Source organism: Lichenostomus cassidix, chromosome Z (genome assembly GCF_008360975.1).
Source record: "Lichenostomus cassidix isolate B80296 chromosome Z, HeHo_3.0, whole genome shotgun sequence".
Lineage (NCBI taxonomy): Eukaryota > Metazoa > Chordata > Aves > Passeriformes > Meliphagidae > Lichenostomus > Lichenostomus cassidix.
In genome coordinates, this window is record NC_139511.1 from 36,111,550 (window position 1) to 36,393,388 (window position 281,839).

The following is a 281,839-nucleotide window of genomic DNA, read 5'->3' on the forward strand; positions in this document are numbered from 1 at the left end:
ACTTTCGTTTTCTTCCATCTCTGTGTCCCATTCTGTTCTATCCCCAATATTCAGACACCTTCCAGCATGTATAGCTTTCTAATCTTGATTCTAACCCTAGCAACTCATCTTTCTAAAGAAAGGAAAGCAGCATGAGCATCTCCTGCCTATGGTGGGAAGTGACACAAGATTTGGACTGGTTCAGGAAATCCATAAGAGATAGTTTCCCATTTTTAAAACATTCAGACTAAATTCACTGAGATGTTCACATAGTACTGTGCATTGAATCTGGATTGAAGAGTGAATTTCAACTATAATAAAATATATTGTTGGATCCTCCTAGCATTTTAGGTCTGGGTCTTTAAGAAGCCCTTTTTTGCTCTGGAGAGGTCTGGTGGAGATTTATTTACAATGAAAACCAAGCCAAAAATAAAAAAAGTAGACATCATGAACTGCAGATTTGTGGACATCAGACAAATAACAAAATTGTCACAAAACAAATGCAGCATGTTTTGTCTGGAGTTTTCGTCTGGAATTAATTCAGGTATCATCAGGAATAATTAACAGGTTAAGGGAACGTCTTTCACTGGGTTATTTGGATTAAGATCTTTAAGACTGCCTAGAGATAAAGGAGAGCAAAAAAAAAAAATTAGAGTAAGAACACACTAAGAAAAAACTACAGAAGAAGTCAGTAACTTCTCATAGTATATCTGTAGAAGATATAGAGGGATAATAATATATTGGTTCTTCCATGCCCCGACTTTTGTCACTAGAGCAGAATAAGATTGCTCTTAAAATACTCATGTCCATTCTCTAAAATACACATTGAAAGCAGTGAGGGCAGTCAGATATGCTGAAAGGGTTTGTGGTTTTGTTCTCTCTAAAACAGATTATCAGCATCTAATTATGGCAATTCAGAAAATAGTAGGCTGAATGAGATTAAAAAATAAAAGAAGAAATGGAGGAAAAAAGTTATTACTCACTCATGACACAACCACATTAGCCTTGTTTACAGGGCTATGGAGCTTCTATGGTATAAGCAGAATGTTAAAGATTTCTGATGTTTCCTGATTTGTCCTTCATTAGAAACATCACAATATCTTGTTTTATCCCTGTACTTGTTCATGCCCAAGAGCGGCTCAGAGAAAGTACATTAAGATGAAAAAGGAGATGTAACTCAGTAATTTCTGTCTCAATCTCCAATGTAAGTGTAGGATAAGGCAGGTTCACTGCAGCAATTTAATAAATGGATTCCTGGATCAGCTATAGAGCTGCTTTGAGCAAACCACTTTATTCCTCAAAGTCTCATTCTTTTAATCTATAAAATGGAAATATTAACACTTATACTCCCAATACAATGTTGCTAGGTCTGTAAGTAAAAAGCTCTGTATGTAAGCAGAGCATTTCTTATGCTTTCACTACTCATGTGTCACTCTTACTTTCTCCAAATTTCTGAAAAAGAAGTCAGATCTCTTCTGGTATTGCTTCAGCAGTGTTAGCTTATCTCTTTTTTTTAGTTTTATTGCTTGGGTTGTGAATGTAAAGGGCAAGTTTTGACTTGATGTACAGTACTGTGTTTTCCAGGTCATCTGGTTATGTGTGTTCAACATTCTTTCAACACTGACAATTTCATGGGACACTTTTGGTGAATTTGTTCACATTCAGATTGCAAATTATTAAGCAGTCTAATAATCAGACAATGGAATTAAATGACAATAAGAGTTATGCCAATGCCAGGTTTTCTCAGCTAAAACTCAAAATTACTGGTTTTCAATAAAATAAATACATGTGCCATAAATACCAGCACATGAACAAGCACAGGTCCAGTGCTTTTCCAATAGAGGGAGAAGGTGATTTCACTTTTTTTTTTCTCTGTGTTTAAGATTTCCTTATTAATAGGCTTCAGAAACTGACATCCAAGACCTTACAGGAAACATTCCAAGACATAACCTGATTGAAAGAAACATTACTATTGAGGAATTGCATGGTGCTCTATATTGTAGTACTAGAGAAGTGGAAAACTGAAAGGGGGAAAATGTCTCTTTTGTAAACAAATTATGTATTTTCTACTTAATGCTTAAAACAAACTTTCATTTGTGTCTGCTTAGATATGAGAGGAGATGTCTCTCTGTCATACATTGAGGTAATTTTTCACTGACTTATTGCAGTTATCTTTGATTTATGCTGTTTCATGAAGACAAAAATTTGACCCTTTTCTTGTATTTGTTTATATAAGACATGAAAAATGACATGTTTTTCAACCAATTAATATCTGAGAGACCAAACTAATAATAAAAACTTGTAAATTAAAATGTCAAGGAGACTAATGCAATCTTTGATAAATGACTCCGTTGTTTCTGAGGATTACATTTTAATGTCATTCTAATAGCTTGATTATAAAGAACAATTACTGCATTTAAAGTAGGTTGGGCAGAACATAACCAGACTCAGATCTAATTTTAAATTAACCTGGATGTAACATCTCAACAAATATATTTCTTATCCAACCAAAACTAACTTAATTGTTAGAGCATGGGATTTTATTTTCCTCTTTTCCACCAATATATCTACTAATGTAATTTCCTTTGATTTTTTTAATGTGTTTTTGTTTTTATTTTTACTGTGCTTTCCAATATACTTGCAGCCTTTCCCGTCCAGAACATTTTACAAATTACTTGACCACCTCTATGGAAATTATTTAGAAAAAATGACTGGCAGTCATTTCCATGTGATGATGTCTTACACTGAGAAACAGGAGTCCCTAAAGTCTACATCCCTGCCTGCAAACTTGCACTCATATTCCAAAGATGTAGGAAAGTACTAAAAGTAAGATAAATGAAGGAAAGACCACAAGGTAGAATGACCACTTCTGTGGGAAATATATTTTCTAAAAAATCTCTTTTAAACAACTCTTTTTCCTCTTTTGTAGCAATTTCTTTTCCTCACCACAAAAATTTAAAGATACAGATTCTTTAAAATTGCAGGGTATCCGAAACAAAACACTCTGTTTAGGACCCAGGAGCAACTTCTTAAGACTGGTAAAGTTTAATCAATTTTCACTCACCTGCTGGCAGACTAAAGACAGCTCATCAGACTGTCTGGTCAGGGTCCAGGACCTTGGAGTTCCCAAAGCTTAAGGTCAACACTGATCTTTATTTCTATAGTTATCAAAATATTTTTATTTCTCAAAAAAATCCTTAGTTTTCTAAATCATCTCTCCTAATTTCATACTAGCAAGTTGTGCCTTGAAAGAGGATCAGTGGGTGGTAACATTTTAATATGTTGCCAGACATCATCTGTACCTTTTTGAAAGCATGCCCAAGTGTGACATGACTGACTTCGTCTTTATTATCAGTCTTTAGGCTATCACTTAATTTAAACTAAAGATACTTTGCAACAGGATGCTCACCATCTTCTGTGGTCACTGTTCAAATCCCAGTGTAGTAAATGCTCTTTTCTCATAGCCTTTTCCCCATCTAGAAACACCCAACACCCTGAAGGACATTTGCTGTTTCTAAATGTTTGTGAAGAGTTTTATTTCTGCCCCCTTCAGATGTTGTGTCTCCCATTTAAAAAATACTTGTTACTTTTACCATTTTGTTCAGATTCCTTCAGTTAAGTATTTTCTAAAATAAATTATAACTTGGACAAAAGACAAATATTTGAATAGACAAACATGTCTTGTACTTCAGCAGGCAAGATGGTGGTGGCCACTGCCTCAGACTCAGCAGCTGCATCCAGGGTGGGGAAGTGGTGAATGTTCATAATGAGGTGTCAGAAAGATATCTGACATTGATGGATAATGTTAAATAAAATCAGAAAGGATCAATGAGGTAAAAATGATGACTGGGGGTTATTGAATATGTTAGGAGGAAACTCCAGAATTGAACATTCTGAGATTTTAAGGTGAGCCAAAACAAAAGCATGGCACACAAGATAACAAATCATCTCCTGGCAGCAAAGTGCTTCCTAACTCGTGACCTCTAATGCTTATTTAGAAAGGCACAGAAAGCTATTTTGTTATATTTTGATGCTAGCATGGCAGCCAAAAGGAAGAGTCCCCACTATGACATGTCTCACTGTGTGGTGTTGCCAGAGAGGAAGAAGGAATTCTTGTCCCTTATAAATGGTGAGAAAATAAGCTTTGTTTCCACCAGAAATTTCAACATTGCCGGTGTCTGTTTTTAAAATATTTAGGATCCATGTACCCAGACAATGTCTGCTAAGATGGGTCTTGTTTGCAATAAAAGCATTCATTGGGTCTCATAAAGAAACTATGCAAATTGTGGCAACTGACAGAGTAACTGTGCAGCTGTGCACTACCATTTTAGAAAGTACAGCAGCTTCACCTAGGAGAGTGCTTTTAGAAAGTAGCAAATTTTACCCAGAACCACAATTTCAGAGTCTTCACCTGTTTGTGTTCAGCCTTAATGTTGCCAGACTCATTATTTCAGGTCAGAGATTTCCTTCATCAAATCTTGCACCAAGAATCAAGATCAAACACAATTTAAAAATGTACATTACACCTCTCCAATTGTGAAATACTGTACATTGTAAAAAAGCCTAAACTGCTGATCCTTCCATTGCTGAGTTTTGGGCCTCAAGGAATGAATTCGGTTCCCTCACATGAGACTATCTGCCATTAAATAAAAGAAAAAGTACAAGCAAGCAAATATAGGGGTATAGAAGCATAAAAATGATAAATGGAAAAGACTGATTGGATAATTGAATACATTTTTCTGCCATTTTACTCTGATTCCTTAGTGCATTTGGTGATGTGTTGCCCCATCTAACTTAAAATGTCTGAGGCAATGGTGTTTTGGTCCTAGGTTTTCATAAGAAAATTAATATTTCCCAGGACAAAGAAACATTATTTGTAAGTCAGAAGATTATATTCTTGCATAATTTCTTATATATTTTCATTACCTCAGTTTACTACTGAAAAAAAGGGAAGAAAATGTCTCAACAACTTGGATACTGCTATGAGTTGCAATATACTATACATCTTCTTGTTCATGCTAATTCTGTGAATCCACTTTCTTAGCCCATAACGAGCAGTAATTCAAATATACTCAGGTTGCTTACACCTTAGCGCTGGTGCATGAAGCCAAAGGGCATTTTTGAAGGGAACCCTTCCAGGCAAGAGTAAATAAAAGATATGCTTTAAGAGCCCACCCAGTACACATCACTGAGAGAATTTCACTCCAGAATAGAACTAGTCTGTAATAGAGATATAAGCCTGTTAAAGAGCCTGAAATGCACAAACTGAACTTCGGGGTCTCACCACCAATTATTTTCTCTTAATGGTGGTTTTTTTTTTCCATTATGCACTACTTGTTACAGTAGAAATTTACTAAGTCTGCCTTTTGCACATTAAGCAACATTGTGGCTCTTCATTTTTGCATTGCACCAGACTAAAATAGCAAGTAGAAAAATTTAGCAGAGATCATGTGTCTGTGTATTTAAACTCTTAGATATTCCTAGACAACAGTCAAAGATTTAGAAGCAGGCTAATATTTAAGTACTAATTAAAAGAAATGAAGTTTTAAAACAGAAATATTGTTTATTTAGATTACACTATCAAGTACCAAGCAGCTTGTTAGGACTAAAGACTGATTTTGCTCCATTCTCTAATTTAAAAGATGGTTTGTGTCCTGAACAAGCTGGTGCCCTGATAATACAGGTAGGATATGGTAAATCATTAAAGGAACTATTCAAAGTAACAGCTCAGTACAATAAGTCATATGAAGTTGGGAATACCTCACTCATTTATTAGGAAGTATTAAAAATTTAAATGTTCAAGTCCATAAAGTGACTATCATGCTATCAGAACATTAAAAGGTTGCAAATACCATAAAGCTATGTTGGGTTAAAATTCCACAGAGTACTAACAGAATTTTTTTTTTATTAACTAATTAATTAAAAATACAATGAAAACACTGCACTGCTTCCCTAGTAAGTCACAATGTAATTAGATCTGAACATGTTAATGTGAATAAAACATCAACTTGCAGTTCCTATATAATTCCTTTCCCACTGTCCGCTGAAACACACTCGTTATTTTTCCAGATTTTATGGATATAATAAACTGCTTCTCTAGTTTGGAGAGTTATTAAGAGTGTATCTTGAATAAACAGGGTACCCTGATTCAGCCTCTTAAGAAAGCATTACCATACTCCTTTTCCTTATGATAGTGAAGTCAGCTTTTCAGTTCCAGTTATACAATTCCATAGTGCATAGCACTGACCAGCTGTAAAACCAGATTACAAAATCAGACCAATTCAAAGGATTTTGACAGGTTAATTTCCTACCCCAAGCAGATTTTGTGTTGGTCCCCTGATGTTTGTTCATGCCAAATTTCAATTAGTCTTGTCACAAATATTTATTTTATGGTATTACATCTTTTTCATTCCCCGGTGGACCCTCAAACGTCCGTCGCATGGGGCCCCTGTGTTGTCTCCCATTCTGGAGTTCTTCTGTTCCTAAACTTCTGCTGCACATTTCTCAGTCAAGTCTTTCTTTAAGCTGTAGTCAATGTAGTATTACACCATATAGTCCTTGTTTTCAAGATACCAGGATTCTCCAATTGCTTTTCTTGCTCAGTAATTTTAAATTTCTTCAGCTTTCTGAAGGACCTGTGGCATAATATAACTGACTTCATTAGAGATAAATACTTGTCAACTTGGAGTGATACAGATGAAATAACACCTCATCACAAAACTTCCATGCTATGTCTCCCTTTCTGGTGCACACAGGGAGCATTCACAGGGACCTTACCATTAGCAGCACTATCCCCAGACATACAAGGAAAGAAGTTAATAAGGACCCTTAAAACCTTGTGGGTTTTTTATCTGTCTAAGTAAAGACCATCCTGACTCTCAAGCTTAAGGAAGTTTGACCCTTCTGGTTAAAATCAGACAACTAAAGAAAAATCAGCACAACATAGGTGAAAGTGTGGAAGACAAGACTCAGCAAGTGAACACTACAGAGAAGAAATTTCCCGAATACATAGTTGGTACAGAGTACACAGTACAAAAGATAGAAGAAAAATGTTGAGGCAGTAGGAACATTTTCCCAGAGCATACAGAAACCACAGTACCATCTGCACTTCATCGTCACCTCCCACATTGTCCTGTTTCATGTACCTTGCACCCATAACCCAGCCCTGCCATCAGGGAGCCTACAGCGTGTGCTACAGGCCCTGCAAGCTGGCAGGAGCTTTGTGTCAGTGAAAATCAGGAGCCAGCTGCTGCAGAGCAATTTAGCCTTCATTTGCTTTGATGTCTGCTTCTCCTCGTTCTTTAAAATCATGTGTAATAGGCAAAATACAAACAGTCCTGATAAGTAAATGGAAGTCAAGCAAATGGAACTGAAGCAAATCTAGGCCATCTCCTTTTCTGGTAGTTAAGTGTATATGATCAAACAGATCAGGGGAAAGAAATACATGTTTTGTAGCCTGTTAGGCTACATGGAGGTCACTGTAGTTAAGTGCCCACTGAAATCTTCAATGGACTTTAAGAAATTAGTTCTCTTCCTTTTAATGAAGGATAAGTTTTGGTTACCTAATGCAAACAAGAATTTTATTGACACCATCAACATAGCAAGAGGAGCCTAGCTGTGTAAAATTTACTGTAAACAATTTCAGGTAATTAGAAATAACGTAGAAATAAGTTAAGGCAAAGAAACTTATCATTATTCAAATACTCCCTGAATCATCCTGTAAATTATTGTTTTCCAACCATGGCAACAATTTGCCAGGAGTCATTGCTGTCATTTACAGTAGGAAGGGTAACTAGCACCTTCATGCTCTGTGGCATCATGTGTTGCTCATCTGCATCAAATCAGCCATGGCCCCAATCTCCAGATGTTACCTTCCCTAGCTCCAAGGTCTTCCCTCTCTGATAATGTTCTCACATTGCAACTCAATCCATGTGTTCTTGTCATGAACTCAAAACAGTACAAGGAAATTTGCTTGGCTTTAGGAATCTACTTTTAGATACCGGTTCAGACAAAGACAACGGACCACATGCAGTATCTGAATACACATACTGCTAGGGCAGTATTTTGTGTCCAGCTGCCCTTCACCTTGATGTGCTTGACAGTAATAAGGTATTCCATCAGTTCTTTAGTGACTGTAGCTACTACTAGCACAAACCCTGCATCAACAATATAGAATGCAGTGCTGTTAAGCTCATATTTTTTAGCATTTTTTTCACAAAATTTTACAGACATTGGTGACACCCCAACTGTAGGCAAAACAGTCTTTTCTTCCATACTCTTGCCTGGTTTTAATTATAATATTCCATCATTTTTTTTATATGCCTATATTGCTATCACCTATGGAGTTCAATCCATGGTAATTGTTAGGTAGAAAAATCATCAAGGCTGCCCTGTGACTAAGGAACAGTCTAGGAGCCAAGTGTGACCACAACACAGAGAGAGAGGGCTGGATGTGTGAATTTGATGGAAAGACCTCAGATTCCTGGGTCTAAGCTAAAACGGGGAGCTTGGGTAGAGATGTGGGTCCCACGTGAGATGGGGAAGGTCTCCGGGGGTCTGTTGAGATCCTCCAGACCCTGACAGTAATGCAGTAAGGAAACATTCTAAAATACAGAGTGGTGGTTTGTAAACACCACAGCTCAAGGCCACATTCTGCAATTGCTTACATAAAGCAAAAAACAAAGCTCCATATAAAATGACAGTATCTGCACCAACTGGCAAAAAACAAGAGATGGTGAAAGTGTAGCAAAGTGAATTACTATAATACAACATCCAAAACAAAATCCTTTATAAGAAATCCAATGTCAGTGCAAGGCAACATTATCTGAGACCTATTGATCTAAATCATTACAAATGAGCAGAAGCAACTGCCAGAGCCTTACTGCAAGAGGTACACGGTAGAATTGTCAAATTCTTAGGTGAAACTGTCAAGTTAGGCTGTAAAACTTCAAACATATAGTGGTGTCTATGTGCTTTATAGAGCTGAAATAATGTACTCAAAATATTGATTTGTCTGACAAGTCTATAGAGAAAATCTGTGCTAGTTCTAAAGTCACATAACATTGCTGCAATTGATTCTGTACTACCAGAAGACTGGAGCAGACTATACTGCTGATTTTTGTGTAGTATCAGACTGATACTACAATGATCAGTCTTGCTTTCCAAGTCTCAGTCACTTAATTTACAAAGATCAAAAAGCTCTGATTATTTCTGTGCGCCTTACTGTAGCCTTGTGCTCTGCCTAGTGTTTCTTATGCTTTCTTACCACTAGGCACCACTGACACTATGCAGTGGAACTGTGGGTGAGTTCTCCAGCATGTTGAATTTGGGCAGTTTCAGAACAGGAACACAAGCAGGATTTCAAGATCTGTTTTATGTCTGGGCTGCAGTGAAATTCAGACTTTTCAAAACAAATTCCAAGAAACTTGCTTGCCATGAGAGAGTGTGCCTCAGGAAACCCGGTCGCCAAAATGTGAGCAATATGTTAAATAATCTGGGAAAGTGCAAAATGCATCTCTGAGACAGACAGGAGATCAAACAAGCATGCTGTTGGCACTGCCTCTCAAGCCCAGAGTTCTGCATTATTTATATGAAGAGGAGCAGCTCCAACAGAAACTGAAAGAGTCTGACACCATCATCAGCACCTTGGGCATTTGTCTAGCATCCATGATCAGTTATCAGTCAGAGCTGTCTGTCCTGGACCAGAGACTGACCAACTTCACGTCCCATTTCACGGCTACCCTCCACTAACAGTAACAATGCCAAGGTTTTACTGATTGATTAGTGGAAAACTTAATTTAGCTGTTCATCTTAACTAATTATGGACTCTATATGAAGGATATTTAAAGCTACATTACAGTCTCCCTCTCTCTTCCTTTCTCACCATCTACTAACCACATCCAGTAGACAATAACATGTTATTGTTTATGTTAGCTGATAAGGTGGACTTCATTGTCTCTTCTTTACTATCTTGTCTTCCCTACAGAAGAATCATCTTTTACCTCTGATGATCTCACCAAGGTTTATCTACTTAAACTTAGAAGTGGTTAAAATCAGCTAACATTATTAAAAAATAATTCATCCAGACTGTCTTAGAAATAATGTTGCTACTGTTTTGGGAAGCAGCATTTGGCACAAAATGAAGCAGTGACTGGAGAACACAAAGGTTGTTGTAAGCACAGGGGGCTGGATTTCAAAAACAAAAGAAACAAATTATCTGAAGGATTGAAACAGAAAGTGTCACAAAAGGCAGGTTGTGAACTTGGGATCTAATTAAAATTTCTGTCATAAGTCAAGGTGTATAAGTTGAGAAAAATATGAGGTGGGTGCATGAATCAATCAGAAAGTTGTGAAGAGCACTGTGCTTCTCTGGAGAAGATAAAAGTGATTTTAGATACCAATTATCATACCTAAGAAAATAAGGAAGCATACAGGAACAAATACTCAGCTGGAATGTGACATACAGTTCTCATTGCCTGTTCAGTGAGACCCCAGAGAAGAATCATGAGACCTTCTATCAGGACAATGAGTATGAGAAGAGTCCAAAGTACTTAAATGATCTAATATCAAAACAAGGAAGGAGAGGGGAGATGATTTTTGCCCTACATACGTTGGAGACAAGGGAAGGGTAACTTAACTTGTCTCTTAAATACATTCAGGTTGTAGATTAAAAGAAAACTTACAGTACTTAGCACAGAAAACTCTGGAGCAACTTTTCAGTGGAAATATATGGAGTAAGAAACATAACGAACTTCAAGGTGGAACTTGCCAAACTATCAAAAGGTTATGAAGTCAGGTTGCAAATAAAAGCTGAGAGCAGAAGGTCTGTCACTATCTGCTCTCCCTTTGTCAGAGTAAGTAGCACCTTACTTGCCCATGTTTTTCTGTTCACCAGGAGTACCAGTCAAAGGAGGAGGAATCTGTCCAAGAAGTGGAAGTGCTAAGTTCTGTAACAAATTATATATGCTATGATTCAGCTTGCAGCTGGTCAGATTCCTGCACTATTGAGTGTATTAACAGCTTAGCTGGAATCCTGTCATGTAGCCTACCAGGTGCTTTTACAGACCAACACTTCAAAAGGGGTGAAAAAGAAATCTGTTTGTCAGTCAGTCACTCAGTAGGACAAACGTGAGACAAGCTGCGTTATTCAACATGCTCTTTTCAGATCTATCCTTTTTCTTGGAGGGGATGGTGCTGAATTCTTGCAAGTCATATGGAAGTTATGTTACAGTGATCCACATTTGTCAAAGAGTAACTGTTCCTCCAGAGCCAAGTAATGACATCAGTAGCACCTGCCAAAATTTATAGCACAGATCAAACGTGGCATTCAGAGTTTGTGCCCTGTAACTGTCTGGTCATTCCTTGTGGTGTGTTGCAGACTTCACTAAATGAGACTGTGGGTTTGGGTTTTTCCCCCTGCCATTAAGCTAATTCATAATAGCAGATGTCGTCACTCCCAAATAAAAATGAGTGACGGATGAATAGATTTCATCAGTTATTCCTGGCAGCTGGAGTTCTCTTGAAAAAGGGAACCCAGGGGCAAAACTGACATGATTCTGTAATCACACGAGAAAATCACACGTTGACAGAAGAGGAAGCTACTATACAATCAAAGTAAGCATTTATATTCTTGTATTTTGGCCAAAATAAGATTTTCTCTCCCTGTCTTGATTATTAAACATGCCTAGACATACATGGGTATACATTTATTTTATATTTTGTTAATCATGCAAATTTGAACAATGTTTTCTTCTTGTTCCCTCCATGACCAGGAATTCTGTATATTTCAGTATACTATTGTGGAAATTATTCTGATCCTGTATGATATATAGCAGATAAGAGGTCTCCTGACACTGTTTTGTTTGACTGTAATAGTAACTTCAGTTATTAAGAAATTATTTGTTACTATCTTTTTTGGTATTACTAGAATTTCTGTATTACACACTCTTCAACTAAAAGGAAAACCACCATGAAAGGAACATGTAAGGGGATACTCACCAAAATGATGCTTTCTATATGGGTAACTTAAAGCTTTTTAGAACATTAAGCTTTTTTTTACTTATTTTTTTTAAGAGCACCATGAACAGGGTTTAAACTGTACTGTAATAGATCTATAATGCTGGAAAACATTCCATGCTTAGACAAACAAACCCTGGTGAAGGGCAAAAGGAATAGGATATTAATTAGTGTCCTGAAAAAGATAAACCAGCTCATGGTCATGATATGACCCAAGGGAGCGACTCTAGTTAAAGTCAAAGATAATCTTTCCATTGTTTACAATGGTCACCAAAAAACCTCTGAAGTGACCATGGAAATTCTTGCAGGAACATGCTTGTGTTCCACATTAAAATTGGCTGAATCTTCAGGTTCATTGAAACCATTAAAATTACAATTACCTCCAAATTTTTGAGAGGAAATATTTTTAAGATATATATTTAAAAATATGATTTTTGTTGAAGACTTTGTCTTTCAGCAAAAATTTTGGAAATGAGCTTTGGAAATGTCCAAATACTGTTTTACATTGCTGGTTAAAATCTTTTCCAATAAGGAAAAGAAAATAAGGTGGGTTTCTTTTTGTCAGCCAAACCAGTTATTCTTTAAATTATGTGTAATTTAGACTAAAAATCATATTGATATTTTTCTCCAAATAGGTTCAGCTAGCAGTTTTACTTAATGCATTAAAATATTTCTCACGAAAAAGTAAAAGCATAAATATTGTGCCTACAAGTCTGTCTCTATAAAACACTGAATTTCTAAGACTATGGCTAGCTTAAGACACATTAAGTAGAAAGACTGAAAAAAGGTAAAAAATCACTCCTGAGACTTTAGAAAATGTTTTCTTCTGCTGCTTGTTTATTTCATATGAAGGTAACTCAAAATAACAATTTTGTTCAAAACATCAAGAGACATTTCTAACTCTTAAAATTTCTCCAGAAAGGGTCCCAAGTAGAAATTATAAAGTGTGCAGCAGAGAAATTACTTGCATTGAATATTTTTTAAGACTCCATTTTGTACCTCAGCAGAGGTAATCTGAGATTACAATAATTCAAAATATGAAGGAGCTAAGCCCAGCAGGGGCTAAAACCAGAGCATTTGGAAACTTACTAATTTAACACCTTTCCAAAGTGCAGATCAGATTAAATGAGAGAAGGTTGTACCAGTGGCTGTTTCTATATTGTTTTGCAGCCAATGAGTAAATGTTGTGCATGTAACTTACGAATAGAAGCAAAATTTCCTCTCCCTTAAATGAGATATATCTGTAGAGGAAGAACTGCTCCTCATTCACACTTCAAAAGTCCTTTAAACTGGCTCTGGGAATGAGCTCACAAAGAGAAGCAGAGGCAAAAGTACCAATCCCTTCACTCTGGTGACCAGTGAGAGGACTGGAGGAAACCACATGAGGTTGTGTCAGGGGAGGTTTAGGCTGGATATCAGAGAAAAGTTCTTCCCCCAGAGGATGGTTGGGCACTGGAACAGGCTCCCCAGGGCAGTGATCACAGCACCAGCCTGACAGAGTTCAAGAAGTGTTTGGACAATGCTCTTGGGCTCATGATGTGACTCTTGGGGATGTCCTGTGCAGGGCCAGGGGTTGGACTCAATGATCCTTGTGGTCCCTTCCAACTCAGCTCTTTCTGTGACTCCATGACTTTACGAGTTTAAAACAATATATTATATGTAGGTGTTATCTGTGTTTCGTAAGTGATTGGCTGTCTTACACATTGCTGCATGGCCATCTGATTTATGGTTTGATTATAAATGCAGGAGATTTTTCTTTTACAGTGCCATTAATTTTGTTTTTACAATTACTTCTTCTTGTGGACATTCTCCATAAATTAATAACATGTTAGCATATAAATTAATTCCTATAAATGATGAATCCTGTAAAAACTCATTTGTACACAATTACACATGTTTTTGGCAGTTGAGTTTCAGAGCTACCAAATGCATAAACCACTTTAACCAAGATCCAATTTCACCCTTATTTAAATCTTGTTTTATCAGCTTGGGTCTCTAACAAAGCAGTCAACTATACTTCATATGGGCAGGTAAGACAGCAAAATCCATATAAAAGTAGTTCTTCTTTAACTATCTTAGTTGAAGCTTCAATAAGAGACTCCACCTTGCACCAGTGCACATTTTGGTAACACTTCATAGAAAATACATTGCAGAAGGTTTCATAACAGAAATTTTCAGTTTATAAGTGCTACGTACACTATTTGAGGTATTCTGAATGAATAATTTTGAGTTAATAGAAATGCTTGCTCTTGTTTATTTTACATTCATATCAGTGGATAAGCATGTCAAAACAATTTGTTATTAGGAGTGAGAAAGACACCTCCCTGACTTTCCCTTAATATCTCTGGAATGATTAACCTATTTCCTTTGCTCACTTTTCACCCAGTCAAAACTGGTCAAGTGACTATAAAAAAGTGTGGTTTTCACTTACGAGGAAAATCTAATTGTTCTGCTAGTTGCTGAGCCCTGAGTTATCTGAGGGAAGCAATCAAGAACAAGTTTAATGGCATTAAGTCAAATTTATTGATGGCATTAAGTCAGTCTAAGTCCAATTTATCTTACTGGGAAATTCTGGAAACAAAGAAAAAATCACACATCAACAAAACATGTTGATGTTTAGGAGCTACCAAACTCCTAAGCAAAATCTTTCAATTAGAAATAAAAAAGGTACTACACAGTGCTCATGAACCCTAGTCTCTACGCCTAGATGTCATAATGCCAGGCTCTAAGATAGGATCCTTTCACATATCATGCCATGAATAATGCTGGCCAGCAATGCAGACAGTACTGTCTTCAAAAGTTTTACACCAAGAATGTGTCTTAACAAGGACCAGTAATACCATGTTTAATACTCACTGTCACTGACGTTCCTAGGATCTATTACCAAATGTTCTTGATTTGCAAAAAGACCCACAGACATGGCAGACTAAAATTTGCAGAAGTGCCTCCATCTTTTGGGCAGCTGTTTGATCACAGCTTGTTCTTCTGACTGGAGTAGCCAAGACTTAGGGCCACCAAAACCCTCATGCACCCCCTCAAAATCTAATCAGTTTAAACCTCAGATAAAGTCTGGGGACCCTCTTTGTACCATTTGGAGGACATCCACTAGAAGCTTAATAATCATAAAAATTTAATCTCTAATGAAAGGTTAATGTGTTATGGCAGATTCTTATACAAGGCAAAGTATAATAGGGTTTGGAGGGCAAACTGACTCAGTTTGTCAGCAACTTGTACTTGGCTTCTGAGGCAATGGGATAATTATCTGTAGAGTGTCAAGTGGGCAGCTGCTAGTGATAGAAGAGCCTCTAAATGGTGAGAAGACCCGTGTGACCTGCTGATCCAGGAATGATGAAATAATCAGATTCCATCACTTGCTGTAACAAGCTATTACCAGAGCACTTATTTGAACACTGCTCAAGGCCTATAGAATTAAGATACGGATAGGGCATGTTCCAATGCATCCGTGACATGCATATTTTTTTGCAAGCGGAAGCCTTAAATAATACTATTATTTTGGGGCATCAGAGTGAGACAAAATATTATTAAGATTACCCATATTCATTCCCATTTTGACCATATTCATTGACAGCCACAACACATTTAGCAAAAGGTGTTAGTAGAATTGCTGTGTGCATACCAATGCAACAATTCCTTCTCTGTCACTCTGTGTTACATCTACAGCATCCCCAGTTCACAGCAAGGGAAATACTAGAAAAATGCTGTTTGCCTCAGAGAAAAATACCTGGTTGTTTTGGTGATAGTACAGCTCTTGCTGACCTTGTAGTGAAGAGGACCAGTGTTCTAACCACTCAACCACTCCATCACACAGGAGGTTATATTAGATGACCTAACCAGTTCATGCTTATCACTCCCGTTGGGCTGTGCTGGTCTTTAAGCAGCTGGACTTCTTAGCAGACAAATAATGCATCTCAAAGAGATTTTTCTTTTTGTTAAGCACTTTTTCAAGTCCAGCCAGAGTCCGCACCAAGTTTGGCAAAATAATTTGTTATTATTGATCTTTTTAAAAAAACGATTTGTGAAAATTATATGACAAATCTAAAATATTCAGTCTAGGAAGATGCCCAGAACTTACTCATGCACCCTTTTAAGGTGCCAGGAGTTTCAAATACTGTATTTGATAGTAAGACCTTACAGAAATGTGCCTTAATTGTGTTACGTCTGACTGTCCTTTTCTTTTACTCTGATCTTCCACTTTATGGCATTGCACAAAACAAGGGTTTCCTCATACTGCCCTACATTAGTATAGTCTTTGTTGTATTTATCAAGAACAGCTCCTTAAGTATGAAATCACCTAGGAAGAAGGTTCACAAGTATGTATCAGGGTCTATGAGGCACTAATTCATCAGCATTACAGAGTGGAGATTTGGCAAAAGAACGTAACGACAGCAGAATACAGATGAACACAAGGAAGCAAAGGGATTTCATAGCAACCCTCAAATTAAGTGCTGATCAATCTAGTCATAGAAAACTCTGGAGTTTAGGTTTTGGGGGTTCTTCTTTCTTGTATCCTCCTACTTCTTGGTAGAAGGCTTACTGAAGGAGACTGATTCAGCAAATAAACAACAGAACACAACTTTTCAAAGTACCATTATGATCGGATAACCAACACAATATGGTAATATCAGCAAGGACATCAGTCATGATGAGAATTTTAATGTTTGAATAAAATGCATTTAACAAGGACAAATTTGCCTATTTTCTGTCCTTTTTCTCATTTATTGGAACAGATCCTTGTATTTTAACATGGTCTACTTTCAACAGTATTTAAGACTGAATTTTGATAAAATAAAGAACAAAACCATAACAAGCTCCCCAGGGCTTTACGCTCTGTGGGCTTCGACTTCGGATTCATAATTCTCTTGCATATTTTGTGCATTACATCATTTAGAGTAGCAAAAGGAATCATTTAGCAGCAACGTATTTCCCTGATATAAAACCATTTATGATCTATTTTAAGAATACGGAAGATAGAAAATAGGAAAGCCCTTCACATCTAATCTGAACTTCAGTGACAATGGCACTATATTTGAAAGTATTTTTTCACAAGTCCTTCTAAAATTACTTAAAATCTCACACACACACTGAGGCATCCACAATATTTCAGTGAACTGCCATGCACAGTCATTACTCAGTAACAAAAATATAGTTATGCCATTCAACTGTCACCCAAGGCCTGTTTCAATGCCTTATATTCTGGTTCAAGCCAGACTAAGCACCAGCTACCTATTCTTTTCAGGAGACATGCTTTATTTTAATAGCACTTCATGAGAATGAAATTTCAAGGGGCTAAGTAGCACAGTATCTGCCTCAGGTTAGGCATTTGACTGCTCTGACCTCCAAATTGCTTTTCAGAAAATGAGCAAGCATACGGATATTAGACGCCACAGGATGGGTGGTCATGATGCGGAAGAGCTGAAGAACTTCTGGGAAAAGGTCATCCAAGAGCAAACCAAGCAACAAGAAGCTGAAGAGTCTAGATTAAGCAAAAGTGCCCTGAACAAGTAAGTGGTACTTTATCTTTTCCACAAGACATCAAGGCATGTCATCACGTGTTTTAAAATAAGGTAACCTGTTATTGTACTGCTTTATTCATAGCACAGATTGTATTCTGGGTCTTTGGCACTTTTCCTCTCACAGCTGCTTGTCTCATATTACCATGGCTCTTCTGCATGGAAACTCAGACACCCCTCACCCTTTAAACCTCATGAGCATTCTTCAAAGGCCTTGGAGCATAGCCATGAAAAAATAAAGCACTTTGGAATTATGGCTTGTGACAGCCAGAAAATAGCAGGAATTTTACCTGGAACTGGTACAGCTATACAAATAAATAAAATAGTATTACATTAAAGGGACAACCACCCACTTAATCTGCAGAATAAAAAACCCATGGCACCTTTGTCATGTTTAACAGCCCTTCACATCATATAAGCTGAAAGATAAAAATGGAACAATAAGATTTTCCCATTCAGCAGAAAAATTGGTGGGTTTTTGTTTTGTGGATCTGTTTGTTTGTTTCATTTATGGGGAGTTTTTTTACAAAGCAGTATAAAACAACAGGGAGAAAGCTGTATAACTGTTTTGAGGTATAGATACTCTGCACAAGAGGGATGGACTGCTTCAAATATTTTTTCGACTTGGTGCAACTCAGAAGTTTGAACCAAGTTCTCCTTCACACTAAGGAAAACCCCTGATTACTAATGGACAGAGACAGAGGACAAGAAATACCATGTCTCATGTGGCTTCCTGTTGGGCTTTCCTCCTGAAATTTCCAAAGGTTTTCCTGCATAAACTTTTCCCAAAAATTGAACATTCACAAAAATTAATTTGATTTCAACAAATCGGAAAGTGCTGCTAAGAGCTGTTTCTTGAAAAAGAATTCTACATACTTTGACCCCAGTGCCCAAGAAGGAAAGTACTGTCATCATTTAGAGACTTGGAAATCAAGATCTGGGCAGGCCTTGTGTCCCAAAAAAGTCAGACAGACGATCCTGCTTCCAGTATCCTACTCCAGCTAGTCAGTAGTATTCCCAAATCTCAATAACAAAATTGCTGGGAAAAAAAAAACATGTGTGATAAAATCCAGGAAAGCGTTCAGCTTCACTGGAAACATTTATCACTAATCACAAAAGACTACCATGAAAAGACGGTGCAAACAAAATGCAATTTGTGGTTTAAATAACATTTTTGACTTCTCAAAGTTGAAAATGTTAAAAGCTTTTATGAGATCTCTGAAGAGAAAAAAAGAAATGCGGTGAAAGAACCTTGAATATGTGTTAACTTACATATTCAACAACTCTTAACTGACCCATCACAACTGAAACTGACCCAAGCAAATTCCTTCAAAGTCACTTGCCCAGTCAAACCCAGATTGTTCAGAAAGTATTCTCTAATTTGGAAAAAAAAAAAACCAAAAAAAGATACTTTCAGGAGGTAATAGACACTTTCATTACAAAATATGCACGTCCACTACCTCAGCAAGGAGGCACTCAGGAGAATGACATGGTTTTACACAAAGCCAAGTGCTCCCTTTGTGACATGTAGGACACTGATGAGAAACATCAGTGTTCTCAATGGCAAATTTCTCCTAACTCGCTGCACCTACTTTTTGAGGCTTAACTATATGCACAAAAGATTATTGAAGACTAGGTAGTCTAAAACACAATGTAAAACCAAACTCAGAAGCCAAGGTAACACAAGCACTCTTATGAAACACTGAAATACTGCTGAGTTACTCTCAGATGAAATCATTGGCTCCTGTTCTATATAGGTAATATAAAAACCCATATATTCTATGATGCATTTGGCATTACCATATAATATCTAATCTTATAACATTGCTGGCTCAGGTGTTTCATAACAGTTCCTTCAGAAAACAACCCAGCCAGCAGTATCTTGCTGTGGTCCCTAGAGATTTTCTCTTCTGTTTTTACTGTACTAGCGTCTTGAAGCAGTGTGGTTCCTCTTGCATGTGACATCAACTTCTTTCATTAAACACATATAAGGTCTGCACAAATTTTTTTTTCTTCTTTTTTTTGTTTTCCCCCAAAAGGACATATTTTAAGTTCTGCCTGCTCTTCTCCACAGCATTTTACAGTAGAACTTGAGGGATTGAGGGAGAAATCATATTTTTTAATTTACACCTTGAATGACCTTACTGCATAGGCAGTACTTCTGTGTGGCTTTGAGAATACCCCAGAGGGAAAAACAGAGTTCTTCACAGTGACAGTATTTCAGCAGTTGTTTGACTCATTCGGAATCCAGCAATGTCAACCACTGATAGCATCAGCACTATCCCTTTCTCCGCTGCATTCCCAATCTAGCAAGCTAGAGGGATGTGTAATTGGTAAATAAATACAGGACAAGTGCTGTGGTGATGAAAGAGAGGAAGGCTTCGACCCTGCTGAAAAGCCCTGGATACATTTGAAGGATTTGGCTCAATAATTGCTAAGCACTTGTACTCTCTTTGCAGACTTCGCCACGAATGGACTCTGCGGCTGGAAGGTCGAGCAAGGCAGGTCCAGGCGCACATGAAAACCCAGGATGGACAAATGACACCACTATCTATTGAGGCTCTTCCCTCACCAGATAAAACTGCTGCTTAAAGTTACTGTGCAAACTCAGCAAGCATTGGGCCTGATTCTGACCTTCTGCATGCACATACAAACCAGCAGTTACACTGCTGAACAACCAAGAGGTCAGATTCTGCCCCTTTTCCAGCTATTTACTAGAGCTACTATTAAAGCCCTATTGCAATGCTGTGCAAGAATAATGCCACAGGGAAAAAAGCGCAAAGGAATAGATGAGAAGCAGACAACTCTAATTTTCCATGATATATTATTACTGTGATGTATCAAGACTCTCTTATGTAACTCTGCATTTCCAAGTGACAACAGCATACTGCTAGGAAAGAGGGTGACTTGTTTAATAGGAATAATACATTCAGACAGCTGCATGCAAAATTGCACATTTCCATTTACACAGCTCACAGAGTCTGGCTTAATGCAGACGTAAGATTTTCTGTCTGTCTTGATGAGCCACAGTGGAGGGAGTTAAGGATTAGCCTGATCAGCTGACCTGGAGGAGATATAGATTCTCTAATGAAATGGGAGGGAAAGAACTTTTCTGATCAATGTATAAGAACACTTACAGATCTCAACAATTAAATTAACAGAGGAAATTACTTTGACTTTCTTGGGGCAGGTAAGAAAAAGACTACTGAGTTTATTATGACCCAGTCTGACAAGTGTTAGGTAGTAAGAGCAAGTCAGTGTGAGAGTTTGAAATGGAAGGCAGCAAATCAGTTCATCAAAACAGCACAGAAATGCTTTGCAAAGTATCACTTGCCATGCCTGGGATGCACTAATCCAAACAATTGCTTCATCTTCTGGGTTAGGGGAAACAAAGACAGGAATAACTAAACACAGGGTGGTAACAGTGTTCCCTGTTTACCTATATGTCCATGTATCTAAATACTAGTCTTTTGGATTAAACCATTTATTTGTTGTCTCTTCAATTAATCTTTGGTATGCAAGAGAGGATTCATAAGTCTAAGCAGCTATTTTTCTCAACATTATTGTGCCAGATAGAAATTTAGTTTGAATCTTTGTTTATACTAAAGAAGTAGATAGGGATATATTTGATAAATTTCAGAAAAGAACAAAAACCATTTTAACATCACAGAAATGCTTTTTTTTATCTTCTAAAACCATATTTAATTAAAACGCAAAGTTTTACTGAATGTTGTCCCCTTTACAAAGTGACATTCTCCCACAGAAGAAAACAAGCTATCACAAAAATGTTATTCCATGAAGGATTAAAGCAATTAGAAACTTATAAAATGTTATTCTGATATTGAAAACTGAAGGGATAGCATTATAAGTTTCTTTTCATGAAAACTGACCTAAAAAGCATGCAATTGTTTCTTTTCAGTGGCTATTTTCCATCAGAAAAGCATTGCTGAAAAATAATAAAGTTGTAGCTGCTTTTGCCCTGCAAGACTGGCCTTCCTCTTCTGCATCCACTTATTTCCCACTGTTCTCTAAAAAGTTCTTTTCTGTAACCCAGCGTCCTGGTTTGGGCCGTGACAGAGTTAATTTTTCACAGTAGTAGAGGGATTGGAGCCTGGAGCCCCGTGGTTGTGTCTGGGTGTTATTCTATTACCACCTCAAATCATCTCTGGGGAATGGAATCATCTCTGGGGGGTGGAAGTACAGGGATTCTCACTTCCCCAAAGAAGCTGTAAGCAGCTTGGGGGATTCAGGTGGCTTGGGGAACTATATGGCCATTGTTCACTTCCTTGGGGTCCCAGCATTGGTCAGCAATTATTGCATGTAAATCACCTTCTCTTTCAGCACTTTTATTATTAGTACTGTTTTCTCATTACTGTTTGCAATAAATTCTTCTAATCTCAAGTCCTAATCTCTGCCTTTCATGTCTCACCAAAGGTTTGGGGTTTTCTTTTTAGTGAGATTACTAAATTGAGGAATACCATTCCTAAACTATGATACCCAAGTCAAACATTCTCTTCGGCGAGGTAGATCAAACACAACCTGAACCTGCTGCTACTTACAAAAAAAAAGTACTAGTTTGCCTTACTGTAGAGGTAGCTAAAGGACATACACAGGAGCTATTGCAATGGAGAAAATACCAGATTCTCAACTTCTAGAAAACCAGATCTGTTAGATTTGTTAACTTAATCACTGACTTTTGTCCACATCAGTGCAGCTTACCCCTACTCCATGTCCATACGACAAGAGAAGACACAAGAAAAGCTGGATCAATAAGCATTTATTGCTCTTTTACATTTAAAGTCCATGTTTTAAAATTACTAGGAACACTTTTATGTCAGGACAGTCTTTCTGACTCCATATGAATTTACATATGATACAGGGAAAAGACTGTACAGGTAGATGCAATACGCACAGAGCAGATTTCAGCACTCCCCCAAAAACTACCTTAGGTCTCTGAAGATCAGTTTTTTCTGTAAGGAACTCTGAGGACATCCAGGGATATGTGAAATCACTTCCACTACAAGCAGCTGGCTTCATATTAGCCACATGCCAAAGGAGTGTTACAGGCATTGTTTACCTTCACAAGTGCATGGAACCTATTTCAGTTGTGAATGGATTTCTGATGCGTCCACTGCCGCAAAGAGTGTGCATGTCACAAGTGTGAAAAACCAAAATGCTCCCACACTTAACAAAATCCATCTCTCTGTGAGTTGCTCAAGTGCATATGCATTAGTCATGGCTACCTATTCTAGCACATTTTCGTGGCAGGAGTAAACTGACACGTCCATGGTACTGAACCATGAAATCAGGTGTTTCTGTTCCCAGATGCAGATGTGCATCCAATTTTCACTGCTACTTGCACATACAACCAGACTGAGATAGGCATCAAGTACTAGAAATAATAAAGCCTAGTAGCCAAATGCAGCCATATATGCTGCTTGCAAATTGCAAAGCTGAAGGCAGACAGGAAGGTGGCAGATAATGTTTCATCATTTTGCTTTATTCTCTGAATTGGTGACATTCCAGCCTGAACTTAGGCATTCCATACATAAGTGTAAATGTTAAACCTGGCTCTCAGTAAACAAACAAACAAACAAAAGTCAGTTCAAGTTGAATTGTTATATTTTAAAGAGGTGTCTCATTAATATACATGGCTGCCATTGATAAAACAGGACAGTCAGTGAGCATAACCTGTTGGGACAGTAGGCCACTTCAAGTGAATACAGCATCATTTCCCTCCTGTGTCCCTAGTTTCTCCATCCTTCCAATGGGAAAAAAAAATCAAATGAAAATTTAGATCACAATAACTATATTAAGAAGGTTGAACAACTTATTTGAGAAGAGAAACTAATTACCTAGACCTTTCTGCCTTAAGGCTTATTAATCTGCCTAATAGAAAATAAACTGAATGAATATTGAATAAAATGAAATTAATTGAATCGTATTCTTCATAATCAGTACCACCCTGACCCTGCACTAGCAAGATGTTACCATGTCTTACATCAGCATATAATCAGGCCAGCTGGCACTTGCCTTGGTCAGTAAACAACTAAAATTGTACAGGATATGTCAGTGACTAACATTTTGGTCATGAGACTTTAACTTTATGATATATGATGCAATAGGTGTGGATCATGCACTTAAGCTGGCATACTGATGTCAGCTGTAGAGCACCCACTTAGCATGCCCAGATTTATGTGCACGACAGACACAGCGAGCACAATCTATACCCATTCACACTGTTGCTCTTTAAGCACTGTCTGATCCATGAACCAATGACTAATGCCTGAGAAACAGCAGTTTACTTTCTTAAACTAACTCTGAGCTGCAGCCAGTTGTTGAAGCCTGGCTTACTTAAATCAAGGCAGTCTAAAGTGTGACTATAAACCACGTTAATTTGCAGTCTGACTTCATTTGGACACCGTGGTAAAGCACTCACACAGTTATAGGCAGGATGCAGCAACTCAACACCAGTCAGCTGCTCCACTTGAATTTGCTCTTAAATTCAGAGCAGAAGAGATTTTTTAAGCTATACCCTTGACTGTCTGCATGCACCACACACTGGTTTGGAGCCAATTTAATGCATGTAAACCAGATTTCTCTCAGAGGAACCTAAACCAGACCAAAAGATGTTTTCCAACACATGGACATGAAAGGGCCCTGCCCTCCAAGGTTCAAGACAAGCAGTAGCTCTTCAGACAGTTTTGAGGCAGCTGCACAATGGGGATATTTGATCCAACTAACCAGATTAGTTTGAGCCTGAGGTAACCCCTGAACCACGCATAGTCTAATGTGGGGACGCCAGCAGCAGCCACTTTGGTCTACTGAGCTGCTTGGTAACATGCTGACTCACTTGCTGATGTAGATGAGTATAACCCGACCAAAACAACAAAGATGGGATCAGAGCACACATGTTTCACGTAGATCTAAAGGTGGACCTCAGCTGAGCTCAGGAATGATAATTTAATTAGACAGGCATGCAGATATGCTAGAATGCACAACTAAACACAGCTTTGTCAACTCACCCACTGGAGCTGCATGTGTTGGAACAGAGACTCCCCACACAAAAGTTAGAATAGATCTGGCTTCTGAAACCATAAAACAGCTATGTATGGTTTATTTCTACAGTTAAATTATAGGAATATTAGGATAATTACCTATTTTCTAGACCAAATGTTCGTACTAATTGCAAACTGCCTCCATCCTGAGGGATGCCATTCTCTACCTTGCCTAATAAACAGCACTTAACTGCACCACAGTGTGAATAAGGAATAGTAAATCACATAAAAATACTTCTGGATTGAAAAAGGCACCTGTAGATAAATGAAATGAACAAAAAAGTGTCTCTAGAAAATCTTATACTTCCTGAGAATGTTTCCGTTCATGAATTAAGCATTATTATACTTTTTATTTCTTACAAAGAAGACCGGGATCTATCCACAGTGTTACACATTTCAGACAAAACTGAATACAAAAACTCAGTAGTCAGGACAGACAATTCAAAAATCTACTTCCTATTCCCACCTCTCTCAGCTGTGTATATTTATCTGTGTGTTATTTAGTGGCCAGTGTCTTAAACATATTCCAAGCTACGCTGGACACAAAGCAGGGAAAATTCCAGCTCCAAAAGTGTCAGGCTGACAAACAGACCTAAAAAGAATTATACTACCAGGGAAGCCAAACTTAACAGTAGGTCATGTGTTATTTCCATAATTAGCTGTTCTTGTCTCAAACCCCATTCCTTAAATGAACTAATATCCTACTAGCGTGTAATGCAATGTGAGAGACTACTGGCCTTACCTAGTAGTCAGTGCCAGTGTTCAGACTCAATGATATGACTTCAGTGGTTCACAATCAGAGTCACTGTTTTTTCCACAGCAAAGAGCAGCAGCATCAAAGAGAGCTATGGTACTAATAAAACAGTCATCTGACAAGAATCAAACGGGCAGAAAAAATGCAGTAGCAAACCTGAAAGATAATATTTGGTTTAGCTACTTGGCCAACTCTTTAAAAAATAGTCTCTTTTTGGGTAGATTTCCACTATGATTGCCCTGCATACTCAACATAAATATTGGTGTCATTTGATCCAAACTGTAACTTCACAATCTATGTTGGTGATTCAGCCATAGGCAACAGTTCAAAAAGTTAAATTAATACTGAAAAGTACCGTATTCCATTAGATTTAGTACCTAAATCGAAGGAATCGTATCTGCAAAATACTGATACAAAAAGCTCAGTCCGTATTGTCTCTTCACAAATAAGCAGTAGAAAATAATGTTTTCAAATAGATTTTGCTATAGTTTATGCTATTTTTCTCCCTCTAATGTGCTATTCCATTTAACAACTGCCTCATTATTGTTAAGGGTTTGAGGTTGCAGTACAGGCTATGAATCTAATTAGGCAAGGAAAACACAACATTACTGAAGTGGTCAACAGTGTTATTTCAGAAAAACCTTTTGAAAAATTACCTATCTTTGCCCTGATGTCTTAATTTTTTTTTCCAGGGTGATAGTGATTCTACTGCAGCTTCTCTTAGAGAAAATTTTTCTGTAAGATTTTATTAGTGCTTTTATGTATCCTAATAAGTTAACAAATCCACGCAATTGTTCATTTTTACATGTAAAAAGTTTCAAATAACAATGTTGTCTCATTAATTACTGGATATCATTGCAGCAGAGTTCTTGTTAGAGTTCAGTTCATGATAAAGTGCTAAGTAATGAATCAATACTTCTCAGCTTTTGGATAGCACATGAGTTTACTGATTTTGTTGATACTGCCTCAGTCATTAAATATGTATTTGTAATAATAAGACTAACAGTCACTGAAAATAAGCCCTACAAGCAATAAGGGCCATCTAATCTAAAATATCAGAAACAGCAGTTATTATCCACCATCTCAAATGAACACTTAATAACCTGGAACTAAATCCCTTCAGGCTTCATTTATGATATGTACACACTTCTGCTACAGTGATGAAAAATACTCCATTTTCCCAGAACTAATGACCCCTCTATTATAAGTACTAGAGGACTGTGGAATGAGTCTATCAACAAACTAACAGAGTGCACACATTTGAAAAGTTTTATGCCTAAATCACAGGCAAATTTCAGTACTTCCAACCTACAAAAAGTCCCTTCGGAGCCATTTCAAAATTCTGTATTCATGTGTTTGGTCAAGACAATTTCTGTATGTGTTTTGTTTATTTTCAGTTTGGTTACATTTGGCCACTACAGATAATGAGAAGCACTACATTGAAGTAATTAATATGTAACACTTCACTATGTTTAGCCCCATGGGATGTTTTATTGCTTTAATTGTTGGATGCAGTTAAAAATACCCCCCTTATCTCAAAACCAAAACAGGGGTTTTTTTTAATTCTAGGGCACCTTTGAAGAACATCTCAAAGTAGGTTCCAACACCTTACAGCTTTACTGCAGAGATGCTGACAGCACTCTGTTAATGTATCACTACAAAGATTAAGGATGCAGAAAATAAGTATACCTTGAACTATGTTAGCTGCTATATTTATAGTTTAACTTGAGCACTGCTTTTACATACCCTGGAATCACCAGGGAACACAGCCAACCCTGACAATAAGACTAGCGTTTCTCCCAGCAAGCTAGTTTTAAAAAATATAATACTGATTAGCCCAAACACTGTTAAATTTGGGCTACATATTCAACAAAAGCCAGTAAATCTGAGCAGCTACACTGCCTAGTTCCATCTGTGCCATGTTTTCTTTGAGGTATTCTCTTATTTGGAATCTCTGGCACTTCACTTTTGAAGGCTCCCATCCAAGTGCAATTTTGGCTGACAGTCCTCAAGTAGCCTTAAGAAAATCTGGTCTTTCTGTTGGCAAGCAGGAAACAAGAGTCCACAGGTAAGCTGCAGGACTTTTGAACAGAGGAGTCTTTATTTTTTATGTTGTCAAGAAACAAAAGCAAAATTTGAATTGGGAAAAATATGGTCTTCCAGCATGAATTCTAATCAATTCTATTGAATTCTAGACAGCCTTCAGGAGTTTTGTTCTGATCTGGCATGTAATTGCTATCTGTCCCTCATAACAAAGCTGTATATCCTAAGGTGCAGAGCAATTTCTGACTTGCATATGTATATATTCCCTGACAAGAAAATTCTACTTGGAAGACTTGTTTCAGAAAATTAATTTTCAATCACTGGAAAGAAATGGAGATAAAAGCAATTAATTTTTTTTTCAATGCTCCAAATTTCTCCAGATTATCATGTCGATTAAAATGTAAACCAAGTTAAACACATACATGTGAATTTTGCCTGCAGGAAACACAGTCTTTCCAGCAGAAGCATTAAAACAGTTATAACTGAAACAATGAAAGCCTTCCATATAGGGGACTGGAATTACACTTAAAGATAAGGTTTCTGGTTCCAAAGAGAAGTAGATACAGACATACTATCTTAAATGCTTCAGCAATTCCAATCTCAATTTTAGGAAAATGCAAGTTTGTAATGCCCCATCTCCAATCTGGAGGCAACACAGTGAGAGTACTCTATCTCCTGGTTCCTTAATATTTGGTGTTCTGAGCAATTTCACCTGGCTGCTTCCCTGCTATAGGGGGAATACATCAGAGAGCAAAACCATGTTAGGGAATGTGAAGCACTGATTCAGCACATCCCCAGCAACCTCAGGCACACAGGTTCTACAAAGCTCTAAACACAAAATAAAGCTACTTCCAGAGCAAAACATTTTAATTCTTTTGGGTTTTTTTTCATTTTTTTTATAGGGGGTATTGAGGTCTGTCAGAGGAGTAAGGACAAAGAAGGGATATTCAAGTCCCTGGAACTGGCAAGCTGAGCTTCTGCTCTTTCAGTCTGGAAATGAGTTCTGCATTTTCTTACAGGGCCTGTTTGACACCTCTATTGTGTGTCACTGAGGGTGACTGGGGAGTGGGGCAGGGTGTGCTCCATCATTTTCTGCAGATGCTAAAGATCCATGGAAGAAGGCAACACAAGATGGAAGGACACCCAAGCAGCTGCCTGCACAGCTGACACTCTGCTAGCCAGGCTAAGAGACAAAGCTACCCCCTGGCCCAACTTTTCATAGCCTTCCCCAGCTACTTGAAGTTGCCTTTCTGTTATTGAAAGCAGCAGTAACAGCTCACTAGGTTTGTGACAGGCAACATGGGAAGAGGCCCTGAGGACAGGAATTTTGAGGCACTTTAATTTTCTCTTCTCTGTCACCCTGAAATGGCATTTTACTGAAGTAGCTTGAGAACTGCTGGCTGCTCTCATGTCAGCTCCAGATTCAACCATCTGCAGCAGCAGGACAGTCATAGGATGAATGCTGGTAAGTGCACATGAGGCAATGTTTCTCTTCAGCAGCTCCATGACAAGAGAAGGGATGTTTAAGCAACAAAGAAATGGAAGATGGAAACTGAAGTCAAGGTAAGATCTTTCAACGTTAATTTTAAGTAAAATTGTCAAATTATTAACTGCAAACCTGATGCTAACACAATCATCTGGCACCACAGATCCCTAGCCAGAGTTTTTGGGGGTGAGACTTCCGCTGGGTTAAGCAGACCTGCCCAGGACAAGCACCCTTGGGTGACCACAATGAAACATCATGTGAGTCAAATTGGGAGTGGAGCTCCAGGGGAGAAGAGATATGCGCTGACCTTCACACTCAGATTGGCTAATGCCACCTCTCACCAGGGGCAATCTGCTGCACCCACGCCAAGCAACTTCACTGCACTCATCATAAATTCACGCACAAAACATATAGCTCCCTACTTCCAGCTTTATGCTGCCAAGTGTGAACATGCAACCACAGTATGTTGCCTCCATGCTTCTTTTATTCAATGAGTCATATGACCTGAGGATGAGCAGCCACCTTTTCTGCCTGTAATTCTGGCAAGGCTTTGAAGGTTGACTGGGAAGACCTTGATTTCTAGGGATTCAAAACTCTGAGTTACCTCTAGCAGTAAGGGAAATCCATAAAATTCATAATGAATCTCCACTGATTAAGTTCTCCATCAAATCAGCAGAACTTGCTAGGAGCCCTGACTTTTAAAAATTCTCTGTTCATTGGCAGATTCTCAGAGTCCAGCACTAATGACCTCCAAGTCACACTATAAGACATAAATATCTGTCAGCTAGAAGTGCAAAGGTGCCACAAAAGTGAGTAAAATAATAATTCATTGTCTATGGAGTTACTGAGAATGCAAGAAAAGAGAAACAGGAATAGTCATTCTCAGTAGCTTTATGTTTCCTCTAGATAAAATTCAAAAGATAGCTTGAGATCCAATTTACAAGGAATTGAGATTTCAATAAAATTTGCATCAAGGGAATAAGTAAAAGCAGAAAGCTATTCAGACAGAGCTAAAAGAGAAATTGTGAAGGAGGGTACTGACAACATTTATTTGTCTCCAAAGAGAAGAGGCATCATTAAAAGATACAGTTCTGCAATTCTCACAGGGTAAAAGAGTTAAACACAATATAGTTCAGTTCCCAAAGCTCAAGAGCTTGTTGCCTTGTTAGCTAGGAATAGTCTAATAAGAACAGGTAAACAAATTCATGCTTTAATTGGCATCTTTTCCCAACTGCCAGGGAATATACTGACATTATTTTACCTACTCCCTGAAGAAAGGTTTTGTTATATCATAATACAGAACTCCCAGACCATACATGGTATTGCTTTTTTGAGGAAATCCAAAAGAGTTCCTAAAATTTCATGTCAAATTGTACTTGTGAAAACTGTTTATCTTTAAAAACACCCAACCCTTCTCTCTATAGCACAACCATTTTTATACCTTAGAAATTCAATGTAATTAAAAGCAAGATATGGTTTCTGTTAAAAATTAGCTTTGTTGAGACATCAACTGTCATAATATATATATACGTGAACAAAGTAAAATGCTGAGCAATAATTAAGCAAAATATTATCTTTATATTCACTGTATTAAAAATAATGTGCCAAATATCAATATTAAATACAGCACATGAGAAGCAAAAATATTTTAGCAATTATGCATACAGATTTTGCCCACTTAAGATTTCATACATTTATTCATAATCAAATTAAAAGCAAAATATAGGTGTGTTTTGATGAGTTCAAATCAAAAGGAAAGAGAAAAGAGTCAGAATTCCTGGATAGATCTGGCTGGGGGTTCTTTTGTTTGGTTTGGTTATTTGGTTTTGGTTTTTTTTGTTTGGTTTGGTTTGTTTTTTGGGGTTTGTTTTGTTTTGTTTTTTAAGAAGTTAAAAATAAATGCTCAGTGGCTTGAAAACTGCTCTATTGGTGCAACAGAAGGTAGAAGTTTCAATTTAGGTGTTTTCTAGGGTTCCCACAGAGATGTTTTAGCAGATTTTGTACTGCAGCATCTAATTGTTTATACCAGTTTTCTGTCTCCCAGGCTCCCAGCCCATCTAATTTGTACAGGTACAATTTGGTGGAACTAGCCTAAACCAAGAGTGAAGGTTTTGACCTGAAATGTGAGTCCTTGACCTGGGAGAACTGAAGTACAGAGGTAATTTCCATTCTGTCATCCTGGCTAGGAAATGCAGTAACCTGCAGCTGGTGAGGAGAAATGGGCAGGTGGGGGTGGTAATGTCCAAAACTCCTGTAGCTAAATCTGACACAGCTGATCTGTTGGGGTCCTTAATCCTCTGCTGAAGCTGTCACAGAGAGCCAGACTGTGCAAACAACTTTAGTCAGAACCAAGCAAAAGTCAGGGTTAATCCATGCAGTCCAATCAGCCACTTTTCAGGTTTATTAAAGCAAGTAGGTTATCAAAGGACCTAAATTTTAGTCCTTTTAGGATGGCAAAAGAATTAGAAAAGGAGGCAAAGGAGGAGCTAAAACTTTGAATCCTTCACCAGTCGGATACACCTCGAAATTCACACCTCTGCCTGACAAGTATGATCATAATGCTTTGATACCTGAAACCAGGCAATGAACAAATAAGTAACATGATAAATAGCTGGATTTTTAAAACCTTCCTGATGCCAAAAGATGCTTGTTTGCTCATGGAAGTTGTCTGTCTTATACTGCCTTTTAACATGCTTGTTTTGTCTCCAGATGAATCAAGGACAAGTAAACTAGAACAGAGGACAGAATGGCACAGCTCTTGAAATCAAATCTGTCTTACCTTATATTGCTAATTTGGGGTGGGGAAAATTATGTGGTTCAATTTACAATTAGGAATCCTCCATAACGATGCCTTTCCTCCTCAGCTCTTACATAGGACATCTACCTTTTACAGAAACCTAAAAATAAAGCTTATTCCATAGTCCGGCTGTAATGTTGCCGTCACTTGTTTTGACAGATTAATCAAAACAAATACAGACAACACAAAAGGCAGCAAAGTTTCCTGACCAAATATGATCTGAAGGGCATGCTAAAGGAGAAGCTGACAAAAAGGGAAGTCTTTCTACACTGCAGTTAATGTTCAGAAAAGTTCCTTAGTATGTGCTTATAAACATGCTTCATAATAAGACAATGCATATTTACATATTTGGTTTGCATACTGATGTTTCCACATGCCATCAAAACAAAAAATATTCATTGAATACAGGGCAAAGCTCTCTGTGTTCCACGTAAATTTTCAGTGAAGGCAAGTCCTGTGCCATGTACTGCAAACATGAAACTAACTCTACACAATGACAAAACTTTAAAATTAGTATTACCTCTTGTTTTGTCTTGACAGACTTCAGCAAGTTTAGCTAAAAAAAACCCACCACCTTTACCCTTCAAGAATTTTGGTTGCAACGTTCATTATCCATGCCAAACTCCCTAAAGAAATGGAGCTAGATGTTTGCTACCACACTATAGGTTAACTAAGAAACATACTTTACCTTAAAATTTACAACTTTTGGGGAGAATGAAGGATGAGCTGCTGTCTAGAATGACAGGCAGAATGTTTAAAATAGCACCCATCAACTAAGAAATCACCAAGACATTATTTTTATTTACCAAAGATTTGCTGTGCAAGATTGACTATCCTGAATAAAAATAAAGATCCATATGAAATACATATTTTACCAGCAGTACAACAAGCTTTCAGTCATAAAACTACTGGCACTTGGCAGATCAAGTTTTCTGGAATGAGATGCCCCAGTCTATTGAACTGTGAATTCCTCTGATCGGCACAAGGAATGACCACACTGAGTCATCAAACTTGCTCCATGCAAAGTGAAGAACGTGCACTTATTTTCTTACCTAACTAGATTTAGAGAACATTCAGAACAAGTTATGGTTTTTCACAAAGCTTTGCTATTCTTTGTATCACGAGAGATGACAATGGATGGATGGAAGGCAAGTGCTAAAAGGTAAAATCTCAGTTTCATCAATTTAATGGAACTTAGCTATTGAGTTCAGTGTTGCCAGGATTTCTCCACAGCTTTAGTCATCAGCAAAAGAAAGGCAGGGAATTGGAGTCAGCTCACCTTTGGGGACAACCACATCATCGTGCTCAGAATAACTTACCATTATTGTGAATTTAGGTAAATCCAGACTCATAATTACTTCCTGTATTCTCCTGTAAGCTGATCTCTTTCAACTGTCTTCTTTTCCTTTTTCTCTCACTGGCAGTAGCTCTTCTGGGGTCCAGAAGAACTGCTGCATTGTGGAATCAAACTCCAGAGTATCACAGGCAGTTGAGCTGTCTCCATGCCAGGTACTCCAGATATCCTGGGAAAGGACTGTAGTAGTTTTGGGAGATAACTGGAGAATACTGGAAAATAAAATTGCCATAACACATTTCACAGAATTTTTCACAACAAACAATTTCAGAATTTTTTTTCTCTTCCTCCTCTGCCCTTTCCCTAGTTTGCACCCTTGAACACATAATTTATAAACACAGAAGATTTTTGCATGTTGTCTAAAATAAAAATAATTTTGAATAAAGTTTTCATTGTTTGCAAAGACTCTTTGGCTTTTGCAAGAGTTCAGACTCCAGCAGCATAACATTTACAGAAATTGTTGGAGTGCCACCTATTGGAAATAGATATATAAGTGAAAAAGACCTTGGTTAACTGCATAAAATAATTATTTATTACCCAAATGTTGGTTTAACTATATCAAGTTAAGAGGCTTTAAAATGCTTATAATTCATGTTCCATTCATAATTATGGTTAAATTTAGATCAGCTTGGAACATCAGAAAAAAATTAGCTTCTCTAATGAGCAAAACACTAGAAAGTGGAGAAGATTTATAGCCCTGGACTATAAAATAGTAAATATCAGAGTGGATCTGCTAGAATAATCACCTGCCTAAAACCTGACTCACTCTACTAAGCTGCATATCCATGGTCGATGTAAATAGTTTCATATCAGATCCTGGATTTCACTCTGCAGAGATATATGTAATCTTTAGACTCACACAGTTGGGCTGTGTTTTAGACTCTGAATGTAAATTATTCATTTTCTCTATGGAAAACTGTCACCTTGAGATAAAACTGCCCTGACCTCCCACGGAAATCCTAGAAATCAGTCTGGGACAGTACAACCAGTACATTTTATACAACCAGTATAAAATGATCTTCAGCTGTCATTTCTGTTCAGAAGACACTCAGGCAGTGGCATAAATGACTTCTCTGTCTCCCATGAACAGATAAATTCATGGAGTTTTCCTCCCTGCTTTCCCAGCTATATCTTCAGCTTTTCCATTAAGTGAAAGTGTGTTGATCTACACTTGAAATTGGAAGAAACTACACAAATACAGAAAGCAACTGAAAAATTGAACCCAGTTTTGAACCTTGAACTTGATCCTTGAGCTGTCTGCCCTCACTCCTTCCTTATCACCCAGCAAGCAGCAGACTGGGAGAGCCATTGCCTGAAGAGCATCACTACTGAAATGCTAAAACATCTGTTTAATTTCCTCATCTTTACTTGAAGCTTCCTCCTCTGTGGCTTTATGAGCTCTCACACTAAAAGAAGCAAAGTGTTGCCCAGCTCTTTTCTGTCCAAACATCCCAGCCTTGATCTCAGAGTCACACTATTCATCTTACAAGTCCTTCTGTTAATTAGCACTGACCCCTGACCAGCTCATGACAGCTTCTTTAGCAGCTCTTTTCATGGTTATGATTAAGAGAGCTACATAAACAGAGAGTGGGAGCTTTTGTAAATTGCTCTAGGAAAAAAACAAAACAGAACAAACTGCAGTTAATTATACACGTTAGCATAGAGTAGAAAAAGAAATAAAAGAGTGGCACGAAACAGAAACAAAGTAAAGAAAATATATTGAGTGCAGGCTACTTCATATATTCTGTCCTCAGAATTATTCCAGCAGCCAGAATTTCAGTTTGCTTAACTGTCCATGATGGGGTAAAATTTTCAACTCAAATTCTGGACTAAGTGTGTTTACAAAAATGACATATGGAAATGAATTACTAAAATACATGCTCTTTACTCTTATTTGCAGTAGTAAAGGCTAAAAACACCTTTTCCATCCACACTGCTTATAAAACAATTTAGATAGTGACAGGAGCACTTCCAAAATCAGTTCCTAGTCTGTCTCACCTTCATTTCTAGCAGATATCTGATACATATTTTCCTTCCTTACAACCACTTCTTCTTTTCCTGGTAGCTTACATCATTCTATGAGTGAACACTTTTTTATTCCTTGGTTTTATCTCTTCCTCCAGATCCCACAGAGTATGCTCCAGGCTTCTCTGTGGTTTATAAAAGACTTTTTCTTCTATAGGTTTCTCTTGAAACTTCAATCATTCTCTGCTTCCTCTTGAGGCATGCCCTCACATGTAGCTTCCCTCCTTTAACAATCTTATTTTATTCTTCTGGGGACATATTTACAACAAAAGTTTAGGGGCATCAGAAGTAACATTTCTTTGGTGCAATAGCTGTAGACCCACATCTGATAATAATGACATGTCTCTTATGCCTACTGTAGTATCTGCACTTACATTACCTACTAGGAAGAAGGAAATGTGAGGAGAATAAAAATACAGCAAAACCCTCTGTGAAATCTCCAGGCCTACTTCAGATTTTGTGTCATATTTCCAACTTAAATGACTGCGCCATAAGCATTTTAGGTGAGAATTAGTATGGGTAAGCACAGTAGCAATTCTCTGGGGCTAACAAAAGTCTTGGAAGTCTTATCTGTGACCAGATTTTTGTGAGTACAGATCCTAGGCTCCTCCTAGTCTTCTATTTCCTTCCAACAGAATGTTTTCTTTGCAAATCTAGTCATAGGTGTAGATGAACCTAGGCTTGTTCCCCCAGTTGGTGTCCTTCAGACTGGCAGTAAAGACCTAGCCATGAGGTCACATTATTCTAAATATGCATATACTTAAAGCCCCATTTTAGTAGATTTCTAAAATATTTGGCGGGGGAAGGGAAAAGAGTCTGCTGATTTTCTTTCTGTTGGACTGCATGAAATGTAAGTTAGGTGAAGCTAAACTCTTCAGGATACCAGGATTCAGACAAATGGGAAAAGAAAATTGAATATTTAAAATTTTATCCATAGTCTGGAAGAAATTACAATTTCAACATGATCTTCAGTTGTAGATAGCACAGTCCAACCACCTCTGGTAATTGTGTCAGAAGATTTTCTGAATGTGTTTTGGAGTAGTATAGGAACAGGAGTTTAGCTATGCCTGTCAGCTAAAAGCAGCAAAGGGAGATTTAGGAATTCTGTTGACTAGGGTATACAAGAACTCTGTACAGGTGACATGGCAACTGTAGATAGAAACTAAATTAATTGACATATTTTTCATAAGCAGTCAATACAGCTGAAAGAAAACAACAAATAAATATGCAAATATCTTTGCTCTCATGAGCCTCCAAAAAACCAAATGAAAAAGACTCAAAAGCCCCAAAAAACAACTGGCAAGCAACAAACACACACACGCCCCCCCCAAAAAAAACACATCAAAAACCTAAGCTAAAAAAACTACTGTAAGGCCTAAGGGCTTCTTCAATCATTTGAGGATACCACTGTTCATTCAATTTAACATGAACAGGCATACCAAATGAATGAGGGGATTTATAATTTCCACACTATGGATCTCTCCCCTGTGATATAAATATCTGTAAAAAGCTCCCGTGAGGTATGGCAAAAGACGCCTTTAACCTTTGCATACATAATTTCAGATCAGCTTAGCATCATTTTTCTGAGAATGAAACCATATGTCACCTAATGGCTCAGGGGACATACTGGCATATGGAGCCTTTCATGCTTTAACTGCCAGCTTGAATCCAGCCCAGCTCCGTAACAACCAGCGCTGCTGTATCTGGAGGCTGTTGGGTAATCTGTGTGAAATGAGTTGGCCATCTCAGATCAGATCCTACAGCAAAGTTGTCCACCAGAACGTGACCACTGCAGATGGCTCAAACTCACCCTTCTGTCAGAGGTATCAGCAAGTCAGCCAAAGATTAAATGGGCATCCTATGTACATTAGCTTTCACTTCCCAGAAGTCAGTCTCCCTAGCCAGGGAATGGAGAGTGGACATGCAAGGCACTACTCAGAGGAGGACCTCTGGAATTCCTCAGCCAGCCACCTCTAGCTCCTTTGAGTTAGTGTTGCAACACCCTCTCCAAGCTATTCCTTCATGCAGCTTTAACCCATTAGATAGATCAGTTTTTACCATCTGCATTAATTGTCCAAACATGATGGCAGGTCTTCAACTAACAACTCTGCTTTCTAAAGTGAGGATTCAGATCTGTGAGGAATCTTTTGAAAAAGGAGAATGTACAATTAAACTGTGTCATTATGAGGAGAGTATAAAACTTGCAATCATTTTATGAAAGAAAACAATTTTTATGAGGAAAATACTGTATGATAACAAATAGCTTTCTTTGAAATGCATCCAAGACTATAAAATAATTAAATATTAACAGTAACACATGCATTGCGGTAGAGAACACTGAAGGACTGGGAAACAGAAATTTGAAATCTTCCTAGGAAAATATTACCAGGGACCCTGCTCATAATTTTCAATGGAAGGGATTTTTATCAGTATGAAATGTGAGATTTCTCTCTGCAGTAGTGAAAATATTGTATGTCTATATTATTGGTTCTCAGTTAGGCTTCAAAAAGTATCATTTTGGTTTTATTTCCTGCTGAAAAAGTTACGAAGACAGACATTTCAATGCATAGCTTGGCACTGATGTACAGCTGGGAATTGAAGCCAGGCAAATTAATTGATAATGCAGGTCTTTATGTACTCTGTGGGAGCTGTACCACAAAGGGGGCTGTAGGTGTTTACAAATAAAACAGAAACTGGGAGGTTATTTTAAGAACAGGGTTATTACTGATCAGATTCTATTCCACATCTTGCCAGGTAGCCAAAGAGTTTACATGAAAGCATTAGTGTTAACAAGTAGTTCATTGATATAACAGCCCATGTATACCAATTTACATGGGTTTTTTTCTGTTACCAGACCTGTTGGTGTTTTTTATTGTTGCAGCTTTGTGAAATAAATATGCATAAGACAGAAAGCAGTGTACACAATTTACCCATTTGCCTTTTCTTTTTGCTTTTGCTTTTGCAAATTATATTGTTATTTTAAAAAGGTACCTATTATGTCAAGTGCTGAAAAGGACACTCACATTCAAGATACACTTCTCTCCATCACTATAGTAACTAGGCAGCTAATCTGTATCTCAGCTCTTCATCTTGTGTCAATCCTGACTCAGTTCTCTTACAGGGCTCCACAATCTCAGTCACCCAGAGTATCTTTCTGCACCAATCCTCTGCTGTTAAGTCTCACAACCAGAGCTGTAGCAAAGACGCCAAGGTGGGGGGTACCATTGCTGGCGTAACCGTGTGTGAAAAGGTTTGAAATGAGCCTATAAACCTCCCTGTAAGACACTGACTACTGCAACCCAAGCAGGGAGCAGAGCAAGCACCACTGCAGAAGATAAAGAAATGACTGGTGAGAGCTGTGTGCAATGCAGGGGGCCTGCATTCCCTATTCCATGGCAGTGAGAAGTGGGAAACCATAGTGCTGTGCAGAGATGATATTCTAAAGCCATGCTACATTGCCCTTTCCAAAAAACTTTTTTCTGGTTCCCAACTCCTATTTCTTGAAGTACCCTATGATGCATCACTGAATCTTGCCTTCTCCCTTAAATAGTACCCAGATATCTGAGCATTCATACCCAGCTACAGAACAGAGGTTGATCTGATAAACATCAGCCTTTGTTACAAACTCAAGTTATGTTGTCTTCTAAACTATTTGATTTCAGATTACTTATAAAACTATAAAATGTTCATATAATACATATTGCATTTACTTTTTCCTTTTCAAATGTTAACTTATGTCTTGTATTTCTATTAAGTATGGAGTTCAGATCTTTCAAAGTTGTCACAAATGGAGTACAGACTGTACTTTCTTCCACTTCTATTTGCATTATCATGATAACAAGCTGTTCTCCTCTTGGTTACAGAAACTGTAGAGGACAGTCTAAAGCATATGTGCATTGATTAATCTAAGACTTACTGAAAGAAGATTAATACATCCAGTTATTATTATCCCACAATATGGAATTTAAACAGAATAGTGCTTTCTTAATACCAAGCTGGATTGAGCACAACAAAAGTACACATTTTTCCACAGGTACAATAATGGTGATGAAAAACAGACATTTGTCTCAGTAGGCTAAGGAGCCTACATGAACAGCAGAAAGAGAAGATGTACGATGTAATCAATTTTGGCATGAAGGACTGGGATTTTTCAGCCAGATAGAGTAAAATGGAATCAACATAGAGGCTGACATTTGGGTTAGAGGTTTTTATTCTTTTGTACCTTCTGTTGCATCTCTTTTGTATTTAACTATCTTCTTTTGTACCTTAAAATTAAAAAAAAAAAAAAAATCCCAGCAGTTATGTAAATGGTAGATAAAATGCACGTATCTATCTTTAATTGAATAACTCACTGAACAGAAAAAGAACAGCATGTCATCCCTTCCTCAAAGATGGGATGGTTGAGTATTCAGGCTGACTCGTCCTTAATGGCCTGGCTCAAGTGCAATTTGTGCTTGGGATATCTTTTCTCTGACAGGAATCTTACTACATCATGACATAAGATACCCATCCCTTTTTCCAAACCTTTAGCTGGAGCACTGTATTTTTATTTCCCTTGGACTAGAAAAAGTCAGCCATTGAACTCACATTTTAAATTTTTATCATATGAGATCCACACCCAGGCAGTAAAGAGTGGTGAAGAGCCTGGGAAGATATCCTGAGTAATGATCAGACAGATGGATGAGCCTGGTGACATAGTTAACTGCTCAGCTGGGGACACTTAATGCCTAGCTAGGAAGGTCCCTGGGGAAGAGCAAGCTCGAGTGAGCAGAATGCCCTGACAGTAACGAGGTCAACAGAGTCCTGGACTCTGTCAGTCAGAGGTAACTCAACAGCTGGAGGGCTGCCATTAGTCCTCTTGGTGCTTGTCAGGCCACACCTGGAATGCTTCATCTTGTTTTTCAGATCAAAACACTGAAGAGCTGGGGAGGGCCCTACTAAGATCTACCAAGTTAATTAGATGACTGATGAATGTGATATACAAAAAAAATGTTGAAGAAATGTGATTCGCTCAGCCTAGAGAAAGAAGAACTCAGAAGAGACCTTATGACAGTATTCCAAGAGCTAAAGGGCAGATGCAGAGAAGGTGAAGTCACTCTCTGCACAGAAATGCAGAGGTGCTAGAAGCTACAAGATACACAAGTTCTCCAGGGGAAATTCCATCTGGATGTAGGAAAAACAATACTTCACATGAGGACTCAGTCCTGGGCAACCTGTTTGAGCAAGGGGGTTGGGCCAGATGACCTCCAGAAATTCCATCTTACCTCAACTGTTCTTTGATTTGGTGTCAACTAAATCACGGAAGTGGTGGAATCTTTCTGGCTGGAGGCACTGAAGACTCAGCTTAACAAAGCCCTACATAATCTAATCCAGGGCCTTGTTTTCCATAGGAAGTTGGACAAGGTGATTTCCAAGGGTTCCTTTCAATGTAAAATTTTCTATAATTTCTATAATATGGAATACAATATATTTATTTACTTAAAATTTTTAATTTCCTTGCAAACAGATTGGAACTAAAGAAAAAATATTATCAAAAGTAGTTATTTGAGGTAGAACTATCAGGGAAAATAAATAAACCACAATAAACCAGTGGGTTTTGAGCTGTTCAGATGTATTATTCCTGCTTAGTTGAGCATAGGCCTGTGTCTACTCAGCTGCTACTGCTACCCTGCCTCACTATAGTCCTGAGGCTCCTTTTTCTGCTACAGGCCAGGCACCAAACCAGACAGCAGACTGCTGCCATCACAGAGATTGTGGTTACAGTCTCATCAGAACAAAAATAAGAATATTAGTTACATTCAAACTACAAATTTGCATTGAAAAATTTAGCAATATCAGTATGCTTCAAAATCACTTTAAGTGCTCCCAAAAGTGCAAAATATAATATCTATCCAGACTTTCAGAGCTGTAAGGACTACATCCTTTTCTAAATAGGCACCCACTTAATTTTTGAAAAGCACTTTTTATACTGATTGCTCAAGAGGGCAATATCTATTGTGGGAGTGCCAGCGAGTAAAGAGTGAGCATACTCATTGCTTTCAGAGAGTTTTAAAAGGATGCTAGGACAGGATACATGCCTATTAATTTGTTTAGAATGCAATATCTGTTTAGAATGCAACCTTTGAGCAAAAACAATCACAAAGAGAATCAGCTACATTTTTGAAAATTATTACAGACTCTATGTTTTTAAAAAGCTTTTATCAGTGCACATCTCTTTTCTTCACCTCAAGGCTTTTTCCATTAAGAAAACACCCTTTTCTAGTACAAAGTTGCCTATTTCCAGTACTTCCATTACCTCACCTATTAGTGAGGTACTTGCTTCTCCTCTTTGACTGACCCTGAACTCAGTGTTGCATCCTTTCCCACGCAGCTATATGCTTTCCTTCCGGTGATGACTAGTACCACACATGCTATTTGTCTTAGATTTCAAGTTTCCAGTCTGAAGAATAATCATAAGAAATCACAGTTCTGACACAATTTAGCATAAGGAGCTCAAAACTAGTTACAGTTCAACCCAGACAGTTTATTTTCTCTCTTCTCTCTGCTATTACATTCTGATATCCACTCTCATTTATTTTGTTGCTTCCATAATTTTGTTATTCATCACACTTTCTGGTAAGTTTTCCAGACTAAAGATAAACCCATATTAAACATTATTTGCTTAGAATACTAACAGCTTGAAATACACCACTGATGTACACAGCTTGTTCCATCATTCTAAGTATGCCATAGATCAAGCTATCTACCTGTGATGGTGAGCATATTAAATCACTTGAAGTTCCATTTGCATGATCACCTTTCCAAACACACTTGCTGTGGTGCTGACTCAAGCACTTTGAAAGACTCACTAGAAATTACTGTTTAAAAAAAATGCGAACATTGTCTCACTGAGTATGCAGGAAATTAAATGTGTTAGCACTTATCCATTTCAAATTAGATTCAGCACATAACTGTCTAACGTGAGCGCACCTAGCTATAGTTTACATTTGTCTCTCCAGTAAGCTTTTTAATCAAAAGTAATTTAGTGTTAAGCATATTGAAAAGCCTTTCATTAACCATCGATGGGGTCTTGATTTATTCATACACTGTGTGACATATGTTGTTGATGCAGTCATCTACCACAATTTGAAATAAATCTTTCAGGTTTGGGTTAATATTTATGCAGGGGAGTGGTGTTCAGGCCTTGGATCATCTTCATGGCCCTCCTCTGGACCCACAACAACAGGTCCATGTCCCTCCTGTGCTGGGACCCCAGAGCTGGATGCAGTGTTCCAGGTGGGTCTCACCAGAGCAGAGCAGAGGGGCAGAATCCCCTCCTGGCCCTGCTGCCCACACTGCTTTGGATGCAGCCACAGAAATTATTGGATTTCTGGGCTGCAAGCTCACAATGATTGTCCATGTACAGCTTCTCATCAACCAACACCCCTAGGTCCTTCTCCCAGAGCTCTCATAATACTTGTCCATGTTGAATTTCATGAGGTTTGCACAGACTCACCTCTCAGGCCTGTCAAGATCCCTCTGGACAGGATCCCTTCTTTCCAGCATCAGGAGACTGCACCACACAGCTCGGTGTCTTCAGCAAAATTTCTGGAGGTGCACTCAGTCCCACTGTCCATGTCACTGACAATGTTAAATAGGTGTTATACACGGGCATTTCTGATAGTCCCCAGGGGGTGCTCCACATCAGCTGTGCACTTTTCAAAAAGTCCTACTTAGCTTCCTTGTATCTCAGTTACCCAGGCTCAGACTGAAAAGTACCCAAACAAAATACCCCAAACACACAAAAAGCCACAAAGAAAGAAACAAACAAACAAAAAAAAACAACCCAAGCTCATTTTGCTTAGTTAGGTTTAAGTCCTTCAGAACAGGTTTCTCCTGAATAGTATGAAACCATACTATTGAGTTTCTATTGAGGTAGGTAAGGATATAATTTTTACTTCACTGAAGTCAATATTTCAACTTCTGTTTATACAGCAAGAATCAAAAGGGTCACTTTAGGCTTGCAAAGAGTGTCAGGAAATGAGAATTACATTGCCAGTCTCATAAGAGTATGCAAATCAGTTGTGCTACCAGTCAGATATAAGCATGGATAAATAGGCATTTTCCTTTGGTGGCACAGATAACTCCACAAGCCCATGTGTTACCTTACACATTTATATTGCCAAAAGATATATTTTGGAAATGTTGTTGAGAAAAAGCTGAGTGTTTTCAGCAAATTGAAAATTGAGGTGTTTCAATATCCTGCAAAATTCCTAGGTATTTTCTAAAGACAGACTACAATGAGGCAGGGCAGCAACATTGTGTGAAGAGTTTCTTACTTGACTAAAGTAATTTAAAAAAATTCAACATGCCAGAATGAAATTTTTAAAGATGCTTAGAGCTCACATGCTAAGTTACACTCAAGCAAATATTTTGGATTTCCTCAGCAATGAGCATTTCTACAGGGCTGCCTTTATTACAGGAAAACTGGTGACCATATACAGCAAGAACTGTTCAAATGCTCTAGTGGTAAAAATTAGCAGGCTCCTATCAACACAGGAGACCAGGAGGGTAAAAGGAGAGGCAATCAGCCCACCAGCATATAAAGTTCATTTCCATAAATCCTGAGGAATCCAATTCAGGTAAACATCCGTCTCCCAAAATAGTTGCTTCATTGCTAAAATACATGTCATTTCACGTGTGGCAGAAGATACAGTTTAGCCTCATTTCCTCAGTGCTGATCTTGTGTGTCCTCAAAAGCTTAAGCTGAGGAACAGAAATTGAATTTTTTACTCTGTTTTTACCACCACCACCATGAAGGATCAAAACTTGCTTTTACATACTCTTGCTATGTGCCCATATCTCAGGCTGTTTCTGCCAGTCTCTTTCCCTTTGGCAATATTTGAACTTTATGTTCAATTTCAGCCAAATAAGACAAAGGGGTCTCAAAGGAAGTTTCTTTGAAATAGGCAGGCAAGGAAAGGAGAGAGGCGGCATTAGCAACCCAAAGATGGAGAGGCTAAGGCATGCATTCTGACATTATTAATCACCTGAGATACCCCCAGAAAGAGAAACTTGGTGTTTCCCAGCAGTCTCTGAATATTCCAACTGCCAGCCAAGATTAGATTGGAGTTCATACCTATTAGACCCCATAAGGCACAACCATCCACTGGGACCCAGATCTTAATAGCACTGTAGTTTCTGGAGGAACTGTTTTTCTCTCCCACTCTCTCCTACAGTCCTGCTCTCTTCTTTCATTGTCTCACAAATGAGCTTCATTTTTTGTGTGTCTGTGATAAAGTGTTAAAAACCTGCTATATCAGCCTCCCTCGGTAGCACCCTGATTCCACTTTGCTTCTGTGCTGAAATGCCTCTGAGCCCTTCTGCTCCCCATGTGCTGCTGCACCAGCCCCTGGGACCAACAGACTCTGCTTATCCATTACTTCATGCAAAGAAGAAAGGCACTAGGGCCCAGCAGTAATAAAGGAGCAAGGATTACTTTCTAGGGCAGCTGAAAGGGAGTTTTTCCTGCCTTTGATCACCAGGAAACCATTCTCTGCCTACCTGTTTTGAAAAGAGAACTTCTTCCCTGCTCACCTCTCTGCCCCACAAAGAGATTCCTAACTGTAGTGGACTGTCTGATGGTTTACAATTTACATGTATGAGTCAGGATGCTCTCAAAAGCAGTCTTCAACTAAGTTGAGCAGAGAAAGTGATACAAAGACAGGAACAATTAATTTGCGATGACTCCCTCTCTAAAAAAGGGTAATCTTTGAATTATGAGTGGACATAATTACTTGTATTTGCTATACAGAGTCATCTGTCCCAATAAAATAATACTGTCTGATCAAAGATAAAGTTTTTGCTATGGAATGTGTCAGGGGAAAAAAAAACATATATTTTACAAAACAGTTCTATTTTTGCACATTAATCTAGCAACATTAAAACAATGCAGGATGGTTTTAATTTATGCAAAATAATCAAGATTATTTAATTAAAGTGAGGTTTTGTCATATGGAACTTTTAAATATTTTATTCCACCAGCAAAATCTGTTGATGTACGTGGAATATCTGTGTCCCTAAAGCAGACAGAAACAGAATCTGGATCCACATTGCCATCTTGTGGAACCCTCCCAAACAGAGCATGCTGCAGAGACCTGAATGCTTTACTCGAAAACCATTCTTTTCGGAGCTGGTATTGATGCTTAACATAAAAAGACTTTTCTAAGATGCATAAGCAGCAGAGATTCTTATACACAGGGTGCACTGCCAGACAGAACGTTACAGTTCTGACCTACTGAATCTCTTTTGGGATATCTTAGTTGGGAAGTAAGAGAAAAACCTTTCACTCTTAAAGCACTGCTTCGAAGCAGAAGTAAAACAAATAAATTCACTTGTCTCTTCCATTTTACGAGACGTATCTAACTGCTAAAGTGCTCTGTTTCACATTTAGGACCACACTCAACAAGCAAGGTGACTGAACATTTATTGTGTTCAGAGCAGTGTATCCTTTAGGGCAGGTTTGAAGAAGAACAGTGTGACAGTGGGGAAAAATCTGAAGCTCTCCTACTTAAGAACTAGCAATTTGGAGACACAGACACGCAATTTTGTCAGCTCGGCAAGTTTCCAAACATGAGATTTCTTTCAAAAAATGAGATATTTAGCAACAAGCTCAGATGAGTCAGGGAGCTCTTTGTGGAGTGATCAATCAATACTAAATAAAGCAAACCACAGAAATATGACTCATATCACCAAAATACTGAGGAAATAAAAAATCTAGCCCTTCTGGCTCTTACTATTTTTGTGGCCTTTTGTTTGCTTGGTCACTGTTTATTCTCATCATTCAAAGTAATTTCCAGCTATTGAACTTCAATTTTAGTTTCTTTGGGTTTTTGTTCTATACAGTCTACTCACAGATGAAGGAATTTTTTGTCCTCCTGACACAGTATTAAACAGCTTCCAAACTGCAAACTCACAATTTCTTTTTCTCCTGAGTCAACTAGTGCTAGCCCTAAAGCCTTTTAACTGTGAAGTAACAAAGCTCAGCACACTCTCTAGCAATATTACCATTGAAGTTATCAATTGGGACAGCTGGTAAGCACAGCTGTGCCAAAGACAGGAGCAGTGCAAGAGATTGCATGTTTCTCTGCACTCTTTTTTTTTTTTTTTTTTTTTTTTTTTTTTACAAAGGCTATACTCACAGAGGTTTCATAACACTTAAATCAACACTTTACTGAAAAGCTGATGAAAGCTGAACCCCCAAACCAATGAAGTTGATGATCAGCTACTCTGTGGTCAACATGACTAAGATGAGATGTAGGATGAAGATCATCACTACATGGAAATCAGACAAATGGATTTCTAGGCAAATAGCACATTTTGGCTGAGCAAGCAGATGTGGCTGCAGTGTGAAAAGAAAGGAACAAAGATAAATTCACTGCACCTCGAAAGATAGCTTTGGGGTCACTCAGTGATACCTTCAATCTTAGGCAAAGATGAAGACTCCCACTTTTAATCAGTGCAACACAGACAATGCACTACTCAACATAGAGAATTAAAATATTACTTGGTGGCTGTGGACTACCATCAGTGAAAAGGATAAAAAAGCAGTCATTCTTTGCTGCAAGGTGATGTCATCAGAGGTGTCAGGAAGGGCTCTGACAGGTGTGTGCATCAGTATACTGGTAAAAATAACAATACCAGTATCACTGCTCAGTAAACAGAATGAACACAGATTTGGACTGACATGAAGTTGTACTTGAGCAATGCCTGTGAAGGGTTTGCAGGCCACATTTAATACCCCCTACATTTAATACCCCCTAAATTCTTACTGAGAGTTTATTCAGTTGCTTTCATAAAAGTAGAAAGAATAGGAACCATAAACAGACATGCCAGAATCACATGCTAGTAGTAACTTGATATATGAAGTGTATGTAAGTTTCAGCAAACTTCTAGGCAAAACTATACCCACTGATTACAATTCTGTACTGATCAGCTATATCTTGTGTTATACACTTTTAGGAATTTAGTGCTTTCCACTCTAATTTTTATTATAGTGTTTTTCTTCAACTATTGCCACAAGGAGGGAATCATATAACTTTTTTCCTTTTATATTTTCATTAAAATAATCATTGCTACCAAGCAGGATGGACTCAATGAAATTAGGAAAAAATGTTCAGAATTCGTCACAGACTGAGTGGGCAGGTAGGATCAATAAACAACCTAAATTATGAACTGAGCAATTTTGTTACCAGAATCGTTGAAAGAATAAATATATTGTCACATAATACCAGTGATTCAGAATGAAGCGTTATAAATGTCAATTCTTATAAACTCTGGTGGCAGAGGTTAGAAAAATATCTTAGGTTATTTTTCCAGTCACTGTAAAAAGGAGTTCAATATATTCCCCTAATTCCAAAAGTTGTAATTAAAAAGAATACATCTTTGACATATTCACAAAGCACCTTTTGCAACCACTATACATTATACTCATACAGTGAACAGCAATGACAGTTGGCACAAAAGTCTTCTCCGTAATTATAGTCAATTCAGAAATGCTCTATGATTCTAAATACCATGGACCATGAAGCAGAGAATCTTACCTCATACATGCTTTACTAGCATAATTTCTGGTGACAGTAGACATACAGGAACAAACAAAAATCATTTATCCCAGTAACATACTTGTGCCTCTCAGTTTCCCTTGAATATAGCTCAGTGTAAAGTTAACCCTGAAACTTCCATAGCTTCAAGAACAAGCATATTGATGCTGTGTAACATAGACTAAGCAAATTAGAAAAGAGCAACTGGAACCACGTAACTCGGATAAATGAAAACGTAAATCAATTTACCAGACTACCCGTCACGTCTGTATGCAGTGTTATGTTCTGTCACCTAAGAACTAGGTTGATTTCTAGCACACAGCAAAGATAAACAGCAGAATATACACAGCAAGAGGTGATCTTGCAGTTTCTAAGACAAAGTGCATTGATACACAACCATACAAACCTTCACCTGGAAATCAGCATTATAGCCATGAAAATCTGAGAGTATCTAAGGCTTTGACCTGTAGGACAAGAGAAGCTCTTGAAGGGAACAAGCACTCATAGAAGATAGAGACCAAGAGGCCCTACCAAAAGATCCTTTTTGAAAGCAGAAGAAGCTGGCATTCATTTCTTTTTCTTATTATTTCTTCCTACAGAGAGTATCAGATAAGTCTTTAAAAACAGCAAATTGAATTGAGACCACAGGCCTATAATATCATTAAACAGAGACCATCAACTGATCACAGCAGCCAAAAACAGTGGGCTCCTGATCTGCCTTCCACAACAGTGGTGTAAAGAGATCATCTCTGTTTTTAAAAGAATGCAATTTATCCAGATTTTTAACAGTATAAACTATGGCAGATTTGGCCCAGCTTGCTCAGTGGCCGCCAGGGCTCACAATACATATGCAACAATGCACAGATGTGCAGTGAAGTTTGAAAAACAAGTTCTGTGTTTTTACAAAGTGTGTACAATGAATATTAAACAACCCCCTGAAGTTCACTTTGCCACTCGCCCAGAATCAGCATCGCAATCCCTATTATACACTGCACTTTGTGGAATGTTAATGACTATTTAAACTAATTCAGAGTGGATGTGTAAAGAGTCAGGGCAGTGACAGGGATACAGCATATTATAAGTGCAAATTGTACTGTAGCTTTATATAATCCTTTTCCTTCTTCTTTATTTCAAGAAGACTTTTTCTTTTCAAATTTGGCTATTTTTGATAGCCTTGAAGGACAGAAAATGAGGTTTCCACATCAAAATGGTTAAGGTACCCATAGACAAATTTTGATTTAGGAAAAAGGAAAAGCTGTCATGTACTAGAATACCATGTCAAAGGCTGAGGAGACTGACTGAATCATAGAAGAAATGCACAGAAAGCTTCATTAAAAGTGTGGTATATGGAAACTCCCTGTAAGCCACAATGCTTTGTAACCTCATATTTGCATTCTAATTATATTTGCATCAGATTTCAAAAAATCACAGCACTAAAGTATCAGGAAGCTTTAACTAGGCAATAGGAAGCAAAGTGAAGTGACAGCCAATTATTTACGTAACTAGAAGGACTTTATACATGACATGTAATCTGCATTAGCATATATCACTTTTCCCTTCCATATTCTGAAAAATACTCCAGCTAATGCATCAATCAGCAGCAGAGTCTGAGGACTCCATTTTCTGAAGTTCACTACAGCTTTCATATATTAGCTCAAAATCGCATCAGTGTCCTTTTTAATTCTTTGGGGTTTTTTTCTGACAGGGTTTCTTGTGGCCTGAAAGAACTAGCATTCAGACACTATTTATTTTAGGCTGTGGCAAACTATAGTTAATAGAATCTACTCCGTTTTGGTTTTGTGCCTCTATCCTCTCAGAGGATGCCTTCCCCAGATCATCACTCCAGTAAATCCCAGTCTAAAGTTGACTAGTTATTGGACAAATATATATTCTGATAAATGCTTCCTTGAAAAGGCAGTCATAACCTAAATTTCTTTTTTGCTGCAGCAGGAACTTGCACGAAACTGAGCTGTGAATTCTCTACCACATATACTAGGCACAAAACCATGTGCTCCTGGCAACTACCAAGTATCCAGAAGAACCTACTTGGTGTCAGAGTAAGTCCTGCTCTGTCTGAAGGAGAAGCAAGGGCTTCTGAGAAGCTGTAATACTTTCCAAGACTGAACACAAGCTGTTCAATTTGGGGACAGACCTAGATTTTAGATGCTCTAAAATACCTTCACACTCTGATATTAGATACGGCTCTATGTTTTACTTTACAATTAAATTAAATTAAATTAAATATAGCACACTATATTTCCACAGACGGAGTTCTATGCTGGAAATGTGTCCACATATCTATATTACATTCCCCTGCTGGATTATCAGACCCATTCCTTACTTTCTTCTTCACCCGTCCATGTTCAAAGCAGCACAGTGGCAGGTAAACTGGCTGCAACAAGAACAGTGATTTTTCCAGGACAGCGGTCCTAAAACTGTTGCTGCTATGGCTTTGCAAAATGTTCATGAAGTGAGAAGGATGAACCATGGTCTGTACCTTGCTGAATGTGTGCGGAAACGTTAAAAACAAAGTATTGGGGGAAGGCTGGGAAGGCAGAGCCAATTAATTTAAATCCTTGAAAGGAACCAGGTTGTTACCTAGCTGTCCTTGTAGTTTACTCAGTTTATGGCACCCTTTTCCCTAACTGAAATAATGGGGAATTTTGTTAATTCTTGAGCAGATGCATAACCTAATTTTTTACTACCTTGCATAAATAATTTTAAAACCAGAGAATTTCTTTTAAAGAGCCATTCTTTCAAGCTGCAATTCCAGGAAAAAAATCTGAGCACAGAAAAAAAACCAGGAAAGGTTTGTGTTGCTTGCACACAACTCCTGCCAAATGCATTCCAGCAGGATTTTATTTTACTAACAGGACTTCATTATACCAGCATTTTAGCAAAAAAAAAAAAAAAAAATTGCAGCTAAAGGGCAAGATAAAGACTGTGGGAGAGTGTTGGGGCAGGGGGAGGGGGGTGGTCAAGAAAGTCTAAAGATTGGAAAAGAGGGAAAAAAGAAAAGAAATAATAAAGAAGCAGAAGGGTCAGCCTATTACTGAAGCTGCAGAATAAAAAAATTATTACACAACATCAGCCACAGCCAGCCCGAGTGAAATCTCAACACCTGAGCAGTGCTGGGCTAGGCTTTCCTGACACCATGTGGTTCCTCTGCAGAGGTGCATTCTGTCGGTCACCTGAATGTGCTCCTCCACCCTCAGAGGGCTGCCCAAAGGAAGTTGTATTTAAAGGTGCTTTTAATGCCAATGCTCCTAATCCCACTTTTGGTTGGTCATAGGTCCTAAGACTGTCTTTCATAAGAGGGTCACATAATGTCACTTAAACTTTATTTTTATTTCACTCCAGCCCTTTATATTTAAAATTCATTTTCTTTCATTCATACTCAAAATAGTGTTCAATTCAGAAGACAAAATATTTCAAAAGATCCCATCTAAGAGGAACCATATGCACATTCTGTGAAGTAAAACACCTACAACCTTATAAACAAATTCACAGCAATAAAAAAGAGCCCCAACACAAGTTAAAACCAAGCCTGACATGGAACAGACTTGATGCCTCTCACACCACTATTAGAGAAGCAAGCCAGAAAACAAAACTTACCAGCCAAGAAAAACAGCAAAACAAATGCTAGCATGATTGTCATTTTGTTTGCATGATTTGTGTTTCAAATTTAATGATAATTGAGACCCAAATGCCTTCAAACTCTCTCAGCTGTATATAAATCTGCCATTAACTGTGATCAGCATTCAGGGAAAAAAATCTACTTTCCTTTTAAATTTTTATGTCCAATTAACAATTAAAATGGGTACAATTATGTTTATTTCTGCTTCATGTAAGGCAGCCATCACCACACTTCCCATGCATTTTCAAATCTTTGCGTCATTTAATGAATGCTTCACAGCGGACTCTGAACTCTTTTGGCTCCAGTGGACATTTAAGCCAAGCATGTTCAAATTCTCATTTTCTTAATGATTTCATTAATTTTTGCCCTTCCTAATAATATAATTTTGTCAGCAGTAACATACACACAAAAAGGATTTTCCTAAAATGCACTCATTACAAATTGCAGTTTAAATTAATTTTTATTTCATCCATTAGCTTACTCCTCAGACGGGTGATGTCATTGAAAAACCTTCCTCATTTGTCCTGAGCTTTTTAACTACGGCATTTACATCTTGATCTTTCAGATCAGGATGTAAACATAACAAAAAACCAAACAAAACCAAACCAACCAAACCAAAAAATTAGGGGCACTTGAATGGATACTAGAAGTCAAATAAGAGACTATGGAGAATCATGGAAAACATAGCAACTTCTGGTAGTGCATTTGTTTACAAAAAGGAAATCAACTGCAACATTTACACCAGATAAAGCTGGTGCTTATCACCAGCTTCAGATATAAATCATTACAGCAGCTTTGTTCCACCAATGATCAGCATTTCCTCAGTCTTGATATTAAGTCCTTGCTATGCAAGACTCATCTTTGGTACTTGAAGGCACTTTCTTTCTTCAAAGAAAGTCAGTGTTGTGAACAAATCATTATCAAATATAATTTCTGAATAGTCGTGATCCCAGTTCCATTTATTTTAATTTTTCTCCTCTGTTTTCAAAAGTTTTGTCCAGTGTACACCCCAACATCCTCAAGCAGGAGCCATTTTCAAAGAGACATTTCTACAAACAAGAAATGCAATTGATTTCTATTACAGTTTTGAGTATTTCATAGAAATAAAGTAAAAGCCACGACTACAGAATAAGCAACCAAAAGGCAGCAAAACAGATTTTGCTATTTAAGTAGACCCTGAACTACCCTGCGATGTCTTTGGAATCCACTCAGTAAAAGTTTGTCTTGCAGAGGCACAGCATGCTATGCCAAGAGATTGCACCCAGCTGGTTTTGGGCACAAATGTGGGGATTTTTGTATCCAGGGGCTGCAAGGGTACCCTGCAGGGACGAATCCAACAGCTGCACTGTGTAGTCACAGCTGCTTCCAGCTGACTCTGCAACCAGTGTGCACACCACACCCCACATCAAAATTTCAACCAACCACATGGTGATTCTGTTCAGACATGTTTAAAAAATGTGTCAGCTGCCAGGAAAGGAGGAACAGAGAAGACATATGGATGGGGACATTGTTGAGGACATGGATGGAGATGTGGTCTTCAGAGGTTCTCCAAATGCAGAGGAGGTGCTCTGAAGGGACTGCAGCCCACACTGAGGATGCCCTGAAGGGACTGTGGTGCACTGGTGACACACACGAGGGTAGGGAAACTCCTGAAGAGCTACAGCCCATAGATGATCACTATCGGCAGTGGGACATTTCCAAAGGAACTATGACTCACAGAGAACATATGCCAAGGCAGGAACTTCCCAGACAGACTGCCTGTGCATAAACCACATTGGGGCAGATGAAAACAACAAGAAAAGGCTGGCAGAAAGAAAACATTAGATGTACAACCCCAACTCCAGCTCCCCAAATTGTGGCTGTTTTGCTTATGACTAGTCCCTGGATGGAAGGCCACCAGCTCAAGATAATCTTACCAGAGACCAAGTGAGAAGTACATGAAAAGTGGATCCCCCACCGGCCTCTTCTACACACTTAGAGATAATGAGTTTGTTCCAGGCATAGAATTAAGAGTTACACAAATACTTGTTTCCTCCAAGTGCTACTATATGCTCCAATCTTCCAAAAGACATTAAATCTGAGAGTTTATTATATGTATGTCATACAAAATATATGCTATATGATTTCTTCTTTTTAAGGTAACAAATAACTGTCAAGTAGCACCTATTTCTAGGTAGATAGCAGGCATTAACACTAATGATTTCATAGGCAGTATTCTTACCTCTAAGATGGTATTAAATAATACACCAGCATGGTGTCATGCTGAATTATTGGCTGCACTGTCTTTTAGATGCAGTATTAAACTTATATCTGAAGTATTTATGGTCCTCAGAGATCTCCACTGCACTGTGAACAAGGTTATCCCTGGAGTTCTGACTAAATCACATTTTTGCAATTGCATTCTGTCAAACTAAATTTTCTACTGCATTTTTGTTTAAATACTCTACATTCCTTTGCCTCTTGTCTTAAACTGCTGTGCTGTACTTGTGCACACTTTTAGAATCCTGCATGTCAAGAAGTGCTTGACAAGGTCAGGCCACAGCTTCAATGGGAAAAGAGCTTTTATTTCACTCAGACTGGAGGAGAGTGGTACAACTACATTTCCCCTTAGAAGTACAAGTCACGCACTGTTAATTTGAACCGGGACATGCTAGACATTGCAGCATTTACAGAAAGCATTAAAAAGTGGTAGCCAGCGGTAACTTCAGTATTGAGTTTTAAGTAAAGGTTGCTTTTGATGCAGAATCTTTTCAAAGGTGTCTGAAATCACATGGGTGATTCATTTTATGCTGAATCCAGATGTTTACATTCATGGTCATTATTTTCAAGTTTCTGTTTGTTATAGAAGCAGAACCAGCAACTTTCAACCTGTGATTCCAGGCTGACATGTTGCTGAAGTAGTTAAGAGAACTAACAACAGAGACTTCCACGCTCATCACACACTATTTTCCCATCCCCTTCATCTTTTATAAGCCTTGCAGCGCAAGTATTGTGGCATGCTATGCTTAAAAGCAGACCGCTGTTCAGACCCCACAAATGCTTCCAAAATGCACAGAGGCAGTTAGTGCACCCAGGAAAATGGAATTTTCATACCCATAGCAGATAGCTCTTCCACTTTATGTGTGATATCTCTTTCTAAGACTCGAAGTCTTTGGAACCTGAGGAAGGCATAACATCTTTCTTGAATTACATAAATTATTTAAATTTGTGTGGAAAACTGGAGACAGACTGTATCACCCTTTTTGTGAAAAGACTGGTCTATCCATTATTCAGCAAGCCAACTGTTGACTCCCTGTTCTTCATGCTCTTTTTTTCTGGAACTTGAATCCAGTAAATAACTTGCTCTAGAAGATTCACCAATTTTCTTCCAAGAAAGCAGGATTGTTAGTTAAATTTCAAATTATACAAAAAGTCACTTATCTAAGTGTTAACAGAGATAACAAAAACAATACTCCAGATATTTTTAACACCTGAAATTCCCATACAAAGCTAAATGTGAGTCCCACTGAAGATTTCTCACAGCTTGTCCACAATATGAGGTATGGATATTCTGAACACCTCCGTGTTTTTACATGTTTTTTCCTAGAATATCATCCCTTATTCTGATTTAGTCTCATTATTTGAAAGTTATTTCAGATAAGCAGAGTTCAAATAAGCACAACCACAAGTGGAGTTATTCAGCAGTAGCTACAGATATTAAATTTATATCTATTTTAGTCAGAATTAACTTTCAAGGTGAAAAATCTCCTTATTACATTCTCAGAAACAGAGGCTGGATTACAATGATCTGTTTAGAATACACAGATATACAAGGAAAAATAACTAAAAATGTGATTTTCAAAAGTACTTTATCAAAGCTTTTATGCAAAAGTCATTGCCACAAGACACAGAGGGCAAGCCACAGAAGCAGCATTCTAGAGCAGATAAACACACGTTTGAAAAATGTATCATGTAGAAAAAGAAAAAATATACATACATTTCCAAGTGGGCCATACTTCGTGAAGTCATATTTAGAATTTTAAAAAATATGTCCATAGATTAAGACAATCAGGTTTTTAATATAAATTTACTTAAATAAATATTACACACAAACAATCCCTGCCTAGAGTGGCCTGCCTTAGCAATTAGCTTTCTACTAAGCAGTAGGAAGGAATAAGAATTCTTCAATTCTGATTCATTCTTTCCTGTCTTACAGGCTTTTCATTTAAGGAAAGCAACATGGCAATAACTACTCAGAAAGGGACACACAAATTACATTAGCAGGAAGTGATTCCTGCTGGCATAGCAGTTCCAGATGCAGTTATGGTGATCCCATTTGGACTGTCAGACAGCTATTTTCTCTTTCCTGATATTTTCAAACAACAACTATTGCTTCTTCAAATGACTTCCCTTTGTAGAATTAATGATAGCAGCAGCATAGAAACACGTATGTTTTACAGATTCATTGTTATGATACCTAGCTAATTAATTTGTACGATCAAACTGACACTGAAATCACTAGGCTTCTATGTCAAGACCTTGGAAACCATGGCGGGGTCACAGCTTGAATGTAAAAGTGCCTAATGAGAATTTTTCAACAGTTGCTGTTGATCATTCTCTGGAGAGAGCATGAGAAAAGTCAATTGAGTTTGAAAAAAAAAGTGACTCTTGTACTATGCAGAAATGGCGGTAGCAGCATTTAACAAATAGTTGATGCATAAAAATCAGCATCAAGAATATGAAGTTAAAATTGTTGCAAACATTTTATACAGGAATAATAAGGAAAATAAAAAAAATAAAGCTTAGAGGGAAATTTCATTCCTTTCCCATTATTTTCTGTTTTTTAAAACAGCACTTGTGTGCAATTTATTCTTCAGCTATTACATGTGGAAGCTTAGATGGCAGACAGAAGGACATTGCACATTCTAACAGCATGAAAGATGACAGTGTAATGAAACAATAGTACATGAATTTGAACTAATTTAAATGGCGCCTCACCAATAAATAAAGAAACATTTGCTTTACATTTACAGACATTTCAGATACAGAATTTGTATTTTAATTGATATGTTGATATATTTTAATTTATGGTTGTCTTTAACTGAAGTACATTAAATGTATTTATATTCCACTTTTTATTCTAATCTTCACTTTAACTGCTTATTGTGCATAAACGAATGACTGCATTAGAAATATTTTTAAAAGATAATTGAAAATAGCAATTGAAAAATAGGGAAAGAATAAATAGCCTCATTAGGAAAGAAAAATCTTCTGGCACAGATTGGCATCTTTGTTGAAGTAAATAACATAATTATGATGCAAACAGCAGAAGGAAAAACAGCTTTCTGGTTTAAACACTGAAGATACAGAAGAAGCCATATTTTTGAGCCTTAAGCCAATGATCATCTCTCAAAGCACCAAGTGCAGGATTCATGTCAACATCCACATGAACTACAGATCCAAAAGGCTCTCAGGGCTGGGCCCTCCACCTCAGCTCTGGCATGAATTTTACTGGCTGTAGTAGTTTTTGTTGTTAACAAACCAAACATTATTTCCTGGAGAGGATTTTAAAGGTCCTCCTAGGAGAGTCAGCTGGAAAGCTGTAACATCTCAAGCTTCTAATACAGTGTTCACACGGCCATTAGACATTTCATCTTCAGCCACTTTTCTCTTACTTAAATAATTTTTTAAGGAAGTCCTCACTAAATGAAAACTGTGGCTCACTTCATCAGAGTTTGGCACATACATAATCTCAGTCAGTCAGACAATGTTAAGAGAGAATTAGGCAACACATTTTAGCCAGTTTGAAAGGCAGGAGAGTGGACATGGGTCATGGATTTATAGTTCTTAGGATACAATCCATCAGGCAAGCTTGAGAAAAAATCAAGCCTACCTCTTATGAGAACTGGCCTGGGTTTCTAATTGATCCCTCTAGCAAAGAGGCTCAAGAGATATGTCTGATATTAAAGTGATGCTACTCTTAATTATATACCAGGAAATAAATGAGTTCTGTTTCAAGTTTGTGCTATAATTAGCACAAGCTATTAGCCTCCAGCGAAAATATTATACCATCCACTGGTCTCAAGAAGCGAATTCCTAACTGTAGCTAAATATCAATGTTGTCATACATAAAAGAGCCATTTGAACTCAATCTACTGCTAAGTACATATCCAGATCTCCATGAACACAGAAAATAGGAAGAGTAGCTGGGGAATACAACCCTCTCACAATACACTTTTTCCATAAAAGAAAAAATGGGGCAAGGAGTGGAGAAGTAAGAAAAGGAACAGTATCTGAAGTTTTCAAGAAAGTTCTTGTTTGCCTTGCCAGACATCAGTGCAAGTCTTAAATAAGGCTTAATTTGGCTTGAACACTCCATGAGATCACCTCCGCTTTTCTTCACATTCTTTATTTTTTAATCCTCTCATCTGGTTTACACTAATGATAATTAGCTTACTTTCTAAGAGCCTTATTACTAACAAGATACAAGACAATTCTGTTTGGCCAGTTTGGATTGTAGCATAGGTTTTATTTGCTTTTTGACCATGTCTCATCTATTTAAGTAGTAATTTGCTTCCTCTTAATTCTTTTTAAAAAGTTTAAAACCAGTGGCACTTAGAGTAAATAAACAGCATCTTCACACATAATTTACTATTCTTTACATATAGATGGTCATCTGTTTCTCATTTGCAGCACAAAGAGTACATAGCTGCAAAACAGAAATAGATCAAATTCAGAGAGTTCTTACTAAATGCATTAAAATTCCTCTTTATGCCTTGAGGCTACATTAAAAAAATGTAAGTATTTCACTTAATATTGTTAATTTGTTGCGTAGCAAAGTTTGCACTACTGCTCTCTGTGTAGAGTTTTCATTTCAGAACTACATACATCAGACATAACAGGAGAAATATTTTCTCTCTGTACATCATTATAATCCCTGAAGTATTAGAGTAGATTGTCAATTACATTTCTATTATCTGTGTTGTGAAACAACAGTTACTCAATATGAAACACACACTGATATTCTGATACTGCAGCCAGATTTATGAAGCCCTTAGTCTGGTAAATCATCTTGAATAATTTTTAAAGGGAGCCAAAAAGCAAAACTTAAGCAAGCTTTGAAACAGTGCTTCCCCCTCAGGAAAAAAAACCAAACAAATAACCTCTACTCAACAAACAAAAACAGAGAAACACAAACAAAACCAAACCAAACCAAACAAAAATACACACAAACCCAACAAACAAAAAAAACAAAACACAAACTAGAACCCAAAACTAACGAGAAGAAACATCGGGATGAGAACACACACCAGGTAGCAAAAATAGATATAAACCCAGCATTTGCAAAATTACTTTCAAGGCTGCAAATTACTGTCCTTGCTGGTCAGAAAAATCAGTCCATGACACTATGTAAAGCATATCCCCAGAATATGGTGACACTAAGGGAACAATGAAAGGCAGACATAAAGGAAAAAGCCTCTTATCATAGAGTCATAAAATAGTTTGGGTTGGAAGGCACCTTAAAAATCATCTAGTTCAGCCCCTCTGCCATGGGTAGGGAACCTTCCACTGCACTAGGTTGCTCCAAGCCCATTCAACCTGGCCTTGAACACTGTCAGGGACAGGGAGTCCACAGCTTCTCTGGGCTTCTCCCACCACCCTCACAGAGAAGAATCTGTTTTATCTACAGGACAGTACACATTTTTACTCCTTTTTAATTACAACAACAGTTTAAGAACAACTCATTCTTAGCTGGTGTTTAGCATGATGTTTTTCCCTAGAATTGTAAACACTAATTTATTTTTTGCTGATAAGCAATAACCATGTTATCTCTAGCTAAACAATGCTAGATTAACAAGAACAAATACCCTTGTGCTAAATAAACAGTACATAATGTAGTAAATTGGTAATAACATGTTGCTTTACAAATAAACACCATATACTAGTCAGTGTTTATGGTATTGATAAGGCCACACTTCTCTAGTCAAATATTTTGTTCAGCTCCTGTAAATAAAGGAATTAAGGTTGTATAATTACAGCTGGTATTTGGTTTCACTAGTCAATACAGAACAAATAAATTAACTGCCATCTTTGTGTAATTATTGCTCTCCTTCTTGAAATGGTAGGAATGTGAATTTCTTATCCACAGTACCCAATCCTTGATTAATTAAATATTAGCTAAATTTCTCTCTACAACTGTAAATTGCACTGCAGTGAAGACAGTGACTTGCATCTTGAATCACAATAATGTAAATGCACTGATTGATTCTATTCAAGACAATGAAAAATACATCACTGTGACAAATGTGTTTTTTTAAGTTATCCATATTTCTGTATTTGTGAGCTATAAAGAAAAGAAGGGAAGTGAAAGAAGAGGAAGTTTCCCCATTCCCAGCACACACTGAAGAATTATGTGGTTTTAGTATACCGCACACTTTGACAGTTAGTACTGTCCAAAGTATCAGCAGATATGGATTCTTTCTTCCCATCTACGTCAGTGAAACTTATGCCTGTATTTTTATTAAGCATATATCAATGAAAGACTTTAAGCTTCAGCTTTCAAAACGTGATTGCTAATTTTGAGAGTTTCCTCCTTCAGAGAACATGTCAGAGTACAACCGCCTTCACTTCTGTTCTTTCTCTGTAAAACTGGGGTGGGGGTGACAACAATTTGTATTTGTATTCTAGCAACACTTAAGATTTTCCACAAAAAGCTAGAAACATGCTGTTTGAGGGGCCTTAGACATTGCTTTGGCAAATATCCTCAGAACAAAGTTGCTATTCCTCACTTGTATACTGCTGAAACCAGCTGTTAAGGATGTGCTTCTTCAGCTAGTCTAAGAAGGCCAAACAACATAAATAGAGCAAAGACTGCAGGCAGTCTTCACTGGCTTAGTAGGAATAACTATCACCTCTCCCAGACAGACAGAGGGCCTTTCTTGGGCTCTTAAGGAGATTTCATTTCAAATCAAGAGAGAGCAAGCTCTCTGGATGCACAAGATCAGCTGTGTGCCGATTGAGCCAGGGCATTGTTGTCTGAGTTTGTGACACCACACTGCCCAATTCTTTTCATCAGCAGTCTCATCCCTATGTGTGCTCCCACTCAGAGGCTGCAGCAGCCAATCCCCTGCAGTGATATGACTGCCTCTTCTGATTTCCAGCTGCAGTGGCAAAGGCCCTGGTCCAAGCTCGACTGATATCACTGTGCCCGTGAGCCCTGCCTAATGCTACCCGGTTTTACTGCAGGCATAACACAACGAGGTTATGGCCTAGACACTTCAGCTTCGAGATGAAAACCAAAGCCTGTCAAAAGTCATCAGTCCTCTCCTTTGCTATGTCCTGCAGTAGTCAGGGGTAGGCAGCACATTCCCATCAGAAATGCTGAGGGAGCTGCAGAGCACTGCTGCACAGCCCACTGTGTGGTTTGTGAACTGCCAGTGGAAGAAATATGTTGGACAGCGTGCTGGCAACTGAACAAGGAAGCCTGATGAAAATAACAGTGGGAAATACTGCCCAAGTTCTTTCAGAATTATTGAATCACTTATGTTGGAAAAGACCTTTAAAATCATTGGGTACAACCGCATCTAGCAGAATTTTAAACTTCACAATTTTCAGACTTTCTTTACTAATCTTTACTAATTTGAATTCATCACACTTTTAATCAAAGTCCTTGTGAGGACATACTGAACTGCAGGACTCAGCTTGTTCTATGTGCTCACTCTGGGTAACATAAAAGCAGCAGCCTTAACCCAAAGCACAAGGGATGTAAGTTTGAATAACATTAACATATAGACCCTGGGGCAGTTTGCCAGGAGAAACTTCAGAATTAATATAATCAGAGAGTTTCACAAAGCAGAATAACTTCTGGAAATCCACCCAATCCTATTCTCTGTGACACTTCTTTTTCTCTGCCCACTATGAAAAGTATCCTCACGCTGGAAAGCTTTCAGATGACACAACAATCTCAAAGATTACAACGCTCTTAAACAACCTAGTGTTTTTTTTAAGAACGGTTCCCTCATTTCTGCGTGCACTTGAGCATCTTCTGCAATTCAACTGTCCCAGTACTGTAAAGTTCTGCATTTGCATGAACAGGAAACCCGGGTTTGGCGTGTTTTTTGTCTGACAGAGCAGCTCGACAGCTCCTCGAGAGCAGTTTTGTGTCTCGCTCACGGCCCTGTGCCGTGCTGCGGCCTGCCACAAAGCGAACGCCGACCTCGAGGCCGTATGGCCATGTCACTGCTCCTGCCTGCACACCATTCCTGGCAGGCTCCGTGTGACTCTCCTATGTTTCCCGGGCACAAACCCCACCCCGGCTGTGGCCGACGGGTGCGCAGCGGTTTCGGCCGCGGATGTCTCGCTCTCTCCATCCGAAGGCCCCAGCTCCCCCAGGGCCGCGGCGCGGCTGCCCGGGGTCACTCCCACCACGGGAACGAGCCGCTCCGCTCCATCCCGGCCCCGTCGCTTCCTCGCCGTCGCGCAACGCCCCGCGCCTTTCCGCCGCAGCTCCGCCTTTCCTTTCGGCGCTCCCATGGCCGGGCCGCCGGCGCCCCCGGTCACGCAGCAGGTCGGGCGGGCGCGGGGCTGCGGGCGGCGGCCGGAGCAGGACGAGCTGCGGGAGGCCGCCCGCTGCACGGTGCTGGACGCGGACGGCAGGAGCGTCCCCTTCCAGGCCCTGTACGGGGAGCAGAAAGCGATCGTGGTGTTCGTGCGGGTGAGGAGGGGCCGTGGCGGGGCCCAGCCCGGCTCCCGGCGGGCTGCGGGAGGACGGGGCTGCGGGGCTCAGCACGGGCTGGGCGGGAGCGGAGGGGGAGCAGAGCACAAAGGAGATCAGTGCTGCTCCTGAGACCCCTTGCTCTTTGGTAAAGTGATACGCTATTTACCAGAAAGGAAATACTTCTTCAGCCGGGTGTTTAGGGAAACAAGTATCGTGTTCCTTGATTTCCCAGCTGTCGAGCCAGCTATCACATTCCTAAAATATCTAGAGATAAAAATACTTGCAAGGCCGCAGGCCCAGTGTTCTTGTTCGGGCTTGGAACCAGTACCCCAATCCAAATTTGGTGGCCACAAAAAAACAGAATCATTCCCATTCCTTGCCCCTGATCACCTCTAAAGTGGTGTGTGCCCGAAGTCTGCTGCTTCATTGCTATGCAATAATATCTGTTTCTGACACGTTCAGTTGGCTGTGTTGCAGAATTTTTTGTGCTACACTTGTAAGGAGTATGTAGAAGATCTGGCAAAAGTCCCCAAGGCATTTTTACAAGTAAGTACTATGCCCTTAATATGTTTGTGGGGTCACTGCAATCAAGCAATGTTGTTACGTCCAGCTACAGGCTTATGTAAGGCTTCTAGGAATAAAAGAAATGGCTCAGAAGAAGCACTTTCATTGTTTGCTACAATAGCAATAATGAATCTGCCTAGGAGACACAGGAGAGGATTTATGGCACTACATGCTCTGTTGCAGCAGCATTATTTTTCCCTGCCCTATTAGCTTGGTGCTCTTTTTACTGCTGTGTTCTGAACAGTTAGACAACATCTGACAGGCATTTCTTTTGGTATTAGTAATGCCCTGGACAGCTGTCTTCTGACTGCTAACTATCACCCTTTCCATTATGCTAGTAGGGCAAACTGATGGTTGTGCACAGAACAAGATCAGAAAATTGATCTGGATTAAAAATAGTATCTTTTTGTGTGGTTATTTGTAAGCTGCATTTGTAGTGTGTCCTGTTCTCCAGGCAGCTGCACAAACAGGAATGACATAGTGACAGAAAGGAGAGGTAGAGTGGGCAGAGGTTGCTATCAACACACAGTTGTTGGGTGGTAGGAGACACCAGTGAAGACAATAATCTCCTGCTAAATGTGGAAGGTCAATCTGTCTCTTCTAGACTGCTGATTGAAATTCTGTCATACGTTATTCCCAACAGCAGCATAGCCAATGACAGAGACTCAGGTCATTGCTGACAGCATTTAAGTCCATCTGAGATGGACTAGGAACCTGAGGACAAAAAGGGGCAATTTCTTTGTCACCTTCCCTTCTCAGGACAGATATTTCTAAACTGTTTGATCAGTGTTGCTCAAAAGGACATTTTCTTAATTTGGTTCCTCAAATAAATGTATATAGAGAATAAAAAATGTCCACACTTTTCTTAGTGCCGGTATTATGTTTTTAGGAGGGTTTCTTCTCATAAAAAGTAAAATGATTTTATAAGGGAAATTACTCTATATGATAAGGGCAAGTATTACACCCTAATAAAACAACCTTATATTTATTAACTGTTTTTACTGATATCTAAATGAACTTCCGTTTTGGCCTCTGTTTTACACTCAGGCCTAATGTTGCACCTGCAAAAGACAGCAGTGTGTGTGAATGTAAGTTATGCCTATTAATGAGTGTTCATATATGTAAATTACAGATGTTTCGGCACCATCATTTGCATGCTGCTTCTTCAGATGTCGATACGACTGAGTGAAAAATTTGAGCTTCCAAAATCATAGCATGTTACAATCAATTGAAAAGACAGTGATACTAATACTACAGGAAACTCGGCATTTACACACCTGTAATTTAAAAGTTATCTTTCAAAATAATTTTTCATTTAATAAATTAATGTAGCTGCTAACTGCGGGTGCTGTACAAAAGTGCAATCCCCAAACATGTAAATGATGTTCACTTCAAATAATTTTAGCTCAGTGCACTTCAATCACTACGTCAGAACACCAGATTCTGTTAATGCTTTGAAGTCATGTAGAAACACCCAGTTCCTCTTTACATCTTCAGTGTTCTGTTCTAGGAATCGAATGTGAGGCTTGTAGTTATTGGACAGTCATCTTATCATCACATCAAGGTAAATAAAGTAGTCATTAAATACAGTGTATCCTCCATTTTGTCTTAATTGAGGGATTTGTTCTGCATGAAAAGGTGGTCTTTTGCAATGGCAGAAAAACAGGATAGTATTAATGAGGAAATTCTAAAAGTAATACAGGAGTAAAGCAAATAATTAAAACTTTCAGTTTAAAAACCACCAGGGCTTAGTAAGGAAACATGTTTGCTTGATTTCACTGGAAGGTTTGTTTTAATAGGAGCTTTGAGGCTAAAAATTTTTCCTGTTTAATTTAACATAATTAACAAATACGTGGTTTTCAAAGAAGAGGGAGGGAGGAAGGGGGAGCTGGCAGGGTGTCGGTGTTTTTTCTGTTGTCAGTAGACCCTAACTAGTTACTGCCTTAATCTTACAAATGTTACTTTTTTTTTCTCTGTCTGTGTATGCATATATTTTGCAGCCCTTTTGCAGTTTAACTGGGTATACACATGAAATGTATGTAGATCCACAAAGGGAAATCTATAAAATACTTGGCATGAAAAGAGGTGAAGGTACTAAAGTATCAGGTAAGCATAATTTTCTAATTTAGACTTGCATAAACAGAACAAAAATGCTCTGATAAAATAGTATGATTGCAATGTAAAAAGAGAAAATGAGTTGCCCACCAGACTGTCTCTTGTAGGCTGTATTTTGTAATATAATGCTGGTAATCAGGAATCTCTAAACTATTCATAGCAGTGGTTAAATGTTGTTATTCTTGTATACTGTTATATTTCTAGATAACAAGTGTTTTATGGTTTTGTTTAGTCCGGAGCCCTCATGTGAAATCCAACACATTTCTGGGAAGCATTAGGAGTATATGGAGAGCAATGAGTGGCCCAGCTTTTGATTTTCAAGGAGACCCTGCTCAGCAGGGAGGAGCTTTGATTATAGGCCCAGGTGAGCTTCTTTGTTTTGTGTGAAAATTGCAACTGTCTCCCTCAGCTGTTTGCTGCCATCTCACCTGCTGTCCCTGTGAGTCCCAAGGAGACAGTCTTGTGCTGAACTCTGTGATTCCTGTCACATGAAGGAACCTGCAAAGTTTTATTGGGTAGTCCAGTCTCCCACAGAGGTGGCACAAAGCTGATCACAGTCCTGCAGAAATTGATTGGAGTGCTGATGGAACAACTGTCTCAAAGTCTGGAGGGCTTTCTTGACATTGTGGTATTTACCTACAGTCTGCTTTCACATTTGATTTGAGGCATTTAATGTGGATTTAGTAGAGGAGTAGAGCATAAGGGGGGAATTGCAACATGACAGTCATCAAATTATTAAGACAGTCATCACATTATTAGGAAACATCATGCAACAGCAGATTTAAACTAGTTAGGTGCCTCAATGTTCCTTGCTTCTTTAACATAATAAAAAACCCTTTTGTCATTGTTTAAAATACAGTATATTGTGCAGTTTACAGAGCTAGTACACATTTGTACAAGAACTGTTAGGTAGTCAGAATGCTGCTTCAATTCACTTACATCTTTGAATAAATAAATAAGTTATTCAATAATTTACATGTTATTCTCATTCCAGGCAATGAACTTCATTTTTTGCACCTTGATAAAAACAGGCTGGATCATGTTCCCATTAATACAGTTTTGCAGCTGGCAGGAGTTAAAACAGTGAATTTCTCAAACAAGCCCCAGATTATTGACATATGACACTGATAAAATATATACCTTTTTTCTTCATTTGTGCTCTACAAGAATAATTCTCCAGTGAATTCCAACAAGCATCAGTTCTGTTGTGTCTTTGTGGGACATCTGAAACCTTATGTGGAAAATCAGAGCACGGAATAAACTACCTGACACTAGAGATGGACACAAAAGTGCTATTTACATTGAGTACAAGATAGTGAAAACTAAAATATGACTGAGAGTTTTTGCAAAAATCTTGGACCTTATTATTGCCTCATCTAACAACCTTGCTGTTGTAATATTTTAAAAATCACTGATAAAGGTGCACTAGACTAAAAAACAGGGTTTTGCTCAGGAAGAACTTGGGATTCTTGCCTTCAGCAGATCAACACTAGCTTTCAATGCAACACTTCTCAGCACTGTTTTAAAGCTTTCAGCACTGTATGACAATTTTGTATTGAAATATCCCTTGAAATGACACCATTTTGAACATCTGCACTTAATTTATGCCTACTTTTGCATCTGGCACTGGCAGAAATTATGAAATACATTTCTCAATGTCAAATAAATATTTTAAATACATCATTCATTATCTGCAGGTTTTTTGTGTGATACAAAAACATGGGTCTGTAAGACCAGAGATAGGTGTGTCTTAAATTTGTATCTGATCAGATTATCACTTTTGGAGTAAGCCAAATTATTTGTTTTCCTATGACGATTTGCAGCAAAATGTTCTCCCTTTGTATGTATGTACTTTCAGAGTAAGAGGTCTCTGAGTAAATTGTCCTTAGTTATTTCTGTCTTAGACAACTGAAGTAAGCATAACAGCATTCTGGTTTACAGTTCTGGCATATTTCGTATTATCCATTTATCTACTAATGTTTATGTTCAGCATCTATTGCTTTCGTTAAAGTAGATGTGCCCTGTTTCATCCAGGAGACACTTCTTTTTGGCAATTTGAAAAAAAAAAAAAAACTGTCCAAGATTTATGGAGGAGTGTATCCTTCTCTGCAGTCTCTGATCTTTGACCTTCACTGTAAAATGCTACCATACATACATGTCTCAACTGCAAATCTTCTCCCCTTCTAAGCTTTAATGCTATTGTAAAACGGCATTTTATGAAGAGGCTTTTCCCTGTATCCATTAAAGGCACTGGCATGCCCAGAGCAAGTTCTGGAAAGCTTTACGCCATTAAGAGCATGTGAAATTAAAGGCACTGTTCCTTGATGAAAAATAAAAAGCTTGCTTAAGAAACATAACAACACTGAACAATGTGATTCTATTAAAGACACATGCCTTAGCAACTTATTCATTACACCCCTATTCTGGTATGATGTGTTTAGAAGCAGGATCTTTTTAATGAAAAAATACTGTTGTCAGTTCGCTGCTTTGACTACACAGCACTCAGCACAGGGCTAAAGGTAGTCATGTGCAGACTGAACCAGCGTGATTTCAGGGCTGGCCAGATGCTTCCTTAAACTTGGCATAACAGACTGGGACAGGCAGCTGAGGCTCACAGGGGAGTGAAGTCTGCTCTTCATGAACCACTGCCCCTACATTCACAAAGAAGGAGCTGCCTACTCCCTCCAGCACTCCCCCACCTCAGTGATGTTTTTCAGTATGCCAGAAACTCTGGAACATATCTGCCTCTCTGCCTCTGTGTTAGTTAAACAACCGCCAAAAGCAGGCTGGAAAACTGGTCATATGTTTGTAAAACAAAGACAACGCAGAAAAGTTATTTTCAGAGAGAATGAATGATCAGTTCTCAGTTTATTTGTAGTGCTTCCACTCTGCTTCATTCACCTGATAATCACAGCCAAGGACACTGACTGTTGTTCCACTTTTTTTCACAGTTTCTGTTGTTCTCGGTGCTTTTGATTTTAAAGGAAATGTTATAGCTGCCTTCCTGCTTGTTTTGCCTCTAGTAGAATTAAAACAATATAGAATGGTAATATATCTGTTGCTCCTAATAAATACATTTAACAAAACTAACTGTAGTTAGAAGAACTATGAACTATTAAAAGGGATTAGAATGTATTAAGCTGTAGCTTACAGCTCTTTAGATTGAAGTCATCCACCCTCGCTATTCAATACTGATAGGAACCATACCACAGCCTCTGTGTTATCCCAGCAAAATCACTTCTTTAGATAAAGACTCACAAACTGCAGACAAACAAGAGGGAGGAAGAAAAAGGAGGATTCAGCAAAAGAGCTGAAGAGTCCTAATCACAGCATCAGCCCTGCCTTTTGCATCTGGCCACAGCTTCACAGAGTTTGCTGGTGCCCTGCAAGACAATGACTCCCACATTTGTAACAAATTGGAAAAACGATGGCCACATTCATGCTTGGGAGAGTTCATTTCCGAAGTGTCAGAAGAAGTTTAGGTTTTTGGTGTGATTTAGAAAAGATATTAAAAAAAAAAAAAGTTATGCAGTGAAAAGTGGCAATTACTAGGTTTCCAATAGGTTTCCCTCCATGAATACGCCTATTCAGCGGATGGTAACAATTCTTCCTCAAGGGCTTTCATCCTGGCCAATTAGACAGAGGTGGGAAGGGAGTGGTTTTCCTAAATTGTTTTAACTACAATTTTGATTTATTGCTACAGTTATTTAAAATATCTGAGTGTTTTAAAGTATCACTGTGTCTACGAGGCAGCAGCAAAGCCAGTGCTTTTAACTTTCCAGTTAAATCCATTTAATGTTGAGACCAGGAGACTGCAGGTACCGGACTGGTTTCACGTGGCCTTTACAAAGTGTCACGTCCTCGGGTCCCTCTTTTGGCACACGTTACGAGGGGCACCGGCAAGATGCGGCGCCGCGAGACACGGCAGGGAAGCTGCTCGGTGCCCGAGGCGGCGGCGGGAGCCCTGGCCCTCCGCGGCCGCTCGCCCCGATCCCCATCCCGATCCCGATCCCCATCCCGATCCCGATCCCCATCCCGACCCCGATCCCCATCCCGATCCCCATCCCGACCCCGATCTCCATCCCGATCCCGACCCCGATCCCCATCCCGATCCCGATCCCGATCCCGATCCCCATCCCAATCCCAATCCCGGTTCCCATCCCGATCCCGACCCCGATCCCCATCCCGATACCGATCCCCATCCCGATCCCGATCCCCATCCCCATCCCGGAGCAGCGGCGCCACGTCAGCAGCGCGGGCCTGGCGCGCGCCCCGACAGGGGCCGGCCGGGGGGAGAGGGGCGGGGGGAAGGGGCGGTGCGCGCCCCGCCGAGCTCCCCGGCCCACCTGTTACCGCTATGACGTCACCCCCCCCGCCGCTCCACGCCGGTGACGCCACACCGCGCGCCCCAATCAGGGCGGCCGTTGCGGGCGCGGCGGGCGCTCGGGCGGGCGGGGGGCGAAGGTGCGGCCGGAGGGGGCGGTGTCCGCGGGGACGCGTCAGCCGCCGCCGCCCTCGCCGCCGAGGGGTCCCTTCCCTGCCTACCTGCGGCCGCCCGGTCCCCGCGGGATGAGGGGATCGTAGCAGCGCGGCCGCCTCCGCCATGAAGCGGAAGAGCTGGGCCGAGGCGCGGCGCCGCACAGCGCCGGCGCCACCCGCGCTGAAGAGGACGCGGGGCCCGACGCTGCGGGCGGCGACGGGCGAGGCGGAGCGGCGGCGGCAGCTGCCCGCCGCCCGCCCGGAGACGTGCCTGAAGATCTCGGGTGAGGGGGCTGTGCCTGCGGCGTGAGGGACGGGGGTGTCCCGGTGTCCCGTCGCGCCCCGTCCCGCCGGCGGTGGGCGCCGCGCCGGCTCCGAGTGGGAGGCGCGGTCGGGGGGCAGGAAAACTTCCCGTCGGCGCGATTCCCGGCGGGAGCCCCGGGCGCTCGGCAGCGCTGCCGTCCGGGCGGTGGGGTGGTCAGTCCCCGAGCCTGGAGTTGTGGTGTGTCACTCAGCGAGCTGTTGTTGAGAGCCGCACCGCTCGTCCGGCGGGATCGCTCGTCCTGCCGATGTCCCAGCAGAGAGCCCGAGCCGTACCGAGCAGCGATTGCCTCGTGCTGGCGTTTTCTGCCTGCGGGAGGGAGTAAACGGAAAACAACGTTAAACACGTTTCTGTCCGTTCAACACGTTGTGGGGTGGGGAAAAGCTAACATATTTCTCCACGTATTTGGGGCATATATATATATTTGTGTTTCTCCTGATGCCGTAATACCGTGCTTGCTGGCTCATGGGTAAAATAATTGTCAGACGTCTCTCCTCTTCTTGACACGCGAGTGCCAACAGCTTGTGCAGGCAGGTTTGTTCTGTGCCTTCCCTCCTTTTCGTGACTCCAGGCTCCGAGCCACGCTTTGTTTTGGCACAGGAATCTGCCTCTTTTAAGAAGCCTGTTGGATCACAGCCAGAAAATTCTGTTTCGGTTTGAGTTCCCCAGCTAAAAGACGACCTTGAGTTTAGTTCGCCCAAAGGCAACAACAAAAACTACTTTTTAAGTCATGTGTCACAATCTCAGAATGGTAGTGTATTTACAGCTTCTCATAAAAAGCAAGAAATAAAGCTCCCGGCACATATCTGTGAAAGGCATGGGAAATAACTGTGGACAGAGCAAACAGAAATATACAGAGCAAACATGGAGAAAAGGCACCAATGTACCTTTTATTTTTGTGCCAAAAACCAGGGTTCCTTAAATCAACTAGTATGTCTCCTAGATAGCGGTATGTTTAGAAAAGCGTAAGATTTTGTTTTGAAAATTGGTCATAGCAACGTAGAAAGAATGTAAACTCCCAGAGCTTACCAGATTCTTCTTTTTAAAAAGCTTCAATACTGTCATGGAGTAAAATCCTAAATATTCCAGCCAAAAATACAGCATTTTAAGACTAGTCTACAGAGACAAACATAATGGTGTACTTATCTACAAAACTCTAAAGCTCCAATAACTCTATATGTGTATTTTTTCTATAGCAGCAACCATTAACAGAGGACATGATGACAGTACAATTTTAAGGTCAAGTGTGGAAACCCCTCATGTGACAGATCATGACTTTTTGCTATCAAAGTAATATCACTTCCTGGATTATCACGCAGCCTTGTCCAGCTCACATCTCCAGCAAGCAGACCTGTCTAACCATTTTCATGAAGCAGTTGCTTGGATCTGATAATGTGTGTCTGACATCAACAGATCCATTTAATTACTGTATTTTCTCCTTCAAAGAAATGTTCATTTAAATTCAGTAGGGCACCTACGCTTTGACCTGTGTTTTTTCAGTGGGATTTCACCTTTTCAGCAGTACCTAGTATGGTAAATTTTATTAAAGTGCACTAGATTATTATATTTAACAATACTTCATTTTGTCTTGATCTCGCTGTGCACATGGCTGCTGTTTATTGTCTAATTTTTAATTCTAATTTTCGGTATAGTCTAATTTTTAGTTAGCTTCTATGTCATATTTGTGTTTTTAAAGAGAAATCTTAAAAGAATAAACTAACAGGCTTGCCTTTTTATTCAGATGTTTTTAAGTTATGTCAAGGTTTGAAAAGTCAGTTCTATCTTCTCATAATGCAGTTATGAGATGTTAATTAATACTTGTGGACTGGAGACAAATTAAAGCATAAGGTCTTATTCTTAAAAATGGACATACTGGTAAATATTTGTACCACTGCAACACCTGAGAGATCCGCTTAGAGAAACAGTGCCAGACTTATTAGGAACATTGCAGGCTACCCTGATTTTCTTCTTTGCAAAAGACAGAAGCAGAACATAAACCCAAATTGCTGTAAAGATTTATAGATCTTTTCTTGTGTGATGTTACATTCATAAACAGGAAAGTTTCAGATCCATTCCAGGAATTTTATACCCAAAATACTCACTGTAATTATTTCTTTATTTTGTAATTAATTGTATGGGTCAGCCATATGTCAGAATAACTATTAATCAGAACTGTGTAAATATTTTTGTTTACTATTAAGACTAGTTCAGGAAAGCTATCCTTTAAAAAAATTGTTTATTTTAGTCTGTTAAGCTGTATGGTAATCTTTATCATTTTCTCTTTGTCAACTAGTGCGTGAGGCTTGCTGGTATGAATTCAATTTGCTGGAACTGAATGCATTTCTTCTGTTTATTAGAAGCATATTCCCATATCCTTCTGATCTCTGGAAGAAGTAATTTATACGATCTAAATAAAATGTAGCAATGCTCTGTGAGATGCTTGAAAGCAGTTCATTTCCTTTCCTTGGCTGCTTTTCTTTCTCATTGCTCTGATTTTATAAATAACATTTTAAAGAAGAGGTGGAATTAAAATGCATAAACCTCAGTTAAAAAGTGTGGGTTTCTCTCTCACCTATTTTAAGTAGTTAATTCTAAAATGAAATAACCACAATAGGTATGCATGGAATTAAATTATAAGTGATATAATGTCATGGGTCATTTCTTGACATTTGATTGTTTTTCCTGCTGAATGTATATCCAGTTTGTTTACAGTACAGAACTAACATCTTAAAGGAAGCTCTAAGCTGCAGTGTACATACATATTTTTTTTTTCTTCATTGAGAATAATTTTGCTTACACTGTCACTTGGACTTGATAATGAAATACTCATTTAATGAATTCATTGATAAGTGGGTTGTTTTTTGGTTTTGTGTAGCTGTGTGGGTTTTTTTTCCAAACCATTGAGTTGTCGTTTTCCAGTAGTGCTGGCTTGTCATTATAAACTTTGTGTACCCCGTAGAAAACTATTTTTCTAGAATGCTAAGGACACTTCTATGTCTTAGCCTAATCATTATGAGTACCATTAGGCTTCCAATACTTTGACTATCAGCACTTTCAATTAGTTTTATTATGCCACTATCTCGGTACAAAAACTGTGTTTATTCTTTTATCAATATGACCTCACTTACTTGTGAGTCTTTCCCAAAGTTAAGATTTTAAATACGTGTTTAATGCTTTTAGTGTCTAATCCAGCATTGAAAGTGCATGAACATATGTAGTATTATATGTCAGTCAAGGGTGGCAGAGTGGAAGCACTCTATGTAAGTGAAGTGTTGATCGGTATTGACATGGCACTGAAAATAATGCTTTCATACTTTATTGTTTAAAAAAAAAAGTTTCTGTACCTTTTTAGTGTGCTTTCATTTTCTTTTTCGGAGTCCAAGCTGTTATACTAATTGCCAACTCTATCATTAGCTAAATTTCAAATACTCTAGTGATGACTAAATGAATCTTTTCAAGGATAGAAAGACTAAAAAGAAAATCTTAAGCATTTTTTTTTTTAATTTTTTTTTGTCTTGGCATTGCAACAGAATTTGCCTTTAATGTTTTCTTATGTCTTTCAAATATTTTGAAGTTTCTTAAGTCAAATGCAACAAAATTCTGTATACCAACTCTGAATGTATAAATACACTCCTCTTTCAATACTGAATAACTCTTTGGCTGCATTCCTGGTGATTAAAAACAGACTAACACTGGGTTTTGTTGTACAGTCAGTCTCTTGAGTTTCTCATTTAAGGCATCTATTTAACAATAGAACTGTAGAATTTCTGTTTGTATGAAATAATGTTTGCTGATCATATGCAGACTTGTCCTGCCAGTAGCGCCTGTTTACTATTTAGTTATTAGTTAAAGTTATGGAAACATTTAGGTTGTAAGAAACCTTTAACATTTCCAAGTCCAACTGTAATTCTTGAATTACTGAAATTTCTTTCTTGAAGGCCAGTGCAATACAGCCTGAGAGACGTCTAGCTTATTGAGAGTAATGGGAAGGAGATTATTTTTTCATCTCTAAATTCACGTTAACGTGATCTTGAAGTGGTAGCTCTCAATTTTCTATACATCTGTTTCCACAGAACACTGTGGCTCTGATAAACAAACGAAGTGCTTTTCCTTCTGTATACATACTGCAGTCAGCTTGGATAGTCTTGTTTGTGCTAGCTTTAGTCTCACTGGTTCAGGTACCAGTAGTAACACGGCTGTGGTAGCCTATGCTTCAGTCAGAGGTGTGTAGTAGGCTCATTTAGTTGTACATTGGATGCTTACTCAAATTAATTGCCTGCAGTGACATCTGTGCTTATGTATTTTAACTGTTTTGTTATATAAGGCTGACAAAATTAAGTGTATTTGAAGTATATCTTAACATGCTGCAGCCATATCTCCTAACTGCAGTGCATATGCAGCCTGTAAGGCAGTGAGCCCTGCTCTGTCGTTCTTCTGAGAGATGATTAGAAAGGTCTGCTCTAGTTTGATAGTTTTAGGATGATTTTTTATCAGAAATTTGCAGGAATTAGGAAGTGCTGAAGTGCACTATATGTAAATAAAATACTGAAAAGCTAAAATTAGCAAAGGAAACATGAAGATAATGAAAGGGAAGCCTTCCTCCTGGCAGTCCAAACCTTTGTGGAGTCATAGTGAAATCAAATCATCAGTGCTTGAGTGTATTTTATGTATAAAGCCTCAATCCTGCAATCAGATCCTTAATGAAGGAATTCTCCTTTGTCTTAATTTCTGTTTAAAAAATCAACACACTAATCCTTGACTAAATAGAACTTGGAATGTGTTTGGAAAAAAACAGATAAAAACTGACATGGTGAGTAATACAGTATTTGTCAGATGCTGGACTGGTAAGTTTGTAGAAAGGTAAATACACTTACGGGAAATTTCTTCATTCTAAAATCTCCACATAGAAACATGTTAAAAAGATGGAGCCTGCTATTTACATAACAGGGAGTAATTGTTAGCAGTGCACAGGAATGGACAGCTTGTTAGGATATTGACATTTGACACACACTGCTCTTATTGTGGAGTACTTCTGTAAATTCATTAAACTTAAGTTTCTTTCAGGGGTTTTAAGAGTAGCAACAATGAACACAATCCAGAGATACCAGAGCAGACCCTACTCCAGTTGCAATTCAAAGGGCACATACATGCTGCTTGCTCAAGATAGGAATTCTTATTTTTGCTGAATGGTTTTGCAAGATGAAGAATTTTAGTAGAAGGTGGAGCACTGAGAATGCAAGTGGTTCTGTTACTCCAAATCCTGTTTAGGCACAAAATGCTAGATTGTTTTAGTTCTTTTACATGTGCAAATTATATTTATTTTCATTTTTGTCCTCCTTTTGTATTTGAAGATTTTGGATTGCTTTTTGCAAAGTGCTTTTGTATTTTCAAAAGTGATGTAAAGTTTCTGTGACGAAGCTGGAGTGCCAGAAGGTAGTGTGTCAGTTTGAGTACTACAGCAATTCTGCCCAGACTTTGATGCAGTTATATTTTCTGTACAGTGAAGAGGGAAAGCTCAGTCTAGTCAATAATTAGACTGGCACTTAAGGACAGATGCCATGGCGAGAAAAATTTTGGCTGCATATTCCTGTTAACCCCCAGCAGTCTGCTTCAGTGAGCTAACTCAGATTTTGCTTGTAAGGAACCTGGTGGCAGCTAGCCATTAAATCAGTTTAGTACTGGTGTGAAATTATAGCTTGGGGCTGCAGTGACATCTGTTTAATCTATGCAATGCCAGTTTAAACACAGTCTCTAGATATCACATCCTCTCAGTTCTCCTTTCTGCTTCCTCCTTTGCCCTTAGTTCTCCCGCACACACGTTAGCTCTCATTCTCAGAGCAGAGGGAAGTAAGTCAGCAAAGCAGCTTTTTACCTTTTCCTCTTTTCTTTTTCCTTTCCTTTTCCTTTTTTTTTGCCTTATTTTTCCTATTTTTTTTCCTTTTTTTTTCTTTTTTAATATTCCCTAGGGATACCTCTTACAGTTTCTAATTCATACAGACCCACTGTAACACAGCTCAGCAATTAGCACAGTGGTGGGGAGAGATGCAAGAGGGTTGTGGGAAGCTGGGACTCCCTCCACTCTAAAGTCCACCCCCAGGACTGCCTTTCTATGAAGCAGTTTTCGCCATAGCATATTGTGCACCCAGCTGGAATATCAGTGCTTCTCCACACATGATTCACTTCATGGGCCAGTTTAGTAATTTCTTAAAAATGCATGTATTACTCTAAGATTTATCCTTTGGATGGTTTTCAAGGAATGATTTGGTAAATGCTGGGAGGTACAGCATATAATACGCTCGCCATCTAGTACTGCAGCTGCTGTGCTTACAAGATGAGACTATTAGAAATTAAGGAAATGGGGTGCCTTGGTTCTGATAGAGAGTAAGAAGGAGGTGCCTGACTTGCTTAGGAGGTACTATACATCCCAATGGTTGCACCTGATCTGTAAATGTTTAAGCCAAACCATTCACATCAGGCTGATGTTCTACTGAAATAAGCATTTAGAAAATGTGCACTTTTTGGCAGGCTTGCCTGTCTTCATCCTTTGAGATACAGGTATAGGTAGGTGAGCTCTGAGCATGTTGAAATACAGATATGGTAACTCCTTTCATGGCATACTTTGACATGTATTTTCAAGGTACAAGTAATGATTTCTAAGTGGTGGTCATGGATGATGTTGTTTTGAAGCTTAAAGTGAATTTTTTTCCCCCTAATGTCTAAAATCTGACCTACAGGTTTCTGTCATCACAAATCGTGTTTTGAAATAATACATGCAGGTGATCTGTTTTGATACTTAATATCTCTGTTCTAGGGAACTAATTTGAAAAAAAAAAAAAAAGAAGCTTTCCTTTTAGGTCTGAATTTTAATCCAAATATTTTATGATTATATTTTTTCAGCAGGAGGAGAAGAAATATTGCAGTAGTGCTGCAAGCCTCAATTTTTATTGACCAATTACCGCAAGCGCAGCAATTTATAGCAGGAGCACAGTCAGTGTTTAAAGTTCACTGGGGCTTCAGCTTCCCTGGCCATAAAAGTAATTTATATCTATGTGAATACCGCTGGTATTTTTTAACCCTCAGCCTAACAAAGGAAGCCAGGGCAAGTACAAGCTGCTGCCTCCTGCCTGCAGGCACACAGGCTTTGAAGGGGCAGCTGGGGTGGGGATGGGAATTCAGATGGAGATGTCTAGGTGGTGGGTTGTCTGGTGCTCTCATGGCCAGCATGTTGCATCCCTCCTGAGTCTCTCACCTGCAGGCTTTAATTGCATGGCACTACTGTCAAAAACATGTCATTACAGAAGGAATTGTTTTGGTGTGAGTGTGCTTCATCATTTAGTTTTACATAGGTGCTCAGAGGTGCAGAGGGCTTTGTGATTTACGTTGGGCAGGTGGGGTGTGTGCATTGGTATTTGGAGTGCAACCACCTGCCAAAGGAGGTCTCTGCTGTGTGTGTGGGTGCAAGTCAAGCTCCTGCTATTTTGCAAAGTCGTCAGACAAAGAACACTTTGGGAAAGAGCACTGAAGAGCTGTGGATTATGGGAGCGCTGCTGAGCAAAGAGCCTCAATCTTTGTGTGCCTTGTTTGTTTAACACTGGAGAAATAATAATACCTAATTTAATACTTAGAAGAAGATTTTCTTTAATCTAAACCATTTAAAGTTTTCCTATTGACAGGTAAGAATTCAGACTTTCAGTAGGAAAGCATGATGTTTATAAAAGCCTCCAATTTTCTTACATTTCAGATCGCCTTTATTTTGCAATTCTCTGCCAAAAACCAAAGAGTGGTGCTGCAAATACACATTATTTCTGCATAGATGATGAACTTGTGTATGAGAAGTAAGTACTGACTTAGTTTTCTTTTTTTTTTTACAGAAATAAATTAGTCAGAACAAGTCAGTGAGGAACCAGTCTCATTGGAGAATTAATTACAAGTTTGGTCTTCTCAGATTTATGTGCCTTGATGATTTACAGGCCTTAGAATGGCTTCTTGCTTTCCCATCAGGATTTCTTAAAAACATTTTCCAAGTAGAAGTTTTCATTGCACCCATTCCTGTTAGAAGACACAGGAATATGGTGCAGCCATTTCGATTTAGAAGTGCACATTGAACTGCCAGACTAAAGGGAGTGTCCTTGGTTGCTCATGTTTTAAGTGCAATGTCTGAACTTCCTAGAATCAGAGAAAAAAAATTGCAAAGCCAATTCAAGATTTTATGAGCTGACAATGGATATATTATTTTCCCTGTAGTGAACAGTGTTTGCCTTTTACATGATGTGGAATGCTGCTAATTCTTCAAATGGTTTTGATCAAGGGCATGCTTGCTGTTTTTTAACATACAAATCAATCTTTATTCTCTGTGTACCCTTTTCTCTAGCACTATGAATTGCCTCCTTTTAAAGTAAAGCTTATGAGCTGCTCTTAAAATAGTTTGAAAACTTTTGTCACGGAGTAATACAGTAGTGAGAAAAAGTTCTTAAAACCAGGGGTATTGGTTTTGAATGGTGCTGTGTGGAAAACAAAGAAAAATGTTTTAGTCCATGTTTAAAGATGACAAAACTTTTCCTCCAGCAAAACTGTATGTATGTAAGATGGTGTGCTTTTTATTAGAATGGTGTATGTGTATCACTTATATATTATTACTCCTTGCTTTGTGCATCTTGTTAAAAAAATACATTTACAGGGGTCATGTGGAATTTTTCCCCTTTCTTCTAACAGCTTCTATGCTGACTTTGGACCACTCAATCTGGCAATGGTCTACAGATACTGCTGCAAGCTAAATAAGAAATTAAAGGTAATGCTTGGGGGTTTTATTCAAAAGCCAATATTAGTGGCTTTTTGAAAAACAAAACCAAATGGACTGCAATTTCTTTTCTTTTTGTTGTTACTGTTCAGGTGCTTTCCTGTTTTCCTAATCCAGCTGAGTTCTGAATTTGAATGCTAGATTTTATCAAGGTGAATGTAGGGAGGAGGATGATCAGGAGGGAAAACCCATTTACCTTTAAGAACCAGAAGATGCACAACTGTGGCAGTAGCTATTGTTAAGCTTCTATAAGATCAGTTGCTAAATGAATACAGACCCCTTTATATAAAAAGCTTCTTTCCTGGTATTCAGTTTTATGGGCAATCTGCCAATATTGAGTGAGCTCGAGGGTGCACTGCCATGTTTTTATTTGAAATGTTTTTTTGTTTGACTTGGTCTTCTCTTCTGATGCTGACATTCTTCAGGATTAAACCACATTTGATCTTTAGTAACAATGATAGCATTGGCCTGAAGGAGGCTGCTGTGGTCATACTGCAGATTATTTTGTTTTACAGTAGTTCAATAATTTTTGGGATCAGGTTCTTGATAGAACATATTGTCTTTAAAATGGATTTCTTAAATTAATTAACATTACTTACTACAAGTTAGTTGACTTGTAGTAGATATTGGATTATAAAATCTGTTTGGCAGATAAAAAAGCTTACTTTCATTAATGTCGATCACAGTTTGCCTCTTCAAAACTACTTAGATCTCTAAACTGCCACTGAACTGTGAAAAGTGGGAAATACACAGCAAGTTGTAGACTAAGAGTGTGTTCCTTTTCTTTTCCTTCCTTGATGTCTGTCACAGATAATAGTTTGCATAATTCAGACTAGCATTATTTTTTAGGTTGGAGGAGCAATTGGCACCCATGGGTATGATGTTGCTGCTCTGTTCTTACTGGAGCACTTGCAGAATTATCTCTGGCTAAGCCTGAGATAAATCTCTTTAGTGGTCCAGGCTGGGAGGTAGTAAACTCCCACCTGGGTAACTGTGGTTTGCTAGAGAATTAAATTCTCTGATTTTTGTATACAGGATGCTCTGGAGCGGCAGAAGTCTATATTATAGTCCCTTTCCATGTCTTGATTTTGATATTGGACAGACACATTAGGATTTCTGAGAACATATTTCTGCTACCAATTCGGGGTTTATTTGTCTTGAATGCATTGAATCTGGTATCTTGAGCAAGTAACATTGCTATTTAAATGCATAAAATGACATTTTATGATGGCATAGCAGTTGATCAAAGTGTGCAGTTTCAAGCACATCAGAATTTATTTCAAAGGCCAGTTAGGGGATAACTGCCACCACACATGTGGGTGTCCTTTCTATTGAAAATGCCATTCCACCCACATTCTAAGCTAAATGGAGAAACTGTATGCCAAGCCAAGATGATTCTTAAAAAAATTATTTATGATAAAGCTTAGAAGTACTTTCAAAATATTTTAATCTAAGCATGGGTCTGATCCTTAGAAGCAAATACTAGTGGACTTATCTAGATTTGGGGTTGAAAAATGAATAAAAAAGTGTAAATTTTGTTTTTTAAATTTTTGCAGCTTTAATATACCTGTGATGCTTTTGAGAATGCTGCTTTCTATTTTCATAAATGGCTGTTACATAAGGCTTGAAGTCAAAAATACTAACTAAAAATACCAATGCATTTAAGAAGAAAAATAAAAGATTTCAGTAATTTGTATTAAAAACTATTTAGGCTGGATACTGGCAAAAATACTGGAAAAATCTAGGTAGGTATGCAATACAGTTTCCAGAGCTTCTGAGAGACTAATCTGCAATATTTAGTTCTCTGAATACAGCTGGCTGAAAGTAGGTAAACAAACTCTTGCATTCCTCTGATTTCGTAAAAGAAGGTGTAAAAAGTTTAAAATGCAAAATCATAATCTTGTTCATTTCTTGTTACAGTCATTTTCATTGATAAAGAAGAAGATAGTTCATTATACTGGCTTTGATCAGAAAAAGCAAGCAAATGCTGCATTCCTCATAGGCTCCTACGCAGTAAGTATTTAAATTTTTACAGCAGCTGCCGACTGTGTTCAGTTTTTCACTCTCAACTTTTAGAACAGCAAGATAAAAACAATTCTTTTCTCTTGAATAAATCTTACTAATGTAATTACAGTAATGTACCACATAAGAGGAGAGTTTCTAAAGTCTAGCAAGTATGCGAGTGAAGTTGTATGATTTTAGGTTTTTTCCTCCCTACTGCAATCTTTATTCTTAAGAAATAAGAGCATCATTGAAAAACATTGGTATTAATATTTTAATTTAGAAAAAATGATTGTTTCTTGAAGTTTTACCTTTCACCAACCACTCAATAGCTTGTTCTTTTTTTAGAATAGTATCTTGCACGAAGTACAGTGTATCATTTGCCAGTGCATGCGTGTTTAAATAAACCATTCCCTCCCCAGCTGCTTCTTCGCTAATACAAAGTAATCTCTTTAGTTAACATAGGAGAAGTAGTGAGAATGTGTGATAGGCTTAGAGCCCGTATAAAACCTGGGAAGATAGAATGTGGCTGAAAAGATACTAAGCCAAGCCTGTGGCTGCAGAGGAGAAAAGAACTGGATTCACATCACAATTGCATGTATTTGGTATGCGAAAATGTAGTCAAGGAATAAAATGCTGAATAGTTCAGGATGAAAGATATGATCCACCATATTCATGTTCTGTTTTGACTTGTAACACACCTTGGTTGTAAACATTTCTCTTGTTTACTGAGTAATAGAATGAAATGAGAAACTATGCACTTTTTTATGTTGGAGATTTGAGGGGTTGAAGTTTGTGTAGCCTGAGGTTATTCCTATTTATTGGCTGCAAAGGCTTCATGGTACTTTCTGTGATGCAGGCACTCTCCTTGCTGTGATGCAGGCATCTCTGCATCATGCAGGATGTCAATTTTCTGTTCCCTGGGATTTCTCTTGTTTATATTCTGTAGCACTTTTTACAAATTGAGAAACTTAAAAATGTGTCACTCTTGGTATGTGAAACACAGGCACTTAGCAGCTACTGTTGCTGTAGAACTTTGCGTTCTTCAACCACATGCAAAGTGGTAATATGAGTTAATAAGCTTGTTCACGGTTAAGGGACTATATTGACAAAACAGCTGCAGCTTTTAGGAAAGCTAGTTCTTCCTAATTTCTTGATCATAATTAAGGCCCAGAAAGTGAGAGGGGACTGGCTTCAGTTATCAGCTGTTATTTGGAAAAAAATGGGGTGTTTTATTCCTACATTCTTGTTCTGATTATGTGTAGAAGCATTGTGTGGCACAGCAGCTGACATTCTGAGCAGAATTTTGGTACAGAAAATTAACTAATGGCAAAACAATCTAATAAGAGAATACTGTGCTTGACTATGCAAAAGTATACAGAAAACCTAACAAATCTTATTTTTGATCATCCAGTTGCCGTGCCATGTTGCAATAATAGCATGCAGGTGAAGTGGAATGCTTCAACAGATTTGAATAAAGCTCTAAGATTAATATGTATGGATTATTACAATCACACATTAATTAAAAATGGAGGCTATTGTACTGAGGAGTAGGCAGGTTTAGCTTTAGAGAGCTGCAGTGAAGGAAGTGGAGCTGCAGAGTAAAGAAAGGATGCTCACACAGAGCCATCTGAAGTACGACGCGAGATCATGACTACTTAGCCAAGGTGTGTGATAGGGCTAGTTGCAGACAGATGGCATATGGCAGAAAGAGGCTAGTCAAAACCACTAGTAATTCTCATAGTTCAGAGATGTGCTTAAGTTACTGCATTGTACACTCTGAGTATTTTGGCAGTTTCCTGAAAGGCCCAGGGCAAAGTGAAGCACAGTGTGACCATCAATCACCTGCTTGCATGTAAGCATGTCTGTCTTGCAAATTCGCAGGTTTTAGATAGTGAGCTAGCTCTAGCTAGATGCTGATTTTCTTTCCACTGCAATACATTTTGGCTTTGGTACTGCTTTTTCTTTACAGTAGGGAAGTCTTTCTTCCCAGTTTCATGTGGGAGGGATTCCACTGAAGAAAGATCACAGAAAAACTATACTCCTGAGGCTTTTTTCCCATGGCACACTTCAATGATCTTTCGTGAAGAGGCACGCTTAATTACAGAGCTCATTGCTCAAGTGTTCACACATACTTCTCCCATATTTATGCTTTCTGCAGGAGGATTGTATTGTTGTCTGTGGGGCAAGCAATTGTATAGGATCTGTTCAGAATGCATGATAAACGTGTCTATAAGCATATTTCCTGATTGAAAGGAAATGTTGATGACTTCTTTATTTAAAACATATGTAGGCTTAAGCATCTACCTTCTTTAGTTCGGAATGCTTCGCTTTTTGTTGTGGAAGGATTCATCCACATACTGGTCAAATCTTTAGGAAGTTTTTCTGTAATTTTAGTTAATCAGACTGTATCATGTTGGTAATACTCTTTGTTGCTTGAACTGATTGTCATCATTTATTTTCTGATCTTACAGTATAAGTTGTAGGTGGATACTCTGGTTTTTTTCTGTGGATTGAATGTGTTTTCTTGTTTAATTCTAATTTTTTAGCTTCATGGTAGGTTCCCATTTCAACAGTTTACCTTAGGCTGAGGAGCTGTGTGGCAGTGCATTAGTTCAGGAAGTGCAGGCTCATTCAAAGAAGAGCAAGGAAGCAGAAAGGGAATGTGACCTTTGCACAGTTGGTCGCAAAAATAGTTCTTGTCTACTTGTGCTGAAAGGTGTTTGACAACTTCAGCAAGTTTTGGGTGCAAGTTGCTCTGTAGGTGCAGGTGCTGTAAATTACTTGTTAGGAATAACAGCCTGCCAGGCTTTCAAGAACAGCATGGCACAGTGACTCTGTGTGATTTCTGGTATTGTTATTTTTTTTGTAAACACAGTTTCATTTAAACTATAAAACTGTAATGAGCTGTGTACAACTAGTTCTCCTCTGGGACTTCTGTGTCCTCATAAACGTTCAACTTCTGACCATGTCTTTTCAAAGGCTTGTTGACCTTAAATTTGTAAATTTAAACAGAGTATAACTTCTGTTTAAAGGAATTTGGATATATTAGCATGATTTATCATTTGTCTTCTTTTGTTCAAATGTATATGTGTGCATGTATATCATGTGAGGATATGCTCATTTGGACTACTAAGGGAATTATGAAAGTCTTCATTAACTGTGGTGTGGTAAGGGCAGCTGTTAGTATTCTTGTTTTCAAGCAAAGTCTGTTCTCAGTCTTTTCTTCAGAGTTGATGTGTTTTAATGTTCCCCCATCCCCCTTCATCTAACTTGTCTTTCTTTCCTCTTCAGTGGAGATAGTTTATGAACTCTCCAGACTACATACTTCTTTCTCCCCCCTCCTGCATCAGCTGCTTCCTTCCAGGTGTACTTTGATATGACAGCACAGCCTAACTCAAGCTCTTCAGTATAACATGGCCTTAAGAGTGAAGAACCAAGTTTACAAATACATTGCTGTACATGTAGTTTTAGAAAAAAAAAATTTTAGAGTAAATCCTAACAATTTCTGACTTAATCCCTTTATTGTTCATCTTTCATCTATATTAATTCTGTATTTTGTTTCTACATTTTTACAGACCTAATGGGAATAATATTCTTCTATGTAGATTAGCAAAAATTTGGCACATTCAGCCACATAAAGGGTAGCCAGAACTCAGTGTGCTGGGGTTGAATGTTTACACTTTATATGGGTGGAGGGGAAAAAGGGAAAGAAGGGGGGTGGGGTGGGAAAAGCTTTTGTTCTTCACCTTTTAAAGAAAAATCTTTTCCTTGAAAGCTATCTGCACTGTTCAGGCCTTACCACACTACCAAAGCAGCAGTGATCTTCTGAGTTGATATCTACAGTGGCTTCTCTTGATTTTCACCAGGACTTGGCTGTGGGTGAGGAAAGTCTGCTTCTTCCATCATTGCTCCTTCTATATTACGAAAGAAAATGTACCCTCTGTGCCCTGTCCACCCAATTCCCAAGCTCCCCCCTCTCCCCTTGGCTACATTAACTTAGTAACAGTGTTTTTTTTCTCAGGCCTGGCACTAATTATGTACTTGGAGGGTGACCCTCCCAGGGTACCGCCCCATGAACTGCTGTAATTCAGGTCACCTTCTCCAGGACTCATCTCTGTACTTTGTCTATTTTCTCATCTTCTTTCTTCAGGGTAAGCAGCGTTTCCTTCATCCATTCTAATCCATAGTGTTGGGTTTTTGCCTTTTCAATTTGTTAGTGTCCTTCCTAGTTGTGGGCCTAATGCTGGGTAGAAGCTGGAGGTTGGAGAATCAATTGGCACCCACTGGTGTGATGTTGAACTGCTCTGTTCTTGTGACATGTGCAGAATTATCTCTGGCTAAGCCTGAGACAGACCTGTCTAGTGATCTAGGCTGGGTGGTGGTGAATTGGTAACTGTGGCAGCACTTAAATTTACAGTGGGTAAACCCTGTTTACCCTCAGCTCTGTTTTGGTGAGAGGTGCTAGACAAGTGAGTGGCAGAGACAAGACGGACAAAGTACCAACCTTTCATTTAAGGAAGAGTTGCCTGGAATCTTGGCTATCTCTGTGTTCATGTCCTCTAAAAACTACCTTCTCTGTATTTGGGAAATTGTGATTAGTCTTCCCAGCGGCAGCTTTTCCTACTGTTGGTATTAGGTTCTTCTCCAGGATGTTAGTACAAAACTGCTTGTCTCCATAGGAGAAGGGGGATTGTTCTTTTGGAGGTCCCTCACTATAGCCTTAGGTTGCTTTCTTACCTGTCAGGAGGTAGTGATGTGCCCAGCCCAGTCAGTTCAAGGTTTATACTTGCCCTCTGCTATTTAAAAGGTAATTGGAGTTTTCTTGCTTTTGTTTATGATGAACAAAGAGAGTTGCCAGAGACAGGCAGTTAACTCACTCTCTGCCACTTTTATCTGCTTAATGATTGTGTTTCTGCTACTAAAGAAACTGTTGGCCACATGCATGTCTTCACTACAGCACAAATCCATACAGGAAGCTTCTTATTCTAATATATTTATATTTCAATTTTGCAACATCTAACATTTTTTTCCTAAGGAATATTGCTAGAAATTTAATCTACTAACTGACGAGTATATCCAGTGGAGGCTTCAATGAAATAAAATATTTAATACTTTTAAGTTATAACAACTGTATGAGCTTTTGTTTGACAGTGGTCACATGTAGCAATTACTTGCATTTGTTCAGAATGGGTGCATTTAATTATTTGCTGTTTACAGCACTTCAGAGTGTCTTGGGTGAGTGACATTTTTGGAACGTAGTTGTAGAACATGAAATTTGTGTGTAAGCAGTTTAAAATTAATTATCTCATTATTTTCTGACTTTTAAGTCAGCATGGTTGGTAAAGTGTATGATTTAGGTTGCAGCCTTAAAGAGATTTTTCAGTTGAGGGTGATTATATTGAGCACATGAGAGATCTGAACTTAAAGTGGTGTTTACAGATTTGAGTTGATATAGTTTCTAACAATAAAGCTTATGTCAATAGCCTATTTAATTTTCCTGAAAAAGCAACAAGTTGTGTGATAGATTATTAGTAGTAAACATGTTTTGTCTTGCATGCAGCATTACTATTTCACTTGGCAACGCCCTGTATTGAAAGTTAAAATGCCTTTTTTAACCAGAGGCTCACTTCCCTTTCCACAAGGAATACTTTGCATCCTATTGTGAATACCATTCCCATGATTTTAACTCCAGTCTAGGAAATGTTTGCTTAAAAACTAAGGCTGGATTGAAAACACTAATGAATCAGACAAAACCACAGCTTGCTAAAAGCTCTCATTCTCTGGTTGATTTTAAATGCTCATAAATAAAGAATGGATCTCCACATCCTGCAAACCCTCTTGTTTCATTGACTGAACTTTAAAGTGGCTTTTTGACTGCACAGTGATGTTGGCAAGAGGAGTGCTTGAGTGTACCTTTCCCAGTGTTCAGTGCTGGGATGGTTCTTGACCACTCACAGAGGTGCCTCTAGTGCCTTAATTAGAAACAGATGTCCTAAATGAAAAGGATGATTAGAGCAATGTTAGTGGTTCAACTGCTAATAGCAAATTCCTGGCTGTATTTTGAAGTTCAGTAAGATATTTCTTCCATATGCATAAAGAAACCAAATTTCTAAATTAGCTGTATCCAGGTGATTGCAGATTGTGATAAAATTATATGTTTGACTTGAAAGACATCAGTTACTTACAGTAACAATTTTCCTGTAAAGTACTTAAGTAGAAGATTTCTAAAAGATTTTAACAGTTTTTCTGTTTATATTTGTGTGTATATAGATATGTACATATACACTTACCTGCACTTGCATATTGTGCAGGAAAATTCTAAAAATTGAACTTGTGGATGATGTATTTCAAGCATGCTGCATTGATGAAATTTTTTTGAAAGAAGGCTTTTTTTTTTTTTAATATTTCTCTAATCTGCAGGAAAGAAGCCCCTTGGGAGATCATTCTAAAATTCTAGTAGTCTTTTCTTCATTTGTTTATACAAAATTGAGTAAAAATTATCCCAGAGAATGCCTGCTTCTGCTAAATAACAGCTAATATCATTGCTTGAAATCTATTTTAATATTCTTATCTTTTTAATAGTAATTTTTGGTTTTTGCTTTACTGGCATTAACCTAAGAAAGCAACTTTATTTGTGAAACTTTTCATCATCTTCGAAAGCACAGCAGAAACATAGATTGTAATCAGCATCTGGACAAATTAGTTTCAGCTGTTTTATATTTTGATTTCTGGAGTTTGTCTTCTCTCATTTCCTCTCCTTCCCCCAGTACATACCTCATGAATTTACAAATATATCTTTGTTTCTCTAATCATCAGATCAACATTTCCGTTTTCTTATTTTCTGGAACTTCAGTTCTGCTTTCTGCCTTGGAAAGTTGTTCTCTCTTTCAACATTTATATCTGCTACAGGTCTCTGATCACTGGTAGTGATCTTTTCCATTTATTTTCTCTTTCCCATTTATTTTATTTCTTTACTCCTTTGTTCTCCCACATCATTATAATGAAATTGTTCGTCTTTAAGGCTGCAGTGGCCTCCTCCATGTCAGAAACAATATTATGCATAGTTTTATATAGATGCAGATGTGTCGGAAATATTTTTTGAAGTGAGTCTTTACTTAAACCCTGACTACTGCATTTTGGTTCACTTCATGGAGCAGTGTAGGAGCAATCCCAACAAGTAATGGGCATTCAGTCCACAGGACCAGACTAAAGCCAGCTGAAAAGCTGCTGGAAATATATTGTACAGATGTCAGATTTCCAGTGCTGGCATTCTCTGTACTGATGCAATTCATTTGGTGCAGACAAGTTCCTAACGCAGATGTGGCCTCTGCTGCCTTGACATCTGTTGCTTTTCTCAGTTTTGCTGCTTCAGTCTTACCTGTTTCCATACCTGGAATTTGGTGCACTCCTAACCTAAATGCAGGCCCTACCCGTGATCAGCCTTCACCCAGCCTTGTTTACCTCCAGGATTCCTAGCTGGGTACTCCCTTAAGCTGTGACAGAAACCAATACTGTCACCACTTTGACTATCACAGCTTCTTGTGTTGTGTTACTGCCAGGATACTTTCATTGTGAAGTAATTATCTGTTTATGGTCTTTCCCATTACGTGTGAATGTCATTCTTCCCCTTTGAAGCACTCTTCACCATTTCACTCATCCAGCTATTCTCATACTAGCCTAATTTTTTTTTGCAAACACTTTTCACTGATTACACCGTCTGACCAATTCATCAAGTGCTGTCTCTGTAACCGTTTACTTGTGTCTTTTGTGTGTAGTAGTGTCACAGCTGAGTGTAGCAGGATCTCTCTTTGTTTCAGAATTTCTGAGAAATTATATTTCCCTCTTCAGTAAATTTTCCATATTCTGCTTCAGTTGTACAATACAAGTTGTATTTTTGCTTTGCAAAATCAGATTGAGTGTTTTAAATGTCTTTGTGTGTAGCAAGTGTTCATATATAGCTGTGTTAAGGAAAGGCCATACACATATGCATGTATGTTAAAAAGATGTTTCTAGTGGTTTCACTGGTAATGTAATTTCAGAAGTGGGATCTGTGCTTAAGAACTGACATGTTTCAGTATACTGCAACATTATTTAGACTTATTTTAATACAACACAGTGAAATGGAAAAAAACTTGTCTCCTGCAGCTGTTGCACTTGTAAACAAATGCTTTTGCATTGAAGCTTGTTTCCTTTAAGCAGCTGGTAAAAACTCAGCTGAGATACAGGAGAAGTGCTTGGCCTTTCTGAGCTATATGCACTTACAAAATTAGCCAGTATTAGTTGCATTTCTATTTGCCTATGGTACAATTAGTACAATTAGTATATATACTACCCCGTCTGATAGTACTTAAGTTCAGCTGGACTTTAGGAGGAATTCCTTCACAGAAGGGACAAAGGATTCATTAAGCATTGTAATGGGCTGCTCAGACAGATAGTGGATGAGGTATTTAAAGAAAGACTGGATGTGGCACATAGTGCCATGGTCTAGTTGACATGGTGGCATTGGTCAAAGGTTGGACTAGGATGATCTCAGAGGTCTTTTCCAACCTACTTGATTCTGTGATTCTGTAATCCCAAGCTTTTTCCAGGTGACTCATTTCTGGCAACAAACTGTGTCTAATTACCATCTGTTTGCCAATGCCTATTCATGTCTCTGGTTTGTAAGTTTTTCAGGGACAGGGCTCTCTTCCTGATAAACAAGAAGTATTTGATTTGTGTGGTTGCTAGTAGTATGCTGTGCTGCAAGACGCAAATTAGAACTGTATCAAAGCACACAATTAGAAATTTCTTGGAAGATAACCTTTACATCCAAATCAGGCAATGAATATGCCTGCAGAATGGAAAATTACCTCTGCTGTCTGAGGATAAACTATTCAACGATACTTGGGGAGGCATTTTAAGTATCTTTTCTATTTGGGTGTATACTTGCAAATAAAAATGCAGAAGTCACTTATTCTCCCCAGTGGAAGCACACACACACACAAAACATACAGTTTTCATTACTTAGCTGTTTATCAAGAAAGATTTATTTTTTTGTTTTCTTCTGCTAATTTCAAAGGAAGAATGCTCAGAAAATACTTAACACACTAATTGAATCAGGAAAATCAAAGGGGTCACCTGTTGGCCATGTCTGTTTTAGCTGTCTGTTTAGGTTATGTTTCAAGCTGGGTTTGTTTGTTGGATTTTTTTGGTAACATCTGTTCTAACTCTTGTTCTCTCTGTATGTGTAGTGGGAGGATGTTTAAGATATATTAAGCCATTTGTTCAAACTGGCTTTGCGGCAGCATCAAAGAAATGTGAAAGGCAATGACAGCTTTTAAAAGAAAAAACATCCAAAGCAACAGAAAGCAAATAAGCCATGTCTTGATTTTTGGGAGATGTTTAATTAATACTCATGGGGATTTTTACTTTCAACTAACTCTAAGGGAAAACATCATTAGTATAGAAGAAATAAATAATTTTACTGAGTGTTAGTGAAAAAAAACCAACTTTCTGTAGTGTGTTAAAGCAATTTCAAAGAAAAAGCATTAACTTGAAGTTACTGATTACTGACCTGTTAATGACAGCTTGTTATTAACAGTTGTTACCTCCTGGCCATGCTGGGGATGGTGTTTCATGGTATTTGAAGAAGAGATATGCAAAAAAGAGGAGTTTTAGGTATTCTTTAAGGAGACCTTAGTGTTAAAGGCTATTCAAGAGGGATCAGACATGTTGTGATGGAAGACCATACGGATATTTCTCGTAAGTTGGTCCTTTGTGAATTCTTTTCTGAGTGTTTTTGACAGTAGAAAGTTCGATTCATTCTGTTCTTGGTATTTTGCTTCTGAAGATACAGATTTCTTTTTTTGGGGGGGGATGTTTTCCCTCTTTTCCCCCTTCCCCCTTCTCCTTTCACCTCCCCCCTTTCCCTCTCTTTTCCTCTATTCCTCTTTTCCTCTTATTTTCCTCTTTTGCTCCTCTTTTCCTCTTCTTTTCCTCTTTTCCGCTTTGGCATCTGGATTTATTTACCGGATTCTGTCTCAGCAGTACAAAGGAGGAAGTACAGAATTTGGATTAATGCAAATGTTCTTCTGTAGGAAGATCAAAACATACATAAATAGCTGTTTAGTCTTGTCTGCTGAATGTACTGACTGTTTGTGTACCAGATGATTCATAGCTTTGCTGATAGCTCTGTGGGTTTTTCTGTTTTGATTTACATCTTGAAAGCTTAATTTAAAAAAGAATCTACAAACTGGTCAAGCAGAGTTGCAGTAGAAATGTAAGAATCCAGATGAACAGAAGCCTTTTCACTGTAGTCTATAGTTGAACAACTTCTGCACAAATCCATAAAGTTAGTTTAAAAAGTACATTCCTTTAGATTGACAAGATTTTGTATTGCTTATGTTAGTTTTATTGTTGCACACTTGCAAACATTTGTGCTTGATGCCACTCTTTTCCAGCACTTTTGCTCTCTGTGATGATTAATTATAACTTCTGCAGTAAACAAGTGACTTGAAATTATTGAAACCTGTCTTAAAATAATCTTTTTCCTTTTCTGTCTCTTTCCAAAAATAGATAATATACCTGAGAGAATCCCCAGAAGATGTGTACAGGCTGATATTGTCAGGAAGTGTTTCATATCTTCCTTTCAGGTAAGTAACAAGTTGATAGAACTTCCTGTACCTTGATATTTTGAAGAAGAATGTAACATTTTTCCATACTAATTTTTGCTGTGGGTTTGGTTTAGTTGGGTTTAATGAGGGTTTTGGGGTTTTTTTGTTTATTTGATGTTGGGTTTTGGTTGGTTTTGGTTTTGGGTTTTTTTTTTTTGGTTGGTTTTTTGGGTGGTTTTGTGGGGTTTTTTTGTTTGTTTGTTTGTTTGTTTTGTGGGGTTTGGGAGTTTCTTTGGGGGGCGGTGGGGTTGGGTTTTTTGTGCTGAAATTTTTTCTTGGGACACACTCAACTGTCTGAACTAAGTATTCAGTGTATTGGAGGTGTTACCAGCTGGTACTGAAGTGTACCAGCAGAAGGTGAAGGAACCAGACTGTTTTGTATCCACTCATCAGGCTTTTTGATCTACATTGCTTCTCACTTGGCAGTCTGATTTTGTGCCAGTAGTTGATAGTTAAACATGTCAAAATATCTGTCATTCATCACAAAAGGCTTGTAATACTTAATAGCATTCTTTATGCACAAGACAGTATCTGCAGATTGCTGCACACATTTGACAAGTGGAAAGTTGTCATCAGTGCATTCCAGGAACCTTCTGTATTGCCTGTGTCCTACTGTGCTACCCCTCCAACAGATATCAGAGTGGGTGTAGTTCCCTGTGAGAACTGTGGCCCAAGAACATGATGCTGCTTCTGTTTGTAGAAGGCTTTATCCATTTGTTCTTCCTCATCAGGTGGCCTAAGAGACACCCACTACTACAATGTCACCTTTGTGTCCTTTCTTTTACTTGAATGCGGTCTTTTCTGTCTGCTGCTAGTTTCTGCCTTACTCACTTTTCACACTGATTCATAAGGAAGGAAAGGATAGAAAGAAATACTAGAGACAGCCATCCAGGTTCTTCAAAAGCTCTTCCTCCTCTGAGCTGAAATTTGAACATGATACATTTTTTACTGATTTAGAAACATTAGCAATTACTCTCCTGGTAAGGTATGCATGGTTTCAAGGTGTTCTGCCAAGGAATAATATTCTCTGATGTAGATTCAGTTTAATTTATTTATTTACTTGACTGTTGTATTCCTCTACAATGCTTCTTCTCTGGTGCTTATAAAATTTGATAGTGGTCACATACTAAGAATACACAATTCCTGGATCAACAGAATTTTAAAAATTGTAATAGAAAGAGGGGCTTTAATGAAACCAGTTTCTTCTCTTGTTTAAGCATAAACTATTTATGCATCTTAAGGAAAATACTTTATTACATCTACTCATATGTTTATCCTAACAGTTTTAGTAAAAAGGTGCTGTTCACATATACAAAAAAAGCATATGCACAGCCTCTTTCTTCTTATAAATGGAGCAGCATATTAAAATTTTACTTTTTTCAGAATGTACTTTGGAAGAAAATATTCAAAGAATGTGTGTTAAAATGTGATACTTATTTATGAATTAGCTTTTGCATAAGGGGTTTGTTTTGTCTGTTCTTTCCTGATGAGCACCAAAACAGGCCAATTTCAGTACTCATGTCAGAAATTGAACATATCAGATTTACTAAAACTGTAGCTGAAGTAATGTTACTGTTAGATCTGTTAATATAACTTATTTTGTATGGTGTTATTCTGGTAAGATTCAAGGTATGGGAAATAAAGTAATCACTTGACGTAATTACTTCACTATAATAATAATTATCTTGAAGTAATTTTTTAAGGTGTTTTAGAGAAGTATCTTCAATTGCTTTCACTTGGATTAAAATGCAGTAATTACTGTTTTGTCATCATATCTTATAGGGATGCTTCCTTTGGTACTTGCAGTTTTCATCTGACATTACTGGACTGTTTTCATGCAATACACAAGGTCAGTAAACTAATATTTTTTATATTTCAAAAAGGTAGCTAAATGTTGTCCATCAGAAAAAAAAGCTTGGGAAGCTAGGATCCAATTACAGCTTTGAAGTAGCAGATTTTCTTATTGTTGCCTTGTTTCCTATGCGTTTATGCATTGTAACAAAAGTAGATGCAGCATCCATAAAAGTCAACCAATACCTTATGTAATCACCTAGTGAAGATGTTAAAGAGGGAGGTTTGAGTTTTACCTACATAGTTTTTCAGGACAGTAATTCACCTCTATCCCTAAGAGTTGTGTGTTAGGTTTATTATATGCCCCCTGGTGTTACATATTAGGCTGAGCATAGCCTTTGAAAGTGATTTTAAATGGGTTTGTTACATGTTTTCAGCATTTCCAGCACATGCTAATGATTTCAAGTTTTGCTTTAGTAATAGAAATAGACAAGTGTTAGGAGCTGGGTGCTTCTTTTTGTAACTACAGATTATCATAATCTAGGGTTTTATAGCAATATAGTGGAGAAATACTGTGGCACTGAAGAACAGAGGGATCAAAACACCTCCATTTTAGTCTGCATGAGTAATGAATTCTGCAGCCCTCCACTGTACTGCTGTCTTTTGTATTATGGGTATCTCTACCAAATAGTGATTTTTTTACCAGTTAAGTCGTTCCTTGAAGATTAGTGATTTTTCAGCTTTTTTGCGTGTTTTGAAATTGGCTGCTTGTGTGCCAAGACTGGTGCATTGCTATTCTTGCTGGTGAACAGCAAGGAAAGCTACAAAAGATTACACAGTGAAAGAGAAAATTAGAATGTACTATTTTAAATACCTGGAGGAAGGGAATTTTTATCTGTGTTTGTGCTTCCTGATTTAACAAGCTGATAAACTGTTAGTTACCCAAATGATTACATTTTCTATACTGTATTAAGTATTATGGTTGTGGCTAATTATGGGGCATCACAGACTCATGCTATTACCTACTTAGGACTTTGTGACTGCAAACAATTTGAAATTGAAGACCTTACCAAATAGCATTTATGCACAAACAATATTTGCAGTCCTTGAATGCAGTCTTTCAAATCTACTCATAGATTCAATAGATTCTTTCTGCCAGTTATTTTTCTTTTTCTTTTTGATTTTGTGCACCTAGTAGTAATGAAAAGACCAAATGCTTCGGTAATCTGGAATTTCTGTAATGATTCAATGAAAACAAACCAAAAAAAGTTTATTTACTCATCTAACGTCACTTATATTGAAATTTGCAAATCTGTTCTGAACCAAGACTAAATTGATGTGTATTTCTTAAATTATATGAAGAAATGTCTCTAGAAGAGTAGAGTGTGTATTAAGAGGCTTAATGTAACCAAAAAGAATGATAAGCTGTCATCATTGAAGAAGCATCTTTGTTAAAAACTGTGTTCTGAATTTTAGGCTTTGCAGTATGGTTTCCTGGATTTTAGTACATTTGATGTAAATGAATATGAGCATTATGAAGTAAGTGTTCAGTATCAATCTTTTAATTTTTTTGCTGTTTCTAATGCTAAAATAATTGTTTATGATTTGTGCTATTCTTTTGCGGTAGTATTAAGTTCCATTTCTGTTTTGTCTCTTTAAGCTGTGACAGTTAAATAAAAGTGCATGGTCAAAGAGAGAATATTAGAATTCAGATTTAAGCATGATTATGCTCAAACATAGGGAAGCAGAAACCAAAATGGAAATAAATGGAGATTTCCATTATTAGTAAAAGCCTGGATATTCTTGCAGTCTTGATGAAAAACTAGAGGGCATACAAGCCCGAGTCTATCTGAATGCTGGAGAGCAATCAAAGTATGTATTTGAGAACACGTGCAGGGATACAATAATACGCTTTGAGGTAAAGGAGGAAGCAGGGCTGGGAAACTCCAAGGGCATAAAATTCACTTTGGGACATAAGAAATGATTGTGACAATGAAGGACTGCAACTCTTGGCTATATGCAGTCTCAGAATTGCAAAGCTGTCAGATATCTGTAAAGAGAAAATTAATTGTTCCTAAAACATAAAAAATCATCATTTAATTTGTGACTAGAAATAAGACCAAGGTAATGATTTAGAAACCTATGGAAAAAAAAATAGGAAGTTACCCTTCATCTGAAGGACATCATTTGGATTTTTATAAAATTCTGATTTAGGAAGACGGGAGCACAGGCAAGAAAAATGAGGCTGAGAGCATCTGTCATCCTCATGATGAAAAACAAAGCAGGCAACTAACACTAACACAACTTCCTTTGACAAAAATTATACATCAATTCTATTCAGGATGTATTTTGAAACAATAAGGAAAGCCTGAAAATACAGGGATAATGATAAACCAAGCATTTTCTCTTGACAGAGAGCAGAAAATGGAGATTTTAACTGGATAATACCAAACAAATTCATTGCCTTCAGTGGACCTCATTCAAGAAGTAAAATTGAAAATGGTATGCTTAAAAAAGGAGGTGGGGGACACAAGCCCACTGCTTTCTTAGTTGATTGTTATCAGTAAGGAAAAGCTTTAAAAATTGTTCCTCAAACAGTGTGTTTTTTCCTTGGCTCTTTTACTTTTATAAGAACTCTGGAAGTAAAATTTTAATGCTTGGTTTAATTGTATCTGACATAGGTGATTGTGTTTAAATTGCATTTTCAGTTAGTTTCTTTATGTTGTCTCTATTTTGAAAGTGTTTTCCTATCTTATTTTTTAGTCTTTTTTTATTTCTACAGTTTGAGCCTTACTCTCTTTTTTTTTTCTTTTTTACTTCTGTTCTCAAATAGGCTATCCCCACCATGCTCCAGAGGCTTATTTCCCATATTTCAGGCAACATAAGGTCACCACTATAATACGCCTCAACAAAAAACTGTATGATGCCAAACGATTTAGAGATGCTGGATTTGAGCATTTTGATCTCTTCTTTCCTGATGGAAGCACACCTAGTGATACTATAGTTAAAAGATTTCTAAATATTTCTGAAAATGCTGAAGGTGTAATAGCCGTTCATTGCAAAGGTATGGTGTAAAAAAGCAATTTATATTACAAGTGATGTTTATAATTGCAGTTCCTGAGGAATTTTGCAGTATAATTCTACTGTTTCTAGTTATTAACATCTCTGCTAAACTGCAGCTTTTCCATACAAATTATTTCTGTGGTTCTGTTCAGGACTTCATCTTCTAATTTTTTTAAGTTCCAGAAAAATCTTCCCAGCCATTCCCAAAATGAGACTGAAGAAAGTGAGATTTCCAATATTATTAGCTCTTTCTGCTGTAAAGTGTTAGCACTTTCAAGGGATGTTTTGGGCAGCAATTTGAAGTTGCAGCAAGTTCTCTCTGAAAATACATATTTAAATACACCAAGTCATAAACTTGAAAACAGTGCAGCTTTTTGAGGAGATTTCTCAAAATATATGTGCTCTTCTACAGCCATCAAAATCTTCATCCCTCAGGAACTCATTTTACTAGTGTGGGCACACTCTGAATATTCGTTTCTTGAGAGTTAGACTGCCAAAATTTTCAGGGCATACCCAATGCAGCTAGTATAGTGATTAAATTTTCTGTGGTTCTGGAGGCAGTATGTTTCCCTTCTCACACCATCTTTAAAAGTCTATCAGACATTTCCTCTCCACAACTTTACATCATTAATGTACCTGATAATGCTGTGATTGAAGGAAAAGAGCCTTTTCTTAACCTATTTGCTTTAGACCTGCAAAGACTGCATTTTTATTCCTGATTCTGCCACCCATTTGCTGCATTTGACAGAATTATACTGGAAAATGAAAGAATTGTTAAAACCAGCATTTTGACTGTGAGGAAACAAGTGCATACTCTTATTCTTCACTGAGGTGATAAACTCAGGCATATCACTTAATTGGTTAGCCAGAATATTGAGTATCAGTGATACAAGTGGTTTGTTTTCACTCAAATCAAGGTGTTCTTTGATAGATGCCATACTAATGGTGTCAAGACTACCTTTATGTTCCTCTCTGCCCTTACTCTGGAGGAAGAGTAGAATGCTGTAGCTTGTTCTTAAAGCTGGGCGAGTCATGGAAAGTGGTTGTCTTGGCTGCTGTGTTGTATAGAAGATTTTACACTGATGTTGATCAGGCAATTTTTAAGTGAGAGAAGATGGTGTATGATTTGAATTTACAGCAAGTGGTTAAGGAGAGACGCCACTTAGCTGGAGCTATCCTCATTTGCTTCTCATGTTTCCCAAGGTAAACAGAGCTGTTTTGAGGGCCATTACAAATAAGGTTCCTCATTCTGGAGTACTTTTTGCCTGTGCTAGCTAGTGCCCAGACTTGCTTATTGCAAAATTTGTCTTTTTCTTGGGAATTAAAGAGATTAATTAGAGGAGGGGCTAGAAGAACAGCTGGTTTCAGTGTAATGTATGATCAATTTGCGAGAAGGTGCTGTGAGAATAAAGATAGCTAAACTTATGTATATTTGTAAAGTTGCTGGCTTTGGAAGGTTACCACACTGAAAAAACATGAACAGTGTGTTAGTAACCTTGTCTATGAAAAAAAAATTGAAGGGTAAGTTGCCCTTACCAAATATGGTAATTACAGGTTTGTTTTGATAAATTAGGCAGGTAACCACTTGTCCATGTAACAACATCTGTAGTTACAGCAGATTCCAGATGAAGATGGATATATAAAAGAAGCTATTATTTATCTTACACAGCTGGTCTTGGACGAACTGGCACACTTATTGCCTGTTATATCATGAAGCATTATCGCATGACAGCTGCTGAAGCTATTGCATGGATCAGAATAAATAGACCTGGTTCTGTGATTGGACCACAACAGCATTTCCTGATGGAGTAAGTAGATGGACTGTAAATCATTGCCAAAAATAAATCTAGATGTCTTTTTCTTCTTCTTCTGTTGTACACCTAATAATCTTCAGTGTTAATTTGTTGTGTTTTGGGCCTTTTTTTCCATGTTATGATAGCAAACAGGCAGAACTTTGGACAGAAGGGGATATTTTCCGTGCAAAGTTGAATCGAAAGGATAAAATTGCTGTAACAAGAATTCTGTCAGGAGTAGATGATATTTCAATTAATAACACAAGAAACAGGAGAAGCATCCAAAAGGACATTGAACTGGTAACCATCCAAATATTGTGCTCTTGTAAAAGTTGGAACTGTTGAGAATCTCTCAGGTTTTGAACAAACCTGTGGGTACACTAAAACTTTGTTAATCAGATTTTTTTCTCTTCACCCTATTTGAATAAAGGGATATGGAGGGGGGGAAGTATGCACGACAGTTATGAAAAATAGAGTTGAGAACACAGGTGAAGTAGGAGCATCATCATGCTTTAGTCTTTTGTAGTTAGGTCAATAATAGAAAAAGTACTTTTTTCTATTTTCACAATCTGCAATCAAAATTTCTATTTTCACAATCTGCAGTCAAAAACACTGATTTCATTTTGGATTGTCTGTTGCTTCACTGTGTGTATTTAAAGGGAAGGGATAAAAGGGCTTGCTTTTTTTTATTCATTTTAGTTTTTAAGTAATTGCGGTTTCTATGATACTTTTCGATGGTACTTTTTGAAAAAGATGCTACTGCTGTTTTAAAAAGGCAAGTGAATGATGGAAATGCTGAATTTAGTGAAGATTATACTGTACCTAAGCAAAGATTTGATAATATATTTTTTCCACTGTTTTAAAAGTAGACAATATTCTGATGCATGAAATTCATGACAGCACTTAATGGTTTACAGCTTCAAAAGCAGCAAACAGGAAACTGGAAGGAACAGAACTGTATTTATGCAAGTGAATTTCCTTTGGCTTTATCCTATTGAGATAATTCTGATCTTAGGCTTTAAGATAAAGTTAATGGTTAAATATCAAACTGTCTATGTTTTAATTTTGGTTTATCTCTTTCCCCCTCCACTTATCCAGTACAGTGATGATGATGAAACAAACTGTTTAACACAAGGGGATAAGCTTCGTGCTCTGAAAAGCAGAAGGCAAGCACAAGCTCAAACTGCATCTCCACTAACGTAAGTTAGTTTCTGAATATGCAAAATCCCAGAAACTTTTATCCTCTTCTTCATGCATACTTCCCGTTGCTCACAAATGTTTGTTACCAATGCTGCATTTACTCCCTTAAAACAAGCAGGAGATTCACGATTTCTCTGAAGTCTTGGTGAGTGCTGAGGAAGCAGGAGAACTTTGTTAAAGAATTGCGTGACTGAATTTCTAGTTTTCTGCATAGTTTTTGATGCTGGTGTTCTGCCCTTTACAAGCTCCTATAGTACTTCTGAATGCTTTACTTTTAGTTTAATCACAAATGTTCTCTTGTCTTTCCTGTGGTAGTATAAAAATTAAAGAATATGACTGTACATGGTTTTGTTTGATTGGATCAAATAAGATATGTGCTGATTTGAAGTGAAGTCAGCTATCTAAAAAGAGTTGAAAGGATTTTTAACTTCCTTTCATTTTCTCTTCCTTGGAAAAGAACTTGCCCTAAATCCTGTGGGCTTTGTGATAATGTGTGGTGGATCTGGAGAGTAGCCATTGTTTCAGTAAACAAATTCAAAGAAGTGCATTTCTGTCAGGGAACCTGGTAGTCTCTTTATTTTAGACAAGTCCTGAAACACAACCTGTAAAAGAAAGTTTGCATCTGTTGTAGCTTGTAGCAACTGTAGGTACAAAAACTTTCTGACTGCCCTTAAATAAACTGCAAGAGAATATAAAGCTTGCAAAACTTAGCTGGATCTCATTTGATTGCTAGGAAAGAAATGGTGACCCCTGGGTGTCAGATTTTTGCAAATGACATAGCACCAAAGTCACAAACCACAGTCAACTTGACTTTTGTTGTCCTTCTGTAGAAAATGATGTTGCTACCTGCTGGCATTTTTATTTTCTTTTCCTTCTTTTTTAAGATTGCTGCTGTCATCAGACTTTTAGAAAAACTGAGAACTATGTAGTAAAAATGTGCTGAAGGTAAAGGAGTATGTCTTTGGAAACCTTCACACATTGCTAAGTATGATTTCTGCTTTTGTTTTAAAATATTCTCTTTTGTTCATGCTTGTCATTTACATAGGCAGCCATATAAGAAGCAGCATATTCAGAACAAAGCCTGTGCCCAGCTGCCATTTAAAAAATGCCGAAACACATCACCTCAGTTAGCTCATATAGCATAGTAAGAAACAGCTACCTTGCAGATTGGTTTCCAAGGCACAGAAGTGCCTTAGTTGTCACTTGATTGCCACACACTTATTGTGTGTTCCATACAATGAATGTAGACTGTGTGATAACCTATTCAGAGCCATTGTCTTAATATCTTCTTAACAGAAGACTGTCAACTATTAAAATGTTATTATGGTCATGCAACGTTCTGCAACATGCCTACTCTAATTAAAACTAGTTAGTTTGTACTTGTATAGAATTAAAATAATTGACCTGGAGCTTGTAGCTGGTTTTTACATTGTGCATTTTGGCTCAAGAAATTTCAGTTTACCTCTTTCTGTTTCCCTGAGTAATTTTTATGGTTTGCAACTTGTATTGAAATAATTTGGTGAAAAATGAATATGTAACTTCATACATTCTTTGTGTTACTGTTGTTTTATCACAAGCAATATTCGGCTGCCTTACATAAGTCAGAAGTTTCTTCTGCTACAAGAACTGTCATCTCTTTCCTTTCTAGTTTACTCTGTTAAAATAATTAAGTCTTGCAGTGAAATTGATTAATTTTATCTAATCAAACAAACACAAGCTTCCAAATCTTCTATGCAGTTTTATTTCATAGGAAAAATAAAAGGGATGGGGGGGTCAAAATGAGAGCACCAGAATCTGGGACAGTTACAGTCTTTGAAAACCAGAGGCATTATTTACTTTCAAATCACAGGGATTAATGAGATTTGTACAGAGTGTTTATTGAAGTTTGCTATATAAATTCTTTATGCTCTGGTGAATGGATATTTTGTACATGTTCTAATAAGCAATATTCTGCACCTGCAGCAAAGGATTAAGAATTGGCTTTTGCTTCTTACACAGGAAGGTAATACACCCCATCATCTTGCTGTTTACATAAGTTGTTTGTTTCTGGAAACTTACCTGTCTCTGATCTAATGTTTTAGTATCAAAATGTATGAGTGTGAAGTAGGATATATGAATACAGGCTGATGCAACTGCATAAGATATGGCAGCAAGTGCTTACAGATGCATTGCTCCTGCATGCACTTATTTTCAAGAGTGATACAGACTTTATTTGAAATAGGTGGCTTTGGTGAGGATTTCAAAAAATTTGCTTTGGTTCCAGCAGCACATGAGTACTACCTTTGGCAATGTATGGCTGCATGGATTGTTAGTTATGGAAAGTAAGAAATGCTTGGCAAAGGTTATAGGGCAGTATACTTTTGAAGAACATGAAACAAGCTGAAATGCAGCAGTAGCTTTTGCTTTTGAATTTTTTTTCATCTCTACCTCCCCCTCCAACCCCCTTTTAGATGGCTCCTAGGTATGCTGGTGTCTACTCTGTGTAGCATTGTCATCTGGTGGATTGTATGTGGCTCCCTTCTGCCCAGCCTGCTATTCTGTCTAGATGGTTTAAGAACATAGTAACCATCACAACCCCCTGAGAGAGAGCCACTGTGTAAGTGTCCCATTCCATTTCTCTACAATAGCTCACACTTTCTGTCCACTAAGTCTTGTAAATGCATGTTTTCATATCTTGTTTCTTACTGGCTTTGTTGCAAGAGTAAATTTCACTGCTCTGGCTTTGTTATGTTTTTGTCTATATTATCTGGAATAACTGAGTGATTTTTATGGCTGGCTTGCAATAAACAAAAGCAAAGAGCTTTTAATATAATTTTTAGTTTTGAAGCTTTTCTTCTCTGCATGCTCCTGCAAATAAGTGAAAGTACATAAGCAAAATTATCAGTAAGAAGGAAAACGTACTGCTTTGAAATATGATTCTATCCTTTGCATATTGCAGATGCAGATGTTAGCTTCAGTTTTACTTCAAAGTTCATGAACTTGCAAAGTAGGCTAGTTTCCCAACACATGACTTTATTCCCATGAAATGCCAAGAATAAGAATTTGTTAGAAATGTCAGTAGGTCTTTGTTTTTACGAACAGATCAAGTATTATACACCATGGCATAAAACAGGACTTCTTACTACCTTTTTAACATAACAGAAGATAGGGCAGGTTGCAGTGTTAGGTCAAGGCTCGCTTGTTTACCCAGCCAGTCTTGTTTCATCTTCTTTTGTTCACAGTTATTTTTATAGAGCTTTAGGAGATTACTTACATCCCTTTATTCTGTTACTTGGATTCAGCAGCTGAGAAAAGCATTAATAACGTATCAGTTCCTTGAGTATAGTTTCTACTCTTTCTTCACTCTGCTTTCATCAGAGTAGCTGCAGTGATTTCTGTACCTTGCTTCCACTTAAAAGGTGCAATGTTTTCATCAAATAACAACATACATCTTTTGGTCAAACAAAAATTTGAGCAGCATGCAGAACTGCCAGGAAATCCAAATGCACTTTTTGCTTGCTTCTGAGTCTCCCTGGAGCTCCTCTGTCGTCACCACATTCAAAGTAGAATGGTTACTTTGGGTAAAAGCTCGAAAACTTGGTGCTGTCAGAGAAAAAAAAAAAGTGGTCATAAAGTCTTTTACACCAGAGTACTAAGTAAGAATAGGCATTCTGTTCTGGCAGACATGAAGGTTGAGATTTTCTGTCATCCTTCCCCTTGGCCTTGAAACTTTTTGTCTGCACTTCTTAAAAAGCATAGAACTCTTTCTGCCAACGTAAGTGACTGAATAACTATAGAATGAGAACTGGAAGACGTTGGACAGCTTAGTTATTCTGTTAGCCTTCGCTGAGGTCATCTTAATCTGTTCTTTTGGAGAAAAAAAGATAAAGAAATAAAGATCTCTTCAGCTTAATTTTTCCCTGCTTTGTCAAATAACATACTTAAATGAGAGGCGTGCTTTCGAAGTTTTACACTGAATGTAGCACAATTTCTTTTATCAGTGGTCTCTGGAAGTCAGACCTCAGATTTCTGAACAGATACTACAAAGCTAAACTTTAAAACACAAGTTAAAGAGATGAAACAATCTGTGCTTTGTTTTGCTGTACTGTAAGATCAATTTCAGTCAACTATCATCCTTGCTTTCTCTTACTGTTTCTGTGTTCTGTCTAAACATGCCCTTGATAGAGGAAAAATGTCTGTTTGATGTTGGTAGATGTGATACAAGCAATTTGGTTATTTTCATTTACTGGGAATTTCCAATATACTGGTGCTGCTGCTTCATTTTCAAGATAAATAATCATACAATGTTGGTTGAAGTATAGGAAGAGAAAACACACTTAGGCTTTTCTTAAAACCTAGGCTAACTTTTCATTCTGCAGCTAATGTCTCTTGTGTTTTAAGAGATTAAATTATCAATAAGGATCATGGATCTCTCTGGGCTAGCCTGGCAGTCAGGTTGGCTGGAGCCCTGTATGATGAAAAGTTATCAGTGACTTGTTGCCTGGTGATGAATTGGAAAAGTGGTAGAGGTCTCAGGTCTATTTTCTTAAAAATCATGAGGTGGTGAAGGAGAAAAAGCAGTATTGCACTTAGCAGACCTTGTAAGACAAGTTGCCCAGACTGGTTGGCAAGACTAAAATGCCTTTTGCAGACAGAGAAGACATGGACCTGTATAACTTCTCTTTCCTTCATCCCTCTTTAGGATACTGAAATAACATATTTTAAAAAAGCCTGTTGTATGGATTGATTTCTCTCCAATATGTATTATACTGCTTGCACTTCAAGTTTTGCAGATTTTGTCTTGGGTTGTAGAGTTTGGGCTTTTGTGTCCTGGTGGTGTGCTTATGTTCCACCCTTGCATCGAGTTAAATGGTGAAAAAAAGTTGTGAATTATTTAAAAGATGCTGCTACTGACCCACACAGTGTTCCATTTAAACAGGTTTTTATTTGTTTAAAGACCAAGCTATTAGCTTGAATAGGAAAGCAGTGTATGAAGTAGTCTGCTGTTTGGGGTGTGTATTTAGGATCAGAAGTACCAAGTGATGTTTCCATTACAGATGAGCTGGAGATGAAAAATTCTGACAATATATGTTCGATAGTGTGACTATTACAGCATCCTGTAGCCTGCTTTTTTTTTTGCTTTATTTTTTTTTGCCTTTTTTTTTTTTCATCATATCATCATCTCCTATTGAGTTAGAAAACCTTTTTGTACATGAGATGTGTTTGCTGGTGTTTCTTGAAGTTGTATGACATGCTGTGTGAACAGCTACAAGGCAGTAAAAGGTAGGTGTCCTGAGATCTGACACTTCGCTAATATAGTTTGGAATATTTTTTTGGCGCTGAGATTTTGGCAGGATTTTCTCTGCCATGGCCTTATCTCACATCCATTATAAAACCTATCTACTGAACCTGCTATCAAGTGAGGCTGCTAGCCTAATTGTGCTAAATCAAAATTCCATACATTAGTTTCTTCTCTTACTATTAACATATATGCAGTAGCATTCTAATAAAAGCTGTGATAGCACTGTTACTGGTCCTCAGTTGACAGTTGTCAGGCTCAAAGACAGCTCTGGGTGTTTATTTGCAACAACATGTCAGACAGTGGTGTAAATGAAACTTCTTTTTCTTGAGGTGCTATCAGCTCTGGAAGTCTAGAATTCTAGTCTGATTAAAAAATGTCTGTGTCATCATTTAGCCAATGTTTTGTTTGCAGGAATTTCAATTCTTATTTACTGGAGGGTAGCCCAATGAAGCTGTATACATCTGAGACATAAAAATGACATATCAGCTGAAGAGCAGGTGATGTTAAAGGTTCTACCCTGCTCACAGCTGCCTCTGAGCTGATCTCATAAGGCATCTCCTTATCTGCCATTGCCAAGTTCAGCAAACTTGAAAGCATGTTGTTATGGTTTTTTGGTTTTATGGTGGCTATTTTTATTATGTCACATTTCCATTTAGAATTTCTGTTATTTTCTTTCTTTGTTTTGAGCAGATAAGATGAAATTCTCTCAGAAGTAAGAAATAGCTCATGATATGTTGAAAAGATGAATATTTAAGTGTTTGTGCAAAATGGTATCTCAATAATTCATAGTGTTGCTCAGAATCACATAGTGGATAATGTTAAAAGGCACCACTGCGTGTCATCTGGTCCAACCTCCCAGCTCAAGCAGGGTCATCCCAGGGCACATAGCATAGGATTGCATCCAGGCAGGTCTTGAATATCTCCATTGAGGACTCCACAGCCTCTCTGGGCAACCTGTTCCAGTGCTCAGTCATCTGCCCAGTAAAGAAGTTCAGGTGTTCAAGTTCAGAAGTTCCTCATGCTCAGGTGGAACTTCCCATGCATCAGTTTCTGCTCATTGCCTGTTGCTCTGTTGCTCAGCACCACCAAGCAGAGGCTGGCTCCATCCTCTTGACACCCTCCCTGCAGATACAGACGTTGATGAGGTCCCCTCTGAGTCACCACTTCTTGAGACTAAACAGACCCAGCTCCCTCAACCTTTCCTCATAGGAGAGATGCTCCAGTCCCTCATCATCTTCATATCCTTCCACTGGACTCTTCCAAGGAGTTCCATGTCTCTCTTGTACTGAAGAGCCCAGAATTGGACATGGAACTCCAGATGTGCCTCACCAGGGCTGAGTAGAGGAGCAGGATCACCACCCCTGACCTGCTGGCAATGCTCTTCCTAATGCACCCCAGGACACTATTGGCCTTCTTGGCCACCAGGGCACACTGCTGGCTCATTTTTCAGTTCATGTTAGATAAGTATATGGGTTTAAGCCCCATATATTGACCAGTGTTCTGAACTTCTGGTATCTAGGAAAAGTTGGTGTTTATGAGAGAAAGATTATAAACAGTAGATGACATTCCAATAATTTTTGCTTTCTTTTATAAGTACATTGCATGCATTTATGCAGAGAGACACCAAATGTATGTATTTAAGGAGAAAACATGATTTTTCCATATTTATATCTGAATGAGCACTAGTAAACCATGTGCCACAGTTTGTTCATGTTTGCATTTCAGTGACTAAATGTTATGAGGTTAAATCTACTATTTACTTTCCTGTTCAATCTTAGAAGTTTCTGTCAGCACAGATAAAAGGTACAATGCACATCTTCTTTCACCACCGGTGTAATTTTTAATGCTTGGTCAAAAGTGTGGTAGACCGAATTTTTTCATGCTGTATGACAACTGTGGCACTGAAAAAAGAATTTAAATACTAGAACTTGTTAAAACTGTTTTACAATCAGAGTAGAAACTATAAGCTTTCAGGTTTTAGTTTTCACCTTGGGCATTCCTTGGGTAAGGAAGACATTTTCATAAGAAGAATTTGTTCTATCTAAAGAAGTATGATATGAAGTTGAAGGTATCTGCCTTCTGTATAAGCAATTCCTTCAACTTTGAATGTCCTGTGTTTACAGTAAAATTTGCATTGCATTTTGCTAGTCCTTGTAATTAAAACCTAGTATCTTACCTTAAAGTAACTGGCTGTTTTGTTTGAACAGTTATAAATTAAGTGACAGTATTTTTGCAAGGCTGAAATATTAAGAGAGGTTTATTCAAGTAGAAGTTTAAAATACTTGAAATTTGTGGTTATGTTTCCTAAACAATTTGTTTCCTAAACAATCAAGTAGTGTATAGTAAAAATAAGGTTGCTCATCAGTTTTACTGCATAAAGGATATATTTAGATGAAATTGTGTTACCTCAAATGTATTTTCTAATTCTGAAATCAAACCCATATAAAACAATGGAAACGTTGGAGGTTTTTTCCATTTCTGTTTTTGGTGAGTATGTTACATGAGTATATAAATTTTTTCTCCCCATGTAGGCCTCCTCACTTTTGCTCCAAAAGTTAACATTCAATATTCATACAGATTCAGATTCTGTGAAAATAGTTTCTTCAGAAACTATTGCCTGAACAGACTGTAACTTATACAACTTAATGAAGGTTTTGATTTCCAGTCTAATGTAATCTGCTCATACAACTGGACTCAGTGAAGCCACTGAAAATTAGATTCTGATAATAGCAAGGGAATAAACAGTAATAGCTAAGTTACTCTTAGCTCAGAATCTCTAAAATGATGCATACTTTTATAGCTGGAACCTTGCACAGATGGAATGACTAGAGAATAATTGTATGAAATGATGCACTAAATAGATATCCATGGACTCCATTGACCAGTTGTTACTTTCTGTCTCCATAGTATCATAATTTCACTACAAGTATTTAGGAAGACAGAAGACATGGTTTTCTTCTGAACCAGTTGAATGGTGGATAAAAATAGTTGTTTGCATTTCACAATCTGGAATTCTTTGTTTATTAACGTAAAGAACATTAGGATTTATCTGCCTGTTTAAGAAATAGTCAATATATTGCTCAAGATCTTTTAGAGAAGCATTTGAGCACAACCAGCATGTAAAGCTGAGTTTTGAGTATTTCAAACTCAATAATTCCCTCTAAGAGAAAAATGCCAATATTTGCAATGATTTTCCTATTTGAAGGGAATATCTTATTATTATTTGAAGGAGGTTTAGACTTAGATCTTCACAAATTGAATTACTTTGGTTTTATTCTGAATTTATTCTGTGAATTCTGTGTCAGTCTGGAAAATAATGTTTGTTGCATACTTCAGATTTTATCTTTTTTTTTTTTTTCATTTGTAGCATAATTTAAAATACAATTTTGGATCTTTTTGTGTTCCAAAAATCTAACAGAAAATTCAAAACTATTAATTTAATCCATTCTTTGAAAGCAAAAATAACCCAAAAAACCCAACCAGCAAAGCAATCTGCTATGCTCCTAATACAAATAATTTGCATTAACATAATTATAACAGGGATGTTAGGAAAGAGAAGGATGTGTTTCAGGCAGAAGCGTTTGCTTTTCAGAATGATTTGTGAAAAGCCAGCTGATACTTGCTAGCTCTATTGCAACTGTAAATACCCTCTTTTCAGTGTTTTGTAGAAACTTTCCAGTTATATAATCTTTCTTTTTTCCTGCTCCTTACAGAGTAATTCTGCAGCCCAGAGTTCAGAGAAATAAAACCTCTGAACCTAGCAATTCTGAGTGTACAGACATTACTAAAAGAACTACCAGGTCTGCTGCAAGAAAAAACAGTTTGAAAAGGTGAGAGTTACCCTCTTTACAGACCCTGTAATAGTTCTCTAGGCAAATACTTTGAGCTGTTATATCTGCTGCTGGCAGGAGCTTTGCCATAGTTCAACTCCTTCTCCTAGCAGTGGAAAGTGAGAAACAATTACATGGTTTATGTCATGTATGGAGAATATCTGGAACCTTACATCTTAGGTAATTTATTTATGCTGCTCACTCTTTCAACTTGGAGAATTTTGTACAGTAATTACTAATGTGAGTGAGAATTACTGAAGATGAGGGATTTTAGTAATATGAAAACCCATCTGCCTGGAGTAAGAGGTGGAAAAATTGCTCACAGTATTAAGTCAAATATTAGTCAGGACATAAAGTCAAAACTAGGAGAAATTGAATGGACAACTGAAATGCAGTGGTTGTGGAAAGGTGAAGTGTATAAAACATATGTGTATACAGGTATGAGATTTTTTTACTTAGGGTATGGCTGATAATCTCAACTGAGCCTGTTCAGTAAAGCTTAATGAAACTTAAAATTCTAGTGATTTATGCAAGACTGAAAGTGCCTTTTGGCCCAGAAGCATATGGCCAGACTACTGCTATGTGTCTTTGTGTGTGCATGTGATTATGCACCTCTGTGGCACCTTTCGAGGTCATTATAAAAGGTGAGCCCAAGAGTGTAGCTTAAAGCAATATCCAAACAATTTCCAGTGGTTACAATTTACTGGAATTCGTCTTAAACTCACAATGAAAAACTTTAAAATGGGTTTGTGAGGTGCTGAAGAGACTTCTGTTGGGAAGAGTAAAAGATGACACATAACTACTTCTTATGTTATGTGGATTTAAAAATACCATTGAAAATTCTAAGGTTTTTTGCAGCCTTTTCCTCACAGAGTTCTTCTTTCTCCTTCTTCATCCTGTTACCTTGAAGGTAACAAAGTTATGAAAAACTCACTCTGCCAGACAATGGAAATAGCCAGTAGACTGCAGTAAATTCTATTCAGAGAATTTTTAGTTGTGACTTTGTTTTGATTTATTGAACATGTTAATAAAAAAATCTTTTTCCTGAAATAGATATTTTACTAAAATCAGGAGTATTTTTCCTGGTTTTCCTTTTGGTTGGTTGGGTTTTTTCTCCATTTTGCCTAATTTTTACCATGTCCATTTTAATCCAAACAGAATTGATGGGATTCTGCCTGCTGTTTTTATCCTTCATGCTTCTTCCAGTTTTAAACTGCTTGCAATGTTTTGTAGCTGCATTCATGCATGTGTGTAATCTGAAGAGAGATTTTCAGTTCCTGGAAAGCACTCCTCCAAGCTGAACTTTGTTTTGTGTGAGATGAGAATACCTATCCTTAGGAGAAAATAGCATCTCTCAAATAGAGTTCATAAAATATTTCATTTCTTTTGTAAGAAGTCCTTTAGGTATATTACCAGATTTATGACTCTGAAGGCCACGGATCAGGTCGATCTCAAACTTCACAAATTAATCCCTTCATATTTTAATGGACTTGCTAAAACTTCTACCCTAAATACTTCATTCCATATACTGTTTCTTTTCTTCTAACTTTGGAGGTCAAAGTTGTTCAGTTACTCTATATTTCCATCCAATAATTAAATTTGTCCTTGTTCTGTCACAGTTATGGACTTCCTAATTGTTCTGTAATCTGAGAGGGCTAATTGGGTGCTGGTCCCTCTGAAGGGTGTTTTGGTATGACCCTATAATTTAATGAACCTAGAATGCAGCACCTTGTTGTTAATCTTGTAGGTGTCCTTTTATTTTTCCTGTAGCATTTGAAAAAGTATCAGTCTTTTTTTAAGCATGTCTTTTCATCTAAGTTTAATTCAGTGAATAAGCAGTTTGCATTACCTCTTAGTGCTCAGATTCATTGACCTAATCCAGATTGCAGGGTAGACAATAATTATTTTTACAATATTGACATCATGCCCTAACCAACGTCTCTCTCTGTCAAGACTTCATTTACTTCACTGAATTTCTGACATTACCGTGTATCCTTACTCTTTCATTTTCTTGTGTGATATAGTCCAGTGGAAATATCTTGCACCATTTTTACATCAATCTCATTTGTTGTTGCTTTATGTCACTTCAGTCACTTCTTTCTATATGTGAATCACACCTGTGACCCATCCTAATGCAGTATAATCTGCAGAGCTGTGGAATTGATTTGCCATTTCATCCTTCAGACTATTGGACACACTATCATGGTTTGTGTCCAGATTGATTTTTCAGCCAAAACAGCTTTATACAGCAAAAACACTTTTCTGGCTTTGCAAAGAGACCTTAGGGAATTTCAGTCCTATTCATAACACTCACTGTATTTCCTTTGTGGAACATCTCTAGATGTCAGCTGCCTTCTACTAAAGAAACTACAGATGGACATAACACATATCTTGTGATTGAAATAATACCATTTTTAAACTGCAGGAAATCACATTGCTGGACCGTAACTCAGTCTTTCTCTGTGGATGCTCTTATTTCTCCAGTTAAGACATCTTTGTAAATTTGCCAGTTACTGAAAATTTCATGTCGGTATTTTAACAAGATGCATACTTGACATCCAAACCAAGTCATAGTAAGACACAAGTTAAACAGTCTGTTCCATGTTACCACACAGAACAGATTTAAAATTAAGTTGATAGGAAGTAGTTGGTGAGAAATGAAATCTTAAGTGGTAAACGCATTTTGATTGGTACAGATGCTTAAGGGAATGCAGCTCAAGTTATTATGAAAATTAAAATGGGGAATATGGGGGGAGGAGTATGAAAACTGTATAGAGGAATATCACAAAAGCTAACAAAAAGAGGAGTACGCTTTAAAAATCTCATATGCTTTTGCTTTGCTGGATATTACAAAGCAGTCTTCTGCACCCCTATTCAAATACTGAAAACCTCCTGCAGTATTTCAGAACTTATCTATATGTAATCTAAACCTAGCTTTAAAAAAAAAAATGTTTCTTTACTATTGTTTCTACTTTTCCTATGATCTGATACTTCAGAGGGAGAAAAAAAAATACTTTACAAATGCACTTAATTAAATTACTGCATTTCTCTACGGAACAAAGTTTTCTTCATATTCTCTGTGATCAGACCAATCTGTGCATTCTTGACAATCAGTATTGCTGTGTTATTAAATGCAGTGACTTTTACCTTTTGTTTCTTTCTTTGAAGTACCATTTGCTCATCTTACCTTACCAGAAATGATTGCTTGAAATACATACTGAGTCATCTTTAACTTTTTTCCTCAAATATGTTTTATTTCAGCAGCCACCCGGTCACAAAGACAAGAACAGTATTGCGTTGAATTTTGAATAAGCCACCAGTGTTGAAGAGGATATTCAGGAGTGAAGGGGATATGACTAGAGGGGACTTGATGCAATTCAAGGAAGATTACTTTGGCTCTATTTTTCAGCAAAAAATGAAATAGAACAATCTCTTCCTTACTCGTAGAATAAAATGAACTGTCAATATGCTTGGTAGAACTTTTTCTACCGTGCTAACAATTTCTCAAAACAAAACCAACAAAATCTACATACATTCAGACTCAGGTGTAAATATTTAAACTCTCTATTATAAAGAGGGCTTGCTGGTATGTATGATGCATGTGTATAAATTGTGATGGCAATCAGTTAGCTGCTGACCACTAGAAATGGAAAGATGGTGGGAGCTTCTAAGTATATAAATCTGTGTTGTCCATTTAGACTGGGCTGAAGTCTTTACTTGAGTCTGAGAACCAACCACAAAAGCTTTTTTCTTCCTAATAGTATTGGTACTCCACTGTGTTGATTGGCTTTCTTTCTTACTTTGTATGAAGTTTTTTATGAAGCTGCAGTATTGAGTACCCAATATAACTATTGTCCACCAAAGAGTGCTTTATTGTCAAAGGCTGTGTGGTTTATTTAGGAAAAACTAATTGTAAGTGATTAACTTGTTTTTAATAGTGACAGATTTTTGACAACCAATGGCTCTTTGAACTAGTTATAACTGCTTTAAATCTGGTATGATTTTAAAGAGGAGGAAAAACAGTTTACCATTTAAAGCAGTACTGTTATATTGAAATGTCATTACTGTTTCCTTTCCTATCAAGTCCTTTAGGTGAAACTTTAGATTATCATATATAAAAGGTAAGAATTCTCCCCACATTTCATTGGTATGCTTGGTTACACGTGGATGTTGTTGTTTTTCAGCTTTGGGGCACTTAATGAGTGCAGCACAAAAAAAAAAGGGAAAATAAGGTTGCCATACAACTGAGGTAGTGGAACTCAGGAGCAGGTAAAAATTTTGACATCTAACACTTTAGTAACTACAATTTACCTCTGTTAAAAACCAGTGTAATTTTAGAGGAATCTGCTTGAGACTGAAACTTTCATCCACTACAGGACTACAGTGTTTTTTTCCTACTACTTTTCACATTATGTAATTTCAAAAGTGATGTACCCTTGTCTACCAGCTGATAGTTATAACTGCATATCCCTCAGATGAGGACTGTTACCACATAGCCTTAAATACATTTCAGTTATCTGTTGATTTAGTGACTAACAGTAGAAAGTAGAAGAAACCTGAAACGTTAGTTAATGGAATAACTGAAGTCTTTAAAGATGCAGATCACCTCTGTGAGAGGGAGAATTTTATTTCAATGAATGTAACTGTTCAGTGACTAGTTTCAATCTACATCCTTTTAAATGAAAACTAAGCCTTCTATTCGGCTGGTAATTTTTGAGTGCCGATATGAATATCACACAGTGATTTGAAAACATTTTCTAGCGAGAGCATCATGAATTGGAGAGGAAACAGGATGTGAAGTATAAGTGAGCTCACAGGTAAGATCCATGCACTTAGATAGTCAAAATCTGCAAATATTAATACAAATGAAAAGGTTTAGTGCAAAATAAAGGACCATTGAAGGCTCAGACTGGATTTTTTTTTTTTCTTAAACTTCCCTTTTCACCCCCTTTTCTTCTAGATGAAACACATCCAAAAGAAAGGGACTGATCTCATCCTGATAAGGCAATTAAAATTTCTTGGGGTTTGAATGGGTTCAGTTTGTTTGTTTTACAGGTGTTGGCAGGGGTGGTTCTTTGTTTTGGGGTTGTTTTGGTTTAGGCAGTTTTGGGTTTGGTTTGTTTGTTTAGGGGTTTTTGGAGGGGGGGTTGTGGTTGGTTGGGGTCTTTCACTAAGCCATTTGTGCAAAAGTTGAAGTACAGGAAAACACAATACTAGGTCTGTTGTGCAAATATGAATCTGTTTATTTTTGAATAAAATTCTCATCTTGGAAAGCAAAAGGGATGTAAGTAGCTCAGGATTTAGTAATATTCACTGTGTTTGGCATTGCCTTTAGCTGAGCTGCTTCTTTTAGCATCTTTTTTTTTTAACCTAAAAATAATTGGTCTCTTTCTTTTCCTTTCCAGATTCTAAATTAGAATCTTCCTCTTTTAAAGTAACCAGCAGAGTCCTTAGCACTTTTAGGTTCATCAGAAGTAAATTTGCATAGCACAAATGCACAAAAAATAGCAACTCTAGCTAAACCAAAACTGCACATTTGGCATCAACGTGTCAGGATACCCCACCCACCACCCAGTAGCTTAGTGAAAAACACATCAATGTCAAAGGGATTTTACATCTGAACTTTCCAAACAGCCTTATATGGAAAATTAGCTCATTACCTCATTGTGTATTGCATAGTTTAAGAGTTTTTAATACTTTGTGTAAGATTTTTAATATACCATACCAAAGTTGTCTTAGGTACAAGAATGAAGAGTAGGCATGGATGAGGAAATCCTTGGCTTCTAAATTTTTTCTGAATTGTGAAGTACTATGTGGCAAAATGGAACGTGTTGTGGCAGCTGCATCGCCATTGTACAACAGAGCAGCTGAATGAAGTTATTTCTGCTGTCATCAGTTAGGAGATTTTTCGTTAGAAATTCTTTCCTATTTCAAGTATGTGACAGATGGATTCTCCTGCAATCTCTTAATTCAAAAGATACTGCATGCGCAAAAGCTGTAATATCTTGGGTCAAACTTCTATTTTCCGTTACAGCATCAAAACCTTAATTCAGCTATTAACCCAGACCTTGTCTTTTTGCCCCAGTTTGACAGTAGAGGAAGCACTCCTGATTTAAAACAATAAGAGATTGTAGGAAAAAAAAAAAAAAAGTGATGTTCACCAGTTTGGTGCACTGCAGTTTTTATATTAATTGCAGACTGTCATACATAAACTCATGTACAGGCTATCAAGGCCTGAAATTTCTTGACTAATCAGTACTGTTCATCCTGATTATTTTTAAACTGTGTATTTCTAATCATATTTTTTTAACTTGGATTGACAGAATGAAAGTTTATTTTGCTGAAGGTATTTTTAAGATACAGCTTCATATTATCTTGTAATATGAATTAGTTCAATACGCATTTGTGTGTCATTTGAAAATACTGCCAATTGCATTTGATTTTATACAAAATACTGAATAGTGAGAAGTGTAAATGTGAATTATGTAAAATTAAAAATAATCAGAAGTTTGTTTTCTGTTTTATTTCCAGTATTCTAAAAAAACTGATCAAAGCCATCTTATCTGTACCAGACTGACCCATGTGTACACTGAAAAAAAATACAACACACTCAGCTGCCTGAAAACCTTTAATTAAAGCACAGATTCTTAAAACACATACTTTTAAAACTTCAAAAATAGAGATTTCTGGCTCTACCTTTCAGGGAACTCCGGAAAACAGTAACTGTATTTGAACTGTTGGGATACTGTTACACAGTGAAAAATACACGGTAAGACAGAACGATGGGTGTTATTTCTCCTTCCTCTATGATTATATAGTATCAATTTTTAGAAACCCGCATTATCATCTTAAATACTATACACTTCAATACTTACCATTACAGTGAAGGCTTCTCAAAAAGAACTACATTTTTAGGAACACTGGTTTTTGCACAACCACCGGTAATGACCTAGTTTAGTCTTTCAAAAAAATATCCAACAGCAAAAAAACCTGACCAACTGAAATACTTATTGCCCTTACCTACATCAGAAAAATGCAGAATTGCACACACCAAGCAGAGCCCAGTTAATAAGCAAGTAAACTTTTGCTTGCTCTAAAGGTACAGCTTTATAGCTGGAAAAAGTGTTTTTCTGTTTTAAGGTGATCCTTTCTAAACTTACATGAGTAAAAACATTTTCTTAACAAACAAGTTGCCTGGTGAAGAATGAATGATGGCTTTTGCTTGGCAGAACACCAATTTATGCATGTGATGCCCACAGGAAAACACAGTTAAGCCCTATCATTAGCCGTTTAAGAAGCACTGGCATTGGGCAGAGGAAGGCAGAGGACTAAAAGAATCCCAAAGAGAAAAACTGAACAGTGGCCCAAGTCAATTCCAGTGAGAAGTTAATGTGCTGCAAGAATAATTTGTTCACAGTAGTTCTGAATAACTTTGATTTGGGTCTGTTTAGCCTCCTTTGCATTGCAGTTTCTACATTGCTTATGTAGGAGTAGATAAAAACATGCTATAGCAGAAATTATGCACTGTTTAGACATGAAATCCTAGCCTGGTTTTAGAGAGAAACTGCACGCTTTAAACCTACCTCCCCAAGGGTTTGTTGAAGAAGAGATGTTTTTTACTTGCACTTCAGATTTTGGGATTGGTTTCAGATGGATGTGATTGATCAGTAAGTCCTAAAAATGGAATAAGGCCAAGAGAACATAGACAAGAGTGATGTGCTTTTGAAGCTCAGGGAGTGATGAACCAGAGCAGTTGCAAAGATGACTTTATCTCAATTCAGAGGGAACATGGGGTGGCCTTTGTTTTTGACAAATGGGTATCAAAGGTTGAGTGCATCAACCAGTAGTTCTTTAGCAAGCATGAAACCAGACTAGCACATGGAGAATGAATACATAGAATGTAAGACCCAGACAACTGCCAGCAGAATTTCAAAGAGACCAATGGGCTTGAACTGACATCAACCCTCCCATTTCTTCCTGACACCTGGGGACACCTGACATGGGGACAGTGAGGATATATTTCATAGGGACCAGTAAAGGGAGTCACATTGGTATTGTGATTGAACTGTGTATGGTGATTGCTATATTAATTGTTTGTTACATATTTATGTGTTTTCAGTATACACTATCACTCTAACCCAGAAATGCCATGTGACATGAACTAAGTAAGTCTGGTATTAAACATGACACCCTCCATCCATGGGACATTTCCCAGAACCTTGTCAAGTGTTGGACTGTCACAAAGCGGGTGGATGAAGGCACCTAGAAAGTCTGTCCTTTAAATACCTCCATTCCTGGTCCATGTCCTCCTATCAAACCCTGTCTTAGTCCACACGCCAAGCAGCCACTGGTGGTTTTGGTCCCTCAATTCAGCATGTGGTGGACCTGCTGCATTAGGAGCACAGCAGCAGACAAAAAGTTCTTCAGTATAAGTAGCACCTCCAGCTACCAGCTCTTCCAATCATGCCAGCTGCTGCAGCTCAGTGACAGCACAAACAGGATAAAGTGGCAAATCCCAAAGTCCTTGTACTCTGACAGCACAATGGGAACAGACCCTTTGCTTCAGCTATTACTGATGGAAGAAAATCCAAAGTGAGAGTGATGCCAATAGCAGAAAGGTAAATTCTGAAGCATCACTTCTTACCCATGGGAGCTTGCTTTGGCCTCTGTCAGTGCTTTGTTTGATGGCATTCTTTTAAGATGGCAGAACAATTCCTTGGATTTCTACTCAGTGGAAGGGCTCAATCTCATTATCCTTCCTTCAAACTACCTTTTCTCTAGACTACCTTGTATTTCTTCCCAGGTTCATGTTCTGCTATTACTAGATTGATCTTTCACCATTCTTCCCAAAATGGCATGCCCACAGGACTGAATCCCTAGTCAGTACTCACAACACATGATTATTGTCCTGTTGTCATGCTTCTACATGTTTTTTGTCCATCTCTTTCACACCAGCATCATAACTATGTTAAAGTGAACTACTCTTTAATGTTGATTTGTTTGAGCTCCATCACTTCTTCCTACTGATCAGACCTTTCCAGCCTCTGGGTCATCTTTCACTCTGGTGGAAGCTTCATTGCAAAGGTTACTAGGTTTTACTTTTCCCACAATGTCTTCTAAGGTTCAGTCTTTGCTAGAGCCAGGAAAAACTGAAAAAAAAAAAGCACTCAATCCACAAGCAACAGAACAACTAACCAAACAAATGTAGAATTCCTGGATTATAGTATGTCAACTTACTATTCTCTTCTGGCAAGAGAAAAATAACAGCAAGGTACAGATTTTTTTAATGTTTTGGCAGAGCTATCCTGCTAATTCAATTACATTACGCAAAATTCAGTGTCTTTAATTCAAACAGTAAGTACTGCTCAGATCTAGACTGAAGAGCTACTATTGCTAAAAGCAGGCAACAGCTCATTGAGTCCTGTTAACTAGCAGTAAAAAACCGTAGAGACAACACAACAGCAATGATGAATAGTCACACTAGTTACCTAGACAGGGTGAGCAGAAACGTTACTCAATTTGTTTAGGGCTAGTTTGTCTCCAACACAACTTTGTCATTAAAGGTAATGCAGTCTAAGACCCAGCTATCTGCAACACTTGTATCACATACTCAAAAAGGCATTTGTTTTCAGATAAATAAAACCTGTTGAAGATACAATGTATTTCAAATTAAATTCTAAGTAATAAAGTAACAGTTGTTACTCCTTCCAAAGACTGAAGTGTCCCCCCCTCAAGCACAGACTGTTCAGTACTTGCTCAGCAAATACTACTGCAAGAGAAAAAGCTCTTAATTTCACGCCCATTATTCAATGATTGAAATGTACTTTTTATGCAAAGATAATCATATTTCACATTTGATTACTGATCCCCTGAAAATGAGTCAGGGTTGCATTACTTTCAACACTGCATAAATATATATATGTGTGCGTGTATGTATGTGTGTATACACATATATTCATTTTTTATATGAATATGTGCATATGTGCAAATGTGCCTTTAACAGCCCTGGAAAAAAAAAAATTAGGTGAAAATTGTGCAAGAATAATATTAATGCTGTAAGTGTACTAGAGGTACAGATTCTGGGTTTGGTCCCAAAGCATGCTCATACCCCAAGGTCTTTTCTCATACAGAAAAGTGAAACCAGAGCTGAAAGCTCATTTTCTATGGGCTCAATTGCCCAATATCCCTACTCATCAACTCAGGGTGTTTTATTTCCGAGTCTTTATTCATTCTTTGGTATTCTTCAGTACAGGCATTCCTCTATTCTTTCCTCTAAAGGCACTTCCATGTTAATACACTCCTGCCAATCCTAAACCATAGTACTGTATATGATTCAACTGTACTATATCATATCAACACTACTATATACAAATGACAGTAATGGGGAGAGGTGAATTCCTTTCTTTGCAAACTTCTTTTGACTTACATCAATCTAAAACTTGAACCTGAAATGTAGCAGTTTTTCCTGTAGGCCACTCACTACATTAATCTATTAATGGTAGTAGCACATTAAAGTGTAACATGACTAAGATCTGCAACACAATTTAATCTCTTCTTAATATGCATGCCATGTTCTGCGAGTGTTTGTGTATATTTTTACACCTGCTACCAATTGATTTACATGAAGGAGTACAGCTACACTGGCAGTGACAGCAGCAAATATGTGTTTAACAGATACAGCTATTTTGGTACCTTAAATATGACACATGACAGATTTACAGTTCTCTTATCACAGTAAGCGAAGAAATTGCATCACTGTCATCACTTACAATTAATTTCTTCTCTATACTTGGATATACCATCAATTAGAGAAATGCTTAAGCCATGTAAAAGCCAGACAGACTGAAAAATGAAATTGTAACACATAGCTGCTCTAAGAAACTTCTTGGTTAAGCAGTAATCATCTACACTAAATTTCATTGTCACAAAGTTTTGATTTCAAGTATTTTTTAGTTTGGGTTGATTAGTTTGTTCTGTTTTTAAGTAACAGTCTTTTAACGAGCCTTTTCCTTTAACCTTGAGTTTAACAATCTGGTGACTAAAAGTAGATACACTTTCACAAGATACACTTTCACAAGTCCTTAAAAGCATTCCCCAAAAACCTACTTGTCACTCTGTTTTGAAAGGCAGATCAAAGTTAGAGGAATAAACAGCAACTTTGCAACAGCAGGAAGGAGACTGAAAAATAATTCTCAGCCTTCCAGAGAACAGTCAGCTAAACCAATACATTACAGCAGATTGAGCCCAGCAGCACAGTATAGCAGTTTCACATTTTTAGTAGAAAAAGGTGGGGGGGGGGGGTACTTCTAAGCATATCACCACTTTGCTTACCAAAAAGAGGTTTTAGTAGAAGAGAAGGCTACATTCAAGACATGACAGGAAATAGAAGTTAGCCCTGCAAAGAAGCTCTCCACATCTAGGCATACACTCACCCCAGCAAGTAAAAACAAATAAAAATTCAGACACATTCTTCCCTGTCCAATGGGAAAATGGGATCAGGAAGGGAAGAACAAGCATATTATTCCAAGAACCCCACAGACAAAAATCACTTCCATTCCACATTCATTAAATTGCCATTTTTGGCAGAAACAAACAGTATCTATTAAAGGGGCAGCAGCAGTTAAATCTTAAACTGCAGCAATTTCAAGTAACATCTTCTGACTACAAAGTGAAGGAGTCATGCATTATTTCATCCAATTCAATTACTCAAATAGCAGCAGCATGGGTTCCTCTAACAGCAGCACTTTTGTGCATTCATCCTACTACAAGTCAGAGCATCTCTATGCCACTAAGATTAATTTCTTGTGGAATACAAAATCCCATGTTACAGCAAATTGTCATATAAATAATTCAACAATGCAAAAAAATCCTTTGGCCTGAACTACTCTGCAGACCATCTGTTTGGGACATATAGAAAAGTCTTTCTAGGACAGTTGCATCCTATTTGAGTAAAGCCTCATCAGTGAGAAAAGTCTTTTAAAATTCTGAGTATTCTTACAGCTTACTCCTAAGCAGAACTTCTTTTTACTCTGAGTCTCATCCACAGTTTGCTCTCTAAGAAGACTGCTTAGAAGTGAGGCACATAACTCGAAAAAGCAAAAGGTTTATATTCATCTGCTTTCCCAGTAAATTGAAAGAATGTGTTCAAGTTGACCAGGCATTTGAAGACTCCTGTGAGGCTGACAGCTACTTCCAAAATGTCCAGTGTGCTTATCCTCATTTCTTTCTGTCATCACCTCTGGCACCATTTTTTGCTTCTCTCAGATCCCCCAGAATGGCTCTGAGTATCCCCTTGGACAGGAAACAAGCTAGAAAATCTGGCTCAAGTATGTTAAATCATCCCCAATGTCACAAGCTTCTTGGTAAGGCATGAAACATTTTAGTTTGCAGTTGCTCCTGCTAAAATTAAAAACTTAATTTAGTTCTGTCTTTAGATCAAAATTCTTATTTTACTTTATCTTCAAAGTAATTGCAGACTATACCTTGTTACTGAAGTAGGACTTATGGTTAGGTGTTGATTGAAAGCATAAGTGCTGCCTTGATTTTAAAGATCACTTCCATTTACAGAGAAGTTCACTTTTTTTTGTGAGTACAAATTGCAGTTTAGGGTTTGGGTTTTTAACCCCCCCTTTTTTTCCCCCAGACTACATTGAAATAGCAAAAGCTTTTACCTACCACTCTGACTTCTTAAAATAATACCTCAAACCCAAACCAATGTGTACGCTCCTTTATTTGCCAAACTCTGAAGAACTGCAACTTGCAACTGTCTGAAATATACACTTCACTCAAAAAAAGAGCTTTCAAATTTACAGTGAAATTGAGTCCCAAGCCCAATTGTAGATTGTGTTGTACAGTTTACATTTCACCATGGTGTCATGGAGAACTTGATATAATTTCTATATATACATTTTTAAACACTCTTCCCATTAACTTCTCTTGAAGCCTAGTAGGGAAGTACTGTAAGCCCTCCCACAGGTTTCACAAATGGAGGCAGACTTTGGAACCTGTGACAGGATCCTGGTCCACCCATATTTCCAGAACCCTACTCTGTTAGCAGACAGCTGCAATAACTTCACACCAAACACCCAAACAACTTTTCAGAAGGAAACAGGCTTCCTTAATCCACACCAGCATAAAACTGGTCTCTTCACAGTTACAAACTGACTTTGAGATACCACCATTCATGACAGTTCTTCAAGCTAAAGCTGGAAAATCCTCAGGATCATCAGGATTTGGAGCAACAAGCTGCACCTATAAAGTAAGAAAAAAAGTTTTATAAAAATAAATGCATTTCAAAAGTATCTTACAGCCATGTATACATGTTTAACCTCAAAAGGGTTAATTCTATTCAAATGCTACTACTCAAATTGTATCCATCACTACCAAAAATGTTAAACATTTATCTCAGAACTTATGCCAACTATCATTTTTTCCAGTGTGAATGTATTTATAATGCTAATCTACTGCCTAGAGAGAACCAGAAGGTCACAATTCTGCAGTGCTGAATGAAAAAGAAAAGTAAAGCAGTCTCGAGCAAAACACTGCATATTTTCAGAAGGAGCATTACTATATTTGTACATTCTACAACTACTGAACATACTGGGTTGTAGTTTTAATCTCTTATCTCTTTGATCTGTCACTATAAAGAACTTTTTCTTTCAGATTAAGCAAATGCATCAAGACTTCCATATTATTCTGAAAGTTCCTGATCTTAAAGCATTTTAGTCACAGTAAGACTTCTGCTAGTACAAAGAATAAAGATGCCATTTTCCAGTGCGCAAATGTTTTTTGATTTTTTTTTCCAAAGGAGAAGATAAGTGGAAATTTTTTTATAATGGCTATATTGAACTCATGAATCATTCTGTAGGATCACAGATTTACTGATCTCACTGTCAGAGATCAAAGCATTACTGTACTACACTGGAATTTTTCAAAGAGATACAAATCTTTAGTCATTTTAATTACTTCCCAATTTATATCAAAACTCATTGCAGAAACAAATCCTCAAAAGGTCTAGTAATCAGACATTTTCCAAAGTATGCGCTAACAGCTGAGAGCATGAATCAGTATTTTATTTCAACTAACATAATACAGGCCAGGAACCCAATAAGCAGGACAACGTACTATGAGAGAAATAAGAAACAAGTCTGTCACTACAGAAACAAAAACTCCACACAGAAAGGGGCAGGATGTACACACAAACACTATCAAAGCTAAAAAAAGAAAAAAAAAAACCCACAAAAACCAAAAAACCCAAATTAACAACAACAAAAAAAACCACAAAAAAACCCCCTTCAAACAAAAAACCCAACCCTCTCCCCCCCAAAAAAGCCACCAAAAAACCCCACCAATGAAAAAAAAAAACCCAAAGAGGGAAGAAAAAGCAACAATAAAATTCATTACCACTTCTTCTGGTCGAGGTCCTATCTCTTCAGCTCTTCTGCCTCGACCACGACCACCTCGTGCTCCTCTTGATCCACGGCCAGGGCGTGGAAGGCTCCCAAAATTAATATCCAGCTGAGATGTTATATCATTCACCGGTTTTCGAAAGACATGAGAATCATCTTCAAAGTCTCCTTTTTGCAACTAAAAAGAAAATCTGGTCAAAGCCTACAGTTTCCATGTATGAGCTTCCCTCCCAGATACACATACACACTAGTATTACAGACTAAGCACTAGATGAACCAAGATGGTCTCTGGAATAGAAGACAGGCCTTAACTTGCACAGGATTTTAACACAGATGAGGTAATTGCAGATTCCCAGATGCCTGGAAGCCTTTGTTGGCTCAGATATTCCGGGCAACAAAAGTTTCCGTATAGCTCCCTAATTCTGAAGAGGTTTTCAGAAATATAAACTAGGAGGTTTTCAAAGGGACTAGAGAATCAGACTAAGCTACTTACTCCTACAGTTATCTCCAAGTAATTGTTAAAAGGCCATACCAAATCGATACATTCATCTACATGCCTGAAGCTATGAGATTACTGTTTTAACTGTGTGCTCCTAGTAGCTAGTCGATAGACTATTTCCCAGGACAACTTTAATGTGGACTGTAGTAATGATAAAGTACATGTTAATTCATCCCATACAATGATGAATCACTTTTCACGGATTTCACTTGCCTATGTTACACAGTTCCGGTAATGTTACATTGTTACACTGTTCCTTGTTAAAATGAACACAGAACTTCTATTCTGTGTTCATTTTAACAAGGTCTCTTGATATTCGGAGAACAGAAACTTCATGGGCAAAAAGAAGAGAAACTTGTATGCATTCTTCACACACTTGTATTCTCTTTTCGGAGTTTGTGGAAGATATTCTCCCCACCCCTACCACCACCTCCCTCAGAAAACAAAGAGAGGATAATGGCAACTCTGACCTTAAAAGTCTCACTAAAAAGAACGCAGGCTCAATGATCTAAAGTGATTAAGCAAGTTCTGATGCTAATATTATAACTAGAGAAAAGATAATATGTGTATTCATAAATGCATGTAGACTTCAAGGATCAAAATCCCATCATGCTAGACTACAAACACATACTTCTGTGACCCCCCAAAATCTCAGATCCAGGTAAGCTAGAATCTGAAAGAAGCTTCCCCTCTCTCCTCAGAATTAGTAGCTCTCCCTAAAATTTCAATCTAAATAATATAATGGAATAAAATTTAGGGGAAGTGGCAGGGGGCTGCACACTCCAGCACCACAAGCTCTCCAGCATTAGTTGTGAGATGTGGGATCCAAAAAACCCAAACCAACAACCACCAAAAAACCCCCAAAAAACAAAACAAAAAAAACAAAACAATCAAAAACCTAAAAAAAAAAAAAAAATCGTATTTCCAATGAGATACATGTGCCCAATGAGACACATGCAGATGTGTACTGGCAAGTAAGCTAAACAGGATTCAAACTGCGGAAAACAAGTGCATAGTAAGCCAAGTTCCGTAAACCAAGTTTTTCTAGCAGCATTACCAGAGACCTATACAGGTGGCAGCAGCAAGAACACATGTTTTATATTGCAAGAACACATTTTATATCAGTATGGCTGAGCCATAAGTTAGAATAACTTGATATATTACATATTTGCATGGAAAATGGGTGTGATGATCTGAGACAAAAAAATTGAACATGGTTTAAAGCCAGTTCTGGGGCACATGCCATTAGAGTAATAAAGCTTAGATACTGTTTTCTAGCCTATTCAGATTATTCTAGAACTAGTAGGAATATAATAGAGACAGTTTCCTAACGCTGGGCATAAAGGAGAGTTTACAGAATTCCTGAGGCAGTGCTTACATCATTACTATATTTTGACTTGTGAATCACCACTGCTTTGGAAGGAACAGTGGATTCTGGCTTCCGGATGTTGAATTCAGGCTTTGGTCGATTCCGCTGCTGAAGATTTTTCCACTCATCTAACGTCATTTCTTGAACCACTTCTTCCACTGGCTCTCCTTCACCAACTCTAGAGGTTCATAGTTTTAAAGTAAAAACCATAAGCTTGCAACATATCAGGATAAAAAAGAACACTAATCTCCAAAGTAAGGATATTAAACAAAACATTTAGAATGTTTCTCATGAAATTGTTGTCCTTAATTTCACTGACTCCCCACAGTAACTTCACGTATGATAGTTTTACGTTCATGTAAATTAGAGTGTATGTTTATATACTGTTTGAAATTAGTCATATGAACAAATGCTATCTGCACCCTCTTGTATTAGTACTCATCCAGTCTCGTCCTAAATTCAAGCACTTGATTCTAGACAAAAATCACTCTGCCTTTTGATCTGGTATATTCTTAACCCTACAGTTTAATAGTCAATCTACCCCTAGGAAACACAGCCACAATAAAAAAAAAAAAAAGCACAGACAGCAGTTCTAAAACACCTCAAGTGTATGGTGTCATTGACTTTGTGTCACTGCACAATGACAATAGGAGATGAATTCATGTTTCAGTGTAGCTTTCAGTCATCAAAAAGATACAATGATCACACCATGGGATCTTCCAGGTAATTATTAACATGTACTTTGTTAATTTCACAACATGCTCCCTTGAATTTTTTTTTGTCTAATGTAGTAACAGCCAAGGAGACAGTATTTATCATTCGGGAAAACCAGATTAATCCTAGTCAAATTTTCATTTGTCACTAAGTACAATGATGATATGTTCTAGAAAAATATATTGAATGTGTCAGAGGCTGCCTTGCATATTTTTAAACTGTAAAGACAGAAGGTTTTATGTCTGTAAGACACACAGATATGACAAGATACATAAGACAAAACTTCTTTTCCACCTGTGGGAACAGGTGAGAAGTCCACAATAGTACTGCAAGACAGATCTAAAACACCTGATGTACATTGGAAGCCTTTAAACATGTGCAAAGGAAACATATAATGCTAAAAAAAGTTTTGCATAACCATGACATTAAGGCAAGACATCCAGGAGAAAAAAAAACTTTACACAATAGCTACTATTTTCTAAGTATTAGAAAGATCATCAGGGGACACTGAAATCTCCAACAGCCGACTACATTAATATCAACTAGACGTGTATGAGAAGTAACAATTAAAATTGGTCATGCCTTGGGTCAGAAAGACCCCTTTCAGGTCTAAATTGCTATGATCATAAGATAACATGAGGACATTTGACCACACAGCGATTTGATCTCTCAAAAAGCAAACAGAGCTATTGCTTTGGAAAGTACACATACATCAAAAAACACCCACTTGCCAGTTCCAAAGCCAATACTTGTGGATTTGCACTGCAAATATTTGGTTTTTTCAACTGCAAAGTACAGTTTGATTTTTACTCCAAAGGACGGTTTTAACTGCTAGGTTATTAGCAGTACAAATTTGTTTTAGGATGTCAAGACTCCCAAGGGGAAACATCTATGAGTGAAGCACAGCAACAGAAACCTACATAGCACATTTTGGACAGAAACTCAATTGCAGCAAGTTATTTTAGGCACCAAGCCAGCATGGAAGTCTACTCTATGCATTACTTTCTACCTTCTAACCTTACACATTTAGTAACTGCTTGGTGTGCATTTTCATTAATCAAATTAAAAAGTTCCTTGGCACACCAGCATGATGCTTACAAAACACTGCCAGACAACTAAGCACAACCTCTGGATGTGAACAATGTGAATTCACAATGAAAGTCCTACCAAATCACTAAATGAGAGACATCAGTAATGGTCCCTACTGCTTCAGTGTTTGCAATGGATGACCACAACCCTTTAACTATGCCTTGATTATTGTGCACACAGTAAACAAAATACCTTTTCTTTTTACCAGAATAAATGCAAATAGAGAGGAATTCCATTTAGCTATGCTGCTATTAGATTCATAACATTAAAAATAATGACAGCAGATCTCAGATCAGTTTTTGTATTATTCAGCTGCACAAAGCAAGTGCTTATCCAGCTTTTATCAAGAAGTCAATGACACGAAGCTTTCCCACTAAACATTATTTACAAGACCATTATCACTGGCTATCATAAAATTTAAAGTTAAACAAGGTAAGACCAAACAAAGATTAAAGAAACTTACTACAGAAGAAAAACACTGAATCAAATACTTATGAAGCTCTGGCCTGATGTATGAATAGTTTTATGTCATCAGCGAACAACAAAAACCAATAAACCACCAAATAACAAATAAACAAATGAGGTAAATAGCTAGAAAACCTTGAAGATAAATTGTTAAAGCTTCCTATTACATAACCAAAACAATACATAGCTCCACAAAAAAGGAAGACTATCACATGAGAAAAAATAAAAGAAAACCCCACAGAACAAATACAAGCTCTGCAAATACCTTTAGGAATAGTAATTGATTAGCTCATGTGTTGTACTGAATAAAACAAAAAAATCTATTAATTTGAATTGGTCAACAGAAGTGTTACATTGCTTGGACTGTGAAGAAAAGTTCAACAGAAAGCAGCTGTGAGGAAAGTTTATGCTTCTGTACTAGCAGTATTTTATACAGGGTTAAGGTTAGGTTTTGTTTTTGCAGCAAAACAACCCCCAGCTATCAGCATGCAGCTTGGGATGATATAACTAGACAAATATTGTTGATACACTCAAGAAAATTCAAGGATATGGGAAAAATTCTGATTTATATAGCAAAAGCATTAAAGAAACCCTTATCCCACAATACCAAGCATTCAGAAGCTCAGGAATGGCAAAACTGAATCCTAAAGGCAAAATCTTTTAAGTTACAGAAGCCCATAGAACCTCTTTTCCAGTGTTGCACTGAAATTAGCCAGTACCACACCAGAAAGCTACACAGCATCTTCAGGCAGACAGGTTATGGCCACCTTCCAGGATTACATTTTTTCACAGTTAACTTTAAATTGAAACAGTTACAACAAGAAAGAGAATGAGAAAAGAAACAAAACTCAGCTCTTCAATCTCTTTCTCAAAGCAAGCACACAAGTGCAATAAAGCAGCAGAAAATACATGGCTTCTCTGCAGTCACTGCATTTTAGAATCAAAATGAGAGATCTTAGCAGCAGCCCAAGCAAACACACAACTCTTTATAATAATGAGGCTGTAGAAAAAGCAGACAGTAGCCTAACTGGTGTTATCTGGACAGCAGGGGCAACCCAAGTATGTAATACCTTTAAATACATCCTGAAGCTTGAACCCCATATCATACCAGCTTTTGCTTTTAAACACTAAAACAATTCCACCTTGTTAAGGTGTATGCCATACCACCATCCCTAACGACCTAGGCACTATTCACACAATGTCTCCTGTTTTAAAATACATAGTGTCACCAAGCCCTGAAAGCTAAAAGCAGTGATACCTGTAGCTCATATTTTGTATATAGAATTGTAAGCCTTTGGGACAGTGTTTACTGCACTGAAAAGAATCAACAGTGCAGAATTTTGTACTTGCAGGTTACTTGCTTTCTTGAATCATACAAATTTATAGTGGATCTTTCCTAAGTTAATTTAAAAAACCCAAACATTTTTTTTTCTGCAGTAAAATCACCCAAAAGGCTCCCAGTCTGACTGAATACCTAGTGACCTCTAAGAAATATGAAAGAATTAAAGATAACTGGCAGATTCTGCCAGAGGCTTTTTCCACTGTATATACTTCTCATGCCTTATGCTCTACAAGGAACTGATATTGGAATATATTTACAAAGAGCTTGAATTGAAGTAGAAATAAATACAAACATGAAACAAGTGAAGGCAGCAGCAATTGACAAAATAAAATAAAAAAAAAGCTGAATAACTGTTCTCATATTTAGCTAATACAGTGCAATTTTGACAGTATCTATACTACCCATCTGATCTAAGTCAAGAAAAAGTTTTTTTGGAAATTCAGTCATTAGTCATTTAAAGACAGATTTCCCCATGCATGTACACCTTTAGCTATATATTAAAAACTATCCCAAAATCAAAATAATCAAAGCTTATCAACTGAACTTCCTACAGGGTTAACCAACCTGAACATATAAAATGGGTTTTGTAGTCTAGTTAATTTTATAATTAAGAAATGAACCCATATCACTAGTAACTGGAGCTGCATCATGAGGTAAAAAAGGCTTCACAGCAACAGAAGAGTTTAACACACTGCACTGACCATCTTTCACTCATTAGGAAATGTTCACCACTTGCTATTTAATTATTCTTCAAGTCTCTTACTTGGGCAAGATTGTCCAGTCACTTTTTCTTAAGCTATTGTTTATTTGCTGTGACTCTGGTTGGAATGAAAGCCAGAAGATGAGGGGCAGATTTCTCTCTCAATTTCTCTACTTCTAAGTCTCACTTAATTTCCAGAAAGTTCTTCCAAGTTCTGCCATGCCCTCTCAAGAACAGACGATATCTGCATGACATTAGTGATTGATGAATACAGACTTAGACTATCTCAGTGTATTTTAAATGTGTTTGTGCGATGGCATGGGTAACTTGAATGCCTTTTCTCAGAATTGCAGAAATTTCAGAATTGCACACCACGGTGCAATTAAACGCAACCTCTAAATGTATAAATCAAGTTTTAGTCAGAATTAGGGATGCATTTGCTATACTCAAATATAGACAAAGCTTTTCTATTTTCAAATATGTGCACTAGTAAAACTTAACAGTTCACATTTCAAGTGTGCCCCTCAATACAAGCACATCAGTAAGACTTAATTGTTTCCTTTGCATTTAGAAAGAAAATATTTGTCTGACTGTACTTGCTCAGAGGCTCTCCTTCAGATGTCCTTGGCTGTTCAGGAGTTTCCACGGTCTCTTCCACAGGTGCAGTCTGTTCTATCCCACTAAAACAGTACGAGCAAAACAAAACACACACAAAAAACCAAAACAAAACCACAAAGGCTTCATTAGTTACACTGGGAAAAAAAAATTTAAAAAAAATTAAAAATCTATCAATATGTCACTTTTTTTCCCAGAATTACTTGGTAAGGAAAAAAAAAGGAAAAACTCCTTGATCATAAGCAGAAAAATCTACATAGTGACTAGTTGAGCAACTAACAAAACAAGGAATATTAGGAAAATACAACTTCTATTTCCTTTAAACAAAAGAATTGAAAAGCATGTATGAAGATGGAATAATTCAATCATGAATACTAATCATAGTATAACACTGATTTTTGGGTTTGTGGTTTTGCCTCTTTTAAAAAATAAAAATTTGTATTTTTGGTAACATGGACTTTAATTCACTGTCAAATGACAGCAGTAACTTATTTTCATTCCACTAGAAGGCATATATATTTAAAATTAACACCTTTTAGCCTCACATAATTAGCACAATTAGGGTACAAACATGCTTTTAGAATTGTTCATAGAGCTTTAATTTTGTCATTCTACCACATCAAAAGACAACATTGATATAAGTTCTGATGCTACTGAACTAAAAAAATCAAACAAAAACACAAACAAAAAAAAAAAACCACCCCACCCAACAACAAACAAAAAAAGCCTCCAAACCAAAACTTAACTAGGGAGAAAAAAATAAGGGCCACTGAATACCTTGTAACTTTATGAAGCCTTCCCTGATACTCTACAGGAGATAGTACAAAACTAGTTAACCAAATGCAGAAAACTGTCATAACAGAACTATGTGTTAACCTAGCCAATTCTATGAAAAGCCTGAGTAACTAACCAATGTACTCGTAGTATGAAATTCTGTAGAAGGGAGAAAAGTTAGTAAAATCTCTCAGAAGAATTTGAATTAAGACCCAAAAATTATTCATCCACGATGTGTTTTTTAAACTTTTAGCATGATTGTCTGAGTTTTAAAGTTTTAAAACATATATTTTAATTTAGAATAAAATTTTACATTTAAAACTATTTTGTCAATGAATGCGTATATGGACAAAGATATTTGCTATAAGTTCAAAGAACTGCCTTCTCTCCATCGTTTATCAGCATTCAGTTAAAGACATATATGGGAACAAAAGCTACTGGAAAGACTAACATACTGCTAGGTGCAAAGAATAGACAAAAGCCAGCATAATCAGTGAGCCTTAACAAATCTTAACAGAAACCAGTAGCATTAAAGATATACAGAACTGAATGGAAAATACCTGATTTTTTTTTACTCCAAGTGGCCATTAATCACATTATGCCACTGATTTCCTAGCACTTTAAAATGTAGTTCAATGGTACAATCAGCTAAATATTACTTTCAGAGACACACTGAATTGTACTACAGTTTGCAATTTAGAAATTATCCACAAAACTAAAAAAAGAGACAGGACTTTAAGCCCATAAACAGAGTTTGAATCTCAATCAGCATTTTGAGCAATTCCATTAAATACCAGAGTCCCACTTACCTGACAGACAAAATAACAACTTATTTCCATTAAAAGACAACTCAGCTCCAGTCAAAAGATTCTGGCAGTCTTAAGTGAACAACCATCATCATGCCTTTGCTTCAATTTAATCTCACCATCATGAAGGAGCCAAGTTAGAAAAATTGTAAAATTATATTAATCACAACAATAATTGAAAGTAATGCTTATAAGACTCAAAATGGACATGAAACTAATGAAAATGATGATGATGTAATGTAGGCCATAGAAAATTATGAACTATCACAGGCACAAGTATATGATGTACCTCATATAGTCTTTAACTGTTCTGCAGTTGCGAGCTCCACCTCCACCCTTTTTGTCATCTGTTTTCACTCCGCTAGAGAGGAAAACAATTCTGTGAGTTTAAGAGCTTTTTTCCTTTTTTTTGTTTGGACCTCAAACTAAAACCAGCATTAACTTTTTGCCAGCCAACCTGGATATTGTAGAAGGGAACTGAATACCTAAAGGACAGTACTGCAGTGCTGACTATTATTTACTTGCATACCAAGTAAGAAACAGCACACAGAACACTTACATTTTATCATTCCAACTTTGTCTTTCAAGTTCCTGTTTTCCTCTTTGGTCAAAGCCATCAAAACTTCTGTTTATTCCACCACCTCTTCCTCTACCTCGCATTCCACCTCTTCCTCCACCACGACCTCTTATTGGTCTTTCACAGTCTAATCTTTCCACCGGTCTAAAAAGAAGATAATTAGTCAGATTTTTGGTTTTATAGAACAGCTAAGAAGAAAAAGAATCACTGTTACACCTGTGCAGCTTCGGGACACATCAGTATATAACAGCTAGTGCACAATTTTTAGAGTGCATCTTTATACAGCACACACTGCACTTGTTTTAGTTTTGTCAAAAACGGGCAAACTGAATTCTGGAGGAATTATTACAGCAAATAGGAACAGAAAGATCAGCTATTTATTGGTAACACTGAAAACATTACAGAAATTAAAGAAAACTTTATAAAACTGTCAAATCTTCATAACTTCATCATACAACAGCTCCACCATCTAAATGCAGACTTACATGCAAGTGCTAAAAATTTCATACAACTTGTTCAATATCAACTACTGTCGTTTAAAGTAAGAACAGCCACACTCTGAAGTGTTAAAGGTTTAGGCGGAATTTTCTAGTACTTACAAATAATGGAAAATCAATATGCATTCACTGTCCAAGCAGTAAGTAATATGTCAAAGGTCTGTTTTCAGTTTAAACAGTAAAATTCATCCAACTTGGAACCTCCCACATGTTCTGTAAAGCTTGGTATGTGAGCTCAGAAACAAACACTATAAATGCTGCTGACTAGGGGGTACAGCTTCAAATCTTAACATTTCAGTTTTGCCTTCTATTTCTAACACTCAACAAAAATGCTCCACTTCAACCTCCAAGGAAGCTGGAACTACAGCTCTGACAGGCATGCAGTAAATAGTCTTGCAACAACCCTGCACATTAATAACACAACCATGCCTTCAAGTCACATCTGACTATTAGATCTGTTTTAACAACGTGAAAGGTTTTCCTTCCCACCCCTGTGCAGATCCTCTGTGGGAGACCTTAGCTCTCCCTGCACGATACATACCTTTCCACTGTGAATTCCACTTGTCTTTGTGCTCCATAGGGACGGTATTCCCTGAAAGATGGTCTCCATTCAGTTTTGTCCTGCTTCCCCTCTGCTGCTCTGTTACTGAATCTTGGCTGTTCTCCTCGCCTGGGTGTTCGCTTCAGGCCTACACAAACACACACAGAGATTACTGACAGCTCAATAGCAGCACAGTTGCAGTTACCAAACTACTGACTGTAGTGAGTTGATTACATCATACAGCATTCAGATTTCCTGTCTCCAATCCCAAGTCCACCAAAATATTAAAAAGCCCTTACAGCTAATGTTGCCAGACACTGTTTGTTTGAAAGACACTTATTTTCCCTTCTGTATTGATGAACCTGCAAAAATAGTCTGGGTTTTGACACAGGTCAGAGAAAAGACAGTCTAAAGAAAAATCTCATTTTGCTTCCATTAAGTAATAGAAAAGGAAAATAAAAACTGTTTCTTCATTTTCAAGGATCTTGAAAGAGTAGTACAGGATGAGGTGGAGACACTTCAATGGAAAATACTAATTTTTCCATTAGAAAGATGGCTGCAGAAGCAATGAAGGTGAGGGGAAAGAGGACCCTTATGGATAGGGTCACCATGAAACAACACACTTCCTCCCAGAAGAGCTCAATTTAGAAGTCTGAGCCTCCAGCTCCTCTAAGCTCACAGCTATTGTATCAAACAACCCAAGCAGGGTCACCTCCTTACACTGCCGTTCTGTGGAGGAAAGGACCACTCATCAACACTAGAGGTCACTCAGTTCACGTGGCAAACACCCAAGCAGTAAGTCAGAAGACTTCAACACCACTAATTCTAGAATATAAACATATTCCAAGATAAAATATATTTAGGCTTTTTAGAGTTTTGTTCAGCCACGTTTGGGGTTGGAGAGGATCAGTTTGGGCAGAATGAATGGAAAGAAACTGTACATTATAAGAGAACATATTGAGTTTTCCCATTCAGCCTCTATATATGTAGAAGATTAAGGTTCTTTATGTGCTTCCTTTCCCATTTTCCCAGATTCTGTGCTCTACCTGGGACAAAGCTCTGCAGAAGCAAGCAACGTTTTTTGCCTGCTAGGCCTCCATATTTAAACCAACACCTTTTTTTAGCCAATAGTGTATGTCAATCAAGCAAGGAACAGAAAGGTTAATCTCAAACAAAACTGAGCCACAGTTTCCATGAAAAATACCTGTGGAAAGCTGAGCAAATTACTGAACTCAGGTTAGTGGACAAGTGACAGTCCTGGCTACTGTGCCTCTGTTGCTAGCACATAGAGAGAAAAAAGGCTATTTGATGTCACAATATTAAGATGGAAATTAATTCATAGCCCCATAGAAGTGCCTGTATAAGAAGATTTCTGATCAAAGCTTTGGTGGTGAGGACGAAGTCTAACACCATCTATAAAGAGAAAGCTTCAAAGAACTATCCACTTGATGAACAAGTGGTAAATAAAGCTTTTTATTATGCAGAACGGACAGTGGTATTTGTACAGAGAAGATGGTTTTATCTGTGGTGCAGAAGAAACTCAAGGTTTGCTTTTCTTTAAACTACGAAACACTTGACATAATACATTCCAGTAATTCTCTCTTCTCAAGGTTTGGAGTTACTAGAGCCTTAGAGCAGTGAGCATATTTGCATTCCCCAAATTATGATGTAGTCTCTGGATAAAAGACAATTTTTGAAACCAGTTTCTGAGTAAGCTTTTTGAATCAGAACACTTTAACACAAAGCAAAATAATAAAAAAAAACCAGAATTGTATATGCTGTTGAGAAACATCTGCTCTATGCACATCTCAACTACACTACCAATTATAAAAGTGTTAATTCCAAATTGGAATGTTACTGCAGAAAAAATTACTACTAATTTCTGACCTCATTTTAGTTATTTGGTTGGATCTGAATGCACAACTGCAGCAGAAGCCTACTTTTTTTTCTTTTATATCATCTCACTGGCTATGAGAAGCATCAGTTATTCTAAAAGGATTCCTTTGGCAAGAATGCAATAGTCAGAGACACCCATCCCTACATACTTAGTATTAATCTCAATTTCACCTTGAGATTCAAAGAGCTCCTTAGAACTAGCAAAGCAATGCTAAAAAAAAAGATACAGAAGTCATTTTAAAAAGATAATGTCTGGTTCTGTTACCCAGTACCACTTAGAAGTACTTCAAAACAAGTCTTCTTGCCAGATATGTCAGCGTATTATGTGTCACCAGCACTGAGCATACTGGACAAAGAAGTCTGTTCTACACCAATTTCAGTGCAAGGCTATTTCACTTTGATTCTAGTAGGCAGTTCTAATTACCACAGATGGATTCTAAACACTAGAAAGACTATTTTATACAGATAACAAGTGCCACAAAAACATCTTTAACTAGTTTCACAGACATGAAGTAGTAGATTAAAGCAGTATGAAGCACCTGTATCTCTCCAGTAAGACAAGTCACCCTCAGGGCAGAAGTTTGTGTGACCTGCTTGTGAATCAGTTCCAAAAACAGCCCAGCTTTCAGCTCCACATGTATGTAAGTGCAAACCAGACTGGAGTTTGGCAGCAGTGACAGCACAAACCATAAAATTTTAATCTTCTGCTATGTACATGTCCTAACACGGTGTAATTTACAGAGCTCAAGTTCCCTTTGGGGACATAAAAAACAAGGCAATAAAATCAAGACAAAGCATGAGCAATCTTGTATATCACTGACATAATAACTTAAAAAGAACTGGGCTACACTTTGAATGCTTATTAACTATCTCTCTAAGTATACTCCAATTTTGTCTTCTGGCTTGCACATATAGACTGGTATGCAGTTTTGTTTTCTTCAAAACCACAAAAATACTCAAACTTTGGAGTTTTGTGGGTATTCTACTTGAGGCCTTACAAACATCATGCTGAAAACTGAAGATCACTCTTTCGTGGCTAACTAGTTTAGCCTCTCTTTAAAGTGGTTTCTCGGTGTCTTAGAAGTTACATCTGTAATCTGTATTCACCTGAATGTGTCCCACCATTCTCCACTTCACCGCAGATTTCCTTGAAGGTTACTGCAGCAGCCCAGTCTGTTGGCTAAGCTGCATATCACTTTACTTTCTAAACTGAGGATTCAGTAAAGAAATCTGATGCTTAAAGTGTTTCAACAAACCCAGCTTCTTTTTTTATTTTCCCAGAACAAGCAGGGAAATTGCTTGTTGAGCTATTATTAGAGGGAAAGACTCTGTAAATACTAAAATTACCAGGTACTAGAACTAGATAGTGCTACAGAAAAAAAAGCTCAGTTTTATGAGACATTGATAAAACTCTAAATCATACAGACCGAACATACTTAAGTAGTTTCCATCATCCCCACAAAAATACTATCAGCATTAGTTTTGCTAATACTGCAGCACTAAGATGAGAAGATTTTCTAGAGAAGTGTTTTTAATAAACATGTGCCATGGAACTTGCAACTGGAAAAGCAGAACTTGTATTTTCAAGACCTAAATTGCTAGGTTACCCAGACACTGGATATCCGTGTATTAACAGACGGATTTAAAACAATGCAGCAAAAATCTAGCTGCCTTTCCAGTGTTGTTGTCTAGCTCTCAGCAAGTTTCTCTATCCATATAATCCATCCTCAAACAAGTGAGACTTTTTTTTGGAAAGAGATATCTACATTTTGTGTCTTTTCACTTGCTCCTACTGAGAGAGTGTGCTCTCACCTTCTTCAAATTTTTAGTTTTAAAAGTTTTTGGTGTAGAAAGCCTTGACTTTAGACAAGCACCACAAGGAGCCCAGCTTGCAACTGCTGTCAGTGACTATACGCTAAGTAGAAACCCAGCTGTTTCTCCTTGTCCCTAATGTAAGGAGCATTAGGATGTGTTGGCAGCTGGCATGCAATTCAGAAGCTCAGGGAAACAACTTCTTGCAAAGAGCAACTGGGAATAAGAGTGTTAGGGGAAGGTTCATGTGGCAACACAGATTCTTTCCCATGGGAACTTTTCTTCTTTCTATGTTTTATTTATAAAGATAAGGTTTTTGTGTTATTGAAATGGTCTTTGGAGACAGGTGGTTCAAGCCTGGCCAATCGGCCTAAGGGGAGGTTTTGAATTGGCCCAATCTGAACGGCCCAATGATGTCAATATAAATTGTTAATATAAATAATAAATGCAGAATCCTTTTGATCACCTGAAGCCTCTCGACTCTTCATTCCGCTAGCGGTTCAACAGCAACACGTTCACATTGACAGAAGACTCCCCAGCATGCTTATTACAAAGAGACCTCTTACAGACCCTAGATATGGATTTATATTTGTTGCCTGAATGAATAGATCAGTATGGGAAAGAGTGTGATCACCAAAAGCCTACAAAAGGAGCTAAAAATACTAGAAATGTTGAAAACCATATCCACGAAGTTGTGGAGTAAAATTAGCACCTATGCAGAACTCATAGCTAGAGCTTAATCCATAAATCTAAAAAAACCCAAAAATTCCGAACAACAATGGGAAGAAACCCTCCTTCAGCTTTGAAAAACTATGCTTTTTCCCAGTATAATTCAAAAGGACAAAGTAGACCCAAAATAGGTCCAAGGCTATGGTAGAAATACTTTGACCAGCAAAGAAAACAATTGTAAGGAATTTTGTAAGCACATTTTCAGTAGGGTACTGAAGACCCCAAATACCAGGACTAGGGCAGTTAAGTAAACCATTAAAAGAAGTTATCAAGGCAGAGGAAGTGGAATTGGAATCTAGAGAAAGAAAGGATTTTCCAAGCTGTAAAACGAATATTGGTTCTAGGTCACATAACTCTGTGCATGACCCAAAGTGGAACTGATTCTTAAACAGCGTGCTGTACACATATCGTCCCCTCAATACACAAATTGTTCTGAATTTTAAATCATTCATTTACTTACTATAAAAGAATGTCATGTTTTTCAGCAACTTTACTATTTGTTCCTTCCAACAGTGAGCCACATCACAAGTGTTATGAGCTGTTTCACTCCAGCCAGCTATGAACAGATCTGTAAAATCAGCCTCTGGGGACCTTAGATCTTATACTGCTCACCAATCGATCTCCATACTATGTAAATGGAAAATGGCACATGGGTTATGCATTGGTGAGAAACTTTGAGGTACTTGGAACTGAACCTCTACAATCCTTGGTGATGGCCCAAGAGGCCAAATTAATCGAATTAGCAAGAGCAGCCTGGTGGTGACATGACCAGCAAGTGACTATTTACACTGATTCTAAGTACACTTTTGGAGTGTGTCATGCAATGGGTATGCTATGAAAAGAATGACAATCTCTTGCTCCAGCAGAAAATAGTATTTCTGATGGATTTTAAATCCAAATGCAGTTGGTAGCCATTAAGCTTTCAAGAGAAATTCCTGTAGTACACTCTCTAAGCTCATACAAAAGGCTCTAAAAAAATGAAAAAAAAATTAAATTACCTACCCTTGTAGTTAGATATATGTATAACAGCCTGAAGTTTATGAGTAGTACTTTGGGATATGCAACACTGGCCGGCATCTATGGTTGTCATCAACAGGACTAGTGTCTGACAAACAATTATACCCAGGACCAGACTCTTGAATATCAATGGTTGACCCAGTGTGTTAAATAAATGCAAAAAAGGTTTGAGGGAAAAATAGTAAGCATGCTCAATGGCATTACTGAAGTATTAAGGTATTTAAACAAAAATCCAAATTAGAACCTAAATAGAAATAGTCATATACTATCCTACTATGTACTTATTTTGCTACTAAGGCTTTAGGACATTATGTCTGTTACTTGTAATAACACTATATGTGACATTATGGATAGCAGTTAAACGCTTTGAAAGAGTTCATGAGTTCTTTCTAACATAATAGTGCAAAAGCTTAATAAAAACAAAGAGAGAACTGTTGTAGACTGAATTTAGTTAGCTGAATTCTTTTAACTCTTGCCTAAGTAGTTTTGCTTAGCACAAGCAGACAAAGTTGCTGAAGCTTAAGGCCACAAGCTGCAAACTTTCACTTTGAAATGCTGAATGAGTCTTATGCTACTGTTTTGCAACAATGAAAGGAGGCCCTGAGACCAGTGCAAACTAAAAGATGGACAAGTCATGGCTATCATCAGAAGCTGCAACCCATCCAGATAAAAACAGCTACAGAGAAAGAATGCAATAAGGAACAAGAAGATCATAAAACAAAAATCGCCATTGGAGCAAGAGGTGAATGAAAGGTGTGTGAATTGTGCAAAGAACAGGTGCATAGGTTGTAAGGGTATAAAATCCCAGGGATTTCAATGCTCTGCGTCACTCTGGAGATGCACCAGGCTTGAGCTGTCCCTACTGCAGTACCATGTAATTATCAATGGGGTTTTTTCCCAGAAACTGGATGTCTGAGACTTAGCTGTGGGAAACCTGGGGTGAATAAACTTTTTTTAAAAACTTACACGTGGGCAACTAGTTTTCCTTTACAACAAAGCTTCATAAATGGAAATAGTAAAAGGAAACTCACACCTTCAGGCACTTATTTTGCTATATTATGGAGTCTAGCAGAATTATGACTCCAAAAACAATGTTACTTGCTCCCCTTTAAATGTGTGTGTCCATGTAATTTTAATACTAAATTTCAAACAATTTTGTTAAAGCATGGCTAATTACATGATATGCAGAAGAATAACAGTATCCCAAAAAAAAAAAAACGCTTCAGCTATTGCATGCAACACACCACCAAGGAAAGACACATGGAGTTAGACTCTATCCTGTGGTATTTTGTTTTCATGTGTGCAAGTACTCATTGAATCACAGAATCACCTGCCACAGATTTCCTCTAGACAATCCTTATGATACTGTAGTTGAAAGAATGCTAAGATAAACTATTTAAAAAATAAGAAAATTGCAGTCAGTCTAAGATAAAATTCAACAGAAACTTTGTATGCCATTTTAAAGCCATAGCTAAAAACTCAAACATTTCAGGAACTATGTATAAATGTTACCAGAAACATCATATGTACATGAAAGAATAAAACCTTTTAGAAGTATTAGCAAAAAAGGTTTAGAGATTTCAAAAGAACAGAGCATATTACTGCATGATCAACAAATTTAATTTGCCTGGATCGGTAAAGAATGCAAGCTCTGCAACTGGGCCTTTTGAATAAAGAGCTGGCAAATGCAGTTTGGTCACTGTGGTAAGAATGAACTGAGTTAACATCAAGTGGTGCAATTTTAAGAGCTGCAATACCTACAACCAACCTTTACACAATTCCTCAGCTAAGAGAGTCTAAAAAACACAAAACAAGCATCAGAAGAAGAGAAAAAAAATACACCTTTAAGGTCAAAAGTATACGGTTTGGGGGCAATGAAATAGGAGTCCATTTTTTCCACAAAAAACAAGCTTTAAACATTGTCTCCTTACAGTTGTGTCAACTCATAATAAACAGTTTGGATTCTAAAGGTCAAATTACTGCATTATCTGGTAAAATCCTCTTAGGAGGTTTTCTTCAAATTGATAATACTTCCAGAAATTTAGTAAAAACTCCTCTGAAAAAAGGCAGTGAAGAACTATATAAAAAAAGCTAACTTACAGAACTGGTAACTAAATCTTCCACTCAAACATTAAAACATAATACCACAAAAAGTCTCTAAATACTGTAAAACTTTTTATATTGTAAGATAGAAGACTAGATTTGCTTTACATCTTTCTAAAGGTGAAGACACTTTTTCCAGATGCTCAAGAAATACTACTAGAATAAAACAAAAACTGTGAAACTTTTAACAAGACTTTTTGTAGCTCAAACAAGCAAGCACCCTAGTAATTAGATAAAACAGTCTGGACAGGTCCAGAGGAGAGTTATGAAGATGATGAGGCTGCAGAATATCCAAAGGAAGGCTGGGAAGATTATTAAAAGTTTGGTGAGTCTGCCTTATGAGAAAAGACTGAAGGAGCTATGTCTCTTCTCCCTGTACAAGGTTTCATATCAGCCACATCACACCACCCCAGTATTTGAAATGTTACAATGATGAAGGCTCTCTTCACAAGGAGCCACTTTCAGCAATTAGGTTCACAATTTCGTAATTTTAATCCATATTATTTATTTCCCCAAACAAAGGTGCACTCTTCTAGCAATGCATTCATCATTAGAAGCTTTATGCCAAACTGAGGAGGTACAAAGACCTTCCCAGAGATTACTCATTCTCAGTTGTTAAGCTGATGCCCCCCGAATCTTAGATAGAATCTTAGATAAAAATTTTCTGAATCCTAATAACAAATCGACTTTGTATGGCCCACATAAAGAGTTGACCACCTGCCTTCCAAAAAACCACTAGATTTTTCTCTCAACATGCCATTCACTTAACATTTGTCAACTACACCATAACCGTGTATTTGCCCTTACTCAGAGTTCTCTGCCCTTCAGAGCAGACTTGTAAAGACAGCACATTTAAAAGAGGACCACACAGTCAAGACCAAGTCTTCACTATCCACACTGGTTTAGCATTCTAAACGCTATACTTTTACAGTTCTTACTTCCTAAGAAGCCCAAGACAAACATACACAAAATCCTGAGCAGCTGCTATGTTTAAAGAAGAAGGTGCATTTTTAAATATAGAAGTAACTCTCCTTAAAATAGATCTTAATGCCCTTTCACTAAGGATACTACAGTCAGCAGTCTTTTCTCCATTTTAAATGAGTAGGAAACTGAACCAAGGTGCACATGCCTGCTGTTTCTGTACGAGAACATAAGCTTCTTAATACCAAGGTTGCAAAGAATAGTCAAAGACACTCCACAGGGCCACTATGCATTACCACAGAATTAAGATGCCTATACACAAGCAGGAGGTTAAGGATGGTCTTCAGCTATTACCATGATTCTGGTAGGTTACTGATAGCCACCAGTTCTTGTTCAAGAACTCTTTCATCAGAACTTAAGACTTTGCTGTTCTCTGAGCAAACGCCTTCACCTTCTGTTGATAACCACAGTAAAGTAACCTTTGAATAAAATAAGCTAGTATAGTCTGAGTGAGTATTGGTCTTAGAGGCAATAATCTCTGACAAAGCCACATAACTGCAGAGAAACCTCAAAAATACTAGTTTCATATAAGTGCCCAGAAAGACAGAGACAACTTATTGATATCTCAATTTACAAAGATGTTCATTAGCTAGCACCTATTTAGTATTGGAAGATTCTCTGCTCCACAAAGTCAACTAAATGCTGTTGGGAAGAATGTAAGACCATAAACCTAAACAATAGAATTGGTAGCACTGCCAACAACTTGATGGAGCAACAACCCCAATTCAAAGGCCTTTTTCTAGGCCATTAAAACACACAGTACAATTACTGTGAGTTTAACAGGAGCTTCTACTACAGGAACAATACATCTCAATAATAGATTATTATTAATAGATGTGTTAGACTTCATGCTTCCTGCAGGAGAACGGGAATTGACAACTCAAGTGAGCAAAACCAGAATCTTCTGCGCAAAGAGTCTTAATATTTGGAAGCAATAAGCCAGCCCTCAGATACTTTAAACAGTGAATCCAGCAACCTGAAGCTCAACACTAGTTAAGTAGTAACAATCAGACTCACAAAGACACCTCCAAATGCAAGGAACTATGGCCCAGCAAAGCCTCCCGCTGCAAAGAGGACCGTGCCAGATCATCTTTCGGTACAAAAGCCAACTGACTGCCTATTTCCCCAAGCAATATTACACATCAAACCCCAGCAGCTGACCATTCCTGAACACCTTGTTGAAGAGTTACCCCAGGAAATAGGGTTTTATTCAAAGGCTGGTGCACCAATGCAAGCTTAAGGCAAAGTAAGCACAGATTCCCGGAGCCGTTAAAACCCTGGAGACACTGAAAGGCCAGAAAACTCACAGGTACTGAGAAAACATACCTAGAAACTTCAAACACTGAAGGATACTGCCCAGGGTGACAACCGACAAAAGGCAGCAACAGTGCTGCTAAACCAGCATGAAAGCTGTAATGCTGCAGCATAGGAGTTAATGCCCTTGCACTTGTCTCTTGGGGATATTACTGAAGTTTTCATTTACACATCCAAAGCCTTCTGGGCTGAGAGCGCTCCACGAGATCGTGTCGCGACCGTGCCCAAGTGTCACTGCTTTCTCCAAGGCGACTTTCAGGTGCATTCACCACCATACCCCACCACGATCCCAGTTTTCTCGGCCCCGCTGTGACACCGCTACCCAAGCCACGCCACGCTACGGCTGCCAAGAGGCCGGAGAAGCGCAGAGTCCAGGGCCATCCACGCCGCGCCGCAGGACCCGCACCGGGCACCGCACCTTCCGAAGCCACGCCAGCCGCCCGTCCCGCCCGCCCCGCCGAGGCGCTGCCGGCGTACCTGGCTGCGGTGGGGCCGCGGGGGCAGGGGAGCTCTCCGGCTGCTTGCGCTCCTTCTGATTCTCCCTCTTGCCGAAGCCCGCCCGACCGCCGGGCACGGCAGCTCTCCTGGCGGCGGCCGCCGCCTCGTCGCGTTTCTTGCGCTGCTGCTGGCGGCGCTCGGCCTCGCACAGGATGTCGAAGGGGTCCGACTCGTCGTCCAGGAGCTGGTAGAAGCGATTGGCAACGGCGCATCCGAAGTTCTCCTGCATGACGGCAGCCACCGGGCTGCCCACCAGCCCCGTCATCATCCGCGCGGCCGCCTCTCCTCCCCCGCCCGCCCCCTGCCCGCACTCCGGCAGCCGCAAACCGCCCCCCAGCCCCGAGGCTGCCGCTGCTGCGCGGGGCCGGAGCAAGCCGCACGCCGTGCCAGAGCGGCGCCGGAGCGGCCCCCGCGCCGGGTCGGCCGGGCCCAGCCCCGCCTCGGAGCTCCCGGGCCGCCGCACCTTCCCCTCAGCCCCGCCCCGTCCGAGCGGCCGCGGCCAATGGAGCCCCACGGCCCAGCCGCCTATAAGCGCGGCCGGGCCCGCCCACCGCCGGCACGCGCGACGGGCGAGCAACAGAGCAGCCAGTCCCGGCGCGAGGTTCCGCCCCGCCCCTAGCGCCCAGCTGCGGCCAACTACCGTGCAGCACCGCCGCTGTCAATCACTCCACCGCTAACCAATGCGGTGCTGCACTCAGTTATTCCCGGGTGTGTGCCCCGCCCCCCGGCGGCGCCTCAGCCGCGCCCTCAGCCGGCCGTGCTCGGGCTCGGCGAGCGCGGCGGGCGGGTACGCGGCGCGGGGCTGCAGCCCTGCCTGGGGACACGCCTTAGCAGCACCACGGCTGTTCTGGTACAACCTACACCCTCTAACAAGAGACACCAGTGAAAGACGGCGCCCGCTATACTGCGAGCTCCCGAGGGTAGCTGTGCTCCAGACGGCCGGCACTCATGCATAAAGCACTATGGTGTTCCCACAAAGTTTCTGAAACGCCGCCTTCTGCTTAGAAACGCAGCGGTGTGCATCAGGCCGGCAGCTCCGCGGCGCCGCGCGGTGACACTTCGACCAGCCCGTAGGTGCAGCGCCGCACGGAGAGTCACGGCTTGCTTGGCCTGGAAAGCCGCTCCGTCCGCCGAAAGCAGTGCATGGAGCCCCCGGCTGTCACTGAACCCTGTGAGGTGAGACTGTAGAGCAGCCCCCCTGTAGGAGCCGCATCGGCTGCTCACAGCTCTGGGCTGGGCTGCGAGTACTTTTGCTGTCTCAAAATAAAAATGTCTCAATAAATATGACCAACAGTGACATGCGAGGAGACTCAGCAGAGGACGGGCACCTGGGCAGGTGAAATACCAGTGCCTCTTTTATTAGCCACGGGAACACCAAAATCTCAGCCCTTCAGCCACAATTGCTCAAAGAATGCCGATTGCAGTCTTGATTTCTGTGATGAGCCTGGTTTTATCCTGATCGTTCATGAGAAACTAACACTTCCTCTATCATGATAACTTCACTGCATATACCACCTTGTTTTGAAATTAATTTTATCCTCATTATGGGAACTTGAAACTAAATCAGAATTCTTGGTATCAAAAGGCACGATTAAAGACAGCCTTGTCACCATAACTGCCTTCTCTGTTCATTTTGGAGTGCTGATAGATCTGTGCACACCACTGTAAAACAAAATATGTTGTATCCTCCACAGGTTATTCCAAGCCCTGAACATAATCATAGCATCTCTCCTGGCTTTCATGTAGACCCACTTTTGCAGGGCATGCTTACTGCAGAATAAAACTGATTTATTTTGACTTAGTACCTTTTCAAGCTTCAATTTCATTCAAGAGATCACAAACTGTTTGCATCAATGGAATTAATGACAGTAAGTTTAGGCAATTATCTGCTCACAAAGAGCTTTAGAAAATCCTGGTACTTGAGTCAAATCTCTCAGGATCTGAAATGCCTCGAATTAAAAGCAGAAAATTTTAATTCAATAAAAGAAAGATATCATTATTTCTGCACAGTTCTTATGTTGTAAAAAGTGGCTACCCATAATTAACAAAAATTTATGAAGACATTTTCATGAATATGATAAAGTAATAAAATACTGTGTAAGAAATGTTCACTTAGATCAACTGTACATTCCTCTAAATAGTTGGGGTTTTTGTAAAAAGATGAAACTACATCTGTTCTCAGCGCAAAGAAGGAACTGGAAAGCTACTTGGTCCTGTTCTAATCTGGAGAAAGACATTAACACCATCATGTTATGAGTTAGGTCTCAAAAACCAATCAGAGACGTAGAGCCAATTAAAGAATTTATTAATTGAGCAAGCAGATAGCAGCCAAGTTACAGTGCTGGGCGGGTGCGGCGAGCTTCCCTGCTACACCTACAGCACTGCACCCGAAGATGGCAAATCATCATTTTTTATAGCTCTCTTTACCCCCTCCCTTGAGTCCACTCGTGGGTCTTGACTGACGTTCTTTTGGGTGTCTCGATTGGCCGTGGAATCGTCGCTCTCTGCGCTGGTTGGTAGTGATTAGGGGTACGCAGGTTTTTGGGGGGTTTCTTTCTTGCGTAGCAGTTAGACTGTGTGCCGTGGGAATTACACAAGGCTGATGAGCGGCCTTGTGAAAAGAGTTACAATTGTTGCAAACCTTCAGCAGAACGGTTTGGCTCTAAAACAGGAACTCTTTCTGTTAAAGCAAAACTGAAAAGCAGAGCTTAGCAAAAGCAAGGAATTAAAACTTATTTTCTAAACGATTTCATGAACTATACCTATTGTAATTTATAACAATCTCATTATTGCAGCATATCAAAAAACTCACAAAATCTTTGCAGACCTTTTGGTATCAGCATCCACACTAGATGTCCTCAGAACACATTGTATCCAGAAATTTTTTTTAGAAATATTTTTATTTAAATATTTTACAAGTTTGCATCAAAGTTATGCTGTATATGAAAGACAACAGACGAAAGGGTGCCATCATTGACTGTAATGTCCTTGAAGCTTTAATAAGTACTTTGCAGGTCATAGTATCTCTGGAGAGAGAGGAATATGAGGAATTCAGAAATATTTCAGCAGTAAGATTAGAGGTGTTCTGTGGGATTAGCCTTTTTTTTACTAAGTCTTGAAAAAGAAAAAAAAGTCTAATTGCTGAGAGAGATTCCACAATGACAGGCAAAACCAGTGTCTGTTATAAATATGTCTTGTCTTTATCTGTATAATTCTGTTCTCTAAAATTAATGCAAAACTTTAGAAAAAGTTCTTTGTTTTCTGATGCTCTGAGCTGTCAATCGAAACAAAATTTCTGTAAGAGATTTCGACACCCAAACTGATTAAAATTCTTGCATGACAGATGAAAGTCATTTCCAATCTCTTAATTTGCTTGCAGCTTTTCATTGTGTACAATCAGTGCATGATTGTCAAGTTACAAAGTTACACGAACAACAGAGACAGAAAAGGAAAACTTGAATTTTACAGCTGAAGTGAAATCAAACATTCTGTCTGGAATTTTACACCAAGTAAGTACCAGCACTGGGTTCAGCATGATTACACATTTGCATGCAAAACCTGAATCTCATACTTGCTCTACTAGGCACAGGTAACCTTTCTGACAACAGGTGACTCATGATAAGTCAAGATTAGGGCTGCCTGCCAAAGTGGCTCCTCCATCCAGGTTCTCTCCACAAGTGGATTTTTCACATGCATAGAACAGCAACACAAGCTTGCCTAGCAGGCATAGATAGGGAATATGGCATCTTCCCCAAAAGACACTTGCTTATTTTTCTTTTTTTTTTTCTTTCCAAGGGGCAAAAGTGCCTAATTGCAAGAGACAGAATTGAGAACAGAGGCTGGTGTTTCCTGACCTTTACAAGTAAGTACTTAATTACCAGCAAGGATCATCCTGTCCTTGACCTTTCTTACGGCCACTTTCTCATCCCTGGATATTTAATTTTCTAGTGCCTAGATCTCTCCTGCCTTAGGGAGTAACATCCTGAACACACCACATGGCTCCAGGTCCCATTCTGGTGCAGGGCACCAGAACAGGTAGAGAGGGTAACACTCCGTCACTTAGTAGATCTAGCCCTCACATACATTTTCCAGCAATGCAATTCTGCTAAGCAAAATTGACTGTAGAAAATCTTAAGCCAAACAGTGAGCTGCATCACCCAAGGTGGATGTGCTTAGAGAGGAATACATCTAATGCTGGGAGTTTTGTGTGTGAGCTGGACATTGTGCCCTGGCTGGCAGCAAATGGTGGGAGTCCCAGAAAATGAGCCACAAACAGGCACTGACCTTCTGCTAACAAAGGGCAGGGAGACCTGTGGTGCTGACTGGTAGGGGTGGAGGTGGCTAGTCACCTAGAGACCTTCCAGGATTCAATGAGCAAGGAGGAGACCCCAGCCCAAATATCATCACCACTGGACCAAGAGGCACGTGGAAGGGGTGTGAAGGCAGGGGCAGAGACTGTAAAGGTGTAAAAGCCCAGGGAATCCTTTATAATAGCACATGCTGCTACTGTGTTGCTGCATCACGATTAAAGTACTAAAATGAAGCCGGTGTCTGGCATTCTGCTATGGGAAACGTGGGGTCATGATGGTAAAGGAAGCTTGTTTGGCAGTGTGAGTGTGTTGGGTGTATGTATTCAAACTGGACACACGTCAGGTCACTGGAGCCACCCACTGAAAAGAGGTCTCAGTCCCAGCAGTGAGAGTCTCATAGGTTGTGAATGTGACTCCCAGAGTGCAAACTGAATGCTCAGATAGGAAATCTGGAAAACTGAAAAATACAGTAATAGAGACTTGGATAAAAGATATTATTACCATTGCTAAGTTTTTATATAAGTCCATATTATAACATAATAACAATAAATTACAGTGTGGTTGTTTGCTATTATCTACCTAAAGGCCATAACCTACTGTACATACTTTAAGAGGTAGAATACCTCTTTCCATCTTTATTTGTCCTGTTTGTGTTCTGTTTCAGAGTTAGTTGTTTTTATTTCTGAGCGTTTATTATCCACAACTTCTGTAATTGTCATTTCCATCTTGAGTCTAATTAGCTGGATAGAACACAGATACCTTTTCCTACTTTCTCTTGAATCCTTGCTCCCCATCATTTTACAATTTCAATCTTACATCATGTATGATACAAGGTATGTGACAAAGCGGCGAGAGGGAACTCACTGCAGTCTCAATGTGAGATATAGAGTAAGCTCCATTTTATTTCACCGAACGAGAAACTTATAGTATATACTGTTACAGATGTTACTAATTATAGTTACACACGTATTTGCAGTCTGTTCTCACATAATCAGGATTTTTCCTGTGACTCCCTATCTTTTCTCATAATATTTTTTTCACAGCCTAGAAACACACAGCTGTGTTCCCAGGTTTTAGCTGATTAGGATTTTTACTGAGGCCTGCTTATGCTAAGGCTTTGCTCAGGCTTGCTCAGCTAACACAAATTTTGCTGGAAAACTGTGTTTTCCAGCAGGTATGCTTTCTTTTAAAAAGCAGGATTTGAACTGACTGTAGGTTGTGTCATGTTTCATTATTTTGGTCCTTTTAATTCTCAAAGAGAATTTTTTCTTGTTTCTACACTAAAATATTAATGCTTTAACATACTGTATTGGGTTTAAAAGGCTAAGTTTTGGAGTGGGGGTGGCTGCAAGAGTGGCTACTGTGAGAAGCCGCTGGAAGCTTCCCCCATGTCTGGCAGAGCCAATCCCTGGCAGCTCCAAAGATGGATGTGGCTCTTGTCACAGGTGGGACAATTAGAAATGGTGGTAACATCTCTGTGATAACACATTTAAGAAGAAAGAAAAAATAGTTATTGTGCACATATACTTGTGGCCAGAGAAGAATGGGGTAAGGACATGTAAGAGTCACAACCCTGTAGACACCAAGGTCAGTGGAGAAGGAGAGGGAGGAGGTGCTGGAGCTGAGACTTCCCCACAGTCTGTGAATCAGCCCCTGCTGAGGCAGCTGTGCCCCTGCAGCCCACAGAGATCCACAGAGAGCTACCCACAGCCCATGGAGGAGCTCCACATCAGAGCAGATGGATGCATAAAGGAGGATGAGAACCTCTGGGAAGCCCCATGCTGGAGCAGCGTGTCCTTGAAGGACCCTGTGGGAGAGTGATGCACGTTGCAGCAGTTTGGGAGGACTGTCACCTGTGGGGTGGACTCACATTGCAGCAGTTCACAGAGTGCTGCTGCTCAAGAAATGGAGCCCATGGTGCTGCAGGGGAACATCTCCTCTCCCTGAGCAGCAGCAGAAGCCACGCGTGATGAACTGACCATAACCCCCATTCTTGGTCTCCCTGCTGCCCTGGGGTAGGAGGTAGAGGTGGGAAGGAGGGAGGGATGGGTTGGAAGGTGTCTTGAAGGTTTTATTTTACTTCTCATTATCCTGCTCTGATTCTGCTAGTAAAAAATTCAATTCATACCTCTAATTCCAGGCTACTTTGCCTACAATGGTACTTGGTGAGTGATTTCTCCCAGTCCTTACCTCAACTCATGAATCCTTCGTTAAATTTTCTCTCCCCTGCCAAGCTACAAAAGGGAGTGATAGAGAGGCTTTGGTGGGTGCTTGGAATCCAGACAGGGTCAAACCACAACACACATTAAGCTAGTAGCATAGCACCAAAATACTATGAAAAGCAAACATATTTAATATTGCTAAGACACTGCCGTTCAGATGATTACTTTAGAACTGGTTTTACATGTTACATGAACTATTATAATAATATATCACAATACCTGTAACTGTGTACTGAAAAGCAGCGTGTTTTAAGCCCTATAGGCCAGGTACATGCTGTATACACATTTTCTCTTCCAGTAGCAGGATCTGGAAAGAAAGTTCACTTCTCTTTGGTTATTGTTATAACAACATGAAACACTATTGTTCAGAGTAATTAAAATGCCAGATGTGGCATCACTTCTTCATTCTCTTGTTTTGCCTCTATTAGCAAAATTCTATTAGCTGGCATTAGAAAAATTTACAAGATCCATGTAAAGAAGTTAATCTGCTGCCAGGCACTCAATTGTCATCACAAAATATAATGGGCATATTGGGGTAGTATAGGTTAAATATGGAGACACTCAGTTGCTCACAATGCACTGTACCTTCCCAATATATACAATTCTGTATACCAGCTTATAATATTCATTCCATCTATCACTGGAGTTCTTTAGCAGCTACATGTACTGTTTGAAGCATTAGGCATGTAGATTTGGAAAGTTATGAAGAGCATTTGCAGTTTGGTTTTGGGATGCAATTATTTTAACATGAGTAATTTTTTCCCCAATAGATTTTAATACATTTTTCTGTATTACTACTCCTCCACAACATCATTATACTACCAGAACTGTTTACCGTGGGCTATTTTTAGTGCTGAAGGTTTTGAGGGGGTCAGATCCAAGCATGTGGAAACCTGTTTGCTCATTTTGGAAACAAATGTTCCAAGCTGCAGCATTTTCTTTTGGGCCTGGTAAGCATGGCCTGACCTGGCAGAGTAGTGGTAGGAGTTTGACACATAACATTGACTTTGAGAAGCTGGGGTAGCATTACAATGAATGCAATAATTTGCCTAAGAAAAGATTTGAGGATTTTTAGTTAGTTTAAAAGGGCAGTCGAGACAAACTCAACTGTGTTTCACAACAAAAGGGCTGCCAATAATGGATAATGGATAATGAATACTGCAGTCCAGAACTACAGCCTCTGCGTCTGAAGAACTGGTAGGCTTTTCCGGTTATTCAAAGGGGCATTAATTTAGTAGTCATATGCTGCAAACCTGCTCTTCCCTGCACTTTCCTATTCCTGTCAGCAGTGATGTTTGCTAACACTCTTACAATGCAGCAGTCTGCTGCATACCAACTGTGAACAAAACAGTTCTGGGGAAAAAGCCCTCACCATTTTTACAGCCCCTCTGTGCTCCTGGTACTGGCCTCAAAATTTATCTACTAATATAAGAAATGCAAGATATGTCCTCAGACTCTCTCCTCCAACGAGGGTGACTCCACGACTTCCCTGGGCAACCTGTTCCAGTGTTCTGCCGCCCTCAATGTAAAGAAACTCTTCATCTTATTGAGGTGCAACTTCTTGTGTTTTAGTTTAGAGACACTGCTCCTCGTCTTGTCTCTGGTCAACACTGAAAGAAGTCTGGTACCATCCTCCTAAAACACTACCTGCTTTAAAAACCTCCTAAAATTCCCGAGTCGAGGCCCGTGACAATGTCTCCTGCCCATTTACCGCACCCCCGGGACCGGTGCCTGTATGTGTACAGCTACGCGCGCCTCACTGTCACGGGCACCGCCGTTGGAGAAGGGGGGGCATCTCCCCCGCCAGCGCCATAATGGCCGCGCCGTCCCGACCCCGCCCGGCCGCCCTGCGACCCCCACGGACGCGGCGGCAGCTCATGGGGGCAAGTTCGCTCCCAGCTGTGTCGTCGCTGAAGGAAGGGCCCCAGCAGGGGAAGAGAAAGGGCTTTCCCCGCTCCAGGAAAGCGAAACCGCCGCCAGCTGTCCCGCCGCCAGGCGGCCCCTTGAACCCGCCGGGCGCCCCAAGGCGCCTGCAGCGCCACCGGATTGGCCCGCGCAGCCCGCCCACAGCCCGAGCGCGCCAAATCTGCCCGGGAGCACCACCCCTGCCTCTGCCCGCCCCCGCCGCGACGGGCCAATCAGTGCGTCCCTAGCGGCCAGGAGCCGGGCGGCTGCCCAATAGGATGGCTGCAGCAACACGCCCTCTCCGTCGGGCCCCGCCCCTGAAGGCGGGACCACCGACTTTCTCGCCCAGCGGTTGGCCGGCGGGAACAGACTCCCCCCGACACCGGCGCCGGGCCGGATGATTGGCTGCGCTCGGGCGCGAAATATAACGCGGGAAACCGGGGGCTCGGCCCGGGCGGCGAGCGCGGAGGTATCACGGCGGCGGCGGCGGCTCCTCCTCGGGCATCGCCGGGACCGGGGCTGCCAGCGGGGCCGGCTTCGCTTCGGAAAGGTGCGGGGACGCTGTGACTGCTTCGCTCTGGCCGCTGCCATGGCTACGGGCCGCCGCTAACTTGGCGGATCCGCTCGGGGGTGGCCGCGGAGGCGGAGGGGTGCGGAGGGAAAGGCACCGAGACCACAGGGAGCCGCCGTCCTCGGTGGTGAGCGGCTGAGGCGGGCCCGGGCGGCGACAGGTGGCGACCTCCGTGCAGCTGCACGGTCCATCCCGGGACACGGGCGCGGACAGGGGACCGTGCCGCCGCGGAGCGCCCTCATTTTGTTCTCTCCCCGCGCTCCTTTCGCAGCTGCCCGCGAGGGGTCGGCGATGGCAGAGCGGCTCCCGCCGGGGCCACCCCCGGTGATTTTTTGCCAGGACTCCCCGAAGCGCGTCCTGGTCTCCGTCATCAAAACCACCCCGATCAAACCCTCCTCGGGGGGAAGCGGGAGCGAGGAGCCGATGCCCGTCCCGCCCGTCCCCACCAGCCCCGGCTTCAGCGACTTCATGGTCTACCCGTGGCGGTGGGGCGAGAACGCGCACAACGTGACCCTCAGCCCCGGCGGTGGCGACAGCACCGCTGGCCCCTCAGCCCTCCCGCCGCCCCGCGGGGGCGCGTGCAGAGTGCCCGCCGCGGACGAGGAGAAGGCGGACAGCCCGGGGAGCGGCGGCCTGCACCGGCACCTGAAGGTGAGCGCGCGGCGGGCGGGGCGGGCGGGGCCGCGCGCCTGCAGGGTGACTCCGCGCCGCGCGCCCCTCCCGCGCTTCCGCCCGGACATTTAAAGTGAAGTCACTTCCGGCAGCGGCGCGCGGGCTCCGCGGGACAGGAGGGGGCAGCGCAGCTGTCCTCCCTACGTCTAAGACTTAAAAAAAACCCCAAAACCACTAAAAAAAGCACCCTCTCCATCAAGTAACCCCTTGTCCTCTCTGTCCTCACATCTGGAGTGCTTTGTCCCGTTCTGGGCTTCTTAGTACAAGAGAGACATGGAGCTCCTGGAGTGGGTCCAGTGTAGGACAACAAAGATCCAATGAGAAAAGGCTGAGGGAGCTGGGTCTCTTCAGCCTCTAGAAGAGACGACTGAGAGGGGCCTCCTTGATGCATATAGATGTCTAAGGGTGCCAAGAGGGTAGAGCCGGGCTCTGCTTGCTTGTGACAAGCTGAAGAAAAAAAAGGTAATGGGCAGAAGCTGACGCACAGGAAGGTCCACCTCACTGTGAAGAGGAGTCTTTACTGTGTGGGTGACCCAGTACTGGGCTGCCCAGAGGGCTTTTGGAGTCTCCCTCACTGGAGATACTCAACAACCATCTGGATGCAATCCTGTGGCATGCACTCTAGAATTACTCTGCTTGAGCAGGGAGGTTGGACCAGATGACCCACTGTCCTTTCCAACCTGACCCATTCTGTGATCCTGCTGACAGTTTCTCCCTGTGTTGCCTCCTTCACCAGCCACATCCCAGCCATTAGGCGAGTGTTAGGAATATGCTGGGCACAGTCTGGTGAGGCTCTGTGCTATCACAGCACCATCCTCAGTCATGCTGATGCTCCAGGGGATGCTGTTCCGATTAACCAAACTTCAGGGGAGAGGGAGTACCTGAGTATAGTTCCCTCATTCTTTGCACCCAGGATGGAATAAGACGTGGCCGTCCAAGAGCAGACACCGTCAGATACCTGATCAGTGAAGGAGAGCACTCTTCCAGCAGGATACGCTGCAATATCTGCAACAGGGTCTTTCCACGAGAGAAGTCACTGCAAGCCCATAAACGAACTCACACTGGTGAGTAAAAGGGAAGGTGTGAATTGCTGGGGTGAGCCACTTAGGAAGTGGGAAGGAATTAAAACCCTACAAAAAACATAAAGGAACCCCAAAGAACTCAACCCGTTACGATTTTATTGTAACTGCTAAATTAATCATACTTGGCTCCCAGTGCTTGTTAGTGAAAGTTTTTGTAACTACATTTGTCATGGGGAAGCGTAGCAGAAATTTGGGCTATAATAGTATGTGGCTAGCACAGGTCTTTCCCATGAGAATTCATTTTGTGTTTTATAAATAAAGATAAAGTTTGGATGTTATTGAAAACAGTGTCCTAAGATCTGGACGGTGCAGGCCTGGCCAGTCAGGCCTAGGGGGAGGTTTCTGACTGACCAATCTGGGTGACCTTTGAAAACTCTACATATATGATGAAATCAAAACAATAAAGGTCTTTTCCTTCTTTTCTTGCCTGAGAACCTGGGTTTCTACTTCTCTGCTAGCGGCTCAACAGCGACATCAGTATAGGCAAATTGTGTAAATATTTTATCTATCAAAGTTACAGACTTACTTTGTCAGAGGGAGAACTAGAGCTTGGTGCTCTGTACTTGAGTCTGGTGGCACTTTGTATCCCAATTGCCTCTTCTCTGTGATTTGTTTCCTCATTGCTGGTGTATTTTTCACATCACAATTGAAGTTTTGCTGTAAGGGGTTACAGTAACTTAAAAAGTGGCTGGCAACTTCAGGACTGTAACAGCCTAGGAAGCTTACATATTGAGAGAAGAGTGCACATGCTTAAAATCACCCAGTTGTTTTTTTTCCTACCACCTAGAATTTGTTTTGTATGGTGGAGGTGGTCATGCTCATTTAGTGAACTGTATTTAGAAGGCAGTTTGCAGCTCAGTTCAAATATATGATGAGCTCGCTCAATACTCAGCTCAGCTTGAACTGAAGATGCTGTTTGTTTTTTTTTTTAAACTAAGCAAATACTAGTTTTTCTTCAACAGCACTCTGTATTTGCAATAAAATATGAACAAGTGTAGCTCACTCTACAGATTCTAACACCAGTACTTCCCCCAAACCAATCAAACAAAACCCCACAAAACCCTTTGCTCTCACCATGTCCTTCTGACTCAAGTCACTATGACTAATCTAGATAATGATATTAAACAGCAGTTTCCTCACATTTTTTGGTCAAAAGATGTTGTTTCACTTGGTCATACAATGTGTTGAACCTGTAAGAACTACTTAACTAAGTAGAGCTTACCCTGGTGTCATGAATTAGTGAGCCAGACACACCCTCATTTTGTTGCCTTCCTGAGGGCTACTCCTTTGTGTAGTGTGTGCAGTCAGATCCTCTTGAGGGAGGAGACACCTGCTACCTTTGTTCTTCAGATTGCAAGGAGAAGTCTTCCTTGATGACTGTCCTAAGAAAACTTAAATCTGGAATAAGTTTCTCATGTAGCCTCCATCATTATAACTTTTCTCAAACATGAGATGTTTCTCCTAATGAGATATTTCTACAACCTTGTAGTAATGTTGACCTCAGATACTTTACCCTAGTTCAGGTTATGGTAAGGATAAAATTGACCTGGTTACAACTTGAATTACATTACTTATCCATTTACTTTATATATTTATTGCTCTGTAGGTGCACAGTTTCATGGGACAAAGCGTATGTAGTGCTAACTAAGAGTCTTAAATCAGAAAATCACATGAGGAAAAACACTATTTTTTTTTCCTCTTTGGAAATATGACTATTGTCCAGTAGCACAGAGCATGCATTTCAAAGTACACTGGGCGTTTTTAAGTGTGAAGGACACAGGTGTAAGTGTCTGAGTAGGTAAAAGGAGAGCTTGCTTGTACAGGTCTCAAGCCAGGGACCACCAATGGATGTTACGACACTTTCAGTCAGCTTTCATAAATCTCTTCTGCTATTACTTTTAAGGTGAAAGGCCTTATTTATGTGACTACCCAGATTGTGGGAAAGCCTTTGTGCAGAGTGGACAGCTTAAAACTCACCAGCGTCTCCACACAGGAGAGAAACCTTTTGTCTGCTCAGAGAATGGTGAGTCATCAGAGAACAATTTGCAGCTTTCTGGGGTCAGACTAATATTGGGAATGTATGCATGTTCACGTGGCAAAAGCTTTGGAATTTAATTTTGGTGGAACTTTTCGGGAGGGGAAGAGCCATGCAGAATCTGCCTAATTCTGAAAGTATGTCTCTAAGGATTGCATACATTCTCTGTCAGCAGTTACTAATGCATAAAATAATGGGGCATGTTATGAACCTTGCAACTAGAGCATGCAGTTTTCAACCAAACCTAGGTTTTTGTGAATGGGGAAGGCTGGATTCAGTGGCATTTCTATCCCACAGATGTTACACTTAGTCATTGGTTGGCTGTATTCTGTAACACATTCTTCATTGTTACTTTGTGGTTTTTTAAGGCTGTTTAAGCAGGTTCACACATGCAAACCGCCATTGTCCCAACCATCCATATGCCCGACTGAAGAGGGAAGAGCTCACGGACAGGCTGAGTAAGAAGCAGACAGCTGACAATAAAGCTGTGGCTGAGTGGCTTGCAAAGTAAGTTCCCTCATGGCGTCACCTTTTTCAAAATACTTGTAAAGCGTGGTCTGATACAGCATTTATTCTTTGGGACAGCAAAAAACTAAGAAACCAAAACTAGATGTTCTTCCAGTACACATCAGTGCAGCCTTGCCTCTCCTTAAAGAATTATGAACTCCTAGTCAAGACAAAGTTCCTCATGAAACCTTTTTCTTACAGTTTTGTTTTTGTTTGCCCTCTGCTTAAATACTTCTCTTTGCTTGATCAACACCTGCTAACACCTTATTAGCTAGTGCTACTAGCTAATTAGCTAATGCTGAATTTGCATTTGTATGAGGAGCTATGTATGCCTAGGGAAAAATGCCCTCTGAGAAGACCTTCTGAGATGAGAAGTCTGTCACAGATGTTTACTTGTGCACTTTAAATACTGCATAAAGAAGGTTTCTGACAGCTTAAACACTAGCATATAAGGGCTGAAAGATAAAGCCAAGTGAAGGTCTCAGTGGATGTAAGTTAGCATTTGGGAGGATGTTGCCCACTTTGAATTCTTGGTTGCAAGTCAAATGTACATATTTTACAAGTATTCCTCACACTTGATGTTTATAGATACTGGAAGACTAGAGAGCAGCGTGCTCCTGCTTTGAAGACCAAAGCAATCCAGAAAACAGATCAGGAACAGCAGGACCCAATGGAGTATCTTCAGTCTGATGAAGAGGATGATGAAGAGAAAAACAGTGCTCATTCAGCTGCCCGCCGCCGCCTCCAGGAGCAACATGAACGCATGCATGGCGCGCTGGCTCTCATTGAGCTGGCAAACTTAGCTGTGGCACCCCTGCGACAGTAGACAGGAGGAGCAGTCTGCCCATAAAAAATGTACTTTCTGGTGTTACTTAACCAGTTAGATCCCAAGCATAAGCTAAGCACCTTATTTGCTTATAATAGGCTGCTATTCTGTAGAATTTATGAAGAATGTTGTTGCCCCGTAACATGGGGTGAGAGAATTGCACTTTTGTTAAGGTAGAAGACAGATGTAAAATGTTTAAGTATTTTGTAAATATGGGACTGCATAATGCAGGGTTGACAAATTTACATGTCACGGGAAGCTAGATTTTGCAAGGTTAACTCATTTATTTGAAGCAGATTTCACAGGAAACACTTCCTGAACAAAGTGTTTGTGATTAGCAGGATGGTACATGTGGCCAAAGAAGGCTGACAAAAAAGTATTTATCTGACTATTTAAGCAAAGTGATGGGTCTGGGGATATTGTTAAACAGCAATGAAACCATGTTTGTCTGATGTCAGTATATCTTTACCTAGGATCTCCAAGGTGAAGGGCAAAGGTAAATTATCTCAACTTGTACAGGGAAAGAAAATGCTTCATGCAGGGAATATCTTCACTGTGACTGCTCAAGGTATGAGGCTTGACTTTGCTGCTTCACCTTTTTTTGATTTGATTTCAGCAGAATCTCTTGGTAGCACTTGTTATTCCTAACATGTGTAGTTGGGAAGTTTTGCACATTGTTTTGTCTGAAAATGATTAGTCTTGCAAAGTCTAGACAAAGGTAAGCAATTTGTAATATTTTTTTCAGGTGTTTTTGGACCCTGTAGTGATTTGGCACTTGATTTTGTTAGTAAGGGGGTTATTTACAGGGTGGTATGAGTTTGTAGTAAACTATTCTAGGTCTTCTATTAGCAAACACTAAGTTTTAAAGTATTGCTTTGATATGATGATTAGCAAATAGAAGCCTCCATACTTACTGTGCATAAAGCCACCTTACTGCTTTACTCCAGGATAACATGCCGATTTTTTGTTCACTAACCATAGCACAGCTATAAGTTAAACACTGCGGAAAAGTATTCACTATACAACTAGAAAATAGGCTTCCAAAGGTAGTTACAAGTGTGTTAACAGTGTGATTTCATATATTTCCCAAATAACTGAAGTTGCAGAATGCTGCCTAGTACTCAGATGCTGGTAAGAAATGTTTAACAGGGTATCTTGTCACTTTGTGAATGTTGTATACTTTCAGTAGCATTGTCTCATGGAGATCTTTTTCCATATTTTGCTTTGAAGGCAGCCAGAGATTCCTAATATGCTAACAAAACTTTGTTTCCAGATTGGATTTTTTGTGTGTGGTTTTGTTGTTGGTTGTTGTTGTTAAGCTACTGCTTAAGGGGATATTAATAATGTGTATTTACTGACCTGCTTGCTTTAACTTTTTCCTGTCATTGAAAGTCGGGAAATTCAGATGAGAAGGGAAGCCTTTTTCCTTCTCACTTAAAACGAAGAAAGCATTTTTTCAATCACTTGATGTAGGCTGACCAGATGCATACAGCTATTCCAGAAAAGTAGAGTGGTTTTACACCAGAAACTGCAACTGTTGAAGTGTGTTCTCTGATAACCTGTTGTGGTTGAAAATCTCATTAACCCAGTTTGTTTAAATCTTGTGTTGATGCACTTAACTAAAGAGTGACTGAATAATTTTTTAAAAAGTCTCTTTCATTGAATGTAGATAATTTTGCACCAGTGATACGGTTTAGCTTCTGCTTCAGCTTCTGAAAAAAATTGGAAACACTCACCACACTAGGCTTCTTAGCCTCGATAAAGCTGGTAATTCATGTATGTACATTTTGGGTTTCTAAAAAAAAAATTACATGCTTTTGACTATTCATGTGGCTTCATGTGAATAGTCTGATCCCAAAATGAGCCCTGAACATAAATCTGTTGTAATTCTGAATCATAACTCTGAATTGCTCCTGAGTAGTATTTCACAGGGCAGAACACTGTAATTACTAGCCATTTGCAGACTGGAATCTTACTTCATCACGATTGGTTGTGGTTTTTTAGTGGGTTTTTTTGTTGTTTGGTTTGAGGGGTTTTTAAATTTGTTTTCAGTCAGCCAGAATATTTCCTCAGGTCTTTAATGTATGACAAGTACACTGGATTGTACTTTGCCGTAGACAAAATTCAGACAGCTGAAGCAGTTTTGGATCATGACAAGTTCTGGGTAAAATACCAAGCAAAAAAAAAAGCAAAGATGGGATGTGGAAGACTGCTTTTTGTTATTAAGTGATTACATACAAGAAATTGTTCAGTGCTTTGAAAGATTTAAGATGTAGTTTGGCATGAGTTAAAAGCAGAAGAGTTGATGTGCTGTCATTTTCGTAGATGCTTTGAATAAAAACTTGATTTAATTTTCAGGTTTAGAGTGTGTTGTTTGGTCATTATTAAATACTCAGCGGCTTCCTTATTTCTGCATTCCTGACAGCCCGACTTGTTGCACAGAAGGTTGAAAGTGTTTATTTTCCCAGTCCCTTGAAATCTGACACAAGTTAAACCACCCGAGGCAAATTCCGTAGTGTTTTTTACAGTTTGACAAACTTGGGAGAGTCGCTCCGGGGCCGAGCCCGGCCCTGGTGGCTGCAGCGCCCTCCGTGCCCTGTGCCCCGCGGGGCTCGGACCGCTCCCTTCCGCGGCTGAGCCCCAGAGGCCCCGCTTCGCCACCGGACTGCTGTAGCCCCACGGCAGGGTGGTGCCGGATGCTGGCGGGGATCGGGCCGAGGCTCGAGAGGCGCTGACGCGGCGGCCCGGGACGCGGGACTGCCCGCGGGCCTGCCCCGCCGCCGAGCCCCGCAGGCCGCGCCGCCCCGGCCCTGCCGGCAGCGCCTCCCGCAGGCGAGGCGACGCGGGGCGCCGCTCCAGACCCGCCCGCGGCCCCGCCGCGCCCGGGACCCGGTGCCGCCGCCGCTCGGGGACGGGCCGGGCAGAAGGAGAAGAAGGAGCAGGAGGAGCGGCGGCCCCACGGCCGCCCTGGTGCCGCCCGCGGTGCGGCCCTGCTCCCCGCCGCTCCTCGCCGCCGCTCCTCGCCGCCATGAACGCCGGGCAGGCCGCGGAGGAGGAGGCAGATGCCGCCGCCGCGTCTCCGGCACTGCCCAAGGTGCTCTCGGCGCTCTTCTACGGGACGTGCTCCTTCCTCATCGTCCTGGTCAACAAGGCGCTCCTGAGCACCTACAGGTGAGAGCGGGCGGCGGGCCCAGCCCGGCCCCCTGCGCGGGTGGAGGTACAGCGGTGCCGGGCTGCCCTTGCCCGGGGAGGCATTCCCGTTCCCGTTCCCCGTCCCGTTGGCGTGACCCGCGGGCGTCCGTGCGGCCCGGGTCCGGGCAGCCAGCTGGTGGGTAATGTGCTTGAAGCCGGGCCGGCTTCTCCAGTTTCGGACCCCTCTTGTGCGCGGTGTGTACCGGTTGTGCAGCACCGCCCGATGGCAGGCACAGCTCCGACAGACCGGGCTTTCCCTCTGTGACTTTTCGCTATTCCCCGGGGATCGCACCACCTCAGACACCCATCAGGGAAACAGCATATTCCCTAACTTTTCCTGCCACCACCTTGCTTTTCTGAGGTAGCCAGAAATGAAAAGTGAACTTCATAAAATGGCTTAATCATTAAAACACTGAAAAATTCCGTCTTTTGACTTGATGATGCTAATTCCGTATGGAGTCATTGTGATAATTAGCATCCTCTACCACTGTGTAAAGCAGCTGCATTAACTACACACCTTTTACACTTTGCATTTTACTCTTAGTCTTGCAGCTCTGGGAAATAGAGGAACTTGAGCATTCATCACCAATTCATAGTTTTCCAACCTAGATTTGTACTTGTTGGACTTTGATGATCCTCGTGGGTCCCTTCTGACTCAGGATATTCTGTGATTCTCTGATTGTTCTGTGACTGATTTTTCTCACCATTAATATGTTTCACTTGAAATCTTTGCTCTGATTTTGCTGTGGTTTAGTTCATCATGAATCAAAATCAGAAAAAGAAATGGCAAAATGAAAAAAGTTGAAAAGCCAAACTTGCTGTCATTTTCTAACATTCAGTGCTCTTTGGGCACATAGCAGCTGTATATAATATCTCTCATAAATTATACATGGTGCAAGTTGGTTTGTAGTGGCTTTTGTCCTATGGACTGCAGCTCCCTGCAAGTCCCTGGCATAAATCTAGAACATTGGTGTGAGATAATCAAGTATGTCCATCAGTAAACCTGTTTTGTACAGAGACCTTACAGTGTTGCTGGAAATGTTTAGGCCTCTGTAAATCACAAAGGTCTGGAGAAGTCTATGTAGTACAGATGAGTGAACTCTCCATCTTTATGTAGAGTAGCTGTAAGTACTAAACAAAAGACAGTTTAGGTGTTACATGATTAAAATTTGCCTCCTTTCCAGCTCTCCCCATGATACCTCTGTTTCCCTGAATCTCTTTTGCCACAGGTTGCTACTAACTGTGTTAGGACTGTAGTGCTCTTAATGGCCTTCCTGCTGTGATTCAGTGTGTTTGTTTCTTTTGCCAATGCTTTGTTCCTATCCCAGTTGTGCTCATTTGGGATACACATTTCTCAGCACACGAAGTAGGAGTTCAGCAATTTCTACAAATTCATGAAATTCAGCAAGGCCAAGTACAAGGTCCTGCACTTGGATCAAAGCAATCTGAGGCACAAATATAGTCTGAATGGAGAGTGGATTGAGACTAGCCCTGGGGAGAAAGACTTCAGGGTCTTTGTGGACAAAAAACTTACCATGAACCAGCACTGTGTGCTTGCAGCCCAGAAAGCCAGCCATATCATGGGGTGCATCAGAAGTGGTGTGGCCAGCAGGTCGAGGGAGTGGATTCTGCCCCTCTGCTATGGTGAGAGCCCATCTGGAATGCTGCAACCAGGTTTTGGGCACCCCAACACAAAGAAGACACGTTTGTCTTTGGCATTTCTACATGGACCTGTTGGAACTAGTCCAGAGGCCACTAAGCTGATCAGAGGACTGGAGCACCTCTCCTGTGAAGACAAGCTGTGAGAGACAGGGTGGTTCAGCCTAGAGAAGATTCCAGGAAGACCTTATTGTGGCCTTCCAGTACCTAAAGGGAAGAACTTGAGGACTTTTCACAAGGCCATATAGTGATAGGACAAAGGAGAAAGGCCTTAAGATGAAAGAGACCCGGTTTAGATTGATATTAGGAAGAAATCCTTTACTGTGAGAGTGATGATGCACCAGAACAAGTTGTCCAGGCAGGTTGTGGACTCCCCATCCCTGGAGGTGCTCAAGACCAGTCTGGATGGGTCTTTGAGCAACCTGGAGTAGTGGAAGGTGTTCTGTCCACGGCAGGGGGTTTGGGACTAGATGATCTTTAAGGTCCCTTCCAACCTAAACCATTCTATTATTCTGTCCATGCTTCTGGCTAAAGCCAGGTGAAGGGCTATGGTAGCAACGTAGCTGGTTTACTAGACAGTAGATGTTTCTACAACATTTACCTAAGAGCTTGGTTTTCACAAAAACATATTTGCTAGTATATTTGTACTGTAGAGATAAACTTCCAAGTCAGAGCAAGTGTAAGAGGTTTAGGTTACTATCCTATCTCATGATGCCTAATAGGTGAGGCTGCTCAAGAAATGATGCATTAAGAGTTCTCTAAGTGTGTTACCTTCACTTAAAAATGCTCCCCAAGCAACTAGTAGTTTAGAATTGATCAACTGTGCATGGCCTGTATTATTTGGACTCCAGAAATAAAACATTACTACTACAATAAATGTAGTCCTGAGGTCTTCTGAAACACAGGCCAGTCATCTTCATGTTCGATTGTTGACTTTGGTTTTAAACTTAAACTTTTTTATTTTTCATAATTTTTTTTCTATTCCTCAGTACTAAATGTCTGTTCATACTTTTCAGCTTCCCATCACCAATGTTTCTTGGAATTGGACAGGTATGTTCACAAGTAAAGCATACTAAAAGTATTCATTGTTTTGTAAGTTAAACTAATGATAATGGAGGTAGATCTGAGGGGCAGAATCACAAGTTATAGTGAACTGCTTGTCTTCTGGATTAGATACAATGTAAGGAACTGTAATTTCTTTTACTGAAAACAGGCTACTTTAAGCATGAGTCAAAATTATGGCCTGGAAAGAGTAATGTAAAAGACTGGAATGCCATTTATTTCTCCCTGTAAAGTTCCGTAATTAAGAGATCTGGCCTTCAAAACTGTCCAGCTTTGTGCTAGCATGTGCATGCATCCTGTGAGAGTCCTTGAGCATTTGTAGACTATATGCAGAGATACTGCCCCTGTTTGTAGTGAAACCATGTATTTCCTTGTAAATCTCTCCCCGTTTTCCAGTAGGACCAACAAAAAAATTTGATTCTTTGTTGTTTTATTTGCCTGGGGGTAAGCTGCAGTATTGCAGCAGAAGTAGTTTTTATTATTTTTGTTGTTAGGTGGCATCATAGTAAAACCAAAGTTCAAGTGCTTGTGGACTGGATCCATAAAGAAGAATGTGTCACAGCAGAGGGATCACTAATAAAGATTGAGCCTTGAAGCAAGTGTTGTTTAGGCAAATACATTTTATAGAGAATTTACTTTCTGCCAAGGCTGCACACCGGGAGGTAGTGAGGAAGAACTGAAAACAGGATACCTCAAGTGTGACATCTCTGCTTTTTGGTGCTGGAGAGAGTAAAATGTCCTGTGAAGACTTTATGCTATGTGAGAGAGAGTTTTACATATCCAGAGTGCTCAAGGAACCACAGATCATGCTTCAGGGAAAGACTGGAAAATGTGGCAATAATTCATGTGATGATGCAGCTTTGTTTCTTCGCAGAACCTAAGACTTAATGGCATTTCCATTTTTTTTGTTGACTGATCCTTCCAGGATTTCCCTGAACGTTTTGTAAAGTACATATGATATGGCATAGTGCTTTAGTCTGCAGAACATGACTGCACGTCATCCTCTAGGTAGTAGATTACTGTATTTTACCCTTTTTTTTTTTTTTGACTCCCTGGGGACAGCATTAACACCTGTGATGTATGATTGCTCAGATATTGTTCTTCATTCTGTCTGCATCTTTATTATGTCTTCCTCATGTTGTCAACAGACTGATCAATGCACAACCTCCATCTTGCATTACCAAAAAAAAAAGCTTTAGGAGTGATTCTGCAGACTAAACAACTCTGAGTAAAAATTTCATTGTTTATCTGGGACTGTGCCCTATTTTATTTTATCAGCTCCTTCTCAGCACACACTGTTTCACAGAGTGACACTAATTTTCTTCAGGATAGTAAAGCATATGTGTGTATTTTGCTTTTAAATAAATAGCTGGCAAAATCGAGAAGAGTAAAATTATTTCAGTTTGTTAATTGCATGCTGTGCTGTTATTTTAGGGAAATACAAAAGCTAGCATTTGTCAAATTCATGTAAAGATTTTGTCTTTGAAGCAGTTCTTTCATTCATATGTTACAATTTTGCTCTTACATGATTTCTGTTTTCTCATTTTCTTTAGATGGCAGCCACTATACTTATCTTGTATGTGTCAAAACTAAATAAGGTTGTTCACTTCCCTGATTTTGACAAAAGTATACCTGTGAAGGTAAGGATTACAAATGTCCTTGTATTATTTTACAGTACTATTCTTTCTTATGGAGACAAGAAAAACATTTGCATTTCTTTTTCAAATGGGATTATTTGTATCATATAATTTTAAAATGGATTTGATAATTTTAATTTCTCTGCAGTATTCTAGTGTGTTTGGGCTGTTTGCAAAGAAATCTGTTTGCAGACAAATCTGGTGCCATTTGGTTATGCAGCACATGGGAAGTGTGCTTCCTCTTCATGCAGCTTTCCTGTTCCTGAAGTGGTTTTCGGGATATAGCCTCTGTGGGATCCATGGAGATACATGTTTATGAAAGACTTTTGAACAAACCATGAAGGGAGAAAGGTTACTTGGAAATATGAATGGAATATGTCATAAAACAATAGAAAAATAACATGATAGGTGAAAAGCCTGAACAACAGTTGGCTCCCAGTATAAGATTTATGTTCCGTAGGAGGAGCTAAAATAATGCCTACTGAGAATGCTGTAGGTAGTGACTAGCTGCATCATAGAGACCTTAAATGTGTGTGGTCTAAAGAGGCAGGGCAGAGTAAAAGTGAGACAGTCTCCTGTTGCCTCAGTTTGGCAACTAGGATGTGAAATGACTATAGCAATGATCCTTCAAGATTTTTGTATCTATGTGCAATGTTGTTAGAGTGTTTCTTTGGTGCATTAGCCTGTGTGTTTATGTCTTGTTGCAGGGTATATCAGTCATGTTTGCTCAGGGACACAGGGAGAGTTCCCAGCCCTGCTCCAGGGCTCAGATACAGCTTTTCAGGCCAGCATCTTTACTGCAGAATCTTGTCTTATTGTCAGCATGAGGTGGACAATGGATGTCTCACAGACAGACGTTTAATAAACAGACATGTTTATTCTTAATGCATGTTGAAATCTTTGGCATTTCTACATGTACAAGTCTTGGAGGAAAATCTGTGGTCTCATTCATAAAAGCGACAATCCTTCTTTTTTCCAGAATAAGAGAGGTTTCCCAGTGGATAGCTTTGAGTTCCACATATAAACAACTTAGTAAGACATTGAGAAGTTTCTTCCCTCCATCCCCACCAGTACCACTGTGCTCCCTCTCTGCTGTTGTCTTCAGTTTAACTTAAGTACAAAGGCATTAAAAAAAATGCAGCACCCATTTTCTTTATCCTAATATCTGTTGTTTGGAAGACTTCAGTGGATAGGCTGGGAGCAGTCAGCATTTTAGCACCCAGGATAGCATATTGCTTGTAGTGCTGGATTTAACTAGTTATACTGAATCAGTTGGATTGCTTATTGTTGATTTCTCTCCTTTTTAAGGAACTCTTAGGCCAGCTCCTTACCCTTTTGTCAGCTTTTGCTTTGACACTAAGATAACCATTAATTTTCACTCCTGAACTGGTTTATGTCTTCAGTGCTTTCAGCTAGAGTAGTGAAATGCTTATTTTAGTGATGAAGCTTTGAAGTTCCTGACCCTTTTAAAGTAAATGATTCACTGAGCTTTGCTGTTGTGCTGGATGTTGTAATTTTGTCTTTATAATGGAACAAATTTCAGAGGAAAGATAATATAATGTCTGCTCTGTTTTCAGCCTGTAAATTAAATAAACCAAAATGTTCTAAATAAAAATCTGTAGACAAGATACATTTTGCATTACAAAATTTTTGCAAACTTATGTAGACACGCTGAATATTCTTTGTTACACTCCTGCTTTGTTTTTAGTCCTGTTTACTTTTACTGTGACTTTCACTTAAAATTTAACTTCAGTTGACTATCAGTTGACTTTTACTTCACTTTTCTTCCCTCTTGCTGTGAAAGAAATGCGGAATTTTTAACATTGATAAAATGCACCCCACTCCTCTGTATGTTCTTCCAGCAGAATAAGTTTTGAGAATGCATAGCCTTTGACAAATGCAGTGTCCCCTGAAGTGTTCCTGTGTAGGAGCAAGAGCAACTGCTACACATTAGGATAGAGGATCTGTTTTATCTTTCTGCCATTTCAGCCCCTCTTGACTGTTAGTAAATGGGGCCAAATGTACACACTACCTTTGTCCCCACTGATTACTTTGGTTGGTTTAAATCTTCTGCAGGTTCCAACCTTGCCCATTTTGTGATACTGTAATTTTTCTGTAGCAGGAAAATGAGTAGCTTCTAATTGCAGCTGATTATTGTGGCAATCCTTTTCTTAAGGCTCTGAAGTTCTGTTATTGTTTTTCTGTATTGTGTAATGGACCATATATTTCTGTGCAAGTCAGTCTTTATGCTAGAAGCTGGTAAAGTTTAATTTACACCTAAATACCTTTCCTTTCTGGTATCTCACTTAGTATAAATTGTTGGGTAGATGTAAAATGTTGCAACTTCTAGCTGTACTAATAAATGTGGGGTACATAAAGAAGCACAACATATTTGTAGCTTATTAATTTTTTTATTCCACCTCTTTGCTTCCTTATTTAGCTACTGTTATTAATATTACCTTTTATACCTAAAATTAAACATTAAAATGGGTAGCAATCTGAGGATTATAGTAACTAGAATAAAACTGATTAACATTTACTCTAAATAAGTCTCATCAGTGGTAGATTAAAACTCTTTTAATGACATCCCTGAAGCTATGGTCATGAACAGTCACATAAATGGGAGCTGCAGATGAGTTTGCAGCATAGTTGTATTCTTTTCCTCTTAAAAAAACCCTCTGTCTTGCTAAAAGTACAGCTGGTATTACAGGTATCAAATTCTATCAAGTTTCTCAACAGTGCTTCTAAACATAATAATCTGAGTTGTGCTTTTAATTTTATCACAGTTGTTTCCTCTGCCTCTGATTTATGTTGGAAACCACTTAAGTGGATTATCAAGTACCAGCAAACTCAGGTACAGTAAATGGAAGTTATAAGTAGACTGTTCGGATTTTACCCTTTTTTCCTGTGGGGTAAAAAAGAAACACTAAAGAAGAGCATTGGCTAGGGTCTTAAATTCATGTGGTGTCTGTCTGCCTGTCTGTCTAAACCCCTGGTACTGTTATGAAATTTTTACCCAATCATTTGATCTGTTTCTGTTATCTGCTGAAGTTATCTGCTTCTTTCAAGGGGAGCTTAGCCAGGCCTGTACTGACATAAAATCACAATACTCCCATGTGACCATGAAGATGCTTTCACTTCCCCCTCACACCCAAGCAGCCAGCTTTTCCTGGGTGTTCTAACCAGAGTGGTGGAAAACTGTAAGATGTTTCTGAAGGAAGAAGCATAAGGGAAATATTTGTACCATGATGTTATGGCAGGTATTTAGGAATCACGAAGAGATGAAAAAATGGCTGTGTAGTGGGGTGGTGGTGGCGGTGGTAGCCTAGCCCTGCTGAGCACCAAAAGCAGGTTGTCAGGGAGCATTGCTGAAGGATACCCTAATTCCTGTGTGCCTGTAAGCGTAGACCCATGAGAGTTGCTCCTATCCTAGTGCTAAAAAGATGTAAGTAATGTAGACATGTGCTGTAATAGAATGAATGACTATTTTCTGTGGAAGAGGAGCACAGAAGCATGATGGCTGCACCAGGACTGCAAGATACCGTTGTGGTGGCTTTTTATGTCATTGCAGGCTCCTGAGGGTTTGGTACTAAGCTAAACCAAAAGAGAATTTTGCAGGTTTGTTGCGTTTTGTAACCATGAGGCAGATGCTGGGAAAGAAAATAGAATCCCAGAATGATAAAATGGGGTTTGGAAAAGACCTTTAAGATCATTCAGTCCAACCATCAACACTGCACTATCATGGTAACCCTGGACCAGTAACCTTATCACCCTGTGCCAGATCCAAACACTGTCAGGGATGGTGACTCCACCACCTCCCTGGCCAACCGCCTCCAATTTCTGATCACCCTAACAGTGACAGTTTTTTTCTAATGTCTAGTCTGGATCTCCCCTGCCTGAGATTGAGGCCATTTACTCTGGTGCTCTCACTGCAGGCACCCTACAGCCTCCTTTCCAGGAGTTGCAGAGAGTGATGAGATCCCCCAATATATTACTTTTAATTTATTTACATTTCTTTCTATTTATGGAATTAATGCTCTTTAGCTAGGAACACTAGGTGCTTGATTCTGCAACTCTTTGTTGAATGTGTTCACAAGTTGTTCCACTGAAATGGACATAAGGACTTAGGCAGTACTGTCCCTAGTAACACTTAGCCATTGTGAATGAGAAAGTAATTTCAGTCCTGTAATAGTTGGCTTTTTCTTCCCTTTTCTCTGACTGTAAATTTAAATGTTTAGTAGGGTATATAAATGCACCTTCTCCCTGTACTGTGGCTGGTATGCCTCTTTTACTAGTTGTAACTAATTTTTATAACAGAAATGTGAAAATGGCTGCAGTGTTTCTACAATTAACATTTTGTAACACTGCATTTTGTTACAATGTATGACACTTGTTTACATTGTGGAATTCTGCACCTTGTTTGGGTTGTCTGGAAGGTGTAGGTGATCCTGCACATAAATTCAAAATGTCTGTTGTAAAGTTATTAAACTGTGTTGAGATTTGTATCATTTATTAATGCAGTTGTTAATAGGTCTCTTAAGCAGGGGATTAATTGGTCCATATGGCCATGCTGTCACGTTTCCAAAGTGTCAGAGTTTTCTCACTCAGTAAGGTTTACAACTGCATTACTTCATGAAGATCAGCAATATGTTGCTCAAAAGTAGCAGTTTGTTCAGTAGACGGAGCTGGTCCTTACTTTCATGTTTCTTGTATTTCCTCTAATTTTTTGGTCATGGATTTATTCTACTTTTTTGAAAGTACAGCTTGTTCACTAAGCATGTTTTCATTTTATTTTATTTCTGTTACATGTTTTCAGAGACAGGTTTATTGCCTGTTCTCTGAAGTTAACAATAGAAATAATTTTTATTTAACCCTACTTATGAATTTTTCAGGAAGAATTATTTCACAGGGGTTATGCTAGCTAGAAAATACCTATTATATTCAATTTGACTTATGCAGAGGGACCTTTAGAACATAGCCAGTTGCACTGGTTTACAAATTGGCAAGACTTGTTATCTTTCAATTATTGCAATTATTCATCTAATGTCAGTGACATTTTTATATATGTGCTAAGTGACTTGGTATTTGTTTTGGTTTCTTATTGCTGGATTAATTGTTAGATCCCCTGGTTAGTAAAATAAGAATTAAAACATACGAATGCTGCTAATCTGACACTATGCTTGGATTTTTATTTTGTTTTTTTGACAGTTTGCCGATGTTTACAGTGCTCAGGAAGTTTACCATTCCACTTACTTTACTGCTGGAAATCATCATACTTGGGTGATCCTTTTTGTTAATTTTTTTTTTTTTTCATTTAAGATACCTTTATTTTAGATCATATCAGTGAATTATTTGTGTCATCTCATCAGAATATTGAATGATTTTACTGACAAATAGAGAAAAGCAAAGAAAGTGATTTTATGTAGCTTTTCCAAAGATACAGATACAGATTTTGAAGACGTGTTTTAGTGACTAGAGGAAAAAAATCAGCTTACTTTCATTTTCACATCTCATTCTCTAGACTGTTGCATGGGTTTCAGATAAGCAGACACAACTCAGACACTTTCAGTGGTTATGTTTGTGTCTCGTCTTGGAGGCTCCTAAACTGCAAACTGCTTCAAACAGGCAAATCCTTATGTCTCCAAACAGTGCCAATAGCATGGCAGTCTGCTTATTTATAGTAGCTGTCTGGGTCAAGTCTGAAAACATACCAGGTTAATGAAGCAAGATGGTATCTACCAGTTGTTAGGTTGGAGAACTCCTTACTTACACACACATTATTTTTCATGAGAAATTAAGAAGGATATTTTAGCTTCTTGGGATCTCTATTTTCAGTTGTACTGAGTTGGAGGAACAGGAGTGTAAATATATCATACTCTGTCTAGAGCTTCACAGTTCTATCCACATGGCTGGTGTTGGATTAAGATGAATTCACAAGGAGAAAATGAGCTTGCTGAAGCTGAACCCAGGCACCATGAGAGTGATGGTCAGGGAAAAGCTTTGCCAAAAGCCTCCAAGTAGACTGTCATCTGCTTTTGGCTGAAGTAGCAGTCAATTATCATTGTGATTCATATTTGGGGATACTCTGGAATTCTTTTGTAGTTTTAAGTTGTCCCAGGGAAAGCAAAACTTGCTGTCTTCTGTTGGCCTGAAGACTCCCATAAGCAAGTGAAAAAAAAAGTGAGTCAGTGAGATTATCATGCATGCTCAGTTGAAGAACAGCAATGTGGACTGTGAGTGCAAGCAACACCCTAACCAAAGGAAAGCTTTGCAGCAGAACGCTGTACTGGTACAGCCTGACACAGTGTATTTTACCAGGGCTGAAAATGAAAGGACTCCAGAGGGTCTGTGTCAGGCTCATGACGGGACTTCTGAAACAGTCAAGGTTTGGGTTGTTACTGTTGAGAGTCATTGTAATAAAAGCCTAACATATCTAGAGTCTGCTCAGTTCTTTATTGTTGGGACAGTGCTCCTTTAACTGACAGGATTTCTCAGAGAGCATTTCTTCAAGACCACTGTACATTTTGTTTTAATGGATCTTCTCTCTGAGTCTGTCTTGACAGAATAAGGTCTGGGGGAATGTCTGTAAAGCATATTGCGGTAAGGTGCAAAAAATGAGTACTTAAGATATTTCCAAATAAAATAGTGTAGATATAAAAACCAGAATAGTTTTACACTATCTTTTACACTACTCTGTGGCAGCACTGATACGGTAGTGATGAATATCATAAGCTCCATGCTTTCCCTTTCAAGTATAAAGTTTCAGTCTGGCTTCAAAAAAGTATCTGTTTGAAAATAATCCAGACAGTGTGCTGTGGAGCATCTTTCCCAACACAGGTGATACGAAAAACTGCATGAGAAATGTACAGTGATTTTCTTTTATTGGAGTGCTGGAAAACTCTGAAATATATCTATTATGAATATCAATGCATGTTAAATTAGTTTGTTTCAGTGCTGTCACTTTAAACCTTTAATCTTTACTTTTATAATTGTCTAGTACAGAGTGATCACAGTGCTTTTTCAATCTCTGTTCTCTGGGCCAAGGTCTGACAGTGTGGCACATGGGCAATCACATTGTTTCTGTAAGGTTGGCAAGACTTTGCCCTCCTGTTAAATGTTCTGTGATTATTAATTGCTTTGAAACTTTTCAGGCAGACAGCCATTTAATCACCACTTCAAATAATGAAAATGTGAACTGTTTTAATTTTTGCCTACAGGAAACGATACCCACTGAATATTATAGTCAGCGTATTTGCCATCATTCTTGGGGCTTTCATAGCTGCTGGGTAAGGTTTCAATTTCTTATACAAAGCCATATTATGAGGGGAGTGACAACAGGAGGATTTTTCCCTTGTTTAGTTCCAAGTAAACCTAAGTTGAGATCAGTTACTTTGGATAAACTTGATTTGGAAATTCTCTCTAGTAACATCATTGGGAGGTGCAGATACACAAAGGGAAAAATTTCATTCCTGCTGGAAGTCTTTGGGTGTGTCTTTTTCCATGTTTGCAGGATCGTAGAGTAAAGCAAGTTAAAACCGTGTGAGGAACATGGCTTTTATTTCACAGCATCAGTGTATTTTAATTATCTTGGAAATGTATATTCTTACTGTGGATAGAAAGACCGATATTTTGGTTGTCAAATGCAGAGTTAGGCATTGTCTATATTTTTAAACAAAAAAACCCTACTTTTTAAAATATAAGTTCCATTGTGAGATTAAGTTCACAAAGCACTTGTAGGCTGTTGTACTCTGTTTTCTTTCTGTTTGAATATTCCTTTACCTAACATTACTTAACAAAGTAATGTTTTGTTTGTTTCCTGGCTTTGCTGGGAGCACGGATAAATAGTTTCCATGTGATATGACTCAGAGCCATGTCCTGTTAAATGAATTACCGTATATGAATGAGGTAGCTAGTCAAAACAGAAAGTCTGACAATATGTCTGATCTGACTGTAAAAAACAGTCAGATTTTATTCCCTAGCTACTTTTGTATTATCAGGAATGGGTAAGTATACTCAGTAATAATTGGACTGGTTGTCAGGGTTGAGATGGGTAGAATTTTTCTCTGAATGAAAACGGAACATTTCCTACCACTAAGTACTAGGAACTCTCTGATGTCTCATTTGTGATGGTCCTATGACTGGAGAAATGTAAAGTACTTTGACTTAAAGCAAAGGCTTGGAGTGAAACCTACGACTTGCTGGAGTTCATGGGACATTTACAATGTTTGTCTAGGTAAGCAAGGTAATGCAATGCATTGCATTTTTTTTTGCTTATTTACCATATAGTATTTCTTTCCCAGGTCTGATCTGTCTTTCAATCTGGAGGGCTACATCTTTGTGTTGCTAAATGATATCTTCACAGCAGCAAATGGAGTTTATACAAAGAAGAAAATTGATCCTAAGGTAACTGTGGAGTGATTAGATTGAATTTATTGAATTATGACAATATAATAATGGTGGGCTACTTATATGACCTTTATGTGCTTACTGTTATGAACTAATAAATAGTTTCATTTACTTTCATACGTCAGTTTATATATGCATCCTTAATACAGAACAGCCTGGGAAAAAATGTTATTTTTATCTCTGGCTAGGCTTTGGTAAACAGTGTATTTTATTTTCTCCCAATCTTTGAGGTAGAGTTTATAGTTACTTAAAAAGAACAAACAAATGCAAACAGTAAGCAAATAGTTTACCTGTAAATATTATAAATATTTATATAATGAGTATGACTTTTTGACTAGAAACACACTTTAAGTGAGGTTTGTGTAAAACAAACAGGGAACTGTCCAACCTGAGCCAATAACCACAGTAACTGTAGTCTTTTCTTGTTATCTGAAAACAAATCCACAGCAAAGGCGGGTATGCCAAGGAGTAAGTAATACCTTGATACATATTACTTATGTAAATGTTGGGCAGGCTGCTCTTCAAATGCAATGCCATGAAACATACCAAGCCATAGCAAAGAGCAGTCTTGGATAGGGGTTTGGTCTCTGACTTCTGTGGTTCACTCCATACAGCAGAAATATGTCTTTTAATAATCTTAGACATCACATTGGTGCCAGACTGCATTTTTGTTCATGAGTAGCACTTAACAGCCTCACAGTATTCTGCAAGATACAGGAGAAGAGATAGGCTGGAGATATTTGCTAAGTAGCATGGCTGAATCTGGAGGAAGGGAAGGCTGTTTTTTCTTTCTCCTAATTTTCTGCCTTTGTGTCAAGCAAGTTAACCAAGTGGGTATATGGTACCTTCAAGCTGCATAAAATTACATCAATTATCAGTGATTACAGAGCTCCATCTACGAGTCAGACTTCATTCATTTTCCTGTTATGTGTTTTCATGGTTGGTTTACAGTAGATGGACTGGGTAATTCCTTGGCCGGGCAGAGTCTTACGTGAAGTCAACACAAAGTACTTTTGGACCAGTGTTTTGGAATTTCCTGGTGTTATATAGAAAGTGTCCAAGGTATAAAAGAGCAGTAATATTCTGCTGGGTGCACAAAGTAACTGAAGTGGAAATTCAGCTTAGTATGAAACATTGAATCCAAGGATTGCAAGGTTGTATTTTAAATCGAGATGTATTATATTCTCTTTGCTCATTGACAGAAGAATTGCCAGTCATATGTAGTATTTTGCTCCCAAATGACTTTTAATGCCAAACACCATGTTTCAATTTTCACAGGAGTTGGGAAAATACGGTGTCCTGTTCTATAATGCTTGTTTCATGGTGATTCCAACAGTTATTATTAGCTTTTCTACTGGAGACTTCCAGCAGGTAAGTAGTGATATTGCATATCTCAGATTGATGTGGTTATTTTGTTCAGGGTTCATTTGGGAAGTGGGTGGGGCTTTTTGTTTGTTTCTGAAGAGGTAATCCTTCCTTCATGTTGGTGATTAGTATTTGAAAAGTTTGAGTTGGACTTCCCTTTCACAGATAAGAACTTATGATTTTTCACTTAAGAAGAAGCTGAATTTGTGTGATGGTCCTTATATGAGTCTTTGTGTATGAGCAAATGTATGTCTGGGGGCTCCCAGCTAGGGCAGTTGGTTGAGAATCCAGCTGCACTGTGTGATTTGCCACATGCTCTAAAATGAGATTGCAAATACACAGACAATTTCCAGTCATTCTCTCATTCTGATGTCCAGGACAGATTTCTGGTTAGTCTCAGTCTAGTTTGGTAACCTACATTTTACATCCTCATAGAATTAGAGCAAAATTCTTCCCAGGTAATCCTAATGCAGTATCCTTAGGCAGTATGTCCCGATACATAAGGTATCAGACCAGAAAGTTTTCCTGGCTCCCTCACATACTTCCTTTTTCTTAATAGTAAAATTAGTCTAGTTACTCATATTCCTTTCTGGAAATGTTTGACATATGCCACTGAAAATTCTTTGGAGGGTGTAATAAATCATTGCAATATTCTTTGTTGCATGTTGTTGTGCCCTGAACTCACATGATTATTGTGTTCTTAGATTGTTGTATTCTTATGTCATTGTGTTCTTAGAATTCTGCTTTAAGGAGAAAAATTATGATTCCCTGAATGTGGTGGATTTAGGTCTGCTGTGAATGTGAAATCTCTTTATGACATCAGTCCAGCATGACCTTGTGCCAGTTTAGGAAAATGCAGCTGCTGCCTATCTTGGAAAAGGGGGCCTAAGTTTGTATAGCTGGAAGGTTTCAACTGCTTTTCCAGCACACAGGGTTGGAGACATTTTTGCAGACCTGGTCTCCCAAACCAGGGAGACCTTGTTGCTTGTTACCTTGTTGCTAAGTGTACTTCATGGGAAAAATAAGGAGTGTGTTGTGCCCACTGGCTGATTTGATGCAAACAGCTAAATGCTCAGTTACCCGAAAAGAATAGCTATATTTCAGAGAAATTCATTGTACTTGCTGTGCAGCACATTGGTTTGGTCACTTAATAATAGAAATCCTATTAAATGATGCAGATAACTAGTGTCAGTGTGACACACAGAAATCAAATCACAGAGAAAACGGAGAAAATGGAAAAATACTGATGACAAGTCAGCAAATGATTGCATATAACACTCGTACATAGCAGATTTTCAGACTAGCTTTTACCCTGGCAGAGCTTCTTACCTTGACCCATCACAGCATGTGTCTTTTGCTAGTCAAAACATCAGTACCACGTCTGTGTGATAGGGACATGCTTCTGCTCCCCTAGCTAGTTCTAGACCCTTGTGGAGATGAGAGTTTTTGGGTGTCCCAGTTACTCATTTATCATTTACCAGCTGGCTCACTGTGAGGACAGGAAAGCGTGATGTAATATAAGAGGAAGGAAGCCCCAGTTCTCTGTTACACTCTGCAGTTTATTGTTGCACACCAGCACAATTCCAGCAGGTCAGAGCTGTTCAAGATCCCTCTTACCTATTACCTCACATGGTGGAGGCTCAGCAGGCTGCAGCTCAGCAGCTGATGGCCTTTATTCTGTTTCTCAGGAATGTGTTCAGCCTTGGCTGAATTTGATACTTATACAGGCAAATCTAAACCAACGAGATCAAGATGAGATATATCTGGGAGTTACTAGAGATGGAAAAGAATCTGTGACATATTTCTTAGTGACTGTTATGTGGCACTGTGTGTTTGTTTGCTGCAATTCTCTAAGGAGGAGACTTCAATGTGGTTATGGAGCCTTTTCAATGACCTTTGTTGTTGAGAGACCTTAGTAGTGCTCAAAAATGCAGGCTTGGGCCTTGAAAGCTGCTCATGAGCAAATTTGTGGTGTGGAATTAGATTTAGAGGAAATTATATATGTATTTGCTGTTTCTGTCTGTCTAATATCAACACTATTTATTATGTATTATTAATCACAATGTAAGTATCTGTCAGTAAAAACGAAAACGCAGTTTTCTGTACTGCATTTGTGTTCCTTGCTTACAGTGTGCAGTTGTGTATCTGCACTGCTATGCATGTTACAAGTATGTGTCTAGGTATCATGATGGCTGTCATCCTGTGGTCCCTCAAGTTACATGCATTAAATTGTTTCCAATAGTAATATAAATGGTTCGTCATTTTGGTATGAATTAAATGTATTTTGTGAATTTACATATTTTCATATAAAGTACATTTTATATGTGTTTACAGTTGATTATATACCACATAATTCTCTCTCTCTTTTTTTTTTTAATAGGCAACACATTTCCAGCACTGGACAAATTTTTTGTTTGTCTTTCAATTCATTCTTTCCTGCTTGTTGGGGTAAGGACAAGGGGGAGTCAAGCAGAATGTTTTTCATAACAGTGTTACAAATTGCAAATCTGAAATGTAAGATTCACTAATAAGTTATGTTAAAGTTCAAAGAAAATGTTTTTTTCTCACAGGGTTATGTCTTGACTTTTAATTCTTTCTAATGGTGTAAATAGCTCTTCAGTACTATCTGTGTTTTTGACCTCACAGTTCAGTGCTGAACAACACAACATTTAGCTTTGTACTTTCTGTACTCTCTCTTCTGTCTCTCTCTTCTGATCAGTGAGCTTCTTTGCAGTTAATAGCATGCAGGTCTTTGAGTATAGGAACTGTTTCAGTGTGTTTATTTTTTAAAGCAGCTGGAAAAATATGGGAGACTTAAAAGTAATGAAATAATGCTTTGTTCCTGTTGAAACTGCAGAGTCAAAGGAAGAATGAGTTGCATCCTATTCTGCTCTTCCACATGCCACAACCAAGGGGTCAAACTAACTTCAAATAGTGACATTTAAGAAGCACAGAGAAAAGGGATGGCTCTGCTAGAGCTCAAGTAGCACATTTTTACATATGTTTTGAATATGCTGAATGATATTTTGAATGTCATTAACTTAAAATAGAGATTCACAGAAATTTCGTTTCAGGGTTTGAAACAGGTGGGATTATAGATCCCAGAAAAATGCTGATGCAGAATATGTTGAAGATCTCAGAGTGTTGCTAAACTTCTGTGCTTCCTGGGAGGAATTTGTAAAATTTTCTCCTTTATTTAGGTTTCTCTTGATGTATTCTACTGTCCTATGCAGTCATTATAATTCTGCGCTCACAACAACAGTAGTTGGTGCCATCAAGGTGAGTTATGGAGTAGAAGAGGGAAATAAAGATGCTCAAACAGAGAGGGAAGAGCATTGGCTCAGCAGTGATCTTAATTATATTTTGAGATGGAAACTCAAAATGAGGGCTAATACTGAGACACTGCTTGTGCCAAACAAGGTCACACCACAATGTGACCCTGTTCTCTTGCATTGAAGCTCAGGTATGCTCTAGAAACTTAGTATTGATCTATATTCATTTTTCCTACAAGAGAAACTCAAACCACTTTAATTAAAAGACGGACATTTAGTCACATTTCATCTGGTACTATCTCCTGCCTCTGTTGTTTATTGTGGATTTCTGAATAATAATAATATTCTGTATTATTTATCAGGTGATTGTGTGTTAGTCAAGATACCCTGATGCAAATCCAGGTGAACTGATACAGACTAGCCTGCTTTTACCCTGGGCTAAACTAATTTCCTTTGCAGCTGATACACAGGGCTTTCATAGGTGCAGAATAATGGCTAAGCTGAAGTACAGAGTGTACTCCATGGTTAAGTGCCTCAGTCTCTGTGAGGGAACTTGTGTGCTAGCTGAATTTTGGTTTGTACAAGTTCTGGTCAATTTGATCTATGCCAAAACATGCATATCTTAAAAGCTGAACCTGCTGTCCTTGGAGTGTGTTTTCTTTAATGCAGTTCTATTTAAAACCATGCATCTTCCTTTGTATTGATGAGGACAGCATGTCTGGGTACATCCCTGACTGACCATGAACTTTTCTGTAGGCTAGTTTGAAGAGAAGTACAGAGCTATAAACCTGAAAGTTTTAGTAAAAGATAAAATGTACACAGCTGTGGGCCAAACACTATCAGAATTCAAACTAGCTTAGGCACAGGAGTAATAGTCCTGAAGGTGCTCCTTTCCATGACTAAGAAAAACAGTACCTTCAGCATAACAAAATCTGCAAAAGGAGGATGGCACTTCTCTTTCTCTATTTTTTTTTTGTTTTTTTGAAAGCTGCAAGATTAATCTAGTAGTTTTCATTCTGTGGCCCTGAAAGTGTTCTTTTAAATTTTATATGTCTGCCTCAAACCATTAAGTCAGAGTAACACTATTTCTGTTTTCTAGGCTCTAACAGTCTTTGACACACTTTGAGCAGCTTTAAAGTTGAGAAGCAGTTTATGATGCAGCAGTCTCTAGCAGAGACTGGTAGAGACTGATGTCATTGTCCAGACTAGCTGCTAAAATATTTGAAAGCAGCTAAGTGTTGGTGAAATGATCACACAGTTCTACAGCTTTCCTTCTGTCTTTAGGGGACAATTTTTCAAAAACTTGATGGGGGTGGTTGAAAGGTAGAATCTTTAAACTGTGCCTGTCTTAAACCTATACCAAGTGAATTCAGTGCGCATTTAGTTGGAAATATAAGTAGATAACCCTCTTAAGGTAATAATAAATAATGTTCACTGTAATTTGGAGGCATCCTTTTTATGCTGGAGAACCCAGACTTTTAAGAAATGGGATTTGAATTCCACAGACTAAAAAGAAATGATTTTCAAAAGATGGCCTTAGCTTCATTTTGCCGAATATCTAATAGCTAATTTTGGTTGGGGTTTTTTTTCCAGAAAGTCACTTTCAGTGCATTGTATGCATTTAGAAAACACACTGATTTTATTATTCTTTTCATTGCTACATTATCCATAAGGCTGACATCCCATGAAATTAATTCAAAGGCTGATTTTAGAGTGGTCAGCAACACAGTATAGCTATTTCCTTAGAAAAGTGAATTAGTTGATATCACTTACATTCATGGAGATGAAATCTGACATATAAATGCATTACTTTTTTCCTTCCAGAATATATCCATTGCTTACATTGGAATGTTGATTGGTGGAGATTACATCTTCTCCATGTTAAACTTTATAGGGCTAAATATTTGGTAAGTGAAACTTGAATAGACTTTATTTATTAAAGCTGAAAATTTCTCAGTGAGCTATAGTTTTATGTTTCATTTGATTAGACTCATTTGAGTGATGCAGTTTTGAAACTACTGACCTGAAGGAGCACTGCCTTAGGATGTAAAGTTCATTACAGTTAGTTGTCTATATTCAGATATTAAATCTTACTGTAGTAGGGCTATAATTGTGGAAATATGCCAGCAGTTTTACTGTGTGGAATTGAATTGGTTCTTTTTTCTTTTGTTGTTGGCTGCAAGGCTTCCAAGTAAAGGCTAAGTGGTGTGGGAAATGAGAACACTGAATGAGTTGTGCCCATGGAATATAAGTTTTAACTTGTGAGTTTTAGAGAGAGAACTTTCTGTGCTTGGATGATCTGTTGCATCTGTATGTGTGAATCTGTGTGAGCAACTGGTAATTGACCTTTGTCTGCTCGGGGCTGCTTTCTTAGATGGTTCACATAGCTCTGAGGCACCAGATAGCTGGTGTTCTTTAATCCTTCAGAAGGAAAGGTACTTACCTATCAAATGACATCTATGACGTCCAACATCTCTGACACCACTGTTCATTCTCTTTTCTTTAGTATGGCAGGAGGACTGAGATACTCATTTTTAACATTGAGAGGAAACAGCAAGCCTGCACAACCTGGGGATGAAGAGAATGTTCTTCCTGTGTCAAAGAGTTAGACAAAATGCCTGTCTTGAAAGAGACTGAAGATACAAGTTTGTTTAGCATTGCCAAGAACTTGAATAAGTATATGCTGGAACATACTGGGAACAAGAAAAGAAGTCTACCTCAGTTGTCACAGACATGCACACAATTCACTGACTCAGAAATATTCTTGCACACCATGATTTTAAATGTAGACTAGTTTGATTTTAGCTTTTTTTTAAACACTGCAAGCCATTTTATTGGAAGGAATGCTATGAGCAAATCTCAAGTTGTAATTTTCTGCATTTACCTGTACTTGGGTGCTATTTCAACAAGATCTGTGAGCGCTGTTTCAGTAACTGTGAGTAATTTCTTGAGGGAAAACCCCCTGTAAAGACCATAAGGCTTGATTCACCATTGCCTTAGTACCATATGCAATCCTTTTTATCAGTGAAGAGATGAAAGATCCTAGTGCTTCAGATTGATTTGACACATTTTTTGCCCTTGGGTAAGTGATATGGAACAAAGAGGATATGTGCCCCCAGATTGTTCCCTGTGTAAGTGTCAACTAAAAAATTCAGGCTATGTCTGCTTGTGTTTAGTGTACATTGTGTAGACATTCTCTTTCTGTGTTTTCCTCATCCTCAATCACACCATGGTGTTCTGCTGCAATTGGCACCTTGTTTTAAGTGAACCCTCATAACTTTGCAGCAGATGAAGGAGACTGGGGAAATGATAGGGGATTTTTTAAGTATTTAAAGACTTTTTGTGTGTATGTGTCTGCGAGCCAGTACCAACAAAAGTAAATCTATTTTTGTTTGGGTACATTTTCCCTTTTATATCACAGTCCCCTCCTGTAACATTTTGTCTGTAACTACCTTGCTGCAGAGGAGTGATACCACTATGTACAAATATAATAGGGAGGGGAAATACTCATATATGGAAGACTGACTTGTGTTTAAATGTGGAGAAATGGTCAGTGTCCTGTTGTGTCTTATATGTACAGTGAAAGCTTATCTGGTACTAGTTTATGCTTTAAATTCTAAGCAAGGAGTCATAACAAGCTTGGGGATTACTACAGTAGTCACAGGCGGTACAGTGGTTAAGAGACCCAGACTGTGATGGTCTGAATTATCACCTGGGACAAAAATGCCCAAATCCTTCTTTGAAAATACTTGATAATGCTTACCAGTATCTCTGGAGATAAAGTGTTAACCTTTGAAAACATGATAGAAGCATTGAAGTCCTGGAAGACAGCAGAGTGACTAACCTTGTTGAAGTTCTCATTTCCCTGCAAGCATGAGCCAAGATCTTTGAAAATAAACAAATCAAAACAAGATTTTGATAGACTTGGACATGGAACTAGGGTGTTCAAATGACTTGTTTGGTCCCTGCTTAAATTAAAATACAGCTAAGAAAATCTGAAAAGCATTACTCTGTGTGTAGCATATGAATGACCAGTCTGGATTAGCTCTAAGAAACATGTGGATAACTCACACCAGAAGCTTCAGGGATTGACTTGGCTTCCCACCATCTGCATGGATTTGAATGGCAACAGAAGCAGTGACTGCAGATACTAGAAGTGGAATTTAAGGGCATAGTCAAAGTGAGGAGAGAAATCTGAGCTATCCATTTTCTCACAGCTGTCTAAGAATGTGACTTTCATTTTCTGTCTACTGAAGATCCTTGGAGGGAAAGTGTTGCTGCAAATGTTTTTGAGAGATCTTCTGTTTTTAAAGGTTTCCTTTATGTTTAAAAAACCTTCAATATTTTTGAGTATATTCTTTTATAAGACTCTTCTTTCTTGAGATCATTTCTACCTCCACAATGCAAATTATTGAACCTTAACTCTCTGCCATGAGACAAGGTGTCGGAAGGTTTCATTAATTATGAAATTAGTAGGAGTGCCATTTGATAGCAATATGGATGAACACACAATGGCACCTGCTAAATAAGGTGTAGTTCCCACAAAGGAACACTTAATGTGTGCATATAATTCATTTATATTTTGCTGTACCTTTTATAAATAAAAAGATACAGATTACAGTTGTAACAAGATTTTTGTTGGGTTTTTTTTGGGGGGATGGACATATATAATTATCCCAAGCACATGCACAACACAGCTATTTGCTTTTTATACAATTAACTGCTACAGTGTACTTAAATTAGTGTCTTTAGTTAATTTTGTACCATAGTGGAAGTGATTTTATTTAATTCATTAATTTCATTTAATTAATTAGTTCATGTAATGTTTTTGAAGTGCTTCAGCCTTAGATTTCTCACCTGAAATACAGACCTGATAATCACAGTGTTTATGACAGTGTTACTCAGAATAATTGAAAAAATTAATTCAGGAATAAAAAAAAGTAGGTACTACCTAGAAGTACTTGCAAATGCTTGCATACTTTCGTAAAGAAACTCGGCTTCAGTCACTTACTGTTTTCCTCTGTATCTGAGATACCACTGATTCCAGTAAATTTGCTGATTATAACTCCAGAAATATGGGCTCAACCAGGCACAGCTATCATGTTAGAATTTAGGCAATTGCAGTAATGGCTGTTTCATCCAGAACCTCAGTAATTGTGTCTTTCAGTTAATAAGATAGGAACTTAAAAGTGATTTGTGTTCGGACACATCTGTTAGGTAGTCCTAACCTTACTTTTCTACAGATTTCATATTCATGAAATTAAGGTTTTAAAAATGACATTTGTAACATTACAGGTATCAGGGTGTACTTTGGAAGAAAAACAATTCCTGTCCTGTAACAATTCCTAAATAATTATTAAAACAATTCTTGTCCTGTACATTGATCTGTTCATGCTTTAAATTTTGGGGATTTTTTAGCAGTGACCTGGCTCTAGCGAAGTGAGATTAGGAGAGAAAACGTGTCCACCCAAGGAACTTTCTACCCATACACTGTGTAAACTTCTTGCAGTGTTTCCTGTGGAAGTCAGAGAGGCAAAAAAACTTATCTCAGAAAAAAAATTAGATGGGGCTCAATGAAGAATTTTTCACATTCATAAGAATTAATTAATTTTCCTCTCATTATCTTGGCCTAATTTACTCATACTAAGCCCATGAAGTTCTGTAGATGTATCTGAGACTCATTACCAACCACAGGAAAATAAAATGGAAACAGAACATGGAAGTGCAGAAAAGAAAATTGGCAGCTGTGAAAGTTTGTGTTTTGACTCCATCATCAAACAGAAGGAATTATTTTAATTTTGTGGCATTAATTTAAAGGAAGTATTCAGCATTATTTTTTACACGTGGGAAACAGCGAAACCTCTTGAAATGTAAAGTATTCCTTGAATAGTGAGTGATTCTTTGTGTTATTTGTGATGGTTTGTAAATACTTCTGTAAATGTAATATTCAAACCTTTGGATTTTTATTTGACTGGACTTATGAGGAGGGGAAATTTAAGACAGCTTTAGTGTGAGGAAACTGGGTTGTTGTTAAGCTAAGACAGTAATATTTTTTTATCTTCTTGTTACAGATAAGCTAGTGTTACCTTCCTTGTGATTCAGACATCGTCTTTACTTGTAAAGCATCTGCACAATTGTGGTTTTGTCTGAAGGTGTCAGTAATGTGACATGATAAATCTTTTTTTTTAGTTTCAGTATGAATTTGTCCCTGAAATGTCTGGGCTACAGTTTAACTCTTCACTGTAAGAAGTAGTGTTGATCTCTGTTTTAGGTATTCTATTTCAAGGTTAGGTTTAGACCCGCCTTTGATCTCTATGAGTGGTAAACAATGACAATAAAATTAGATTTTTAGTTTTGTGTAGTTTCCAGAAAAGGAGTGAAACTTTTCTTCTGAGGCCAGCATCAGAAACCATTGTTTAATGTGGATTTTCTCAGTAGTTTACAAATCTGGGTGTAATATAATGATGATATTCCAATCTAAATCCTAGACATTTCCCAGAAAAACAAAATCATATGATTTGATTAATCTTCTCCCTTCTCTGCCAAGGCTCAGAGACTCGCAGTGTTCTGAAAAGGGGCCTTTTCCAGGCAGAGAAATGCATACAAGGTCACTACCTTCATTCACCATGGAGGTGTTCCAGCATCAGTTACTCAGTCTTGTTGGGGATCTGATCTCTTTTCATACTCTTGTAAAATGCATCAGATTTATGAAATACCTTTTCCCACATATCTGGAGTTCTTTGCTTTAAGCTTTCTTTCAGTCAGTGGGAAAACAGGCAGGTAAAAGAAACTGCTTCACCACCTACTTGCAATTGAGTGGATTAATACATTACTAATCAGGAATGGTTTTTCTTGCATTTATTTACCCTGTTCCTTCATAATGAAATACAGTTTCCACTATATATGGTTTGCTTGTTTCCTTTTTCTTTTCTCCTAAAACTTTGGGTTTATGAGCCCGAAGGTTTAGCATACTTGGGGAGAATAGAAAAGTAGTCAGACTGGTAACAGCTCACGCCCTGTTGTGTAGATGTGAATTCTTTCTCTGTTACTGCTTCTGGTGTTTTCTCTCTGCTGCAAATGCTTTCATTTTAATAACATTGCCTAGATCCTCAGTTTCCTGGTATGTGAGGCTGCTAGTTTATGGTTAGCATATGTTCTCCAGTTTTCAAAGCAACTTTTCTTGTTACTGGTGATGTTGCTCCAGTGTGTTTTTTTCCTAAATTGCTGACCTATCCTTAATGATATCATTAATGAACTAAATATTCTTTAGTCTAAAATCTTCAAAGGCTGCAGTTGGCAGAGCTCTTTTAAAGATAGTATGCATTTTCATAAAATAACACAAAATTTAATGAGCACTGTTTTCTTCCCATTGATCACTGATGTTTTTCTTAAGCTTGTTAGGTGATCAGTGTAAAGCAGAAATGAACAGGTGCTGTCATTCCTAAGTTCCTTGGCTGCTGGTGATGCTCATGGTTTTCTTGTTAAGAAATTACCTGAACAGTAGACTTGTGCTTCGTTCCTTTTTCCTGCATTCGACTTGATGTGACTAAAGATATTAAATTATTAAATACATGAAATAAATTAATTAAATATATTATTAATTATTAATTACATGTTTAATTAGCACATCTCATGGTGGATTAATAAATTAAATCCATTCCTGTATAAGACCTGCCTAAATACCAGATACTTCTAAGGCAGTGCATAGGTCTTACTTTGATTTAAGTGACACAAGAACCTCCCTTCTGTGAATGAGATGAGGAGCAGCATGTAGAGCTTTCTGTGTAAAGTCTTTGTTTCCACTTAATGTTGGGAGACTTGTTTCCTTTAATGGACCTTTATGCTGCGTTTTTATAAACAAAGTCTTCTTGCCCCAGTAAAATACTCAAGGCTCAGATAATTTGCTGTGTCATGTGGCACATGAGATTCTGAGAATCATGAAAATTAAAGCTGGTATGTGGAAGCTTGTTTCCCAACAGACTGTTTGCTTTTCATCTACAGGTCTGTTAGGAAGCTCAAGATCCACCACTGCTTCACTGGGATTGTATTTCTTTGTGAAATGAGAGAATAATTGCTCTTCCTGTTGGCAACACCTAGCTAGTAAAAAAGACCTCACTTGCCATGTCTCTGGCAATGTAGAAGTCCTTAATTCACTTCTTTTTTTTTTTTTTTTAATATTGTCAAATTTTTCATCTGCTCTAAAAATTACCAGTTTTACCTTGCAACTGCTTGGTGCTGTGGTACTTTATTTCTTCTTTATTTCTAAAGTGATAAGGATTTTTCTTTCTGTAGTTCCTCTTTGGTTGTTACATGCATAGTGTTTAAACTTCAGGGTGCTTTACAAATATTAACACTTGTTTACCTTCCTGGTAAGACTAAATCCAAAAGTAAACTGAGTAGTACAGACCTGAAGGAAGAGTATTTTATAGATGGTGGCAAGTTTGCTGTGATCTTTCCTTACAGGCAGAATTCTTGTGTGAGAAATTGTTCATCAGCTTCAGTCACCAGTTAGTCTTTATCTCCTGCCATTCTGCCACCAACATACAGTACAAAGCTTGCAAAATAGAATTTGTGAAAATACATATGTGAAAGAAAATTCTGCCAGCTCTTAGGCAATTGACTTGTTTCTCATTGTTGACACCACTGAAAATGAGAGTAATAACTACTTCCTGTACTGCATGGGCTATCTTAGGGCGAGATTTTCTTTGAAGACAAAAAGTGCTGAATGAACTAACTAAGAGATGGGAAGATCACAAGGAAAAAAATGTCAAAGATTGATTCTGTGCTTCAGTAGACCCATTTAGGTTGCATTGTTCAAGAAATGCTGCTGATGATTAAACAATTCAGAGAGAAGAATCTAAACTAGAGCTCCAACTGTAATCCCAACCCTTTTTGCTTTCTCCAAAAAAAGGAGTGGTCACAGGAACAGGAGATGGGATTGGAAAAGCATATTCCTTCAGGTAAAATAGGTTACCTACCCTTCATTTTACCTTTACAAAATGGCAGTTGCTATCCCTCCATCAGTGTCTGCAAGTTACTAAAATTATTCTAGAATTGAAAGCTACTGTGACAAACATGGTGCTAATCCTTCTTCCCTGTATAAACAGAATAGCATTAATCAGATTCTGGAAGGAAACCAAGGCAACATTTCAGAGGAAAGTAATTTGGGCCTCAATGGTCTCATCAAACCAGGGAAGTAAAACAGGTGATCCAAAAGAAATCTGACTGTCCAGAGAAGGAAATCTCCTAAATTGTCCCTTTTTTTTCCAGTTTCACAGCTAATCTGCAGTGGGCTGGTCCAGTGTTAACACACAAAATGTAATTTTCTAGCCTTCACACTTGAAAATACATTTTGAAAGTTGTATCTGAAATAATCAAAAAGGGAGAAACCTGTATAAATTAATATAAGCTACAAGTTATGGAAAGTATAAGGGATCCTAATGGCTTAACTCAGAATCAGTAGCTCTGGGAGGCTGCAGGAGGAAGAAGATCTCTGTGCTGTCCCTGTAGCCGCTGCTGTGCAGTCACTGCAGCAGTACCTTCCTATTCACCCACACCAGTCAGCTCTGAGGGCAGGCTGGCCTTGAACTCTGTTGTAACAGCCTTGCTATTACTGTTTGTGACTGAGCAATACATTTTCTCCTTGGTGTCTTCTTTCTAAACTGTCTCCCTTTCTAGAAGCTACATAGCAATGAATTATGAGTTGCTGTCTTCGGACCTGAGGTGACCCAGTGGCAAAGAGCACTCTTTCATATAAAAGAATTTAGATGTGATGCATTCTGCTTGTAGATTAAAAAATATATATCACAAAAAGAAAATAAATTGATTTTTAAATTGATTTACAGGATATTCATACTAGTCTTTTCATTGTGCATTGTTTAAATACCTATCAACCTACCTACCTTAGGACTTCCATTACTGGGAACAGCAATACAATAACAAGTTTTGAAAGAACATGGACTGCAGGAAGGTCAGACCAATATGAGGTATTAGAGTTTAACATTTTCCATAGTTGTGATAAAACTCACAAGCTCTCCCATGGAAGAGAAGGGAAAATGCTGCCTCCTAGCTACTCACTGAGTTGCTGCAGTAATGAGCAAATGGGAAGGGTCTGATGAATACATAGGTCAGGGGGAGTGGGATGAAATTAATTCAGGGAGAGCAGTCATCAGAAATGCCTAAATATTATTATCATGTCTCTGGGTGAAGTCCCCTGTTTATTTGGCTTGCTGAACTGATTTTCTACGTGAGCAGCTGGTGATATTTTATCCATGTGAAAGCTGCAAGAACCTGTGAATGTCTAGATTGGAGCCTCTGTCTTTGTTCTGCTTCCTTTGTGCTGTATGGGTTATGCAAGTGTAAATCCCATTGAAAGGCCAGCTATAACATGTGACTCGCTGCTTTATACCATAACAAAGTGTAAACCCAACTACTGTCCTTTTTTTTGAACTTGGCTGGAGCTGGCTAGATTTTGTATAACATTTGTTCATTGTTTTTGGCATTTATGGGTAGACTGAGAGTCATCTTTTTCCCCACTGATATGTACCATCCTCTCCAGGTGGTCCCTTTGATTGAAGCTGTGCTTAGCTACTGCTCTGTGGGTCCCAAGCCCACACCACATGAGCTCATAGCTTGGCACATCATCTTGTTGGCTAAGGTTGAAGCACGCACTTGTGTATGGCTTGTGGATAAATAACTCTGATCATGCTGTTTTAATATCTGTGTGCCTTCAGAGTTTCTGGCTCAGCACTGCTGTCTTGCTGCTCTGATGTCAGGGTACAAAATTCTCTGATGTTCTTCTGGTGCAGGTTCCTCTGTTGTTATGTGCTGATGTGAAGGCAAGCCTTGTTTGATGGGCACAGTCTTCTAGAGTAAGTTCTGATATCAAGTGATTAATTTCTTCCTGATGTCCTGAGCTCAGTAGTGGGCTGATAATGAGTCACAACTAATTTAAGGGATCCACACTTGGTAGCATATACTACAGGATTCTAAGGAGAGCAGTTTTTGTGTTTTGGTAGGCTAGTGGAATATGGTTTCTTCTCTTCAATGTTTTATGTGCAAATCCCAGTATGTAGTTCATTGGGTAAAACTCAGCAGACTGAGGTCCAGGGAGAGATTACAATATCTACTGGTTCAGTACTCTGGTTTCCAAGGTTTGTGGCTAGATACAGGACTCTGCAGAGTCTCTTAAGCTCAAAAGCTGTGTGAAGGACCTGGCAGCTATGAGGTCTCAGAGCGCCACTTTGTTGATGCCGGGACACAGACCCATAGTTTCCCGTTTCTGTTGAGAAGCAAACACACACAGAACTTGAGCTTATCCTCTTCTGAATGACTATCCAGGCTTCCCTAAAGGCTGTATTTTGAGTAGATGGGTGGTTTTGAATAACTGGCCTTCTTGAGGATGAAGACCCTGACCTTTTAACTGACTGTCATGGTGTCAGAGTACTGGTATTTTGACATTTATCTAGTTTGCTATACTTATGTGAAAAGCCAGGCCTCTGTTACACTTGGTCCATGAGTTCTTGGGCTGACAGGGTGTAAACTCACCAGACTTACAAGAAAAAACAAAGGCAAGTCATCTGTGAGCCTGCTGCTAGTCCACCACATCTCTGCTCAAGTTAGTATTTCAGGTACTGATGAAGCCTTGTTCTGCTTTTATGATGTAACAACATCAGGTGTGCTTTATTATCTGTTACACCAACATACTGGGTTTATGGACAAGGCCGTGGCATGCTCTGAGATTTATGATTTAGCCTCTGCACACTTCTTATGTGATGTCAGGGCATGAGCAGGAGGTTGTGGCTCACCTGTTTGCCATTCTTGCTGCTGTTAATAGTTCATCACTCTAAGTCAGGCCACTGCTTGAGTTCAATCAGTGTTTCAGCAGATGATTTTGAGACAGGCTTCATTCATTAGAGACTTCATTCATTTGCTAATTTAACATCTCCTCAGATCTTAAATATTTGTTTCTTTTTCTGAAATTCTGTGTAGTATTACCAGCAGTATACCTGTTAAATATGAGTTGAGTTTTCCTACTCTGGTTGCAAAATATTCTGTTTTCTCCACTTGATCTTGAATTTATTCCTGGAAATGCTGCTATTCTCCTTGCATTGCACAGACCATGCAGAGCAAGCAGAAATACTGCAAGATCGTTCTGTCCTGTCATCTCAGTTCTCGTCTGCTGGACCAGAAAAAAGGGTTGAAAGATTTGAACCACACCTTAGAATAAATGAGTCTTTGATTCATAAGGACCCTACAGCTCTGAATCCCAGTCAGAGAACGGCAAAGGGTGAAACACAGACCGTATCAGTACAGTCCTAAAGAAGAGAGAAGAATCTCTTTTCTAGGAGGTAGAAAATTACAATAGGGTGCTGCAGATTCAATAAGACATTATTAAGGATTTTAGATTATTACATCTAGGGATCCCTGTAGAATATAATGAAAATTTGTCAAGATAAATGTAGCAGTCACATGCACGGGTTGACTCTAAAGCCTATCTTGCCTTTCATGAAGCTTAATTTATTAAAAAATCAACTCACACTGTGCTGTAAAAACATGCTAAACAATGCAGAAGGAGTTAATACTCATTTAATGTAAGTTTAAACTTTTTAATCATGCCTCAATGAGATCCCAGAGTGCTGATTCTGCTTGAATTTTCTTCATCATTAGCCCTGTTGCTAAATGCTTAGTTGTCATGATTTGTTATGCCTGGAGTTGGTAATAATGATCTTGCATTTTGACACTCTCAGGAGCATTTTAGTCCTTTGCCACTGGGAGTCAGGATTTCATAACATAAGCAGCTTCACACCGGACAGTGGGACCTAGTGCTTATTCTTTATTGTGAAGAGAAATGCCATCCTTTAATATCAAAACCTTTGTATATTAGGAAAATTCTTTGTGCTAAAGATTTCTACAGTAAAATTTACCATCATTTGAAATGTTATGCCAGATTTAACTTTTCCTGCAGGTGGCTGGTGGATTCTAAGCACAGCTATTTTTGTTTGCTTGAGGGCCATTTTGTATCTCATGGTAGTTACAATGTCCTACAAAACCTACTTCTGAAAAAGATGCACATTTCACATTCTATGTAGGTGAGGAAGCAAAAGAGACTAGTCAGGTGTATGGCCTCCTTTGTCTTGAGAAATGCCTTACAATTCTGGTTAGTCTAGTGCACAGCAGCAAGAGAGATTCTTCTCACCTAATAGGTAACAATTTTATAAAATTACCCTAAATGTGGTTTTAGCTGAAGTATAGTGCAATTGTAGTGGTAGGAATCCTTTTTTAGTTAGGTTTTAGGAGGGGTTTTTCTATCAAATGAAATACAGATACAAAGCTGATATAATACTGAGGAGCCCAGAAATTTTACTGAAGCAGATTTTTTTATATTTTGTGTAAGACATGGTTGATATTTGGTCTTGGATCTGAAGGTGCAAAAATTGAAACAATTTTTTAACACATCCAAATACCCCCAAATAACAGAAAGGAGCAAGTGACCATGGAAACAGAGACCATATCTCTGATTGGAAATGGCTTGAGTCAAACTCCTTGTAGTAAAAGGCAATTACAGCTCTTCTTTGAGAGCTTCAAGTGGAGTACTTAAAGCAGATTTTTGAAACCCCAAAGCACCCAAGTCTGTGCATGTGTCTTTAGAGCACTGATCAATTATGTTAGAGGATCTCCAAAAGTACAGAATTGCGAGCATGGCTGAAAATGCAAATGGTTGTGGCTGATGTGTTTAACAGGGGATCATCCCCTTGTACTCTTGATGGAGCAAGTTTTTGAACACAGGTCCTTATTTCTTGACATTCTCTGTATTGTCTCATGAGAACCCAACAGGATAAACCATTTCCTCAAATGGTTTTAAGAAGAAAGTCTTGTAGGGAGTCAGCTGTGGAAATGAATGGATCTTCAGTGGGTGGCCTTAACCAGTTATTTCTTCTTCTAAGAAAATCTGGTTCTTTCAGTTCACATTAGTTTTATGTTTTGTGGTGACTAATTTCGCTCTCTGTCTCATTTCTCTCATGAGCATTTTACTAGTTTTGGTTTTATCTTTATAGACACAACTCAGCTCAACTTCCACTGGTTAATAACTTCATTTCAAAAGCTGGGGCCATGTTCTTTTCTCTGGCTTTGCCTAAAACTCTGATGGGAATGGGAGGCCACAGAAAAGCACAGAAAGGAGAAAACCATTCTCTATTTGTTCTGCATTTGTTCTGTCCATGGTAATACATAATTGAACATAAATGGATCATTATGTTAAATAGTGTTTGCAGCTATAAAATTCCAGCTATTGCCAGCATCTTTGTGGTTGTACATTTGTATGACTCTGTTTTGAGAATTTATGCATGGACTTCACCTTTACATTTATTTCCTTTTTTTTTTTCCTTTTAAGTTTGCATCTAATTATAAAATAAGAAAAAAAAAAACCAGCTAAAATTTATCTATCTACCCTGCACCAGATTTTATTTCTACTAGAGGAAAATTAATAAAGTACAAATTCTTTCTAGCTATTTGGTCTTCCATTCAATATGCTTAATCTACTTCCTCAGGAAAAAAAAAATGTGATGATGGAAGGTGATGTTGTAAAATAACTGGAATGCCAGCAACATGTCTAGATTCCCAAACCCAAATAAAAATAAAAATGTGTTTCTGGGAAATGTCATGTGGTTTTCATTCCCTGAAGATGTTCATTCATTTGAAGTTGGCTCCAAATATTTATTTTTGTTCATATTATTGGGATTTGATTGTTGCCCAGTGTATTTTTCTTGTAAGGGTCCAAGATTATACAGCGAAGGAAATATTTTGGAAATCTGTAGAATATTTATTATTTTTTGGCCTGGTTTTAGTATCTCTTGTCATTAGGCAAATGACAAGTGAATCAAAACAATTTAAAAAAATTAATTTTTGCTGGTTTTGCAAAACTGTAAAAAATGGAAAGATTCTGGTCACCTTACTGTTTCCTAACAACTTTTATGTTCCTCTCTTGTACCTGTCAGGAAGTGGATTAACTACAGTGATGATAAGCAGAACTTTTGAAAAACTGAAGTTGGGGTTTGTCTCAAACTTATCCTCCCATTGCCCAGGCTGGCCTTACAGGGATCTGCAGGTCTTTTCCCTGGGTACAGTATCAGGCACAGAAGGGCCTGGGTATTGCTACAGCTGTACCTCCAGGTATTGCTGCAATACTACAAACTTTTTTATATTGCTGCGTGCCCCTCTAGACATGGATCACTGTAAAAATACATGCTTCCTTTCAAAGAGTGTAATGGGCTGAAAGAAAATTGAATGTGTGTTCATTACTGCCTTTATCTGCCCTCAAAATCTGTAAATAGAGATAAATAGGCTACCTTTAAACTAGTTCTTGGAACACAGCAAGGGAGGACTAAAAATGAAATCAAAGTACCAGGTTTGTTTTTTGGTTGATTGGTTGGTTTTTTTAAGGCTTTCAAATTACTTTTGGCTCTTGATGAAACAGTTAAATAGAGTGCCTTTAGAATTAATGTTCCCTTTCTTTTCTTCAAAGGAAATTAGCCATTAATCCTGGTGAATGTTTTGTATAAATACTTTAAGATTGACAGTCAGAATTTATTTAGGAGTCAAATGAGTTTTTATCCTCCATTAACTTTACAGATTGCTATAATGAAAATTATTCTTTCCACTGTCTCTTTTTGTATATATGGCTTCTATCCAGCACATTCCTTGATTTACATGTTTAAAAGTATGTGTAACCCCAAGACTATACCTCTGTTGGAAAGACTGGCCTTTAAGGAGGCTTAGCAGCTAACTCCAACAGAGTGTCAGGTCCAGGATGCTTACCTGAAAGAGCAGCACATCTATCAGGGATGTGGCAGATTTGGGTGAAAAAGTCTGCAAATTTTCAACCTGCAGCTATCAAGGATTGGACCCAGAAATTTTCTATCCAACATTCCTTTTTTTTTTTTTTTTTTTTTTTTTTGGTGGGGCTAGATAGACTTATTTGCTTGTGGAAAGTAAGGGATATCTGATGAGGAAAGCAAAAACTACCTGATTATTCTCTACAAGAAGTTGTAATCATGAGACCAATATGGCTATAGCCTATGCTAGTCGCTCTTAAGTAAATAGCAATAAAAAAAAATTATTTTGGTGGAAATTACGTGCACTCTGGTGTCTCTCCTGCATATCTTTGCAGCTAAATGCTAGAGAATTACAATAATAGAAAGGCTAAAGACTTTTTAGGGTTTTGGGGTTTTTTTAAATTGTAAATTATAATCAGAAATGAAGAAGAATGAAGACTGACATAGCTAAGTAAAGTCATGCTGGGAAGATGGCATACTGTAAATTCCTCTGCACTGTGATTGATTACAAGGCCATCCCTGGACACCTTCCCAATGGAGGCCACACTGCCCTGCATTTGTGCAGCAGCTTGTGATGAGGGACTCACCTGTCCTGAAAGGTTCCTCTGGGGTAGCCCACCCTGCAAACACTCCTACACCTTCTGCACAGACCCAAGGCTTTTCACACGTGGGGATGCTTCACTGACAGCAGCAGTGCTGGCCATGTAATCCAAGGTGCAGGGAGGTGTGTGGTGTGACCCCAGAATTCAGGCTACACTCATGAGGTTTTGACACTATGTTCAGTCCAGTTGTGGGCACAGCCTTTCTCACGGTTTGCTGAAATTGGTGGCAAATCCCAGTGAGATCTTTCCATTGTTTTCAGTGGGTATGGGCTAAAGTCCAGAGTGAGTCAACTGTTATTTATTGTGTCAGGTTGGAAATGAGTATCTAACAACAAGTAGGTGGCACAAACAAAAGGAAAGAGAGAAAAATACAGTAACAAAAAGCATGGAGTATCTGATGTGGAAGAACTAAAATCAGCAAGGAGCTCTGGACATATTACTAGTTTCCTTTTTTTTAACATCTACACCACACATTATTTTGCAACCTATTGGATGTTATATTGAAAATACTTGCTCTCTTTTCAAACCTGTTGTATTATTTGCCTAATCATACTGCCACATCTGTTTGGACACCAAATACTATAAATTAAAAATTACAGAGATCTCAGTGTTTGGCTTTCCAAGTTCTGTGGGCCACAGGTGTGCCTGAGAACAGCACTCAGAGCTGGAGCCACCAGAAATCCACAGTAAGAAAAACATTCCTCTAAAGACGCACTGGAATTGAAAACCAGATTTCCATTCGTTCAGACTGGAAAGCTCTTTTAAAATGAGATAAAAGATAACAAAGTACGTGTTACAGAGGCTGACAGAACCATTACCCCAGGTATACTGCTCATTTAACACATCTAGTACTGTGGTTGTGAAACACTGATCAAAACACAATACCAGGGGATTAGAAATTATGGAATGCTACTAACTGCAGTCCTGTTTCATTTCTTCTGCTTATATTTCCTAAGCAAGCTGTACAGGCAGAGCTAGGTCCTGCTATTAAAATTATACCTTAAGATCTATTATATGACCAGGATCTGTACCATTTCGTTGTTAAAGCCAAAGAAACAACAACAAAAAAAATCTGTTTCTGCAAGATATAAAATTCCTTACAAGTGTGGTTGGGGTTTGCAGGGTTTGGTAGGGATTTTTATTGTTTATTTGTTTTGATTGTTTTGGGGTTGGTTTGTGGGTGGTTTTTTTGTTTCTTTTTGGTGGGGTTTTGAGTTTTCTTTTGGTAGAAGCAAATCATTATTTAATGCAAAAAAAGGTGTGTGATCCCCAGATAAAATAAAAGTACAGCTGTATCAGTTTAGATGAGTGGAGCGTACAGTTAATGAATTTGGATTTGGTGACGCAGGAAACTATGCAGAAATTATCCCTGCTAATATAGAATAAAGTAGTGAATAAAAAAAGGAACCCACACAGCCTGGGACAAAATATACCTTGCTCCCACAAAGACCTGTGAAGGTGCTAATTCATTCATCTGTCCTCCCTACTACAGATGAGGTTTCAACCTGCTCTGCTTCATCATCTGCCTCTTGTCCTTCTCACTCCAAGAGCTAAGCAGGTAACAAAGTGAGTTCACTGACTAGCATGAAACAACTCACTTTGCACATCCTTTCTGCATTCTAAAAGGCTGTTAGAAATGTCTGTTGTCTCTTGCTGATCCCTTGAGGAAATCTTCTCGATTTGCTCTCCTATCTGCAAATTTCTACTGAGTATGAGCACCATCTAAGAATGAGTGCTTGTCTCCTCAAATGTTGCTGCAGTGCTTCAAACAGTTCTTGTGCCACTTGGGCATTCATTTTGCAACCTTGGTTTTCACAGGATCTTCATAACTCTCTAAACTCTCTAAGTAGAAGAGGAGCAATTCTGTAATGCTGTATTTCCTAAACAACTTCATGCTTCTTTCTGATTTATTATCTTTTTGGTAAATTTCAAAAAGCAGCATATTATCCTATCTGACAAGTTGATTCCCAGCTGAAGTCAGAAGGAGTTAGATGTATTTTTTAACACATTGAATTAACCAACTTGGTTCAACTTTTAGTTTCCCCTAAATTAGTTTTCACTCCATTATTAAAAAAAAAAAAAGAAAGAAAAAGAAAAAAGACAATAACCTGTCTGGTGTTTGAAAAGCTAGGCTTTTTGCTTCTGGCACACTTAGGACTTTTAAACAGAGACGTAATGGCTTGTGTCTTCAAAGGCTATCATAAATCTTTGTCACAGAGAGGGAGAGACATAAGAGACATTGGAAATTAGTTTTTGGCTCTCTCCTTTGCAGAACGGTTATAATTTTCTGAAGAGCTATCCCTGGATAATTAATTTGTCAGCATGAGAGTTTTATTGTTTTTTAATATATTGGTTTATTCTTAAAAGAGACAGAGGAAAACCATCTGGAGTACTTGTTTGTTGGCTAACAGTGCTGGTTGCAGCAGTACAGTCCTGTACAGACAAAGAGTTGCAGAGAAAGTCCAAATGGCTTGTTTGATTCTCATTTTTATGTTGCTCTAGTTTTGGCTGCCCTTCTGATTGCCCGTGAGAAAGATGGCCACAGCATCACTACACTTTTTAAGACCATCTCATTTTGTTTATAGAACTCTTCAATCAGAAAGTCACTGTAGGTGTCTACTCCAGCTGTTGCTCTGTTCTTTCCCACTCACTGCACTTACACTCACAACATCCTTTTATGTATAGTTTCACCATTAGCCCAGCTGGGACCATGGCGGGGTCATTTGCCACTAGAGTTGCTTTTATAGGCTGAAGGTTCAAAGCATGTTTTGTCCCTTTCATACACAGAATTGCAGCTTAAAAAGAGGGCAAGAAAAAGGGCATTCCTTCCTCCTTTCTTCTGTCATGGAGACAGATGTCCTCTAAAAATGCACACTAGATGCAATCCACATTTCAGATCTGCAGAGTGCTTGCTGTTTCCTCAAATTGCATTACTTGAGGAGTGTAAGATGGTCGAGACTTGCAGTTTGCACAGAGGTTTGAGGGTCAAAGAGGAGCAACTGGAAGGGAGCAACATTATCTCATCTTCCAACAGAAGCTCTGACTTGTTGCAAACTGGCCTGCTGGACCCAAACCTGGCTTTCTTCATTCTTGCACTCCTGCAGGAGCTGGCCCGAGGCCTGTTCTCACTGAATGAGCACCAAGGGATGAGGCAAAATTTCTGGGTAGAAATTCAACAAGTCTGATTCCCACTCAAGGCAATTCTGCCTGTCTCTTGTATGATAAAATCAGGCTACAAACCAGCGGAGGTGTTTTCTTGAAAGCCTTGTGCACTTTCTACCATGTGCATGCACCTGAATTCCTGACATTTGCAGAGAGCCTGCAAGCCGATATTCTATTGACATTTCCAAGCTTTGCCTGTCACCTTTTCAGCAAACTTCATCTGGATTTCAGGTTGCCCATAAAACTTGAAAGCAGGTTTAGTAGCAAAAATTTACAATGTGAACATCTAGTTAGAAGGGACCTTACTGGGCCCCTTTAAAGGAGAGCCTTGCCTTTAAAAATGAGTAAATAAGAGTTTCTACTTCTTTTCCTTGTGAAACTTTATTGAAAATATGAACAGCAATAAATCAGGTGCTGAGAAAAATGGGAACATACAGCTGGGCTCCACTCCTGCATAGCAATGACACTGGAAAAATCACACACATTTCCCTTTCCCTTCTAACTGACCTTGTAAAATTTAAGCTATAGCCTCCCTAAAATGCCTTTTAGTGCTGCAAATTCTTGAGGAAGGTTCAGTCTATGGGAGTGCAAATGTCAAAACAGGCAAGAAATTGTTTGATAATAATGCAGAAAATGCTGCATCACATCCAGCCTTGTTTATCTTTCCTCCTGTGTAAAAATATAAATTCCACTTGTTAAAATGATCATCTAATCCATCAAAATTCTTTTAAATCTTTCTGCAAAGCTGTCCTTATGTAGAGGATCTGGCATCCACATCCATTTGTCTAACATATGCTGACAGTGTTCATCTATAAATATTATGATAGCCAGAGGAAGAAGTTCTGTGTGGCTTATTTCTGAACTTGTTTTGTTTTACCTTCCTGAAGGACCAAATGTTTTTTAGATTTTATCAGAAAAATTCCATTGGTTTCAGGGCATAAATTCATGCTCTATTTGCTAGGCCATTTTCCTGAAAACAATTGAGTAGAATGAGAGTGTTATGCTTGTGCTGTATTATTTCTTACACTAAGAATGTTGAAATAATTGCTTACGGTACAGTGAGCATTGCTAAATAAGACACCTGGTTGTTTATCTTTTTACTTTTTACAGCTCTCCCTCTTTCTGGATAGATGTAAACAGGTTTTCTTGGCTGATTTGTCTTTCGTTTTGGGGTTTTCGTTTTAGTTACAGAGCTGGCCGCAGTTCAAAAGGTGAAGATTATACAAGCTAATTTCACTGAAAATTCAGTGCATGAGAACATTGAAAAAGATCTGAAAGACTTGGCTATTGGTGTTCTAGGTCAGTCATTAAGGTCTGTTAATTGAAGTGTATTTTATGGCTGTAGTGTATTAAACAGACCATTGTATAAATGATGTGTCATAACAACTTATTAGCCAATGCTTAAAAACCAAGCATACATAATGAACCTTTGGTTCATTATCTGGTATGATTCATGGAGCAACAGTGAAAAGATGAGGTTTTGGAAGTTTTTTATTTTCAAAGAAAATAATAATTTTAATAGTGAAACAAATAACAATATAACAATATAAATAACAATATAATAGTGGGGAAAAAACCCCAATAGTGAAACAGCAACAAAACACAAACAACTTAGCAGCAGTCTGTTTTTCTGTTCCCCAGAGTCAGCACTGATGAGTATTGGTGACTTCAATGAGAAGAAGACTTGGTGCTAAATAGTGTTTCTCTTCACATACAGCTCAAAATCTTCTGGGTCTTGAGGGGAAGCAATTTGCTTAACTAGATGAACTATGCACTTTGTCTAGATTTGATTTTAACATTGTATTTTCCCTGACTAGCTAACAATGTTGGAATCCCCCATAATCCTCTTCTATGCCATTTCCTTGATGGGCCAGACATAGAAGAGGTAGGATTGTTCTGTGGATTTGAACTTCTAACATAACAGTGAGGAATTGTAATTCATTGAACGAGGCACAGAGTCTGCTTCTGCTACAATCAAATATTAACTGTTAAGTCGGAACTAAACTGAGCCTGAAGAAGCATACTTTGATTTGGGTTTAAAGCTTGGAAGAGCTTGAAAGAGAGAAAGAATGGTAGATTTCAGCTAAACTGCAGGAAGCACCCAGCAATAGAGGGGAGAGTACAGCTGGTGTGGCTGTAGCAGGGATTAGCAGACCCCCTGACTCTCTGCTGGCTTGCAATGTAACAAGGTCCAGTCTATTCACAGCCACAGCTGAAAAATGTTGGGTTCTTGTTTGTATTATTAAAACTTACTTTCTTTGGAACACCATTGTTTAAGTATGTGGGAATAAACAAACAAACAAACAAAAAAAAAACCCCAAATTAAAAAAAACCCAAACAACCACTTCATTTAAACACAGAGTACTTTGTGAGGGGAATTAATTTACCCACATTGAATAGGGTGACAGGATTAAGGACGTGATCAAGTTCTCCATTGCCTTATTGTTATTTACCCCTATTGCGCATGCAATGAAAAAGAATTTCAAAGTGTGCATTTTGCTAGCACCTCTTTCAGATTCAGTCTTTATGTCATAATCTCTTCCAAATCAGAGGGCCTCAGGCAGGCTGCTTGCCTCAAACTCTGACTTAAGGATGAATTTACTGTTTTGTTGATTCCTGCAGGACCTTGGCAACTACTACATTATTTCTGTTACTAAGATATGTGACACATTCCCATTTGTACCAGGTCTGCAATGCATTTCATTGGAAAAAAATCAGTCCCTCATTAGACTGACTAACTAGCTTTCCTGTGTATTTTCATTTAACTGATCAGCAGATAGTGATTTTCAGCAGGAATGTCAGCATTAATTTAAGAAACCCACCTGTTTCTATTGCCTGTGAAATACTTTGATCAGAGCTGACTGGAAATTTTTTAACACAATTGCTCAGTTGAAACACATCCTTGGACTACAACTGAAAAAGCTGAAACATTCTGCAAATTGTTTTGGTATACAGGGAGATTTGCTTCAGAATTAAAGTCTTCAAGACAGATAAATATGCAGTTTGACTTTTAGCACTGGTATTTTTTGTCACCATTCTGTTCTGCCAAAATGTTTTTGTATCAATGCAGTGCAGAAACTCCAGGAACTGCTTCTCAGTTCTGTATTGTTACCCCTTGGTGATAATTTTGGTTGGGTACTTCCAAGAACATTTGGTATTTCATGCTTTTCAACTCATTAAGATTTGTATTGCTCTGCTGTTTGCAAGCAGCATGTTAACATGAACATGAGCAGAAGATCTCATCCTTGGCTTTCATGCCTTTCATGTCTTTCTAAACATGGCAGGAAAATTAACAACAAAAGTTTGTCTTTCTCTGGCTAGCAAAGTTTACATCCCAAATTTGTTATGCTGCTTAATGACTTAAGATAATAAATCATGTAGTACCAATCAATCAAAGCAAATTCTGTGAGCAGCTTGCTGAGATTTCTGCTCCTAGGATTTATTCTATTTATATGTCAAAAGAACAGAAATATCTGCATTATCAGAATGCTGCATATATGTGCCATCTTGTACCATCTGAGTCTGGATACAAAAGGTTTTTCCCTGTATAATTTCCCACTTTACACACACCTCAGAGTAAACCTCTTCTGCTTTTCCAGTGCCTGGGCATTCCTTTCCCTAGTGCTGGAGCCACATCCTTTTAAGTCTGTCATGAATATTCACTTTCCTTCAAATTACAAAGGAGAAGGCATTCTCCTCGCCAGCATTCCTCATGGTTAGGTCCAAATAATCTTTAAATCTTTTTGGATTTTCCTTTCCCTTTTCTGTCTGGATTCCTGCTAAAATCCTGTTCACCTCTTCTTGCAGTGTAGTGCCTGAGGTCCAGGTATCCTGGCTCCCACAGATGTCACTGGGATTTTCAGCACTGCAAAAAAAAAAGACCTTTTCCCATGTTTTATAGTTTACTTGAAAATTCCTCTTCACCAAAGCTGATGGGACTAACCAGTGTTGTCATGATTTGTGAATCCCACACTTCTCCCATATTTTCAGTGTGCACAGTGACACACTGAAAAAAAAATCAGGAAATAATAAGCATTCAATTAATTAAATTATTCAATTTAATTTGCACTACTTTTCATTACTGCCCTTTACAAGTTAGGTCACACTCCTGTCCTGAGAAGATTCATAGTGTAAGTATGACTTCTCCTTGGCACTTAGGTTCTACTAACAATAATACCCTTCAAATGCACAAAGAAAAGCAGATTTCTTACATAAAAAAAAAGGATTTCTTTTAACTTTAAAAATCAGCTGCATGATTAAGTGTATTCTTATTCACTATAAGAATGAAAAAATAATTAAATAATTAGCATCAAAAATTATCTTAAAACTTTTTCTGATAGCAGAAAAAAAAAAAGTCTCTTCATGATTTTATGTAATTTCTGATCCAGCTACAGGAAAAAAGTGAACATGCAAAAAGAACATGCAAAAAGACTTTCTCCTTACCGTTATGATTTTATATTGAAGAATGATGAAATTTAGAAACTGCTGATATGCTTTGGATAAACATAAGACTCTCACTGCTTAGAAGGCTAACTTTTGGAAATTTTTGACAATTCCGATGATTTTCAGGCCACTAGCATTTCTAAAATATTTTCCAAAATGTTGAATGTGCCATATTTTAGCTATTTGAGCTGTATACATATGGCTTGATCAAACGGAAAAACTTGTGATTAAAATAAAATGAGTTTAAAAATGCTATGAGAAAGATGGGGAATGAACATAATTCTTAAAATACTTGTCTTGTAGATGACAAAAATAATTTTGGAAGAGATGCAACCAGGGTACTTTTTCTGTAATTTTGAATAGTTTTTAGTTTCTACCTTCAGTATCTTTGTTTTCATATTTTCATTATCAATTTCATTATTAACTTCTGGACTTCACAGTCTGTCAATCAGTAAGATTTCTTCTACTGCTGTTAGTGCTGTATGAGTATATGTATAGGAACTCCTACAAATTGTCAGTCAATTGAAGAACAAGACACAAACCATAAAATGCAGGTCTGTGTCCAGGTAAAAACATGTGGCAGAAATAAAATGGGATATGATGGGCCTAATCAGGCAAGAAAAGGCTTTTGAATATATTATCCTGTTCTTTTAAGAGTGGTAGCTGGGCTTGGAATAATGCTTTTAAATCTCTGAAAATAACCATATTACTAATCAGAAACATTAATTCATCTATGCAGTTAAGGATCTCTTTTTTTAATGCCATGTGTATTTTAGATATGGGGTCCTTAAACTAGAAGTTAGGATCTTCAGATGGATTCTATAGAAAACATTGTTAAATACTGCATTTTAGAAGCCGGTGCATGCTTTTAGTTTCGGCAATAAAATTACCTTTTAATGTTTCAATTTTTTTGTGCTGTTTTGTTTTGTTTTTTCATTGTTGTTGCTAAATGCGTTGGGTTTTAGTGATGTGTACAGGGAGTTGTGAATGGGGAAGCTAAAACAACAGACCCGTGGAGCAGGAAAAAGAATGGCCAATGAGCAAAGGAGACCTACCAATTCCTTTGTAGCATAAAAATTTTCCTCTGATGACAGATTTTTTTCTGTTAGATCTGCAATTGCATGTACAATGTTCCCATGGTTCTGATTGCGGAAAGCATTTAAATGTCACTTATGACATTATTCCTAGCTGGTTTAGACCAAACCAAACTGTAAAAAAGGGGTCTTTTGAAAGTGTGATCAACAGTACAATAGAAGAGCTGTGCATTCTGGTGAAAAATGTTTTCAGCTCATGCAGCCTTTTACTGTAATCCTGTAAAGTGTAAAGTTAATGTAACAGTTTAAATTAAATTTCAGACAGAAGGGTCTAATTCTGAATCTATCCTCTGGTCTGAGTGCTTTCCCTTGCCAGTTTTATACAATGTACTCAGCTACTAAGGTAAATCCTTCACATTGCTTTATGAACAAATCCCCACTAAGTGTTAAATAAAGTATTGTATCAGCAGAACGAGTGATCAGTATATAAATAGTGTTGCTCCACTGAAATAATGAAGTAATGTAAATTAGCATTAGCTGAGAACTCAGAATCAGTAAAATTATGAAATCCAGCTCAATCCATGCCTGTTACCTGGGAATATTGTTGCTTTGATTAAATAGCATTACAGCAGCGCTCACACTGTCCACATTCTGGTGAGTGATGAATTTTACTAGGCTCACTTACCTGGTTTATTTGAAACTGTAGATGCACAAAAGTGTGAGATTTTGCATATGGAATCAAGAATAAAATTTCTGGTATGTGGGTGGTATGTTGCCTGACTTCATAGATTTCACCTTAAATTTTTGCTCTGAATTTGAAGCCTGGAACTTACAAAAATGAGGAATGAATGATTCTGAGTGAAACTCCAGAAGCAAATTGCTCAGCTCAGGTTTGCTTCAAGTGAAAAATTCTAACAATACTTGCTTGAACATAGCTAAAATTTAGATTGGAAAAACAAACAAACAAAAAAAACCCCCAAAACCTGTTCTTGGAAAGAAAGTCCAATTTTCTGTTTCCTTTTTCTCTTTTTAACATAAATTCTTCATTACTCAGAATTTGAATTACATTCAAACAGACAGTTTTAGATCCTTAAAAGTGTTTACTTAACAGTATTTCAAAGTGATATGGTACATTGATAGTATTATGTTATCTTTTTTTATTCTTAGGTATCTTTTAAATATAGTGTTCCTTTTGTTTTGTTTTGGTTATGTTGTGGTTAGTTTGTTTGTAATGATTTTTTTTTAATCTTCTGGAAGGAAACTATTTTACTTGTCAGCATTTTATCATGCAATATCATGACAGTGTTGATGTTAAAATTGTATGACTCTCAAATGATGGTTTTAAAACACAGTCATTTTTGTTCCCTTACTAGGACTTTTGTGTTTTTAATTAGAGAGAAGTGATTCAACATTGTCAAGTTTCTGACTATTTCTCAAAGATCCAACTCCTAAAATCAGTCTTAAATTGTGTGAAGAAAAATTTAGGTAAATCTAAAAGATTGAAGCTAAACCCTCCTCCAAATTCAGAAATACTTGACTTTGCAAATCTCAACAGTGCCATTCAGAGCAGAGAGCCACATGAAACAATAGCTAGAATAAGTGGGACTTGGCTGTATATATCTATACTTTTCCATGAATGTGTCAAAGATTCCAGTCCAGTCTGCAGTACCACTTGTTGCATGTCTAGCTCAGGCCAGTGCCAGGTTCTGCCTTTCCTGGTGCAGGTGAAGAGTCAGCCTTGCTCATGTGCACCAGCAAAAACTGTGTCTTGAAACTTAATTTCTCTGTTTCTCCACCACTGCACCGGGCCTTAGATTGTAGGATGTTGGGTCATTTTTGTTAAGGACATGTTCGCACTAATTTCTGAGTATAGTGAAAGTACCTAGTTTCCTACGCTAATGGTTTGTTTTGTTTGATTGTATTCTAGGCTTTTATAAGCACTTTCATAACCACTACAAGCAGAGTATAAGGCAAAGGTAATTATCATACAGGTATTGCTGTATCTTGACATATTAGCCTTCATTTGAGTAAATTCTTCAAGAATATTTGAGATGCCTAAATCTGTGTCGTGTAGCTGTCCTCAGTGTACTGCTGGGTGACCCTGCCAAAGTTCTGTCTCCTCCCTCTATGCAGTCTTTTTCCTTATTCCATCATAGTACTATCACTTATTCTGCAAAGTGCCCTAATCCATTGCAAATATCTGTTAAAATATGTCAGTTGCTATGGGATTCTGCAGAGTGCTTTTTGTGAGTATTAGATGGCATTACACTGTTGTTAATTATTATTTATTATTATATATTATTATATATTATTATTTATTATTATATATTATTATTTATTATTATTCATTATTATTTATTATTATTTTAGGTAGTGATTTCTTACGATGTTTCTACTCCAATGACAATGTACCAAAACTCTGGTCTTATTACAAAGACAGCAGAAGAGTTTGTTAGTGAATCACTGGAGTATGTCACCTTTGGAGATGAGGTTTTTGGGTGTTTAGCCCATGAAATTCTGGTCATTGAATTGGGTTGTGTGTTCCCAATGTGTTCCATTGTGTTCCAAATGTGTAAATGTGTTCCAAAGGCTTCAACCAAGTCTGTCTGGGCTCAGCCTGTTCTTTTCACTGGTTCCATTGACCTTGGACCTCAAATGAGAAAGAGAGAATGGGCTGTTAAAGCTAATATGACACCAATAAAATATGAAGAGAGGAATACACGAGTAAAGTGTAGCAGTAACAGCACAGTATGGCTTTCTCTGCTTATGAGCCTTGAGCCGAGCTCGGTTTGATGTCTGGTTAGTCTTTATCCTTTCTCCAGCTGCCTGTTTTCATAACCCTGTTAAGGAATTTTCCAAGACCTATACTCCTCCACAAAAATTGGCCAGCAAATTCAAAAGTTATTAGTGGGGGAGAGGAAAAACATAAAACTAGACTGTACTATCACAGAAACATCATTTCCTTGGATACCATGCTAACAAAATAGAATAAATATTTTTATATGGCAGCTGTTAATGATGAGCATTAAATGCATAAGGAAGGGAACAGATTTGCTGAAAACAGAGAAATTAACATTTTCCTCTAAGAGAAATGTTGTTACTGAAAGCCTGGAGTAAAAGCTTTTGCATTTAAAGCTATGGCCTTTCTGCACACTGAGTCAATCTCTTTCGGGAGTTTTCTACAACATTTCATGTTTGCGTTATTTTTGGTTGGTTATTCTGAGGGCCTGTGTCCTGCAGTTTGTTCCTTTATGGGTGTTCCAGAAAGACTGACATCCAGAAGCAGTCCTGCCTGCATTTACAGGCTATCTGAGGCAGTAGTGGAGAAACCCCTGGCAGAGTCATTCTTTTCAGAAGATGTGCTATGGGAAACCCCAGAAAGATGCACCTTACAGAGTCTCAATGCATATTATTCAAGTGAGTTTGAGCCATAGCTCCATTTGAGCGATGTGACTTGATCCAATGCATCTTTTAAGTAAATTAATTCCTGTCCCTTTCCAAAGAGCGTGAAACTTGCTAGAGCTATTCCAGTGACTTTTGTGGGCTCTAAATAGGCTCTAAGAAATTTATATTTCCATTTTAACATAATCTTGGAGGTCACAAATTATTATGCTTATTTGACATTTATGAATAAAACAATAATTGACTTTTTGTCCACCTTATTCACAGTGTATTTTCAAGCTTTTGGTGAGTGCTTTGTGTCTTTGGTTTCTTTGGAAAAGACAAGGAAATTTGCAAGAAGGAAAAATGAAATCTGATGGAATGTAAAGTATACACTGGATTTGGGAAGGCTGCAGTGATAAAAAAATGTAATTCTATCCAGAGCCTGTGAATGGCTGTGAGCCTGTGAATGGTTTTGCAATATCTGATATGGAATGTAAGAAGCAGCAACATAGGAAAAGGATACAGAGTAATTCCACACTGCTGAATGAATCCAGAAGGCAAATGTTTTGACTGAATGTTTGTGAAACCAAATTGGATGCTGTTAAAAGGTATTTCAAGGACAATGCAATCATGAGGCACAGTCATTGTGAGTTCCTAAAGGGAAAGTCCTGCCTAATTGACTTGATACCTTCCTACAGTATGGTTGCTTGCCTAGTGGATGAAGGGAAGGTGGGGGGTGTGGCTTTTCTTGATTTTAGTAAGATTTTAGCAAGGTTTTTGATGCTGTCCCTCACAGCATCCTTCTGGGCAAGTTGTCCAGCTGTGAGATGAGCAGGTACAGTGTGCTGAATGAAGAACTAACTGAACGTCAGAACTTCAGGGGTTGTAGTGGATGGGGCTGCATCTGCCTGGTAAGCAGTCACCAGTGGTGCTCCTCAGGACTTGATTGTAGGACCAGTTCTGTTCAACAGGTTTATCCATGATCTGGATGCGGGAGTTGAATGCACCATTAGCAAGTGTGCTGACGAGACCAAACTGAGAAGTGCTGCTGACTCTCTCAAGGCACAAGAGCCTTGCAGAGGGATCTGGATGCATTGGAACACTGGGCAATCATCAGTGGCATGGAATTTAACACGAACAAATACCAGATTCTGCCCCTGGGATGCAGTACAGCTGGGCACAAGTATAAGCTGGGAGAGGAGTGTGTGGAGAGCAGCCCTGCAGAAAGGGGTCTGGGGGTGCTGGTGAGCAGCAGCTCAGTGTGGTCAGCAGAGTGTGCCCGGGCAGCCAGGAGGGCAAAGCCCATCCCGGGCTGCATCAGACACAGCAGCACCAGCCATCAATGGACAGGATCATCCCGCTGGATCCACCCTGAGACCTGTGTGCTGTGCTGGGCCACAGTCTGAGAAGGGTGGGAAGGTCCTTGAATGGTCCAGAGGAGGACAACAGAGCTGGGGGAAGGGCTGGAAGGCACAACCTGTGAGGAGTGGCTGAGGGCTCTGGGTTTGTCCAGTTTGGAGAGAAGGAGGCTGAGGGTGACCTCAGTGTTCTGTACAGCTTCCTGAGGAGGCGACCTGGAGAGGGAAGTGCTGGTCTCTTCTTTCTGGTCTGGACATTAGGAAGCAGTTCTCGTCTGAGAGAATGGTGAAACAATGCCACAGGCTTCCTAGAGAGGTGATCAATGCCCCATGCCTGTCAGTGCATCTGGGCAATGCCCTTCATAGTGGGCTTCAAGTCCTAGTCTGCCCTGAAGTGGTCAGGCAGAAAAACAAAATTATCTCTGTAAGTCCTTTCCATCTAAACTATTCTATCCTAAGCTAGGCTAGTCTGTGCTATTTAATCAGATGCATTTCTGTTCATTAAAATTCAGTAATTTTCAGGTATCTTTTAATTTTGCATGTAAATTTAACTTCTACATTTCAAAAAGTATTTGTAAAACTGCATGAAGATAGCAAGGACCCTTGAGATAGTTTTGCCAAATGTAATAGAGAGTCTCTGTAATCTTTGCCAGAGGGAAGGGAGAGAAATCACAAAATGTATCCTGCTGGCTCCAGAAATTCCTGTCTGCTGCATTAAAGCTGCTGACATCTATGGACAACACATCATAGACTTATATTGTAGCACCATTAGGTCCCAACCTTCTGCATGTCTCCTATCCCTGTTGTTACAAATCTCAAAAGAGCAACTAAGGATTGAGCTGAGATCTCTGAACTGAAATAATGAAAATTGAAATACATAAAATGATATGTATCTTTCCTTCAGTATAATCAGATTTGACCCAGATCTGCCAACAGTCATAAAAAAACCACTTTGCTCACATGGGCTCCTGTGAGTTGGTTCTGCCATTGAACTCAATGAAACTGCTGATACACTTATGTTCTTTCATGACAGAACTGGAATAAAACTACTACTTGAATATTATCACCCAGTGTAGAAAACATCTGGAAATAAAAATGAGACATCTGTGCTGGACATTTCAGCATTGCTAGCTTGAAAAGCAAGGAATAGAAATGGTTTGTTCATCACTTCATAAAGACTATGTTTTTAAGTGATTAAACTCTACTCTTCTAAGTGTGATATTTGTGCAGCTGTGCAGTAAATAAATACAGAATACAAGACATGTTACATATTACATGTACAGCAAAAGCTGTTGAAGTTCCTGGGGGAAATACACTTTGAATAGGAGGCCAGAGTGTGGAATGTGGGGTTTGTGTTTGTCATTAGCAGAAATTCCTATTTCCCCATGTATGGATATCTCAATCAATACATTCTCAGATGCAGCATGAAATGCAGTAGGTCTCTTTCCCAGTCCATCCACCCCAAACACATACTGATGCCTTGTCCACAGGCAGCTCTATGCATGTTTGATTTACAAGTGTGAGCAGTCCCTGCAGGAGGAAGCAACTCCTACGGAGCACTGACTGCTCCTACTCTGCTTGAGTCAGTAGGATCACTTAGGGATTCAGTCACAACAGCAACAAACCTGAGAGCTCCCTTGCCTGCAGCTTGTCACAATCCCAACAATATAGCTACAATTTCTCTTATTTTCTCTCTGATTTGCACATAAGTTACCTAACTCGTTAAAGAACACCCTTTCATCCTTCCCACAATGACAATTGTCACAGGAAACAAATGCTGGTTTATCTGACATACAGGGACCCTAGCAACACACCATTGGCACAGGCAGAGGTTAATGAGTAAGAGAGCTGGCTTCCAAGGTTTGCAAGTCCTGTAATCTGTGACAAATGACCATTCCCTATTTCTTGTCTCACACTGGCTTATAGTTGTGCATTCTGCATGGGTCATGCAGGCTGCTGAGTAGAGAGCTGAGCAATCAGCTCAGTGTTGATTTGTTTCTCTTGATAAACAGGAGGATCTTGTTACTTGCTGCTCTGGCATGGTCAGTCTGTAAAGCATCCATGTTTGATCTTTTGGATGAGATGTAATTCATGGGACGTTCTTTGCAGGGCTAGGAGTTGGACTCAATAATTCTGATTGGTCCCTTCCAACTCAGCATATTCTAGGTTTCTGCAATTCTGTGATTCTATTTGCACAATATTAGGCTGCGATCTCACTGACTTGCAATCATCAGGGTGCTCTCTCTAATTATACATTAACCTAAGTCTGCAAAAAAGAGTTTCTCCACCTTTGGCTTTTCAGAGAAGTTGGTGAGTGGATCAGCCATCAGTGTGCAAGCTTGGAGGAGAAGCAATCATACCTTTGTCTTCATTCTGTAGGCCACATGTTCTCCCTGAGTGCTGAATGAACAACTCAAAATAATCTGCTTTTGCTGCTAAACTTGGACCTGGTTGATGAGGAAATGGAAACAGAAGGGAAAAATGGCAGTTTTTCCTAGTACTCCCTACACAGGAAGAAGGTGGAAGAGCAGACCAGCAGGTTAGGCTTTCTGCTTTTCCCACAGCACCCATAGCATGGTATTTCCTCTTTTGTGATAAAACATTTACAATAGCAACAAAACCGCCTGCACACTGGAGCAGTGGCTCTTTCTGGAAGGATTCAGTATTACTTCTGATTACAGAGTGGGATGAAGAGGTGCAGAGGGGTGAAGCACATGCCCCAAGCCACCCAGAGGAAGGAGAATCACCTCAAGACAAACACTCTTCACTTCTCCTCAGCCCCATCCTCCAAGGAGCCTGTGCCTTCTAAGGAGATCCATGGCTCAGAAAGTCAAATGTCTCCAAATTAAGCAGCAAAAATAATAGCTATCCACCTAGAGACAAACTTTGTTGTGCTTATGTGCTTACATCCCGGCTCCACCTGGGAGACTGATGGAAAGCTGCTGTCCATGCCTTAATGGAGGGTTATGCCTCCTTTTCTCAGGTTCACTGAATCAGGGAATTACAGAATGGTTTGGATTGGAAAAAAACTTCAAAGATCATCTACTCCAACACCTCTGCCATGGGCAGAGGCACCTTCAACTAGAATAGGTAGCTCAGAACCCTATCCAGTCTGGCCTCAAGTACTTCCAGGATTGGGACATCCACCACTTCTCTGGGTAACCTGTTCCAGCGTTTCAGCAACCCCACAGTGAAGAAACTATTCCTAATATATAACGTAAATCTACCTTCTTTCAGTTTAAAACCAATGCCCTTTGTCCTGTCACTACCGGCACTGGTAAAATCTCTCTCTTTCTTATTAAACTCCTTTATCTATCGCAGGGATGCAGTGAGGTTTCCCAGAAGCTTTCTTTTCTCCAGATGGAGCAGCCCAATTCTCTAAGCCTGTCTTCTTAGGAGAGGTGCTGCAGCCCCTGTGGCCCTCCTGAGGACCTGCTCCAACAGGTCCATGTCTTTTTCCTGCTGGAGACCCCAGAGCTGGATGCAGTCCTCAGGTACACTGCTCCTCTGTTCTCATGAGGACAGAGAACCGAATCCCCTCCCTCAACCTGCTGTGCATCCTTCTTTTGATGCTGCCCAGGGTATGGTTGGCTTCTTGAGATGCAAACACATTTTGTCAGCTCACATATATAGTTTTTTTTATCTTTCAATATCTCCACGTCCTCCACAGGGCTGCTCTCAATCCATTTATCTCTCAGTCTGTACTGATATGGGAAATTGCCCAGACATAGGTACAGGACCCTGCACTTGGCCTTGCAGTTCTTGAGGTTCACATTTGCCCACTCAAGCCTCTCAGGGTCCCTTCTTTCAAGTGTGTCATCTGTACAACTCATCTTGGTGTAATCCAAAGACTTGCTGAGGATGCACTGGATCCCTTTCTCCATATCACTGATTGACCAGTACTGGTCCCAAGTGACAGGATCCTGAGAAATTTTGTGATCTCTTCAGCTAGAAGGAGACCTCCATCTGGTGATCTCCTGCTTCTTAGGGCTGCTTCAAAAGCTGTCTACATGCAGTGTGCCAATTTTAGCCCCAATCAGACCAATGCATTAGAAAAAATCCTAAAAACTCCACTTGAATCCTGTTGCAATGGGGGCATGCCACAGGGAAGACCTCCATCAATTCTAGTTCCCTTCAGATATTGCATTTTTGTGGAAGAAGACCTTTGGCCATGGCCATCTTCCTTATGGGCTGTTGTTGAGCCACAATTTTACCCAGCGAATGGCATTGCAAAAGCATTGAGTGAAAGGCATGGGGTGGCAGGCCCTTCAAGAGTGTGCATAGCTGCAGTTGTTCCCAAACAGGGCTTGTTTCCTAATTTTTCTGCAAGTAACCAAACCTAGCCTGTTCTTCTGAGCAATTAAAGAACAAAGAAACTGTGTTGGAAATACAGTGCAATGCACAAAGCAGAATATTTACAGAATCTCACTTCCTTTCACACACTCGTGGTGGTTACATTCCCTTACTTTTCCCCATGTGTATGTATGTGCATAGTTACCCATGTGTGATGCCACAGTGTTGGTGGCTTGAGTTATCTTGAAGTTGATCTTCAACAAGGGTCACAAAAAATCAAAAGAATTGGAAAAAGTCAGATATTTTTGTCCTTCAGGCTGCTTTCAAGTAAAACAGTTGAAGTGTTCACTAAGGGTTTTGAATGTATAATGTGCAGGCCAGTAGACAGTTGAGTAAGGTTTTGCTGGTTTGTTGAGGTTTTTTGTTTGGTTGGGTTGTTTAGTTTTTTTGGTGGTAGGATTTTTTGTGTCTGTGTTTGGGGTTTTTTTTGGGTTTTTTTTGTTGTTTGTTTGGTTTTTTGACTTTTGACTGGTTTTGTTTGTTTCATTGTTTTTTCCCCCCAGTCACTATATTTTGAGTAAAGCTAAAACTATTTACAACTGTGGGATACAAGCTGCAAATCTTTGACTCACACAGATTTCAGTTATTACATTAGTCACATGCTCCGGCAAGGAAGAAAATCACTCCGGAAAAAAACCACTCCAGTTAGTCAGTCTGCAAGACTACAAGATTAAGGAAAACAGAAACTATGCAGTGCAGGATTGCTTTTAACAATATGTTGTATTCAATCAGTGGATTACATCAGCAGTTGAGTCAAAGCCTTACTTTCACAAAGATTGGAGCTTCAAATCTGTCTAGACAAGTAATTTACTGCAAGGGAAAAAATCTAAACCATTGAATCCTAATGTTGTAAACAGTCTGTTATCAAGACTGGTAATGCAGACAGGGCTCTACTTTTCTCAAGGACCACCCACAAGAGAAAGAATTTGATATGGCAACTTGCCTGAAAAATTTATTTATGATATCCCAGGATGTGGTAGCTGCATGAAAGAGCTGTAGGAGTGAGGAGGGCTTTGCTGAGGGAGCAGCTGATGGGGTTGGCCTTGACAGTGACTGCAGTGTGCACTTCAGCATTGCCAGCCCTCCTAAAATACAGAATAAAGACAGAGGGCCTTCAAATAGTTTCTTTACTATTCTGCTCTGATCGTCCCACCATTATGGCATTTCAAGAATCCCAAATTAATCATAACATGTGTAGAGGGACAGTTGTCTTTCCCCTTTCCCCCTTTCTTTTTAAAGAGTGTTCCTGTTTAACAGTGTACTTGCAGACCTTTGTGGTCTTTAAGTCATGGTAGCAGGTATCCTGGTACATGTGGGTTTTTGAAGGTGAAGACAGAGTTCAACATTACAGCCCAGAGTTTTCCAAGGTGAGACAGACCACTGGTCACTGTCAGTGGCTGCAGCAGAAGCATGGCAGACACCTGGTATAAACTGCCCCTTGACATCCCCCTGTATCTCCTGGGACAGCTGTAGGACAATGAGAGCTTTTAAAATCCCATTTTCAGTCTTGGATATTAAAGATGGATACCTGCATCCACACTTACACATTAAGATCCCCATTTTAGAACACTATGTGTGATCTACATTGAAACTGCTGTCCAACTTATTGAGCGAATTGAGAGAATGATGGCAAAATACACTTCTGACTAAAGTCTCCCACACTGACTTCAGTGTAATACCAAAATGATTTCAGAAATTATTAAAACCACGAATGACCGAAATATTATACAGAACATATTTCAAACTAAAGCTATCTATACTTCCCTGATGTTCAAATCCAACTGAATCTCGGCATGTGTCATGAAAAACTGAGTCATTCACACCAAAAAAGAGAACACCTGTAAAACAGCTCTGCCTCTCCATACAGAGAGGGGGTTTGTGGCTCTGATTTTAGTAGTTTTGGTTGGTTGGTTGGTGCGTTGGTCGGTTGGGGCTTTTTGTTTTGGTTTTTTTCAGTTTGGTTTGGTTTTGACAGTTTTTTGGGTTTTGGCTGCTTGTGGGATTTTGTTGTTGTTGTTGCCAAAAAAAAAGGTACATGAAAGAAAAAGGCTGGTTAGCGTTCCTGGCTACTTGCTCAGTGAAGAAAAACACAGGAAAGGAATCTGGCCCAAGAGGGCTATTACATTCCTCTCTCCACTTCTCTTTCCTCTGCTACTCCACAAACTTTCAAGCTGGAGGGTTCAAGAGTGAGCCAGTGGGGAGCAAGGTCAAACACAGCTTCACACAGCGAAGTCCCATTGTGATAGCTTTGCTAGCACCAGGGGACAGTGTAAAAGCTACTGAATGATGGCCTACTGCAGTTTGTGCTGCCCTGAGGTATTGAGGCAACTAGGATAGTTACTCCCAATGAACAGATTAAAAATCTATTGGCCATTCCCAGGGAACCTTTTAAAAATTCTCTCCAGCCAAACAGTTTGAACAGCAAAATTCTCTTGCTGCTGTTCAAGATACTAAAGGCCTGTTTCAATACAATGAGAGATTTTGCTGAAACACTGCAACCTAGGAGTCACTGCTGCCAGACTTTGCTATGTTGTGAGCACAGTGTGAGTTTATGCTGTGGAAATACATTCAGTGAATAGGTCAATGAAAAGTAAATAGACATCAAAGTTCTTTTCAGTGTCTTCAAATAGATATTGACCTAAAATTTACTACAGAATTAAGCAGTGGAAAGAAACAACGATAAAAACATATTTGTGCAAAAATGCTTGGAAAAGGAAAGGAAGAAGTAAAGAGCACCCCCATTTTGATGTAGACTAAAGCCCATTTGGGGTGCAGGAGAGAGGGGGAGATGGCTGGCTCCAGTGCCTGAGCTGGAGCAATAGAAGGGGAGCTCTAGGCTAAAGATTGATGCTGGTACAAGGCTCAGTAGGGGTTCTGTGGTTATTAAGACTTCTGGGGCAAAGTGTTCCTCCATTGAGACAAGAATATTTATCCCACATCAGAGATACTAAGACATTAAGCTACTTTTTTTGAAGACTTGCTGGAGTCATAGGGATGGCTAGTTAGTATTACTGCTGTTTAATGGCTTAGAAGATGTTAACACTGCAAGTGCTGGAAAACTTAATCCTTTCCCTACAGACTGTACACCCTAAAATAACTTCTTGAAGAAAATAGATGCAGCCTATAGTAGGATTATAGCTGCTTGAATTCTCCTGTCCAGGGTAAGCTAATTTCTGCAAGTGTGCTTTGGAAAGTACTGATCTCTCAGCATGGAAAGTAAGCAGGAGAAGACTTCCAGTGACCTCAGTGGGCTTTGGCTCAATCCCTAGTGAATGAGTCTGCATGAAAACAGACATCTTCTGCTGATGATAGATATTGCATTTCAAGCAAAAGTATAGTATTGTCATTCATCTTATTTAAACACTTGTAACAGGGTTTTTTAGTCCTAACAGGGTTTTCTTAAGCAGCACAAATTTCTTGCAAGGAAGTGACTTGACCGAGTAATCAGACCAATTGATAGCTCCTACAATAATATAATAATAGCATTGAAGTGCTATTATTGAAACTAGGAGGTAAAAATATCAGATTTTAAATGCTAATATAGGCCAGGACGACTGAGCCAGTGTCTGTGAATGAGGTGCAGATTGGCCTCACTCCTGGAACAGATCCAGGCACAGCCAAGGATGTGCTCTGCAGGGAACTGAGCAGGGTGAGGGAGGTGAGTGATGCAGAGATGCCTTTGCACTGCTGATGTAAGGAACTATACTTCTTGTGTCATACTGAAAAACAGAAGCATTGCCTGGTGCCTGAAACGGCCTCCTGGGAAGCAGTAAACCAAGAGCCGGCCTCACCACTGAGTGGTGCTATGAGAGCGTGTAAACAAAACAGCCGACAGTGCAACTCCAGCTTGTGTGTGGAGAAAGAATAGCAGCTGTGTGTTGCTAAAACCTATGGAAACCGGGCTTGCTCAGGAGCACACCGAATGATGCAAAAAGCAGAACAAGTCTGGGCTGAGAGAACAAGTGAGATCTTTAGGCTTTATGTACACTGCTGTTTAAATAAAGCAAGCTTTAAAATTATAGGGAGACATGCAGCTACCTGAACAGATACCTTCAGGGGGCACTATGACCACAGAATAAAACCCTGACAGCTTTGCCTACTATTTTATTCCCCTGTTTTGTTTCTTCTAATGGCATTGCAGGCTTGGTACACTCATTCAGCTACTTTCCCCAAGATATATACTGGGGATTTTTTTACTTGTATGGTTTTTTAAAGGAGAAATAAAAAAGAAAAGTTAAATGCTGATTTCGAGGGTGTTTTTCTTGAGACAGAACTCAGTAAAACCCAGATAAAGGCATCAGTGATCCCTGTTCTGGTCAGCAAATTTCAGCTCCACTCTTAGGTGGAAGGTCTGACAATGCAGCAGAAAGTCCTGCCTTTCGTACACCTCTCAACAGCATGCCGTCCACATTAATAACTTCCGAAAGAGCTGACTGGGCATGCTCACACCAAAAGCCCACTGATGTCAACACCGTATTGAAGAAGGATCAACACTACAGGAGATCAACCCATGGGGCACACCTGGCTCTGGTTTATGTCTGCTGTGCTTGCAGACTTTGGTCTAAATCCCCTGTGTGGTTCTGCTCCTACCCACGGGGTAACATATGGCTGGGAGTCAGATCATCTGACTGCTTTATGGGCTCTTATCTTTCACTGAGCTCCACACAAGCAGAAATACTTCTGGATCTTGCTCTGGTCGAGCAAACAATTATACAAGTGACATTAGGTAAATAAAACATCTTTTTGCCTTTGAAGAACACAAAAGAATGTTATATATCGTCTCGCTGATCAAAGATGGTTATATTGTCCTTTTTGTTACACATACAGATTATTGTATTTGTCTAATATTTACAGCATGTAAGGCTGCTTTAATCTGTCACTCACATTTTCTAGTCTGTCTGCCTTTAGTTTCATCTCGGCTTTGAACAACAAAGTTTAGTGAGAAAGTGTAACTGAATATTTATTCTCCCTTTTAATTCCAGCTTGGGTTTTCACCAGCATCTCCTTTCCATTCCACTCAGGCCCTACTCTCCAGCCTGTGCTGAGCAGCAGTGATGATTTAAGATTATAGTAAACATTTCACTTCAAACAGGATGCAAATATTTCAGATATCATCAGAATAGTATTCTCCCTCACACACAGTAACAGAGGGATTTGATTGTGCATGTGAGAGTGGGAGAAATAAAAGGCTGGAAAAGGAACCAAATTTCAGCATTGGCAGCCAGAGAGTGGAGTTCTCTGGCAGCTGCAAGTTGCCTGGAGGCTTTTTGGGCTTGGTCAGGGACCACAAAGGCCATGGAGCCAGTCCTCATACCACCCTCAACAGCACAGCCAGGCAGTCACACAGAGACTTCACAGCACCATTTTTTAAAACATTCTTAAATCTAAAGCACTGTGAATTGTAGACTCCAGGACTGACGTTCTAAAAATGTAAATGGAGTTCTGAGCCTATGAAGGCAATGAGACAAGAAAAACTCGTAACTTCAGTCCTTTCAAGTCATCTGAACACATAATACCTGTTTTAAACAAGTACTGGTTCCCTGATATTTTAGAGTGAAGAATTCAACTCAGCTTAAACAACTGAAGCAGCTCATCTCTGTGGACTCCTCCAGGGCTTGCTGCAGCTTGGTCTGTCTGATTCTTTCACTGATCTCTGGTAGATAGACAAGGGCATGCTGTGAATAGGTTTCTTGACTTCTTTAATTTGTTTTGGTCCTTAGATGGGACCACTATCTGTGAAAACTAAAGCCCCTTTAAGATGAAGGTAAATGAAACCTGTTTTACTAGCAAGATTTGAATACTTTGCAACTTGAAACAAGGGCCATTCTTCACCTAGTTTCTCTCTTCTCTGGTGTACTTTACCAAGGCAAAATAACTGGGTCCCCTGAGAAGAAAGTCCAGGGAAAGGGATGAGAGATTTACAGGAGAAGTGACCCTGGAGAGATTTACAGGAGAAGTGACCCTGGTGGCAAAAGAAGCTTGGAGAGATGTTTGCATCTGGACATAACCTCCAGTGAGACAACCAAAGGATGACATCTGCAGACAGAAGGATTAGGAATGTATCACAGTTGAGGGACTAGAACAAAGATCTAGGAGAGCAAAAAGTGTGGGCATGAAGATGGAAATCAGCTTGTGAGTCAAATGCATAATCCCAAAGGCAAGTGAAGGGATTTTCTGTAGAGGGGAAATTGAGAAAGCAACAACAGGCAAGCCATTTGGTTTTGTCTCCTGTGCTTTAAAAGCAATGAAAATCTATAAACATTTCCATTATGTCCCATTCCTTCTGTCCCATTGCCTCTCCACAAGTCTGCAGGCTTGTGGAGTTGCTTTAGCAGCTCACTTTCTTATTCCTAGGGCTCCTAGAACTTCTCACCGCTACATGCCTTGAAGTGTCTGCCCACCAAGACCAGTCCCATTTCCTCTCCCTCATTCTCTGCAATTTTTGTGTGTGATGCAAACATGAGTTCAGTCACATAATGGGAATGAGTTGGAGGTTATGTAGCCCCTACTGCACCAGAGTTCTATACGTGTTTCTTCCAATCAGTCTTCTGGGGGGTTGTTTTCCTGCAAGAAAATGCAGTAGAGCCCACAGCCCACAGTTTTAATTAAAGCCTGAGAATTTTTTGTAAGGAAGTTCTCCAGACTGTAACGACTAAAACCTTCTGAATATGTTATATGCATATTACTCAACCACTTGCAATCAATGTGAGTTGCTCAAAATGGATAAACAAAGCACACTCTGCCTTTTTTTCAGAGCCAGAATAGTTTTTAAAGGAAGAATATTTAAGGATTAATTCTATACAAAAAAACCCAAACGAGCAGAAGCTCTTGGTGTCTGAGACAAATGTTTGCAGAGCACTGTCTAACTATCTTCACATGCTGATTTTATAGATCTGGGCTTTAAAAGGCAGCTTTCTTCTCCCAAAGCTCCACCCACATCATAAATCAATAAATAGCTCAATAAATAAAGTAACAAAATGTCTCTGCTGCTGATACACAGTAGATGCCAGTTTCTCTTCCTGTTCTGTTTGGCAGATTCCCATGAATGGCACAGAGTGGGTGGCCTATACATTGATAATCACCTTAATTTCCACAGTTCCCTCTGTTAGTAAACCATGTCACTGATCCCATCTGGATTACAGAAACCCATTTTACTGATGAAATCACAGGGAATTTCAGTAAAAGTTGAATAATATTCTTTCAATACTGAATAACTGTGTGGATCTGGCTGTGCTTGCAACATAGGCATATGGTAAGCACATGAACAACATGCTGTATTCTGAAGCTATTGTTTTAGTTTGTTTCTAGCAGTTTCAGTCCAGAAAAATCCACTGCTAGTAAATTACTTGTGATGGTTTGTTAGGAGAAAAAGATGTTATAGCAGAAGTACATTCTCTCTCCTTGCTGCCCTCCCCACTGCCCGTTGAGAAAATATTAATGTTGCATATGAACAACTTTTAAATCTTTCTTTTTTAAGTATAAGCAAGTTTGGCAAAAAGAAAACAAACTTCATGTTTTAATAAGAGTAAAGCAAGTTTTGTCAGGAAAGACAGTCCTTTGTTACATTGAGTGTTGTACTTGGATAAAGCAGGAAATCTTACGGACACGTATGGCCTCCTTCAGTCTTTAATGTAATAAAAAATGTTGCCCCTCCTGGCAAACACTGTCTACTTCTTTCTTTGTTCCTTTTACCACAGCTACATCAACACAACATTCACTGATGTAATGAATTCATTTGTTTGTGACCAGCAATCACAGATATTTGTTTCTTATTTGAAAATTTCAGATGTTGTTTTTGGTGTTTTTGAGGATACACTCTCAGCCATTTCAACCTTTTTTTTCACATTCTGTAATGTTACAGGCTTCACAGTAAAAAGGAAAATCAATATATTTTCAAAATTTTGTTTTGATTTTTAGATATACACATTTGTATATTCTCTGATCTAGATGCAAACCTCTGCTTAATGTCAGCAACAGGCTCTCTTTTCTTAACAGCTTCTTAATGACTCTACAGAGACAGTCTCTGGCTCCCCAGGTGCCATGTAATTCCAGCAGTGGTCATATTCTTAATCCCATTTAAATGGGAAGTAATTTTCTACTTTTTCTCCAAAAGAGGGGCCACCCAGCACTGTCTGATATGTCTGATATCGTGGGGGTGCTCACAAACACAGCAAGAAAATACCAACTGTTTATATAGTGCATTTTCACGCCCTGTTTCACACTGTAGCACATCCAGCTAGTGCATCCATGTCTGTGCTGAAGACAGCTATTTCCTGCTTTTAAGTTTTTCCTGCACATGGATTTGGCCCTCTCATTTTTCTTCATCAACCGTCTTCTCAAAAAACCTTCATTTCTTTCGTAGGATGTTTATTGCATCACTACCAGGGAAGCTGTGCAGAGTATTTACAGCTTCCCAAAGGATTTGAGATGCTTCCCTTCTGGTCTGGGCACTGTTGCCTGCCTCTCTCTGGGAATGGCAACTGCATGGAGCATCCCTCATCCCGTTTCCTACAGGACTACTCTTTGTCCCTGGCACTCAAGAACCGTGCTGCTGAGCCTGAGCAATGTGAAACTGTGCCATGTAATTTAATGTGAGGTGACACATCAGGTGTTGCCCCTAGTTCCACCAATCATCAAGTTATCTGGCCAGTTAGTTACCTGGCCAGAGGTACAGCCTATACACAAAGGTGGAATTCAGCTAATATCACCTTCAAAAACACTTTCTTTGTTGAATGTGGCAGTATATTTCAGGAGTAAGCAGAGCTCCTCTAGGCACCAATAAGCTGTTTCACCCTGCTGGGGTGACTTCCTCATGGTTCCAGCAGCACCACATGTAGCACTGGTGTAGGGAAAGCTATACCTAAGCCTGGAGTTCTGTTTTACACTGGGCTAAGCCCAAGCATCATCAGGGCCATGTAAGTCTTTTTCCATTTCTGGGGGCACTAGACATTTCAGCATTCATGTAAATAAAGTATGTGTGAGACATATGTTGTATCTCCCCACACAGACACACATGCATGACATGAATGCTCGGAGGCTGTAGGGTCATTTATAATGCTGTTTGGCTTTTATTACCAAGTAGACACAGTACTATTCATGTACACAACTTGCATATTCACTATTATTTTCAGCTGTTATAAAGCAATAAATATTCTTATGCACCTGGCCATAGTGATGCTGCAATTCTTATACATTTGCCTTTCTCCCATAATTTCTTTTAGAAGTTCAGTGTTCCATAAGATTTTGGAATTATGACAACTATTTTAGTCTGATTAAAGAAATATTGCTGGACAAAATATTTGCTTATCAAATATATGTTGAGCTCCAAGATAACAACATTGAAGAAAGAGCTGGACTGCTAAGCTTTGGAACTCATGTATTCACTGCTGCTGTAATAATACCTTTGATTTCATAATAAGCTGCAGGGACAACACACCTCTCTTATGTTTGCGGCACTATTCATGTTTCTGGCACTCTGCTAAGTCATAAATAAAATTCATACCCCTCACTTATAGGCTGTCATAACACAGACAGAGAAAGCATCTTAAAATAAAACTAGGAGAATACTGAAGTCATAAATGATACAAATTCTTTCTGCCATTTACAAAAGCGAGATGACACTACAGCAACCCCAAATTGTCTTGCTTGAAGCATGTGGCACTGTGCTGCTGTCCCCCAGGAAGTGCCTTTTCCCTTTTTGACCACACATCAAGCACCATAACCATGGCAGTACCTATCACATCCAAAATTCAAACTGACACAAGTTGCAACTGAAGATCTAGTGCATATGAACAGGAAAGATGCTGTAGCTGACACTGCTCCCCACATGGCAGTATTAGGAAGTCTCCATACACAGCACAATGCCAGGGCATTGCAGTTGAGTTTCTCTGAGATTTCCACTCTGCTGGTAGAGCACAGAGCTTCAAATGCCAGGAAAAGGAAATTAGCTCATGGCTTTTTCAAATATTTTCCATGGTGTTACTCTAAATATGTTTATGGCTTGGGAAAAAAAAAAAAACAGAGAGTGCCAATGGACCTGCCATTTCACTACAGTCTTGCAAAGACAAGATTTTGCATGGTGCTTCGCCAACAGAATGACATATAAATGGCATTTATCCTGAGATGTGTTTCTAGATGCCTTTCCCCCTCCCCCCAGCAGTTTGTGTGGTGCACTGACATCGATTTGTACTTGTGGGAGTTCACTACCACATGGAGAGCAATTGTTGCCTTTCAAGATGCAGCTTTTTTCTTTTGAGACCATTAGTTTTGCTTTCAAGTCCAAACACTGGAAAAAATCAGGAGCATAAATCCTACAATGACACAATTTACAAAGCATGAAGCTTTAAAATATTAAAATATCGTGATGTCTTGTTTTGAAAGACAGGTGCCTGCCAAGGAAGGTGGGAATGGAAAAAATGACCTTGGAATGGAAAATATGACCCCCTTCCCTCCAAGTTATCATAACTTTGAAATTACGGGGCTTTCAGGCAAAGATGTTAGAAAAGGAATAACAGTTCCATACTAAAATATATATGTATAAAACAAGGCAAACAAACAACAACAGCAGCAGCAAACAGGAAAAAGACAGAGACCCAGCCACAGCCTTCCCTGGGCTGCCAATCACACTCCCCTGAGGTGTAGTTACAGTCACAGCCAGCAGGGGCGCTGTTGGCTCCAGCCAGGCAGGGCAGTGCGGTGATTCCCCCGAGGCTGCAGGGGGCGCTGTGGCGCGAGCTCGGCTGTCTCTCTCACATGGCAATGGTGGGCCAAGCTGGCAGAAGGGATGGAAAAGGACTTCCTTTACAAACTCACGGGGAGCAGTTGGTCCTGATGGCCCTACAGATGGTGACATGGGCTGTAGCAGGAACCTCAGAGCAGCAGGTGGGATGGCAGAGGTGGGCACCCCAGTGGTGACAAACAAAATGTCACAAAAACTCTGGAGCCGTGCCAGGAGCTGTGTGGAGTCAGACAGACATGGGGTGCTGGGTTAGAGTGTAGCAAAACCAAAGGAGCAGCAGAAAACTGTGGGTCTGGGTGGTGGCAGCCAGGCTCCCACACACAGCTGGGAGATGCTCCCTCCAGAACGGGTCGGGGCTCAGGGTCACAGGTTTTCCCTTGAGGCACCCAGGTGGATGGTGACGGTGCTTTCCTGTGAGGTCGGGTGTTAATTGTGTCCCAGTTCAAGGGCTGCTCTCCCGAGCAAAGGCTTACCTGTGGTAAGGAAGAGAGCAGTGCAGGACAGAATTCCATGGTGGCAGTGAATTCTCCCTGCAGCAGCAGCAGCCTGACCATCTCACCTCCAGTTCCGAGAGCGAGACAGAGCACAGAGCTGAGCCCAGCCCCCGATCACCCAGCCAAAACCTCACGGTGTCTCTGCCCTTCCCAAGAGAAAGCCACCCAGCTAAGGGACAGTAGCAAACTGCGCCCTTCCCTCTCCTCCTCCTCCCAGCTGCATCTTTTGGCTCTTAAGTATTGCTGTTACCTTCTCTTAGGCAACAAATAGGAGAAAATTCCCTGAGAGAAAGAAAAAAAAAAAAGGAAAAATCCCAACCTCCAACATATGGAAAGGGTCTTCACTTTTTTTGGCTCACTCATGTCCTCTGCTTTGAACTTGACTGACTCTATGAAGTTTCCTTGAGTCAAGGAAAAAACCAAAAGAACAGAGTGAAGCATAATCAGGCAAATGCCTCTGGTACCAGGAAAGAAGGACAGAACTAAGAAAAATTTGTGGCATTGGAACTAGGTAGCTCAGAATACACTTATGCTTGTAGAAGCATAGTAGTCTTGTTCTCCATTTGGATATATTTTGAAAGTATAATAAAAATGTTACACCATAGTTTCTCATCAGATCGTGTCCTGGGTGGGTCCTGACATATATCAGCATTTTAGAAATGGCATTTAACATCTAACAAAAGATGAAACATAGTTCTCCAAGTTTACAAGAATGGGTTATAAAGACCATGAGTGACGGTCTGGCAGAAAGGTCTTGGCAAGGAGGATTACAGTGGGTTTTAATGAGCCTTTGGAATGTAATAAGGGTACTTTTGATGTCTCCATGTATTGGTATCTGCTTTTCCCTTCATGTGCTTCAGGTCTAGTGTGGCAGCATCTGAAAAGCTGAATGAGTGCTATTATGCTCATGGTATTGTGCAAATTTAACTGCTGGATTGTCCCCTGGGAGCAAGCCACTGAAGAAAGCCCTGCCACAGATTATAACTTTTCTGCAGCAGCAGGATGAGTCAAGAGAGCACATGCACACATATGATAGTGTGTTTTGATAGGCCATGTCTTCTCTCATTTTTGCACCTGGTGAAAGTTCCTTCACCTCTGAACAATTAAATGCCATGCAGGACAAGGCTTCGGGTGACATGGCAGTCATTAGTCACTCCTTCTGTCTTGCTATTGGAATAGTACCGAGGTGGAGGGAAACTTCTTGATGGCAAATGTCGTGGCCAATCGGGAGGGCATTCCTGAAAATGTAATTATTAGCCAGAGGAGAAACTCTGGTCACCACCAGCAGGCTTCTCTAAAAACCATCACAACATTAAAAATAGAATTGGGGAAAATTCTTCTTCCTCTTTTTAGATAGCTGTGATTCACTCTTGACAAGGGGCTTGCACTGCTATACCCCGACTATGTTTTTTGTAGATGAAAGATGAGAGAGATTCTTAGAACAGAGCCTAATCTGTGAAGAAATGGGGAACTCAGCTTACTCACTTCATAAAGAAGCCTCGAAGGAAATTTTCTCTGTTAAAATTTCTCTAGTTTAATAGCTGTGAAGTCGTAAAATTTAACTGAACAGTGGTTTTCCATATAAAGGTCTCTTCAGTCAATAGTTCCTCTCTAAGCTGTTCCAAATCATCCTGGCTTCAGTAAGATCAGATGCTCAGTCAATGCAGGAAACAATGTGACTTCTATCGGTTTAACAGCTGTTCAATATTCTCTGTTGTGGTGGGTCTGTCTATCTTGTGTGTAAGTTTGTCATGTTTTTCACAGGCTTCTGTTATTTTGTTTATTAGACAGGACACATAAGTTATAAATTTTTTAAGCAGTTTGTTGGGGGAGGCATTGCCTACAATATGTATTTTTAAAACTGAGATGTAGATGGGAGTCCCGCTTTATTAAACCTGTAAATAGTTTTGCAGTAGAGTAGCAATTTAAATGAGGACTATCTGAGCTTCCAGAAGCAGGCAAGTGGTTTGCAGTCCCATGTTGTAATTAATGTCAATGCTATTTATTTATCTAATGAACCCTATGACAAAGTAAAACACAGTCTATTGAAATTCTTGTGTCCATTTCAGCAGAAAAAAAAATTCTTTTAGCCTCAATTTTGTTCTCCTCATCTAAGGGTCAATAAAGTAGAAATACAGTGGAGATGAAATGTATCTACCCTTCATGCAGCTTAAGCTCAGCAGTTACTTTGCTTTCTGCAATTGAAGGGGCACATGCAGTGGGTTAGGTACCTCAGGTTCTTGTCTCTTGCCAAGAGTGCAGCCCGAGGTTCATTGGCTTGCTGCTGTGCCATGCATTCATCCCTATGGCAGTGCTCTGAAAGGATGAGTTCCTGAGAACAAATTTCAGATTTCATTAAAAAAACTGCTTCTTCTTAAAGTTTATGTGGAGGATCAGTTGGATTTTCAATCACAGACAAACCAGGAAGTTGTAAAACTGTTGGAGAGTTGTTGGAGAGAATATACAAGGCATTTTGTTTAACTCTACAATGCCAAGTTGCATTCTGAGATTTTTCTCTCTTGTAAAATAAAGATGGATACATTTCTAAACAGCATGTCACTTCAAAATGTGAAAACAAACTTTTCAATTTTTTTATTTAGGATATGTAGCAAAACGTTTGTTTTTCTCTGCATAGCTAAAACAACTCAACCTGTTCAACATTAATTCTAGCTTGTTTTTACAAAGTAAACATTAGCAAAAACTAACTTCAGACTAATAAAATGCAGTTCCTCTCTCTAACGGCACTTATTTCTAGATTTATTTAGATTTAACGTATTTTAAGGCTATGGTAGAATTTATTCCTTTGTTGTAATTGAGGCACTATACTTCCCTGGAAAAAAACTCCTGCATCACTTACAATACTGTGGTCCCCCATTTGGAGAATTTTCATAGGTGTAATAATTGCTCTGAGAATTGTAATGAAGCCAGTGATACCCAGTCTCTGCCTAAAACTTGCAATCCAGAATACAAAATCAATATACGTGGCACATCTCTCAGCAGAAAACAGCCTCTTTTTGTTCTGGCAGATAATTGGTAAAAGTGGATTGTATTTCCGATTTCAAGAGTCTGAATTTGATAATAGAGTCAATCCATAACAGAGATAGTTCACATACAGGATTCTGGAAATCACAGATGGGTCAGCTTTTTTTTGTAACCAAATTTCAGATTACTCAGTTGTCAGACACATCCTTCAGTTCTAAAACTCAGGGAGTACATGAATTTATTTGAAATCACAACTCTTGGACTGTCCTGGATCTACTTGGATGATTGGAATGTATCTGCATTCCACAAAGATTTCAGCAGATATCCCATCACAATAAAATATTTAGAACGAGAGCTGACGGGTCATAATTACATTCATATATTCAGATGCTTGAGTAGCAGTTTTTATGTATTATGTTGCTTCATTTTCATCTATATGTTTTAGGATTAGGGTATCCTTATTATGTGGGAGAGCTGTTCATAATTTATGTGTGTATTTACTCTACTGTTTTGAAGGTGAGATTTTCCATGCTAGCTCCAAAACATGTCATGTGGTTTAGGTAAGTTGGACTGTGTATTATCTCACAAACTGAGCTGAAACACAATCTACAGAGGTCTGCTTGTGGAGCCGTACCAAGAAACATGTAGAGAAACTTTGGAGACAAACACTTGTTCACAAAACAAGTATTTGTCTCCAAAGTCTGTCCCTGATGTGGGCAGAAGGCCACAGTTTATTGAACTGTAAACAAATTTGGTGTGTCAGAACTAGAGAATCTTTCCTATGGTTTGAATAAGCCTCCAAGATCATCAAGTCCGACCTTCAACCAAATACCATCATGCCCAGTAGCTCATATAGGCTTCCTACCTCTTTCCTCCGGTAGGAAACTTGTTGATGAAGTGTATCAACACTCGGCACAACAAAAATGTGCTACTAAGCTCATGGTGGCATGAGCTTAGAGGTTTGCTGTTTACTTGAGGCTTGTGAGCAAAAACCATTCCATCCGATCACTTTGAAATGGGCCAAAATTTGCTAATTAAAACATATGCCTAAAGATAATTGTTCAGATTTAGTCATTACATGACTGTTTCTTCTCCCTTGGGTGCAGTAAAAAGGTATAGTTAAAAATCTGGACTAGCCTTTCTTTCTTCATTTTTCTGGGACAGTGTGATTCTCCAATTAAAATTATACCAGGGATTGGCTTTGCAGCAGTTTATGAATGAAACACATGAAGCACATATTTACTGTAGTCCAAGTTCAAGCATATGACCATTAGGAATAAGACTATCTGCGAGCTGTAGTGCGCAGCACAAATGTTTTCAGAGACCCAAAACAACGTAGCAATATTTATAAATGCCCTTTGCCCTTTTTTTAAAGACTGCATTTAGCAATAGCTCAGTGGTGCTGTGTGAGACTCAGTATACACACACAGCAAATAGCAACAGAGGAAGCACAAACCTGAAATTCTCTGTTAGTAGAGATTGCATCTCTCAGTACCTAGGGCTGTGTGTAGGGGAGAATGTAGGGTTACACCTCTTAGGCAGACAGTTTTTTATGCATGTGATCAGCATGGAGACTACAGAACAGGAAATTTGATTGAGGGTAAAACCAGGCATGAGCTGGGAGCTCTAGGGCAGGTAACAATCTATGAAATGCTGTCATGGCCAAGTGAGATTGTGTCTGCTGATAAACCTCAGTTTTACCAGGAGAGACGAGCTACATTTTATGGTCCACGGGAAAAGGAAGAACACTCTTTATTTCGAATTCTCATCTGGAAAGGCTAGACATAAGAAGTAGAGTATTTTTTGACTAGTTTCATTCAGCCAGAGGCTTCTGTGGTGTGACAAGCACATTTTACAAGTTATCATGTGCTTTTGTGATTTGGTGGCCTTGTCAAAGTGCAGAGCATCAACTCTGTCCCCAGTACTGGAGCTTGGCTTTCCTATTTATTCAAATAATTTAATTTAATTAATTTTGAATTGTTGTTCTCACATGTAAGGACATAGGTTTACAACTTCGGTGTGCATAGGCACACAGAAATCTGGCCTTCTTTCTTCCAAATGCATCATTCTTCCCCTGTTAAACTGTGAGTATTGCATTAATTATCTGTGAATCTTGTTGCAGATATAGCAAATATTTACAGCCTTGCTGCAGTGTTTTGTGGGGAAAGCAAGGAGAGATGTGCCCTTCTCAGAGAAGCAGAGTGAGCTGTACTCTTAGGCTGCTTCAGAATATTATTTCACTGGTCCCCTAAAAACATGGATTACAAGTGGGTGCTGCTTCTGTGTTCTAGGAGATTCCAAGACTGTCCAAGAATACATATTTTGAGAATGAGTTATTTTTTTTAGAAGGGGGTGTCTGCATGTGATTTTGCATAATGTTGAGGCTAGCCAGACAAGAGTGGATAAGATAAACTGTAATCTAGGATAGTAAAGTCCAAATCCACAAAGCTGTCTAGGTGCCACGTGGGTAGAGCTAATCACTATTGTTGATCCCAGCCTAAGAGCTGTGGATGAAAAGAACGCAGTGCTAGTAAAGTAGACATAAACAGCTTGGAAAGAATAGGCACCCACAGGTATTTCAGTTGAAAAGGAATTTAAAAAAACAATTTTGATGTGACCACTGTCTGAGATTTATCTGTTTAAGTGTATTTACGTAACTGAGTTTCAGATGCATATGATTATTCCTTGACAATTTCTCTAATAAGAGAAGAGAAGAGAAGAGAAAGGTGAAGTTCTAGGGCATGGGTCCTCTAATCCCATGGCAGTGTCTATATATAGCTTACAAAAAAATCCTTCCCATTGACTGTTGATCAAGTCCAGTCTAATAGTTCAGATTAACTGAAGCCTAGATGCAGCAGTATTAAGTGATAAGTACTCATTATTTAGATAATAAATGTTGAAATGTAATTTTAGGCACCTGAACTAAGATGAAATTAACTTTATTCCCTTTTACTGAGGAAATGAACCTCTCAAATGCCATCGAAATTGAAGGAAAGTTGGTACTGCATTACCAGTACCTGAGTGGTTTAAAAAACCCTCTAACAAAGCTTCTGAGCGGGCATTTAGAAGACCAACGTTGAAATCTTGGGATCCCTGATCCTCTTGCAAGGGTGCATTAGATTTTTTACAAGACTCAGAGTAAATGGCTTGCTCCTAGGCAAACTTTCCACATGATCAGGATTCATGAGAATATTTTGGAGTGGGTAGGGAAGAGTTTATGCTGTCCACAAGGCATCCTTGTGATGATGAATGAGAAGCCTGTCTCATAACTCTTTTTAAACACAGTGTCTAGGGCCCCTCTGTTGGTCATAGCTTTCAGAGAGATAACACCTAGTAGGAAAGTCCAAAGCCATCAAGGGCTTTGTAGGTCAAAGTCAACACCTTTGCATCAGTATGGAAAAGCAGCAGGCAAGCAGCAGAGATCACAGAGCACTGGTGTCATACATTGCCATGCTGAGGAGTTGTCAGCAAAAATCCGACTCAAGGATTGCTAGAAAAACAACAGATAGCAAAAGGAGGTTTGTTTTGCTTCATTTCAGCCGAGTTCTGAGGTTACCAACCTTTACAGAATGACAACGACAATGTACATTTTTATAGTCCAGCAGAGTTCAGAGCCCTGGTAAGAAAGCAAATCACAGCTTGGTCAGCTCCTCACAGGCACAACAGTTCAAGGGTTCGTGTTTTTTCTCTCCCAGCTAAGCTGTTTTCCCAAGAACATCTTTGTTACTTTTTGCCATAAAACAAAAGGTCAGGTTTGATGTTGCTCCTAGAAATGTTCTTGTTTTTCTGTTTGTTTATATAACCCCCTTCTCTGTCCATCTGATGGAGAATGTGCTCTGCTGCTTAATGCCAGCTGCATGCAGGATGATGAGGAGAGTGACAGCCCCAAAAAGAGGGCCGGGGGAGGGGTGCACAGAGCAGGGAAGGAAATGAAGGGAAAATAAGCAGAGTTTTGCCTCTGGTCATTTGCAGACAGCTTGTGAGATCCTCACATCACACACATTGCTGGTTGCCTGTGACGTTTCTGAACACACAAGCTGTTATTTCCTCACAAGGAATCAGCACTGCTAAACCCTTTCAGGCAACGTGGGTGGGCGCTTTAGAAGACATACTGTCTCATCCCATTCAGGAACTGCCCTCTGTCACTGCTCTCCTGGCATGCTGGATGTTTGTTGTTTAAGTAAATAAACTGGCTTGTGTCTCAGGCTAGCTGTGAATGCTGTGTCCTCCCACCACCACCCTTTCCCGGCCACTCCAGGGGACAGGAGAAAAAAAAAGAAAGAAGAAAAGAAAAAAAGAAGAAAACAGCCAAAAGCAACAAGAAGATGAAAAAAGTTCACAGGGAGCTTGATGCCACCCACTAAGCCCCAACCTACAAATAATCAGTGACCAAATGGTGTCATTGGAGGCCCCAACATCCTGTCAGCACTCAGCCTTCTGATGGAAGCCCATGGTGGAGGCAATTTCGAAACCATATTTCCTGTCTCTTTCAAAAAGAAGATTCTGGGAAATCGCTATCACAGGATACTTTGGTTTTCCTTGTTTCTTCCAAATACACCTTTCAACTTCCCAGACACTGGTCAGCTTCTGCAAAACTAAAGTAATAATTTTTGAAGCCCCATTGTCAGTGCTTCCTTCCTAGGTTAGGGAATGTATGTGGTATAGAAAGGAGATGCAAAATCATGACACTGCCTCTGTTTTGTCAAAGATGCACAAGCAAGATTGCAAACAGGCTTAATTTTTGTTTTACTGCATCTCCACTGCCTGTTTTTTCGATCTTGATGCTAAGATACAGCAGAGAAAACAGATGTCTGCTACAATACAAGTTGTCCTTAATGTTAATAGAAACTTTCCACATTGGCTGGGGCAGTGTGTAGTTTTTCATAATCTTCTCTTGGTGGGTATTATTCACATCACCCAAATGTAGAAACTTCATTAAATCATCTGGCCATCCACCCTCAATTCCATATGTAGTCAGTGAGAAAAAAGCCCAGGTCAACTCAAAATAATCAGAATAATTCCAGTAACTTCTTTTTGAAATCACTTGATTTGCTTCTGTCTTCCTTTTCCCCCTCCACTGCCTCTCTGCTGCTGATCTACCAAGTGCAAGAAATTTAATAAATTAAATTATTTCTTCACACATTAGTCATTTTGCCTATCTACCTGGGAACAGTGTTTGCCACTGAGACATTGCTTCTGGATAAATTGTTTGAAAAAAACTTAATTAAGGGGAAAGTACAGAAAGGTGACAGATCATAAGGGTTTTCTCTATTGGTTCTGCTTTCCTCCACAAAAACTTTCACCTGTTTTCAGACTGGATTGATGAACATCAACCACATTAAGAGTTAAGATGCGCAAGAGCCCCAGATGCACGCTGCAAATGCAGAATGGCTAAATTGAACATTTTTGTAGGGTGCCTAGTAAAACTGGCTTCCAGAAGTGCTTCATTTGGTGAACATGTCATAAACTGTGAGTTAGTCACAGGGAGATGTGGTGATCTTTCATTGATTTTCCTAGTCTCTCAATACAATTGTTCATAAATAATCTAAAAAAGACACTTCTCATAGTTATCAGCACATTTCAATTAGACAAGTAGGGCAAGAGAGCGAAACCCACAGGCTGGGAGATCTCAGCCCCTGAAATCTGTCAAGAGAGGAGCCAGTGAGCACAGACAGGTTACTGGAAATCTATCTGAACTCCAGGCCCTGGCAAACTACAATGTGTTTCATCACATTACTTGTGTCTCCTATTCCCATAACAACAAAGATCCAAAACTTGAAGGGAAATTTTTATATCTGAGTTTCTCCTGATTCGTCAGCGTTTGCCACTACATGAACCCCATCAATTTGCATCTGAAACTCATATTAAAAGCAAAAACAATCCACCCCCAAACCCCAGCCCTTAGGAATAAGATTAATTTCTATTCTTCCATTCAATCTTCTTTATTTTCACACAGTCCTCAACAGGGGGTCTTGTCACCAAGGAGGTGGGTTTCACTTCTACAAATAGGCAATATAAAAGAAAATTGGTCTAAAGCCAAATTTAGGGCACACTGTGAGTAAGCACAGAAACTGGCAACAGTCATGAGTGCTTGGTACCACCATATTTGGCAGTTCCTGGGGGTCTGCCGCCGACTTTGCAAAATCATAGCTGTATATTCCATTTGGAGACCAAAGAAAATCCCATATTTGACAAAGATTTAATAAAATTTTAGGCAAGCTTTGAAATCATAGGGAGAAATATCCTATTGCTTTCATGAAGAAATAAAGGTGTTCCTTGAGATCTCATTTCTCCTGCCTCCTTCCCTCCAAATCAAGCAAAGTTTAGTTTTTCAGTTGCATTCATTTTCATTGAAATAAGCAAATCAAACAAACAAACAAAAAACCAAACCAACCAATCAAATGAACAAAACCACCAACCAAACAAAGACACTAGAGAAGAAAAAGTACGTTTAATACAGAGCTTCAAAATTGTAATGAAAGGCAGAAAGAAAATCTTAGTGCTCAGATTCTCTCATGCAGGAAAACATCATCAGGTGACAAATTAAGCCATTACTACCATAATTAAAGGTGTGTAAACAGTGAAAGTGTACCAAATAATATGACCCAAAGCATTTTAAAGCTTTCAGAATCATAAAGGCTGCAGTAGTCAGGCTTCCACAGCTTTGATTATGAATAACTGGATTCAACATGTTTTCCAGTCTGTTTTGCTCTGTGTTTTATACAAGGCTTCAGCAGACAGTGAGCCTGGGAACAGCAGGATTCAGCTGGTCATTCATACCCATTCCTCAGCCCCTTCCAAGTAGGGAGACACCTCTGCTCCCACAGGCCAAGTCCTTACTGTAGAAAAGGCAAATGATCCTGGTTCCTACTCTTGGCCCTAGTTGTGTTCATGGCACAGGGGACTTTCTCTCCTAATGAAGCACGCAGACATCCCTTCTCCCCCTGATCTGGAGACTCAGCAAGGGGCAGAAGCCCTTGTCGCTTCCCACAGGCCAGGTCCTGCAGCACCTGCCAGCTCCTCCTGGTTGTAGGGTGCAGTCAGAACTATTCAGTGACCTAGCTGGTCTGCAGCTTTGGTGACAGGGGAACAGTGGCTCTGAACCCAGCCTTTCTGACCTGCTGTGTGAGCCTTGGCTTTTGCTGTGAACACTTCAGAGCGGTGTAAGTCCTATGGTGCTACACAGCCCTCCTCCCAGCTGAATCAGACATGAAGGGCATTGTAATAAATGCAGCAGTGCTAGTTCTCCAAATGTCATCTCTCTCTTTAATAGAGCAACATACTTACTTTTTAATTTCTTTCTCAGCAGCTACATGTTTGGGGTTTTTTATCAGGTTCAGCTCTGCTTCGGAAAATGACTTTAAAATGGAAATATGCTTATTGTGTATCTCACAGATTGAAGTCAAATGTGCTGTGTATATCTCTTGGCCTCAAGCAACAGACTGATAGCAAACCAGGCAAAAAGTCTGTTTTCTGTGTGTATCACTGAACTAATTTGATACAGTTTAATTCAGAAACAGAGACTGTAAAATGCTGTGTTCACACAGGCAGTTAATAGAAGAAGCTGCAATTGAAAGCTGTAGTGGTGATGCTGAATACTAATAAGATAACATGTAAGTTAATCCCAGTCGCAATTTGCAACTATTGTTCATAGGAATCATACATTTTAAATTAGCTAAACCCCAAGTTGGACAGACAGTGTAGCTATCCCATTTTCCTCTTTGTACAATTTCTTGTGAGAAATCAAGGCCAAAGTATGGTTACTATGAGAACTATAATAATATCCTGCAAATTGTGTTTTTGTGATCTCCACCATGCACACAGAGAAGATTGGAGTGTTAAGTAACTGTACTTAAATTGTCTCATGCACACACAAAAGGACTGTCTCTCCTCCTTCCTTCATACCCTTGAAACAAAGTTTTAGAGAAAAACAAACTAGCATGGAAACTATGCCTGTGAATCCATTTCGACTTAATTAACACTGTGCTAGTTACAAATGCAAACAGGTTCCCAAGCATGCAGTTTGGCTGTCCCTCTACTCTGTGAATTCAAATTTGACTCTTTTCTTTGTTCTAACAAACAAAGAGAGCAAAGAACAATGCAGCCCTGACCCCTCTTTACCCCTTCACATACAAATGATCCCTCTTAATATTCAGACGAGCTGTGACATGAAGAGGTCCCATGAGAACAAACACCTGCCATTTCTCCGGACAGCACTTTGCACAGACATTGCCTATCTAGTTTTGAACAACTTTTACATTCCTGTGGCTGTTTTGTAAAGAAGATGGCAACACTTGTGTTCTCAGGACATAGGTTCTATTTCTATGCAGAAGCACACAATGAAGAGTCCCTTCCCATGTACCACATAAAAACACTCCACTGCAACCTCTCAGCGATTTTTTTGCCTGGGAGTCCAATGCCATAGGCTTGGAGTCAGGGAGAGTTTAATGGTCCAGCTGCAAACTTCCTTTGGACAGGTTTGTGTACATGTGCTTGGACTGAGATAGGAATCTGCAGTCTCCACACACTCTCCCTCTTAGGAGTGAGTCCAGACCCAGCATGAGAGGACATTGTCAGGAAGTTTTGGGCACTGTCTAGACTGAAGGTACGTGTTTTTTTCCTTAAATGCACAAAATATGTGGATTACTGATAAGACAGGGCATTGCTGGGGCTAGAGCCAGGCAGAACTGCAGCAGTGATGCTGTGGACACATGTGGGCAGTGCAGGAGGCAGAGCCCTGGGACCTCTGCACAAACTGCAGCAGTCTGGCTTCTGTGTCTGCTCCAGCAGCACTGGGAGCTGGGCTCAGAAGATGCTGGAAGTTGGCATGAGGCTGGGATGATTTGTTATCTGGTGATTAGAGGTTATTCATCCTCCCTCAAAGGTCCTGGGTCCTTCCTTGCATAGCTGCAAAGACTATTTGGCTTTTTTCTGAAAAGCTCAGTAATAGGCAGGTATGTCTGGTAAGACCCAGATAACTCACAAAATTGTGTTATCCTTCACTGGCCTTAGATAAAGTTAATTCTTAAGCCCTTCAGTGCTGGGAATTTCCACCATCACCCTACCAACAATCAATGCCAGAGCATTGCAACGACACCAATCACACCATTGCAAATGCTTTCTTGAAATCAGGTACAAATGTCTCTTGCAATGATCTGTGATGCACACAAAGGGAAGATTATTTAGAAGCACAATGTCACACTGAATGGAGACCTTGTCCTGCTAAATGCTGTGGTGCTGAATGTGCTCTAAAACTGCTGCGTCCAGTGATCATCAAGATCTTTTATGCGACTCTGGAGTGCAGAGAAAGAGCTGGCCTCATGTTCAGACTTTCCTCCCCAAAAGGGTCCGTGTTGCTATAGCTTTTAATGACAGAAGGCATGCAAAAGGGGATCAAACACAAAGGGAAGAAAGGAAAGCCTAAATCAGACAGTACTGGCCTTTGAGCTTGATGTGGTCTGAACAAGATGGTTTCCTCCACAATTCTCATCTATCTGATGAAAAGCAACAATCTAGACTGAGCAGAACAAGTCAGCAGAGGCATGTGGACTGCTGTTTGCTCTGGAAACAGTGGGAGCTAGACCCTGACACATCACTGAGACTTGACAATAATTTCATTTTTTACTTTATTTTTACTGAAGTTGCAGAAACACTCCCAGACATTTCTAGTAGGCAGCAACAAAAAACCAAACAAACCAAAAGCTACAAGAAAAATAGGCCAATCCCTTAAAAAAAAAAAAAAAAAAAAAAATCAAGAGTCTAATCCCCACAGGAAACAGTCATTGAAGTTAATGGAAGTTTGGTACTAAGCCCTTACAAATAGCTGAGCAGCACCAGTTAATATTCTTCCCAGCTACAGTCTGTGAGAAGGTTTTCATATTGTTTTCATACTTGACACATTACATTTTTGTCATTTTTCCCATTGCCTTGGTTTCCAGCAAGAGATGCAGACTTTTCCAGCCTAGGTACTAAGACAACCAAACATTAATCACATTGCATAAGCTGAGACAGAGCTTTTCTTTTCAAATAAATGAATTCATTTTCAGAATATTTAGACTCAGCTCACGGCTTGTCCTCACATCTGAAGTGAGCTCTTGGCCATGGTCTAACACTGGAAGAGATTGCTGCCATGGTTTAAAGCAACAGCCTCATTGATTTTCCCAGGGTTAAGGAATGAGTTCCTGGCATCCCATGGACTAGCTGGGGCTCTGTTTCATCATGAGGTCTCCAGCCACATCTGTGAGTGAAAGTGATCAAACATCCCAGTGCTATACACCTGCAACTGTGTGAGAAACATATGGACGAGGCTGCTCTCTTAGGGATGGAAGTGACTGCTCTTTACCAACTTCCTTCCATGCAGGCTCCTGGAGCCAAAAATTTGTGATGTTTGATGACCCAGTTGTTCTTCTTACTCTTTGTTTCTGTTTGTACTTATTATTTTCTGATAACTTTCCAGGGAAAGTTGAAACCACATGGAAGAATGCTTTTACTTCACACCAAGCTCCCTAAGCTTTGATCAGAAGTCTGAAAGGAGGGGAAATGGGTGGCATTGCTGGTTGTGGCTGTGAGAGCTGAGCTTCTCAGACTGAGGAGAGGTGTGCATCTGTGGCTACACAGAGATGTGCAAAATCACAACGTGCAAAAATACAGCTCTGTAGCTGGTTTCTGACCTCATGATTCACCATCAAATGTCACAAGATGAAGTACAATATAGCTGTGGGAGAGGCTAACTTAGGAGACTGTGGTTTTCATTCTTCATCATTCAAATAATTCAGATTACGAACATTCCAGAGATTTAAACAGAGGTTGAGACCTGACAGTCTTTTCTCCTTGGAGAGAGGTGATGCTCTGAGTAGGCATCAAGGAACTTGGGACTGAAAAGACACCAGAGATACTCCTGGCCTGTGTTCTCAAATGTCCACTAAAAGTGGCTGAGCGACATTTTATGTTCCTGAGGATAATGGGCAACAGATCCTGAGTGATGGTAAGAGCAATGTATACATTCCATCAGAAATCTAAAACATGTATACAGACAGACAGAAATTGTCAGAGGGATGTGAGAAACTCATAAATTAACAACGAACTCAGGAAGAGGAAGTCCAGAACAAATATATTGATATTTTCCACAACTGTGGTGGAGAGTAATCCACTGGTTTAAAAAACATTTGGTACACTAAACATTAGCTGGGTGACAGGCTGAGAGATACTTGGCACTGCTCCATGGAAATAGAAACACAAGGCATTTGTTTCACTGTGTTTCTTTTTCTTTAAATATTTACTTTCTGTGTTTTTCCAGGACATAGTTTTTCATCCCATATGCATAACAAGCTACCTTTCTAAACGCTGACTTGGGAGGCACACACAGGGTCACTGGTTTGGTTTCAGTGGCTGTGTTGGGATTTAGTCTGTTTCATGAGGGAAAAATAGCAATATCCAACTTTTCTCTCATGCCTTGCCACTGTATTTGATAGCCTTTTTGGCAAAGATTGAGAATGAGGACTGAAGGGGCTTGCAAAGCAGCAGCTTCTTTTTCCTTCTCTTTTTCATGGGCTGGAGCAGCTAGAAAATAGACATGGCTGCATGGAGAGGGAAGGTAGATATATATCTTTTCCTCACTTCATTGTAATACAGTCCGTTAGGCCTTGGAGGCAGCTTGAATGGAGGCAGTCCTGTGAAATTTCATGGAACACAACAAAACAAAGAAACCAGAAAAGGCACCTTCACAAGAATGTCCATTTTCTGTGCTGGCACATGCTGCAATTTGTAGTTTCTGCTCTGTGTATTTTTAGTGCCATGCACTAAACTGACAGCTGCATGTTTGCAAAGGTGTCATTTCTGATTCCGGATATGTCATGAACCATGTGATTAGAACACCAAATGAAGTAAGTATAAGAGGTGGCAGTGCTACCTATGAGATCAGGAGACCATACAAGATTGTCCCTTGCAGGCCTGAGGCTTCATAGCTTCTGTTACACCTTCAATTTCCTGAAATGCTTCATGCTAGGAGGAATGCACCACTTGGTGTTTGAGGGCTTATTCTACCTTTTCTCTCCTATGCCCCCAAAAGGGGAGGTTGAGCGGGACTGTGAACAGGTTGGGTTTTTGTCAAAATTTAACCATTTTACAGTCTTTACCCTCTCGTTGAGATTGATCTGTGCTATAACCAGAAAATTATTTTGGACATCATGAGACAAACCTGAGATGTGTTTACACCAGTTAGCTCTGATAGTGCTGACAGTGTAACACCATCAGAACCATGTTCAGTGATGATGAATTATTTCAGCAGAAAACTGATGCTACCTGAGATAAGAACAAGATCCTTGACTGCATTTCCATAGCTTGACATGGAGCTGGAGTAAATGTCCTTCTGCAGATTCTGGACCTATCTGCAAAAGCATCAAACTTGAGATGTGCTGTGAATGTCTGTGAAAATAATGGACAGCTTAATGACATTTGTAAAGATTTCTCAATGTAACAGAAGGGCAAATCTGTGACAGGAGTAGGTGTTGGAAATGGTGAAGAGGAATGTTCCTTCTGACTGTAAAGTGATTCCCTACGTATTGACAAATTTTTGATCAGCATATTGTTCCACAGGGCTAGTTGATATTTTTCACTGCAATAAAAATGTCCTTTGTATTTTTATGATTTTTTTCTTTTTTTACTTTCAGAAACATTCAAACATTACTTGACAAATGTAGACATTATGCAGTTAGTTGAGCAGTAAAACTCTGCGTATGCTGAGACTGGAAAAGAAGTGAATGACAAATAAACTCATGAGAAGTACATTTGTTAATGTAAATTCCAGCATTCCTAATCCATCTCATATCTTGCAGAGCATAAAAAACTACTTACAAGAAAGGACTACAAGCATACTTAAGTCCACAGGGCGGTTTCTTCTTCCCTATTCTCCATTTCATACGCCTCCCATAAAAGTTCCAAAATAATCTAGTGCTTTCTTCTATTAAGTTTATGGACAATTCCAGAAGACATACCAGAAGTGATTTAGCTGATTGAAAGCTGAACACTGTAATGTTCCGAGTAGGTGGAAATGTTCCCTGGCAACAACCATGAACAGTCATTTACTAGCTCTTCAATAACTCAGTTTTTCTGATTCATCCTCCTTTTGGATACTTTCTTCATTTGCAAAAATGTCTTCCTTCATAAAAGATGTCTGTGGCAGGAAGAACAGATTGACTTCTTAATGTTTTTGATTTAAATCTGCATTTGAGAAAGATATTCTGATGTTACCTAAAGCATTTTTAGTATGAACAATGAAAAAGGAAAAGCAGGTGTGTCTCTATTATTTATATGCAGCTATTATCTTGTGTCTCATCTGCCATGTTATAAATCTGAGACACGATGTAAGGATGTGTGTGCTCTGTGCCAGCCCTATTGTGCCACTGTGATCTCTATTTGGCAGGATCTGTTTCCACCACAGGTGGATACCCCAGCATTGTGGTGGGCACTCTGAACAGGGAGAGGAGCAAGTGGCACTCCCATCTCTCGCAGTCATGCCTCCAGAGAAGGGCAAAGGCATCTGGATTATTGGGCTACCACCCAAATTCACAGGTTGATCATTTGCTGAAACACTCATTCATAACAGATAAACCCCTCGTTCTGTAATTTCTAGAGAAATACAAAGAAGTTCAGCATTTCAGTGTCTAGACCCATGTTCACAATTGCCAGATCTTTTATTTCATTGTATAAATTACTCCAAACCTATAACATCAAAAACACACAGTAGAAAACTATGTTGAAGAAAAACTTTGAAATATAGGTTAGAATTTGACTGTCACTTGGGAAGAACATAAGGAAATAAATAATTCTAAATCTTCTTAAAAAGTGTGAACTCACAGCTTGAGTTACATGCTGAGCATGTGTTAAAACATCTCTATAGGACTAATTGAATCATTATTCAAACATCTATGGAAGTTGGAACTGTAAATCCAAACCAAAACTCCATTTTATTTTGTGTGCAAATGATGCAAGTTTTAGTGCAAATTGAATGATAATTTTTTGCTTTGATTGTTGCTGCACTGGATTTTGACCATATTTAGGGAGCCTTCACCATCCCAAATATAAATCCTAAAGACATTGACAAGAGGAAGGATTGAAGAACGTGCCAATAGGCGTGAGAAAACTTATCACTGTCAGGAGGACCAGGAAAAGTTTACAGAACAAGTCTCCTCTACTTTTTCCCATAATAAATTGAGTCAATCTCACAGGCTGCCATCCCCGCTTCCATTTTTCTCCATGAGCAATTGTCTCTGGGAAAAAAGGATTTTTCTAAATGCAAATTGTAAAAGCCATCAAGAAAATAATTTCACTCAGCTATGACTGACAGGCAGTTGCTTTTTCTGGGGGCTGCTCTTGCAGCATTTGTAGGTGCTGTTTGCATGCTGGTGTTGCCAAACCATCTGCATTCTGGTACAGGCAGCTTGTGAATGTCAAGCTAATCAGCCAAGGCTAATGTCTGGTTTCCTGTAGAGAGCTTTTGTGGAGTAATTGCCGTCCTCAAGGTCAAACCGGTGTAATTACAGGTCTTTAATTAATCGAGATAAACAGCCTTTGAATCCTTGCTGTGAGTCAGCCAATCTCTCTAATAGACTTCTATCTTAACCTCCAACAATACAGAGTATTATGACAGGTGATAGAAATGCTTTTATTTGTATGTGATCTAAACAGTAAGAGTTTTCACTAAAGCCATAACAATTATTAACATCTATTAAAGTCTCTGGCTAAGCTTAAGAATAAATTCATTGTTACATGCCTCTCAGGGCAGACATTCATTTTTAAGTAAAGGAGGAAGTAGGTGTTTCACAGAAGTAAATGCACACAAGTAAGAAGAGCAAGAAGAAAGTATTCTCACCCTAATTGCTCACTCTCTGTGTGGTTTTATTCCTTTATTTTAAAGTAAGATCAAATTGTTCTTTGAAGCATAGTATTGAGGCTACTTAAAAATAACAACCTTCCAAACAGCCTGTTTCTCCTGCCCATGTGTTTCCTTCCTCTGTGTCCCCTTTGCTCCCCACACCTCTCCTTGAGGCTCAGATATTTTGGTCTACTAGTGGAATGCTGGCAAATGTTTCTCCACCTAACTTCATTATTTCTAACGTCAATTCTCTGCGGGATTTCCTCCTCAGAAACTGTTGTTTGCTTTATCTCCTTTCCTCGTACACTTTGGTGAATAAAATGTCTAAAATAATACCACATTTTATGAAAAATAACCACCCTACTTCTAGTATATTGAGGGTCTACTCTGATGAAGAAAATTAAGCGGAGTGTTGAAGGAAATTAATGGAGGCTTGACCCCTTTTATCTTTTGCAGACTTCAGCTTAGCTCTGGAGAGCATAACAAGTTTAGGTAACATATTTCCCTGATTTAAGTAATCACTGTAGTAATACATTACTAGAAACAACTAGAAGTTTAGTTTGTTTTTCTGCAACAGATCAAAACCAATATTTGGAAACAACCTTCAGAGCAGTCCAGTCTGGTAGTCAACTTCACAACATCTAAGAAAAGAATATCCATAGTGCTGCTATCACTCAATTGATTTTTTTATAACTAATCAATTGGATTTGCACATTCCTGTTTGTTTGGGGTTTTTGGGGGGCAGGGGATGATTTTCTCTGTTTTGTTTTGATTTGGGTTATTTGTTCAGTTGGTGGTTCTCTTTGTTGTTTTAATAAAAGTAGGAGTATAAGATAATAGAGTTTTAAAGTAAATTAACAAGTGCTTAAAATACAGCATGATGAACTCTAAAATGGTAACTCACAACCAAATAATATTCAGTGTCAGAAAGCATTATGTTTCACATAAGGAACTAGTATAGCAGGAAATTGGTAGCCATGGATTTAAAGTGACATGAAGCAGCTCCTCAGTTTTATTAATTTTGCATGTATGGCACAGAGTGTGAATCTGCTCTTCTTGTTTTTTGTGACCCTTGACTCACACTGCATCCATGTGTTATCATGTAGGGCTAACACTGTGCCATCTACCCCTGGTAATTACACCAATAAAGTCTAGTAAGGCTTAAATGAACCCTTATTAACCAAGTGCCTACGCATTTACATCCCATTTTCCAAGCTCAGAACAAAACCCTTCACTTTTTGTCTACATATCTGTAGATATGTGTGTGTAGGTGTGGGTGTGTATGTATATGTATGTGTATTCTATAAAATATTTTTCTCATTCAATCTCTGACACTGGGGTATCTGTTCATGAAGATCTATGGAAAGGCCATGGAGCCCAGCTCAAAGACCTCAAGCAATACAGATTGCTTGGCATGCTGGCAGCAAAGGCTCTCCCTAAGAAAAGACTCAGGAAGGTTAAGGGGTATGTGAAGCAGTACTGGAAGGTGTCCTTGAAGCACTGAGTTGTTTTGGGTGGGATTGTGTCTGTCTAACTACAGTCAGGCAAGGCTTATAAATGTTGATAACTCCCTATGATCTAGTCACTCCAGTCGTTTTATAGCCCACAGCCATCAAATCACTAGCATAGTATTACCTGCAGATTCATGTCCATTATCTGTAAAAGGACTGCAGAGACAACACTGCCAACTTAGATGGGGACAGAGATGATGGAAGCCCTACCACTCCTGTATACTTGCAACAACAAAGCATCTTCCACGACTGCTTTTCATAGCTTCTCTATGCTGTGAGACAGTGGGAACTTCTCTGTATTTACCCTTTGGCAGTGCTTCTCATTCTGCTCACTCTGGCAGCGTTGTGCAGCCTCATGCTGGGGACATATTATATCCATATTACTTTAAAGCTGCCTGAAGTTGCCAGTACAGGCTTTGTGTCTTTCTAAATGTGCATTGTTCTATAGCAGCCATCCTGTTCCAGCCTTTCACAAGCTATGTAATGTGGTGACTCCTCTGCTCTCTTTCCCCTTCCCACCCTGTGTAAGCTTTCAATCACTGACAACATATTCAAAACAAAAGTATCCAAGAAATTAAAAGCAGAATGAAATCCTCAAGGACAGTATTCCGAACCCAGTTGTAAATGAAACATCTAGTTGCCTTTATAGCATTAAAGTGGTGTAATGGTAAATAAGATTTCTCATTTAAAGGGTGATTCACTTGCCAGGGCAGACTGGAAGGCACATGCACAGTGATCCAATTTGAGTAGGATGCAAAGTGCTAAAATGCAGTCTTAGACATGTGCAGGGGTTTGGGCCCCAAGACAAGTTAGTTGGGACTTTTAGAGGGGCAGGGATCTGACGCTGCTGGCAAAAAGAGAAAACCACACAGCAGCACTGATGATAGAAAGAAATGGACTCAATTATGAAGATCTGCCAAGAGAAAGATTTTTGCACATGGCAAATCTGATGCATCCATGGCTGAAAGCTTCTCTTGTCCTTCAGTGACAGGGGATGAAGCACTGACCAAAGTTAGTGCAATTGTAAAAGCAAAATTAATTCCAGCATTTTCCAGTTTAAAAGCAAATTCCCAGATTAATTCATCCAGAAGCAACCGCAAAGCTCATACAGTGATGGAATAGTCTTTGATTTCTACCCATTTGCCTGCTGGAAAAAACAAGAGCCTCATCAATTGTATAGACACATGAATATTGTACAGTTTTGAGCGTTTCCTCTTTTATCCTGTGTATGCCAATCCAAAGAAAACGTATGAATCTATGGCTCTCTGGAGAACTCTGGGAAAACACAGAAAAAGATCCACATGTTGGACAGGTAACACTCCACTGATGTACAGTTATTAATATGATGAGAGTAAGGTTTAATAGTTACAAAAATGCATTAGCAGAGGGATTAACTGGAATTGATTGCATCTGCATATTACATCTGCTCCGTCTTTTACCTCACTGGAAAGCTAACTCTCATCCTCACTTCACAATTTCCAGTCTCCCAAAAGCATAGGGACACTTTTCCCACTCCTGGAAATTTGGTGGAAGGTATTCTATGTGCAAAGTATTAATAATAACAAAAAAAAGGTGGTGATTCAGTTATTTGACATTGAAATGGTGTTGGGGCAAGGCATTTACAGGCTGATAGACACTCTTAGTCATAACTCACAGTAGAAGAAAACACTAGAAAAAAGTCTTTCTAGTATATGGATATTAAAACCAAGAGTTCCATTTAAATGATGTGCATATTTATTTGACCTTCTTATTTAGACAGTGCACTTGAAATTGTCAAGTTGAATCACATTTGAATTTAGGTTTGTATTGTATTAAATACTTGTCTTGTATCAACAATACCTATAAGGACATCAGGATAAGGGTATCAACATATATCATAAGGATATGAACAATACATATAAGGATGTAAGACTGCTTCCCTTACAGACTGGGATTCTTTGAAGGCATTTAAATTTAGGGCTTTTTACTTCTCAGTGAAAAGATTGCTCTATCACAAGCCTCTTCCTACTGATAAACTAGTCCTTGAAGATGTTTTGAGTAAACAGGACACTTTTCTGGATACCAGACTAAAATTTTATTTTTAATGTATGGTGAGGGTTTGGAGGCTTGGGAGAACGGAGGGGTTGGTGTAGGTTTTTTGGGGTTGGGTTTTTTATTTTGGGGGGTTTTTGTTGGTTTTGGTTTGGGGTTTTTTTTGTTGGGTTTTTTTGTTTGGTTAGTTTTTCTTTGTTTGTTTTGTGATGTAGGTTTTTAATTTTTTTTTAATTTTTGTTTTATTTTGTATTTTTAATTGCTGTTGTTATTTTCTAAAGCCACAGAATAAAAACATACATTAACAGTTTTGTTTGTAAAACATACATTTGTTGGCAGAAGCATTAACTTATTAAACTTAATGCTCAGTGCCTAGTCAGCTGTAAGGTTCCCAGTGTTTTTCATGAATATTTCTAAGTTCTAAGACAATTTGCTTAGCTCAGAGGTAGTGAGTTCTGAAAATTGTACTTGTTATCTTCCTGGAGTCAGTATTTATTTGGGGAGCTAACACTTAATTTGCGTTTAGTCACACCTGCCAGAATGACCCTCTGAAACTCACACCACCCAGAACAGTGTGTTTGAAAGCCTTCCAGAGTTTGGCCAAGGACTCCATCAATCATGGGAATGACAGTGTGTTTGGATAAGAGAGCTGTCAGGCTTGCTTAGCCTTTCTGGTACTCCCTTCCCTTCTCTCATCTTAAACCAAAGTCTTTGAAAATGCACCAGCTGTTACTGGGGAGAGGGACCTGAAATGTATTTTCCAACTGTCATTTTGAGAATGGGCCAGAGATTGGAACAGCACCACCAATAATGAAACACATGGAACATAGCCCTGTTTCATAATCAAAAAAGAAGAAAAGAGGCCAGCTATTGAGAATGCTGCAATTAAAAACAAAAGCTGAAGCAATAGCTTTGGGCAAATGCGATGTTGTCAGTGAACATCCTGCTTTGCCAGCAGTCCACACGGAGTGGGACAGTAATGAAAGGTCTCAAATCAGAAATAGTGCTGAGCAAAAGGTGCTGGTCCAGCTGGGATAGTCCTGGTCTGCCTGCAGTGGGCAGGCTGGAGCAAGGAGGGGAGCGAGAAGCAGTGTTGACGCAGAGATCTTACCATAGCATTTTCACAGTAGCTTGCCATAGGGAAGTGCAAGACAGCTTCCAAGAAATATCTTGCTTCTGGGTGGGCCAGCCTTGCACCACACATAAGTTTATTTCATAGGGTTGCAAAGTTCAAAGGAATCTCTGGGAAAGGGGAACTGTGGCTCACAGTGCTGAGCCCAATCTGCTACACCACACATGGCTAAAGTACACACTACCAGTAATCAAGGGAAGGACCTCCCTGAAGCACAAATGGCAGTGGGGGTACCCTTCTATAAATATCCTGAGAAATAGCAGAGTTTCCCTTTCCAGTTGCCTGAGTGACTCCACCTCCTTTGATGGCTTGCAAATGTTCCCTAGGTTTTAGTAGTTACCACCGTCGCGTGTGCTGTAGATCAAAAACAAGTGCATGGGAAAAGGCAGCTAAACACAATAGGCATGGGTTGAATTGCATGCAGTAGGAACTGTTTTAGGGTTGTGGTTCTGTCCCTTCCTTTTTTTCCATCCTTCTAATCCCTTTCCTGTTTCAGTTACATTCTGATTTCCTATACTCAGAGCAACCTAATGCCAGCTACAGCTCTCAGCCCCGAGGAATTAAAACCATACCCACAAACTGGTAAAGGACAGATCCTGTCTGGCACTTTCTTCCTGCTGCAAACAGCAGAGAAGTAGAATCCAACAAGAACCTCCAAGCCAACTCAATACCACCCCAAAACCACGCTGACATTCAAGCAATCTTTGTAGGTCTGCATATTCAATTCTGAGGTCTGGGTCTGGTTAATGATGATCCCAGTCCCTATGAGAATTTGCCCTGATACCTTTCCACTAGTCACTGGAAAATCTGGTTTAGACTTCACAGAATTCTGTTAACTCAGATCTATTTAAAATTATGCAAAGCACCAATAAAGCATGAAAAATACACACTTGGGCTCCTAAGAAGAAGAAACTGCAAGAATTTCCCCTGGAAAATAACAGGGAAAATTTTTGTTCCATAATGTAAAAAGAGGTAGGAAAATTCAGTAACTGTATTGCATCTACAGTATCAAATTTTAATCAGACAGCTCATGTGTTAGACATAAAAAAAAAAAAATCATCTTCGTTTTTCATGTGCCTTTAAAAGGTTCAGCTGATGGATGAAACTTTCAAATAGGTGTAGGAACTGGCCTGTTGTATAGGATACAGCATGAATACTGACATTTCCTTATCAGTGTGACAACCTGGAATTTACCATGTAAGAAATACTACTAGAAGCAGTGTTCAAGTCTTACACTTTCCTACAAGCTGAGCTGACATTTGCCCTAATGAAAAGGGATCCACTCATTTCTGTAAGAGGTATTAGCCACCTTGGATGAGGATTTAAAACCTTTTAAAGCCCCGTGATGACTGTGAGAAAAGCTTGCCTTTTGGGAAAGGCTTGCTATTTCCTCCAGGCTTGAAAGAAGGTACAGTACAGCACTGCAGGTCATGCAGCTCATCTGCCTAATTTTCAATTATTTGAGGGATGGTCTCGGTTTGAAGTCACCCTGCATTTCTGCCAGGGAAAAGAAGAAAGAGAGCACATCTTCATTGAAAAGTCCCATAAAATCCAGAGTCTTTTCTGGATTACCCTGTAGTAATAAGGGATTATATCCTTGTTACAGAATAGGGAAAAGGAGGAGCCTTATGAAAGGTTATTGTTGCTTTCCTTACAATCATATCACATTACTACAGAGCCAAGGTCATACTCGGCACAAAAAATAATTTCAGTCATGGGGATCAGGGGAAAGAGTTGGGTGATTTCTCAGAGCAGAATTCCTCCACAGGTTTGGAGAACATATGGAACCTAAAAGTTCTTCTGAACAGGAAAAAAATGCAAGCAGAATTTACTGAAGATACCTCTACCTCTGAAATTTTGGGGACAAGCAGCAGACAGTCACAAGCACAGCAGCTGGCAAGTGAAATTTTCTGTATTAGTGACAAAAACAGTCCGCTCATGCCTTTTGCCTACCATGCCAATGTGAAATTTTACGAAAGCAGAAAAGGTGATTTCAGGCTGACCTTGAGCCTACCTCTGAACCTAAGCTCCAGTTTTGCCTGAAATACAGTCCTTACACCTGCTCCAAGTCTGTCTATTTGTCCCCACATCTTCCACATGGTATGCATGTGTAGTAGGTATTAGGTAGATGCAGTGATAAAACTAGACCTGTTAAATATCCCTTTCATTTGGTACATCCCACTGAACAATCACACACACATACTAAAGTTATAACAGAGGATATACTTGCACAACAAATGCTACCTTCCCAAATTGTAAGCTAAAGACTTTTTATTATTACTCTTTGAGCAAGCTTTCTAACAAACCCAAAGCTTTTTATCACATCCACAAACTTTCTTTCATATTTAGCAGAAAAAAATAAGTGACAGATGCCAGAGATTTCTACCTAAGAAAACAATCCACTTTGGCTGTTTTTACCCTCAAGCTATAAAACTTAGATGCACGTTTACAAACTCTATCCACTGCCATAGTGGTTTATCTATGCCAGAATTATCTATGCTAATACTGTAATTTAATTCAGGTTATATGGTTACCAAAAGGTAATTTTTCAAATATATTCAGAAAAAAACTTTGATAATATGAACTTTAACTACCTGAGTGTTTCCTCTACCTAGTTCACAAAAACTGCAGGCTAATGGGTAGATTCATCGTGAGACTTCTATTCCTCCACTACGAAAATGTGATTCTCCTCATATTAGAGTACACCTTATACACATATTTCACTCAGGGGCCCAAGGTACAAATTCTTTATTCTCCATTATAGAAATTAACAAAACTTTTAGGCAGGTTTCTCAAGCATAATGAGCTTCTCTATGTATGCAAAAAATATGATCTACTGAACAGAGCTGAAGTAGAGAGAAAAAATTCCTTTAAATACTGAACAGTGCTTAAAATTGTGAAGTCTTGTTGCCCTTGATGGGAGACACTCAAAATCAGATTGTGTATAAATGTTGGATAAGAAACTTACACTTCATACTTAAAATAATGGGTCTCCAAAGCTTCCCAGGCTTTGATTGCACTTACACTTTTTAAATAAATTTGACCAGGGTTGTTTCTGTTGTATTTTTACTTGACCTGTGGCCTTTGAAATAAATACTGTAAAAAAATTGAAATTCTATAATCATTTCCCCCTGCTTTTATATCACTTCAGTACTTTAAAAGATAGAGTTGATAAAAGCATTGAGACCTTCTAAGGTTTCTTGCAGACATACTTTACAGGTTTGATCATCATGTATTTTTCAGGTACAGTTACTCTTTCCTTCAATGACTCTGATGTTATCTTCATTCTGTTGTGGACTCTTATCTCTGAGGGATGAAATATCAGTTGATCTCCCTGCAAGAATTACATGCTCTGTCTTTCCATTAAGTGAACCCAATTATGACTTCTGCCTTGCGAATGACCTTCTAACATGGAAACAGCATATGAAAAGCAAATGGAATAAAAAGATTTATATTCAATTAGTGCTAATAAAAGAAAAACACCAATTGCTGCAGTCAACCTGCCTTAACTCTAACTTTATCATCTAGCATGCCTTCTTTTGAAGAAGTCATTGTAGATAGAAAAATGTAATTTACCTTTGAACAAAAGTACGTATTTATAGAGACGATACTAACTAAGCAACAAAATCTAGGTAAAGCAGAATCAAGCTGCAGAAAACCCACTTGCTATGTGTTTGGCTATAGGTGTTTTGTTATGATGATACTACTCTGACCTCAGTATGGATTTCATCAGCATAAGAAAAAGAAAAATGAGCTACACAGGAAACTTACTGTCTTAATTTTTTCTCACTTCTGTGATTTATGATAAGATATGTTAAGATATTGGATAAGAATATCTTAACACTATGTTAACACTTAACAGATATGTTAAGATATTCGATAAGAATTTATCCTGTTTTATTTTGCCCCTGAAAATCTTCTATCTGTTAAAAAATGGGTCATTTTCCTCATACTCTGTAAAGAGCATTCCAGACTAGCAAAGAGCACTCTGATTGTAGTGTATTAACATTGTCATTTTGAATGGATACTACAGAAGACAGTGGGGGAAGATGCAGGTTTGATTTGCAGCATGACACAGGAGTCATATGTGGAGTGCAGATATTTCCGGGACAAATGCACAGGGAATAACACAGGTTCATTCTGTCATTTTGGGGTTAGTCATTTTTGCCCACATGCCATCTCAGTCCTTTCTCAGCTCTTCCCTCGTGCTTTCTGTTTATTATGTTGTTCACTAGATGACAGTGCTTTAACACCTTTTTGTTTTAGGAAAACGAAGAAAATATTATTAAGGAAAGAGGTGAACACTCCTTTGTGTACTATGGTCTACAAAAGTAACGCCTCTTTGTAGAGCAAGTCTGAGCACCAGGCTCAGCAAAGGGAGCAACTCTTGGGAATTGCCTGGTCTGTGACAGCCTGTGACAGACTGTCCTTCAGCAGTCTGAGTTTAAAAAAATCTGAATCTTTCAATTAAAAGAGGAATGGTGCCTTTTTATCACTTTGATGGGAGTAAAAGACGTTTGTCTCTCTTGCAGTCACTCAGGGTCACTGGGAAACACCAGAGGATTTTTAAATAAGCAATAATTATTCTTGCTGTGGCAGCCATACAACTTCAGTCTCAGTAGCTGTAAATGTCTTCTGTGAAACTCCTTTTCAGTAGGGTGCTAATTTAAAATCTTTACTCTTGTAACAGGATTTTAAAATGCATATGGATTTCTCCCTTGGCACATCATCCATAACTGGGTAAAATGCACATTGTAACTCCAGACTTAGGATGATTTTTCTGTACTTTTCATGTACACGTTCCCAAGTACACAACCCGCTGTACTAGAGCTTAGTAGTTCTGAGTCATCAAAAAGTAATCTCTTCGAAAATAAAGAAAATCAGCCTCAAACATGCTCAGGTGAACTTGGTTTAACTTGTATCATGAAGGTTAGTTGTTGGGGTTTTATTATTGTTGTTATTGCTGATGCTGCTATCATCATCATCATCATCACCACAGCTGTTGTTAGTATATTCTGACAATGATGAGACAGACGTTTTTGGTGCGTGCCATCTAAGGCATTGTTGCAGCCTATCCCCCCAGGCTGTAATTTTCTGAGACTTGAAAAATAAACAGCCTGAGATTGCTCAGCACTTAGTCCTTCATGAAATAATACTACAGAGCTGTGCTTGGGAGCTGATTATCCACTTGGTTCTTTTCTTCCTTTCTACATAGATTTAGGATAATTTCCTGCCAGAGGTCCTGGTTTTCTTTAAATAAGTCATAAGTTGCTTGTTTGACTGCATGCTAAAATTAAATGTCTCTTTGCACTTGGGGCAAGAGCTGGGTATGTTCTCTAGGTCAAATTACAGTTTGAAAAATTACATCCTACCTTTTGAAATGCCAGCCATACATTCAGCTGGATATTAGTACTTATCACTTTTCAGCTTAAAATGTAACAATATTGGGAGTTTTTAAGCAGCTGCTGCTCTCAACTCTCCCTCCCCTCCAGGTGGCTGCACTTCACTGATGGGTAAAGTGATTTCTGTTTAGAGAAAAAGCAGCTTTTATAGTTTGTAAATGGTTTTAGGGTCCTTTGGGAGGAAAAGCATGGTGCAGGAATGTAAGCTATTCTGATTCTTGTTAAGAGAGGGGTACAAAACCCTGTGGGAATGAGACCAAAACTAAACTCCTGTAAAAATCTCCAGGTGTGCAATCTCTCAGAGTAGGAACGCTGGGCCAACAAAATGATCACTTGTGGTTTTAACTGAAAGTTCTGAAGAAAAAGGAAGAAAAAGAAAGAAAAGGAAAAAAATTGTTCACAGCGTTTGCATCAGGGAGGGGGAATGGGGAGGAAACTGGTCGGTAAATAAAAGGTCCCTCTCTGAAATGTGTTTACAAAAGCAGGAATCTTGTCTGAAGTGCTGAGGATATGACAAGAAACAATCCCACTTTACAGTCAGAAGCCAGTTTTCTGCGAGCTCAAGTGGACTGAGCTATGCCTCTGACCCAGAATGGATCCATTAAATTGTGATCCACAGGGATTTGTTGTGCTAAAGATGTTAATCGATGTCTGATTAACTATGCATGCAAACACAGACAGTCCCCATGGTTGCTGGCTTTAAAGCTCAGGCTTTAAACTCAGCCCAGCAGGACTGGTGAGCTTTAAATCCTGTCAGCACCACTCTCTGAGATACAGCCAAGATGCAGGCAGCGCATTGGGAACATTAACAAGTGGGAACTAGACTGTCCTTTCAGTACAAAATGTTTTCTCCAACTGGACCAAAAAAACAAGTAGTAAAAAGAAGCGATCTGAAATTTGAATAAACTTGTTAGATTTTGATCTGTGAGCTTATGTCATTTTTTCCATGTTTTTCCTCGGAGACATGAATTCCATAATTTTAATTCAAAAAGTTCCATTTTCTAGTAAAAATATTGACAACACGACCCAGAATCCTGCCACAAGCCCCCTCTGGCTGCCTGCGGCTGGCAGGACAGGCATTGCTGTGGCCACAGCCTGGCAGCACCCTGGGGACAGGGGGACACTCACTGCACGGAGGCACTCCAGGCTGCCAGTCTGCTGCCGCAGGATGGGAACAGCACAGCGGGAAGCTTTCCTTGCCACCCCAAGGCCCACGGTGTGGATCCCACTTTGCATGTCTTCAGCCGGTTCGCAAAGCAGAGATGTTGGACTGGTCAGGTTTAGCAGGGAAATTACTGGTGGGATTTGGAAGGGATTTAAAATACTGCTGCACAGCTATCAGGGCTTCTCCAAGACTGAATGCACATGATTTTTTTCTGATACACTTGTCTTGGTCTGCTCGAAGTGCATTAGCACGCAGTCCCTTAAAGGGATCTGACTCAAGATCATGGGAATTAGCTCTGGTTACTGCTCCAAGCTGCAGGTTACTACCCCTGCAGCTGAGATCGGTCTGGATGATCTAACCAGCTTCTCTGGATGATCTAACCTGCTTCTCTGCTGCCATCATTTGCAGTCCACCTGTTGGTGTTCACTGCAGTAAGCTCATTAATTGGGTTTGGACCCCATTTGGACGGTGGGATGTGAACTGCAGTGGCTCACACAGCTCACTCTGCCCCTTCGCAGCAGGAATGGCAGCAGGCAAGTGAGACATGGGGTCTCAGCCAAGACATGTCCTGCCACGGCAAAATCAGGCAAGGGAGCAACAACCAGGGCACAGCAGGCTGCGCAGGAGTGGCAGGGCAGAGCCTGCATCAAAGGCAGTCGCTGGTCAGTGCAATAATGCTCCTGAGCAACTCAAACAAGAGATGTGAATGCAAAAAGGAGAACTGATGAGATTGATCCCAATCCCATTACAGGCCTTCACATGTGTGGCCGAACATGGCTTCAAGGCAAATTTTAGGCAGCTCAGTGGAATAAGAGAAACTGAAAGCAATCATTTGAGAACAGTTCAGGGGGCAAGAAATTTGGCAAGTTTGCAAGAAGATGTGCAATTGCATGGTTGGAAGAGCAAATGCTCTTCATTAGGATGTATGATGTTTAGAAGTATTATTTATTGACTCTACAAGGTGAAGTTAAGGGTGGGGGGAAAAAGAAGCTAATTACCTGATTTCGCCCAGTCCTAGCAAAGCTTTTTTCAGGCTGCAGACTTTGTGTTTTGTTACTGCTCCCCATAGCCTTCTGAGTCCCACACTAGCTAGGTAGTACTGGAGTATGCCCTTGTGTTGAAATAATATTGACCTATCCCCTAAAGGTCCCTTGTGTCAGAGGATGCATGAAAGAAGGAAATGAAACTTAATTAACAATCTTCAATTCTGCAGGGGATTTCCACACCATTCAGGTCCTGAGAAAGCTCTTGAAAATGACTACTACTATCTGAGCAGTAGCCCCACTACCCTGAATTTGTGCTGGGCAGGTGCTCTCAGAATTTGGATTGAAGAAACCCCCATTAGGACCAAACTAAAATTAAAAAAAGTTGCCAAGTGGCAGTTTAACAAAATTTGTTCTTGGCAACAGTGTTGCTCCTTATGTCCTCTACAGAGACTGGGTCTGGTTTGGTATGAGTCAAAGCTAATCAGGATCAGATTAGCCAGGAACTAAGGCTAGGTGGCATTACTCCAGAGGAGACTTTTTTCCCTACACATAGATCAGCTTTGGGTTGGCAATTCATTGGTCCAAGCTGACTGTGTTAAACAGTGTAAAGAACAGAATAATGAGAACTTTTACACACACATAAGCACTGGCTCTCAGTTCCTCAAAGCACTTTTTTTTTTTTTTTTAAGAGGCCTTTTATCATAAAATATATCTAGGTTTAAAGGAAGTAAAGGTGTTGTGAAAGTGCTTGTGCTGCAGCTGTAGCACAGTCCTCCTCCTCTCTCTGTCCAGGCATTACAGCCCAACTCTTTTAATGCTCAGAGCTGCTTGCAGTATCCTGGGTTCTCTCTGGCATGTGGGGCATCATGTGGAAAAGAACCCATGTGCTGTCTGGGATGGGGATAAAGCAGAATTGACAGCAGAGGGCTGGTCCGTGGAATTTTTACTGATGCTGGTGGCCAAATGCCAACTGGTGCACATCTCTGCCCCTCTCTGCTGAAAATGCTGATATGTCAAACAGGGACTCTAAGTATTTCCCTACCACATAGAAGCCTTGCAGGTGTAAGTGAACTAATTTTTCAGAAGGAGCCATGAGGGTGTTTAGAAAAACACTGCCAGTGTCATGAAATGTCCTGTGCCTTTCCAGCCAGTTCAGACTTTCAGGAAGAAGCGGGGGGCTCCAGCCCTCCTGCCAGCCACTGCTCCATCTGATGCAAGTGCTCCTGCTCACAGTCTGGTGGCATGGCCACCTTGTCCTCCCCTGCTGTGCATGGTGGCCATGTCCTCCTTGTTTACAGTGCTGTATAAACAATGAATAATAGTGTAGGTAGGTTGGTTATAAATTAAGAAAACTATATTAAAATTGATTTTGCATCGTGGAGCAAAAGTAAGTTATGAGGTGTTACAGTTGCAAACATTTTGGTTTATATGCTACTTACAAGAAGAAAAATATTATGCTAAATGTAAAAGAGGTGTCAACCAATCAGCTCTCCTGGTGCCTGTCCCTTCCTCCAGTAGTAATAGTCCCATCGTGCTGTTTTACAAGGCAGTAAGCCAGTCACCAAGTGGAGAAACTACCAGAATAAAGTTCTTCTGGTTCATGCCAGGGAGGGAACCAAATTACAGCCTTGTAAAACAGTGTGATAGTGCTATTATTGTGCGGGTGCTACAAACTGCTTAAAATACTATTTTGAATAAGTTTTACAAAATATTCTCAGGAGCTGCTCAGGAGAGACAGTCTGTGATGCTGAATCATGCAAAGCAAGCAGGAGACCTCAGAGCAGCATATGTCTGCTCAGGAGAGGTATTCATGAGCCAGGACCCAGTGCAATGCTGCATTCCTCGTTGCAGGCTGGACCAGCGTCAGGCTGGGGCTTTCCTGTGGGATTTTCAGTCTTTTCTCATCTCCTGGAATAACAGAAAACAGACATCTTGTAAGAATAACTGTTATCTCAGTTTTACAAAGATGGGCATCAAGAGTAAGGACCATTTAACTAACTGGTTTTGAGCACTGATGCAAAATTTCCCATCTTGCTTTTTGTAGGCTGCCCAGGCCTCCCTGCAACATTAATGTTGAAAGGAAACATTTCCCTGAAGCATACTAAGATGTAAACAATGATAAAAGCAGATATGAGCTCTCCAGCCCAGAGATAAAAATGGTAGTTTAGCACAAACCTCAAGAGCAGTATCCAAAACTAACTAGGTGTGGGAGCAGAGCAGTGATAGCTCAGAGGACTTCTAATCAAAGCCTTCTTGGAGGAAGAATGCAGTCTCTACCAAAAAAAAAGTCTGCTTCCAGCAGAAAATGTTAAATTTCCATTAGAAATGAGGGAATTATCTGCCTGACAAACCAAAACACGTGGGTCAACAGGAAGTACTCCCATTTTAGTAATGCTGTTGACAGCATGAGGGCTGAAGGGCAGCTGTCTCATGGGGCAGGACTCCCCAGCCACGTTCAGTCTCCTGTGACACACTACAGCCAAGGATTTTTCAGGCTTACATTGTGTCTTGAAAGAAAAAAGGCTGGGATGCAGAAGAGAAAACAGGGCTCACAGAGAAAGGCTATGTTCAAGTGAGAAGTCCTTGCTAGCTCTGGCAGGTCAGTGGAAAATGTAGAGTGTGATCAAGGGAGCTCACCAAACCTCAGGCAGAGACCTGCAAATGACACTCAGGTACTCCCTGAAATGCAGCAAACACACACACTTCTCCAAAGCCTGGAGGCTGGGGAAAAGACAGACTGGATATGTTTAGTCTATAAGTCAGCACAAACTTATTTCCTTAATCTTTGAAAGATGTGGCTTGCAAAGAACCAAAAAAAAAAAATCAGAAAATAAATTTCAATCCTTGTGTGCAGAATGCACATTTGCACCCACAACTTGTGTCCTTGCAGGCAAGCAAAACCAGAGCAGGACGGCAATGAAGCAGAGGAGAAGGAAGATTTAACTTATCTAATATTTGTAACTATAACAGAGAAAAAAATCTCATTGCCTTTAATTCTAGGCTCTGTTTGTTTGTTGCCTCCAGTAAACGCAATTCCCAGATAAAATTACCAATGGGCATATCTGAGACTTTCTAAAATGACATCAGTACATAAGGAATCTGGCAGACCTTCAAATAAAACAAACAATACACAAGGAAACCTATTCATTTTAGTAGCATCCATGGATGATGATAGGGAAAGCAAAGCTCTGATGCTTAGAAGTTCAGCAATATTGTTCAAACAGAAGGCATAAAAAAGGACTAGTCACATTGCCCAAAAAAGGGTAAGAATGAAATACGAAGCAGGATTTTGTTCAAGGCTTGAGCATAATTATATATTTTACATCTCTTTCAATGCAAGACTTTGTTTAAGCATGGGAATGTTCTAGCAGACTTACAACAATATTTCCATACTGTGCATTTATTGTAGCTGCTCATTAAGTCAAATTGCTAGCACATGAAGTCATGTGGAAAAAAAGAGGGATTTAAGACAACATTTACAGGATGCAAACATGAGAAGTGAAGACTTTTTCATCAACCTCTGGTTCACAGTCAAAGCAAAATTCCAATGAGCATGAAGAGGCAAGCTAAAAGGAGGGGGATTGCTCTCAATTTGAATATGATTTTACATTCAATTTGTGAATTACAGCTCTTGCCAGGCTGGTTGTGGTATATTTATGTGGTGCTATTCATACAAAAAGGAAAAAAAGCATAATAGGTAGCAAAGCTTTAAAAGTTTTTAATAGCAAGAAAAAGAAGAATTACTGCAACCAATCTTAATAATTAACAAAGTGCTGTTATGGTCACACTAATAATAATTCATGTAGTGACTCCATGTTAAAGTTCTATGCAAAAAAATTATAAACCACAACGTAATTAACAAAAAAAAAATAGTTGGGGTGTGAAGGAAGCTTTGGTGGTGTGTTTTCCTCTTGATTTGTTCTTCAGTTGTGCTGCATTTGCACTGCCCTGCCATGCTAAATTTTGAACCTCAGTGCTCATTGCACACAGCTACATTTCAAGAGTTAACTAGATATGAAACTGAAAGCTGTGCTGCTCATTGTCCTCCTTCCCCTCAGCAGTTTACATCTCCCCTTTGCAGAGGAACTGGAGCCCAAGTCCAGTGAGTGGGCACAGGAGGAGGGCAGCATGGACAGTTTATCCACCGTGGGTGTGGCAGCTCCTCTGAGAGCAAGTTAGTCCCCAGGCCAGCCAGAAATCTGCCCTCCACAAATGCTGTTGATAAGCTGGGGAGCAACAAAGCAAGCTTCAGCCAGGTAAAGTATCACGGGATTTGAGGAGGGGCAGGAGGACTGGAGAACTTTGGGAACTACATAGTTATATGTGCAAACACATGTATGTACATTCTGAGAGGAAATGAGACCTGTGTAAGTGATGGAGTTAAAATATTGGATGCTTGTGGGGCAACAACAGCTGTAGCAACACCAAGAGAAACAGCAGCAGCCATCCTGCTGCATAACACCTGCGGTGGTCAGTAGTCAGATATTTCTCCTGTTCATCTCATTATGGTGTGACCAAAATATGTAGCTGTAAGAAGGACTTTCTATTCCCTGGTGCTTATTATTTGTTTTTCAGTATAGCAGAAGGTGGAGGCAATAACAGCTGCAGGAGCAATGGCTATGTGTTAAGGTGAAATAGAGTTTCTAAGAGGTGAGTCCCTGTCTCTAGGTATGCTGTATTGGCTCAACATGGACAAACGTAGGAGTAAGGAACCAGGGGGAAGCAGGGGTTAAGTATAGAAAGGAGGCCATGCTACCAAGACAGAAGCTAAAAAGAAATTGGTGAGTCCTCATCACTTCCACACTCCTGGTCTGCTAGGACAACAGCTACTGGGATCCCTGAGCCACACCCTCTGGAAATCTCACACAAGGCACACAAAAAAATAAAAAAAATGAAGGACCACCTGCCTTCCTCCAATCCAAGCAGCATCACACAAATTGTGACCTGCCTACTTCAGGCAGCTCAGCAGGGAGCACACAGGCATGCTGTAGAACCACTGGTATTTTCAGGTCTTTATTTCAGAAAGTGTACCTCGGTGCCCTGCCTTCCTCTGTTTCAGTTTGCCTCTTCCTCTTCTGTTACTAGCCAGCAGAGTTCATCTACCGTTTTAGCAAGAGTTTCACACCAGAAGATCATGTGTTATCTCAAAAGTTCCATCACATATTTCTTGCAAAGTAAACAATGTACACTACATGATCAGTGGATTTACTGAGAATAGGGGCACAGATTATATGCTGACGGACAAGACAGGCTCAGGAGACTTGGATTTAATCTTGTATTTTTCATTAGCCTAACAGTTGAGTCTCAGAAACCCTGGCTGGATGCTCAGGTGTTGCTTGGTGTTCATCACTACCCCCTCTACTTGTGCACCAAAGCAGACTTGCACGCCTAAACCAGCCTGAGTATGCATTGCTGGGAACATGTCCCTGCTGTAATCTTCTCAAAGCAGATTTGTGTTGGGGTGACCTACATCCCCAAGACTCTGCTGCAATTGCCCCACCTGTAAAATGACTTCTTTGTGAACCACCTCAGTGTCTACTGTATCACAGCTGGGTATTTGTAATATTACAGTTAATTTATTTTCAGGAGGAATTACTCCATTTTAGAAAGCATTTCCTCAGAGCATTGATGCATTCGTCCTTTTCATCCCTGGAATGCATAAGCACAATGAATTGAAAATTCAAAAAATCCTGAAGAGTAATTAGCTGCTGAAATACATTAGGGTTCCTGGAATTTCAACTAGGAAAAATGATAATAAGCCTTCCCTGAGAGTGGAATTTTTTCCCTGGCAGATTTTTTTCTGATGTTAGATTAAATTATCTTTGTACTGCTTTAGCTTTAGTGGTACATAAACAGCTTTCTTACTCTGCTTTTTTGTGAGAGGACAGTAAATAAAGCTCTCTTTTTGAGCTAAGTTATTCACTGCATAGTGATGGATAGCCAGATAACGGCTGTTGTTGGGCAAGCTCAAGAAAGAATCCAAGTCTGTGATCTTTCCTCTCTTTTAAGAAACCTAATTTTTTTATGGTTGCTGTTATACCTGGAAGGCCTGTAAGGAATCACAGAAATAGGGAGGGAAGTGGGGTTGAAGGAATCCCTGATGACTTTGCCTACACTTCTTGGCTCTGCCAGTGCTGTTTGTGAAGCCTTTGTGGACAGCACTCACGGTCTGTGGTCAGCCAACCCTGGAGCCTCTGAGACAGCACTTAGAGAGAGCAATGATGGCAAACATGGGCAGCTCTTCATTCACACACCCTTCCATGCTCAGCATCGAGGCACTGAATACCTTTTACTTCTGCTGACTTTGAAGCAAGCTCAGGTGCTCTCTGATGATGAGCAGAGGGAGGTAGCAGGGTTTTCATTGTACAAACTCTTTGTTTGAGGTGATATTAACCATCCTGGTTAAACATCGGCACAGTTTGAAAAGACAATGCCTTGGTCCATGAGTACTCTCTTGCCTGGGATTGCAACTGTTTTGTGTGGCAAAAACAGGGCTTTAACCAAACCCTCCATATTTAAAATCAACGTGCAATCCTTTTAGTGCTGGTGAGAAGGAGTCTTGATCTGCACACACCACAGCCAAGTGCATATAAGACCTTTTACTCCACAAGCATTCAAGCACTTATTTAAAATTCTTTTCTTCCCTCTCACAAGTGGTAGGAAGTTACTCTTCTGAAGATTGAACATCCAATATTTGCAGTTAGCAAACAGCAGAGATTCACAGACAACCAGAATTAAATTCAATTGAAATCTGACCACATAGCAACAGAGTACCTCAGGTAGTTTCACAGATATAATTCTTACAGAGATTAAAAAGACCCAAATATACAAATTCAAAATTCAGGGAAGTATATGCGTCAATTAAATGATGCTTCTTCAGAAATACATTGACTACTCCTGAGGGTACAAATTTCTATTTTCCTGGACACTTAAAAGCACATTACATAGTTATCACAGCTGAACAATCAGGGGCCAGACAAGAAAGCAGAAAAAAGGAGAAGAGAGAGAAACAATAATAGACGGAGGTTTTTTTTTTTTAAAAAGCAACATAATTTATGCTACTTTTAAACAGGTTTGAAGATATATGTAATCATTGTTCCCAACACTGATCAAAATTAAGAATAGCAGGGAGCTACACTGGTAAAACATTGGACCATGGTATTTGGAAAGGTAAAGAACATTATGGTGGTCTATAGACCATGATTATGTAGTCCTAGTTCTTATGGATATTTCATAATATCCACAGAATTTTATCACAGGTTTGCTGTGATTCATATTTCAGAAATTTAGAATTTTCAAGACCAGGAGCTGAGCATCCATCTCATGAGCTGCCTTCCAATGACAACTGGTGGGAAGAAAATTGCCCACTTAGATGAGACTGGAATATGTGTGGGTAGTTCCATCTGCAGCAACCTGGGCACTCTGGTCACTATTTGTCCTGCCAGCTAGTTAAGCAAAAAAAGTTTGTGCAGACATGAGAGACAGAAATTGGTCATCTACAGACTGAATAGTGCTCAGACACATTAGTGAGGTCTCAGTCCATCTGTCAGTGTCAGGGAACAGCCTTGCTCAGTGTAAACTCAGGAAAGTCCTCATGCATAGGAAAAAACTTTAACACCTGCTTAGGCCCAAGGCAGCTGAAGGAACAATTTGGGAGCCTATAGTACGCATGGAAGTTCACTGTTAATCAGCGAGAGTGAAATTTCTAGGATAAAACCCTGTCACCAGACCTTTATCATATAGAATTGAATACTGGAGGTTCATATATATACCAATTTTATATTATTTTATTTTTCAGTTATATATCGTTCCTGACTTTTCAGTGTTACATTTTAAATCTAGCTTTTCAGCCTTAAATTGCATAGTTTTTCAGTTGGAGAAGTATTCTACATTACTTTATTTTGTACTTAGTGCCTGAAGGCAAGTAAATACTAAACCCTTCAAACATTTACTCTCCCTCTGAATAAAGCATGGTGAAAGTACAAGGTCTAAATGGTCCCTGATTTGAAAAAAGAGCTCACTTCTCTAGCTGAACACCACCTGTGAATCAGTTGCAGGATGCATAGGAATAACACACAAAAATTACCTGAAATGCCCTGTATTTCCTCACGTTCTGCAGCTTACTTGGTTGTGCTCCACCCTTCTCATCTTCCTTGTTGAAGACTTTATTGAAAGCTCTTCTGAGGCTGAGGAAAATCATTCTCCTATTATTCCAATGACTCCAGCAGGTGCTGGAACACACATAAAGACTAGTAAGGACAGAGACATTGTCCTTTTAAAAAAATAATTATGCAAAGACTGCATAATTGTTATTAAATCAATTGGATCCCTGATATATTTTCAGGTATTTTAAAGCTTGTTTTTATCTTTTTATAGATGTTGATACATTATTTTATCCAGATCCTCAGGATACATATAACTTTTTTGTTAAACCTGGAGAAGCAAACTTGCTGAATCAAGAGATACGAGTTGTGTTTGGACTACTTAAATAAGACTTTGAAAATAGAGGTGCACCCATAAACCTTAAAGAAAGAAAAAGACTGTGACTTTCATTATGATATGTTTTCAACTTTTGATTTAAGGCAGTTTCATAAACTTTCAAGGCTTGATTCATTATAATTTGATTTTTGGAACTGGCAGAACCCATCATTTGTTCCCTAAACTGCTGTCTTAGTCTTCAGCAATACTAGTCTCAAGTGCTCCGTAAATACTCATTCTAAATAACATCACTCAGAGTCTTTTTTTGCTAATATTAAGCATTTGTTTCTCTTCACATCTTCTCAAGGTGGCTTTCAAATTGGGTACTGAATGCCACCTCCTAGCTCTGTCATGCAATCAGTAGAAGTTGTGGGTGAAAAGGTGTTAATACACATGCAATTTGGAATTAACCAGGGTTAACCAGTGCACAGAACTTGCAAAAGGAGAAGAAAAAAAACAAACAAAAACAAACCGACCAAACAAACAAAAACAGGAAAAAAAAACCACCAAAAAACCAAACCAAACCTAACCGACCAAATAAAAAAACTCAAACAAACAAACAAACAAAAAAACCCAAAACAAAATTCCAAACAACAAACCACCATAATTTGCATTAGCCAGCCATTTTATGCTGAGGTGCTGTAAAGGAGAAATGTTATCATGAGACTCCAAGTGCCATCATCTCTCAAGGTCATACATGGAATGCAAAGGTTAAGAGCAGTGGATAGTGACAGGTTACAGATGTACTAATTTGGGTTTATTAAATGGCCACAGACAATCCACACAGGATGTTCAGGAAACAATAGAATCGAGTATCTAATTTCACCATGGGTGCACTGCTGGCACAGCAGAAATTGGCTAGTTCAGAATATATTTTAATTTATCAGCCATGTATTACAGCCATTTCACTTTCCCAGTTACATGGAATAGATTAATAGATTGTTATGTTCTCATCTCCCTTATAAAAATTCACCACAGAAGTAGATGTAGAAAGAGAATGTGTCTTTATGGTTCAGCCAGTAATAGATTACACATGGAAAGAAAAACTGCTTTTATGTTCAAGACTTCCATTAAAATAATACAATGCTGAAAAAAAGACATTCAATAAACAAACATTCTAGTCCATGGCTGTGACAGTGAGACTTAAAGGGTGTCTGTTTAACCTGCCCTGCAGGATGTCACCTCCGGAAGAAGATGACCTGTCTGCAGCCCTGTCAGTGCAGAAATAAGCCAAGCTCCCAGCATACAGCCTCAGCTACCTCGCCAGGTGGCCCAGAGTACCTTGCATGAACATATTTCCATTTTTAAAGGGATCTTTCTTTTTCATAATGATGTGATGCATGACCTCAGTGTCCATCCTCAGCCCAGGGCTGAGACTGGAACACTCTGACAGAGGCAAATGCAGCAGGAAACTGTCACTGAGCACATTAACACAGAGGATGGGTTTGACTCTGTAACAAAGAGGTGGCACACCTGGTCTGTGAGACTTTACACACTGTCATGGCCAATAACTTCAGATCCTCTGGAGCAAAAGCAAGGCAGTCTAACCCTTCCACACCCTCAAACCAGTTATGAAGACTTCAGAACTGTGAGTATAAAATGCATATTGAACAGAGGAAGGGGGCAAGGGAACTGAGAACAAAAGATTAACTGATTAGAAAAATATCAGACTTACACATGAATATTATTTTTTGAAAAAAGATTTTGTTAAAGAAGTTTTTTTGGTTTTTCTTATGAATGGAAAATGCTTCAAGTTCAAGCCATGCTGAAAAGCATAACCATATGGGACAAGAGGGCAACAGCTGCACTCAAATATTTTCTTAAGTAATGAACATTCATACTCACTCTGTGCTATATCAAAATAATATTTCTGTATATCAGCTTAGTTCACAAGTGCTTTTAAAAAGGGGGCCATTTTTTGTCCTTTCCAAAGCCATTTTTAGCTGGAGCCACCATTGCTCACTCTTCCTGGTGACACACAGTACACTGGATCCTCATAAGCAGTATAATATCCCTTTTATGGCAGTAAAGGCGGTATTGTCCCCTCAATATTGCCTGAAGAAGGAGAAATTGAGGACTATGTTCTGTCCCATACCTTCAATATTTATCCATCCTTGAATTAAACATCCAAGTATAATGTGTTAAAAATAAATTATTCAAGATCTTGCTCATAAATACTTTATATATGGCTTTGAAAATATAAGTTGGAATGTCAAACTGAAATATGTCCTGCACTTAAAACCATAAATTATACAGCACCGTAAATTTACTGGACATTTAACAAATACAGATATCTTCCCTGTCGCAAAGAATTTAGGTCTAAATCAGGCATGACAAACAGAAGGCATAGCAGATGACAACAATTCAAGACAGGAATGGTGAGAAAAGTGTAAACATTGTCTTAAGTGATGGGTTTAAAGGACCTAGAAAGACAACATGAGGTAAAGGTCTCCTTTCAGGTGAAGGAGAATTTTAATTCCCAAAGAAGGAGAAAATATATCTGGTGGTCTTTATTTTAAATGCTTACTGATAAGTTCACTTGCTGAGTTTTGAAGATTTGATTGAAACTTTTTTAATGTTTTCATTGTAAATAAATAGATTACTATTCTAAGTATACTTACAGAAGGATGCTGAATTTACAAGTGACAGCTTTTGGCTTAGTAACAAAGTGAAAAAACTCAGCTGGGGTGGCGGAGGACTTTGTTTTGCTTTGTGTTCTCAGCTGGGAGAGCCCAGCTTTGTGCCAAGCACGGAGAGATCACAACCATGGTGCCGAGCTGATTTCACAGGAAGTATGGAGAGAGTCAGCAGCATGTGCACAAATCTGGCTACACAGGAACCTGGCTGGTGGCAGCCTCCCAGATGCAATTCATTGCAATTTCTGGCTAGCAAAAGATCAGGGCTGATAGCACTGGGTAGGATGGGTGTGCTGTAGGCTGGGACCTTGCCCAGGAGACCTCAGTGGATCTGCAGAGGGCTGTCACTTCCATGGGCCCCTTTTCTACCGAGGAGTACAGTGGGCTTTCACTGAGGTGGCAGATGAAGTCTGCAGTGGGATTAAGTATTCCGGACCTCAGAAAGGTGAACAATAAGTATTTGGAGCTCAAGGGTGAGCAAACTCCATGTGAAATGCTTTGAAGTAATTTCTCCCTGAAATATCACCTGAAAGTACAAGGAACCATACCACTTTTCATGTTTTTTTCATCCTTTGCAATAACAAAACAATCTCTTTTTCTTAAGAAATGCTTGGGACTGGTAAAAAGCCAGAGCTTTTTTACTCCACAACATAGCAACAGTGTTACAACTAAGGTACCTCATGGGAGACATTGACAAACTGCAGCACCAACTGCAGTTGCATCAGGGCAGGAGACTACTTTGGACACCTGGAACCCACATAAAGGGCTTGTGGGAGCTCTGTAGCCATCTAACACCACAGCTGATGGTAAGGCATGGCTCACAATGGCACCTAAAATGATTCTAGATATCCACATTTGAACAGCCAAATTACTCATATGGCGTCAAAAAAAAAGGAAAAGAGGATTTAAACAAAAAGTACTGTAACATAAGGAACCATAAGATACTATATTTCAGCCATTGTTTCCTGACTACAACAAAGCAGTGACAAATCTAGATGAACTCTCAAGCTACAAAATGCCCTGCATATCTACTAGCAGCTAAAGTTACTGAACATTTTGAAAAGGTCTCTTGTGCCATTACAGCTACCTCAGCTTTAGCCTCATTTTTTGGTCATCAGCAGTATGTAGAGTAGTTGAGTGATGAGAGAGATAGAAAGTTGCCCAAAGTGTGCAGACCAGTCTGAGCCTTGGTGGTTTAATGTGTCTCAGAGAGGTGCTGGACAGACATGGAGCAGGACACAGTAAGACATTGTGTAAAGAGCTGTGGCAATTCATACATTTTGTCAATAGAGGAATCATTCACCTCAGTGATACCTTGTGACTTCCAGCAGGAGACCACAGTCATTTTTAGCATGCACCCCTTTAAAAAATGACATCAGATTTGTAATTACTAGCATAAACATGAGCACCAATTGCACATCCAGGCTACCTTCCCTTTTCCTCATCAACATCTGGTTGATGAAATCACTGTTATCCTGATTTACTATCTTAATCCAGTACAGAGACTATGCTAAAAGCTATTTTAATAATTTATCCCCATCTCTGTCCTTTCTGTTTAGTTCTAACCAAAGATTAGGACAGATGCATAGGTCTCCACTACTGCCGGTTGGGAATGCAAACTAGCCAATTTTCTAGAAGTCAGGAGGCCAAAGCATCATGGCCCCACAAATATGAGTGCACACTCATACACGGAGCTATGATTATAATTTTTGTATTGCTGGATCCAGCTGCTGGTTTCTAAAGAGATGCACTAAGGTGTCCCTGAGCAAATCAAGGAAGAACTATGCTTTATAAGAAAGTCTCATCAATAATTGTGCAACAAAATTTGAAAATCTATCATTGTCAACTAAATTGCTATTCCAGAGAGTTTCCAAAATCTAACAGTTACAATCCTTTGTTTTACCTGTGACAATGTTGGTGCTGCCCACAAGTCTAATACTGGTTGTACTGAGGGGTATGCAGATCACAAAAGGCCACTGCTCCCTGATGTGATGAAGTGCTGAAGCAGATGTCTGATTAGGCAGCAATGCCACAGAAACTACCTAGGAACTCATGACTTTGGTTTTGCAAACTGAGGTGAAGAAGGAAATTCATACAAAAACTGCTAATATGCTAAATCCTGATCTATAAACTTGAATATCTGGACTTAGCACAACAGTGCTGGATGAGACTACTAGAACAACTCTTGACCTCCTACAGAAGGTAGAAAAGGAACTGCTTCAATTAGGTCACAACTGTAATAAAAATGCTGATGTCCCCACTTAGATGAGTTAAAATATCCAGTTTGTCAGTATGAGAAAGCTTTATGGGAATGGGTTGGCTTCTAAAAGCCCATCAGGAAGATTTTGGAATACACAACTTTTATTTCTCCACTTCGGTTAACCTTTAGTTGCTCAGACTGTGACAAAGTTTATATAACACTGTAATCTATATACAGACAATGTTAAATTGTTACATACTATGGCCATTATGTGTAATATAAGCTAATTTAATTTTCAAAGTTCCATAGAACTACAACACTAATATTGAAACCATTTTTTAAATACTACCACAGTAATCAAACCCTGTCAGACTTTTGTTTAATGGGAACATGTTAGCATTTTATTCTGTTTTGGAATAAGCTTTGTCTGAAACCATCGGAATTTCCTCTAGAACAGAAATCCCAGTCACCATTGTTCCTGCATCCCAGATCCCAGCACCCAGAGGCTAAACGTCTTTTCCAGTGTATGTCCTCGTTCCACCTCCCCATGCTCACAAGTCCTGCTGTGTAGAGTCTCACAGGCTGTCTCTTTCAGAAACAGCCTCTTCAGACAGAACAGGCACACAGCCCACTCTTTGGAGAGCAATTGTGTTGTGTTAGGTTCCTGTGCCTAGGGCTCTTTGTCGAATACTCTTGCAGCACAAACATTAACCACCTAGCACTGTTTATCCCAAGGAGAGTCCCTGTGGACTACATTACCCAGAATGTGACAGGGGAGTTCATGAGTAGTTAATAACTGACGAGTAAATTGTACTCAGCCACTGTGTTCCTCTAAGATCTTTTTCTTGCTTAGAAATTACTGGCCAGGTGTACACAATGGGTGATAGTGACACTACATAAAAATGTAAACCAGAAATAGTTGCACTTAAATTCTTCTCAATAACAAGTGAAAAATTCAGACCCAATCTTTCTGTTCACATCCATGTCCCTAGCCACAATGAGAAAAAAACTTACTTTTGCTCTGTTCTGATGCAAATATTTAAAAAACCCCAAAAAATGCAATCACTGAAAAATTTGAGTAAAATGAAAACAAATTCTATAACCAAAACACCCAAGGAGATTAACCAAAGTTAGCCTTGCTAGGATAGTGGGGGACAATGGTTAAAGACAGATGACTCTACAGATGCTGTAGCAAGACACCCATACTGATTCCATTACAAGCACAGGTGGAGAGACGTCAACTTCCTCACTGCAACTGGAGGAGGTGATGGGAAATCTCTGGTTATTCCCAAATAACCAGAGATTTTTAGGGACTGACTGACCGTCAGCTTGGCATCTGCACCCTCTGCTAGCAGCTCTTTTAGATCAGAGTGCTGCTGTTTCACTGCCGACAGCAGGCATCCAGTGTCAGAGATAGATTGTTATGCTTTAAAAAAGCTTCCTTAAAATTTACGATGGTGGACACGTCACAAAACATTTAGCTTTTGATGTGAAGCAGTGTAAATGCTGTAATCATATTTACAAGACATGATTGATAACATGCTGCACATGAACTCCTTCCTTTAAACTTTCCCATAAAGCACATTTATCTGCCATTTCCCAATCTCAACTACCAAAGGACCCAAGTGAAAAAAAGAAAAATTAAATAGGTTCAAGCAAGGCAAATAGGTCCTAAATGACTGTTTAGGAGCAGGAGATGAAAGTTCAGCTCCAAATCTCAGTTTGCCATATTATTATACTCTTATTTGAAAAGTCCGGGCAAAATTGAGGTTTTGAAGGAGTTTTTGCTCTGTTTGTTTCACTGAACAAATTAGACTCACATACCATACACGATTAATGTGAGATCCCAATGAATACAAAGTCCAAGATCAAGTGTTCACTTGATTACCAGTTCAATTAATTCTTTTTTTTTTTTAGCAGTGTGATCTTACTGATACAAAAGGCAACTCTTGAGCTCCACTGCTGTACAGGGATCTATGGGAAATGCTATGGAGAAGGCTATGGACTTCTTGAGCTGCTTTGCTTCCTGATAATACTTTCTTATTAGTTACAAATTACAGAAAATCAACCTAAGTGAGTACTAGGTTATAGCCAGCTCTGCTGGCAGGGAATCAAGAAGCACTCTGTTATCATTCTGTCTCTGGAGCTGGGATGTGATAATCATGGGCTAATCACAAATGGTGGCAGGGAGTAGCCTTGTCAGATGCTAAACATTTCCACTGCAGCTGTAGGCACTGCAGTCTTGGTCTGGGTAGGGAACATTTTACAAGTAAGTCAATCAGTTGTGCTCACTTATCTTGGTTGAAATTCCCCTTCAACATCATACAGCAAAGTCTGACTCTTGTAGAAGATATGAATTTGACCAGGTCACACAAAAGGAAATGCATTAAATTCTCGTAACTGGAGTGTGATGGAACAACTAAACCAACAGTAAAAATGCAAATTTGTCATAGTGAAGGAAGAACATGGTGAATAAATTCAGATGGAAGGGAACATCTCAGAACACATTTGTGTTGCATTAGAATTTCACAGGATTCTGAGATTAAGGCTTAGAAAAGTCCAGATGCAAAAGAAACAAATTCAATTTTTGTGTCACAGAGAAATGTATTCTTTTTCTAAAGCATGTTTGAATTTACAGCCAAGAATTTCTAAAATATATTGTAAACCTTTGGGCAAATGGTAGGTAAAGTTGAAGCAAAATCATCTTCCCAAAATCTGGCATGTGGTAAAGTTGTGCTGCTCTCATTTAAGACTATTTTGTGTAGCAGGACATCCCATCCTGCAGATGTTCAGATAACAAATGTTTTCAAAGCACTTTGAAGATGAGGCACATAAATACAAGGTTTCATTATTAGATATTAAGAAGAGTAATAAAAATAAATACAGTTCATACGAAAGAACATCTGAAGGCTCTTTTATGAGACACAACATAGAGATCTTTTCAAAGAAGTGATTTATTTTTTCACATTACTTCTTTTCATTAGCAGAGTTCACAAATTAATTTGAAAATTTCTGTTTCGTTCAATCTAGCAGTGTCAAACGTTTTTGCCAAAGAAAGACAATTATTCAGATAGTGTAAAGAAGCTTATAAAAAACTAGTAGATGGTGAAGTTCATTTAATGACTAGCAGCACTGATTGGATCCAGAGCCCCAGTAAAAATGTATAGCCAATATACACCCTTACCTTAAATCATCTCAAATACCACACAAAGGAAGGGGGACAAAGGAGCAAAAGAGCATAATGCAGAAAAACAAAATTAAAGCCATACACTCAACATCTCAGTTTCGAACAGTTGTGTAAAAACATCTGGAAGCTGCAAATCCTGAAGAACCCAGCAGTCCCCATGTCTAATGTTCCACCCAAGGACACCATATTTGGTTTCTATGAACTAGATAAAGAACAGGTACAAAACAAAGCATAGAATGTCAAATATGACACATGCATGTGACAGAGATTTGTTGGCTTCATTACAAATTAATCTATTTTACATGTAATCAATGAGAAATATCGTACTGACTTGGGCTGTGAGAGCGGCCTACTGCAAAATTCCTTTGTTTTATGGATAGACATTTGGAAGAGGATCTTGCACCCTGAAGCTTACATCCCTAAGTGTGATCTCTCAGCCACATCCCGGTTACTGCAAATGTATAGTGTATCTAGACAGGCTCTTAATTTTTGCAGTGATGATTATATGTAATGACAATTTTGACAGATATATCTTCAAGAAGGGAAATTCCAGTAAGGTCATAGGGGTGCCTTTGAAGTAAGAAATATACTGAAAAATAGCCATGAAAATTTTATAAGGTTTCCTTTACTGGTAGAAGATAAAGCCCTGTAGTATTTTACAGACCCAAAGTGAGATACAAAGCAAATTTAAGTACCACCTACATGAAAAGATGAGAATGTAACTCATACTGTGTTTGGAAAAGAATGTACTGTCCTGTACATTGTACAAGGCATTTTTGTGAATACTAATATTATCAGAGAATTTTTTTCACTGAAACACCAGACAGGACATCCTCAGAAAAGGACAGTGGAGGGAGTAAGGAGGTTGAAACAAAGCATATGCCAAATAACTGTCAGCTGGATCATAGAATCGTAGAATAAGCTGAATTGGAAGGGACCCACGAGGATCATTGAGTCCTGGTTCTGCACAGGACCGTTCCTAAGAGTCATACCATGTGCATGACAGTATTGTCCACATGCTTTTTGAGCTCTGTTAAACTGGGAACTACTTCCCTGGGGAGCCTGTTCCAGTGCCCAAACACCCTCTGGGGGAAAAGCCCTTTTCCATAAATGACCACTTACAGAAGTGAGAACCAGAGCAGGTAAGGACAGGGCAATCCTATGGGATGCAAAGACCTAGATTTTCTTTCTGATATTGGAGGGAGGGTGGGTATGTTGTGGGCAAACAAATTCTGATTTTCTGGTTCAGATTTAAAAGATGGCATGGTGTAGAAAACCCACAAGCAGTTTTCTAGTAAAAGAGAAGTCTAGGAATATAAGGAATATTTTAGGAAACTCCAGTTAGGGTTAGGACTATAAGGATGATGAAAAGAAAAGCTATTAGGGATGTATTGTTCTGTGTGTGTGGTGCACACATGCAGGACTAAAAATCCACAGTGGAGTCACAGGTTCAGTTCTTTAAAATTAAGAATATGAGAACGTGGGGTCACTTTTGTATGTGTCTTAGGATGCAGTTAGGGCTTACAGACTGGGCTGCTAGTCATTGCTGTGTCCCATCCCCAGTGTTCAGCATGTGTCTTCTGCATTTCTGAGACAATTTTGAAGACAGAAGTGCTGACTTTCCTGCATGTCTCTCTGTTTCCCTTCTCGTTACAATACTTGAGTGCTTCACAGACTTCATTTATAACAAGCCTATGAAGTGAGGGACTACTATATGAGATGAAAATTGAAGCACAACAGATTAATATCCAAGAGGCCCACCTCTTCAGGGTGTCTAAAGTGAGGTTCCTAGATTTTGGTTTTTTCCAACTTTTCGGAATTAGCGGGCACTTTACATTTTCCAGATGACCCTTCCATTGACTTTCATGGCTCTTGAGAGTGCTCTGCAGTTCTGCAGTGAGCATTAATCTGCTAAACTCTTGACAATATGATGCACATTAAAGGTGTTCAGAGAGAGAGAATTCAGTTGCCAATGACAGCATTTTATCATCTGACCTATCCCTGAGTCAGTAAACATCTTCCAGTTTCCTCAATAATAAGGGCTAAAAAAACCCCTCCAGATAACAAGTACTCTATTATTGACTCCAGTGTTATTGCATTCAGTGTGCTGAATTGGCCTACTCAGGATGGTTGCCAAAAAAAAAAGTCTCAAACTCCAAACTGAAGGTAGCAGTTTTCTTCTAATAATCCAATGAGTTTCTTCCCTCTCTTGGAAAATTTCTAAAATCTCGCTGAGGAAAAACTATCCATTCATAAAAGGTGTACTCCATGTTGGAGCTCCCATTGGAAATGCTATTCAGCAATTTCAAACCCAAGCAAGGCAGCAAGATGGAGTCTGGAAAATACAAAGCCATCATGGATCCCTGTACTCCTGTTTCCAAAAAAAAAGCCAACCAACCAAAAGCTAACATTTACTGGAAATCAGGTTTTTTTAGTTTTGACACTGTAGGCCGACGAATAAGAATGTCTGATGGGATGGCTCTACACATATCTTGTGTTCTTGAATCAGCAAAACAATGGGGAAATATTAGTTGGCTTTCAGATACTAAGATTTGCTAATTATAATGAACATCTGAAGGCTATTTATGTACATATTGCTCTGGGTGACCTTTATACAGAACATACATTTTGTATATATTTATATATTTATAGACATATATTTGTACTCGTATAAAGGTCACTGAAGGCTGTTTAACATACCTGTACTGTGGCACGCTTAATGACCTAACACAGTGCAAAAGAAATTCACTGGTTGTGAAAGAGGCTAATGGTGCCTTCTGGTTTCAAACTCTTACGAATCTGTAAGAAGATACTAAAATGTTACAAGGGTGTTTTCCCTCCTAGTATATGAGTATCTGGTAACAGCTCTCAGAGACTTGTGATTCAGCAGCTTCCCAAGAACCTGATATTACTTGAAGCATGGAAGACCCACAATTCATGGGAACAATATCACCTGAAAAACAAATTAGCTACTCTAACTTGTTTTCAAGTAAAGAATGCAATGAGCAGCTGCTCCTATATCTGAGTCAATACTTTTGCCATAACTGCTTAGACAGTGTGGAATTGTATTAGATCTCACCCAATCATATCAGACTATGACACAAAACAATTGTCACCAGCTCCTTGTCATCACTGCTAATTCCTTCTTCCACTGGTAAACAACCAACACTTGTAACTTGACTGATAGTTTGAAATGAGTATCAAAATAGCTGGTGCCATAAATGACCACATTTTTCTGTCATTCATATAAGACCTTCACATGTACTCCTAGAGCAAGATTTAGAAATTGGTCATTTGCAACATGAGAAAATAATTTCCCACCCAGCAACCCTTAATAGCTGCTAGGTTCCTGTGTCAAGCACTGTGACATTTTGCTGATGTGGAAGACTGAAATGTAAGGAGTGGAAAGAACTTCCTGCACATGGTATGAATTTACTCCATGTGGATAAACTACCATGAGCTTCTCAGGCTTCCCAGAAGTTTTGATCCAACACTGACACAACTGAAACTGAAACTCCATTTTTATTTAGGCAAGAATTATTCTTTCCCTCCTTTTTCTGTGTCCTCAGGCACTTTGGCCGTATTCACTAACACTGCATGCCTGCTACAGCCTCCAAATTCAATTGGATAATGAGTGATTCAGACCAAATCTTGAGTGAGGGAAGGTGGTAAGATTCAGCATATAATACAGGTTCCGTAGTAAGCTGCCTGGATATTCTGTACTTCTGCAGATCAGATGAATATCCTTTTTCTGCTCTCTGGCAAAGATCTCAACACTCCTGCACTTCACAAAACAGAGTTTTAACGTCAGCTTTTTACAACTACATGAGAACTTCATTGTAACAATACCCAAAAGTGAGAAGGATTTTCTCTGTTTAAGTTGCTCACAGCATCTAGATTTTTTTGCATATTCATCCCTCCAGGTCATCTGTGACAGTCTAGCTGTGAAACTAGAGGAAGCACAGAGGTTATATCAAGCTCTGTTTTAACTCTCACTTGACAACATGTTGATTATTGTTGTGCCACAGAGCAGCTGCAGAATTGCAACATTTTCAGCCAGTTCTGTGCTGTTATCTGCAATTTGATGATTCCAGAACACCTTAAAATTTTATTCCTGAAAGGCTCACACTGACCTGTGTATTTTTTGAATGTGTTTAATTTTCCAGCAGTTTCTTCAAGGTATGTTCAAACCAAAAAGCATTTGCATTTGAGTCTGTTTCCCACAACAAAAGGACAGAGTTTCTGAATGTGGTCTTTGTGCTTTCTCTTTGACCCCAGTTATTTGCTGCACAGATGACAGGTTGCTGTTGCAGTTCCCTGCCATCTGTAGTTACCATCGATACGAATCCAGTAATTTCTAGTATACACTTTAGGGCTACGTCAGCCAATCACTGCTTTTTGATTGCCTCCTTTCATATACCACACACTAACTGAGGTTGTAAAACCACATTAAACTCTGCAGCTCTACACAGCTCTTAATGTTCTTAATTGGATCAAACAGAATTTCCTTTGTTTCATTTGTTCTCCATTTGGAAGCACATTTTTTACTAATAGCACATGCAAACTACATAGATTCACCATGAACTTTGACAGTTGTACTTACTAAATACAAAGCCACATGAAGAGCAGTTTTAGACAGACTAAGTTGTCTGGCTTCTCAAGTAGCACACAGCAAGCATCAGTATTTATTCAGATAATTTTAAAACTTTTCACAAAATCTTTACCTGTCACTCCAGCACATTGCACTCTTTTGACATGACAGCCTCCTGTATAAATTGAAGGGTACATGTAAATTTTGATACGTAACTCAGTTTGTTGCACTTTGATGACATAGCTGCAGAACAACAACACAGGGAAGGAATAAGAGGAAATCTTTCTGCAGAAGACGGGTTCACAGGTGTAGAATCTTTTGTTTTTCCACACAAGACTGGAAGGCAAAATAAGTTTTGTTGCAGATTACAGCCATAGGTCTTGATTATTTCAGCATTTTGCTTCCTTCAGTATTTTACTAGAATAAGGCTAGAAACAAATCCCATTACAGATGTGTATCCTATCACAAAGGCCTTACTCGACATTTTGCTGTCAATAATATAAGGACTTTGTGAGAGAAACTGGTCAACACATATGTCAACTAAACATTAAAATAGCATTTGACATCAGGATGATCTCTAGACAAGGTTCCTCCCTACACTGGAAGCTTCCAATAGTCACCTGAAAGAGTAAAGGAGAAGTCAATAGAAACATATCCTACAATGATCATATCATTAGGCATAGATGAATTTAAAATTGCTTTGCATTGGGGTCCTGCAAGCCAACCTCACTCCAACTGGAAAACTGTCAGTAAGCTCGTAATGGGAATATCCTGAGGAGATAAGAAACATTTCAGTTAGGTGAGAGTGGCCACAGCACACCGAGGCAGAGGGCCAGGATAGAACTGAGGACCTGAAGGATGTATGCTGTTGGATAAAGGGCATAAATTACTTTGAAACAATAACTCAGGCCTTCACATAGGTGTACCAAGACGCCTGTTATGCTGTGAAGTTACAGAGAGGTACACTTTAGGCATTAAGATTACATGTACTTAATGTTAAAAATATTTCCTGAAAGCAGTTACTGCTTACAGACCATTATCTGCTCTCTGCAGTAAATTTTCACCTTTTCTGTTCAGTGTTTTAATCAGATTTAATACATACATAGTTGAAAAAATGAAGATAGAGTCTGGGAATGAGTTGGAGAATACAGCAAATCCTTGTAGTGAGTAAAGAAGATAGCAGAAAAAGCCAAGAAAGATCTGCTGGCTATTGGGAATTTCGAAGACATTATTTTATTTTTTTTTTTTACAATGGAGTTATTATTTTCAGTAAACATTACAGGATTCATGAGAAGAATTCTTAGCATTTAAGGGCTTTTAAATGATGGATAAATGTTATACACAAAATGCTGTCTCCTCTTTTCTGCATTTCTTTCTCTCACTTGCCCCTTTGGCACATTTTCCTCAGGATTTCTTATTCCAGTGGTTGAAAGGTGTTTATTATCAGGATCTTCTACCCTTATTTATTCAAGCAGAAGAAATGTACCTTATGTGAATTGCTCAGACAGAAGGAAAATCATGGAGGTTAAAAGAGAAAGAGGTTTCAAAGAGCTACAAAGCCTCATTACTTAAAAGCCTTGCCAAATAGAAAAGAACTACCTGGCAAGAAGATTGAAGATCAGGCAGTATTGCCTAAAATCCCTTAGTTACTGCTTCAGCCTGTATAAATTATCCCTCTAGAGGCCAGCAGAGTATCAAAAAACAATTACCATGAACTAGACCATAATACTACTGTAGACCCAAATCTTGCCCAAACTATTAACATTTAAAACTTCTTCCAGCTGTCCAAAGGCTGCCTTTTGCAATGAGACTGAACTTTCTTGTAATTACAGTGGGAATGCAAAAAAGCATTTTATAGGATTACCTTTACCATAGATCTAGATTTCTTAATGTGGTGTCAGGGATGTCAGAGTGCTCATGAAAACAGATCTATTGTCTTCATTCATATAGGGAAGATCTCATTTAAGCAGAGTGTTTGAGATTAGTGCATACTTAGAAGAAGCAGTGTTTATTGTGGTCAGAGACAGAAACGGGACTCTAACATATTCCAGCACTGATGTGCTGTTTCTGAACTCTGCATCTTAGTTTTGCCATCTGTAAATCAGATACTGTAACACTTAAAACGCAAAGCTGACCCGGGAGAAACACCTCCTGCCTCACAGAAGTAAGTGATGGGGTCATTAATTACTGCAATCAATTACTTGGAAAAGCCTCAGTTAAATGTGCAATGGGAACACAAAGGAGTGAGAGATTTGCCAAATGAAACAGGTATATGCATGCCTCAGCACTTTTTTCTAATGAGTGCACTGATCTAATGCTTTGACTTTGAGCAGGTCTTATTCTAAGGCTTGTTCCTGCAGCCCTCACACAGTCACATTCCCACAGAAGTTTGCTTGAGGAAAACCTCAAGATTTGACTTTGTGTGTTTTCTCTTGGTGCCAGGAAATATTATCCTTTTAATTAGCAAGTCCATTTCTTTGATAACTGTTTAAGTGGCTTCACTGCAATTTCATCTCTTTAGTTGTCATCCAGCACCTGGGCAGTAAGGAAAAAGGAAGCAAGCACTGAGTTTTTCCATCATTTCTGCCGAGGGATATTTCTGAGACACTGTACTTTTGTGGGTGGGCGGATGGAAGGATAGACAGACGGAAAAGGGAGTTTCCTTTATGGGATTCCAATAATTGGTATGTGGTTTACATTCCATTCATCTGAAGGACTCTTATTTTAATCAGAAACAGGCTCTGGCTACTAAACTACCTCCAGTGTTCAAAACATATCCATGCTTTCAGCTAGTGACTTTTCTCACATGCATCTTTTCTTTGACACCCACAGGCCCCAAAGAGTAATGTGGTCATTTACCACCAAGAACTCAGCTTCAGGTCCTATAATAGGAGTTGGTTCAGAGCCCTCTTCCAGACAGAGGTTTTCTGATTGCTAGCTTTGCAAGCAGAAGCTCTTTAAAGTGTGGTATTTGAAACTGCCATTGATTTCTCTCAACGGGTTTTGGGTTTGGTGGGTTTATTTCCTAGGCTCATCTAACTCTGGGATAGCCTTGTCTGGACAGTGTTGTGGAAGTCTGGCAGCACAGTTTGGTCTTAGTAGCCAGACACTAATGCAGACAACTGCTGAGAAAAGCCCCATACTCAGCAGCTGGACTCGCTGCTCTGCTTTAAGCACAAAGGAATGAAGTGCTAACACCTTGTCCAGAACTAGTCAGACTAAATAAACAACAACACAGCACATTTCAGCTTTGGGGCTGGTGAAAATGTGAAAATATTCAGCATCAACTGCTGTCATCCAAGGGCAGGGAAAACATAAAATGACTGGCAGTGAATTAATATTCTGTTACTCAAATCCCTCTGGACCTTTTGTGACATGTCCCTAGTTAAACTCTAAAATTTTTTTCAAATGCCACCTTTCCCTATCAGCTAACTTGTTTCACTGTCCAGATTTTTTTACCTATGCATGCCCTAACAAATTTATCTTTTCAGGGTCTATGTTGTCTCACCTGTTCAGATAGTAACTGCACATGCTTTAGGGATTTCCATGCCATTCATTCTTGAATGTGCTTCATGTCACAACTCCCTCCAGGGCTTACTGTTCAGCAGATCTGTCAAGCAGTGCAGCAGGAAACCTCCTGCAGGCAGATCACACGCTACACAATCTAAGAAAGAAAGAAGAGCTTCACAGCTCAGGGCTGTGTCAACCTGGGTCCATCACAGAGTTTTTGCACATGCAGTTTTCCTGCCTCATGCCTCACTTTCCCTGTGGGGAGAGGGAAACAAGGGACAGATGCAGGTCTAACAGCAAACGGAAGGGTAAACCTACCCCCTCTTTCCCACACTGAAAATGTGATGGAGACGACCTGTGGCAGTGGCCTGTGAACACAGAGAACTGCACAGTGTCACCAGTTCTTTCTGGATCCATGCATCCTAAAAGGACAACAAGCAACATGGCTTGGCAATTCATCTGTCTTTGGCCTGCATTAGGCAAGTAAGAGTTGCTGATGTTATGAAGGGAACAAAACCATCACACTGTCTTGCTTCTTCCTTGTGATTCAACAGCCTCTTGGCAATGTTCATTTCTCTACTGTTTGTTCAGAATGTGGGACCCTTGGGACCCAATTTAACACTGGCACTGGGAAGCGAGAAGTATTTGAAGTTGCATTCTGGCTTGCAAAGGTTTCAGCAAACCCCCCAATCTACAACCTGATGATTTCCTCTCTCATGCCACAAGGAAGCAGGGACCTCACTCCTCAGGCAAAGACCTTTAGCCCTGCACTCTGCTAGATCTCTGAGAGGTGTGGACCCAGGCTGTGCTACCCAGGACAAGGAGACCATGGTTGCATACCTGTCACAGAAAGCTTTCATCAAATTATGTTACCATACTTTGCCCTGCCTGGGCTTTCACAGGTCCTGATCTCTCAGGATACAAGACTTCTGTCTGAGATTCACTTTGAAAGAGATTCTTTTATCTTGATTTTATTCAGAGCTATAATGAAGTTAATCCTGTAAATACGCAGGAGTTACAGAGTTGGCTACATTTCTCATTTGGAGTCAATGTATCAAGATCAGAGATATTCTGATCACTGAAAAATGGATTGAAAACAGGATTTGGAGTATTCAACCCTGTTCTGGCCAAATAATTTCAAATTGAATGAATAGTAACATTTTGTTTGTTTGTTGTATTTTCTTTCTGCCATAAAATAAACCATTGTTTATTTTGGATACTGAGATTCATCACAGAGCTAGAATTTTCTACAATAATGCTTTGCTGCTGGACATTTGTAGTATTCCAGGGTAAAGCCATTTACTTATTTTGGACACCAAACTAGCTTGATACAAGGATTCTTTGGATTCAACTTTTTGGGGGTTACTATAATAATTTTACACCATTTTTGATTAAAGGAAGGTGAAATGCTGAATAAATTCTGACCACCAGACCACAGGGGACTCCTAGCCAGGCAGTTCATTTACGCATTCCCTAGTGTTCTTCCTGGACTGATCAGACAGCACCTTCCCACACCAGGAACTATAATGGAGCCTTAAATGTTAATTAATGTATGACTGCTTAAACTTGTGTCCTTTTCCCCACCTCCTTCTCTTCTCTTGGCTGGCCACAACTGTTCAAGTGTTGCTGAAGGTTATTCTGCTTAAGTATTAAAAAATGCTTAACTAAATAGGTTAGCTTATTTGCTTTTGCTGATAGTAGCAGTCCACCCACAGAGCCCTTTCAAATCTCTTCAGTGTTTAGGAAACTGGATAAGGGACTTATTCAATGACGTGCAAGTTTGTCTGAGCCAGGAATGAAGCGTGCATTTCATGAAATGAGAAATAACCTCAGACCACACACAGAGTGTAATTTCTGAACTCCGGCTTGGGCTGTCTTCCCCTCGTTCCTGTGCACGCATACACACACCCCTGCTAAAAACCCAGATGATGACTGACATCCCTAAACCCTTTAAGCATTCTTTTACAGCTAAGAGTGGAGGGAGATTTTCAGAGCTTAGGTGGCTCATTATTAGCAACACACTGATGAAAAAAATGGATTACTACAGTATGTGCATACCATGCCAAAGAGAAATAGCAAAAAGTCTGCGCCATCTAAATACTTTCAAGAGGAGAAACTGCTGATGCAAACATATTAAGCTATTTTTACTGCACAGGGAGATGAGGAAAAGTCCTTCCCACAATTTTCCTAGAGACTAATGTTAGTTCTGTCACTACTTGTTTTGTTAAGCTAAAATCACTGAGTGTTTCAAACATTATTTTCCATTATAATCCAGAGAAGTAAAACAGGAAGATAAATTTATTGCATATTAAAAACTCACACCCTTTCCTCTCCTAAGCAGAGGAACTGTACTGTAGGGCTGTTGAGAGCACTACACACAGAAGAGGCAAAGGGCAGACTTTTCCAGAGCTGTTACTCCATGGCTTCAATATCCCCTCCTAAGCTTAATTTTACACAGCCTCACACTATATGAGTGCACTTAAACAATGAGACAGCAGCCAGACCCCTGCTCAGCTCCCCTGGAATATTTCCTCCATGCTGAACTAAAAGATGTAGCTTTATTGCCTTGAACAGGTAAGCAGTCCTGCATTACAGTTGTAGCACCACTGTTGAACTGCCCTGAAAAGCTTAAAATGGACAAGCAGAAGTGCTTGGTGGACTGACTCCCGTGCCTCTTCCATTGCTTTGTACCTGATCAGTAATACCATCACACAACTGAGCCATTGATACTATCTGCTTATGCATACAAATGTACATCTATACTCATATCAAACACACTGGTGATACTTCCACCCATAGTTAAGTTTGCATGACACTTTGTAATAGGACCCTAATTCAGCTGTTTATAACTTCACCAAACTCTACGTACTCATGCTGAAATTTTTCCTGCTGCATGTCTCCATCAGGCTGAATTTTTCTGGTTAGTTTCAACTAAAACAGCTGTTCTGAAAAGGGGGCTAAAGGGGATCAGTCTCACTTTCCCTCATGTTTTTTCTATAGCCATTTCACTGAGAATCTGTTTTGTCTGCATGTGGGTGGCAAGAACCTTACTGTAAGCAATCAGAATGTCAGGGTCATGCCCAGTACTAGCCTTCTGAAAACCTGCCAAATTTTGGCCAAGTTCTAAACACTGTGGTTTATCCATGCTCCATACAAATCTCCTAGAGAGAAGCACCATTATTTTCTGAACACTCTACTAAAACAGAAGACTACCTTGACCTCATACACTTTCTCAATCACCAGACTATGTGCACATCCTTCACACAGATTAATTGAGTGACTCCACAATTACAAAAGGATTTATAGAGCATTTTGGGTCTTTTAATGCAATTTATGGTACTGGCCCCCAGAAGCTGCTGTAGCACCAGAACTGAGAGCTGAGAAATCCTGCCCATTGTTCCATCCATATTCATAGATGGTGCCCAAGCAGTACACTTGAGGAAGCTCATTAGCTTGTAAACAAGCTGAAGAGCTTGGGCTAACAAGAAAGAAATAGAAGAACAGAGCAGGCTTCAAGAGACAGATGCAAAATAGCCAGGGCATAATGATCCATTGTGTTAAATACACAAACACTGTCTCCAGACTGCAAAATAGAACCAAGATTTCACAGATGCCTGCATTCTCTTGTTTTCAACTAGTTTCTGTGACATCTACTAACAACTACATCCTTTCTTTCCCTAACTGGCTAGTCCACAAAGAGACTGTAAGCTACTGTTATTAACCACTCCAATTGGTCAAGTAATTGAAATTGTGATTCCAAATTTTCATAATGAGCCATGTGGGAATAAACCCCTTCTGAGTAAAGGAATACCTTCCTCTTAATGGTTTTCTTTGGAAGTTTTCAAAAAGCACCTTGTCAAAATTGCGGTAGAAATAATAAAGTTGTAAAAACACTTAGAAGCTAGAAAATGGCAGCATTACAAATGGTCATGCATCCTGTCGTAGTCTTCCACTGTATGCTTATTGATATTAATGTTTCCCAGGGACATCACCCTCCTTCTCTGCAGATCACCACATTTCTAAAGAGATCTCTTTATTTCTTTCCCTTTAAGATTTATAGTTTTTCCCCTCTCACTGTCTCAACACAACACCAAGAATGAAGAAATCCCAGGTTGCACCACAGATCAGCTGCAGCCTCTGCAGCTGTGAAGCACAGCTGCACTGTGGGCTACCATCTCAGCATATCCAAACCAAGCTACTGGGTAGCTATAATCTTTTCCAGTTAGTTTCCAGTTCCCTGCCTGAATGAAAACAAAAGATAAAGCCAGACACATATCACAGACTTCTTATCTGTTGTGCTGTAATCCTGCATGGTTAAAAATGAATGTCCTCTTCTACTAGGAAAAACAGACTCACTGCAGCTTCCCAGAGGTTTTGAACACCCACTTCTCATCTCTGAAGGAATGAAACAACAAAAGATAAACTGGTGACATGCATAA

General features: G+C 39.1%; 7 protein-coding genes and 2 long non-coding RNA genes across 21 annotated transcripts; 6 read left to right on the plus strand and 3 right to left on the minus strand.

Annotated features, from left to right (window-relative positions):
- The first annotated feature begins 11,341 nt into the window (after positions 1–11,341).
- On the plus strand, positions 11,342–21,926 carry LOC146424701 (protein FAM240C-like). Its single transcript, XM_085042850.1, has 3 exons — positions 11,342–11,592; positions 17,368–17,516; positions 19,985–21,926. Exons 2-3 carry the CDS (start codon positions 17,371–17,373, stop codon positions 20,115–20,117), a joined length of 279 nt encoding a protein of 92 aa, XP_084898976.1. The 5' UTR covers positions 11,342–11,592; positions 17,368–17,370; the 3' UTR covers positions 20,118–21,926.
- A 39,722-nt stretch (positions 21,927–61,648) lies between these two features.
- PRXL2C (peroxiredoxin like 2C) lies at positions 61,649–66,318 on the plus strand. Of its 2 annotated transcripts, none has more exons than XM_085042197.1 (6): positions 61,649–61,953; positions 62,419–62,502; positions 64,031–64,084; positions 64,521–64,626; positions 64,868–64,999; positions 65,630–66,318. In XM_085042197.1, the coding sequence occupies exons 1-6, from the start codon at positions 61,771–61,773 to the stop codon at positions 65,755–65,757; spliced, it is 687 nt and encodes a 228-aa protein (XP_084898323.1). In that variant the 5' UTR covers positions 61,649–61,770; the 3' UTR covers positions 65,758–66,318. The 2 variants fall into 2 exon arrangements, with proteins under 2 accessions (XP_084898323.1, XP_084898325.1); XM_085042199.1 differs by having other exon boundaries at positions 61,652–61,953; positions 62,434–62,502.
- A 1,149-nt stretch (positions 66,319–67,467) lies between these two features.
- Positions 67,468–68,634, minus strand: LOC146424703 (uncharacterized). Its single transcript, XR_014846727.1, has 2 exons — positions 67,787–68,634; positions 67,468–67,654 (listed from the first exon to the last, which is right to left on the minus strand). It is a non-coding gene; the product is annotated as an uncharacterized LOC146424703 (long non-coding RNA).
- Positions 68,635–69,035: 401 nt separating this feature from the next.
- CDC14B (cell division cycle 14B) lies at positions 69,036–114,357 on the plus strand. 9 transcript variants are annotated; one of them, XM_085042445.1, is made up of 15 exons: positions 69,036–69,398; positions 77,178–77,271; positions 78,149–78,224; positions 80,154–80,246; positions 90,792–90,868; positions 92,672–92,738; positions 94,157–94,219; positions 95,095–95,182; positions 95,514–95,744; positions 97,413–97,551; positions 97,683–97,836; positions 98,635–98,735; positions 103,933–103,998; positions 107,731–107,847; positions 111,112–114,357. In XM_085042445.1, exons 1-15 carry the CDS (start codon positions 69,239–69,241, stop codon positions 111,146–111,148), a joined length of 1,563 nt encoding a protein of 520 aa, XP_084898571.1. In that variant the 5' UTR covers positions 69,036–69,238; the 3' UTR covers positions 111,149–114,357. The 9 variants fall into 9 exon arrangements, with proteins under 9 accessions (XP_084898571.1, XP_084898570.1, XP_084898579.1 ...); XM_085042444.1 differs by having other exon boundaries at positions 69,039–69,398; positions 111,109–114,357; XM_085042451.1 differs by lacking the exons at positions 103,933–103,998; positions 107,731–107,847 and adding an exon at positions 101,187–101,332 and having other exon boundaries at positions 69,042–69,398.
- Positions 114,358–120,559: 6,202 nt separating this feature from the next.
- On the minus strand, positions 120,560–143,075 carry HABP4 (hyaluronan binding protein 4). 3 transcript variants are annotated; one of them, XM_085042455.1, is made up of 9 exons: positions 143,057–143,075; positions 142,573–142,838; positions 132,244–132,391; positions 131,188–131,349; positions 130,918–130,989; positions 129,030–129,113; positions 124,133–124,301; positions 122,251–122,433; positions 120,560–121,098 (listed from the first exon to the last, which is right to left on the minus strand). In XM_085042455.1, the coding sequence occupies exons 2-9, from the start codon at positions 142,820–142,822 to the stop codon at positions 121,042–121,044; spliced, it is 1,125 nt and encodes a 374-aa protein (XP_084898581.1). In that variant the 5' UTR covers positions 142,823–142,838; positions 143,057–143,075; the 3' UTR covers positions 120,560–121,041. The 3 variants fall into 3 exon arrangements, with proteins under 3 accessions (XP_084898581.1, XP_084898580.1, XP_084898582.1); XM_085042454.1 differs by lacking the exon at positions 143,057–143,075 and having other exon boundaries at positions 142,573–142,907; XM_085042456.1 differs by lacking the exons at positions 130,918–130,989; positions 143,057–143,075 and having other exon boundaries at positions 142,573–142,903.
- Positions 143,076–145,399: 2,324 nt separating this feature from the next.
- Positions 145,400–151,147, minus strand: LOC146424706 (uncharacterized). Its single transcript, XR_014846855.1, has 3 exons — positions 149,345–151,147; positions 149,094–149,137; positions 145,400–145,707 (listed from the first exon to the last, which is right to left on the minus strand). It is a non-coding gene; the product is annotated as an uncharacterized LOC146424706 (long non-coding RNA).
- A 236-nt stretch (positions 151,148–151,383) lies between these two features.
- ZNF367 (zinc finger protein 367) lies at positions 151,384–159,080 on the plus strand. Its single transcript, XM_085043317.1, has 6 exons — positions 151,384–151,580; positions 151,873–152,252; positions 153,187–153,337; positions 155,259–155,378; positions 155,759–155,897; positions 156,486–159,080. Exons 2-6 carry the CDS (start codon positions 151,893–151,895, stop codon positions 156,721–156,723), a joined length of 1,008 nt encoding a protein of 335 aa, XP_084899443.1. The 5' UTR covers positions 151,384–151,580; positions 151,873–151,892; the 3' UTR covers positions 156,724–159,080.
- A 371-nt stretch (positions 159,081–159,451) lies between these two features.
- SLC35D2 (solute carrier family 35 member D2) lies at positions 159,452–181,946 on the plus strand. Of its 2 annotated transcripts, XM_085043318.1 has the most exons (12): positions 159,454–159,894; positions 162,591–162,624; positions 164,190–164,276; positions 167,060–167,127; positions 169,482–169,553; positions 171,491–171,559; positions 172,574–172,676; positions 173,958–174,050; positions 176,425–176,492; positions 177,245–177,323; positions 179,141–179,223; positions 179,823–181,946. In XM_085043318.1, the coding sequence occupies exons 1-12, from the start codon at positions 159,752–159,754 to the stop codon at positions 179,923–179,925; spliced, it is 1,002 nt and encodes a 333-aa protein (XP_084899444.1). In that variant the 5' UTR covers positions 159,454–159,751; the 3' UTR covers positions 179,926–181,946. The 2 variants fall into 2 exon arrangements, with proteins under 2 accessions (XP_084899446.1, XP_084899444.1); XM_085043320.1 differs by lacking the exon at positions 169,482–169,553 and having other exon boundaries at positions 159,452–159,894.
- Positions 181,947–183,862: 1,916 nt separating this feature from the next.
- Positions 183,863–205,944, plus strand: HSD17B3 (hydroxysteroid 17-beta dehydrogenase 3). Its single transcript, XM_085043449.1, is given in 14 exon segments — positions 183,863–184,096; positions 186,231–186,276; positions 190,990–191,000; positions 192,313–192,361; positions 193,085–193,110; positions 198,099–198,212; positions 198,731–198,798; positions 201,660–201,694; positions 202,712–202,793; positions 204,318–204,337; positions 204,339–204,381; positions 204,761–204,930; positions 205,615–205,807; positions 205,894–205,944. Coding segments are annotated over 14 exon segments (1,092 nt in total). The 5' UTR covers positions 183,863–183,912.
- The last annotated feature ends 75,895 nt before the right edge of the window (positions 205,945–281,839 follow it).

What these genes read in the sequence shown, in the direction of transcription:
- LOC146424701 (XM_085042850.1), top strand. Translation starts at nt 17,371, where the DNA reads ATGAGCAAGCATACGGATATTAGACGCCACAGGATGGGTGGTCATGAT. An exon ending in AGCAAAAGTGCCCTGAACAA is followed by an intron (nt 17,517 to 19,984) that starts GTAAGTGGTACT and finishes CTCTCTTTGCAG; the next exon opens with ACTTCGCCACGAATGGACTC.
- PRXL2C (XM_085042197.1), top strand. Translation starts at nt 61,771, where the DNA reads ATGGCCGGGCCGCCGGCGCCCCCGGTCACGCAGCAGGTCGGGCGGGCG. An exon ending in CATCTTATCATCACATCAAG is followed by an intron (nt 64,085 to 64,520) that starts GTAAATAAAGTA and finishes TATATTTTGCAG; the next exon opens with CCCTTTTGCAGTTTAACTGG. An exon ending in TGAAGGTACTAAAGTATCAG is followed by an intron (nt 64,627 to 64,867) that starts GTAAGCATAATT and finishes GGTTTTGTTTAG; the next exon opens with TCCGGAGCCCTCATGTGAAA.
- CDC14B (XM_085042444.1), top strand. Translation starts at nt 69,239, where the DNA reads ATGAAGCGGAAGAGCTGGGCCGAGGCGCGGCGCCGCACAGCGCCGGCG. An exon ending in AGCTAAATAAGAAATTAAAG is followed by an intron (nt 78,225 to 80,153) that starts GTAATGCTTGGG and finishes TTCTTGTTACAG; the next exon opens with TCATTTTCATTGATAAAGAA. An exon ending in AATAGCCGTTCATTGCAAAG is followed by an intron (nt 95,745 to 97,412) that starts GTATGGTGTAAA and finishes TATCTTACACAG; the next exon opens with CTGGTCTTGGACGAACTGGC.
- HABP4 (XM_085042454.1), bottom strand. Translation starts at nt 142,861, where the DNA reads ATGATGACGGGGCTGGTGGGCAGCCCGGTGGCTGCCGTCATGCAGGAG. An exon ending in CGCGGCCCCACCGCAGCCAG is followed by an intron (nt 132,392 to 142,572) that starts GTACGCCGGCAG and finishes GTGTTTGTGTAG; the next exon opens with GCCTGAAGCGAACACCCAGG. An exon ending in GTGGAATTCACAGTGGAAAG is followed by an intron (nt 131,350 to 132,243) that starts GTATGTATCGTG and finishes TCTTCTTTTTAG; the next exon opens with ACCGGTGGAAAGATTAGACT.
- ZNF367 (XM_085043317.1), top strand. Translation starts at nt 151,893, where the DNA reads ATGGCAGAGCGGCTCCCGCCGGGGCCACCCCCGGTGATTTTTTGCCAG. An exon ending in CCATAAACGAACTCACACTG is followed by an intron (nt 153,338 to 155,258) that starts GTGAGTAAAAGG and finishes ATTACTTTTAAG; the next exon opens with GTGAAAGGCCTTATTTATGT. An exon ending in GTGGCTGAGTGGCTTGCAAA is followed by an intron (nt 155,898 to 156,485) that starts GTAAGTTCCCTC and finishes TGATGTTTATAG; the next exon opens with ATACTGGAAGACTAGAGAGC.
- SLC35D2 (XM_085043318.1), top strand. Translation starts at nt 159,752, where the DNA reads ATGAACGCCGGGCAGGCCGCGGAGGAGGAGGCAGATGCCGCCGCCGCG. An exon ending in TCAAGTACCAGCAAACTCAG is followed by an intron (nt 167,128 to 169,481) that starts GTACAGTAAATG and finishes TTTTTTTGACAG; the next exon opens with TTTGCCGATGTTTACAGTGC. An exon ending in CTACTGGAGACTTCCAGCAG is followed by an intron (nt 174,051 to 176,424) that starts GTAAGTAGTGAT and finishes TTTTTTTAATAG; the next exon opens with GCAACACATTTCCAGCACTG.